A 288,358-nucleotide genomic window follows, 5' to 3' on the forward strand; every position below is an offset into this window, starting at 1 on the left:
CTGCATTTCTACTAGGCTTGAGAGTTTAATTTTTTTTAATCGATGGATAAATTTGTTACAAGAATGGTTGTATACAGTAAAATTTCAAAACTGAGTTAGGAAAGGTTTTCTCAGTTTAAATTTCGACATGGTTGGCTTTAAAAAATTGTAACTTATTTTGCTGGCGTCTTACATTTATTGAGGCACATATGTAATTAAAATGGCATAAGAAGCTTTCGGGTTATATACAATTTTTTATAGGTTTTGATATAATATATTATGCAAACTGATTGCATTCAAAAAATTCCATATCGGACGGACATGATTGTGATAAATATTTTAAGCTGATAGTACAAGATTTGTAGTAGGTTGTCAGGTTAAAACATTGACAAAATGTTGTGCGAAAAAAAAAACAGTTAATTTTTTTTGCTTTTATGAAAAAAATTGATGTTTAAAAAAATCATTAATATACTTTTTACACACCATATTATAGACTTGAATATACTTACATCGTTTTATTCCTTAGAAAAAAATATTAAACTTCAAGATTGTATAATTTTTGGTAAACTTTTCATTTAAAATATTAGACCAAATAATAAAGGGAAAAAAGTACTGGCACAGATAATAAATTATACAGAAATGATATATGAAACTGAAATTGACCAAAAAAGAGCTTTTCCAAAAGCTTTAAAGTATTCAGTAAATACACACAAAATCATCTCGCTCATCTTTTTTTTCTTGAGAAAAACCTCTTCTTTCCTATGAGAGTGAGTGGTATTAGGTTAGTAGTTACCTAATTAGTAGGTACCTAACTCTCAAAAATTATTATTATCGTGTTTAGTTGGCAATTGTGTACCCAGGTATTTAAACATTTTAAATGAAGGATTACTTTTCTTTATGATAAGTAAAGTCAGAAAATTAGCCGCATTTCTTTGTCGGTGATAGACTACTAATGAGTAGATGATTTTTACAATAATACTTAACACATGATCTTCTGCTTGAGTAATGTTTGCTGGAAATGGGGGGAATTGAACTTTCACTGAAGAGAACTATTTTTGAATGTCTATAGGGGTTTTTTTTTTAGTGCAGAACAGAGTCTGAACTGTCAAAAATAAAGTCGTGTTTTTTGTTCAGAGCCTCAATATTTGTGTATCTTTTTTGTCTTGAAATCGTTCAGAGCTTGTTCAAAAATCGTACTTAGTAATTTTTTGAGTTATGGGCTTTCAAAAAATAATCGAAAAAATGGTCACACTGCCGTGACTACAAATCTTCAGTTTTCTCAGCTGAATCAGATTTGAAGAAAATATGACTTTTTTGACCAACTAAGTACTCAAAAATTTTGCATGACCCTGATTCAATGAACCGCAGTGTAAAAAAATGTAGGTACTACGATATTTTGGAAAGTTACCTTAAAAGCTGGTTTGTTCAATTTTCTTTTCAAAATTGTTTAACATTGTTGAGAATATTCCATAAATAACGGAAACAAAAATGTTTTTATTAAGAAATCTTACTTTTTTTATTAGGTAATTTTTCCATACCTACCTTGTTTTCTGTTTATAATGTTCTAAAGGACATTATAGTTTCTTAAATATAGTCTGATAGTAAATATTAGAAAAAACATTTAGTAGTTTCCTAAAAATAGTTAAACCTTTTAAAATTTAATAGGTAGTGTTTTTTTCTTCAGCATGGTGGCAAAGGCAAATGCCAAATAAAAGTTGTTGAGATTGTTTAGATATGACTGAAGATATTTCTGTCAATAATTATTACCCACAAAATGTTGCTAAATATTTTGTTCGATTTTTTTTTTGTCAATTTTTTTTTTTTATGTATAATACAATTTTTATTAAAATCGCGAGCGCGTATATCCTGTATTTTTTTGTACAGTTTGAATTCCCATGAATATAATTAGTATTCTGGTTTTAAAATATACATTTTGTATGCATTCTATGTTATAATTAAAAACTATACGCATTCTGTATGCACTTTTTTTTTAAGACCATGCAACTCAAAGCATCCCAATATTGTTCACAACTAACGACATGTTGACAGGAGGTGCATGCTATATGAATACATTTAATAGTTTGACGGTAATTGAAAAGGATCAATAATTTAATCCTCTTATTAAGACCCCTTTAGACCACAATTTTTTTTTGGCAAGGATGCATCATAGAATTTTCATTGAAACTCGTTTCTGTTTTTGTGAAAGCCCTGCGCAATATCAAATGCAATGTAAGCTATTTTTCATTTTCGTGGTGTAAAAAAATTTGCATACAAAAAACTGAAGTGATGACTGACTTTGAATTTGGATTACGTACCTACATACTTATTCAGGAGGTTGAAGAGGGTTAATTATGTTGGACATGCGGATATTCATTCGAAATGTTTAGAATCTTTATTTTACTTTTTAATAACGACGGACGTCATGATGTGTTTTGCAAATTCATATATACAAAAATTGTCCTCACTCCATGCTAGATATTATATTAATGAAACGCGAACAACTGAACACAAAACTGCTACTTTGTGATGATTACTCTTTTAGTTGACCAATCTAACAAAAACACACCTTTTGAATGCGCAGTAGCAGCAGCTGGTAGGACCTGTGTTAATGTAGTCATTGTCCCCTTTTTTCTTTTGTTAAAAAATAAATCAATAACAAGGTAACAAATGCCTTAGATGGCATACTCCGGGTAAGCTGAAAAGGTTCACAATTTTTCTGAGTCCTATAAAAGATGAAAGTGAAAGAGTGTGTTCACTAAATTTATACAATAAATTTGTTGGACAGAACTTTAATGTCAAAGGCTTGATTCTCTGTAGTATAATCAAAACATCAAAATATAAAAGTAAAATTATAAAGATAGGTAGGTACCGGTACCTATAGTCCGGTCAATTTAGACATCCGAGGTTACATTAATTCCCAGCAAGCTGAAAATTGGTAGGATTGAAATCTAAAAAGTCCTCATCGATCCGAGACCTGGAAAAAAATTTACTTAGGGTCAAAGGTCACAAAAACTGGTTTTTCACGATTTTCAGCAAAACGGTAAGTCTTATCAAAAAATTTTCAATGCAAGAATTGTAGACCTGAATATTATATATAAAAAGTGTCATGACACTTTTTTTCCTAGGGCCCACCGTTTCTTAGGTATAAAGATTCAAAAGGTTGAAGTTGAGTTGTAATCGTCATAATCAGGGTTATTCTGAAAAAAACTCCCAACTGAAAAGTTCCTAAAATGTCATTATTTTTTTAGCTTGAATTTCGTTCTTCCATGGTTAACCCTTTCGAACCCAAGCTATGAAAATCAAAATTAAAAAATGTTTTTTCGGTATTATCGGGTCAAAAACATCACAACTAAGAAATATGAATAGCAAAAAGCTATTTTTTAAAATAATTAATAGCATAACTAATGTGTTTTTCTCATGTTACATGTAAGTAACATGCACTGCCTATGACCACCAAAAAAAGTCGGAGAACTGAGAAAATAACTTTTTATGAAACTATAATGTATGCTACTTCTTCTTACCAAAAAAACAAAACACTTTCTGCATTAACATTTTTTATATCTTTTTTTCAAAATTATTACCATATATACAAAAAAAATTTTTTTGCAAAAAAAAAAAAAAAATGTGAATTTCAGTCCCTTTCTCGATAAAAAAAAATTAAAGGTATGATATTTGACTAACTTTTTGTAATAATCCAGTAACTAGGCATTATTATCTTTCAATTAAGCCATCGTAACATAAAAAATTGTTTAATTTAATATTTTTTACGAATTTTTAAAAAAATGTTACATGAGAGTAACGCTGGGTCCGAAAGGGTTAAGAATATGGGGAAGGCAAACAAAAATGGAAATTTTCACCATTTTTCCGATTGGGGCCCTTCTCCCGAAACCATTTAAATCAGTTAAAAAAATATTGGCTTTTTTTCGTTCAGTGTATTTTAAATTTTATCATCTTATGTTTTCGTTCACTTCAACCACGAATGAGTGAATTTTATTTACTTCTTTTTTTTTTATAATTTTCTACAATAATTGGATGAGTACATAAACACTTTAAAAATTCCATATATATATAATATATATATTGCACATTTTTCTTAAAAAAAAATTTGAAATCTGTTTTTCGATGCAAAATGTAAAAAAAATATTTTTGGTGTACAAAGAACGGTTTGAATCTCAACCCGACTAAGTGTCAGACGATGACCTTTTCAAAGAAAAAAACTCCTAGTATGTATGATTACAAGATATCTCATCAGTCATCACACTTTACTCCGTGTGCATAGCTTTAAAGACCTTGGTGTTAACTTTAACTCCAACCTCGATTTCACAGAGCACATGAACCTGATTGTAAACAAGGCCAATTCTATGTTAGGTTTTGTCAAGCGTTAGTCGAAAGAGTTAAGGGACCCTTACGTTACATTAGCTCTTTACAACTGTTTTGTTCGCCCCCACTTAGAATACGCATCTCAAGTTTGGACACCTTTTTGCAGCATACATATAGAAAGAATAGAATCAGTCCAACGTAATTTTATTCGTTTTGCCTTAAAAGGCTTACCATGGACGGACCCTTTTAACCTTCCTTCCTATGAGCATCGAATTAACCTACTGCAGATCCAAACCTTGTCTCAAAGGAGAGTTAATAACGACCTTGTATTTATTCATCAACTTATAACGGGTGTAATTGATGGCCCTGATTTGCTCAATTATATTAATTTTAACTACCGGAGAGGTGCTTATAACTTTCGTAGCTTAGATTTAATAAAATTACCCCAACACCGTACTAATTATGGTATGCATGTGCCCTTAACTCGCATGTGTAAGCTTGTAAATTTGAATACTAATCTGTTTGATTTTAATATTAATAAAACTAGTCTAACAAAAAATACTAAAAACCAGTGTACCACGCTCATAAACTTTTTTTTTGTATTTATGTTTAATGTTTACTGATTCTTTTCTCATTTAATGTCTTTATACCTAATTTTATGTATTTATGTATATTGAATTATTTTTATACAAAACATTTTTGTTTTAAAATTTTGACAATTTCTGAAAATTAAACATGAAATATTAAATTTATTTTTTTGTTCATTTTAGATTTTTTTATTTTGCATAGATATAATAAATGCTTGTACTAAGCAGTCCCAATCTTTGACCTTCCTTTGATATTCGTATCACCATTCTCTTTACTTATTTAGTTCTTTTTAATTTGTTTTTACCTTCAAAAAACACTAAAAAGTGCCGATACGATAATCATCCGCAAATGACTTCGTACTCGGTGAAAATGGACCCCAGCGCGTGCGGTATCTGGGGGGGAAAAAGGCGTGGGAATTTAAAGAAAATAAAAAATTTTAAGCACCTGTGGTATAAAATAAATCTATAGAAACCTAGGTGGCCAACTTTCTTAAAAATATTCCCCTTAGACGAGAATATTTTTAAGAAAGTTGATTTAATTGATTTAAGTTAGATTTAATTCATGATGGTGTTTTCAACAATCGTACCAATTTTCAGCTTGCTGGGAATTTATGTAAACTCACCCCCTTATTTTAATCTAATTTGACCGGACTACTAGTTGATATTTTTGAAATTTTCAAAACACAAGCCTTAAATCAAAATTAAGATGAGTGGTTCTTTGATAATGTAATATATTATGTATGTATATTTGTATACAATGTAAATGGATGATTACAGACGATTCTGTGTGATACAAACTGATTTTGCTCAACTATTTAGTTTGTGACAAAACACTAATCATTTAGGGCCAGTTGTACAAATATTTAATCCGTGGATCAGCAACTTTTATCTTCTGAAATCGGTAGCAAGGCTGAAGTTTAGCACTGGTTCAAGGTTCATATATGTAGAAATAGCCACATTCATGCTTGAACCGAAGTTGACCCGCAGCTAATCCACCGAAATCCGTGGGTTAAATTCCTGAACCAAGGCTGATCCACCTTTGTACAACTGGCACTTAGTAGATCAAATAGAAGAATAAATAGTTTCTGAATGTGCGTGCGATCCCATACAAGCCCATGTGTTTCATTTTTGAAGCCAAAAAGTTCAGAAACTAAAAGTGCGCGTATAAGCCTTTTATAGTCACTTTAATGATTAGGTAAATTAGAAATATTATTGCCAACTATTTATAAATTAACAGATAAGCTAATAAATGAAGCAATAAATTCTACCCCTTATTGAATCAACAATTCTATCATCTAATAAAATCTTCTCCATCCCTTTTCAAAACAACCAATTCAATTGATGGATTTAGAATTAAGATACTAAGTGACACATCGTCGCAATTCATACAAAAAAATTACCAAAAATCATATTGAAAAGTTGTCCCAAACGCCAAAAAATGGTTTATGGCAGAACACAATTCTAAAAAATGTTGATTTTGGTGGATATGGAACAAAATCGGTGTTCGATATCTCGGGATTGGAAAGACATAGGCGCAAATCTGATCACAGATTTAAAAAGAGCCATATAAAATTACCATAGAACGAATTCCTAACTCAAAAACGACAAAAGTGGCGTATGGAACAAATCAATTCTGGGCGACGACATTCTAAAATTTCAAAAAATCCACTAAGCATTTATTCATCTTATAATCACTTCAATTGAATGCACATTTTTGTGCATTCAAACGACTATTTAGTTTTTTTTCATTTCTGTCAAACTAACTGGCAGGTATGTAGGTATTATCTGCAGTGTAATTGAATGACCCAATTTCTTTCCAAGACAAACCGCCTCCAGTCAACAAAAAGCAAGTCCCAATTAGCCTATATTATTTTAAAACAACCTTTCCAACCCTTTTTAAAATGAATAAGCAAACCTGGTTGGCAAAAGAAAAACCAAGACACATTCTTATAGCCTCGTCTATTATATGAGCAAACTTTATGACGCAAATCGTTAAGTCTTTTGCAATTAGGAGAGGTAAAAAGTTTTCCCAATCGGCCGTTTCACTTTTATTATTCAGCTGAACCCTTTTCCAAAATGATTTGCTTTCAGTTTGATATAATTTTAATTTTAACGTATTTAAAACAAAATTTAGATTTAATGCACGTAAATGTCATTCATTTATTCATTGCATTCCTTTCAATTTTATAATATTGACGACACACAATAATTGAAACAAAGATAAAAAATAAGGCCAAATTTCTCCCTTCAATTTTGTGTGTTTTTTTAAATTACTTACGGCCATATTATTCACTAGTTTAAAAAATACATCTGGATGTTAAGAAATTGAAATGTCAAAAATTAATCCAAATCCATGATATTCACTATCACAAAAAAAATAGTCATATTTAACTATTTTTTTAACTATTTTCATAGTTAAAATCGGGATAACTATTTTGGGTTTCGATTTATTTTTGACATTTGAAAATTTTACATCCAGATGTATTTTTTAAACTAGTTAATAATATGGCCGTTAATGTCCAAGTTCATGTTGTTTGTACAGTACATTCATATAGTAAAACATATCATGTGGCAAATTTATTTCCGATTTTAAGGCTCAATTTTGTAATAGTCAGATAAACCTCAGATAGTGCTTATTCTTAGGACTTGACTTTATTCGTTTGATAGTCTAGTTGATGATTGAAAAATCAGGGGTAAGTATCACAATAATAATACTTATTTTTATAGTATGTTATGTAATCATGTATGTGAAAAAGAGTTATAAAATAAAACAAAAGAAGTAAGATTTGAATTGTCGGAAATCTCGTTAATCATATTTAAAAATTATGGAAAACGCAGAAAACGTAAGGAAAAGTGAAGATTTAGTAAAAGCAAAAAAAAGTAATTTTAACATATACCTATTGTAAAGTCATCTGGTTTGAATTGTTGAGTTAGGCCTTGTTGGAAATCAAAGTACAGATACAGTACAGTACAAAGGCGTGTTTCCTTATACGAACAGGGATTATTACATTCCTGACAGGTGAAGCTCTTCATGTTCATGCAAGTATATTTATAAAAATATATAATATACCTACAATTTATTTTTAAAATATCCTTGTGCAGTACTTACTTTTGATATTATACAACATATGCTATAAGAACAAAATTTTCGACACAATGCATTTTCAAATATGTATGCCGTTGAAAACAATAAAGCAAAAATGCGAAGGGACTATTGCGATTCTTGGTACCGCATGTTCAGGAGCCAACAAGAAGGCAATGACATTGGAATTTGGAAAACCATCGCCATCGATGAGAAACTGAAAAAGTGTCGTTGGTTTTTATTTTTCATGCTTGTGGCATATTGGTCACATGTGCTGCTGAGTAGGTATCTTATATGTTGGTATTAGTCACTTGAAAACGTGCGAAAGTGGACGGAATTATCTTTCAACAAGCGTGAAATGATTTAAGGCTTTTGTTCAAAACATAACTTTTTTTCCAATATTGTATCGAAAAGGCGCCACCAGATGCCAACCAACCAAAACAATGAGGTGGAACATGAGTAAATCGATTCTTTTTATTACTTTTTCGCTAACAGTGATTCATATACCTTATACCTAGGCTAGGCATGTTTATTGTGACACATTATCCTAAATGTGCATGTATGATATTATGTTTTGCCGTAAAGGTTTTATTCGGACATCAAAAATACGGGTATGGTCGATCCATACGTGTATTTTTGAGCTTCCTTTCAGAGTTTGAGTTCTTTGTATCCACTAATAGGTATCTAAGCAATATCTGATGGTTAAGGAACAAAACACTGGAGGAAATTTTATTTTTCCGTTAGGTACCTTAACGAAAATTATATCGATTTTTTTCGGAATTAGTCTACCTACTAAATTAACGCGAAAAGTCATGAAACCCATAGAAAATCAAAATAAATTTTTAAGCAAACATTCGTTTCGTTTACCCTAGACGTACGTAGTCATACGATGCTGGTTTTGTTTACAAAACAACTATGACAATAGTCATAGCTCATAGATCATAGTTGACGTAAAAGAAATTGGTGAACTCAAATGTTTAGATTTTAAGTATACAAAAACCCACAAAAAATGAAACCTTGTAGGTACCTATGGGGTATTAGAAATTTGCACTTTTTTCAAATATTTTTAATGAAGACTGGTATTTTTGTATAATCATTTTTAAAGTAGGTACCTAACCTACCTATATAAAACTCAATATAGAAAATCGGATTCGGTTAGGAAGAGTTACCAATGTACCTACTTATTTCTGTTGATTTCTATCAATTCTAATTTCTTATTGAACCACATAAAAGCTGAAGATGGTTATATCTTCAAAATATGTGTACCTACCTAATGAAAGTTTAAGGATTTTTTTCAATCATATTCATAGGTATAAGTGCATATGTGCTAACTGCAAACAGAATTTAATATTTATTAAAATGTAGGTTATTACCAAATTGATAATACAGAGTTAAGGGCATGCTCCACTCATTGTTCAAGCTTGGAAAACGTCACTTGTTACTCAAAAAGTGAAAAAGTACAATAGTCAACATTTTCATTTTCTAGGTGGAAAACTTAAAAATATGATGCAGAGAACAGAGTTTTGACAGCAACATAACGTGGATTTCAGTATCTATTTTATTATTTATAGGGAAACTACTTGAGGGAAAACTTCGTGAGAGAAACTTACCTCTAACACAAGGCGACCCGAAAGCAAAAAAAAATTCTAACACTTTTCTTTCGTATAAAGAAGTAGTTAAATAGTTTTTGTTTAATCATCACATCTCACAGTTTTTTCATGATTCAATGATAAAAAAACAGTACCTAAACTTAAATACACAACTCCTCACCTAAATTCATACCTTCACATGTACAATATTTTCTGCAGCATCAATTTTTTGTGTTTCATTGCATCATTTTCCTGTCAATGCCCTCTTACAATGCAGAATCTTTCTTCAACACTATTCATATACCTACCATACTATACCATACGATCAACTAAAAAGCATAGAAGCTATAATAGTTTTCCTATGTCCTTTTGTGCATTCATGTATATGAGATCGATGTTTTTTTTTCTTTCTGATATCACTTCTTTTCAAGCAAGTTTTATTGTTTGGAGTCCTATTGAAAAATCACCGTTAATTTCCCACAATTTATTCAACCCGTCATAGATCCTTCGAGCAGAATACATTTACCTTTGAATTAATTCTTCTAGAAAAAAGGAACAACCTCAGCCCTTTTCTCAAGAACAAAATAGATGAGATGCAAATGAAATCATTCAACTGCAATATATCTGTGGCAGCATGGCCCAATATACAGACTTAATGCATCAGAGCCAAAAAAGGATTTAAGTTGTTGTAGGTATGCTTTGATTTAAAATTTGCCCTTTCACAGTCGATTGAACTTGCGGATCCAGGTGAGATATACAACGTTCCTAAAAAGGAATTCAAGTAAAAACCGGAAGGTTTGACAAAATAATGAATGGATCTTATATAGTAATGTTCAAGGAGAGAATTGGCATACGTCTTAAAGGTTTGGAAGTATGAATGAAAAATGTACCTATTTAATAAATATTCGTATTAAGGGTGATTCCAGTTGTATGCGAAGTAAATTTAGGATCGTTCAGCCAGGATAAAACTAGGATAGAAAAAAATGGTGCGCGAAGAGACAAATATAATAACTGTCCCACAGCGTTCACTTATTTTAATCTTTTAAGTATGAAGGAATCAGGTATGATCGTCTGCATATGGTTTTTGTGTTCTATTGTAGTTTAGTGAATAATTTTATTAATTTCATAATTTTTTTTAATAGATTTTGTTTGGGAGAACCCCGAAAACAGATGAGTTTGTTTTCAATAAAGAACTTGTTTGGATTTTATTTTAACACAAAATGACCAAAATGATATATTTATAAAAAATATCTTTAGGTAAAAAGATCTGCTAGGCCAGTCATTATGTCGGAAAAAACGACTTAGAAATGCAAAATGACCGAGAAAGCTAAATTTGGGATATGTTGTAGAGGATGCTTAAAAAAGCTTAACTTGAAGTTTTCGACCAAGATTTCCTATGAGCTTTTTCCGCCATTTTGAAAAAAAGGAAAAAAAAAGGTTTTTTGACAATAACTCGCCTATCTGGCGAGAAGAAGCTTTTAACGAGTTCTACAATTCATGCATACACATTTTCTGTGTATAATGAACCGTTTTCGAGATATCGATTAAAAAAGTCAAAAATTTAGAACATGTCATTTGTTTTTTGACATAATCTATTTTTGGGTGATGAATATCGAAAAAATTATTAAAATAAAATTTGTAGACCACATTCAGACCTACAATCGTATTTTTATATTTTTTTTTTGGACAAAACTTACGACTTCCAGCCGGCCGCAAAGTCGTTTAGTCCGCGCCCACCGCCAAGAAAGCCGCCCGTTCGGTTGTAAAAAAAACAATCATTCTTGTTTTTTTTTAATGTTTATATTATTATATCAGTATAAATGTATGTATTTATTTAATAAATAATGAGAAGAAGATGGTAATGGTTTTTTTTGTAACCCCAATGTAAATACAGTATACCGGCTTTTTGTGTTGATTGTACATTTTGTAATTTGCCTCAATCTCTATATTATTTAGTTCATCAAAATTGCAATTAGATCAGTGCCAATAATTTTTAAAAATAAAAAAAATTATTTGCAGCCATGGGTGGTTGGAAAATTTAGGATAAATGGTATATGAAAGCGGAAATATAAATTGCCCACAAACTAATGATGAAGAATGATTGTTTTTTTTACAACCGAACGGTTGTAAAAAACGAAAACGAAAACGGTTTATGATACACAAAAAATGTATTGTATCATAAACTGTAGAACTCGTTAAAAGCTACAAAAAAGTTTCTTTTAAAATTTTTGCATCTCGTCAGATAGGCGAGTTATTGTCAAAAAACCAATTTTATCCTTTTTTTCAAAATGGCGGAAAAAGCTCATAGGAAATCTTGGTCGAAAACTTCAAGTTAAGCTTTTTTAAGCATCCTCTACAACATATCCAAAATTTAGCTTTCTCGGTCATTTTGCATTTCCAAATGTATATAATGACTAACGAAGAAAAAAATAACAAAAATAATAAAAAATTATTAAAATTATTTTTATTTTAAGTGGAGTGATTGAATATAATCCAATATAAGTTCAAGTGACCTCAACTCCAAAAATTTATAAAGCGTTTCGCCCAGGTACGACAGTGGGCTCATCAGTTAGATCTGTCGTACCCTTACTAAGACGCCTTATTTTGGTCGATGTTTACCGACACTATATAAAACTCACAGCATGAATATACTGTGAATTATAATACTCAATCACTCCACTTAAAATAAAAATAATTTTAATAATTTTTTATTATTTTTGTTATTTTTTTCTTCGTTATTATATAAGCCTGACCACGGGCATACATTTTCTAAGTGTCTGAATTTAAACAAATTCCCTTAGAGTATTATAATTCACAGTATATTCATGCTGTGAGTTTTATATAGTGTCGGTAAACATCGACCAAAATAAGGCGTCTTAGTAAGGGTACGACAGATCTAACTGATGAGCCCACTGTCGTACCTGGGCGAAACGCTTTATAAATTTTTGGAGTTGAGGTCACTTGAACTTATATTGGATTGTATATAATGACTGTTGTTTAGAATTGAAGTTTTAGCATCTCAAGGTCACCTTTTGTTTATAGGGGAAGGGGGCCAGCCCAGACCGCTCCTTTAGTGTTTGATTGTCTTAAGAAGCAATTAAAAAACTTCTTTTAATTAAAATAAAGTCTTTATTCATTAAGTTAATTGTTTATTGTAGGAACTGTCATTATTATAATAACTAAAAATAATAAACAATATTGAACAACAGATAATATGTTTTGAAAAAATCTAACAAAAAACGGTCTTGCCTGGCATGGTCATGAGGGTAAGTCCGCCCTATCAAATTTTGTTGGTAGAAAGACCGTTTCTTTTGTTATAAATTTCTTTTTGCTTTAATAAGACACTTATACACCTCAAGCTTTGTGGTACCATTCAAGTATACGATACGCATTTACGATTCACAATCCAACAATATTTTGGATTGGATCTAGAAAACAGTGGCAGGTAGAAGGTAGTCTCAAAATCATCACTTACAGTATTATTTGGCGGGTGTCTCTCAGCTTTTTTAAAGATTTAACGGTGCTACCAAAGTTTCACATTCCGCCCATAGGCAGTCTTGTCCCAGTCATTTTCATATCATATCTGATGTTCTGGATTATTTTTTTTTATTTATCTTTATGACTCCTTCTTTCGCAGAAAATACTTTTGAATATTCACTTTCTATTATAAAAAAAAGGAAAATTTAAAAAACTTACTAAAAATTACAGACGTGACGTGAGAGAATAAAATTGTGCAACCCAACAATTTTAGTAATGTCGCTTAATACATTCTTACGGGAAGGTATCGAAATCTTAAAAAAAAACCTTTTGATTTGCTAGCCAAAAAATATACGACATGCGAAGAAATTTGTACTGTAAAATGTTATTGCATACTTTTGGGTCATATGCATGCGAAGTTTAAGTTTTTCATTTGCTAAACATATTAAAAGGTTGATTTTGTTGCATATGCTTAGGCAAAATCATCTTAATACAAAAGGCATTAATTCAGCATTCAATAGTCCAAGAGCGAAAAATAACACATGTCAATACCATATCTACTGATTTTCCATGTACATAACATATTTGGAATGAATATATTACTAACTTCTCAATACATACATCATAATATTTACAAGACAGCCATTATTTATACTTGAGTAAATGATGGCTTTTTTTTTAATTTAAAATTAATGTATATATTGAAAAATTGTTCAATTTATAATAAGTACATGACAACGGGCCTGTCTCTGAAAAAGCATCGTAGGCTAATGATTTTATTTTGGTTTAATTAATTAAGTGGTACTTTTTTGAGCATCGAAGCGGAAGCTTAAAAAAATGTATTTACAGTCAATGAGGTCAACACCTAGTATATGCTTTCTTCAAAAAGACACTCAACAATGGCAAAACCATAAACTTAACAGCCATAACTTCGAGGTAAAAGAGAACTTCGTCCACCTAGGTTCCGATATAAAAACACAACCAACAACACCAGTAGCCCAGTCGAAATACACATTTCAAATAGAAAAAATTAAATCGTGAAAGTTTTTTTCATAGGATGGTATTCCAATAAATTTCTCTATTCCCTTACTCAGCTTAAATGTCTTAAATTTTATATCCTCTTTGAGTATAGATTTTAAGGTAAATGCAATATCGTCGACCTCATAAGGAAATCTCGTAACTCCCAAAATCAAAATTTTACAGGAGAGACGAGTCGAGACAACAGAGTAGTTGGGGAGTAACGTGCTGTGCAAAATTTGAGTTTAAGTCTATTTAGAGTTTTCGGAATGACTTGACTGGGTTGCTCCGCTTACATATTTTCTCAAAAATGCCATTCAAAAGTCATTTTTGAAAATAGGGAGCTACGAGGTTTTCTTATGAGACCGACGATTTGGGGGTGTTTTTATATGTTTTTGAGGGTGATAAATCTAGCTGCGTTTTTAGAAAAATTCATTTAAATATACGAGAGAGCTTAAAGAACTAACAAAAGAAGGAGTTTCCCTCTACCTCCGATAGAAATATTTTATAAAGTTAAACAGATACAAAAAAAAAATAATATGCTACATTTTTTAGGAAATTTAGTAATCTTAATTTTGTAGAAGATAATTTTTTCATACGACAAAAAGTTTTCAATCTAAACGTCAGAAACGAAAATAAAAATCAAAATATCTTCCTTCTCTACTGATAGGTAGACTATTACAAGTACGAAAATGGATATACCATATTTTTCTAGGAAATTAAAGATTTAATTTTATAGAAGGCGGTTTTTTATACGACGATAATTTTTCGAGATAAAGGTGAAAAACTGATTAAAAACGCATGTTTCTCTTGTTTGCCTCTAGAGTTTATAAACGGTTTGAGATACCAAAAAATGAATAGGCAAGTGGTATTTTTTATAAAATTTAATAAGCTTCATTTTTGTGGAACAAAATTTTTCGATCAGCGAAACAGTTTTCAAGATAAACGTGAAAAACTGAAAAAACTGCATGTTTCTCTTAACTGCCATTAGAGTTCACGTAGGATTCAAAACTGTTGAATTGTTTTTTGAGTTGAAGGCAATTTTTTGCCTTTGTTGACTGGAATATTCCTTTGTGCTTTGTCAAACTTTAACCTCAATTCTGATATTAACCGCACATAGATTTCATTACACTGTGTAAATTTATAAAACCACAACAATTTATTAGTCAATAAATACTGGCGTATGTACTTAAAAATTCATAAGTCATCATTCAAGTATACGATACGCATTTACCACTCATTTAAGGTACTGTTGATACCAAGTGAATATGGAATTCAGAGTGAATCCTGCTGCATTCACAAATCACAACGTACATAATGTGTTATTTCTGTACCGAATTGCAAATACTGTAGTTTGTACAGCCATATACAGTAGGGTGGGTCAACAAAATCGAAAATTGTTTGATTTTGTACTCCGAAAAATCGATTGCTAGACACCTCTAGAATATACACACGGTATATGAGCTCTTTATATTAATGGGACGGTACTCCGCTTCGTAATTTTCCATTTTTACCGACTTCCAAAAAGGAGGAGGTATTCAATTCGTATGTATTTTTTTTTGTGTTTGTTACCTCATAACTTTGAACTAATTGAACCAATTTTGGTAATTCTTTTTGTATTGGAAAGCTGGTGGCTGCAATGTGGTCCCATTTCAATTTCGTTCAGTAAAACCCAGTTTTGATCCATGGAAGTCGGTTTTGTTTTTTTTTTATATACGTCGTTAAGCGTCAAACACTTTTTTTTTTTATCTAACCGTTTAATAGATATTTGAGGTCTAAAAATACAAAAAATCTTTAAAAATTCGTTTTTTGTTCTTAATTTTGTAACAAACTGAAAAATGATAATAATCAAACAAGCAAGACTTGCAAGACATATTCCTGTAGAAAACAGATTGCTCTACAAAAAAGGTCTTATTAACTTTTTTCAATAATCTAACCGTTCTAAAGATATTCGAGGTCAAAGTTAAAAGAAATTATAAAAACATTTTTACTCTTAAAAAATTTCCAATTCACTGAAAATTAATTATTTTCAAATTAGCAAGATGTATTCTTGTAATGGCTTAAACGTTCTATAAAAAATTCCTTGGCATAAAAAAATGTATGACACCTTTTTTGTAAAGCGTTCAATTAATATGTAAAGAAATTTGCAAAAAAGTCGATTTATAAAAAAATGATTTTTTTTGTAGTAGCTTGATGTAAAAATGGAAAATTGCGAACCGCAGAACCTTCCCATTAATATAAAGAGCTCATATTTGGTGTGTATATTCTAGAGGCGTCTAGCAATCGATTTTTCGGAGTACAAAATAAAAAAAAAGAAAAGATTTTTCGATTTTTTTGATGGAAATATGATATCGGAGGGGGTGTGTGTTTCTTATTTGTATTATCCGTAAACTGTTTTCAAATAATAATGATTATTTTATATTTTCCTACTGAAGTAGGGTAAAAGCGGGTGAGATGGCATACCTTTTTTGTTTTTGTCATATTTTACAAAGTAAACCACATTTCATATTTCTAACAATGCAAAAATGTTCTATATTTAATATCCAACGTATTATTTGGTTTACAGAATTTTATATTTTAAATTTATATTTTTAAATTAATATAGAAAAAAAGTTTGAAAAAAACCATCTCCCCCTATAGGGTGGGTGAGATGGCGCATGAGTTTGTTTAAGGTTTCTATTGCCAAATTCATTGCACAAATGGTTGAACGATGTGAAGGAGTCAAGCACCAATGCATGCCATATAATAGATTGCAACTAGTCGTCTATTTTATAAAATTTGAGCTTGGCTGAATTACTTAAAAAAAATATTTTGAGGGTGATATGGCACATGCTAACACTATACTCAATTAAAAAATTCTAGTAGGGAATGCGCCATTTCACCCGCAAAAAACTGCTCCTTCTCCCCTTTTTTTGCATAATTCCTATTCGTAAGCACCCATAAAAAGCAGATAGAACTAGAGCTCAGATTTCACGAGCAATTCATAACTTATACTTTCTTGTTTGTATTGGTGTATCAAGGGCATCTAAGATCCCAACGACTCACAAAATATCGGAACAAAAAAAAAAAGAGCGAAAAAAAAATTCGAAAAAAATCATCACATGATTTGCTTTGAATTTTTTTTTATCAAAGACAAAGAAACGAATACTGGCTACTTCGATCTAAAATATTTAAAGAAAGCTAAAAATATTTTTCATACATTTTTAGAGCAATAAATGTAAAAGATATTTAAAGTGCGCCATCTCCCCCGCCGCGCCATCTCACCCGCTTTTACCCTACAGTAAACATCTACATTAGACCGTGCGTTTAATCTTGTAGTTATGATTTTTGCAGAGTTGTGTCTTCTTTTGGACATCCTAAGCTTTCAGTGTCAAACGTATCATTTTGGTCACTTTACTCCTTAGTGATTTTAGTCCTTAAGAACTACTTTTTAAAAGAAATAATGTATGAAGACTGCTTAGCAAAGGTTATCTGAAAATAAAAAAATCTCTTACAAAAAAAAAAATTGTTTGCGTTTTTATGACTATTTTTGAAAGCGGCTATTTTCGGCTCCAAGATTTTTCAAAATCGGCTCCTTGCCCCTAAAATATTCTGGCAACACTGACTACGACAGCGAACTAAATAAAAAAATCTTAGTTTTGACTTAAAAAAAAATACAATTTTTCAATATCAATATGAGGCAGATAATTCAACAGTATGATACTAAAAGCCACATCCTAAAAGCCAAACTAGGGGGTAGCCCGACCACTTTTTGAAAGTTTTATTTTCCCATACAAGCGTGGACTAGGACCACCTTAGGCTAGGCGCACACATGCGATTATTCAGTCGCAAATTAGATGACAACAATTTTAATGACTGTAGACACAATTTTCAAATTTTTAATCGCGGGAAGCATGTGTGTGCACAGGCATTGAAATCCTTGTGATCCATTTTTGCGACTGAATAATCGCGCGGCTAAAATCGCATGTGTGCGCCTAGCCTTAATGTACAACTGTTCATACCAATACAACAATAATAGTAGTAGTAGAAATTCTTGACGAGCCAAATCTAGTGCACCGTTAACGAAGAATTAGACTTTGTGCAGTTTATCGTTTGAAAACAGCTGGATTAGTAGGAACTATCACTGGGACGTTACCTACAAAACGTAGCTGAACTTTGTTGCAATTGGGAGGAGGAAGTAGTTTAAGTGCGAACTTACAATTTTGTTTTTATAAAGCTAAGCTACTATTGAATCCATGGCTTTATAGAAGCAAAATTATTTGTTGGAAGAGTCCTACATTTCTATGAGCACGTGTTCTTGTCTTCATAAAGTCATTTAAAGATCTCAACACCTATTCACTAACAAAACAAATTTTTAACGCGTTCTCTAAGTTTTTTTTTTTTTAATTAGGAGATTTTTACGTGAAATATTAAAAAAAAATATTTTTACTTAGATAAGCATCATTTAATATTAATTTTGTCCGGCAAGTTTTTTTTTGAAGAAAAAGTGGCCAATTAATATGCGGAACACATTCGTTATTTGGGAACACATTGCTGGAAGACTGTGAGCAGATGAAATCGTAGTATGCAGATGAACTGGTTTTTATTTAAAAAATATGTATGTAGAACAGAGCAGAGAAACGTCAGAACTGAAAACAATAACAATTACAGTTTTTATAAATCTATTCTATGCCGCTTGACTCAACTCAAGAACTCATTGTTCAGCAAGGATCACTAAACACTAATAAAAGCTGTTCGGAACAAGAATATTTTCAATACACACCAAAAACTTGTTGTTGTCTGTTCAGAACAGTTTTGATTTCTGAACAGACTCATGAAACAAATCTCTATGAAATGAAGTGAATTTAGTAAAAGATATAATATAATAAACAATATAGAAATACAAAGTAGTACCTAAACTATTCTTTAAAAACCTTCTATGTAAAGACACCTTGAAAGCCAGGGATAGCGCTTCTATAAACTGAGCTACTTGCAATAGTGATCACGTTGATTTACGGTTTATTGTTATTTGGATCTTTTAATTTTGAACATGGTGATTTAAAGCTCATTTGAAATCAAAGGATGTAACAACAAAAATCCACCAAAGATGTAATACGCAAATTCATTCATTTTTCATTTGTATGTCAATTTAACACCCGTTAATGAGCATAAAAACCCGAACATATCAACAAAATGAAAAACAAATAATTATACTTGAAGTCTGATAAGCAAAAGTTATCTGAAAATTAAAAAAAATCAAACATCTCATACCCAAAAATATTGATTTACGTTTTTTGGACCATTTTTGAAAGCGGCTATTTTTGGCTCCAAGATTTTCCAAAATCGGCTCCTTGCCCCTAAAATATTCTGGCAACACTGATAGTGATTGAAATACATCGGTACTGATGCAAATGAATTAAATAGTTGCACTTTGCATAAGCAAAGCGATTTAGTTTGATTATTTTTTGTTTTTTTAATATGCAACGCAAACATTGCATCACTCATTTAATTGTAGTGTAATTAAAACAATCGAACGATTTAGTCATGAGGAACGCCTGTGGAGAAAACAAATAGCCATCTATCTTTTCTTATTTGAAAAGTAATTATGATTAGGAACAAAAAAATTATGTAACATCAAAAAAACGAACATACATAATTACATATGTATACCTAATACCTACATATATATGCGTTCGTATGTATGCGTTCATCGTTCATCTATTAAATAGAACCAATTTGCATTTTCGATTGGTGTTAAATGTTAATTGTTGAACTGAAGTTAAAGTAGGTATGTACGTCTGTGTGCCAATACGTAGTCAAAGAAAATATGGGTTAATTGTTTTTAGCATACGGATAAGCTAAGCAAGCAACAACGATTGTAAAGCAGGCGGTGATATTGTAATAATAGGCCTGCAGGTGCTGAATGAACTTTGATTTAGTTTTTCATTGAGTGAAAACTACATAACACTGATTTGTATAAATTGGCTTGCCATTGAGGTAAACATATTCAGTTCATCGTGTTAAATGTGTTTTATTAGTTTTTTCCGAGGTGGGTATTTTTTCGCGTATTACAGAGTATATTTATTATAATTTAATGAGCTGAAAGTCCTTGTGAAAAATTTATAAAGTCAAAAACACTTACAAATCTGTATGTACCTATGTACATATACATATTTGTCCATAAGTGTTTCGAGGAAACTGTCCATTTGTGAAATATTTCGTTGTCTTCCTTAATGCCAGAAAAAGTCGGGCTTAAGCATTGTTAATGAACTTTGATGAAAGAATCTTCTGACCTTCTCCTTTTCTTTGATTGGCTATTTTAAAATGGTTGCGTCTTAAGTTGTGTATTTTCGTAGCTTTTGAATACTTCCTGCATTAAAAAAATGTCTGGTCATTTTTTGTTATCCACTCGAAGCTTGACTCTTCATCCGTTTTAGTAATAATTTCTTCATCATTCCGGCACTATGTTTCTTTGACTCGTTTGTACGGTCCATTTGAAACGCTTAACAGTTTAACTGTACATAGAAACACCATTATTTTCGAAGAGTAAATTTTAGTCGATTAGAATTAAATTTGCTGAGAGAAAATATTAATCTTCTTATTCGTCCCATCAAATGTAGATACCATTCAAAAGTACCTATATTTTAAGTTTTAGTTTTATGGGTAAACATTAATTTTTGTGTTTCTTAAAAAAAAAACATCCTCTCGAAATAGATTTTGTCTGGACTTCTTATTTTGATATTATTTTCATAGTATGTAACGTTTTATAAAAGACTAATTTCAAAATATATGTCAATGTTATGAACATTTCAACAACCATCGAATCCCATTACTCTTATACTTCTTGCATATGCAATGGATGCATAAATGCGATATTCTATTGTTCAGCAGAAAAGTTAATTTCCCCCTTAAAAGAAGAATTCCATCATTAAAAATCTCACACAGTAAGGAATACGATGTATGTATGTCGTTAATATGTGTTATATGAAATAACTTTCTGTATTGAAAATAAAAATATTTCACAGGCAAACACTGCATTATTCTTCATGCGTTGCATTTTTGCGCCAAACAAAATACAATAGCAACAATCAGGCTGTGATACATCCCATGAGTAAAATAAAACAATCGGAGGAAAACGTAGGCAACAGGTTGTCTACCTGGCGAACTAAGGTGTTTGCACGTAAAACAAAAGCGATTACTCAAAGCAGAACAACTGAAAAGGAAAACAAAATTAATAAAAGTAGGTACCTATACCTCTACCTACAGTAAAATTTCACAGTCGAGTCGTACAAATGTAACAATACAATAAATGATAATGATAAGGAACAGCTAACTACTGAATACATTTTTTTTGCTTATATAGTACAATCTTACGCACATCCTTTCGGCTATTGCATACTACAATTTCAAAAATGTAATTGTAATTTTTTTATTTATTTAAAACTTAGTGCAGCAATAATTTTTGTGAAAAATTTTGTAAAGTGGTATTTGTACCTAGGTTGGTACATAAGGCAACGTACTTCAGTTCCTTTTATATATTTATAAAGTCGATTAAAATAACAGAAAATACACATAGTTATGTAAATAAATTGCAGGAAGTCAATGTAATTAGTAGTTTTTCAAAGCATTACAATTTATACAAACATAATTATATAATGTTTATAGTAGGGTAAATAAAAAAAATCAAATATCTTTTTTTGGATTTTATACTTCGAAAAATCGATTGCTAGACATCTCTAGAATACTCACCATAAATATAAGTTTTTAATATTAATGGTATAATCCTCCGCTTCGCAGTTTTCATTTTAGCATCACTCTTATAGGTATTTAAAAATATAATCTTTTTATCAATCGACTTTTTAGCAAATTTATTTACATATTCTTGTAGCAAATTGAACGCTCTACAACTTTTATACACTTTTTTCGTTTATCTAACCGTTTAAAAGATATTCGAGATCCAAACTGTGGGTAAATTATTAAAAACTCATTTTTTTTCTTAATTTTGTAACAAATTCAACAATTATAATAATTAAAGGGGCATGGCATAGTTATAGGAAACAGATTGTTTTACAAAGAAGGTCTTGTATACTTTTTTCATCAATCTAACCATAGCACAGTGTGTCGTCCTTTTATGATAAATCAATTTTTTTTTGTTAAAAATTAATATTTTTGCTATTAAAATATAATTTAGAAGTGTCAACTCATATGAAAACATATTTATCTTAGAAAATAACCCAGGTTATGTATTCAAAATAAGCTCCGAAACATGAGTACTTCGGAAATCGAAAATATTTTGAGGAATTTATGGGAATCTTTGAGAGTGTATATTTCACGTTTGGTAATTGTTTGAAAAATTTTGTTAATGTTATTTTGTTTATTTGAGTGTTATTGTAAAACGTATAACAAAAAAAAATTAAATTTATAAAATTATATATGAGTTATTAAAATTTCCTTGATAAATGGCCAAAAAAAATTTAATTTTTAAACTTAATTTAAAAAAAAATATATAAAATCATATCGATAATTTTTTTATATTATTTTGCCTTAGGCATATACTTAATATTGGCAAAGTTTGGTCTGCTTCTGTTTGCGATTACCAGAGATATTCACATTTATGTGCTACGAGTCAAGCAGGGGCGGATCCAGGATTTTTTTCTGGGGGGGGCACAAGGGACGGATTGGCAAAAAAAAACAGCAATAACAGTTAGAAATAAAGTGAAGTACCATACGACTGACTAACAAGCAGAAAATTTTAACGACACACAGTGGTCTAAAACCTGGCCAAAAATATTTAGGCACATTTCCCACATCAAATAGGTACCAAATGACCAAAAAGTTATTCGGAAGGAAAAATTTTCATTTTCTTGTTACAGTAAAAGCCACTTAAGTGCTAACCCTCTTACTCCTGGATTAGCCGGAAGAAAAAAAATATAAAAAATCAGAAAATGCACGTACAATTCTGTGCTATATTAAAGTTAGTAATCTATTCTTTGTTTAATTTTTTGACTTAAGTTGTTTCACCAAATAGATTTTGAGAAATTAAGTTTTAAAGATGAAATTTTGAAAAAAAAATGTTTACGTTTTTTAATTGATTTTGTATAAAATTTTGCAATATTATGTACATAATTATACCATTAGTTAATGACCTAGTAGTTTTTAGTCAAATACTAAAGACTTCATTCTAATAAATATTAAAGTTCCTAAGAATAACAAAAAAACTGAATCCTACTTTTTTGCCGGGAAACCCAGTTTTTTTTTTTTTATTTGCATTAACCTTTTGTAACCCAAGGTCGTAAATTTAAAAATTAATAAGTAAATCGATTGGCCTTTATCTTTAATAAAACACGTATTTTTTAAAAATTCAATAAAGTCAATATTTACTTAGTTATTTCGATATTTTGGGAGTAAAAAAAAGTTTAAATAATTTATTTTTATATAAAAATGCAAAAATTCAAGCAAAAAACTATCTAATATTAATTTTTAGGCACTTTCCTAAAATCCAAAAATAAAACCCCGTGGGGTTTACTAACAAAAACTATTTTTTTTCTGAATTTCGTAGTTTTTATACAAATTTGCTTATTTTCAAAAAAAGCCCAACTTTCAACATTAACTGTCAATTAAAAACTATTGGTGCTATTTATTAGAAATTTGAAGTACTATTTCGATAAAGCAATCACAACAAAAACATTACTGTTAAAAAAGGAGCCAAGTTCTCCTATGTTGAAATTATGCTGGCACAAAAAGTACTGAGATGTAAAAGTGTACCAAGTTCTAAAGTTTGGGTTCAAATTCGTATCAATAAAATTTTGATTGTTCTCTTGACAATTTTTCTTTTAATTACCGATTTTTAAAGTTATTTCAAAAATTGCCAGTAAACAATCAAAATTTTATTGATACGAATTTGAACCCAAACTTTAGAACTTGGTACACTTTTACATCTCAGTACTTTTTGTGCCAGCATAATTTCAACATAGGAGAACTTGGCTCCTTTTTTAACTGTAATGTTTTTGTTGTGATTTCACTACTTTTTGCAAGGTATGGCTGTAGAATTGAAAATCTCTATATTTGATGAAAATTCAGTGAAAATGGGCGGTTGCCACGCCCCCTGGCTGAAATTCTCAAACTTTAAATTTTTTCCTTTGTATAAACTACCATCTCTACCATTCTACCAAATTTCAAGATTCTACGATAATCAGAAGTGCTTTATTATATTTAATGAAAATTCAGCGGAAATGGGCGGATGCCACGCCCCCTGGCTGAAATTCTCAAATTTTAAATTTTTTCCTTTGTACAAACTACCAGCTCTACCATTCTACCAAATTTCAAGATTCTACGATAATCAGAAGTGCTCTATAATATTTGATGATAATTCAGCGGAAATGGGCGGATGGCACGCCCCCTGAATTGAAAATCTCAAATTTTCGATTTTTCCCTTTGTATACACCACAAGCCCTATCACCGTGTAAAATTTCAAGTTTCTACGTTAACGGGAAGTTCTCCATAATTTTGATGATCTGTCAGTGAGTGAGTGAGTGAGTGAGTGAGTGAGTGAGTCAGTCAGTTACGGTTTTTGCGATTTTTGAAGCCCTATATCTCAGAAACTACTCATCGTAAAAGGCTTAAATTTTGTGAGGAGTTTGGTTTTGACAAGCTCAATAAATGTAGCGAGTTTGAAATTTCTAGCATCTTTGGTGTGGAAGTTAGAGGGGGGTCGAAAATGGCCTGAGTTGTTTCCTGTAAATAAGGGTGTAGTGCCAAAGTTGCTAGAGAACTTGGCTGGGCACTACCGTGCCCCTTGATACTTAAAGATTATAATATTAGAAGCTTCAAAAGAAAAAAAAAATAGTTTGTAGAGCTTTTATGCAATCTTTTTCGGTTTGTTACAGAAATGTCACATGGGGCTACAAGGGGTTAAATTGTTTTATACCTCAAGAACATTGTGTTCAAATCGTAGGTCTCTTGGAGCCAAATTGACTAAGTTATAAGTATTTTAATACTACCCTTAGGAACGTTTTAGTCTTTTAGTCCAGAGTTCAAAACTTTAAATCGTTATCCCCACAACTAATGTTTTCAACGCCGGTGCTCCTCATAACTTCAAAACTACTGCACCGATTCTTTTGAAATTTGGAACACTATTATTTTTACATATTTATAGAGGTATCCCTGGAGAAATTTTCTCAATAAAATAATATTTATAAAAATCTATAAGTAAGGGTCGCTTTTGAGGAGTTTTTTTTCAAGGGGTCTTTATTTTCGGGGTGCAAACTTGGGCAAACTTCTGAAATGCAAGTTTGTTCTACATATATTGCAGTTCTATAATGTATAGTTTATGCAATTTTGTGACGTGTTCCGCTATTTTAAAAACACTAATGTTGAAAAAAACAACGAAAAAAGTGCAAATTTTTTAACCCCTCTGTATGAAAAAATAGAGTTGCATATAGGTACAATTATTTTTTTTATATCATTCAATGTCATTCGATGTCCATATCAAAATTTTTCACCAAAATCACTTTGAAAATTCACTTTTTTTTAAATCGAAAAATCGTTTATTTATTTGTGAGGTGGAGCTTTTCATGGGAAAGGGATGAAACAATCAACAAAATTCGCATTTTCAGCCAGAAATAGACAAGAATTTTACTCAAGTTCTTTCTGTTATTATTCATATATTTTTAAAACTCTTATAGTTTGATTTCCTTTAAGTATGAACTTTAAGTTCTGGGGGGGGGGGGGGGCACGTGCCCCCGTGCCCCCCCCCTAAATCCGCCTATGGAGTCAAGTACTCAAAATAATTCATTTTTTGAGAAACATCTTCAAGGGGATCACAAAAATAAAAAAATCGATGTTTTTAATAATTTTTAGCCATACACAAGTAACAAAAAGCTGTTTATGTAATTAAAAATATTTTAAATATTGTTTTCAACAAGAAAAAAATTATATTTTTCTGCATACTAAATTTTTAATGTAATTACTTAACCCGGTCAGGCTCTACTGTGTATTATAGCGTATTTACCAACCTCGCCGATATAAGAATTTACGAAAATGCAAATAAAACGTTATTTCAAAATTTGAAAGCGATTGACAAAAAACTATTCGAGATTTGCTATGAAACGCAAATAAACATACGATTTTTTTGTATAGAGAAGATAAACAAAACAAGTTGACTTCAACTTAAGATTTCTCAAAGTAGAAAAAAGATATTGAAAAGATTTAAACGGGCTTTAAAAGAAAACATTCTTTTAAAGCTTCTTCAATAAATGTTAATTTCATAAATTATACTAAAAAAAAAGTAATAGGTTGTTTAATATGTTAATTTGTAATTTTTTTTTCTATTCCTGCCATAAAAACACAAAAAAAGATATTAAAACTCCAAAAACTTAGCTGCAAGTATTTATGATAAACTTTTGTATGGGCTCTACTCACTGTGCATAGGAAAGATATTCGTGGTCAAAGTTTAAGAAAATTATAAAAGCATTTTTCAAGGATTATTATTGCTGAGACATCCAGTTACAATGCCATTTTTAGTTTTTGTTTTCATTTTGGGTCAACCTTAAATTTTTTCAGGATCGCTGTGCTATTATTATCGATGTCTTGCGTTTTTTCTCAATCTGGTTTCCAAAAACCTGCATTGTTTTGATTCTTCGTGATAATGGATATAAAAACCTACATGCTAAATTTCGTTAGTCTACCATACCTTTTCGTTTCGGATTATTTTGAAAGGATTCCATTCCTGTTATAACAACATTTCGTTCCTGTTAAAACAACTTTTTTATGTATCTCTGTGCACTTACCTCTCGCCCTCCCTCTTTTCTCTGAATGTTTTGTTTTAATCTAATTTTGAATTGCGTACATTTTCATTTATTTGAAAAAAATTCCCACCTCAGCCGGGAATTGAACTTTGAACACTATTGCTTCGGAGCAACACATCAATCCACTGAGCTGGCATAATGAGGGTAGGTAGTTGTTTAAATTTGGCTTTTATTCTTAAATTTTTTTTTAGTCGTAGTAGAAATGATTTTCAATTCAAAAAGGAAATCCTTTTGTTTTAAATGTAAATACCTACCGTTTTTCATGTTGATTCACAACTAAAACATCTTGTTCTTACATTGTTCAGATCAAAAAAGTATAATTCGTGTCATTTTCAAACGAAACCAGACAAATCGAATTGAAAAAAAAAAATAAAATGTTGAGAATCATTACTTTAAAAATATCAATTTTTCCCTTTGATTTTACCTGTGATTTGTTTTTTCTCTGTGTATTATTGCTTATTTCGAAAATCTAAATTTCGCGGTTTGACCTAGAAAATCGCGACTTGCGGACATGGCGTAAGTTCTAGAATAATTGAAGATATTGAGCAAAAAAAAAATTCTATTAGCATTAATTCCGAGTTTAAACCCTTGTTGGACTGGGTTAGTAGTCTTTAGTAAAAATTAAACATATTGAAAATTTATATAGCAATGTTTTTGTAAATCTTTGGTTTTGTTTTAACAGTAGGTATAAAATATTTTGCACTCATAAAATTACTTTCAATTGTAAGTACGTCTACAATAATTGAAAGTTTTAATTGCTGCATGTTTTTTTGTTGTTGATTAAGGAAACCATTTGAAAAAAATTTATTACACATTTTTCTACATCATTATATTACATTTTCTCCTTGTGTCAATAGAAAATTTCCCACAATAAACGTAGATGACATGCAAAATAAGCTTCCTCACATCAGCGAAAGGGTCGTTTCTGTGCAATGACTACCAGCATCTATGTTTAGGGCGCCAATTTCTATTAAATAAAGTTTATTCATGAAACGGTGCAAACTTTACCACATCGCAAAATGGAAAAGTTTATAATACATTTTTCATGAACGTCTCTTAAATCAAAATGTGCAAATGTGGTCGACGGCGATATATCTGGTGACTATTTGGAGCACGTTCACCACGTTTAAGTGGTTTCATGAAGACTCCTATAGTAAAATTCGAGCAACAGATTTTTGGAAGAGAATACAAAAAATAATCATAATAAAATTTGACACTAGTGGTAAGAATTTGGCGTTTCTCAAGATAGAAAGATCAAGATAGATTTGAAATTATTTTCGTTGTATGTAATGCGTTGATATTTTAACAAATGAAAAGTATTAACACAAATTACTTCCTCAAATTATAATTCATCTTGAAACATTGAAAATTTATGTTTGTTTTTTATTTTTTATATTTCTATTTTGTTGGCAGCTGGTGAACTATGAATAAGCGTTCGAAGACTGAATTAAAAATTTCTTTTTGATCGTAAGGAAGTGAGAATTTATCGATAATAATAAAAAAAAAAGAATGTGAAATTGAAAATTTCTTACATTTTCAAACTAGAATATTGAACTTTATATTTTGTCAGCTGGGTTTTGTTAAAAAAAAATTAATTTAATATAAGAAAAAACATTTTGAGGGTAATTTTGTTTTATCTTGAAGGCATTTTAATCAAAGTTTTGCCAAAAAAAAAATCCCATTTAACACATTTTAACCCAATTCGCACAGCAAAAAATAAATTTGATCACTGCTTTAACCAAACGCCAAAAATTTAATCGTGGTTGAAAATTTAACCAACACAGAGAAAAATAGACCACATAAAATAGAACAAAAACAATAAGATTTCTCTATGGTTTTCATCCAAGAAGGAAACCTTATTAAAACAATCGGGTTTTCCTTATTGTTTTAAAATCTGCAAAAAAATAAAAAAAAAGATGACCAGGCTGGGAATCGAACTGGAGACTTCAAATCATTAGTCGCCCACCTTACCACCTGAACCAACCTCCCATGAAAATATTGATAGCGATTTTTGTTCTAGTGCTAAGTTGCAAAAAAAATCAACTTTTCAGTCAAATTTTAATAAGATTTTCTCTATAAAAATAATAAGAAATCTCCTTACAAAAATCTTATTAATCGTTGATTTTAATAAGATTTTCTTATGAAATCTATGGACGGTAAAACAATATGGCAATCTGTTAGTTTTTAGCGGGTCATATTTTTCTCTGTGAACATTTTAACTCAAACCGCACACGGCCTTAGTTTCATTTTCAATTTTTAGGTTTTCGCGATGAATTTCGAAAGATTCTTATTTTACAGTCTTCATAATTTTTGCTAACGGCAAATGGATTTTTAGATATATTATATTTGCAATCGGTGGTATTGGGGGCGCTATATTCAATGAATTTTTGCCTTGATCGCAAATTTCGTTAGTCCAGCCCCCACATTAAATATCTGTAAGATTTTTTCTTAAAAAAAAGAAAATCATGGTGATATGCAAACCAATGACTTTTTCCATCTCATAACTGTCAAGTTTATTTCTTTTTACCATCGCAACCAACCGCCAAATGGTTGGTTTCTTTCCCAAGCTATTTTGATGATGATAGCTAGTTGTTGTTTAAAAAACACACATACATAGCTATATGTATTTACCCAGCTTTGACTTTTTATGACTCGGAACCTATAGTAGGAGAGCCAGTGGCACATTTGACTAAGGTAGCTCTTTTAAGGCTAAAAATTCTTACAGTGGTTATTTTTAGCACGCTAAGTAAAAAAATCTTGGTCTGGCAGGCCACAGCGGTGCACATCATATATATATATGAGCTTGAAAGTGTAAAAAAAATAAAAAAAAAAAAGTTGCTCTTTTAAGGCTGAAATTTTTATAGAATTTAGTTTACCCATCGAGAAGATAAAAAAAAAATTGCCAGACTTTTTTGAGGTGCACAAGTGCCTGCCAGACCAACTTAAAGGTGCGCATTTTACATGCATTATACGAAACTTTATTCTGTAAAGTCGAAATTTATATATGTGTTTGTCTAAGCGATTTCAAGAAGAACTGTGCAATTACAGCCGGTTCTGGCCAATATAAGTCCTAGTTAGGTGAGTGGAAAGATGCAACTTTCTAAAAAATGACTTAAAATAAAAAAAAAAAATATTTAAAAACAACGGCAACACTTACAGGTATGAGAGATACTTTTTTTAAAAGCTTAAGTTGTACACTTAATTCTAAATTTTAAATCAAAGTATTTAAATCAATCGTTTTTTAAATAACCAATTTTAAAGTCGAATTTAGGGGAAAAAAAACTTAAAAAAAAAACATTGAATAATAAAATTGTCAAGACTGTGAATTAAGACCAAAATTGAGTGATACAGAACATTGCTCTAATAAATTTCCTATCAAACACTGAAAACTATAAATGTCTCTACGTCTTCTAGTTTTTGAGATAATTGAAAAATAAGAAAACCATTTTTGTATCAGATTTTTATTTTTTTATTTATAATATTAATATTTTAATATATATATTATATATTAATATTTTTTAAATATTTTTTTCATATTTTCTTATTTTTCAATTTTCTCAAAAACTAGAAGACGTAGAGACATATAGTTTTCAGTGTTTGATAGGAAATTTATTAGAGCAATGTTCTGTATCACTCAATTTTGGTCTTAATTCACAGTCTTGACAATTTTATTATTCAATGTTTTTTGTTTAAGTTTTTTTTTTCCCTAAATTCGACTTTAAAATTGGTTATTTAAAAAACGATTGATTTAAATACTTTGATTTAAAATTTAGAATTAAGTGTACAACTTAAGCTTTTAAAAAAAGTATCTCTCATACCTGTAAGTGTTGCCGTTGTTTTTAAATATTTTTTTTTTGATTTTAAGTCATTTTTTAGAAAGTTGCATCTTTCCACTCACCTAACTAGGACTTATATTGGCCAGAACCGGCTGTAATTGCACAGTTCTTCTTGAAATCGCTTAGACAAACACATATATAAATTTCGACTTTACAGAATAAAGTTTCGTATAATGCATGTAAAATGCGCACCTTTAAGTTGGTCTGGCAGGCACTTGTGCACCTCAAAAAAGTCTGGCAATTTTTTTTTTATCTTCTCGATGGGTAAACTAAATTCTATAAAAATTTCAGCCTTAAAAGAGCAACTTTTTTTTTTTAAATTTTTTTTACACTTTCAAGCTCATATATATATATGATGTGCACCGCTGTGGCCTGCCAGACCAAGATTTTTTTACTTAGCGTGCTAAAAATAACCACTGTAAGAATTTTTAGCCTTAAAAGAGCTACCTTAGTCAAATGTGCCACTAGCTCTTGGACTACTAGGAGACAAGTCAAGTGACATTAAAATTAAAACGGTTAACTTAATTGTTGTGCTGTAAAAGTTTATACAACTTGTGTATTATTAAATGAAAACAAAACCTTTTCACTGTTTAGTCTGTCAGTATTAAAATGGGTGCAAAGCCCTTCTCAAGACTCTAGTTCGTACCTACATATTTCTGAACTTTGACTTTTGTTGAAGTTGTGTTGTGCAAAGACAAGGTAAGTTATAATTGGGTAGACTGCCTCGGCTCGCTTGCCTGATCGTCTTGCAGCTCCAAGTTTTTACTTTTGTACTTTGGCACTTCCGTTCGTCTTATATCTTTGTAATGGAAAACTTGCCTACTGAAACCTATACGTTACGTGTACAGAATGTGTAATTATGCATTGCGGTGATATGCCATACTAGAATATGCAGGTTTGCCGGTATGTCTATATTCTCTATATCAATCTGCCAATTCAATAGAACTCTTTCAAGATTGTTGATATCTCCGAGACCTTATTTGACAATGATTAAGAATTCAAAGATTGAAAGATGGTAATGAAAGAAGTAACAATAGGGCTTCGTACTTGTACTTATAAAATTATTTGGTAAATCAACTCAAAATATTTATATGAATGTTTTGTTTTTTCAATTCCGTACACCATACCTACACCAACTTTTGTTTATTTTACTAATATTGAAAATTTACCAATTAGGTAATTTGTTAATCTGACATGTTATTAATGAGTCAAAAACTTAAAAAAACTTGTGGATTTCTGAAGGAAACAGCAACATTTAATATTTGTCGATTAGTAAAGTGTGTTTTCAATTCAGAGTAAAAACAATACTATTCACACGAAGCTTAAATTCATACCTCTCACTGCTTATATTCAAATTCATAGAAGTATTATAGCGATATTCGGAATACGGATCATATTTAGGGATATCCGATATAATGTATATTTTAAAATATAAAATACTTAGGTACATCTAACACCAAGCCGTTAACGTTTTATTTAGAAAACGAATACTTATGTATATGTAAGAGTTTTTATAATTAAAAATTATATGTAAGCGAAAAATAGACTTCAGTCATTATTCGACCTAAAAGCTAAAGAAGATGGGAGTCTATAATTTTAATATAATTATGTAGCTATATAAAATGCCACAATAAAAACCATGATAATTTTACAATGAGATGTGTAGGTACCTACACAAAACAATTAATTTTTGATTTAGGCAGAAACTATTTTAAGTCTGAAAAAAAACAATACAAATCAGGTAGGCATTAGGGGATTTTCTTTTTTCCTTCAGAGCAGATTCCGAACTGTAAAAAAAAAATCATGCCACTTCAGATAAAAAAAAATCGAATCAAAAATCTGAATCTCGATTTTTATAAAGATTCACACACCCATGCACATGCACTTTCGTACACACTCCTCTGTTTGACATTTGTCTGAACATTTACTGTTGTTATTTTTTGAAAAGCTTTTTATATGAGCAGATTTCGTTAGCAATTACAAAAATTAGATTTCATTTTCCATTTGCCAAGAAAAACATGTGAATTTTACAGAAAAATCTCCAAAAACGACATTATGTTCAAAAACGAGGTACGAGCTCAGAAAAAACGGACCGAGCATTAAACGAAGTAGGTATCAGTCTTCGATTCGAGCAACTAAATAATTTGTTTTTTTTTACAAACTGAACGGTTGAGTCAAATTAGTTTGTTAGTTTTTTTTACATCTCGTAGAATCGTATGAAAACGGCTAATAAAAAGTACAAAGCTCTCCAAATAATCTACTACAAATATGTACTAATTTTCCTTGTCAAATTGTGTACTTTTTTTGTATATGAAATGAAGTCAGCAAACATTGTTTCGAAATTCACAAAACAAATAGGGTGCAACCTCAAGAATACAATTGTATATTGAGTCTAATAAGGATCGAAGATTTCTGAGGAAATTTTATCAAATCCAACAAGTTTAATCGATGTTTACAGCAATCAAAACGTTCGAAAAGCTTATCAACCAACATTAAAATATTGCTTTTTACTGCGTGTCCTTCCACACTGGCATTCTGACACAATTGTACGAGGAGTTGTAAAAGTTATGTCTTATAGGGGAAAATAAAAATGATTTCATTCAATTTTGCTTCTAATTTGCATGACGATGTGCTATTTTTCACGCGACATAACAGTCACACTAAAATAACCCGGTAGCCTTAAATCGTACTCTAATTTCATTAATTTCTTTTCCCTTTGTTTCAGAGCTTCAATGTCAATTTTACTTTTTCATGCTAACTTGTATACCAAGTATTATGTTAGCATGCACACTAAGCCAGTCAGTATGTCGGAAAAAACGGCTTAGAAATGCAAAATGGCCGAGAAAGCTAAATTTTGGATATGTTGTAGGGGATTCTTAAAAAAGCTTAACTTGAAGTTTTCGACCAAGATTTCCTATGAGCACAAAAAAGCACCTTGTAAAATTTTGGTATCTCGAAGGATAGCCGAGTTATTGTCAAAAAAGTTATTGCGGAAAAAGCTCATAGGAAATCTTGGTCGAAAACTTCAAGTTAAGCTTTTTTAAGAATCCCCTACAACATATCCAAAATTTAGCTTTCTCGGTAATTTTGCATTTCCAAATGTATATAATGACTGGACTATACATACTTACATTTATGTGTTCAGTACAAGTATACATATACTCAACACATTTCAAATTATTTTTCTCAACACTTTTTTGCTCTATGAGAATTCTTATCCTTTATGCTGACGAATTAACGATGAATCATAGACTTTGTCGTATTTGTGTCAAGTTAATTGTAAATAATTTATCACGCGAATAGAGACGACACTTTGCCAACACACTCTATAACCGAAAGACAGTAGTTGGGGAGGTGTGACCTTACAGCAATACGAGTATATTAGCCGTGTTTTCGTGAAAATAATGCAAAGTCAATCTGATTTTAAAAATGTCTTTTTGTTATTATGTACGTGAACCAAAATGGAATAGTCGAGTCGTGTTGATATCGTTGGCCGATAGACGTTTGTTTACCCTTAGGTAGGGATGGCGTTTGTTAGTACAAAAACTTTGGCTTTGTAAGAAAAAGATCTACTACAACTAATCTTCTTAGCTTCTTAAATAAATGTTCAAATGCATTAGAAAAAGGTAATGAAGTTGACTGCGTTTACACTGACTTTTCAAAGGCATTTGATCAACTTAGTCATAAAATAATAATCTTCAAATTAAAAGCTTTTGGTTTTCCACGTATTTTTATTGCCTGGGTAGAATCTTATCTTAACCAAAGATCCTATCAGGTCAAATTTAGAAACTGTCTTTCAGATCTTTTTATAGCCAACTCTGGCGTCCCTCAGGGAAGTCACCTAGGCCCATTTTTATTCATTTTAGCTATAAACGACGTAATCTCGTGCATAACTTCAAGTGATATTCTCATATTTGCTGATGATATGAAGATTTTTAAAGAAATTAAGTCTGACAATGACCGTATCCTTCTACAAAGCGATATTAACAGTTTTAATGTTTGGTGTGGTAAAAATGGCCTTTCACTTAACCCAGCTAAATGCCAAACAATTACATTCTCGAGAAAACGAGTCATTAATATTTTTGATTACTACATCTTGCAACATAAGCTATGTAGAGTATTTAGCTTCAAAGACTTGGGTGTCCAATTTAGTTCAAATTTAGGATTTACTGAACACATCAATTTTATAGTAAATAAAGCGAGCTCAATGCTTGGTTTTATTAAACGTTGGGCAAAGGAATTTGATGATCCATTTGTTACTCTATCTTTGTACAACTGCTACGTTCGACCCCATCTTGAGTACGCTTCTCAAGTATGGAGTCCTTTTTATGAAGTTCATAAAAACCGAATCGAATCTATTCAACACAATTTTGTACGCTTCGCTCTAAAAGGTCTTCCTTGGACCGACCCTTTCAACTTGCCACCTTATGAACATCGCATTCAACTTCTTCAGATACAAACTTTAGCACAGAGACGTGTAAATAATGATTTAATCTTTCTTCATCAGCTTATTAATTCCCAAATTGACGCCCCTGATCTATTAGCTTGTATTGGTATAAATTATCCGGGTGGATCTCACCTCCTACGAAGATTTGAACCTTTGCATATCGACTTTCATAGAACAAACTATGGTATTAATGAGCCTCTTAGTCGCATGAGTAAACTTTTTAACTTGAACCATTCATCCTTAGACTTTAATTTGACGAAAATGGGTTTAAAAACATTGTTTCGAACCAGTGCTCCACAATCGTGACTGTTTATCAATGTTTTAAATAAATGTTGGATTTTTTGTACTTATAATTTTATAACTTGTAAATTTGTTTGTAATTATTTTGTTTTTATATTGTGCATGTGGGAGGTTGTATTTTTTGTCTACTAACCACTAACATGCACTTATGATGAGCCTCTGATTGTAGTTAAAAGCTTGTTCTAAGCTTACTACATCAAAGAATCTGAAGTGAAAAAAAAACCGGTTTACGGTTTTTCCGGTTTTAAACCGGGCCAAAAAACCGTTTTTTTTTTTTTTTGAAAAACCGGTTATCGGTTTTTTTGCTTGATATGACAATAAAAAAAAATGTTAACCAAGAAAATCCTCTGAACTCAACCTAAGTAGGAGTTTTGAGCTGAATATGAATGACAATTTATAATTGTGTGGTTAGTTGGGATAGGGAATGAAAGTTTTGAGCAGTTTTTTGTCTCGCTGTTTTTTTTTTCGTTAAAGGTTTTTTCAGCCGGTTTTTTCGATGCTTCGTTTTTTTTTTTGCAAAAACCCGTTTAAACCGGGAGGGCAAAAAAACCGAAAAAAAAACCAAAACCGGTTTAAACAGGTCGGGTTTTCCCATCCCTACCCTTAGGTACGTGAAACACAGCTCTAAATGTCAGTATGAATATCCTTAGTTTATTATTTTTTCATAACTACAGTTGTCGTTAAAAGCTAATAAGAAATGATGTTGGGTAAAAAATAAAATCCTTTGCTTATTCAATTTTGTGAGAATACATATTTATTTGATAAACTAATTATTACACGGAACACGGCGGTTCTGATTTCCTTCCGAATTCTATATCCTCCCGTTATTAATTTTCTCTGTTCCGAATCTTCTATACGAACACATTTTGCGGATTCATAGTTGTACCGAAAATACAAATGGATTTACTAGCTCCTAAAATGCCTTACCTTAAAAAATGCCCTACCTTCAAAAATGCCATACCTTTAATGACATTGAGCATGGCTTTTCGGGCTATTTTAAAAAATAATCTTATTTCAAAAGTGCCCTTCCTTCTAAATAAAATAAAATACATATTTTCAAATTAGCCCGTTTTTCAAATTAGGTCCTTTTTAAAAGCATCTTTTCAAAGTAGAACATTTGAAAGTAGAGATTGAAATCGGTAAAAATCAAAGAATGCTGGGAATGTTCCGGCTTGTTGGGCGGCTAGGGTTATATTCATAAATTTCATTTCATTGATATTTGAATGAAACAACAACACGTGCACACTCAACTGAGCATGCTGGTTAAGGAAGTAGTACTTAAAGCATAACGTGTACCTATTAAATTTAATCAAAATCGTTACAATCATTTTCGAGGAATTCACAAAAGGCAACTCGAAACCGAATATGGGAGAGAGATATTAAAAAATAAGAACGTTTGAAATTACAAAGAAATAATTATCTCTACCAAATTTAAAGTACTACCTAAACCAGTCAACCTGTGTATAGATTTCCTAAATAGATGGCTTTTGACGAGGCGTGTATGTTTTATATGAGACTGAATTAAAAATTTGAAACTAGGATCTTCTCATTAATATTAGGGCCTCATAGGCAGGTATTTGATAAGTAGTACCTATGTTTTAAAGGTGCCAAGCTACAATTTTTCTTTTTTTGACCCAGCCGCCATGTTAAAAAAACATTTCAATAACTTTTTATTTTTTGTTTAAAAATTTTAATTTAATTAATAATATACAAATTAATTATGTTACAAAATTAAAACAGTAACATTTTTACATAAAAAAAGAACTAGTCTGTTGTAAAAAAAAAATAATTAACCAAATTTTTGAATTATCAGTTTTATTCAATTTTCAATGTTCAATTTTATTTTCTATATTATTTTTGTTTGGTAGGAACCTGTACACAAAGACGAAAGTAATTTTATATTCATTATTATTAGTATGGCCACACTATAGTGCCTGTTATTAGACAACAATATAAGGAAAACAAAGAAGCGAAAGAAAAAAAAAATGTTTTGAAAAAGCCGCATGAGAGCTTCAATTGATTTGACAACAAAGTAAATCATGTGTTTGTATGTATGAACTGAACTGAGAAGACTGTTGAATGTGTCATTATAGCATTAAATGAATATGGGGAAAAACGAATGTGTGCATAGTTCTAGATCGGCTTACAGTTTGTTGTAATTAGTAGTTAGAATGATGGCATAACGAAACGAAATCGGCGCACAAATAACGCGTAACTACAGTAGTAAATTATTTATAAATTAAGGTAGCCACCTATTGTGTTTTGTGTCATATTTTTAACTGAAACGAACAAAATCGCTCATACCAACGTAATTTGCCTTCGCTCTCTTTTCATCATTTTCTTTAAAAATTTCTTTCTTACTTCGCATGCGCTTAAAACTACGGGTGCGATAAAAGATATTTTGCCTTTATAACACAAACCAGAATCTTCCCGAATGAAAATCATCATGACTCAAAAAGAAAACTATTATCATTTGCAATTAACTTTAATTAAAACTTTAATTTAAAGTGTTTTTTTTTCAGACAGATCATCATCTTGGATTCATGTGAGACATCATTATACTCTGTTACCTTGAATTCGGTCATAAGACCATACTCATTGCACAGATGGGCACAATCCAAATCGAGAACAAGGCGGTGCTTGGCCAGCAAAAATAGTGCCGGATCATCAATAAGACGAAGCAGAACTTCTTAACTGGGCCCGAAGCTTGAGAGTAAATTTTAATAATTTTGTTCATTATATTTTCCTGCGGTAATAGTCCGATGTAGAAAATATTGTATAAACATAAGGAAATATATTATATATTTGAGGTTTCATAGAACTACAAGTTTATATAAAGTTGTATTCGAAAAAATTATAAACATTTATTTAGGTACCTACTAAATATGAATTGCGAACTTTTTATTAAAAATCTGCATAAATTTATAGGACTTGGGAAGTTTTTAAAGTTTATTGTTAAAGTTCCATATTTGAGTACCAAGTGTTGTCAAAATTATAGAAAACAATAAAGTGAACTTCACTTAGTGAAGTCCGCTAGTCGTACTCGCCGCCTTAGCCTCAACAAAAATGTTTGATAGTCTGGGCCTGATATGAGCCGCAGTCATTCGTTGAGCTTTTTTTATAAGCGAAGCAAACGTTTTTCATGCATGGCGTCGTGCTATCCAAAAATGCGTCAATGGATAAAGTGTTAATAGTATTTTCTTTAACAAAAAAAAAAGAAAAGTACTTAGTTTATTTCGATTACTTTACCCTAAAGACACATAATATAGGAGAAGGAGGCATACTGGGTTGGAAGCAGTATAATCATAGAATACTCAATACAAGAATAAAAATTAATGAATAAAACGCAAATAGAAAAAAATATCCCCTTCGTGAAATGTGGTTGTGCGGTGTAGTCTAATGTGATGGTAGTTATAAACTAGAACAAAGAAATGCTGTGTTGATTATTGGCAAGTGCACCATGACCACGAACCAGAACATGAAATAGAAGTGAAAAGGCTAAGTAAAGTTAATTTGTTTTTAGAATGCTCAATTTTCAATTGGGAAAAGAGTTTATAACCTAAAAAAGAAGTTGTTTTCACCGTCCAGAAATTCACACTGCGTTATCGTCCGTTGTTGTTTTGTTCAAAAAAGTAAACAAAACAAATGTAAGTGTGTGTTTGCTGAATGTCAGTGGCCTATTGCACCAAATACAATTTACAATAGCAACAATACAATGCAACAGAATTTGTTAATTATTATATTAATTTATATTTAATTAATTATAATTTTATGTTGGTGCAGATGCAGTAGGTCACAGAACGCTATGAAGTTGTTTTTTGTTCAATCGCAGTTTTCGAGGTCTTCTGCAATTAAAATACAAGCTCTATCCATTCCAAAGATAGTTTATTTAAAAGCAGTCGCATTGTCCTTGTTTTAGGGTTCGGTTACAGCGATCAGGAAAATGCATCAGGAAATTGAATATTATTTTCCTCATTTGTTCAGTTTTGATACAAATTCTAACCATATAACTTTGAACTACTTTTCAAATCAAACAAGATAATTATTGTTATTTTTATTGATTGATTGAATCAAGCAGAAATTCGAATAATTATGCAGGTACCAACAGACTTCCAATTCAATACAAATTTTACTTAAAATGTCTGAATTTCTGTATTGAAAACATACATAAACATAAACATAATAGCTGTGTTTTGTTATTCCCGTGATCCAGATCAGATCATTGTTTTTATTTGTTTTACAACAAAAGCAGGATCTCGCTTTGTTATTGTAACGCTAACAAATACAATGACCTGATCGATCTGGGCCACGGAGTAATAAAACACAGCTAATAATATAAAAAAACGACTTCTATGGATCCAAACTCTCACGAGAACTGGACCAAATTGAAACGGAATCACACTGCAAGCACCAGCTCTCACCTAGTCCAAAGTTCATTAAAAAAATTATACCCTTCTCTATCCTATCCGATAAAAATTGGCAGTAAGTACCGGCCTTATGAACTCAAATCAGTTATCAGTGGGACCTAACGATTGCCCAAAAGCAATTCACGAACAAATGTGCCCTGAAAGAAACTCAATCATCAAAGGTGTGTGTTTAAAGTATTCACAATGCATAAAGAGTTATCATTGGTAAACTTCGTTAATAAACTACTTCTTCTTCTATTGCGTTTATGACAGAGCTTTCAGGATTAATGCTTTTTTTACCGTAAATGTCAACATTTTAACATGCACCGCGATCTTTGTATATCAAATCTATAGTACTATCATGAAGAAAAACAGCGCCACCAAAATGGTAAGCTAACGAACGAACTAAAAAATATGTCAAACAGAAATGTATGTCTCTTTACTCCCATTATTGAAATCGATCTAAGCGCCCTCGCGACCACTCAGCTAACTAACAAACTAAAAAATCTCACATCATGATAGTACTATAGATTTTATATACAAAGACCGGGATGGACTTTCAAGAAAAAATTGTAAAGTGGTCTGTTCTTTAAAAGAGTAAGTATGTATTTTGTTTTGTTATTTTGGTGTGAAAAAGATACAATTTTTTATTGTGAAATTTTACCGACAAGATGACAACGCTGGTACTTTTTCGACACTAATTGAGACATTTTTATGGATAATACGGCATCGCTGCGTGGGCTTTTTGATGTGATAGACATATGCAGAAGCCGTGAAGCAGAGTGGGATGAAAACGTCCTATCTTCCCTGTACCGCTAATTTTTATCGGACAGAGTATAGTGTACGTGTACGTTGTTCTGGAAACAAACAAAGTTGTTTCTGTATAAGTTCCGACAAATGTTTAGTTTTTTTTCTTAACACAATAAAAACTGATTCCTCAATGAATATTTTGTTTCGTCTCAACAGAAAAGGATACATAAAGAAAAAGACTACTACTGCTTGCAGGGTAACTTATTACGCATGTCAACTTATTACGCAGTCTCAAAATCCGCCAGTAATTTTTTTCAATTCTTAAAATAAAAACTAGTTTTCTGGAAACCAAGCATTTAGAAAACGGTTTCGTATTAAATTTTCTTGAAAGTTTTCCGGCATCCTTTAGCAAAAAACATAAAAAAATGTAGTAGTAGTAGTGTTAGTTACGTATGGCTAAATGGCTACTTATAGAAGATTATAGAATAACGAAGAAAAAATAATAAAAATAATAAAAATTATCAAAATTATTTTTATTGTAAGTAGAGCGTAGAATTTAAAATGTGTGGTTGTTTTGAATTTCTGAGAAATAATGACTTTAATTTTCTCTATAGTTTAGTTGTGGACGAAAACTTTTGTAGGTGTCTTTAACTACAGCATGATTTTACCTCTTTATATACCTAGTGAACTCATATTCAAAATAAATGTACCTAATTATAAGTTATATCTCTGAGGCCATATCATTTATAAAAGTTCAGGATCATAATGAGTTCTGAATATCAATTGCGGAATAAATTACCATATTAAAAAAAAATCTAATTATGTAAAACTCAGCTATTTGGTTCTGCAATAATGATCTCAATTTGAGATATCGTCACAATCTAAAATCTACATGGAAGACTTGAAACCGTGCTCGGTACATTTGTTTATTTTTTTTTCTATCTCTCTACTCTGCTGTAAACAGAGTAGCGGTTTTTTTGTTTAAAATAATCAAATTAAATATAGTATTTTACCTTCACTGTGTGTCGAATCGGTTATTGATGAATCGAAATGTATACGTGGCAGAGTTTTTGATTTGTACTCACCTGAAAAAAAAAATAAGCATTTAATAAGAGCTTTGCCAACAAATTTTTCAAGTAAATCGATTAGTATTTTGTGAAATTTTCGAAAAAGTACAATTTAGTAAGAGATAATTGAATGTAATCATCAAGTATGGTAAAAAAAAGAATAAATACTCTAATTATATTAATTTTTTTTCTAATGAAATAGGTTTTTCTGATGTAATCGGAAGAACAAAAAAAATAAATAAAAACACAATAAATACAAAAATTAGTTTTTTTTCCCAGACTTATTAAGAAAATTATATGACAATAATTGAATGCAATAAAATGCATTAAAAATTAAAAAAATAATTAATCTTCATTGCGAGAAGCATACAACAACCCAACTTTTCATTACAACAACAACAAAAACACCTATCTGTGTTATGGCGTAGTTTCTGTGTAATATAATCTGAAACAAAGTTTATTATAGTATTTTTCGGTTGCAGTTCGCTTGTTTTACACAATACGAATATTAATGAAAATTGTACGTAACATAATAATTTAGTACAATCAAAATAAACAAAAACACATTAAAATAATTTAGAGCATTATGATATCATCAGCCTTTTAGTTCCTCAAGGTTAATGTATTTTTGAGTTTTATTTAATTATGTTCATGAATTATAATATGTAATTGCTTTTAATCCAGTCAAATAAGGGTTTCACCTCGGAATGAATGCTAATAGAATTTTTTTTGCTCAATACCTTTGTTTTGGCATTCAATAACATACTTTAAAAGTCTAGAAAAATCTCATGTCCGCAAGTCGCGATTTTCAAGGTCAAAGCGCGAAATGCAGATTTTCAAAATTAGCAATAATAGACGACCCAATACACATATGATACATGACTTCGAGGTATTTTTTAATGCTGATGCCAAAAAATCTAAAATCAAGACAATCTGACGTCTCTAAAAAAAGTTATATCTGTTTTTCATCTGTCAACCCATATTATTATAACAGTTGGAAACTTACTACCGAAAAACCCTTAAAACTGACAGACTGACATACTGACAGACTGACAGACTGACAGACTGACAGACTGACAGACTGACAGACTGATAGACTGACAGACTGACAGACTGACAGACTGACAGACTGACAGACTGACAGACTGACAGACTGACAGACTGACAGACTGACAGACTGACAGACTGACAGACTGACAGACTGACAGACTGACAGACTGACAGAGTGACAGACTGAAAGACTGACAGACAGACCCTTCAAGCAAGAAAACTGAGTTAAGAAAAGACACTCCGACCTCAAAACGAGAAAAACTCACACACTTGCAACTTTTTGTGTATGAACACAAAGTCGAAGGAGAAATCGTTGTGAAAAACCAATGCATATAAAATCGGCTCCGCGGTGATTATAATTTCCATACTAATTTGAGCCGACGCGGCACAGTGTGGGATTTCGCGAAATTTAATTCGAAAAATGACTTGTCTTGTTTGATGCCAAAATCGGTTTTTCTTAAAGCTAATAGATTGTAGAAAGTGATAACAAAAGCATTGTTAGGTGGGGATCATGCAAACAAAAAAACAGCAAAGTGTTTTTTTTTCGATTTTTGTACCTTTGTTAGTGCAAAATTTTAGTTATTCCGCTAAGAGACAATATTCAATGCAAAGCTTGATTTATTTTCTATCAAGAATCACTAAAATTTGGCACCCCAATTATGTTATAAAATATTTTTTTTCGATTTTTCTAAGTGACTATTCAACAAAAAAAAGATGACCTACCGTCAAAATTGAATAATTTCTTATGATTATGTTATAAATTTAAGAACATTTTTTATTTCACAGAGTTTAAAAAACAATAGGCCAAAAATAAAAATAGTTATAACAGAAATGCAGGGTGTTCAAATTCAAAATTTAGAGTAAGAGAAAAAGTGACTAAGTAATTTGAAAAATTAAAAAAGAAAACTACCAAGGAATAAAAAAGATTATATCGGATAAAGGGTGTTTCAGTAATAATAAAAAAATTTAAATAATTTAAATTATTTAAATTTTCATAACGTTTATCGATATTTAAACAGGGTTTTCATATTTGCATACCTAAGTGCTTGGTCGTTTATCATTCGTGGCTTAGACAATGTGCTGCTTTCAGAAGATAGAATAAATTTAGTTATGGCAACTATAAGAACGCTTTGTTAAAGATTCAGTGAAATATGGGCTAAAATCGGTCGAAATTGTGGAAGCTTGAAATTCACATACTTTTCCCGACTCAATGAGAATGTAAGACTACTGTAAATAGTCTAAGATGAAATAACTTTCTCATATTATGATAGCAGACCATCCTAAGATAAAAAAAAAAAGAATTTGACGAGTCCTGCAAAAAAGGCAAAAAACCCAATGTTTCCAGTTAACCTTTATGTAGTTTCCGAACTCATTTAAAATCATTTCTATTTCATTTTCGTATGTAATAGTTATAAATATTACCAACAAAAATGAATACAAAGTTTTTTTCTCTCCGCGAAATTAATTTTTTAAGAGGGTCTATCAACGTGTACTTTTAGAGCTCTGTAAATCAAAAATGTGTGTAAATATGTTATTGATCGTACCTACTCTCTATTGTACTTATTTTTTAATAATATTATAAAAAAGAAATGGTAAAATTTTTTTTTTGTGACCGTACAGTACTTTTAAAAATGAGTCCACCGAAAGGCAAAAAACTTGTTCTTTCAGAGCTCTGTACATACAAAATTTGACGAGATATTTAAATAATTGTTATTATATTTCATTATTGATATATTTATAATTAATCTTGCAAAAAAAGAATTCTCAAAAAGTTAAACTTGTAAGCGCTATTAATTTAATTCCGCTAAATGAGCGAATTCCCACATCGTGCGCCGTGGGACCCGTTTCGTAGTCAGGCGGAGCGGATTCGGACCGAGGTCAGACTCGTTTGCTTGAAGGGGACGGACTTTCGAGACCCACTTTTTTCGCATTCCCTATTATGTGCCCTATAATGTGCCAAAAAGCTAGAGCGTGTAGGTAAGGTCGAGATAAGAAAAAACGTATGTTTTTGAATAAATCTGTTTTTTTTTTAATAGTTTTTGAAAACTTAATTTTCAAAGTCAAAATTTTGGAAATAAAATATTTTTGGAACTAAATTTTCTCAAATTTTCATGTATTTTTATACTTGACAAAACCTTACAAGTGCAGATCTTAAAAGGAAAACCTTATTGGATTAAAACCATAGAGAAATCTTATTGTTTTTGTTCTATTTTATGTGGTAATTTTTCTCTGCTTGGGTTAAAAGAATTAAATGTATTTTAACCTGTGACCTTTATCACAAAAACTTTTAGGTATATTGTATTTTATTCAAACAGTTTTATTGTTTAATCAAACAGTTTCATTTTAATTATGTGAAAAATTCAAATGTAGTGAGAATACAGAATAAGCATCAACAAAATTTATCATTGATCTTGGACTTCTGAGAAAATTAATACTTTATTAACATTTTATTTTTAAAAATTCTTTTTTTTAATAACAATACAACATTTATTGTACCTTCATAAATTTTTTTTTTAAATATAGGTGACTTTTTCAGTTCGACAACAAAAGAATGTTTTTTTTGTAAGAATCATAACCAGCGTTACCGTTAAGCGACTTTAGTGAAGCCTTAGCGACCAAGCGACGACTTTTTATTTAAAGCGACCTTTTCACTAATTTCATAATAGCGACTTTTTTTTCTTTCTAAAAATTGTATTTCTTTTTTAATTCTGAACATTTAGAGCTTTAAATTTGTGTTTCTTTTTTCGTTCTGAACTTATTCAGAGCACCATCGATGGACTAATAAAATAATCCGTCTAGTTTTTTTATTTTAAAATTTTATTTCTTGTTTCTGTAAAAGTAAATTACAAGTAAATAGACAAATAATCAGATGTGTTTTAAATATAATTCTGAGCGCTCAGAAAAAGCTTTGTTCAGAGGCTATTCAGAGCGTGCTCAGATTGTTCTGGCTCTGTTCAGAGCTTTTTTGAGTTATAAAAGAAAAACGCCTACCCATAAACTCACCCATTTCCATAGCCACCACCACAGCACACATAATAAGGTACCTAATATCTTCCGAACGTTGTTAAAATTTGTTAGTCAAAAATGGGCACCAATCTGTCAGGTCGGCCTTTAATTTTAATATTTCAATAGCAGTAAACAGGAAGTTTGTATTTTGTTTTAATTTATAAAATGTCATTTGAAAATATTATAAATACAAAAATAACAAATTTTCTTTGTGTTTCTTGTCGAAAAACATTCGGTTTTTGTGCGTTCTTCTACGGTTATTTAAAACAATTAAAAATAACGGTAGCTGTCACTATTCTTCAAACTGACATTGGTCGAGAAATTGTCAAAACATGTGCTCAGAAGATATTACGCGTATAGCCGAACAAAAAGAGGGAGTTTTCAATGGAATTTGAAAGGGAAAAAATGTGTTGGAAAGCTTGAAGGCCTTTTTTCATTTAATATTTTATTTTTGTTCAAATTAAACTTTCGTACGTCTTTCCCCCCAAAACCATTTTGTGTACAGTGCTGTCTGTGAATATTTGTGATTGCCAGCACGTTGGTAAATGACGTTAACACGGACACATTTATAGATTCACGACATTCACCACACATCGGACACGAACACAACGATAGGTTCACATTCACCACACCTCGCAGCTTGTAGGCAAACGTCAGTTGACCGCCGAGTTTCCAGTCTTGGTATTTTTTGTTTATGGACTGGAAACTGAGCGGTCGAATAACGTTTGCCTACAAGCTGCGAGGTGTGGTGAATGTCGGGAATCTATCGTTGTGTTCGTGTTGGATGTGTGGTGAATGTCGTGAATCTATAAATGTGTGCATGTTAACGTCATTTACCAACGTGGTGGCCTTCACATATATTCACAGACAATACTGTACACAAAAGGGTTTTGGGGGTAAAGACGTACGAAAGTTTCCAGTCTTGGTATAGTTCGTCGATGCTCTAGTCATGAAATAAGAATAGGAAAAGCTACAAAACATGCGGTAACCCATAACCTAGATCTTCATCAGTCTTTAGCTACTTTGAGGTACTTACCTCGAAAACGAATAGCGATTAGCACACAAAACGAATGCGTTCCCCAGTGAGTGGATTAAAATGAGATTGGGCGTTTTCATCCCATTAGTGTAAAACAGTGACCCATATCATTGGGTGCTTCGGTATCTTTGATAGCCTATTGGGGATAGGCTATCAAAGATACCAAAGAATCCGATACTTTTGTGAACAAGAATCAGCTGTTCTGTCCGGAAATTTTTAGGATACCTTTTGGATTTTTTACTTGTCAACGATCAACTGTGATTTAACATGGGATTACAACAACACAAAGATATCCAGATTCCAGATACCTTAAGATAGGTACCTGAACGCACTCATTCTCGATTAGTGTGGGTAATTGTTTTATGGGACATGTTCTGTTTTTTGTGGAGGGAAAAGCTTCACTGATTTCATTTTTGATGAACCTAGTCCTCCATTAATTTAATCTTAAATGTTTACAAGCCTGATTTTCGAAAGCTTTAGAAGATGTATGTACTCTATGTTTAAGTTTTTTAAAACGTTCCAAAAACCTCTTTTGCGGGCATTTGAAAGTTTACGTATTACTTTTTAGACATGATTCTAAGACTCAATGCGTACAGAAAAAAAGGGGTTAGAATTTGCGCTGTCAGATTAAGTTTTTTTTTCATTTCTTCACTTTCTTCAAATTAAAAGCAGGTTAACTTATTAAAATGTTCACACTATTGAGAGACGCAAGATTAATAGATCCGATAACAATGCACATTTTTAATAAAAACATTTTTAAAATCAACAGTCGGTAAATAAATGTTGGGTTCAACATTACAAAATATTTGCAATCCATATACCACGTAGACCTGTTTTTCTATTGGTTAACATGAGCATAATTTGCCTATATATCACTACATTTATGGCCGCTAACGTCAACGCATCAGTTTGCATGGATTTTGAGTAGTTTGGTTTGGTCGAATAAGCCCATGCAGCGCGAACGCACCGATACACCGCCACATCGACTAAAATAGTCATTGCGTCTCCATTGGATGACTTGGTGTAATAATTGATGTGCAGCACGACCGACGAGGTTGATGCCGCCCCCGCCAATTTATTCCCTATGATCCATGATAAGATGGGGGAGGGGGACATTTCAAGCTATAAAGTGCATACATTTGCGCACCCCAACGATGGTGACCTATTTTAATATTCTTTGGGGTTTTCTTTTCTGACTAAGACAATCAATGGAGAATTTGGAAAATGTAGGCGCTGTTTGTCTCTGTCATACATATGGCTGTTTAAATTTTGAGCCTAAAGCCTGGTACGCTGTTCGCGCTAAATTTTAGCCGAGATAAAATTCCCATACAAGTTATCGATAATTTGTATGGGATCCATTTTAGCTCAGATTTTTCGATAATTTGTATGGGAGCTAAAATTTAGCGCGAGCTGCGTACCAGGCTTAAAGGACCAGTTATATCTATCATTGAAACTTGTTTGTCATAAATTAATTAATTAATGTTACATGAAATCTTACGTTTTTTGAGTAATTAAAGTGTAAATTTGAATAAATAGGCCAAAATTGTAAACAATGATAAAATTTTTTTTTCGAATTCAAGCTTTTTTCATTTTTTGAATTTTACTAGAACATGTTCTATAGTATACTAATGTAAAATTTTTTTTACACCATCAGAAAATAGACATTTTAACGAACGAAATGCCCACCGACTTTTTGAAAAAAGCTGATATTTTGACACGTGAATTTTCGATTGAAAATTAGGGTGTTTTTTTGGTATTAAGTCAAAATAAGGTGAACAAATTAATATTTTAAATCAAATAAATTACAGTGTATTTGGGACATAATAAGGTAAGTTTTCACCAAATTTCGTAGAAAAATGTTTGTTTTTGAGAAAGATAAAAATAAAAAACCAAAAACTCGGTTTTTTTAATTTTTCACATAAATTTTGAGGTTATGTGAAACAATTGTTGATACAAAAGTTGTAGATCTTTTTATTACCTACAACTTTGCCATACAACTTTTTTCTATAGGATTTGTAGTTTTGCCGGAAATCGAGATATACCATTTTTTACCATTAAAAACTCAACCCACCCACTTCCCGAACTCGGCTCGCCCGTAATTTATTTTTCCTTTAATTTTCATTATATTCACCTCCTTTTCCAATGGGTTTCATTCTACTATGATTTTTTTTTGGTTTCAAAAATTATCGACCCTGGTCTAATATAGCAATATCATTCCAAACATATCGGTGCAAATGTTATTTTATAATAGATTAAAGTATAACCATTCTTTGTCAACTAAAATATATGAAAATATATTGAGAAAAATGTCCATATATTTTTCAAAATTTAGTGTCCAAAGGGACAACGTTTTAGGCACTAAATATTATTTTGGCCCATATTACCAATTGCTCTTTGAAAAAAAGTGGTAGGCTGGTAAAATTTTGTATGGAAGTTTCAAAAGAACACTTTTGAAATGATATCATTGCACCGCATGGAAAATTAATTTTTTTTCTTGAACTGCATATACAGGGTGTCCCAAAAGTAATGGATCAAACGAAATATGCTGATAGGCCAACTTAAGGGCTCTCAGAATTTGGTAACTTGTTCATCCCAAATCCTTACGGTTTTCGATTTAATGCAGTTTTTGTGAAATTTCGAAAAATGCCGACTTTGCATCAGTATTTTGCTTCCTCCGCTCATAATTGATTTTTGTTTTTTACAATTCTTCCACTAAAACATTGCCCAATAATAGGAAATTATTAATTAGTCAAAATATTTTCTATTTCATACGCCATTTTGCTGCAAATTAATTAACAGTCCCATGTTTTATAAAAACTCAATTTCTTACTTTTATTTCAGAGCAGCATCCCGAAAAAAATTTGTATGGTATGATACCGGTTTATTATTTTGAAAACTTTTCGTGTTATTGCGGTTTTCAAAAATGTATAAAAGTTTCCAAAGTTGAAATTAGAACGAAAGATATTACAATTTGAATGCAAAAAAACAGGGCTTTTCAGAGAAAAATAACAAAGAAAAATAAACACATTTGTTCGACTGTTGTTTGTTTATTTCTTTTTGCATAAAAGCCTCTATTTTTGTTTGTTATTTTGCTCTGAAACGCTCTGTTTTTTTGCATTCAAATTGTAATATCTTTCGTTCTAATTTCAACTTTGGAAACTTTTATACATTTTTGAAAACCGCAATAACACGAAAAGTTTTCAAAATAATAAACCGGTATCATACCATACAAATTTTTTTCGGGATGCTGCTCTGAAATAAAAGTAAGAAATTGAGTTTTTATAAAACATGGAACTGTTAATTAATTTGCAGCAAAATGACGTATGAAATAGAAAATATTTTGACTAATTAATAATTTCCTATTATTGGGCAATGTTTTAGTGGAAGAATTGTAAAATACAAAAATCAATTATGAGCGGAGGAAGCAAAATACTGATCCAAAGTCGGCATTTTTCGAAATTTCACAAAAACTGCATTAAATCGAAAACCGTAAGGATTTGGGATGAACAAGTTACCAAATTCTGAGAGCCCTTAAGTTGGCCTATCAGCATATTTCGTTTGATCCATTACTTTTGGGACACCCTGTATATTTTATACATCCTATGAGAATCAAAAATAAAAACATACGAATGGAATTTTGAGTTTTCATGAAAAAACTTAAAGAGATTGCTTTTATTTTTTATTAAATTTTCATACAAATTTATGTTTTGAGGAGTAAAACCAATAAGTAAAAGTATAAAAAATAATTGTGCAACTTTGATTTTGATTTTTTGATTTTTTTTTTTAACTATAAAATAATTTTAAAATCACTGTAAATATATTTTTTTTAAACAACTTAGACAACAGTCCGCAGTTGAGAAATAAACAAATAAATAAAGTTGTGATAATGGGATGAAATGCGGGTTATAAGAAAGTCAGTCTTCTAGGCAGTAAGAAAAGTACCAAACTTAAATTACATCAATGAGGTGTATTTTTGTTTGGTAAACGCATATGCTATGAAAAAAAAAAAAAACAGAATTAGCAGAATTTTTTTCTTTAAAAAAATGGTGGCAGAATTTTAGAAAGCTGGTTTTTGAAAGACAGAATATAAAAAAGCAGAATTTCGAAAAATAGAATTTTCTTTTTTATTTTCTTTTTGCTTATTTTTGATAATGTCAATGTATAGTTTTTAAATTGTCTTTTTTGAATTAACCAACCAAGGTGAAGGCAAACTCAAAGCTTTAAAATTAATTGTAAACTTTTGTAAATAGTATTCAAGATACAAACCAATAAATGAATTACTTACTTACTTAATTCTTAATGGTACATTTATGTACGCGACATATTGGTCTTTAATCGTTCAATAAAATAGTTTTCTTTCTTTAGAAAAGGGTACCTATTCAAATTTCGTAAAATTAAAATTAAACTGTTCATGAGCAAGAAGCAGTCTACTGTCATCTTATCAACTTAAACAGTTATTTGTATACTTAGTTTCCGTTTAAAAATTAGAAAACAACCCCCCTGGTCAGTGGGTCAAGCTTAAGGAAAATAAATTCACTTACTCACTTTCCAAATAGATTATTGAGTGCATGCAACCATTGAAATAGAAAACAAAACTTACCTACACAACTCCACTGATGTGTAAGTAATTAATAACGCATAATTAATCCAGCTTGAAAAAAAACTAAAAATATTTAAAACTACAGACAAATGTTGGTTGCATGCATGTGAACATGTGTGTTCATATCGTCCGTCATCGGTTTCAGAGCGAGTGAAACAATCTGGTGCTTATGAAATAACCGTCCGTTTTTGTTTTGTAAACGATGGAAAACTTTCGTCTCGTAAATATTTACTCAAAGTTGATGGAAATGTAAGCAAAAGGTGCTGTACCAGTGAATGCGATTTGAAAATCGATTCGAAAATGTGTTACTTTTAGCCAACAGCGAGCGATCATCGAACGCATTTGATATGGATGTGCTCAACGTGTTGACTGTATTATCTCTAAATTGGAGGAGGATAAAGCACCCTAGTCTACAAAAAAGAAAAATATTTTCTAACCGATCATTGAGAAGGAAATGCAAGAAAAGTAATAAATATATATAGAATTCTTGAGGCATCTCGTGGGTGTGAATTTAAAATTTGTATCGAGGTCGATTCGCGTTCCGACGCTTGAATTTTTGTATTCATGAATGAAAATTTAATACTAAAATGATCCACATTTTCTAAAAAAAAAAAAAAACATAAAAAAACGCCTAGCACTTTGGGCATATTTGTACTATGATGTGTGATTAACCTACGCCCACAAGATTATAATTGTTATTACGACGAAGAGATAAGAAAACCACGATCATTAATTGCTTGTGATTAATTTTATTGTGTTCTGTCACTGTGATTCTAAATCACATTAGACTTATGGTTATCATTTTGAGCCTCTAGGGAGGAAAGTCACCTATATTCTTTTTATGTTTGACGACGATGATGTAAGTCTATTTTTTATTAGTTAAATTAACAAGAAACTATGTTTCTAATTGGCTAATATAACAACAGGGTTCAATTTAATTTATCAAACATTTGCATTCGTATTTCAATTTATGAGCGTAATTACAACAAATTTATTGAGTGAATTGATCATGCAAATTTAAATATATTTTTATTTTATTACGATCAATAAAACAATTGATTCGAGTTGGGATTTCATTATTGGAATATGAAATCGTCTATTATACAAACAACTACTATAATAGTAATGGATACGTATACGTATTTAGAATACTGCTTTCAAACTTTTTTTTCGTATTTTCATGACATAATGAAGACGTAACTACTTCAGTCTCAGTTCAAATCTATTTTAGAAGTTGTGTTTAAATATATGTAAGCGTTATCCAAAATCCAATAAAGACTATTGAAGAAGAGCGTGCAAGGGCATGCTACTTATTTCCTATTGACTTTACTCTGAAATACACTAAAAGAAATATTAGCTGTGTGTTTTTTGGCATTGCTATCCGTTATCCGCAGTTGGCTTTTACATGCATTACAAAAACAACACACAGCTGCCGATAGAAATAGAAGCTAAACCAAGTAGCGGATATAATTTTGACGAAGTGTATAAGTGAACGTTTTCCTTTCTCTTGGTGCGTGCATATAAATTTTTGTTCAGTGTTGATATTTGGGAAATCCTAATGCGGATAGCTTTGCCAAAAAAACACGCCTATTGATTCCAGCTGTCATGACATTTAATACTTAAACGTAGCGCAATTTTAATAACTGAACTCAATTCTTACTTAGTTGGTCAGCGTTTTTTTCCAAAAATAAATAATAACACTGTGTTACAAAATAAAAATCATGTTAATTACTTTGGAAATGACCTAGCACAGGTTATTGGTATTACTGAGTACATCATATTTCGGCACTTGAAATTTTTCCTAGACCCTCAAAATTTCAAGTTATCGTCAAAAAACCGTTTTTCAATGTTTTCAGATTTCAACGATTTTTTACTCAGCCATTTTTCGGTCAATTTCAGATTTTTTTGTTATTTTGAAAATATTTTTTTATTATGCTGAAGCACCAAGTAGATTGTAGATTTTATGGGCTGAATCTCAAAGTACAACATTTTTTCACCGTTTTTTAGAGTTCGGAGACCGTTTAAAGCTACATTTTGTGTTTTGAATACATTTTTTTTTGTAAACAGTTTAATTGTTCTATTTATGTTGAATAAAAAAAGCTGTTATTCATTGAAAGCAGTAAGAAATTGTGGAAGTTATGATTTTTTTACTCGAGAAAGAAATTTCAATTAAAAAAATTTCAAAACACAAAATTTAGGTTAAAACGGTGTCCGAACCAAAAAAAAACGGTGAAAAAATGTTGTACTTTTAGATTCAGCCCATAAAATCTACACACAATTAGGTGCTTGAGCATAATAAAAAAATATTTTCAAAAAAAAACAAGTATTCCTCTGTTTAGAACTCTAAAAAATCTGAAATTGACCGCAAAATGGCTAAGTAAAAAATCGTTGAAATCTGAAAATATTGAAAAACGGTTTTTTGTAGATAACGAGATTTTGAGGGTCTACGAAAAATTTCAAGTGCCGAAATATGATGTACTCAGTAATACCTACAACCTCTGCAAGGTAATTTCCAAAGTAATTGACATGGTTTTTATTTTGTAACACAGTGCAATAAATAAATAGAGTTCTTTATAACCCTCTGTAACTCATGAGTTCAGAATAAAAAAAGAATTGCAGAATTAAATAGTGACATGCATTTAAAAAAATACGTAAGTTATATTTTTTTGAAATCATAATAATTTATTCAGTTATGTTACAATAAATGGTATGTAGCTTCTAGGCAACAATGAGTAATAAAGAAGAAAACTATATCAGTTAACACAGTTGAAAATTTCTGAAAAAATGTTTTGTTTTCGTGTAGCATAGAGCTACGGGGGGTTAAGCGGTTTGTTGCCTGTGGTATACTATATGCTATAGAGGGATAACAATCGTAAAATTCAGAGCAATAATAATTGAAGTGCTTATCTACTTTGAAAAAAATATGTTTTCTAACTTCACGCAGCAAGATTTTTTTCGAAAAAAAAATTCTGGGCACGTTTTTCGATTAACAGACAGGAGTTCTAGAGTTCCTAATAGATTTTCGAAAAAGTTAAACAAAAGAAGTTCTGATTGGAAATCTAGATAGCAAACGAAGAGAGTTCTAAATATTTTTCTTAGTCAATTTTTACGAGAACTCAATGTTTAAGTTTTTATTTTAAATCATTCCGTTTCGTTCCGAAAAATACCATTACTTAAAAACAAATTTTAAAATTCGTAAAAAAAGAATTCTGATGAGGTTCACTTAACTGATGTAATGTATAATAATACATATCAGGCATGGAAAAGTCGATACAATTGTATCGAATTTGATACAAATGAGTTTGCTCGAGTACAAAAATACAATTTATCTGAATTCGATACAATTTTTGAATCCGTCTCTTAAGAATTCTTTTGCAATCTAAGATTTCAAAAACAGAGGAAATCGAAAGTAATAAGTAATAACAAACGACAGATCTATTTTTTTGTTTAGTTTAATTTCAGATTTTTTTTAACCAAAATAAATGTTACAATTTGTTTATTATATTTTTATTATGAAACTGTTCTATTTTTTCGACAACAATCAACATTTTTGGGTCCCCACATTTTTGCATTTTTTTTTTTTTCATTTTTTTTTAATAGGTACTTCTTTTAGTCTTCTGTGAATAACTTTTTCCCATACCTACATATATATTTTTACCGAAATAAAACAAAAATTACTCTTTTACGCAGAAAATAACGAAATGTATATAGAAAAAAAGTTAAGAGTTTTTGCAAATATAACACTTTGATTAAATTTTAAATTAATTTCTCGTATGAAAAATATATTTCAATACAATTGCACTCATTTCAGTAAAATAAAAATAAAATTTTCAGTACAATTAAAAAATGTCATTTTCCATCCCTGATACATATGTTAAAGATAAAAGATCCAACAATTTTATTTTGTAAAACAAAGTAGAAAATTTGTTTGTTTTTAAAAAGTTATACAATTTCATCATGAACATGTTGCGTTTCCCGGTGTTAGTTTCATAAGTCTTAATTCGACAATGAATATTAAAGGATTTTATAGCTATTTATACACTGAACCAAATCCTTACGTAAATAAGCCAACGAAAATTTAATTAATTTTCAGCCGGTGAAAAATTTAATTGGCTCAACGAAATGGTTTTCATACGTTAATGAAGAACTTCATCAATTAACGAAAACTGTCGTATTTTAATGAAATTTTTCATAAAAAATTTTGATCGAGAATTAATGAATTTTTACACCACTTTACGAAACTTTTTCATCAATTAACGTAAAATTTAATTAAACACGATGAAATTTTTCGTTAGTCAATGAATTTTTTGATTAATCTATGCAAGGAACTTGCGTAACTTAATGAATTTTTTCGTTAATTTTATGAAAATTTTAATTAAATAACGAAAAAATATTCGTTAGCTAACGAAACTTTTCGTTGTATTAATTATACAATTAGTAGATTATACTTACTTTATTTTCGTAAGCGTACGAATTTTTTCGTAAGGCTACGAAATTTTTCATAGGACTACGAATTTTTTCATTCATTTTTCTTCCCTAAATTTTGGAATGAAAAACCTGAAATTCAGAGAAATTGGAGCGGAGCGAAAATTTTTAACCATTAAAAAAAAAACATTTGTTATTTTGAATTTGATTTTTTAATCATCCCAAATTAAATACATGGAATAAAAAATTAAATTAATTAGGTACAATTAAAACTTTAAACTCCTCTTAGGAAGGAGGTAAATGAATATTTTATACCTTCGAATTCTATCAGGGATGCTAGATGATCGGCTTTTGAGGTGTTCCCGCTGGTCGTTCACCTCTTGCAAGGAAAGCTTCCTGGGAGTTTTTGATGGTGGTTTTTATCCTACACTTTTTTTTTAGTTAGTGTCCTTTAGAACAGTTTTTTAGGTGACATCTTTGGAATCTGAAAGAAAACAGATAGAGAAAAACAAAACAAAGTTGGAATATTATAAGAGACAAAAATATTTTTTTTATAAAATATAGGAAACAATAACCGAATGATACTTACTATCTCATAATTTTCTGGAGTAAATGGTCCAAGCTCCAGCTAACCGTACCTTTTACCTCTTGGTAAGGATCCGCTTCTTGATCGCTTGCTGTTATAAACACCACTTATTTTTCTCATTGTTTGTTTCTATTATTTATTGTTCCTTTTCAAATAATTACTTTAAGTTTTTTTATCACACAATATTTTTTGTATTTATTTCACGTGATAGGTCTTTGCACTTTGGGGCTTGAATATAAACTATGACTACGCGAAATAGCACACAATAAACGAAAATACAGCGTGCTCTGTATGCATAACTGATGTAATTTTTCATAAGCTGATGTAAAATTTCATTAGTCTATGAAGAATTTTTATAACCCAATTATTTATTTTCATAAACTGATGAAGATTTTCGTAAGTTAATGTTGAATTTCATAAGATAATGAATTTTTTCGTTACTCAATTAAAATTTTGATCAAGTAATGAACGAATTCTTTTTTTATTCTCTAAAATGAGTATGAAATTCTTCGTTAAGTGATGAATCTTTTCATTAAAATGGATTTTTCGACTTTGAAAAGGGAGAAAAACTGTATGAAGCGTTTTCATTAATTGATGAAGTTTTTCATAATACGAAAAATTACATATTTTCGTTGAGCCAACGAAAGTTTCGTTGGGCCAACGAAAATGTAGTTTATGAAACGATTTTCGTAATTTTACGAAAGTTATTATTTTCAGTGTAAGCAATAAAAACTCACTCCTGCCGTCATTTTGCCGATAATCGATAAACTCGTCACGTTCGCCACGTAAGCAGGATGCTAGTCCTCGTGATGTTCTGCGTTCACGTTCTTTTTCCAGTGATCGACAGTATAGAGGTGAAGCCTTTACAACAGCAGAATTTCCTGGGGTTAACGTTGGCTCAGGATGTTTTTCTTCAACCGGTGGTATAGCGACACAATTCATTTTGTTAATACACTCGTTTATAAGATTATTTCTGTTAGAATATTTATTATTTGGTAAATTTCAATTTGGTTATCACTTTCTTATCACATTGAACATTTTAATCCTATGAGTAAATTTGAGCGTTTTATATTATTTGAGATGGGGTTTTGTTTGGTTATTCCTTATTTTTAAAGATGTTTCCAATATTATTACTCAAGAATTTTGATTGGCGGCGTAAAAAACTGAAAAAGAAATTTTTTAAATAATATTTTTTTTTAGCTGTTAATGTTATCTGAACCACCTGCCGTAAGTTATAAAAGTTTATTTTAAAGATAATTTGCACAAATTGGAGCTTTAAAATTTATAAGAAAACAACGAATTCGATTTAAGTCAAATAAATACTTTACGGACAAAAAAAAAACAAAATTCTTTTTTATTAAACCAATTGCGTTGATACTTTTTACTTTTGTGAAAATACAGAGTGCTCAATGTTATACTTTTTTTTAACTAATTGAGTACTTTTACATACCAGTTCCCTCGGAAATTTTGAATTATTCGCAAGACTTCCACATCAACATATTTTTAATGAGCGATTTTCGTTAAGCATTCATGAATCATAATTTCCATTGAAGAAACATTGAGATTGGTTTTTGTACTTCTGATGAAAAGAAGTGTGCCTGGCTTGGTTTCCTTAAATATACTCATATCTTTTGAAATTCATATAACGATTGTATCTTATAAATACAAACCTAAAACATCAGCGTTTTCAATTCTGTTTTCATTCAATGTGTTCGCCTTACATTGCTTTCGGCTGCTGCACTTCACATTCAGTTAAGTATACAAAATGAGACAAACAACAAATAATATATGAGTAGGAATACTTCCTATGAAAAGGAGATGCAAGAATCTACTTTAAAGTTGATGTGGGTGGCTCTTCATTATAAGGCACACAAAAAGCGACCTAAACTACGCTCATCAAAAACAACATCAAGCAAATATGTATATTCTACTACCAACGAACGTTTAGCATCTACTCGTACCTACTCTGTTGATTTAAATAGTGCAAAAGATAGTTGCTTCTTCAACTATAAAAAAAAACTGTACTTTTTGGACTGCTGCAGTTTTTATAAACATGTATTGTATGTGTATGATATTGTTTGCAAAATTAATCTCTTCCTGCATTTGCTTGAAGGAAAAGTGAGGAGACATGAAGTCTCTCTATGTGTCACGTCCGTTGACAGTATTATGAACTCTCAGTAGCGTAGAATTAAAAAAAAAATCCTAAGTCTGAATGAAGAAATATAACATCAGCATTATGTATCAAATCAATAATTTTTTAACCTGATGGATTGCAAGCATTTGGAGCAAACTTATTCAAGAATAAATACAGCAAGAAGCGTACCCACTCGCACATTATTTAAAATTTTTTCTCAGACTGTAGGCCGTACAATGAAGGCTAGAGAAAATTTTTATTTTTAGTCTGCCAATTTTTGTTGAATCTAAATATAGAAAATGCTAATTTTTTCGTATCTGCTTTCGTAAAGGCAAACAGTTTTTAGCCGTGAAAAATTTTGTTTTGAATTGCTAAACACAAGCAACGAACTTTTATAGAATTTAATTTACTTGAAATCTTATGGATAAAATTATGATAGCGGAAATTCAGCATTCAATGCTTTCTCTGCTTCGGTTGCGCACAAAAACTTAACATTAAAGTTTTTAATTTACTTTCTTTTACCTTACATTGATTTATCATTATTGATTTGCACACGAACTATCATTCATATTTTAAGCTTCCAAAGTTAAATAAAGTAAATGTATGACAATTATTATATGAAAACAAGTCTCATTTTTTACTGACGCATTTTGTCTCACATGCATGTAAAGTAATATAAAGAAATATATAATATACTTTACCGACAATTTTCCCAAAAAAAAAATATTTATTTGTTGTCAAAATCAATTCAAAGTCAATTTAGTAACAGTGGCGTAGCGTTGTTTTTGCCGCCCGGGCAGAACCAATTTTTGGCGCCCCTATTTATTTTTTTTCTGGTGCATTTAGATTTTTCACCAGATTTAAACAAATTCATATGAATAGCAAAATTAACCTTTTTATGAAATAATTGTAACTTATATATTAATGCTTTATTCATACATTCATTGACTAATCCTTTGCTGATTGATGAAAAATACACTTCTTTTCTAAAAACAAGGGACGGATTGGCAAAAAAATCAGCAAAGTGAAGTATAATACGACTGACTAAAAAGCAGCGAATTTTAACGACGCACAGTGCGGTATTTTGGTCTAAAACCTGACCAAAAATATTAGGGCACATTTTCCACATCAAGTAGATACCAAATGACAAAAAAGTTATTCGGAAGGAAAAATTTTCATTTTCTTGGAACAGTAAAAGCCACTTAAGTGCTTACCCAATTACCTCCCGATTAGCCGGGAGAAAAAAAATATATTAAAAAACATTTTGAGAAATTAAGTTTTAAAGATGAAATTTAGAAAAAAAAATGTTTTCGTTTTTTAATTGATTTTGTATAAAATTTTGCAATATTATGGACATATTTATACCATTATTTAATGACCTGGTAGTTTTTAGTCAAATACTGAAGACTACATTCTAATAAATATTAAAGGGAAAAACAACTTAAAATCAACGAAAACCACGTTGATTCAACTATTTTTCGGAATGATTTTGCCTTGAAGACGAAAATTTTAAAATCAAAGTAGAACATCGAAAGTTTAAAGTGGTTTGCCGTTATAAAACATCTTTAAATCAAAGTTATTTCAACTTTGAAAAAAAGCATCAATTTGTTAAAAAAAAAAGGAAAAATTTGGCAGCCACTGGGGATCGAACCTACAACTCTTGGGTCACTAGGCGAATGCTTTACCAACGTGCTATATCATTGTTGGAAATAAGAGTCATAAATTGCAACAAAAGCTGAAGTCCGACAAAAAATTTTTCAACATTGAACATATTACCTTTTACGTTGCGTTTTTTTCCCTCAGTGTAAGAATTAAAAAAAAAAAACTGAAACATACTTTTTTCCCGGGAAACCCAGTTTTTTTTATTTGCATTAAAATTTTTTTTATATCTTAAAAATATTGTGTTCAAATTGTAGGTCTATTGGAGAAAAATTGACCAAGCTATGAGTAATTTAATATTTCGCTTACGAACGTTTTAGTCCAGAGTTCAAAACTTTAAATCGTTCTGCCCATAACTATTGTTTTCAAAGCCGGTTCACCTAATAACTTCAAAACTACTGCACCGATTCTTTTGAAATTTAGAACACTATTTCCTTCCATATTTTCAAAGGTATATCCCTGGAGAAATTTTCTCAAAAACATAATATTTATAAAAATCTATAATTAAGGGTCGCTTTTGATTTTTTTCAAGGGGTCTTTATTTTCGGGGGTGCAAACTGCAGTTCAATAATATATAGGTTATGCTATGTTGTGGCGTGTTGCGCTATTTTTAAAAAAATTAATGTTAAAAAAAACAAAATTTGCAAAAGTGCAAATTTTTTAAGTGTGTACTTCAACCCTTCCGTCTCTTGATCTTCAATATTATCGATCATTTCCAGAAAGCCAAAGACACAACTCTAGTTTATATTCATTTTTAACGATTTATTTATTAAGATTCTTTAAAACAGGATTAAATTTCGAAAGGCTGAGTGGGTAGGAGGAAGTTGGCTTTGTTACCCCTGAATTTTTTTCAAATTGATTCGCTGGCCGGAACAAATTAATTGCTAAAAAAAAGAAAAAAAAAAACAGATAAGGTAAAGGCATATTAAATTATTCTTGTACAGTTATGTTAGTATGTCGAATTTTGCAGCCCGCTAACAAAGTGCCGCTCGGGGCCTATGTAACGTGGGGGGGGCACGTTACGCCACTGTTTAGTAAGCTAGTAGAAAGAGTTGTAAGTGTTTTGAACTTGAGAAGTATATAGACAATTAGACATACCTACTTTTTATTTTGTACAAGAACAATAATTTATGGGTCTCTACAATTTCAAGGTGAATGCTACCAATTAGACAGAGTTTTCTTTTTTTGTAGAATTTGAGTAGAAAATCACAAGAATATAAATACCTACTTGGTTACGAGTAGACAAGCTGTGTGCATTTGCTCTACGAGTAGATTCGTTTTTCTAAATTCATAAATAATTACCTACCTACACACATAATACATAAATTGTTCGGGCAACTATCCAAAATTGTTTTGAGCAAATTAACAAAATGGTATGCAAGAAATAAATGGAACCACCTATGTTATTTTATTTAATTTTGTTTGGATTTTTAGTTCATACTATTGTTGAAGGCGGTTAAACAGCAAATGGAACTTTTTTCCTCGATATATTTTCACTTTAAATCACAAAAATATTGATGAATTGTATGTTCGAACTTGAACTTGATATTAAATATAGTATGAATGGTTATAGTTTTTGTCGTAATTAATGAAGTAATTAGAAACAAAATGCAAAAAAAGGCGTATTAATTTAATAAATTTATTTTACTGCATTACCTTAAGTTTTTTCACATTAGGTAGTACAAATCCATGAGTTCCATCGGTTTTTTTCTCAAGTCGTATTTTACAATTATTCTTCTAATGCATTACCATTACAAAAATGTTAAAACTGGTAAACAGTGTTTCTAAAAAAATATTTTACATTTTTTTTTAATGCAAAGGAGAAAAAAAAATATTTTTTTCCTGATTTTCCAATCACCAGTATAAAAGATAAAATTAGGACAGACTCACAATATATTTCATATATTTATTGGTATAGACTTATATAATAAGATACAATATCTTCTTAGATTGTTAAAATATTACATGATGTGTTGTAAGAAACAACAAAATAAAACTAACATTTAAACATTAACATTAAAATGAGAATTTAAATTGAATTAAAAAAAGAAACGTTACAAAATATAACAAAAAAAATTAAAATCATCATTGCATTTTGCGTCTCCAAGTACTGCTTTTTTTAATTATTATTTTATCAAAACTGGTGTTTCTAGTTCGTTTTCTTTAGTATTCTCACAACAAAACTTAATTTTAAAAATGAATACGATTACAATTTCTCAAGCAACTCATGTTGTCACTTTGTGAACTCATCAAAAAATTATATTTAAAAAATATACCTATCGTTAATCTTATTCCGGACAAACTGAAGGCTAGACTTCAACCATAAGAATGATACTTAAAAAAAGAATATAGGTGAAATTTTTAGTCTGCCAATCTGGCAAGTTGATATGAAAAAAAAAAAAAAACGATACAAAATTCTCACTATTGTTTAAAATATTTCATCCGAGTACAGTTTGGCTTTGGCAACAAAAGGCCAATAGTCCATGTTCGGGTGCACTACTTAATTAAGCAGGACAGGAAGTGGTAAGCTTTACTGTATGGCAGTATGTGTAATACATATACACTAATACAAGCAGTTTTCGAAGAGGGTAACAAGTCATGCGTTAAGTGAAATTTTTTCATCATTTTTTGTCTTTCACCTTCACACACATTGTTCAACCATTGTTATGATAGTTACCACAAAATGAATTGTGACACCAGTTTCTCTTTTTTGTTTTATTAATTATGATTTTTTTTATTTTTTCAATACAGGTGAATGAACAGAGACAAGATTCAAATAAGGTTTATCGTTCAGGATCCTGTTGTAATGTTTCAACAAATGTTTGTTTTGTATCAGCATCTGTTAGTGAGCCCTCAGATGAGGTTAAAGTTGCTTTTGAATGACATCTTATAGTATACATATGAGTAGAGTGTTATTTAGACGAAGTACTTATAATTTATCGTATGGAGGATAAAAAGCGGAAATTACAAAAAGTAAGCTTAACTGAAATTCAGTACTTGTGAACTTAGAAGATGTTGCATATAGCACGAATTAAAAATCAAAATTACATGTCAACAATGCTACTCTTCGTAGAATTAAGATTTCGAAGTTTTTTGATACAGTAAATTTCACAATAGGTACATATTATATTTCAAAATTGTATACTTATTGTATTGTAATTTAAATTTATCATAATTTTTGGTAGAGGTAATGAACATTTTCGTTGGAAAAATTCAAGCTGTAACTAGCTCTTTAATTGAAATATAGACTAAAGTTATGTATGTTAATTGCATTTTACTCTATAAAATTCTAAAACATCTTTCTATCTATCAATGCTTTTCAGTATATCTGAAGATACAATATAGTAGACGTCAAGTAAACATTTAAAAAAGAAAAAATTGTTACACTCATGAAAGTTTGAATTTTTTTGGCAAGTTTCGGTTCTTATCGAGGATAAAAAAAAGTCTATAAACTGCTGGAATAAAGTTAAATCTGAATTAACTTATTAGGGGAGAAGGGGGTACATTTGACACTTAGTTTTTAAAGGTCTGTATTTTCGAAAACTGTTAATGTTTTCCAATGTTTTGTTTTGTATTTGATTTATTGACTATTCAAGATTATACTAACAGTAATTTTTTTTGTTTTAGAACATTACAACATTTAAAAAAATTATGTTTTTTAAAAAAAGTCATTTTGTCAAAAGTGCCCCGATCCCGGGGCACTTTTGACTTTAAAAGGGGTACATTTGACAATGGTGGATTAAACCCCACATCGTGTGCATTACATTTTTAAAACTTTCAGCGGATCTTACTCGTCTATTATTTAATTAGAAAAAAATAAATTTTTGTTTTTAAACAATCTACTCAACAATATAACGAAAAAAATAAATCAAAAAATTTATTTTCTAAAAAGAAGAAGAAAAAACAAAAAACCATAAAATATTTCAAAAAATCTCTCCATTTAAATCTTAATCAAAATTAATCGATGTCGATTTACTTTTAAATAATTTATTAAATAAATAATTCCCCAAAATCAACGTAAAAATGTGCCCAAATTGCAAAAGTCAAAGGTGCCCCGAAGGAGCTTCATAACTGTTTTTCTTTTTTTTCAATAACTAATACTATTTTTATACAAAGCTGGTTTTAATTTACTTAACTTGAAGCATAGTGCTATCAAAATATTGATTCAGCATTGAAAAAACTTTTTATTAGGTTCAGAAATCGCTTACATACCGGTGGTCAAAAATAAGATTAAAATATCTTAAAAAAAAAACAAATATGCCATTTTATTTCTCGTATAAAAAGGTATTTTTAGAAAAAAAATTTTGAAAATTGTAGACGGCTCCTACAATTTTCAAAATTTTTTTAAAAAAATAATTTTTTATATATAAAATTTTTTTAACATTTTTCAAAAAAAAAGTTGGTATGCCATTTTGAAGAAATAATTAATTTACACATAAAAACTAAATTTCAAAATTTTTCATTGATCCGTTTTCAAAAAATTGATTTTTCAAAAAAAAATTTTGAAATATTTTTTAAAAAGCCAAAAATGCGTTTTTTGAAAATTTTCTAAAATTTTAATATTATCTTTACTTACACACTTTTGTATAAAAATTTTCATTTAAATCGGGTTAATTTTGTACGAGATATTCAGAAACGAAAAAACCGTTCTATGACAGGTACCGTTAATAACGGTACAAAAAATATTTTTTTTTATTTAAAAAGTTGGCCCTTATGTGTAGTATTACACACAAAAATTTTAATCAAAATCGTTAGAGCCGTTTTTGAAAAAAATTATCTTTTCTATTTCCGTTATATGGCAGGTACCGTTAGTTTTGGTCATAAAAAAAATTTCAATTTCCCCTCTAGGGAATCACCAAAAACTGCTTACTACCAAGTTTGAAGTAAATCACTTCACTCGTTTAGGCTGCAGCTCCAGATAGAGACAGACGGACAGACAGACAGACAGACAGACAGACAGACAGACAGACAGAATTGCCGGACCCACTTTTTTGGCATTCTCCATCATCGTAATGTCATGTAAAATTGTTATCTCGAGTTCGATTTTTTTTACGAATCCTAAACTTGCCCTATAGTACCTATATCGCAAGTAAAAACTTAGAACTGTTTGATTTCTTTTTTTTTTATTTAAAAAGTATGTAATTTCCTAAAACTGTAAAAAAATCATCTGTGGAAAAAAAATTCCTACATTCAGTTCACATGGAATTTGCTTTCTCCTTTTCCGATTTCTTTCTTTATATTCATAAATATTTTTTCTGCGCTTAATTACTTGACATACGATCAATCTTTGAAAATCGATTAAAACCTAAGTGTTGAGAGGTTTGAAAATGGAAAGTAAAAGTGGTAAGTAGAGTATTTTCATTTTTATCATTAAAGAAAATAATAATAAATAGCTGTACTCAGTTTTTATTGGTGTGTCTACTATATAACATAAAATTTATAATTTTAAATAAAACTGCTTGTTTATATATTGTATACCTAACCTAAATCTCAATCTGGTGAAAAACTTAAAACAATAATTTCTGCATCCAGAATAAATATACTTTCAGTTACATTTGCATCAGCTACGAATGAGGGCGAACAAAAAATTCAATTTAACTTTACTCGTATCTCCTGGGTATTTGAAGAATTTGCTTAATACTCCAGTCAAAGCGTCATTTGACCTTGCGCAGAGAGGCACTGTCAGTTTTTATTTCATGGATCGATAGGGTTATATTTAAAAGGCTTAAACCCAATTTCTCACCACCTGATCATTCTTATTAGCGGAGTTATTCGCAAAAATGCATTTTTTGGGATATTTTACTTCTAAGCTAATATCTTTGCTCCAGATTGTCGTAGACCAAAAAATAAACATACATTCTCTTCCTTATAATATTTTCTATCGTTGTATGTAATTTCATTGTATTTGAGTGAGTAAATACAAAATGGCAGCCATTTAAAGTCAAATTCTTGTTGTTAAAAAACACATTTTTGTCATTATTTCGAAAAAAGCTTTCATTATGATTGACATTTTTCTAATCTATTTTGTAGCCCTATTCATGTCCTGCATTTTACAGAAAAAATCAGCTCTTTATCACCAAAGATGGCCGAGCAATTGATAAATAAACGCATGCAAAACCGGTGCGAAAACACCCAAAAATATCGTTTTTTGGGAATAACTCGGCTTCAGAATGTCCTACGACAAAAAATAAAGCTATTGATTGTTCGTTACAACATTTTCTATCGATTTAGTCCACATTATTTTTGTTGAAACAAATAAAAAATAAGTAATATTAAGTCAAAGACGTTTTTTTGTTTAGCAAACTCTTGCCTTATTATTTTGTAAACGGTGCAAGTATTGGCTAAAAAAATAAATTACTGTTGTAGTCCTTTAAATTATCTACAATTTAAAAAATTAGCTCTCTACGACCCACACGAGCCGAGAAATTAATTTTTTTAAAAAAGTTCCAAATGCCCAACGAAAAACTTGAGACAAATCCTCTTATAACAAGAAACAATGAAAACAACCCCTCTCACTGAGAACTATTATTCGACTTATAAACAAGGGAAATTTTTTTAAATTTTCTTACGGAATGATGCTTTCTTAAAATTATAATAACTCGGCTCGTGTGGGTCGTAGAGAGCTAATTTTTTTTTTAAATTGTAGATAATTTAAAGGACTACAACAGTAATTTATTTTTTTAGCCAATACTTGCACCGTTTACAAAATAATAAGGCAAGAGTTTGCTAAACAAAAAAACGTCTTTGACTTAATATTACTTATTTTTTATTTGTTTCAACAAAAATAATGTGGACTAAATCGATAGAAAATGTTGTAACGAACAATCAATAGCTTTATTTTTTGTCTTAGGACATTCTGAAGCCGAGTTATTCCCAAAAAACGATATTTTTGGGTGTTTTCGCACCGGTTTTGCATGCGTTTATTTATCAATTGCTCGGCCATCTTTGGTGATAAAGAGCTGATTTTTTCTGTAAAATGCAGGACATGAATAGGGCTACAAAATAGATTAGAAAAATGTCAATCATAATGAAAGCTTTTTTCGAAATAATGACAAAAATGTGTTTTTTAACAACAAGAATTTGACTTTAAATGGCTGCCATTTTGTATTTACTCACTCAAATACAATGAAATTACATACAACGATAGAAAATATTATAAGGAAGAGAATGTATGTTTATTTTTTGGTCTACGACAATCTGGAGCAAAGATATTAGCTTAGAAGTAAAATATCCCAAAAAATGCATTTTTGCGAATAACTCCGCTAATAAGAATGATCAGGTGGTGAGAAATTGGCTTTAAGACTTTTAAATATACCCCTATCGATCCATGAAATAAAAACTGACAGTGCCTCTCTGCGCAAGGTGAGGCCCTTTTTTCCGACGCTTTGACTGGAGTATAAGCTCTCCGGTCATAACTTCCTAAACTATTTTTCCTATTGAACTATTTTCGCAACACGAAATTTTAAATCCTTCAAGGCTATGATATGGCGCTGCAACATGCGAGTAATGATCGTGGTGGTCGTCATCTCTTTACAAAACCACATAGAATTTTGCTTTCATATATTGTATTTATTTTTGTCATGATTATTTTTAGCTAATTGGCTGAATCTCAGTTTTAAGGCATATCTCGACCTCCTTATAGTTTGTTTTTGTTAAAAGAAAAGCATATGTGTAGAGGAAAATCATAATTTTCCAAGCCATCCGAACTGATCGGGCACAACGCACAATGCGTACGGTTTAGGTACATTTTGTTTATGAATTTAATGTATGATTGCCAGTTTAGGTTTACAAATTATTTCGATAATTTTTCGTTTCGTGCTTATTTATGCATTGTGTTGAATTGAAAGTTTGTAGGTATGTCAATGGGGATAAATAACACACATTAGTTGCAATATATTTAATAGTAAGGTACATTTTGCTATTTTTCAAGAATTCAGAAAAAAGATGAATTGTTTAGCAGCATTCCACAAATTTCTATATTACTGTTTCCATACATAATACCTCTAAGAAGGGTAATCTTAATGTTTATAGAAATAAAATGCTTCAATATCAATGAGTTACAAAAACTAGCCCTTGGCATTTTATCGCGCTTTTTATAATAAAGCAAGTATTTGAAAATATAAGGTTACATGCAAAAATGGATTGAAAGTTCTTTCGGCTATATTTATTTTATTTAATAGTTTGTAACTAAAAAATTGTCAAAAAATTTTAGTAAGTGTTTGTGTTACTTCGAATAAATTCAATTTAAAATGCAACTTGACGGGAAATCCATTTAAAGAAAGGCGCTATGTGCAAATTTGATACCACTTAGCATTGATTTAAGAAAGGGCTTACTTTGTCTTACTAGAAACTTCCTTGTCAAAGTTCTTTGTTTCTAAGTTTTCTTATTTTAAGGGGAATGTAATTCTTTGTAACTATGTATGTACGTTAGAAAAATATTGATATCTTTTTTGATTGTTCTAAAAAAAATATGCAGGGTGTCCCCAAAAAAAAATGGTCCCAAACCAATATTCTAAAAAACACAAATGGTAGCTTATTCAATGTTAATTTCGAATCTTTGTGGTTTTTTGAGGAATGCACTTCTTGTATGTAAAATTTTTAAAAACCCCTATTTTGAATAAGTATTTTTCTTCCCCTTTTCATAAATGATTTTAGTTTTTTTTACATTTCTTTCACTTAAACGGTTAATTGGTGAAAAAAATTAATTTAAAAAATAATTTTTTTTATTTCAAACACGTACAGTTTCGCTAAAAATTAATCGATAGTTCAAAGTTTTGATAAAATGCAAAAAAAAATCTTTAGCATTGATAAACGGAACCTTCATTCTAGTTCAGCTTTGTTTTTTAATTGCATTTTTTAAATTAATGCAATGCAAAAAGAAAATTTTTAGCGATTGCAATAATTGTTTAACCCTTTAATTTAATTTTCATCACGTCTAATGAGTGTTGCAATTGATACCACTGCCCTACCTCTTATTCAGCCAAACATTAAACTAGTTTTCTTCCATTTAACATCTAACAAGCGCCTATATTTTTTTATGTTCAAACTACACAATGCAGTCGATACCTTTAATACTGGATGCCATTATGATGCTTTCTCTGTTGTTGCTTGCAGACGTTTATAAAGAGAGAAGTCGTCGGACGCGTGAATTGATCAATATTGTATAGGGTCAATGTGGGTAAATGTAAACAGGGGTAAATGAGAACATGGCTCATAACAAGCTTCAGTTAAATCTCTTTGATGCATACATAAGTACAAATCGCGGACGCATGTATCTTTTAACTTATACGTAAAGCTCATTGCTGTCAAGAGAGAATTCATTCGACGAGCGTATTTTCCGTGAAAGATAATTTTTTAAAGTGTCAAACAAGTCGTAAGTCTTGCAGAAAAATTAAATATTTTTGCAGATTCAATTAAGTCAGTATAATTTGCATATACTTTTTAGTTTTTAATTTTGATGTAGATTCTATATGAAACAAACAAATTTTAAAATACAGAACATTTATGTCGATTTGCATGTGTTTACATTTACCCCAGAATATTTTTCATAATGGGTAAATGTAAACAACGTATTCTGGGGGTAAATATAAACATATATTTTTGCTGAAATTATTGGTTTTAATAAAAATAAAGTATTTTTAGTCAATTACTATTGGTAAAGTGGCGCGGAGTCACATTTTAAAGTACCAACACCATCATTTTCAGTGTATGATGTTGCAAAATCGGTCTTTGAGGTAAAAAAAAAAAAAATATGACGTTCAGAGCTGCTCAGGATGCATATTGGGTGCCTATATAAAGAATCAAAGGAAGAAAACAAAAACTTTTATTGGAATTTGAAAAAGTTTTTGTCAAATACCATCTTGAACGTTTTTCAAGTCGTTATCCATATCATAAAGAGGAAATTCTAAATTTTAAACCACCGTTTACTTTTACCCCGAATTTGTAAAAAAAACACAAACATGGTGGGGTATTTGTAAACATGCCATATTTGACAGTTATTTAAACAATTTGCGAAATATTTGTTCATATTTATAGAGAAGAATTGCCATCATTTCATATTTGCATTTGAAGATACCATTCAAGTTGTTCCGTTAAAACATATTAAAATCTAAAGTCAAAAGAAAAAAAAGACATGAAATTGTTTACATTTACCCACATTGACCCTACATCTTTCAGCATTCGAACAAATTGAACATTTAAACAGAGCATTGCAATTCAAAATAATAGGGTGAGATTCTTGGATAAACTTTAATTGTTTGTTTATCGGGTAGCGTATTTTTATTTCAAGATATTTGTGAACTTTGAATAAATGTGAACACAAAGACAAGAAAATATCTATTTTCAAGAAAAATTAAAAATACTGAAATTTTATTAGTCATCCTGTACTCCATTTCAACATTTGGATGTGCAAGCAAAGTACACTTAATGAAGTACTACAGCAATATTAATCCTTTTCCATTGTTTAAATGTTTAAATAAAAAATACAAAAGGGAAAACTGGAAGTGCTTAAAAAACACCCATACACTTTGTTGCCGCCACCAGTAACAAAAGGAATTATCCCTTTGAATGCGGAATCTCTAAAAAAAGATTACGATTTTAATTTAAATTTAACTTTAATTTTTACTTGCTGTTTTTTATCTTTTTTTATATATTAAGTTTTTGTTCTCAAATTTTTGTGATAGATTTTTTATTATAAAAATTACTTCTAAATCAAAAACATTTAATTTTTCTTTACGAAAATAAAAATAATATTAAATATTAATTTGGATCTAAGCATTGGAACACTTGCAACTCAAGGTAAAGTATGAGCTATTGAAACACACTTAAAATATTGTTGAAGATGTTAAAGTTCAAATCAAAAGTTTCCATTGAATCTTTGAAGCTATCAAACACCTATTTTTATTTAAGTCATTAGTAAATGTTGCCTATATCTGTACCAATTGATAAAAAAATATTATTATTTTAATGAATTTTCTTAACAAAGTTTGCTAAGATATACTAAGTATAAAGTACATATAAAAAGAAGCTGAAGCATGACCGTAACTGAGCAGAGCACCATTTACTTTGACAAAAATATTAGTTTCATGATCAGTAGGTATTCAATGTCTAATTAGTATTTATTTTTTCTCTTAATCTTATCCAGTTAACATTGTTAAATTAAAAGGTTTAACATATATTAGTACTAAGAGGTGTTTCAATAACTGAATTAATATACCGGTTAGCCCGATTTTTTCCCTTCTGATAGTTCTTAATGTATTTTGAACAAGAATTTTGATAACTGAATGGAATATTATTATAAAAGTCGTTCTAAGAGATGTATTATTTGGTTAGAAAACTGGTTCTTGTCAGAACGCATGTATTATTTGGTTAGAACTTCAGCTTTAGTTATTTTTAAATGACACACTGCTGGGTCACACATACTTTAAGTGTGTTCATTTACATTTTAACTCTTGAAGTTCAAGGTTGCGCAGCATTGATGAATGTACTTACAAAATTTAACTATTTATTTATTTATTTATTTATTTAAAACAATCAGTGGGTTTATAGACCAGTGCCGAAGACTTCAAAAACATTAAAAAGTAAAAAAAATCACAGTAGGATGATACCCATTGGAAAAGGTGGTGAATATGATAAAAATGAAAGGAAAAATAAATTACGGGCGAGCCGAGTTCGGGAAGTGGGTAAATTGAGTTTTTATTGGTTAAAAATTGTATACCTCGATTTCCGGCAAAACTAGTCCTAAAGAAAAAAGTTGTATGGCAAAGTTGTAGTAAGTAAAAATACTACAACTTTTGTACAAACAATTTTTTCACATAACCTCAAAATTTATGTGAAAAATAACCGAGATTTTTATTTTTATCTTTTTCATTTTTTTTTTTTTCTAGGAAATTCGGTGAAAACGTACCTTCTTATGTCCCAAATACGCAGTAATTTATTTAATTTAAAATATTTATTTTTTCATCTTATTTTAACGTAATATAAAAACACCCTTATTTTCAATCGAAAATTCACGTGGCAAAATATCAGCTTTTTTCAAAAAGTCGGTAGGCATTTTTTGGTTAAAATTTCTGCTTTCTGATGGTGTAAAAAAAATTTATATTAGTATACTGTTATAGTAGGCATGTTCTTGTTAAATGCAAAAAATGAAAAAAGCTTGAATTCAAAATTTTTTTATCATTTTTTATAATTTTGGCCTATTTATTAAAATTTACACTTTAATTACTCAAAAACTGTAAGATTTCATGTAACATTGATAAATCTTACGGTTTTTGAGTATTTAAGGTGTAAATTTTGATAAATATTCCAAAATTGTAAATAATGATGTTAAATTGATAAATATTACCTACGGTTTTTGAGTACTCAAAGTGAAAAATTTTAATAAATAGGCCATTTTTTTAAAAAAGATAATAATAAAAAACCAAAAACTCGGTTATTTGAATTTATCACATAAATTTTGAGGTTATGTGAAAAAATTGTTTATATAAAAGTTGTATAAACACTTCCCGAACTCTGCTCGCGCGTAATTCATTTTTCCATTAATTTTTATCATATTTACCAATAGATTTCATTCTTCTATGATTTTTTTTTTGGTTTCAACAATAATCGATCCCGGGCTATTATAGCTATTATTATAATAATATTATAGTTATTATTATAATTACTATCATAATAAGTAATTATGTATCATAGTCGTAGAACACTTTCAAGACGAAATAAAACAAAATGTAATCCCTTTGGGATGCTGTAAATTGCAACGTCAAATAATTATAAAAAAATATATATCGATATCGTCAAAAAGTAAAAAAGAGAAAAATCAGGCGAAGCAGATCACTTGGGTGATAGCTAAAAACTGATAGCGAATAAAGAGTTTTTTGATAAAAGATCCTTTTGCGACTTCTTAAACGATTTTTGAGGATAATGTCTTCAACATCAAGTACAGAAAGGAAGGCTTTGAGAGATTTGGTTTTAATCTCTTTCCGCTCGGAAAAAAGCCGTTCCTTAATACTAAGCATTGTCTTAAAAGGTAGGCAATGAGAGGATCTTAAGAAACACTTTAAATTTTAAAATAATAATACTTCATCATATGGTTGTATTTATAAAAAATCGTCTGAATTGCTCGATAACAAAACGCAATGATAAAAGCAATTTTAACTTATTCTATTTCGATTGTAAAATGGCAGCCAGGTCCAGGTGCTCAAACATGGACATGTTTGAAACAAAAAAAATATGCTCCCTTCTGTGAAGCACAGCAGAGGATCAGTGATGGTTTGGGTTTTTTTCAGCTGCAGGCTCTACCCCGTTACACCAAATCAACGGATTTATGGATCATTTCCAGAATGGAGAGATGTTGGAGTTGATAATGGCTCTATAAAAGGAGAAAGAAATGCCTTTATATTGGCTCTTCCTGCAAGTTATGATGCCAACAATTCTTAAAAGCTCGTAAAACAGTAGTTCGGGGTAGACAATACTCCTGGCTTGGAATAGCCGTAACAATTATCCGACTTAAACCCGATTAAAAATTTGTGTGGCATCTTTAAGTGACAGGTAGGTAAGAAAAAGCACACCTCAGCAACTTGAAAAATGACTAGGAACACATTCCTAGTTCTATTTTATTTAATTTGGCCGAGTCCAAGCCTCGTTGGTGCCGAGAAGTTTTCGAAAACTTTTTTTTTTTATAAGTGAATTGAGAATAAGATGATTATTATCTCATATAATCCCACGGGTGGCTTCCAAGCTGGGGGGATAAAGAAAAGAATGCTGCCTGAGGTAGGGCTCGAACCCACATCTCCAGGTTAGCAGTCATGCACTACATCCACTGCACCATTGCCACCCTCAACAAAATATTAACATTGAACATTTACATCAAAAATCCGGTTAGTCTTTCACAGCCGTACTTAATTTTCTGGCTGTACTTAATTTTTCAATTTTTTGTATGTATTAAAGATCATTATTTTCTGTTGAAATTGCTTAAAACAATATTTTGTTCCAGTTTTGTGTTATAAAATTTTATTTGATGAAAATGACAAACAAAAATCCGGAATGTTTTTAGCAGCACTGTACTTGCTCATAGTTAGCTTGAAATTTTTGTATTCTTTCATGCATATGCATACAGTAGGTATATTAAAAAAGTTTTTTGTAATTGCAATACTTCAAAAACCTAATCAAAACCCTAGCAATTTGAATTTTTGACCAGTTAAGTCTTTTTTATTTTACTTGGTGCTATATTAGGTGAATTTTCGAACGGAATAGGCTTGTTTTTAATCTCAAAACCATTAAGTTTTTGAATCGGATTTTCTTTGTTATAACTAGAGAATTTAAGTATCTATAAATAACTTCTGTTCTATTAACACAAAAGTTCTATGAAATCTTTACATAATTTACTACACGCAAGTTCTTCAATGCCATGTTTCTAAAATAGTTTCGAAGAAGTTGTAGATACTACTCATTAAAATTTAATTTTTTCCTGCTATACGTGCGACTTTGAGACGTATGGCGTGGAAAGAATTGTATTATATTTTTTATTACAAACTCCCGGGTATTTGTTCAATTGATTGGATTTTTTATATCACTTCTTTAAATGAATCAAACTTTTTAACATTTTTCAATAAAAATTTTTTTCAATAATAAAATTTCATTATAAAAAAACGGTGTTTATTTTAAATTGCAACATTACTCAAACGCTTCTAAAAATGTTTGCTAAAATTGTTTAATTCATGTTAGAGGGAGAGAGAGTTTTTGAAAAAATTGGTCTATGTGACCAAGTAACAGTTACGGTAAATTAAGTCCTTTAGGACAATTTCAATTTCAACTCTAGGGAATCTCTCAACATTCATCATAATCATAACTGATTGCTTGCTCAATTTTGATTTTTGTATAAACCATAAACTTACCTTAAAGTACCTACCTACCTATGTATGTAGGGTAAGGTGGTATAAGAGTGCGCATTTTAGACAAAACACCAAATAAAACAATAACAAAAAAAAATTTAACTACTTTTTTTATATATAGTTTTTAGTTTATAATCAAAGCAACGAAAAAAACTTAAAACTGGTAACAAAAATGTATTAATTCAATAGTTATAAACAAAATACCACATTAGGTCATTTGCGCACTCTTATACACACTATTGTGGTAAGAGTGCGCAGCTGCGCACAGGTGTAAGTTCGCACAAAAATCGCAAATGAAACTGCCTATCTTTAAATAAACAGAGTATTTTTCGACCTATCACTCCTTGCATGAGGAACATTCTATTTAGTCTTCGATTAATGGTTCCGAGAAAATTTCAATATTTCCTAGCAGCGCCTCAAAGTGTGAGTTTGTTTTGTGTGGGTGGTGAATTTTTTTTGGTATAGAATTTCGGCATGATATATGTTTTGAAAACAGGTGAGGTACTGCTGTGGGGGCAAGACCCCCCCTAATCCGACGAGTTGAGCCGTGTGACGCAAGCATGCCGCGGCCCCTACAGCGTGCAATCTACCCCCTTTCCCCTTAACCTCCGTCTTCAAATATGGGAATCGTGAATCTTGGAAGAATGATTCTGGAGCTGAGGATCATGGAAGCAACGGTCCTGCCCACGAAGAAGACATGGTTGTCTCCCATTACCCTCCCTATTGCCTGGTTTCAAATGGCTTGTTTTTTGTAAAACTTGTATTTGGTTTCTTTTTGGTTGGAATTGCTTTTTCTAGCTGCTGTTTGCTGGTATATGGACAAATGCCTGTATTTTGAAGCCTTGGATAGCATTTACTGCTTTTTTAACCCGCGCACTCTTATACATCATCATGGTATGCGCACTCTTACACGTCTAGACATGTAATCGAAGAATATATACAGCTGTGAACACAAAAATAGCAGTTGTTGCCGCCACCAGTAACAAAAGGAATTATCCCTTTGAATGCGGAATCTCTAAAAAAAGATTACGATTTTAATTTAAATTTAACTTTAATTTTTACTTGCTGTTTTTTATCTTTTTTTATATATTAAGTTTTTGTTCTTGATAAAAAAATAATAATAATAATAAATAAATACATAATAACGATCAAGATGCAATATTTATTTTTTTTTAATTTTCACCAAAATTCATGAAAAAACCCTATTTATCCACATGATAGAGCTCTCGATCATAGTATCCGGCTCGAAGGACCATGTTTCAATAGCTCATACTTTACCTTGAGTTGCAAGTGTTCCAATGCTTAGATCCAAATTAATATTTAATATTATTTTTATTTTCGTAAAGAAAAATTAAATGTTTTTGATTTAGAAGTAATTTTTATAATAAAAAATCTATCACAAAAATTTGAGAACAAAAACTTAATATATAAAAAAAGATAAAAAACAGCAAGTAAAAATTAAAGTTAAATTTAAATTAAAATCGTAATCTTTTTTTAGAGATTCCGCATTCAAAGGGATAATTCCTTTTGTTACTGGTGGCGTAACAGCACAGCTGCGTGATTCAAGACTTTGGTGGAATGGTCCTTTATGGCTACGTCAACCAGCTATCCATTGGCCAAACTATCAATTAAAGACAACATCTACTGAAGATTCAGAAATTGCAAAAGAAGAGAAGTTTAACGACAGGGATTCACATTTCAGACAGTATCACAAAGAGTTAGCAATGATGAGCGTGACCTTGCGTGGTGTTAATCTTCTTGAACGTGCTTCAAAAATGTTTCAGCTGTGTCGACTCTCTGCATGGCTTTTTAGATTTATGCATAATATACGAGTAAAAAAAGAGTATCGCTGGAAAGGTCCTTTGTCGAATAAGGAGATCAAGACAGCTCAAGAATTCTGGGTTCATGAAGAGCAGCAGTTGTACTACTCTAAGGAGATTAAAGCACTAAAGAATGAACACGATAAAAGTATTGATCCGCTAAGCCCAATTGCCAACTGCACTCCTTGGCTTGATAACAAGGGGCTGCTGCGATTAGGTGGTCGATTAGGTCGAGCACCGATTCCAATAGAGCAAAAGTATCCCATTCTTCTACCTGATGTCAGTCCTTTGGCAAAGTTGGTGATAAGAGAAGCTCATGAAAGGTCTCTACATGGCGGGCCTAACGAAACTATGGCCTTTGTTAGGCGCAGATTCTGGATAACAAATCTCCGCCGTGCCGTCCGAAAACATAATTGGGATTGTGTGATATGCACACGGCACAGGCACCAAGCAACAACACAAATGATGAGTGAACTCCCTACAGATCGAGTGACACCATGTAGACCTTTTAGTCACACCGGAGTTGATTATGCTGGGCCATACTTGCTTAAAGCACGTGGAGGTCGTTGCAACATTATCGAAAAGAAGTACATCGCAGTATTTGTTTGCATGGTTACTAAGGCGGTCCATTTGGAATTAGTTGAAAGTCTATCAACAGCAGATTTCATCCAGGCTTTTTTAAGATTCACAAGCATTCGAGGTGCCTGCTTACGTTTGTGGAGTGACAATGGTAAGAACTTCGAAGGTGCAGCGATAGAACTCAAGAAAATGCTTCGAAGTTGGAATGAAATGGATATGGCAAAAGCATTGCAGAAATATGGCACTGAATGGCGATTTATCACACCAGCTGCACCGCATCAGGGCGGGCTTTGGGAAGCTTGTGTGAAGTCTATGAAATACCATCTCCGAAGAGTGATTGGTCCGCACAAATTAACGAGCAGCGAATTTCAAACAGTTTTGGCTCAAACTAGTGCTGTAATGAATTCTCGACCACTTTCGGCCCTCACAGAAGATCCAGAGGATTTGTATTTCCTTACTCCAGCACATTTTCTTATTGGAGAACCGATCATACAGCCTTTTGGAGCGAACGTTTCGGAAATCCCGGACAATCGTTTGAAATCACCACAGAGAATTCAAAAAATGACCCAAGTATTTTGGAAGGCATGGGCCCAAGATTATCTGCATCAATTGCATCAACGGACGAAGTGGCGACAACCACAACCAAATTTGAAAACAGGCGATTTAGTAATTATCCGTGAAGAGAATGTTCCTCCAACTTTCTGGAAGACAGCTAGAGTGATTGAGACATTCGCCGGGGCTGATGGTTTAGTCCGAAACGTTCGGTTGCGAGTCGCATCTTCAGATTGGAAGTTGAAACCAAGAGAGAAAAAAGTGCCGTTCATAATCTGGGAACGTCCAATACAAAAACTGTTCCGGCTGCCGATAGAGACTGAAAGTGAAGCAGAGCATTCACGGGGGGAATGTGTTGCCGCCACCAGTAACAAAAGGAATTATCCCTTTGAATGCGGAATCTCTAAAAAAAGATTACGATTTTAATTTAAATTTAACTTTAATTTTTACTTGCTGTTTTTTATCTTTTTTTATATATTAAGTTTTTGTTCTCAAATTTTTGTGATAGATTTTTTATTATAAAAATTACTTCTAAATCAAAAACATTTAATTTTTCTTTACGAAAATAAAAATAATATTAAATATTAATTTGGATCTAAGCATTGGAACACTTGCAACTCAAGGTAAAGTATGAGCTATTGAAACAGCAGTGCTTACACAATTTTCATTAGCTCGAAAAACGTAATCTAAAAGGAATCAGGTCTTAGCAAAGTGATTGACAAATTAGCTAATTGGCAAAGTATCATTCTTTAATAGGCTCCAATAACCAAAAAAATAACTACACATTTCTGATAGCGCTATGGCATAAACAGAGCATGTGCTGGAAGCTAAGCTACTAGCCTAAAGTCTGCTAAAAGCACCATTACTGACGAAAAATCATGTAGGAAAAAATATTAAGTTCGTAAACGATTGGCCCAAGATGCAAGTAAGGAATTTTCTATGCACTAATGATACCAAAATAGTTCTTTTTGTGTTCAAGGGTCTTTTGATATTCTCCTTATGGTGCCTATGCCCAAAAATAACTAGTTTTGTATCATTAGTGCATAGAAAGTTCCTTAATTGCATCTTGGGCCAATCGTTTACGAACTTAATATTTTTTCCTACATGATTTTTCGTCAGTAATGGTGCTTTTAGCAGACTTTAGGCTAGTAGCTTAGCTTCCAGCACATGCTCTGTTTATGCCATAGCGCTATCAGAAATTTGTAGTTATTTTTTTGGTTATTGGAGCCTATTAAAGAATGATACTTTGCCAATTAGCTAATTTGTCAATCACTTTGCTAAGACCTGATTCCTTTTAGATTACGTTTTTCGAGCTAATGTTACTATTTTGGATGTTGCTGTATCACTCACCTTTTCAACAGGTTATTCTACGATATCTCAGATGAACTGGTAAGTTTTTTCCTCTTAATAAAGTTTATTTTATTGAACTTTATGCCAATTTAGGCTTAAAGAAGCAATAACACTTTCAAAAATCGTTTACCTACCAAAAAAATGAAAAAAAGTTACATTTGGAAGCTTGAAAGAGAAAAAAACAAAGACACTGCTATTTCAATGTTCGGGCATAAACTAGAGTGTTTCAATAAATGCCCTATCCAAGACAGTGATAAGCATATTTAAAAAGTTGAAAACCTTGGATATGATAACTGAGGTCCCGCCGAGTACAAAATATAATTTTAAACTTTTTTGCAAAGCAGCACTTTAAAAATATTTAACATTTTATGAAAATTGTGTAAGCACTGCTATTTTTGTGTTCACAACTGTATGTATTTCACAATGCACTTTATGACCAATCTTACGTGTTCCTTAAATGTTTCTTTTTGTCGACTTTTCAATGTCCCATACTTTGTTTATTGTTATTTTTTGTTGTTAAGCGGAAAATTTAATTTGTTTGGCAAGAAAAATTGGAAAAAAAGGTGCTAAAAAACTTAAACTTAACTAGCACCTCTGTTTACTAACACATTTACATGAAATTTTGACAGCAGATCAAACTCACTTAGATCTTTCCAAAATAAGTGCATTCAGTCTTATATCCCTTTCAAACCGTAGAAAATCGCTTTGCGCACTCTTATCAACCGCGCACTCTTATACCATCCTACCCTATGTATATCAAAAGTAAAAAATCTTTAAACAAACCCGAAACAGACATATTTCATTTCGAGAATATTGAATTTTCGACGTGTCCATAGCTTGTGATTATGATGTACCTTGTAGTGAAGAAGCATACGTATTAACGACGACGTATTAACTGATGTAAAAAATAATAAAATAGCTATAATACATGATTCATATTCAGTGAAAAAGAAAACCTTAAGCCGACAAATTGATGGTCTGAAGTCGTGTTTTTTTATTGGAAGATAATAACTAAGTACTGTCAACATTGAAAATTGACTTGCATCGAAACCTCGACTTAAAAAATCGATTGCAAAATATAACAACGCTTTTGGTAGAGATAATAGTGCGCAGTCTGTAAACTGTAAACACGAATGTTTGTTTTTTGTTCAGTGTACTATAATGTACCTATTTAAATATATCTTCATCGAACAAAATACAGAACAACATAACAATTCATTTCTATTTTCACAATTAAGGCTTATTGTTAGATAGGTATGAGACAAAACAAAAAAAAAACCAAAACAAACCATTTAAGGGAAATGCTGTGAACATTAATTCATTTCTAACCTACATTATTATTTAAATGCATTGAAGTAGTGAAAATTTCATTTCATTGAATCTATCAAAGATGTTGTGGGAATACACATATTGGCGCAGGTGGTTCAGTTAAATAAAAACAATTGTTTAAATATTTTTTATTTACCTACATTCCATGTAGAAATCGAGTTCTTTATTATGTATGTAGCTATTTAGATAAAAGTATCGTTTTTAAGTCGAAGAACCCGCAAGTAGGTAGGTATAGGTATATCAAATGTATGTAGGTAATCCAAAATCCATAGAAAGTGGGGGCTCAACTGCGGGCTTTATTTTTTATTCCAAGTTTTGATGTATCTTGTATTTTGCTTATTTCTTTTTTTATTATTATTAAAAAAACAACACTCTTGAAACTGAATAAACAAAATACATATATTTTTGTATAAGCATTATTCACACATAGGTATATAATATACCTTTTTATTTTCCCATCTGTTTCAAGAAATAATATTTATAATTAACAAGATTCACAAAAAGAAATAATTTGCCCGCGGCCTTATACACTACACTGTCAAATGATGACGTTTATGTGCGCGTTATTTGAATACAAAAAGATACACGCACTTTGGGGATCCCAACACATCACAAGCGAACGACAGAACCGTTAACTCATCCACCGGAAGCCAAAAGTGAACTAAACTAAAAGTGGAGAAACGCTATGAAAACGGATTTCATTCAATGTTTTTGTAAGATACTGATACTGAGAAACTGGCATGGGCATCAGAGAGTCTTGCTGTGTGTTCGAGGTGAGGTAGTTCATGCGTAACGAGAGTTCGGTTCATTCACTTGAAAAAGAGTAGTCTTATCCATGAAAGCCGCATACCTATACACTTACTTTATAATTCATCAAGCATCTTTGGAGGAGATAGCTTTTGTTTCAAGTTTATTTTGTTTCTGCTTGGTGCTTTTGCTATGTGTAAGGGATGCCACCTGTTTTTAACTATATTTTTTGTGCGTACATTTTCGAACAACAATATATCAATATGCCTACAATTAGTTGTTTTTTCTCACATTACCTTTCTTTGTCCATCAGAATGGAACTTTTTTTTCGCAAAAATTTTGCAAATCCTTATTAAGTTTTTTATTTTTTCATTCGGTACTTTACGGCAAGTAGTAAAACAATTTATAAAAACATTACGTTTAAAAGTTTTGTATTTTAAAGGAAGTGGAAATTGAAACATACAAAATGTTATTTACACGATGAGTTGGAGAAGTTTATTTTATTATATTTTATTTTATTTTATTTTATTTTATTTTATTTTATTTTATTTTATTTTATTTTATTTTATTTTATTTTATTTTATTTTATTTTATTTTATTTTATTTTATTTTATTTTATTTTATTTTATTTTATTTTATTTTATTATATTTTATTTTATTTTATTTTATTATTTTATTTTATTTTATTTTATTTTATTTTATTTTATTTTATTTTATTTTATTTTATTTTATTTTGTTTTGTTTTGTTTTGTTTTGTTTTATTTTATTTTATTTTATTTTATTTTATTTTTATTTTTATTTTATTTTGTTTTGTTTTGTTATTATATTTTATTTTATTATATGAACATGAACATTAACACATTTATGGCAACCCTGTTCTGTGCTTATTCAAAAGCTTTGGAGGTTTGTGGTTACATTCTGGTTTTGGAGAGTTTTATGTACTATAATAGTACTACGTTTATTTTAAGAGTAGTGAAGAAATCAACAAAGCATTTTGGAATTGAAACACACTCCACAATAAAAGAGTCATTCATTATGTCTTATTTTGGTTAAAAATGTTTTTCGGCCTCGACTTTGACTTTGATGCCTTAGCTCTTAGATTCGGCACCTGTTATCCTATGGATAACAATAACACGAATATGTTGCAAGAATTCTTACTCATTTGATAAATTAATATTGATTGCCATAGTGCAGAGAATAATGTTTACAATATTTGTTCTTAAGAATAAGGACGTCGCAATTCTGCCGTCTGTTTGTTATGACATTTCATAATTAATAAACTGGATAAATGAAGGAAAAAAAATATATTAAAAAGAGAAAAGTAGTACCTATGTATATGATAATAAAAAACTAATAAAAAAAATTTAGTTATATAAAATTAATTAATTGAAAAAAATTCTTAGTTATATTTTGGTCAATGTATTTGAAAATAAAAGATAAGAGGAGCTACAACAACCATTTCGAACTTTGTTTGTTTTCAATTTTAAAAGATTTAGTAATTGGCTGAAGGAGCCAATTAAGTAAGCAGTCTGTTTACTTAGTAAATGACTAAAATGGCTTTAGCATTTTACTTAATCGTTTTTAAGTAGCAATGAGATTTGGTGGAATAGGACTTATGATCTAAATTCTCGGGTAAGTATCGCCAAATCAAATTCATTCGTTCAGAACGATGAACGTTTTCGTATCGTTTTTAATAGAATCTGGCCCAGTTGTCTCCTTCTTGCCATTTTTATTAGTTTAAAACTTAAAAATGCATTTCGGTGTACGCCATGATTTGGTAGAAGGTATCTAATTAGGCTTACAGGTTTGAGTTTAGTGTAAACGTGTTATAAATAAATTATTTGAACACGCAAACATACAATGTATGTATCTCATTTACTTGAATACTGTCGTAACCAAAAAATTATGAATATTGAGTAATTAATGCAAAAGTTATTAGAATAGTCCTGCAGAAAGTCATTCCATAATTTCAAAAACTGATGAAGAAGGAATACTAGTTTTGTTTTCGAAACTCAGGAGTACTAGTTTTGTTTTAGAAACTCACTTTTTACATACAAAAATAGATACATACTAAATTTAAAACTCTTTTCGTGAAAAAAAAAAACAATTTTTTTAATTAGGACAGTGTTCAAGTATATGAACGATATGTTTATAGATTTTCAAAAAAATACTTACTGAGGACCATTAACACTAATTCCTGTACTATCTATGATTAGATTACATATTTACCAAAGTATTTGAATTTATTTTAGTTGTATTTAGATGTCTATCACTTCTTGACCTACATACTTTTTATAAACATACACTTGTTTCTCATTTTTGGTAGGTATTGATTTATTTTTGTCACCGTCAAATAAAACATAAATAATTTTACAAGTTCTTCTACGTATCAATGTTGCGTTCCATAGTCGTCAAATTTTATCGTTGCGTGTGCGATTTGTAAGACACTATAATATATTAATTTAAGGATACCTTTTTTCAACATACCTTGCAATTAGCTAAGATACTTGGCACTCCTTTTGATTTATAACTTAAAGGTGGGTTAAATGAAACATAGTTAATTTGAATGCGAAAGAAGTTAAGTGATAACTGGCTTAAAAATGTTGCTTGTTGTAAAAACACAGTTTTTTATATGTTTGGACAAGTCAAAGAAAAAAAGGGCCTTATCTTGAGGCACTGCCAGTTTTTATTTCATGGATCGATAGGGGTATATTTAAAAGGCTTAAACCCAATTTCTCACCACCTGATCATTCTTTTTAGCGGAGTTATTCACTAAAATGCATTTTTTGTGATATTTTGATTCTAAACGAATATCAATTTGTTCCTTGTAATATTGCAAAATTTTAGTTGTTAAAAAACACATTTTTCTTATTATTTCGAAAAAAGTTTAATGCAATGATTATCATTTTTCTAATTTATTTTATACCCTTCTTAATTTCTTGCATTTTAAAGAAAAAAATCAATTCTCACTCAACAAAGATGGCCGAGTAATAATTGGTAAGTGAATCGCAAATATTGGTGCGATTATAGAATATCTCGGCTTTAAGACAAAAAATAAGGAAATAGGAAATTAAATATTCGTTATAACATTTTCTATCGATTTGGTGGTCATTCATTTTGTTTAAGCAAATAAAAAATAAATACTATTAAGTCGAAATTGTCGTTTTCTTAAAAAAATAATTAGTGACTATGCTTCTGGGCGCAAAGTTAAAGGACGGCGGACGGGGTTGGCACCCCCAAATGCTAATTTTTTTTTCAAATCTGCCTGGTTCGACTGCCCTAGGTTAGCCCAGGATTTTTTTCACTAGCCCACCCTTACTTCTAAAATTATAACGGAATTATTTTTTTCACTTCAAAAATCTCTCTCGTTTGCCCAACGGTAGCCATAAACAATCCATATAACATTCCTGTTAAAAAGCTTATATTGATTTGAGTCACTACACTTTTTTACACTTTTTCTCAATTAACCATGGTAATTCCAACAAATTACATCACTTTTTTTCGTTAGCCCACCCTTAGTTCAAAAAACGTTTTTGAAATTACCATCAAAAATTAAAAATCAAAATTCGTTTTAAGCCCAATTTTATCAAAAAAAAATTGAATTTTTTGAAAAATAAAAACGAAATTAAAGTTAGCAGAACATGGACTTGTATTGAAAATGAAAATATTTTTTTATGGAAAATCTCGGAAAATTCTTCGAAAAATGGGGTACTTAACTTAAATTAGTCAAGCACTTAATTATTCAACATAATTTGAAAGACAAATATTTTTTTTCGAAAATCAGAGAAAAAAAAAATTATTTTTGGAAACAAAATTTTGCTCGAAAAATTTTTTGTTGGATTCGTAGAGCACTAAATTAGGACTTAAATATTATTCCAAACGCGGTTTTCATACTTACAGTTAAAGGTATTTTCTGGTAATTGCTCTGCTAACTTTAAATCAAGTTAGCTGAACATTAATTTTTTCCAAAAGTAGTGGAGCACTTAATTTAATTTTGGGGTACTTATTTAGCATACTTAAAGATCCAATAGCAAAACTTATGTTCAGCTGACCTTAATCTGCTAACTTGAGGGGCATAGATAAATAGCCGACTCTTGCAACATTTTTTTAAGTCAAAATTGTATTCAGGCTCATAAGTGTGGAAAGTTTTGGCGGCTAACTTGGGAGCGGTACGATTGATCGCAAACTAAAATCTCTTATAACAAAATCTCGCATTTTTGCAAAAATCACGCAAAGCTAAATTTCGCATTTTTAACATCTCACATAACAAAATCTCGCATTTTCAAAATCCTGCACATTAAAATCTCGCATTTTAGAAAAAATCTCGCATTACAAGAATTAGTTTAGAGCGTAAAGTATCTTAAATTTAAATTGCTTTTTTGACAGCAAAATGTATAAGCAACAGATTAAATGAAGGTCGAATTCGACAAATTCACATGCATTAAGTTCTTTTGACTCCAACATTCAACAGTTGACCCTGAACACTTTAAAAAACTGGCATAGGCGCCTGACAGTTAACAAACCTTTTCCTTTTCTATTTATCTCTTCAAAACAAAACGAAAACAACAGAAGAGGGATGTTCTGGGCTTTCCTTAGCTAGCAATATCATGTACGTTTATAATCTCAAATTGAAATAAAATATTTATTAATTCGCGCGCGCGAATTAATAAATATTTATTTCAATGCGAAATTATAAATTTCGGGATTTTAGTTTGCGAGATTTTAATGTTGCGAGATTTTGGTAAACGAGATTTGAAATTGCGAGATTTTGATAAAAAAGATTTCATAATGCGAGATTTTAAGATGCGAGGTTTTAAGAACAAGATTTTAAAATGCGGTTAATCGTACCCAACCCGGCTAACTTAACGTTTTTTTCGGTGCTGAACACAAATTTGAAGATAACTATTTTAGCAACTAAACTCTTTTTAAAGAAAACTTTAAAGAAAAAAGAAGCATTTTATTTAAATTAAGTAAAAGTTACCCTATATATCATAATAAACTTACCTAAATCACTGTAGAGAGTTGTATTTGCTGCAATGTCTATTGGACAACCATCGGATTCTTCCGTTTCTTCACAAACTGTTGGAGGACCTTTCCACAGAGCTTTCGCCGGCCTTCGAACACGATCTAATCGGACTCTTGGGTATTCATTGAAAAGGACATCTGTTAGCTGTTCAGACAAAGATTTAAATTTAAATTTCATTTTCTAACCTCAATCGATTGAAATAAAATTAAAAATTCAAATTCCTTACAAATTACTCCCTTGTTATTTTATTTAAAACCCAAATTATAATCTGAATCCTATATATTTTACTGATATACTAACCTCTTTATTTGGAGTCGCAGGAAAAATCTACATTAAGTGCATTTGTTAGTAATAAGTTCAATCCAAAAATGTTATGATTTAAGTGTGATGTACGTTAAGTTAAAGTGTAAAAAATAAGAAGAGACAGAATAAGAGGATTATATTTATAATCTAGCTAGTTCAAACTTTAGAAAAATATATTTTAATTACCGAAATTTCTTCACTACAATATGCAGTGAATGATTGCTCATCCTGTTGAAGTACGCAGTAAAGTGGACCCCATGGCAGCATTATGTTTTTTCTAGATATTTCGCCTTCATTTTCTGAAAAGAAATTCTACTTTGAATTTATTGTATATGTATGTATATAAATATAATTTGCGTTTATCTTTATTTGTCTTTTTTCAAAATATTTGACAAAACATCTGAACACTATCAAAATGGATTTATAGAGTTAAACAGACATCCAGAGAGCAATTTAAATTTATTTGGATTTAGCAAGATTGGATTGAAGTGGTGAATATTATGGATTTGGATTTAAATTTCCTTACATCCAGATGTATTTTAAAACTAGTGAAAAATATGGCCGTAAATGGACTCTTGAAAATAATCTATGTACATAAACTTCAGTGGCTCGTTCTTTTATAAAACAAAAGTTAACTTTGGTTGTTGTGTCAAAAAATCGTTGTTTTTGTTTTTTGATAGAAAATTTCAACTTTTATTTAGGAACTCTTTAACAAATTTGGTGAATTTTCTTATATATAAATAAATTCTTTTATTGTGGGCTTAAAGTCAATTTTATTCAATTTTTATATATTATATTTTTTGGCGCAACGTTTCAGGGATGGTTATCCCCTTCATCAGGCCTTTAAATAAAAATATTTTAAATAATTAATAAAATATTTATAAATTACAAAGTTGGAAAACTTACAAAATATAAACAATATTTGATGAAAACAAAATTATTTATGATTTTTACAAAATAAGCAAAATATTTAAAATGAAAACAAACTCAAAATTTAGTAGTAAAAATACATAAGTAAGGTAATTTAACTTTTAGCTTAATGACTATATATAATACTAAGAAGATCGGACTGCGATGGTCTTAGTATTATATATAGTCATTTAGCTAAAAGTTAAATTACCTTACTTATGTATTTTTACTACTAAATTTTGAGTTTGTTTTCATTTTAAATATTTTGCTTATTTTGTAAAAATCATAAATAATTTTGTTTTCATCAAATATTGTTTATATTTTGTAAGTTTTCCAACTTTGTAATTTATAAATATTTTATTAATTATTTAAAATATTTTTATTTAAAGGCCTAATGAAGGGGATAACCATCTCTGAAACGTTGCGCCAAAAAATATAATATATAAAAATTGAATAAAATTGACTTTAAGCCCACAATAAAAGAATTTATTTATTTAGGAACGACTAATGTTACATTCTGCTGATCTGTCTAAACAAAATTGTTTAATATCAATTTTATAAGCAAGAAAGAATTAATTTGGTACTGTAACAATTCTTTAAAATTGAATTCAAAAATATGCATTACCTATATATGTAAAAAATTGAAACAAAAATATGCATTATATATGTAATTTCATATATGAAAACAAACAAAAAATTCACTTCTCACATCTTCCCCTTTCGTCACCATTTAGTTGTGTTTGACAGATTAACATTGAAACTCAAGTCCAGAAGCTGAGTTGGAAAAAGTTACAAAATGAAACTATTTGATACTTTAACTTAAACACTTTGCATTAAGGAACGATGTTGTGACGTCACAATGTTACATTTTGTAACTTCTTTCTCAATTAGGAACGATGATAGATAACTATTGTAAACAAATAAACATCGGCGAATCAGATAATTGAAAATAAATTTAATTAACACTTCGCTTGTTGATATTCTGTAAAGTTCGGATAGCTGAATACATATTTGCATTCTCTGACAGCTACCTCGCAAAATAATTTTAATATTACTTTAACTTTTTTAAATAAAACCAAAATTAACAAAAGGGCAAATTATTTAAACTGTACCTACAACTTGAAAATCGATTGATCGATATCCACCTGCAATTAGAAAAAAGCCCAAACATCCGAAGTATTTTAGCGTTTTCAATGTTATTGAAGACAAACACCCATGGTATAGAGATATTCTTTATACCATGACAAGTACCAGACATAATCATCATCTCCAAAAATTCGGAGTAGGGTATAACAATTTTATTTCAATGTAGAACTTCTCGAAAATGTTAGATGTCACTTTTTATTGAAACATTTATTCACTCATCACCGCTCTCGGCAAAAATTCGAAATTCGAGCACCATGCTACTCCGAAAACTTTCAGTACTTTATCTTGTGTGTGTTCTAAAATCGAAATTCACAAAATTAAAAAAAAAAAAAAAAAAAAAACCGGAACACAAACCTCTTCGAATTGGTTTGGTTATGTGGAACTACACCTAATTCGAACATATTTCGAAAATGTTTAGTATGATGGTTTGTGTATTTACTTAGATGGAGTTTGAATCTTTGTATTATTATATAATTATACAAAGAGATATATATATTTTACAAAGAGAAATATATAAACAAAGAAATATGTATATATAAAAATTTTCGTATTTGAAGATGTATTTGGAATTGTTTGGGTATATAAAACAGTACATATGTAATTCGAAAATACTATGAAAAGATTTCGTTATAATTTGACGAAATATTAAAATACTTATAGAACACTTGGGAAAATTTTATATCACGAATTGCTAGATGGCGACAGGAACAGAAATTTTTAACCACATTTCGGAGTTTGTGACTGAACTAGAATAACACTGCAATAAATAGCTAGATGGCGTGGAAGAAAAGCCGAAAAAATATATTTAAAAGTTATTAAAACAAAATAGTAGATGAAGAAGATTTTTTGTGGTTCATTTAATTTGAAGTAGCTACGCGTAGTAGTAAGGTTGACCCACTGATCTCTATAATACACTGGATAGTGGATATTGTATGGAGTATAGGAGTTTGGGTGAGGCAAATTGAAGATTTTTAGTTATGTAGGTACCAGCCAACATCCGACATCTCGCTCTACCATTGAAGAAGAAAGACGAGATGAGATGTCCCGTAATATATTTGACATCCAGGTCTTGTGACTTTTGCTTGTCAAACATAAAAAAAAGTTTAATTATTTGCAAACAAACTTAAATAACGTAACAACAAAAATATTATTAAACAAACTTTAATAACGTAACAACAAAAATATTATTTTTTTTTTTTTTTTTTTTTTTTTCACTTCAGATTCTTTGATGTAGTCAGCTTAGAGCAAGCTGTATACTACTATCAGAGGGTTCATCATTAGTGCATGTGTTAGTAGTTAGTAGGACAAAAACAATTAAATACTATCCACATGCACAATTTACAATTAATATTAGCTAAAAATGATATACTAACATATTTACAATTTAAAAATCTAATTAAATAAATTTTTTAATTTCATCTTGCTCATATTAAAGTCAATATCGTTTAAATTATAAAGTTTGCTCATTCGGTTAAGAGGCTCGTTTATACCATAGTTTGTTCTATGAAAGTCAATATGTAAGAGTTCAAATCTTCGTAGGTGGTGAGATCCTCCCGGATAGTTAAAGCCAAGGCAACCTAATAAGTCAGGAGCGTCAAGTTGGCCATTAATTAATTGATGAAAGAATATAATATCGTTATTGACACGCCTTTGTTGCAAAGTTTGCATGTTTAAAAGTTGAATCCGCTGATCGTAAGGTGGTAAGTTGTAAGGATCTGTCCAAGGTAGACCCTTCAGAGCAAAGCGTATGAAATTATGTTGGATTGATTCTATACGATTCTTATGAACCTCATAAAAAGGACTCCATACTTGGGAAGCGTACTCGAGGTGGGGTCGAACGTAGCAGTTGTATAAAGAAAGTGTGACAAATGGATCGTCAAACTCCTTTGCCCAGCGTTTTACAAATCCAAGCATTGAGCTCGCTTTGTTTACTATGAAATTAATGTGTTCGGTGAATTCTAAATTTGAACTGAATTGGATACCCAAGTCCTTAAAACTAAATACTCGACAGAGCTTGTGTTGCGATATACAATAATCGAAGGCATTCGGGACTCGTTTTCGAGAGAAAACGAGTTATATATTGATTTCTTTTTATTATTTTGTTCCAAGTATTCTTATTAAAATTTATATTTTTTAGATTGGTAAACGAGTACAAAAACAATTAAATTTTTCTCCTAACAAAAAATCTAATTCACAAAAACTAAAAATCAATTCACAAATAAGGTGAAGTTGGTTATGTATGTCAAATGAAATGACAAGTTGTTATAATATTAGTTGTTATAGTAGCCCCGTTCCATTGGAGGTGGTAGTTTAGTAGATCTACTCATGAGTAAACTACCAACTCCAATGGAACAGGGCTAATGTTATAAAGTTGGCCGGTACATGTATAACACTTCAATCAATTTGCCTTAAAAATTTTCTATGAATACACTATCTAGTGTATTATAGAGATCAGTGGGTTGACCATTATCGCAGGTAATGTTAAGTAGTCTTAAGTGCCATCACACATAATAGTACTGTTTCTTTGGAAGGTGGCAAAGTACTACAAGTAGTTTGCTAGCGATTTTCAATGGAACGCACTTTCAAGTTTCAACAAAATTAATGCAATTCGTATCTACGCGAGAAGAAGAGCATGAGTTCATGAGTAGCTGTAGTAGTAAATGTACTAAATAATCTACTCATGACTCATAACCACCTCCAATGGAACGGGGCTTATAACACTTTTAGGGAATTCATGTAACGATAGAATTGTCCACTTTATAGAAAAATATAAATTTTCGCAAATGGTTTACGTGAACACCCCACAAGAAATATTTGCGTAAACGAGGAAAACAAACAAACGTTAAACGTCAAATTGAACTTATAAAATTTGTTCAATTAAAAAGAATAGAGTATATTTGATTTTAGAGACAAACAAAAGAGTACATTTGAAAAAAGAAGAGTACCATTTATTTCAAGTCTTGAAAATGTATTTTTTGTTCTTGCCGTACGTAACATTTTGTTTGTTGTTTTTAACATTATGTGTTGTGTATGACTCCAAAAGTTCAAATTCAGAATTCATATTTCTTTATTTAATATCAAGCAGATCTGGCCTAGGCTAGATCTAAAACGTTCAAAGAATTGATTGTCTCTAAGCAGATTGCATATCAGCTCTGTAATAGGTGTCTTAACAGGACACTGTCTCAAAGATAGACACGCCATACCATACATCACAACGGACCAATAAGTGGTCTGAGTGTGTCAGTCGTTTTCCTGACAGCCATTTACCTAACCATATTTAATATCTAAAACCTTAAGACCCTTTTGCTGAATCGAAACATAAGAATTTAAGTTTTACATAAATCCTTATGTGACAGTTTACGCAGAGGAAAAAGTAGGGAATAAGAGTTTATGTTCAACATTAAATATTTAAGTTTCGATTCAGCAAATGGCCCTAAGATTTTCTTTTGTAAAAAATCATGGTATAAATATTTGAGCTTTTTATTTCTTTTTATTTCGATGAATTAACATTGCAAGGTAAAGAAAATTGCATCAGTTGCGATTCATTTTTTCTATAAAAAACAAAGTTTAAGTTTTTCAAAATATGTAGCTTAACAAAAAAAAATAAAATTCCAAATCTGACTAAGAAACAAACACAAAACAAATAGGTCGTACTAAAACAACGACCAAAATTATTGTGATTTGTACTCTCTAAATTACAATTGTTGAAATTTAGAAATTATAAGGTCGAATATTTTAAGCCTCGTTTTTTTTTTTAAACTTAATAATAAAAATTTATGTGGTGGCACACACACACGGTGATCTTGAAGACGCGGCAGGTTTTACAAAAATGGACCCCAAAAGTAATGATGCAGGATTGTTCGGACTGATTTCAGGATTGTAAATATGTAAACTTCAAAATCGTACCTGATCCCTTTTTTGAGTTATAAGCATTTTTGTATACACGGGAGGGCATTTTGACTTAGAATGGGGAAAAAATTGTTAAAAAACATCGAAAAAAGACATTTTGATTTTGTATATGTTTTTCGAAAGCTAAAATATTGTTCTTGAACTAAGTCTTTAATTTAAGTTGGTTGAGCAAATATGTTCTGAGAAATTTAATTTCAAAAACATCATTGTAGAAAAAAAAACTTTTTTTTCTTCAAGTTTATTTTTTTTCCATTTTTTTAAATAAAGGGTACAATTTTTTTACATAATTCAATGGTCTTATAAATTTCTAGTCGAAAACAAAAAACCACATACTTATGAGTAATTTAGTTTTTGAGATGGGAGGAAAAATGTATCGCATCCCCAGAATTGTGTTTTCCTCCAAGGCTATTGATTATGTCATTCAGAAAGGAACTAAGACGTTCACGGGTTTTTATTGCAGGAATCGTTCAATGGGTTATAAGAGAAGATAAAACCGCGGAGTGCTATTAAATGGGAGGGTGGAAATTGAAGATAAGGGTGCAAAAGCCCCTTTTTTGGTTTTTTCAAAATATATCTCGTGAGCCGAGCAAAATTTTGATATATTGCATTTGAAACTTTTTGTAGAGAATTAAATTCCCTATTAGAATAATGTTTTTTTAAAAATTGAAAAAAAAAAAAAATTCCATACCAAAACAGCCGAAACAATGATGAAAAAAATATCAAAAAATTCGTTTTTTCTTAGTTTTTTTTTTGCTTTTTTAGTTGTAATTTCTTTTGGGTTGAGATAGGCATAAACATTGCTCTAAAGAAAAAAAGAAAATTAAATTTCCTTTAAAATGCTGTGCTCACTAAACTTTTTCATTGAAAATTAACCGAAGTATGGCCATTTGAATCTATCTTTTTTTCTCATTTTTAGTTTTACTCAACTAAAACAGAAACATTTGAGGGGAAAGTACGATAACTTAAGAACCAAGAATTAATAATGAGATTTTGTAGAGGGGTTAAATACAATCATTGCTGACTATGAGAGGGGGTCTATCTCCCCCCTTTTTGGCGGGAGGGGCAATTTTCTAAGAAAAATACTTAAAATTTAAAAAAATTATTAAAAAACAACGGCAACACTTTAAGTTATGATTGATAATTTTTTTCAAAAGCTAAGATTATAAACTTAATTTTCTGATAAGACTTACCGTTTTGCTGAAAATCGTGAAAAACCAGTTTTTGTCCCCAAGTAGATTTTTTTACAGGTCTCGGATCGATGAGGACTTTTAAGATTTATTTTATGATGGTGTTTCTAACAATCCTACCTATTTTCAGCTTGCTTGGAATTAATGTAACCTCGGATGTCTAAATTGACCGGACTAATAAATACCGCCCAATGTTGAAAAAAGCGTCAGACTAAAGAAAGCCAAATATGACGAAAATCGGCAGTTTCCGACAGACCGAAAATAACTGCTGTGTGCTTTGTCAGTCAAACAAGAAACTATATATTATGTGATATATTTAATATAGGGAGGACGAGGTTTTCGGTGTTTCGTTTAGAAGTACTGAAGCCTTTGGAATTGCTTAACTATAATAACCCTTACGTTTAATATCGGATCCTTACTCGAAAAATTCCAAAATATTAAGGATTTAATTTTGATTTACTAAGCCAGTATTGTTTTTTTTTTAAGCTAATAAATTTACCCAGTTAAAACGATTACGCAAGCAATTATTGTAATTTTTTTATTTTAAATTAACTTGTCTGAACAAGTTGACGTTATGAGAACCATGTGGTAAAAAGATCATGTCAAGCAGCTCAGCAGCGGTAGTTGACAATACAATTATTGTGTAACTTTAGTTAGATTAATGATCATGATGTGGATCGAAATAAAAAGCATCGTAATTCAAATCTTGTAACTGTTTATTTATTCATTTAGGTAATAAATAAATGAAAGTACGATTATATATGTATCTGGGAAACTGGGAGCAGTTTACTCGCATGCCTTATAGATTTGCTAGATGTTGCGAATGACAACTTGTTCCCATAGTTAGGTATACTCCTGAAATGCTTTTAAAGTTTATTTGTAATGGTTGGAAGAGTTTTGAAAAAAATGATATATGTAGGTATCGATTTCACTAAACAATAAAAGAATGTTGATAAGCTTGAGGAATAACGGTTGTACCCATATCTAATGTTACTAGTACCAATCAGCCCTGAAAGTAATGGAGGGTGACATTTCGTCAGAAATTCTTTCCAATTATCATTAACTCGCCATTATCGCAGACATATTTGGATTATTATTTTTTTCATCTCATATTTTCATTTCCCATTCATTTAACTCCCAACATTATATATTTCCTTTCGCGTATGTAAATACATTAATAGAATAGAATTTTGCGAATATATTAAAAAAAAAAATTAGCTCTCTACGACCCACACGAGCCGAGTTATTATAATTTCAAGAAAGCATCATTCCGTAAGAAAATTTAAAAAAATTTCCCTTGTTTATTAGTCGAATAACAGTTCTCAGTGAGAGGGGTTGTTTTCATCAGAGATACCCAAAGGAGATGGGAAACTTTCGTACGTTTTACCCCCCAAAACCCATTTGTTTATTTCGTGTTGTTGTAATCTCTTTTGTATTCGTGAATAAATGTGAAAAACACACATAGTGCAGCCACGGTGTTTTTACGCACACCTAAGCAAAAATCTACGATTTTTCACGTATACTTAGCCAAAAATGTATATTTTTTCACGCATACTTATCCAAAAATGTCTAAAGCAGCTTGTAGGCAAACCCGTATGACGTCAGAAGTTTCTCATCTCTTTTGGGTATCTCTGGTTTTCATTGTTTCTTGTTATAAGAGGATTTGTCTCATGTTTTTCGTTGGGCATTTTTTTAAAAAATTAATTTCTCGGCTCGTGTGGGTCGTAGAGAGCTAATTTTTTTTTAAATTGTAGATAATTTAAAGGACTACAACAGTAATTTATTTTTTTAGCCAATACTTGCACTTTGTTTCAACAAAAATAATGTGCACCAAATCGATAGAAAATGTTGTAACGAACAATTAATAGCTTTATTTTTTGTCGTAGGACACTCTGAAGTCGAGTTATTCCCAAAAAACGATATTTTTGGGTGTTTTCGCACCGGTTTTGCATGCGTTTATTTATCGATTGATCGGCCATCTTTGGTGATAAAGAGCTGATTTTTTCTGTAAAATGCAGGACATGAATAGGGCTACAAAATAGATTAGAAAAATGTCAATCATGATATAAGCTTTTTTCGAAATAATGACAAAAATGTATTTGTACTTAAAATGGCTGCCATTTTGTATTTACTCACTCAAATACAATGAAATTACATACAACGATAGAAAATATTATAAGGAAGAGAATGTATGTTTATTTTTTGGTCTACGACAATCTGGAGCAAAGATATTAGCTTAGAAGTAAAATATCCCAAAAAATGCATTTTTGTGAATAACTCCGCTAAAAAGAATGATCAGGTGGTGAGAAATTGGGTTTAAGCCTTTTAAATATACCCCTATCGATCCATGAAATGAAAACTGACAGTGCCTCTCTGCGCAAGGTGAGGCCCTTTTTTTCGACGCTTTGACTGGAGTATGTTTGAAGTCGTGTGGAAAAAGTATAGACTTTTGTTTAAAAAGAATTAAACCTCTTGTTTGTTGAATTATTTTTAAACAAAAGTCCTTATTTTCGAGGAAAACCAGTCGTCGCTTCAGAAGCAAAGTGTCCTTTCTCAAAATCAAGAGTTTATCAGAAAAGTGATTTGAAATATTTTTAATTTAGGGTAAAAGCGGGTGAGATGGCATACCTTTTTTGTTTTTGTCATATTTTTCAAAGTAAACCACATTTCATATTTCTAACAATGCAAAAACGTTCTATATTCAATATCCAACGTATTATTTGTTTTACAGAATTTTATATTTTAAATTTATATTTTTAAATTAATATAGAAAAAAAGTTAAAAAAAAAAACCATCTCCCCCTATAGGGTGGGTGAGATGGCGCATGAGTTTGTTTTAGGTTTCTATTGCCAAATTCATTGCACAAATGGTTGAACGATGTGAAGGAGTCAAGCACCAATGCATGCCATATAATATATTGCAACTAGTCGTCTTTTTTATAAAATTTGAACTTGGCTGAATTACTTAAAAAAATATTTTGAGGGTGATATGGCACATGCTAACACTATACTCAATTGAAAAATTCTAGTGCGGAATGCGCCATTTCACCCGCAAAGAACTACGCCATCTCACCTTTTTTCGCATAATTCCTATTCGTAAGCACCCATAAAAACCAGATAGAACTAGAGCTCAGATTTCACACGCAATGCATAACTTATACTCTCTTGTATGTATTGGTGTATCAAGGGCATCTAAGATCCCAACGACTCACAAAACATCGGAACAAAAAAAAGAGCGAAAAAAAAAATTCGAAAAAAATCATCACATGATTTGCTATGAAATTTTTTTTTATTTTTTATATCACACACAAAGAAGCGAATACTGGCTACTTCGATTTAAAACATTTAAAGAAAGCTAAAAATATTTTTCATACATTTTTAGAGCAATAATTGTAAAAGTTATTTAAAGTGCGCCATCTTCCCCGCCGAGCCATCTCACCCGCTTTTACCCTAAAAAAATTTATTTCTCGTCCAGAGTGTAGAGAGGAGCAAAAAGTTGTAGAACAAATAAAATTTAGTTTTAGATCCTCTATCGAATGGTGTAAAGCATTTTTTTTTTAAATCTCTATAAAAACAACAAAAGAGAGACTATGTCGTTTCGCATAAAAATAATGACTGTTATTAAGTTTTTTTCCAGCAATGCTTGAAAAAGTGTCGTTTTGCATTGAAATGAAACCAGTAATTAACAGCGATGATACCTTAAATGCAAGGCAACATTATGGCCTCAAATCTCAAGTTTAAGAAGTATTTTAAAGAAAGTTAGACTTCGAAAAAATTTTAGAGCAAATTTTTTTTTTGTTGAAGGAAGCCTGAAAAATTAAAATTTGTCTTAAACGCTCAAAATTTGTGATAGAAGTATAAAACCAATTGCAATCGTTTGTCCACGAGTTCTATACATGTACATACCAAATATTATTGTTTTAACACCCTCCGTTTAGGAGATATCCAAAAAAAATGTATAACACTCTCATACAAAATATCTTTTTTTTTTCTAAAATCTCAAAAAATTATTTTTTTTTAATTCAAACGGTCATAATCCTGTCAAACAAGGGTTTAACCTTGGAATGGTAATAGAAATTTTATTTGCTCAACACCTTCGTTTTAGCATTCTATAACATAGGTACCTCAAAAGTCTAGAAAAATCTCATCTCCGCAAGTCGTGATTTTGAAGGTCAAAGCGCGAAATGGAGATTTTCAAAATTAGCAAAAGTAGACAATGGTATTCTATACACATATGATACATGACTTCAAGGTATTTTTTAATGCTGATTCCAAAAAATCAAGGCAATCTGACGAAAAAAGTTATACCTGTTTTTCATCTGTCAACCCATATTATTATAACACTTGCTAACTTACTACCAAAAAACACTTAAAAGTTATGGTAGAGGAACCAAATTTTGCATGAAGGTTTTTATGTCCATTATCATTAAGACAATGCAATGCAAAAAACATTCCTATCTATGACAAAATGGTAATTTTTTAAAAAAGGAAAATTTTGGGATATGCACTAAAAAACATCCTGGTACAATCTTGGAATTAGTGCTAATAGGCTAATATTTTGTTTCTATCTTTGTATGGATATTCTATAACTTATGTCAAAAATAAAAAAAAATCTCATGTCCGCAAGTCCTAATTTTCCTGGTTTGAAGATAAGGTGAAGATTTTGAAAAATTGAAAAACTACACTTCAGATATTTGTGTCAGATCAACATAAATCAGGGATGGCCAGATTAATTTGTTTGTGGGTTTTGTTGGAATCAGCGTTAAAAAATACTTTAAAATCATATGGGTTATGTTGGTATACATACAAGAATCTAAAGTGTTCTTATTTTTTTTTTTAAATCTGCACCTAACTTTAGTTTAACCTGGAAAATGAGGACTTGCGAACATGAGATTTTTTTAGATTTTTGACATAAGTTATAGAATATCCAAACAAACAACGAAACCAAAAAATTAGCCTTTTAACACTAATTCCAAGATTGTACCAGGATGTTTTTTTAGTGCATATCCCAAAATTTAAACTTTTTTTCAAAAATTACCATTTTGTCATAGATATAAATGTTTTTTGCATTGCATTGTTTTAATTCTTAATGATAATGGACATCAAAACCTTCAAAAAAAAAAAACCTTCATGCAAAATTTAGTTCCTCTACCATAACTTTTAAGGGTTTTTCGGTAGGAAGATTGCAACTGTTATAATAATATGGGTTGGCAGATGAAAAACATATATAACTTTTTTCAGATACGTCAGATTGCCTTGATTTTAGATTTTTTGGAATCAGCATTAAAAAATACCTTGCACTCATGTATCATAAGTGTATATAATACCATCGTCTATTTTTTGGTGCAGGGAAATAATTCCACCGGAATCTGCTCCACATGGGAATTTATTCCACCTCATGTGGGAATCTGTTCCACTTTTTGAAGTGGAATAAATTCCCGCCTCGAGTGAGAATTTATTACACTTTTTATTGGGAAATAAATTCACCTTCAAATTTGATGATTTATTCCTTGTCACTTTGGAGAATGATTCTACTTTATGTTTGTATTGTATGTGCAATCTGGAGAAAAGCTGGATTTTGCGGAAAAAGATAGTATCTTAAGGTACAAATATCGTATGTAATTTTGAATGAAAATTATAAGCTTAGTTGATTTTTCACCTTAGAAAATTGTTTCAAATAGTCAGAAATTTATAAACCATTTTCATGCCTAGAAAAGTAGAGCTCTTTCCAATTCGATCTGGGAAAATAATATATATTTCATAGCAAAACAATAGTTTACTGAAAAGAGGAAGAAGATTTCTTTCAAGTCTCATAGATTTCAGTTCGCGTGATTTGAATAAATATCTTACAAACAAAGCGGACAAATAATGAGAACTTAATGATCAAAAACATATCAATCCTTCTTGTAATAATTGGTTGAAAGCGAAGCGTAAAAAAATTTGCTCACATGAGAATCTACTCAAATTTCACAACCGAAACGCGAAGCGGAAAAAATTTTGACCACGGGAGAATCAATTTTGAGGTGTGAAAATAAAAATTCGCGCGAAAATCTTTCAAGTCTCATAGATTTCAGTTCGCGTGATTTGAATAAATATCTTACAAACAAAGCGGACAAATAATGAGAACTTAATGATCAAAAACATATCAATCCTTCTTGTAATAATTGGTTGAAAGCGAAGCGTAAAAAAATTTGCTCACATGAGAATCTACTCAAATTTCACAACCGAAACGCGAAGCGGAAAAAATTTTGACCACGGGAGAATCAATTTTGAGGTGTGAAAATAAAAATTCGTGCGAATTTTTATTTTCACACCTCAAAATTGATTCTCCCGTGGTCAAAATTTTTTCCGCTTCGCGTTTCGGTTGTGAAATTTGAGTAGATTCTCATGTGAGCAAATTTTTTTCCGATTCGCGTTTGCCGGATTATATGACATATACAATATACATAAATGTACATTTGTGTTTCTATTAAATATCAGTAGGTATGTTATTAAACACATACAAACTCAAATGTCCCGGCAAATTTATGTCCAAATGTCAAACTTTAATAAGAACAACTTGAGAGAAAACGTATTTTTTGAAGAATTGGAATTATATAAACATTTGTGAATATTTCAGTTGAAGGAAAAACTATTTAATCGTTTGTTTTGAAAAAGAATACAACGTCGTTTTTTTAAAATAAAATATTTTGGTAAAACTAAACCTTCTATTTCCGTATACATAAAGTATTGATTAACATGAATTCAAATATGGCTCTCAAAATATTCAGAAATTTATCTATTTTTCAGATTTTTGGTGGGTAATAATTCCACTAAAAAATAGGTGTAATAAATTCCCTTATACGGTGAGAATTTATTCCACTTCAAAAAGTGTATTAGATTCCCACTTGAAGTGGAATAAATTCCCATGTGGAGCAGATTCCCGTGGAATTATTTCCCTGCACCATTTTTTCCACCCTATGTTTATGAAAAGTATCTTTCGCGGATTTTAGGGACTTTGAAATTAACAGTTATACACTGTGGTGTATGTGAAACTTTTGTTGGGAATTTTGAAAATTTTTGACGATGACTTTTGGTTTGTTTCCATTTCTGGAGGTGGACAAACTATGGCCGTTCGAATTTTTGAAAAAAAAAAAAATAATTTTTGGGGATTTTAGAAAAAAAGATATTGTACACAGAGAAAAATAGACCACATACACTGAAAAAAGTATTATTCTTAAAAACTATGAATCTCGTTCATAAACCAAAATTCATACATTTTTAAGAAAAATTCATTAAATTTAAGCACAAATTCTTAAAAAAAAAGTTTAGTTTTAAGAAAGATTCATAAAATTTAAGAATCAGTTTTCATAAAAATTTTCCTATGGAAAATATTTTTATGAACTTTTTTTAAGAACAAATACGAAGGTTTATGAATAAATTCATAAACTTCAAGCTTCAATTGGAAAGAATATTTTGCTGAATCTTAGAATCTGGACATAATTTTATGAATGAAATTTACTATTATTTTCCATTCAGTTGTATTTTGAGTTAAAATAATTTTTAAAATTGACTTTTTTCCCTTCTAAAATTGAAAAAATTTATTTTCACAATTACATTTGTAAGAAGTTCATAAATTTTGTGTTTTTAAGTATTTTTTCTTAAAATGAATGTATTTTTTCTTAAACTGAATGTATTTTTTCATTAATCGATAAACAACGAATATTTTACCGTTATCCTGTATTTGGAATTACGAACTTATTCTTAAAATTTAAGAATCTGTTCATACTTTTTATGATCGAAATTCATATTTTTCCAAAATTTAAGAATTAATTCATTAAATATTATGAAAGTATACATATAATTTATGAAAAAATTCTTACGTTGTGAGTTTTTAAGTATATTTTCTTAAAGTCTATGTATTTTTTCATCAATCTACAAAATAATAACTGTTGTTCTGGATCTATGCCTTAGAAAGATTTCTTTGAGGATTTAATTTAAAATCTGATATTCAAAGTCGACGGTCGTTGCCGAAACAAGCTATAAAAGTTTGTGAATAAAAGACAATATTTATTATAGTGTTAACCATTTTAACCACGTAGACAATTTTGAAGATTATAAGTATATTTCAACAGTGTAAAATATTGTTGGTTGCTGTTGCCTCTTTTCCATATACTCAGATAAGTATAAAAACATATAATGTTAAAAATTGCTTTCTTTTATTTATTAAATGTATTTTATTTCTTTTTGTTAGGTATACATAGGTGCATATTTAAAAAGTGAAAATCGTAATTTGATTTGTTTCTGAAATATGGTGGCACGTAGGTACGTAATCTTCAGCTTTGGACCGGCAAAAGTGGAAAAATCAACACAAAATAAAAACCATATTAAAGGCAGGCGATTCTCAACAAATCCTGTACACTTGAAATTGTCATTGCAAACTAAAGCAAAACATTGAATTTAGTAAGTGTTTCATTTTATTTTATTTCTCTAAATATTTAAATTTTGTTTTAACTTAATACTATCAACATTTCTCATAGGTACCTAAATTCTTTATATTTTTATCTTTCCCCAACTTATTCAATTTTGTATTGTTTTTTTTTTTTTCAGCTCCAGAGTCTAATGCTGCCAATTACAATAAGGTAAGAATAAGATAATTTAACCTTCTAGCTTTTTCGATTTTTTAAACCAAATACTACATATTCATTTTACTAATGCAAACTTTTTTCTATCTTTCCAGATGATGCATCCATTAAAAAAGTAAAATTAAGTTAAAAATTAAATTTATAGTGAAATGTATAGTGATAGTGATCAATAAAACATTTTTATAACGTTTAAACTTAATAATTTATTTTATTTTTACAGTTTCATTTCTTTGTTTTAGATTTTGGGTTGTTTTCTTTTGCTGTTTGTTTGATTGGAATACAATTTTTTTCAGGAACAAATTAAATACTTGGAATGGTAATGTATATTATATGCATCTATATAAATAAATGCATACATTTTAATGAAAAGTGTATTATATTTTATGAAAACAATCATAAAACTTTAAGAAAAATTCATAGTTTTTATGATTTTTTTCATAAAATTTAAGCAATATTTCATTCAATTTTTTACGGAGTTTATGAAAAAAATCATAAAATTTAAGAAATAATCTTAAAATGTAAGAAACTTTTCTTAAACTTTGTTCTTAAATTATAAGAAATAATTCTTAAATTGTAGGGTAAGGTGGTATAAGAGTGCGCATTTTAGACAAAATACCAAATAAAACAATAACAAAAAGAATTTAACTACTTTTTTTATATATAGTTTTTAGTTTATAATCAAAGCAACGATAAAAACTTAAAACTGGCAACAAAAATGTATTAATTCAAAAGTTATAAACAAAATACCACATTAGGAAATTTGCGCACTCTTATACATCCTATTGTGTAAGAGTGCGCGGCTTAGTTTGTAAGAGTGCGCAGCTGCGCACAGGTGTAAGTTCGCGCAAAAGTCGCAAATAAAATTGCCTATCTTTAAATAAACAGAGTATTTTTCAACCCATCACTCCTTGCATGAGGAACAATCAATTTAGTCTTCGATTAATGGTTCCGAGAAAATTTCAATATTTCCTAGTTACTCTCATTCGCTTGTTTTTTGTAAAACTTTTATTTGGTTTCTTTTTGGTTGGAATTGCTTTTTCTAGCTGCTGTTTGCTGGTATATGGACAAATGCCAGTTATTTTGAAGCCTTGGATAGCATTTACTGCTCTTATAACCCGCGCACTCTTATACATCATCATGGTGCGCACTCTTACACGCTCAGACATGTAATCGAAGAATATATATATATTTCACAATGCACTTTATGACCAGTCTTACGTGTTCCTCAAATGTTTCTTTTTGTCGACTTTTTAATGTCCCATACTTTGTTTATTGTTATTTTTTGTTGTTAAGCGGAAAATTTAATTTGTTTGGCAAGAAATATTGGAAAAAAAAGTGCTAAAAAACTTAAACTTAACTAGCACCTCTGTTTACAAACACATTTGCATGAAATTTTGACAGCAGATCAAACTCATTTAGATCTTTCCAAAATAAGTGCATCCAGTCTTATATTCCCTTTCAAACCGTAGAAAATGGCCTTGCGCACTCTTATCAACCGCGCACTCTTATACCATCCTACCCTATGAATTTTTCTTAAAATCTAAGAAACTTTTCTTAAACATTTTCAAAAATTTTCGAATTCGTGTATGAAAAGAATTCATAAAATTTAAGAACTTATTCTTAATTTTTAAGAAATATTCATTCCCTTATGAATTTGTTCATAAAAAGATTCTTAAATTTAATGAATTTTTACATTGGCTCATTTGCCATGAATTTTTACATTAATTTAATGTACAAATTCATTAATTTTATGTACCTTTTTGGTTCAGTGTAAAATAGAACAAAAACAATAAGATTTCTCTATGGTTTTCATCCAAGAAGGAAACCTTATTAAAACAATCGGGTTTTCCTTATTGTTTTAAAATCTGCAAAAAAATAAAAAAAAACCATGACCAGGCTGGGAATCGAACTGGAGACTTCAAATCATTAGTCGCCCACCTTACCACCTGAACCAACCTGTCATGAAAATATTGATCGCGATTTTTGTTCTAGTGCTAAGTTGCAAAAAAAATCAACTTTTCAGTCAAATTTTAATAAGATTTTCTCTATAAAAATAATAAGAAATCTCCTTAAAAAACCTTATTAATCGTTGATTTTAATAAGATTTCCTTATGAAATGTATGGACGGTAAAACAATATGGCAATCTGTTAGTATATATTTTTCTCTGTGTATGAGAGTTGCTATAAAAAAAATTGATTTTGAATGCCTCCTAAGCGGAGGAGGGTGGATTTTTGGTATATGTAAAGAACTCAAAGTGGGCAAACCACAGCACTTTAAATTTTTGGGGATTTTCAATTTTTCAGTGCAAAATCAGTTTTTTGAATTGCTCCTAAACGGAGAGTGAATAACGATAATATCTCGACTGAAAAGGTAAAGTATCTTAAGTCGACTTAAGATGTTTCGCGTTTTTTTGTTGAACCTCAATGCCATCTTAAAGGCCTACAGTTCTGTCTTATCGGCATCTTTCTATCTCACCCCTTTGCTTTTTTATGCACAAAAACAATTTCATCTTATGTTCAAAAGACCCATATTCAAAACCTTAAGTAGACTTAAGATTATATTGGGTTAAGACTTTTTTTTATTATTGTGAAACCTTAAATTATCTTATGTTGACTTAAGATATTTTCGCGCGTGCAGAACAAAAAGTCATCCTTAAGTTGACATAAGTTGACATATTTTTAAAAATTCCGAAAGAGTGTGAAAAGGCAAATCATCTTATGTTAACTTAAGATGTTGGAAATTAATATAAAGTACAATTTAAAGAAAAGCCAAACTATCTTAAATCATATTTAACGTATTTAGGTCCTTATAACGGGAAAAATATTAAAAATATATTTTTGAGATAAATTTAATAAAAAGATCATAAAATTGGACATCTAAATGTTTTATACAATTAAATCTACACTTGAAAGCATTTTTGGGAGGCAGCTTTGAAGTTTGTTTTTGCTCTCCTGAAAAATCATCAAAATTGACATAAGATACTTTACCTTTTCAGTCGAGATATATTCAGTATGTATATATATAGAACTCGAGATGGACAAACGATTGCAATTGGTTTTATACGTCTATCTAAAAATTTTAGCGTTCAAGACGATTTTTCATACGTCCTATAAAAAGAAAAAAAAAAAAAAGAATTTACTCTAAAATAGAGTGTCTTTTGAAGAATTGAATTTAAGTGACTTTAAATATAACTACGGTGACCATCCGTCCCGGTTTACCCGGGACTGTCCCGTATTTCTACAGCTTGTCCCTGGTTTTTATTTAAGAAACCCGGGACCTAAAAGTGTCCCGTATTTTGTTATTTGTCCCGTGATTGTCCCGTATTTGGACATTCTCTGATTTTTGTATTCAATATTTTAAATACTTTGTACGGAAAACAAGAAAACAGTGGCTGGAAATTAAAATTTTTCTAATTTTTCGGATAGAGCATTAAGCATAGTACGCAGCTGAAGCAAAACGAAAATTATTCTAAGTCTCCAAAGTCAAAAAACTTTCGCTGCAAAAAAAAATTGCCTGGACAAATAAATGGGAGTGACAAACGATTGAAAAATCTCCATATATTCTAGCACAGGTAAGAATTCGTTACATAAGCTGCGTACTGTGCAACGAAAAGCAAAATTTTGTGCTGGTTTTGTATGAGAATTTTCGTTTCGCATTTAGAGTAGGCTTTAGTTTTTTTTTAATGTTCGTCAATTATTAAGTTCCAGCTTCTGTTTGTCAGTTGCTACACTAGGTAAAATGTTTTCGAATAAAGAACATGTTAAAAGTTGTGTTAAAGATCATAACATTTCAAAATCATTCAAAATAAAATTAAAATGTTAAAAAACAGCTCTCCCGATTTTGATTAAAAAAATATATTTTTTTAGAAGTTATTAACAGACATTATTATAAAACCATTTTTTTTATTTCTGACTTGGTAAACGACTTAAATGATTTCAACAAAAACGCTCCCATAAAATAATTTAGGAAATCTTGAAAAGTCATTTAAAAAATTTATTTTTTTTGAAAAATCAATATTTTAAAAACGATCCAACGAATTTTTTATCTGTCCCGGGTTTCGCTTCCAGATATATGGTCACCGTAAATATAACACATCTGGACTTTATAAACATTTTTCACTATCTAAATAATTTAGATTAACAAAATTCACCCAAACTGGAAAAAAATATTCTAAAATAAATACCATAGCCAATTTTCCAATGAAAAGTAATCCCTTAAAACATTTAAATATGTATATGTATTATATATCAAGCTTGACTTTAATTGTAACCAAATACGTAAAAAATATCCATCAAGAATTCAAAGTCTTTTAACTAATTGATATTGTGTTTTTCAGGTGCCGTTTGAAGACAGTAAATTAAATGGCTCATTATTTTATTCCAAAAGTTAAACAGCTTAACCTTATTTGGAATTCTACCAATAAGTCAACAAAAAATGTAGCTCTCATTTTAAAGCGAGCTTCTGTTTTTTAATTGTGTTTGTTTATTTTATCTGGACCAGAAGGCTCTTTGCACGTATAAGGGGTGTGAGGTCAAAATGTACTTTATAAAAGACACCTACGTGAGCTGTGTGATTTAAATTGCCTGTTAGTCATAACGATAATGAGAATTAACTTAATCTGATCTCAAATGATTTCAAGTACCTATGTTTTGTGTTTGTGGAAACTAACATAGTACCTAACTTTTTAAAACCTATGAATTTTATAACAAAACACGAAGGGTGAAGCTTTAAGTGTTACTATTTTTCTTACAACAGCACTTTATAATGGATACATGATTTAAAAATAATAATTTGAACAATTTAGAGAAAAAAAAAACGACCAAATCGCCATGTGCTGAAAACTCGAAACTTTTTAGTTGATTTTTGATTAAAAGTCATCAGGGCCCGATGCCCAATCCATTGCGTTCGTTGCGGCAATCAATCCGATGAAGTTGACGGATGAGACAGAAATAGGTTGCCATTAGTGTACCGTCATTTTATGATAATTTTTGGTTTTGCTTCTATTTAATCGAAAGAGGTATCAAAAGTTGCGTATTAACGAGTAGCTTTTAATATGATCTTCTTTTTTAATTTGAACATAACTTTTCGGACTTTAAAAGTCTTTAAAGGATAAAAATAGGATATTTATATAGGGGAGAGTGGGGCAGTTTTGAACACGGGGCACATTTGAACACTGCAAATAAAATTTTAGTTTATCAATCTTTTTTAGATGTATTTCGATATTTGAACCCGTCAACATGATATCCATAAATGTCAATGACTTTCCATCGTTATCTCGGCTGACTTTCAGATTTATAGGTGGAAGGTGATTTTTATAGTGGTTTTGCATTATTTCAGTTTTTTAGTTGTAAGAGTTTAAAAAAAAATTGGTACGTGATTTCAAAACGCAATACAATTTTTGTTAATGGTTAATGAATTTTAAACTAACTGACGGTGAGTTTTTGAATGAATATATTAATGTTAAATATTTATTCAACATTTTATGTCGTTGACACAGTTGGGGCAGTTTTGAACAAGTATGGTGGGGCACTTTTGAACATGTTCAAAACCGCCCCGAGGAGTTTTGTATCAGACATTTTAAGGACACTTGAATGTGTTTTATTTAATAAATCTTAATGTTCTTATAAAAAAAAAATAGTGAAACTAGCAAACTAGGCAAAATTAAAGAAAAAATGGAAATATGTATAACATAATTGAAGATTTAAAAAAAATGCCTGAATTCTTCAAGTTCTGCTAGACTGTTCTCGATGAGAACTCGATTATATACCGCTTAAGCGTTATAGAAATTAAAGTCAAGCTACCTACACCAATTAATGCTCCTGGTGCATGAAGAACATCCGCTTTGTTAACATTTGGATTTAATGTCTAGAAATATAGGTTGATCGCAAAATAAATCTATTTTACTCTGAGAAGCATAAATGGTATGAATACCATTTTTCTAAGATATATTTTAAATGAATTTTTCTTGGTTTTTGTTTTTCTTTTGAACTTATAAATGTGATAAACTGATAACTATAGTTTAAATGTTAATGTTATTTTTTCTCAGTTTTTATTATTTGTTGGTTAATTGAATATGATATAATTATCAATTTGGAGTTTTTGTATGTTCTTATTAAAAAACTAATAAAAAGTTAAGTATTATATATTCATTACAACGAAACTAATACTGTTGTTCAAAAGTGCCCCTTCCATGTTCAAAACTGCCCCATACATGGAGCACTTTTGAACATAAGAGCCTATATTTTTAAAACATCAAAATCCAATATAAATAATTTGTTTAACTAACCAAATGCTCTTTGAAATCGAAGTTCAATGTTACTGTTCAATGTTAGTAAACTTTACAGATCAAGAAAACGAACATATTTCGTTCAAGCAGTGGGGAAAGCAAAAAGTGTTCAAATGTGCCCCACTCTCCCCTAATCGCTGGTAGAGGCCCAAAAGTTATCTCAAAATTTAAAAGTAAGTATACCCTCAGAGTCTTTTCTTCAATAGGCAGCTTTTGAGACCTCTTACGATTGAATAGACGTTATGTTAGTAAACATGTTTTCAATTTTAAAAGGATTTTGAACCAAATTTGGAACAAATACCATACAATTTATTAGAGTTTTAAATAGACTCATGGCCAAAAAGATTTCGCGCCATTGTTTCTAATAAAGGCCTCCCAACAAAATATGTATTAGTTTAAATTAACAAAATACGAACCAAAACACCGAAAATTATACCTACACAAAAAAGAGAGAGAAAGAGATAGAGAGCCATTGTAAACACGCTTCACTCCCTACACTAAACTTTAATAAAATTTTTAACTTTATAATATGTATCATTGTATGACCTAAGGTCTTTGAAATGCTAGAAGTAGCAGTAGTAGCGGCAGTAGTTACTTCCATGCTGAGGGAAGATCATAAGTAGTTTGTAGTAACAATAGTTTGTAGATTTCATTATATTTATTATCATTTCTACAAGATTATTTTAGTTACATTCAGAATTTAAAAATATTCGTAAATAATGTACCATATATATACATACCTACATATTATGTATGCACAAAACTCCAACAGATTTCAGTTTATGTAAGTCGTTTGTACTAAAACGAGACAAAATCGACTCGGTCTGGAAGCGTAATAAAATCATGTCATTGGGAAGAGGGGCGGATAGCGGAAGGAACTGCGAATTAGAAGAATTTCTAATTTAACCCTGGCGTTTCTAGAGCAAGCCGTTTTCATGTCGTTTTACTACAAACGACTTACGTAATAGGGGTGAACATCCGAATTGGAGATACTCCTAACTGTAGAACGATCTTTGTTTAAGCATGCTCATCACCATTTGACAAAATTTTGTACACATATTGAAAACACTTCTATAGAACACAGTTTTTTTTTACTTAAATAGTTTTCCTGTTTTTTGACAAAAAAAATAATTATTTTTATGAATGCAACATATGTATTCAACATAGGTATGTACAACGTTGTACATCGCAAGTAAAAATGTATGTATGTAACTATTTATTTATTACTTTTCTCAACTCCACAACCAATGTCACTGACCATTTAACTTTAAACGAAGTGTTTTCCAGTTCGTTTGTCGAGTTAACATTAATGTTCCCCGTTATTGTCATCTTAACTTTACAATAATGAAGTTCATACCCATAGTCCGAAGCTCTAGAGGCATGAAGTAGTGTGTCATGGTTGCCAAACACATTTCGAGGCGCGTTTAATTGAACACGCATCTCGTTTTTTGTGGTATTGGGAGTTAAGTTAATAAACTTACATTTATGTATGCTGGTAGTGAAATTTCTTTCAGCTTACTAGCAGTTAAAGAAGAAAAAAAAAGCAAACAAAAATAGATTGTGCGTTTCGCCTACAATTCACAACTTTGGAACGGGCAAAAACATTAATGATTTTTAAATGGAGAAAACAAAACAAAAGTTATTCATTCGAGATTCGAATGACGAGGACATAGGGCGTCTTCAGAACTGATATCAAACTATAGTAATAAGAATTTATTTGTTGTTTGGGTTTGTTTGTTAAATGTATTACAACACTACTTCCGGAAAATAGAAGTGTACATTTAGAAATGTGCGGGTTGGGTCCGATTTGTCGAGTCTCTTAGTATCGGTTTTAAAAAATTGACTAGCAAAAATGTTGAATAGCAAAGAGGCCAACCACTTAATATATATATATTTGTTTATGCAAAATTAAAGACTTTCCATAAGATCGATTGATAGGGAAATAAAACAGTGGTTTGGCTATAGGGGGACATGCTTCCCCCTTCAATCCCTCCCTGCTTGGTTGGGTATGTCATGTACAAAGTTTCTTCATATTTAAAGTCATTATATTCAAAGATATTTTTTTGGAACCAATCGACATTAATTGAAGTCGAGATTTTAAAATGTTAACATTTTTGAAATCGATGAAAAAAATTTTTTTACCGACCAAAAAAATCCATAAAATATACAGGCTGTCCCTGGCAAAAATGAAAAACATTGGAATCCTTAAGTAATAATTGTAAGATGAAGAGAGAATAGATGATTTTTTGTTTTCCGTTTGTTTTCGAGTTATAAAACGGTTTTACGTGGTTGGTTCCATCTTTGTCCAACTATAACTGATTCTGAGATTTAAAATTTCATTTGAATAAAACTAAGTATTTCAATTAAAAAGTTAATAACTTTTTATTATTAAAAAGTTAAAGTGACCTCAACTCCATATGCGTTTCGCCCAGGTATGACAGTGGGCTCATCAGTTAGATGCAGTCATACCCTTACTAAGACGCAAAATTTTGGTCCATGAATACAGACACTTATAAAAATCACAACCTGAATAGACTGTGAATTTTAATATTTTAGAGGAACATGGTTACATTCTTGCACCTAAAAACAATTGCCCGTGGTCAGGCTAATAAGTAAACAAAGTGAAAAAAAAAAACAAAAAAAAAAAAACCTGGGCGAAACGCATATGGAGTTGAGGTCACTTTAGCTTTTTAATAATAAAAAGTTATTAACTTTTTAATTGAATTATATTCAATCACTCCGCTTAAAAATAAAAATAATTTTCATTATTTTTTTTTTTTTCACTTTGTTTACTTATTAGCCTGACCACGGGCAATTGTTTTTAGGTGCAAGAATGTAACCATGTTCCCCTAAAATATTAAAATTTACAGTCTATTCAGGTTGTGATTTTTATAAGTGTCTGTATTCATGGACCAAAATTTTGCGTCTTAGTAAGGGTATGACAGCATCTAACTGATGAGCCCACTGTCATACCTGGGCGAAACGCATATGGAGTTGAGGTCACTTTAACTTTTTAATAATAAAAAGTTATTAACTTTTTAATTGAATTATATTCAATCACTCCGCTTAAAAATAAAAATAATTTTCATTATTTTTTTTCACTTTGTTTAAAACTAAGTATAACCGTTAAAATGTTCAGTTCCGTTATCTGGCTTGACAGAGTTGATCTTTATGTGATCCAGAAAAATATAGTTTTTCAATTTTCTCTTCCCAAAATAATTTGAAATCTATTTTGCTCATCGATCGGTCTAGTATCGCACAAAACAGTGGTTGCACGCACTAAAAAAATATATAACCACAGCCCAAAAATTTAAAAAGCATAAATCATTTTCCTCTCTTTCTTTATAATCATTCGGAAGTCAGCGCCAAAATTTATGTGGAGTTGAAAAAGTAATAAAATTTAATTATAATAACATGTAATGACCTACTGCTTGCGGTGCTCAATGCTGCAGACTGTAATAATCGCACACATACTTATCTATTTGTCAACTTTTTAAACTACCTTCGAATTGGATTTTGTAATAGTTCCTTTCCTATGAATCAATATCCAATGTCAATCCACAGAAAACCTTATAAAGACAGACATACATCACAAATAACACAAATAAAAGATTTTAAACACAACCGCAAGTAAGAGTTGTATGTCCATCAGCACACTCCCCTGATTCTTTAATCGGCCGCATGCATAAATTCCGGCTAGCCTTGCTTTAGGTTGGTCCGAGAATGGACGCATAGTGGAACAAAAATTCCAAAGTTAGAAAAAAAAAATAATTTTATAACAAATAATCCTTTTTCTGTTAAAGATAAAATGCATGAAAACATCTGTTTTAATAAAGTTCAGTTGAAGTCTAAGACATTAAACATATAAATTCGTTAAAAATAAAAAATTAGTAAAAAAATCGATTCTTTTAAGCTTCAAGTGTAAACGCTAATGAATTTCTCCTTTAAATTACAGTCAAACTTCGATAACTCGAACTTCTATTATCCACCATAAAAGTTCGACTTATCAAGAATTCGATTGTTGATTAAAATTTAAAAAAAAGTAGGCAATTCAATATTTTAAATACCTACATATGTACATTAGAGTGACCGCAACTCCCATAGAAAAAATTTTTTGTCGAATTTTTTTCGGGGGAACCCCATAAAATGTTCCGCCTTTGCAGATTTTTAGATAGCCAAAATTTCAGCTCGATTGGACAACTCTAAATGGTGCCGACACTCGCTCAAAGTATCAAAAATCTCTGTTTTTTCACTGTTTTTCGAAGAAAATTAGCTCTAGCTCCCAAACAGATCGGGTTATTTTCACTTTTTATATATTAAATTAAAGGTAGTGTTGTTACACATAATTCAGATGCTAATTTTGTTTAGTTTTACTAAAAAAGAAAAATATTGTCATCAATTTAAATTTTCAGTACTTACCGCAAAAAGAGCTGAAGTGCAAACTCGATTTAAAATTAAATTTTTTTTTAACTGTTTTATTCTGCGGATTGGGATAGAATGGATGTTTCTCTATCTCTGGGCCCTCGGGTAGCAAAAGTATGAGGTATAGTCGTAGGGTGAAAGAGCTATTAACAATGAAACTTTCTATGTTATTGGATCGATGTAAGGCATCTGATAGAAATGCTTCTCGCATAATTATAGCTACAATAGAAGCACTAGGGCAAAATCCAATTGACTTTGTAGTTTCAAAATCAAACTTACATTCAACAAGAAAAAACTTTTGCTTGGTTTAATGCCCCAAGAGCTTATCTGGCTCCTAAACAAGATCTTGATCTTTTGCGTAATTGCATTAAATACCGCAAGATAGACAAAGATATTTCAGAGAAGGCTCTTGCTAAATTCTCAAACCATTTATGGTATTTGAGTTCAGAGCAGGCAGGTCTGGCGTTCTTTGACCTAACTTTACCAGATGGCGAAAAATTAGAAACGGCCAACATAATTTTGAAAACCAGTGAAACGGAAACCAACAGAATAGTAAATCCAAAGCTACAGACACATGAAGATGAACAATTTGTCACAGCGGGGTTAAAAAATATTGTGAACAAAGAAACATTGAACTTTTTCAGCCGATTGAAAATAGACACAAGTTTTCTCAAAGAACCTCCAAATCTTTGGCCCGAAAACCCGCATTTTAAAGAAGGCTTTAAAAAAGTGCAATCACTTAAAGTCGTAAATGACATGACAGAAAGAGGAGTCAAATTAATAACGGATTTTAATAACCTTTTAACTAAAGATGAGGAACAAAAACTTCAAGTAGTCAGTGAGTGCCGAAAATTGTATCCTGATGCTTCCAAAACTACTTTGTAAATCTCTTGATTAAATTTTTTTAGTATTTACTTCATTAATTATGTATAAGAAATGTAACACGATGTTATTTTTTTTGTTTTTTAGGCCGTGTGTGAATTGCGTAAAATAGTTCACATAGTGTAAAATATTTGACACTGTTGAGGTGAATAAAAAATTTTCAGCTGTTAAAAATTTATTGGGCTCTGGGACCTGGTTAAATTTGAGTTAAATTTTTTTTGCAGATGGTTTTGTTTTGTTTTTTTTTTTTATAGCAGAAAAGAGGCAGAGAAAAATATTAAACATACAGCTGAAATTTTTTTGTTCACCTCAATAGTGTCAAAAATTTTACACGGTGTTAACTATTTAACGCAATTCACACACAGCCTTAGAATTCTGTTAAATGTTTCGTTTTTTTAAATAAAACAGTTTAAAAAAAAGTTTCATTTTAAATCGAGTTTGCACTTCAGCTCTTTTTGAGGTAAGTACTGAAAATTTAAATTGATGACAAAATTTTTCTTTTTTAGTAAAACTAAACAAATTTAGCATCTGAATTATGTGTAGCAACGCTACCTTTAATTTAATATATAAAAAGTGAAAATAACCCGATCTGTTTGGGAGCTAGAGCTAATTTTCTTCGAAAAACAGTGAAAAAACAGAGATTTTTGATACTTTGAGCGAGTGTCGGCACCATTTAGAGTTATCCAATCGAGCTGAAATTTTGGCTATCTAAAAATCTGCAAAGGCGGAACATTTTATGGGGTTCCCCCGACCAAATTTCGAAAATCGATTTCTTGCGGTCACTCTAATGTACATACATGCATATTTTGTGCTTTTGGATGAAATAAAAGTTTGTGCTACTTACAACTTCCAAACAGCAACGAAACATGTAATAAATATGTTTGTATGTATGTAGGTATTCATTTTTATATGAAAATTCCCTTTAAAAATTCTAATTTCAAATGCACACGTGATGTTTTAATTTTTTTTTTTTTTCTTAAATGGGAATTCCCTCAAAATGTTTTGTTGTCAAAATATAATTCTTTTCAAAACTCGAATTTCAAATGAATACGTGATGTTTTTTTTATTTGTTTCATTAAATAGGAATTCCCACAAAAAATTCGACTTAATTGAATTGATAAAGTTCGAGTTATGAGGAAAAAACGTATAAGATTTGAACTCTAAGCGCTGCTGCCACATACTTTTGTTCGATTTATAAAAAATTCGAGTTATCGAAGTTCGAATTATCGAAGTTTGACTGTATAAAAAAAATTAATTAAATCTTTCAAGCTGTTTTTTTTTAGCTTATATTCAACAAATAACTAACTGTAATTCAAAACAAACTAAATAATTAGTTAATCTTCCGATGGCAACAGGGGTGCTATTCCACCCCAACCCCATACTTGATTTTTTTTTCTTTGTTTTTTTTTTTTTTTTTGACAATTATTGTTTTAATCGATTAAAGCCGTAGCGATTTGTTGTCTTATTTTCATAATTATTATTAATTTTTTATATAAAAAAAAACTATAATTTGTTCTTATCCGCTTGGTTTGTTATTGGATTTGATCTCTTGATTTGAAAAATCAAAAAAGAAATAATTCGAGATTCGAAGAGAATTGGTTTGCGGAACGAAGAACAATACGGTTCCAGTTCAATTGATTAGGCTCTAATTTGAGGCAGTGATAACCATCCTAACAAAAACTTTACTTATGTTTTTAATTTAATCTAATATCTTTCGGTCAAACTTTAAAAACTCTTATAAATTGCACAGGTTGTCCCAAAAGTAAGGGTTCAAACAAAATATGCTGATAAAGCAACTTAAGAGCTCTTACATTAGCGTGTTGAGCACAAGGACTGACCTAAATCCTATTATAGATTTTGATTAATTTTCAGGAAAGTATATGAAAACAACCTACAACTATATATTTAAGTTACATTAAAGTTTAATTTTTAGCATGAATTCAATTCAATTTATTGCTAATTAACTAAGCAATAATTTAAAAACAAAATATGTTAAACAAGACGGTCAAAATAATAACAGTGATATGAAAAAATAGCTAGGTAGCACTAGCATTTTCTCACAGGACCCTAATTTTTAACTACAGGAACGACCTTTCATGGAGTCGAAAAGTCCCTGACATCTTAATATTAATGTTTTGAAGCCATTGCTTGCCTGCTCTCCTTGAGTATTTTGGGTTATTATCCTGTTGGAAGACCCATTAATTTAAGGGGAAATAATCTTATTTTGATGTGGAAACATTTTAACTAAAAAAAAAAACTAGCAGCCACTGGGGATCGATCTTACAACTGTTGGGTCACTAAGCGTGTGCTTTACAATAAGCCTATCTCAATGTCAGAAATAAGTATGAGTATGATAACCTTCAACTAAATCTGAAGTCTCACGATAATTTTTTATTTTTTGTCGGATATCAAAATTAAATGAAGTTTACCTTAAATTTAACAGAATTAAAGCGGATTACACTTATTTTAAGCGGAAATCGTATTGTTTAAGTGGATGGATTTTATTAAAAAAAAAAAAATAGTTCAAAAGCTAGGAAAACAAGCATTCGAATAAAATTTTTTTTACTATGAGCTCATTAGTAATTGTTTCAAAAAATTTACCTAGTTCACTTAGCACTATTTTTTTTTTAACTTTTATTTCAATCTTAGTCCACTGTTAAAGCAACGCGGTTAACGTCTCATTACGGTATCGCTGTAATCGGATCGCAACACAAGGTCTGCGAGACTAACATCAATCGCTGAGATGGTAAGACTTAGACCAATGATGGTATAGGTCATGCTCGATGTGTGCACGTCCGAAAGAAAGATACATTAAATATCTACACATAAAAATGGCAGTCCGGTTGTTTCCGTTTCTCGTACTATATTGGATTTGAGTGACGGTGCTCTTGCTCAAATCACCACCTTGAATGTGTGTGCAAATCCATTTTCTTTATGATATCAATCGGCAGAGAACCAATTAAAGAATAGGAAATCAGTTTTGAAACCATACTCCTATAAATATTATATGGAAGTGGATATTCCATTCTTCCATTAGAACTCACAATGATTTGCTAAAGTTATTGGACTCTAGAAATGAAGTTCAAGAAACTCCAAAGAAGGTACCTACCATAGACTCAGGGTGTAGAAACCTATGTATGAGATGAAAGTTACGACGGCATGACGAACATGGAACAATTTTTTATTTAAAGATTTAAGCGAAAAACCTAAAAAAGTTACGGAAGATAAGTTAACTTTTTGAATTTATTAATTAGTTCACGTTTTGTTATAACTCGTATATGAATGCATTTTAATTTATAATAAACAGGGTGTTTCTGCTATATGATTAAAATTACTGTAATAATCTTTGTTTAATTTTTTTTGAAATATGACTTTTGAATTTTATTTATATGTATGTATGTATATTAAATGACGGCGGATTTTGAAGACATTTTTAAGACTTTTTAATAAATCAGCTTAACAGTAGACTAACGCTTACAACAAATCAATACATTTTACGTTGGGAGTTTTTGTTTTTGACCCATAAAAGGGTCAAAAATTACTTATTCTATCCAATAAGTTCCAAAACTAAATAAAATTGCTTCCATGTAAACAAGAACAGAAAAGAATGGCCTATATCTTTAGACTATCGTCCTAGTAGCAATGTCGTGAAGACCCGCCCTTATAATCGTAAAACTTTTCAAAATCATTGATATTGAAATTTTCAAACTTGTACTACCCAAAAACAAAACGGCTGGACAACAACCACCAGTTTTTTTTAAATAACAAAGACGGGTTCTGCAAAACAACAATACTTATAAATTCAGTACTTTAAGTTTTGGATTTATCACACGGTATTTTATGAAACGGTTTGTAAAACTTTTATTACACCTTCAAAATCTATATTGAGAGGCAAATGCATTTTTAACAATTGCAAAAGTTTTTTATTCGTCGAATTTCAACCAAGCTGTAACTTAAAAAGTCAGCTCAGCTCAGCTCTGTTTGGAAGACAATTTTGCTTGCATACTCTGTTATTAGAAAGTTCTGGTGACCAATGACGTTATAATATAGGGCCTGGAAACTTTAGGACTTTTCACAGCAATAAACTTCTTCGGATGGCATGTACTCTTTTAATTCCACTCAATGATTCTTGTCCTAGTTGAAAGTAATAACTGCACTCCACCTTTCAAAAAGGCACTCTTCCTTTTTGAAAATTACTTTAAATAATTTACTTTTCAACTTAAAGGTTGATAAGCATTTTAATATTTGACAAAAATGTTTCAATATTAAATCAAGTATGTCTCAAATACTTTTCAGTTTAACGTAGAATTTAGTATGATCCTCTCCCAGTTTGTATAGATTTTAATTAATTAACCTTTTTATGTATTCAAATATTATGATTAAGAATTGTTCCAGAGCGTAAAGATATTTTCCACGTGAAAATAAAATCAGTAAACGTAGATGTGCAAAGCAAAGAAATAAAACCTAGATGCCACGAAGTATGCTTATCAGAGAAGCCGAAACTTAAAGAAAAAAAAAACAAATATTTGTTTTAATGTGTATGGCTGTTGATTACCTACTAGTGCTGTTGAATAATAATTAGAATTAAATTATTCAAAACACGGAAGGCATTATACTTTTAGAAATCTACCTACATTCGCACTATCTAACTGTTACCAATTTTCCTCTGTTTGTCTACCTCTCGCTTCAGTAAGTCTTCTTTCATTACAAATTTTAAAAATAACATACAATAAATACTATATCTATAACTGACTATATTATAGATTTGTACAGTTCGGAGCCAAAAAAAAAAAAATACCGAAGCTTTCCCAGACATAAGTATTTAATTAATACTTTTATACATATAGTAGTTGTCGAAGTCATTGATTTTTCTGCTCTTTTTATATCACATTATTTTCTTTTTGTTTTGACATTTATGCCTTCTCTTCAAGGTTTCTAACTTAGAAAAAAAAACTAAATTAAATCAAAAAGCCATCAAAATTCAAACCGTTTTCGAACGGGGGGACCTCCCGGGAAAAGACTTCATTGACTTTTATTAATTTTCGTTAAATTACAATTAGAGAATTGTGTTTTGTATTTATGTTTTTAAGCATATATTGAAATCCGCCTGTATTGAAATCATTAAAATTTTATATGTGAATTATTGATATTATCGATATCTTCTTGATGGTTCATCGCATTGTACACTGAAAATAATAAATTTCGTAAAATTACGAAAATCGTTTCATACACTACATTTTCGTTGGCCCAACGAAACTTTCGTTGGCTCAACGAAAATATATAATTTTTCGTAATACGAAAACTTTCATCAATTAATGAAAACGTTTCATACACTTTTTCTCCCTTTTTGGTGCCAAAAAATCCAATTCAATGAAAAGATTCATCAATTAACAAAAAAATTCATACTCATTTTAAAGAATAAAAATAAGAATTTTTTCCTTACTTTATCAAAGTTTTAATTAAGTAACTAAAAAATTCATTAACTTATGAAATTCAACATTAACTAACGAAAATCTTCATAAGCTTATGAAAATTCTTCATATACTAATGAAATATTACATCGGCTTATGAAAAAATACATCAGTTAACGAAAAAAAATCGTTGCCTTACAAAAAACAACGTAGACTTGGGTGCATTTCTGTTTTAAGCATTAAAAATTTAATCTTGCTGGATATAGTTCACATTAGGTTTTTGTTTAAAAATCTATGTAAGTTGAGCTGAATATAAAAAATATTTAGGTCCGTCAAGATAGCACCCACACCCCCAAATTTCCAAAATCTGAGTATGCAATAATTTGTTGCTAATTTGTTGCTAATTAGTTGCTCTAATCTCGAATTTGTTGCTCCACCCCTTCCCCCTCAAAATTGATGGAAAGGGTGTGGGTGCTATCTTGACGTCAAGATAGCACCCACACCCATTAAAAACCCAACATTTCAAAAAACTGAGTACGCAATAATTTGTTGCTAATTTGTTGCTAATTAGTTGCTCTAATCTCGAATTTGTTGCTCCAAGATTTGACCTTGAAATGCACTTCAACAGTTTTCTCAAAAAAGCTAATTTCCCTAAAAATGAACGCACAGCGACAAAAAAGGTGTCAAATTAAAGGGCTTCTCAACACCTTTTCAAAAAGGTCTCATTTAACTTTTAAATCCATCTCCTTCATGTCCAAAATGCATTGTATAACTTGTGGAACATATCAAAACGTCAAGATAGCACCCACACCAAGAAAAACCTAAAAATTTTAAAAAATAAGTATGCAATAATTTGTTGCTAATTTGTTGCTAATTAGTTGCTCTAATCTTGAATTTGTTGCTCCACCCCTTCCCCCTCAAAATTGATGGAAAGGGTGTGGGTGCTATCTTGACGTCAAGATAGCACCCACACCCCCATATTTCCAAAATCTGAGTATGCAGAATCTTAGGGATAATTTGTTGCTAATTAGTTGCTCTAATCTTGAATTTGTTGCTCCATGATTTGACCATCAAATCGTCTGCAACAGATGCATTTTTTGTGGAGACTTTTTATCTATAATTTTTTTCAAAAAACTAAAAACGCCAAATTAAAAACATGATTTCATGCACTGCAAAAAGTAACTTTAAAATTTTCCATCGCTTTTCATTCCAGCCTTAAAGTCCAAAAACTAGTCAACTCTCATCCCTAAAAGCTGTGTGGGTGCTATCTTGACGTCAAGATAGCACCCACACCCCCAAATTTCCAAAATCTGAGTATGCAGAATTTTAGTGTTAATTTGTTGCTAATTAGTTGCTCTTATCTTGAATTTGTTGCTCCATGATTTGACCATAAAATCGGCTGCAACAGATGCAGTTTTGTGGAGACTTTTTATCTATGATCTTTTTTAAAAAACTAAAGATGACAAATGATAAACATGATGTGATACTCTGCAAAAAGTTACTTTAAAACTTTAAATCGCAATCCATTCCGGTGTTATAGGCCAAAAACTACTTTTTGATGACGTCACTTCGACAAAAAAAAAAGTAGCACCTCAACGAATTAAATCCAAAAATCTGAAAATGCAGAAATTTTACTCTTTTGTGATGTTTAGATCTAATTTAGATACTAAATTTTTCCATTACGTACCAATGTAGGTAGGTACCTACCTAACTAACAAAAATATATCACATCCACAATATAAATTTCAAAAATCTGAGTAAGTATACCTACCTACAGATATTACTTGCTACAACCAATAACCACTTAAGTCGAAAAAGAAAACAAAAATTAGGTCTTACTATATAATGCTCCGCATTTTTTAATGTGCCGCAAAAACAGCTCAATCTTTTCTTAATTCGATGTAGATGGTTTTAATTTATCATAGTTAAAAAATTAGGAAGACGAGACTTTAAATTGGAAAGCATCATTAGCGCACTCAAAAATTTTTGGCTTTATTCACTAAAGCGGTTATTGGTTGTGGCCACATTGATTACTGTTACTATATAACTTCAATAGAAATTTGATGTCTCATTGATGTTATTTAATTTAAGTTCCTAAAGGCCTCAATCCCACATTTGACCTCTCTTATATTGCCCAACGTTTTCAAAATTGAAATTGAATTTTAAAAATTAAGCACTCAGTTTTTTCAAACAAAGGAATATGATAACAATAAGCATTATTGTTACAATTTCTTGAATCTTTAAAAACTTGTACAAATTGTGAATAGTGTGGGTATTTGTATCCTAACATTTTGATGCATTTTTCCGTGGGCTAATTTTATCTATATACATAGCCTTAATTTTGGAGAGATGCATTTCACATTCATTTAATTTCATTTACTACCACTATTACATTTCTAAAACCCTCAACGCTCTTCATCCAATCAGATCGCTACCTATTTTTTTTAAACAAACAAAATAAAAATTTATCTACCTATATACTAAATAAAAAAAATCACACATTGATTTTCTTAAGAATAATCGCGTGTGTATGCGTTGATTTTAATTTTGGCTCCGCCCTCGACGTCTACTTTGATGAAAATACACTATCCAAATCAGATATACCTACACGCCTACCCCCTGAAATGTTTCTTTCTTTAGTCGGTTTCAGAACTGCTCTGAGGTAAGTATGATTTGCGTTCTCTCGAGTCAAAAATATTATGACTAAGGTATATACATATATATATACACATAGATATAGCTCGGAGGATTTCATGTGGATTTTAAATATTGACATTAGGATGAAAGTTTTTTTTTCTTTACTTTAGGATGAAAATCGTTGCATTCTTTAAGGGAAACAGTAAGAAAGTAAGAATTTTAAGCCCTGATTTTTCAATCGTCACCTTAATGGAATTTGGTAAAAACCTTGTATTAGCTATAGAAAGCAATACTAAAGAGTTTTAGTAGGTATAAAAAAAATTGAGTGTGAAAGGGTGTTTTTTGCAAATTGACAGTAATTGGTCCCAAAAAGCCAATGAACCGTGTATAACGTCTAAGAACTTACCTAAGTACCTAGATAGTAGGTATAAACGTTCAATTTGTCATCGAAACAAAAAGTAAATGAATCATTGGCAGATTTTATTATCCCTTCAAAAAAACTTTCTTTGACCAAATTTTGTTTTATAAAAACACTTTATTTTTGCACTCAGTTTTTTTTTCAAACATACCTAGTACCTACCTATGTACCTAATATGACAACAATAAGCATTTGTGGTTGATTGTGGTTGATTTGTCTTGATTCTCCTAGAAAAACCTTTAAAATCTCGTACAAATTTTGTTTACATTTTGATGTTTTTTTCGCAGGCTCATTTAAACTTCACAGTCCTTTTCATTTACTGCCTTTCTTACAGCTTATGACCTCAAGGCTTTTCATTCAATCAGGTAGTGATTTACTTTTTTTAAACAAACAAAATAAATTTCTAACTACCTATTCTAAATAAAAAAAAATCACACTCGCTTCAAGAGTAATCCTCTGCTTTTATGAAAATAAAAGGTACCTAATAATTACATCTAAATCTACAACTGTGAAATGATTTTTCTTAAATCGGTAAAAATATTGATGTTCTTTACCAACGGATGAAATGCATTTTTGCACTTAACACTTTTTCTATATCATCATCATCATCATCATCATCATATAATAAAACGGCAAACACTTATTTTGTGGTACAAAATACGCGGCCCACAAAAACCGAAGGGGCATAAATTATATACCGAACGATAGGAAATTTTATCTAGATGTGCAGAATGTATACTTTTTTTTATTTTTTTTTTTACCGAAATAGATAAAAATAATAAATTAAAATTGAGAAAAAAAAACAAAAACAAATGTGCTCTCTCTCCCTTCTGTAAGTGGAAACTTCTAAAAGCAAAGACGAGAACCTTCGAAGACATTCTCGAATTTCGAATAAAATTAAGTGTTGCATATTCTTAGTAGTAAATAAAGTGATTTATATAGTGTGCTTATTTGAGCATAAATAAAAGTTACAATTGGCACTCGAATTTTGAGTGCGGGGTCGGCTAGTATATTGAAATAATGAATGGTTTATTAAAATAATGAATGGTTTATTAAGTTTTGGCGCCTTTTTAAAAAGAAGAAAAAAAGATTTATTTTATTTTCGTCATATCTTTTCTATTTTTTTTTTTTTTTTTGAAAAATTGTCAGATATAAAAGATGTAGATTTTTTACTTTTTTAATAAGTTTTTTTGATTTTCGCTTTCGTTTAGAAGTTATAGCGACTTTTGTGAAATAAAACATCTCGCAAACAAAAAGACATGAAATTTTTTCTTTTTTCGTCATATCATTTTTATTTTTGCTTTTTTTGAAAAATTGTCAGATATAAAAGTTGTATATTTTTTAATTTCCGACAGAATATATTAAATAAGTTTTTTTGTTTCGCTTTCGTTTAGAAGTTATAGCGACTTTTGTGAAAAAAAACATCTCTCAAACAAAAAGACATGAAATTTTTATTTTTTCGCCATAACTTTTTTATTTTTGCTTTTTTTGAATAATTGTCAGATATAAAAGTTGTATATTTTTTAATTTCCAACAGAATATATTAAATAAGTTTTTTTGATTTTCGCTTTCGTTTAGAAGTTATAGCGACTTTTGTGAAAAAAAAAACATCTCTCAAACAAAAAGACATGAAATTTTTACTTTTTTCGTCATATCTTTTCTATTTTTGCTTTTTTTGAAAAATTGTCATTTATAAAAGATGTAGATTTTTTAATTTCCTACAGAATATATTAAATGAGTTTTTTTGATTTTCGCTTTTGTTTAGAAGTAATAGCGACTTTTGCAAAATAAAACATCTCACAAACATTGAATTAGTGAATGTGTATTGATTCTAATGAATGATGTTCATTGTTTTAACGAACAGGTTCATAGAATCTTTTATCAAAAAGTGTATCGGATATTTATGAACGGCTGTTCATTGAATTAATGAATGGTTCATTGATTTTAATGAATGGCGTTCATTGTTTTAACGAACAGGTTCGTGTATTGGATATTTATCTTTTATCAAAAAGTGTCTCGGATATTTATGAACGGCTGTTCATTAAATTAATGAATGGTTCATAGATTTTAATGAATGGTGTTCATTGTTTTAACGAACAGGTTCATTGGGATAATGAACAGATTTTTTTATGAACGGCTATTCATTGAATTAATGAACGTTCAAAGATTTTAATGAATGGTATTCATTGTCTTAATGTACAGGTTCATTAATTCAATGAATAGCCGTTCATAAAAAAAATTTCAGACAAAAACGGATTTTAATGAACGAGATTAATGAACGTTCATAGGTTCATAATTTTATTTTTAATGAATAGTTCATTGAATTAAGGGATGGTGCATTAATTCCGTGAACCGTACATTAATTACAAGTTAATGAACGCCGTTCATAAATTTTATGTACAATTTTTGGTTCAGTGTAGGTACATACATTAATACAAAAAACGTTACAAGAAAACTTGGATATATTAAGAAAATATTTTGAACATAATAAGTGACCAATAAAATTAAGTGAACTATGAAGATTTACCTTCACTTGGTATTTTGGGCGTTTGGCGGCCATTGATAAAGATACTCAGCCTAATCGCGTTTTGTGAACTTTGCTATCACAAATCACCTTCGGAATTAGGAAAAAAAAAACTCCCTCTGATTAATTTTTGTCCAGGGAACTTTATCCTAATTGAATAATTGAATGTAGACATTTTCGAAAGTAGGTACATAACTACATAAGTTATAAGGAAAAAAGTTATTTGTTTAAATAATTCAAAGCTAGATATAACAGTTACCCCCTGAATGAAATGGTGTAGCTGTGGCTGTAGCTTGTAGCGCAAGTTGAAGACTTCTCAACTTTTATCACAGCTACAGCCTACTTTTGTAGGGCTTTCGCTCAACAAAATTTTGACAGTACTACAAGCTAACGCCGCCGGCCGCAGCTACACCATTGTATTCAGCCAGTTAAATCTTTGAAATCGAATACATACACATTAAATTAAAACACCCCATAATGCAATGTTTGAAAAAAAAAAATTAGAATTTTCGATTGAAAAATAAAAAAAAAAGTATTCGACGACAATGTGATTTGAACCAACGTGTGCGAAGACAGCAAAATAGCAATTCAACGCAATAACCACCACGTCAAGTTATGAAAACTCGGCAGATTGTAGTTCAAGTCAAACCAAATTCAAAAATGATTAAAACATTTGTTTGTAAGTTAATTTTGGGGGTAACTCAGTGTTTAGCTTCACAATATATACTAGCCGACCCCGCACTCAAAATTCGAGTGCCAATTGTAACTTTTATTTATGCTCAAATAAGCACACTATATAAATCACTTTATTTACTACTAAGAATATGCAACACTTAATTTTATTCGAAATTCGAGAATGTCTTCGAAGGTTCTCGTCTTTGCTTTTAGAAGTTTCCACTTACAGAAGGGAGAGGGCGTGGTTCAGCACATTTGTTTTTGTTTTTTTTTCTCAATTTTAATTTATTATTTTTATCTATTTCGGTAAAAAAAAAAATAAAAAAAAGTATACATTCTGCACATCTAGATAAAATTTCCTATCGTTCGGTATATAATTTATGCCCCTTCGGTTTTTGTGGGCCGCGTATTTTGTACCACAAAATAAGTGTTTGCCGTTTTATTATATGATGATGATGATGATGATGATGATATAGAAAAAGTGTTAAGTGCAAAAATGCATTTCATCCGTTGGTAAAGAACATCAATATTTTTACCGATTTAAGAAAAATCATTTCACAGTTGTAGATTTAGATGTAATTATTAGGTACCTTTTATTTTCATAAAAGCAGAGGATTACTCTTGAAGCGAGTGTGATTTTTTTTTATTTAGAATAGGTAGTTAGAAATTTATTTTGTTTGTTTAAAAAAAGTAAATCACTACCTGATTGAATGAAAAGCTTTGAGGTCATAAGCTGTAAGAAAGGCAGTAAATGAAAAGGACTGTGAAGTTTAAATGAGCCTGCGAAAAAAACATCAAAATGTAAACAAAATTTGTACGAGATTTTAAAGGTTTTTCTAGGAGAATCAAGACAAATCAACCACAATCAACCACAAATGCTTATTGTTGTCATATTAGGTACATAGGTAGGTACTAGGTATGTTTGAAAAAAAACTGAGTGCAAAAATAAAGTGTTTTTATAAAACAAAATTTGGTCAAAGAAAGTTTTTTTGAAGGGATAATAAAATCTGCCAATGATTCATTTACTTTTTGTTTCGATGACAAATTGAACGTTTATACCTACTATCTAGGTACTTAGGTAAGTTCTTAGACGTTATACACGGTTCATTGGCTTTTTGGGACCAATTACTGTCAATTTGCAAAAAACACCCTTTCACACTCAATTTTTTTTATACCTACTAAAACTCTTTAGTATTGCTTTCTATAGCTAATACAAGGTTTTTACCAAATTCCATTAAGGTGACGATTGAAAAATCAGGGCTTAAAATTCTTACTTTCTTACTGTTTCCCTTAAAGAATGCAACGATTTTCATCCTAAAGTAAAGAAAAAAAAAACTTTCATCCTAATGTCAATATTTAAAATCCACATGAAATCCTCCGAGCTATATCTATGTGTATATATATATGTATATACCTTAGTCATAATATTTTTGACTCGAGAGAACGCAAATCATACTTACCTCAGAGCAGTTCTGAAACCGACTAAAGAAAGAAACATTTCAGGGGGTAGGCGTGTAGGTATATCTGATTTGGATAGTGTATTTTCATCAAAGTAGACGTCGAGGGCGGAGCCAAAATTAAAATCAACGCATACACACGCGATTATTCTTAAGAAAATCAATGTGTGATTTTTTTTATTTAGTATATAGGTAGATAAATTTTTATTTTGTTTGTTTAAAAAAAATAGGTAGCGATCTGATTGGATGAAGAGCGTTGAGGGTTTTAGAAATGTAATAGTGGTAGTAAATGAAATTAAATGAATGTGAAATGCATCTCTCCAAAATTAAGGCTATGTATATAGATAAAATTAGCCCACGGAAAAATGCATCAAAATGTTAGGATACAAATACCCACACTATTCACAATTTGTACAAGTTTTTAAAGATTCAAGAAATTGTAACAATAATGCTTATTGTTATCATATTCCTTTGTTTGAAAAAACTGAGTGCTTAATTTTTAAAATTCAATTTCAATTTTGAAAACGTTGGGCAATATAAGAGAGGTCAAATGTGGGATTGAGGCCTTTAGGAACTTAAATTAAATAACATCAATGAGACATCAAATTTCTATTGAAGTTATATAGTAACAGTAATCAATGTGGCCACAACCAATAACCGCTTTAGTGAATAAAGCCAAAAATTTTTGAGTGCGCTAATGATGCTTTCCAATTTAAAGTCTCATCTTCCTAATTTTTTAACTATGATAAATTAAAACCATCTACATCGAATTAAGAAAAGATTGAGCTGTTTTTGCGGCACATTAAAAAATGCGGAGCATTATATAGTAAGACCTAATTTTTGTTTTCTTTTTCGACTTAAGTGGTTATTGGTTGTAGCAAGTAATATCTGTAGGTAGGTATACTTACTCAGATTTTTGAAATTTATATTGTGGATGTGATATATTTTTGTTAGTTAGGTAGGTACCTACCTACATAGGTACGTAATGGAAAAATTTAGTATCTAAATTAGATCTAAACATCACAAAAGAGTAAAATTTCTGCATTTTCAGATTTTTGGATTTAATTCGTTGAGGTGCTACTTTTTTTTTTGTCGAAGTGACGTCATCAAAAAGTAGTTTTTGGCCTATAACACCGGAATGGATTGCGATTTAAAGTTTTAAAGTAACTTTTTGCAGAGTATCACATCATGTTTATCATTTGTCATCTTTAGTTTTTTAAAAAAGATCATAGATAAAAAGTCTCCACAAAACTGCATCTGTTGCAGCCGATTTTATGGTCAAATCATGGAGCAACAAATTCAAGATAAGAGCAACTAATTAGCAACAAATTAACACTAAAATTCTGCATACTCAGATTTTGGAAATTTGGGGGTGTGGGTGCTATCTTGACGTCAAGATAGCACCCACACAGCTTTTAGGGGTGAGAGTTGACTAGTTTTTGGACTTTAAGGCTGGAATGAAAAGCGATGGAAAATTTTAAAGTTACTTTTTGCAGTGCATGAAATCATGTTTTTAATTTGGCGTTTTTAGTTTTTTGAAAAAAATTATAGATAAAAAGTCTCCACAAAAAATGCATCTGTTGCAGACGATTTGATGGTCAAATCATGGAGCAACAAATTCAAGATTAGAGCAACTAATTAGCAACAAATTATCCCTAAGATTCTGCATACTCAGATTTTGGAAATAAGGGGGTGTGGGTGCTATCTTGACGTCAAGATAGCACCCACACCCTTTCCATCAATTTTGAGGGGGAAGGGGTGGAGCAACAAATTCGGGATTAGAGCAACTAATTAGCAACAAATTAGCAACAAATTATTGCATACTAAGATTTTGGAAATTTGGGGGTGTGGGTGCTATCTTGACGGACCTAAAATATTTGCGTATTGACAAGGTGTCTCACGATAAGTCAGTCAACTGATGAGTCCAAGTGAGTTTCACCGGGACAAACGCCAATTTTTTGTTTGGACTAAAGGCCATAAAAAGCTATATTAAATCAATGATTTAACAAGTCCAATTAAATATAAAAAGAAAAATGAATGAAAAAATTCGTAGGTTAACGAAAAAGTTCGTAATTCTACGAAAAGAATGTAAGAATAATCTACTAAAAAAATAATTAATACAACGAAAAGTTTCGTTAGCTAACGAATATTTTTTCGTAATTTAATTAAAATATTCATAAAATTTACGAAAAACTTCGTTAACTTACGAAAGCTTTAATTAAATTTTACGTTAATTGATGAAAAAATTTCGTAAAGTGATGTACAAATTCATTAATTCTCGATCAAAATTTTTATGAAAAATTTCATTAAAATACGAAAGTTTTCGTAAATTGATGAAGTTCTTCATTAACGTATGAAAGCCATTTCGTTGAGCCAATTAAATTTTTCATCGGCTGAAAATTAATTAAATTTTCGTTGGCTCAACGAATTTTTTCGTTGTATTTACGTAAGGATTTGGTTCAGTGTATATATATTCAAAATCAGCCATATGTGTCGCTGATTTTGACAACATCAAAATTCTAGACAAGGAAAACCGCACATCCACCTGCTATACATTGGAAAGTCTGCGCATCCAGCAGAAAATGAACCAAACAATGAACCATCAAGACGACATCGATAATATCGGCGGCGAATATAGTGTTGCCATTAATTAAAGTCTGTGATAATAAATTGTGATAATAGCTCTAAGTTTTTGTTGTAGTGTTTTGTCAAGCTTTGTATGTTAATTTATTAAATACACTTATTAAAATCCAACAAACACAATAAAAAATAAAAAATTTAGGTACTAAATTTTAACCACTCCTTATAAATATAATTATAATTGTATTTTTGGTTATATTAGTCAAATAAAAAACCCCTGAGGAAGCTGGAAAGAAACCGGCGAAACGTAGGGTAGCAAAAAGGTGAATTAGTGTTTCATAAATTGCATCCAAAAATAAAGATCGTTAAAGCCCAAATAAAAAATAAAACTTTAAATTAAAATTTTTGCTCAGCCAATTTTCAACGATATGCATATCTTTGGTTTTGGAAAAATATTATTTCAAAATAATATCAGTCAAATTGCTCAATGTAATCGCAGTTTTTGCAAAACAGAATTTTGTTCATGGAATATGTTTGGGATGATAAGAGGTCGCGAGCAATCGCCATCTTGGAAAAGAGATTATAATTTATAATTTTCCATTTTTACTCATTTTAACAAGAAATGATTGATTTGTTTGGGTAATTCTTGGAGAATGAATCGTAATCGTAGTAAATCTAGTTATCTATAAAACGATCCTTCGATCGTTATTTTAACCATCACTGCGCAAGCAATTTTACGTCGAAGTTAACAATTAACTATAGTAAACAGTGAGAAATAGAGCAAGTTTTCTTGTGGTTCTTGGTAAAAATAAGTTATAACTGATTTATTTTACACATTATATAATACGCGTGAAATTAATTTCCCTGATGTTAGCATTACCACTTTCAAATTTCAAAAAGCTTAAACCGTATTTTAGAAACAACGTCCCATAAACTGAAATTCCTATAGTTATTTTCACTAAAGAATTTTTTTAATGCATATTACTGACTATTAACTTTCAAAAGATTTAGGCTAACCATCATATGGAATTTTTTCCTTGATTTCATTTTTAGCTCTTAATGTCGCCGACGTCTTCTAACAAATTTTTGTATTGCATAATTTATTTAAAGTCGTCGAGCGATAATAGATTATTTAAGAATGTATATAATATTTAAAACAAAATTTCCTGCGGTGATCCTAATTATAGGATATTCAGTTTAAGGGGGGGTTTCCATAGCATTTTAATGGAAGACGGTTGACTAATTGTTGTATAACTTTTGCAGTTTATAAGATAATCTTATGAAACGTACTTTTTTGAAAAGGTAATAAACGTACAAATATTTTTGCATCATTTAAATTTTAGAAACATTTCTTGTGCGATTTTTATAAGGGTCGAAAATGATTTTTTTCCTGCAAATTTAGATTGAATCAGAATTTTGGTTGGGGCACCGTTGTTTATAAACTTTTTATTTATTTTTTTTTTGTTTTATAATGATCAAATGTGTTTTCATGCAGTACGCGAAACAGATTTTTTTTTTTTTTTTTTTTTATTAGAAAAAAAGCTTCGTTAATTTGTTGTAATTTCATGTTTTTTTACTCACTCTTCTTAGAATAACTTTACCGTTTATTAGTGTTTTTAGATGAAACAAAAAGAAAACAATAAAGGGAAATTAGGAGAATCCAATAAAATTTCTAAAATTTAATTTGAAGTTAGTTTGAACGGTTAATTTGAAGGAAAGGTGTCAAAATGCACTTTTTTAGCATTTTGGTCGTGGGGCAAAGCGTGATTATTTTTTAAAATGTTTTTGTATTTTTTAATGAGAAGTTAATAAAGTTGTTCATGCAACCCGTTTGCCAAAAAAAAATATTTTTTTTATTTACACACTAAAAATTTGATTTTAATAAACCAATATTTGCATTCTGTTTTTGAGGAAGGGGCAGTCAAAGCATCCACAATTTATTTTTATTTTTTTTTTTTCATTATATTTCAAATCAGTTTCAAAAAAAAAATATATATTTTTGCTCACAGTATTTTTAATATAAATTGTTGAAAAAGTGTCTATTTTAGCTTTTTTTACTTTGAAAATTCCATTGATCACGCACACATGCAAATTTAGTTCAAAAGAATGCCACGCATAAGCTGGCGCTGATGAACTCTTTTTTTCTGTTCTTTTCTATTTATTGAAAAAAAACTTGCTCTTGCGCTCTCATTTTCTCGTTATATTTTGTTTTTGTTTTTTGTGTTTACATAATATGTACTTTTTTTTTTTTTGTTTCCTATTTCCTCACTCAGGCAGGCAGAAATCATTCATGAAATTATGAAGATGCTGCAGAGAGTAGGTAGATAGTAGATATTTTTTGCAAGATCATTATCTTTTGTTTTCAAAAAGGGTTGTTTTGTTCTTGTTGACTCTTGGGTTTTTTCTAACAATTCATTTCGTGTTTATAATATCGCACCCGCGGTTGCGAGTTGACACTTTTGGGTTTTTTTTTTTTTTGGTGTCAGCGAAATTCTTTGCATTGTGTAATATTCACATCGCTCGTGCGGGGATATAGGTAAAGGATTAGATATGTGGTATGCATTTGTTTGTGTGTAAAAATGTGTATTGACATTTGACATGTGCTTGTGCACAATGATTGATTTCTATATTTAGGTTGATTTCTGGGTTGTATTGTTTATTATACTACACTCGCGCGTGCGTGCGGGGTTATATAATATAAATATATCGTTTTGTTTTTCATAGTCTTTGTTTATATGTTGCGGATTCGGTTTTTTTTTGTAGGTTTGTAGGTATAATAGTTATATTTTCGCGGGGGAATGTGTAAAGGGTTATATAAGTGTATATATGGTTAGAATGCACCTGATGGTATTTATAGAAAACCAATCCTTCTGCGCATCTACTCATATTTTTATACAAACTACACAAAGGATACTGTCAAGTATATTATATCAATGCACCCATATAACACATCCTCTACCTGCTTCTCCGCTGAACAACTAGTTATTTTCACTAAAGAATTTTTTTAATGCATATTACTGACTATTAACTTTCAAAAGATTTAGGCTAACCATCATATGGAATTTTTTCCTTGATTTCATTTTTAGCTCTTAATGTCGCCGACGTCTTCTAACAAATTTTTGTATTGCATAATTTATTTAAAGTCGTCGAGCGATAATAGATTATTTAAGAATGTATATAATATTTAAAACAAAATTTCCTGCGGTGATCCTAATTATAGGATATTCAGTTTAAGGGGGGGTTTCCATAGCATTTTAATGGAAGACGGTTGACTAATTGTTGTATAACTTTTGCAGTTTATAAGATAATCTTATGAAACGTACTTTTTTGAAAAGGTAATAAACGTACAAATATTTTTGCATCATTTAAATTTTAGAAACATTTCTTGTGCGATTTTTATAAGGGTCGAAAATGATTTTTTTCCTGCAAATTTAGATTGAATCAGAATTTTGGTTGGGGCACCGTTGTTTATAAACTTTTTATTTATTTTTTTTTTGTTTTATAATGATCAAATGTGTTTTCATGCAGTACGCGAAACAGATTTTTTTTTTTTTTTTTTTTTATTAGAAAAAAAGCTTCGTTAATTTGTTGTAATTTCATGTTTTTTTACTCACTCTTCTTAGAATAACTTTACCGTTTATTAGTGTTTTTAGATGAAACAAAAAGAAAACAATAAAGGGAAATTAGGAGAATCCAATAAAATTTCTAAAATTTAATTTGAAGTTAGTTTGAACGGTTAATTTGAAGGAAAGGTGTCAAAATGCACTTTTTTAGCATTTTGGTCGTGGGGCAAAGCGTGATTATTTTTTAAAATGTTTTTGTATTTTTTAATGAGAAGTTAATAAAGTTGTTCATGCAACCCGTTTGCCAAAAAAAAATATTTTTTTTATTTACACACTAAAAATTTGATTTTAATAAACCAATATTTGCATTCTGTTTTTGAGGAAGGGGCAGTCAAAGCATCCACAATTTATTTTTATTTTTTTTTTTTCATTATATTTCAAATCAGTTTCAAAAAAAAAATATATATTTTTGCTCACAGTATTTTTAATATAAATTGTTGAAAAAGTGTCTATTTTAGCTTTTTTTACTTTGAAAATTCCATTGATCACGCACACATGCAAATTTAGTTCAAAAGAATGCCACGCATAAGCTGGCGCTGATGAACTCTTTTTTTCTGTTCTTTTCTATTTATTGAAAAAAAACTTGCTCTTGCGCTCTCATTTTCTCGTTATATTTTGTTTTTGTTTTTTGTGTTTACATAATATGTACTTTTTTTTTTTTTGTTTCCTATTTCCTCACTCAGGCAGGCAGAAATCATTCATGAAATTATGAAGATGCTGCAGAGAGTAGGTAGATAGTAGATATTTTTTGCAAGATCATTATCTTTTGTTTTCAAAAAGGGTTGTTTTGTTCTTGTTGACTCTTGGGTTTTTTCTAACAATTCATTTCGTGTTTATAATATCGCACCCGCGGTTGCGAGTTGACACTTTTGGGTTTTTTTTTTTTTTGGTGTCAGCGAAATTCTTTGCATTGTGTAATATTCACATCGCTCGTGCGGGGATATAGGTAAAGGATTAGATATGTGGTATGCATTTGTTTGTGTGTAAAAATGTGTATTGACATTTGACATGTGCTTGTGCACAATGATTGATTTCTATATTTAGGTTGATTTCTGGGTTGTATTGTTTATTATACTACACTCGCGCGTGCGTGCGGGGTTATATAATATAAATATATCGTTTTGTTTTTCATAGTCTTTGTTTATATGTTGCGGATTCGGTTTTTTTTTGTAGGTTTGTAGGTATAATAGTTATATTTTCGCGGGGGAATGTGTAAAGGGTTATATAAGTGTATATATGGTTAGAATGCACCTGATGGTATTTATAGAAAACCAATCCTTCTGCGCATCTACTCATATTTTTATACAAACTACACAAAGGATACTGTCAAGTATATTATATCAATGCACCCATATAACACATCCTCTACCTGCTTCTCCGCTGAACAACTATAATTATTATTATAATGCAAAAAATTTCTCTGATACACAAAAAACTCAAATGCCATCCACAACAGCAACATGGAAACAAGTTTTCATTTCAAAAATAAATAGGTATACACTCCAGAAATCTTTCATGAAAATATTGAATTTCAAACCAGTTTTCGTCCACAAACACCATATCCATATAAAGATCCATGTAGTATACCTACATCCATTTGCATGTCACCCCGCACGCGTGAGTGCGATGGCGATCTCACAAAGAGACAATGAATGAAAACCATAACCAACATCCTGAGAGTAAAAAACCAGAGAATTCGATGGCGAGAGAGCGAAACACATTCACTAATACACACAAATGCTTTTACATGAGATTTGACTTTGCTGAAAAAGGGAACCCAGTCTTAAGGGACGTTGTTTCCAACGATTTATACGAAAAAAATCGTTACAAATATTGGCAAACTTTTTTTTGATTTTAAACTCACAAAAGGCAACAATGCCTCATTTGTTTCCTGCTTTTCACGTCAAAGAATATTTCTGTGGCAACAAGGAATAACAACATAAGTCAACTTATGTCGAATTTGAGATTTTCACAAAATCTGATGCACAATAAGCGATTCTATCTACTATATTTTTTTCATATTTTTATCTTAAGCGGGTTATGAATTACAGGTAAAAGAAAAATGACATTAGCATTGATTTCTTATGGGAAGCCAAACTTTCAAAACGCTCTCCTGAAAAGTTGTAAAAACTGACTTATGTTGTTTTTCCTTATTTCCACAGATTTATGTAAATAATAAAGAAGCATCTATTTTATTGCCGAATTAATTAATTATTTGTAGCTATTTATTTATAACGCCATTCCATAGGATAGACTATTTCGGAAAAGCCTTGATTGTTCTTTACTAGTCTTCAAAGCAAACAAAATGAGCCATCAAGCTTAGGTAGATAGTTTTTATGTACTACCTATATTTGTTTTAATTAATATGTACCTACCTATATAGAAGTCTATACCGTGATTATATTATGTTATATGAATCTAACAACAACTAGATTCCAAAAGTTTCCCACCATTATAATAAAAACAGAACAGAACAAAAAAAACACTAAGATATGATTTAAATAAACAATAACGAAGCTATTATTTTTGTATTTAAGACAATTCCAAAGGTATAAAGGTATGTATTAACGGAAATTATAATTAATTCGCTTTATGCTAATATGGGGATCTTTAATAAAGTGATAGATTGATAAAATTTGATGGCATTTCAATGATACGAATTTTAGCCACAATGCGATTAATGTTGTTTTAAAAATTACATGTGTATATTTTATTGACATGTTTTTTTCTGTATTTTGGCTGCATTAAGAGACGAACGTAGTAGTTTTCTTATGGGAATACCACGAAATGAGTGTGTTCGACTTTACACTTGAATCGAACGTCCGACTCGCGAGTAAAAATAGGGCTAAAAAATGATCAACACAATAAAATAAGTGTTTTCTATATTTTGTTTTTTTTTTGTGAAGTATTAAAATATTTTGATTAATTTTTGATTTGCTTAATATTAATATTATGCTTACGTCTTTTCTTTTTTTAGAAAAGGAGTTTCTTTGATTAGGTACTCACCTGAATTAAAAAAAAATATAAATTATTAGAGTTTATAACAGAAAAAATTGCTTAAGAAAATAAGAAAACTTTAAATCCGATTTGTTTTATAATTTAATATAAAAGCTTTTTTGATTGATTGGCAATTTTAAAAGATACATGAAAAATAGCTCAGCATACTTTAAAAAAATTGTTTAATTTTTGGAATATAGGTATCTATACACAAGTATTTTTATAGGTGAACTATTATTTGCAAGTCTTAACAAAAACACTAAATAATTATTTAAAAAATTAAAATAAATCGATTGAACCGCATAGATTGAGAAAACATTAGTATACAAATAAATTTTTGAAATTTTCCCAAATATAGCGTCAGTTTTATTGATTTAAATTGTTTTAAAAATATACGACACACACAGTAGTAGAAATAAGTATTTAAGGGGAGATAAGTTTAATTCGTACCAAAGAAGGCATGTTTTCGTTATTTTTTTGGGACGAAGAAATATTAAAAAGATTTTTTGGGCGTGTCACTTGTGGATAATCGGAAATTAAAAAAAATTAACATTAATTCGGTAAATAAAAGTTAAAAATTATTTTATATTTAATTCATAGTTATATAATTAATTAGTTGTGTATTTATTTACTATAGTACTTTTTCTTGATTGAATATCGATATGTAAGTTGAAGTATAAATACACAACTAATTAATTATATAACTATGTAATTTTTCAGGTGTTTTTTCAGTGCTGCACGGTGTAATAGGTCAAGTACATTTGAAATTTGTGTATTATATAGAACTTTGATAAGCTCTTCCTCTCGAACTAAAGGAACTTTTGAAAAAAAATGTTTCACAGATCAATAGCTATGTCTTCAAAATTTCTTTCATTCATTCTATTTAAGATAAAACAAAGCACTTAATAATTAAGATAAAAAAAAAACAACCAACTTGTAAAGAACTGCGCTTGACCCATTTATTCTGAGCGCCCGCCGCATGTATCTATATTCAATATTCATTACAGATTACATACTTCCACTCCCAAAATGACTATATTAGCTCTTATTTCGATAGCTAAAGTAAAAAGAAAGAATACAAGAAACCAATAGGTAAGATGTTCATTTCCTGTAAAACAAAACTCTTAATCTCCTAGAGAAGTATAGAAGAACTGAAAAGTATACAAGACCACGACAACCACTATATCTCACGGTATAGTTGGCAAAACAAGATTTAATCTTCACTTTTTACACCAGTCTACGATCCCATCTGTCAGATATGATGTCTCCAACAAATGCGAATGTAGGTTACCTGACTAGGACTGGACATAGTGGACATGTATCACATGCTCAGTTTTTTTATCTTAACTTGATGCCTCTTTGAAGGTGTTGATCAGTTAGGTAGTTAATAAATATTGAATAAGAAGGTATGTGTAAATACGCATAAATTCATGTGTTGAAAAGTATGTATAGTTCCTTTCACTGCACTTGTCCATGTCCATACAATATATTCAGCTTTGTACATTTAGAAATTTGAACTTTAGAAATGGAGAAACTTTTCTTTGCAAATAAAGAAAATAAAAAACTAAACCAAAAAATGATTGTGGGCTTTAGCGTGAATTGCGTGTTTAATGTTCAAGTACATCCGATGAACGTGGTCTATATTTGCCGGTGTATGTCATTTTCTATTTATTTACAGACACATTACTACCTGCTGTCAATTATATAGTACAACCGGATGGATTACATTCAAAGAAGTTGTTTCTTTGTGCTGCAATTGCCCGACTCAAGTTTGATGAGTATCATTTCGGTATGTGTTTGTATGTATGTATGTACGTGAATGTGGTCAAGAAACGTCTCACTTTTATGCTGATTTGTAAACTTTAATATATTTTTTAAGCTTTGATTGAAAGTAGGTTACAAATGATATTTTAAATTTATTGTTCGGAGAAAGAGAAAACAACTCATTTAAGATATACAGTTTTTCAGCAAACACTAATATATATTCAAGGTTTAAAATATAACACAAAAAACTACATATATACAAGGGTGGTTCAAAAAATCGAAATTCTATTTTTTGATTTTATACTCTCAAAAATCTAGACACCTCTAGAATATACTCACCAACTATGAGCTCTTTGTATTAATTGGAAGGTACACCTCTTCGCAATTTTACATTTTTAAGGTATATTTTTACATGAATCTTCTATTAAAAAAAATTATTTTTTTTTATAAATCGACTTTTTAGCAAACCTCTTTACCTTCATATTCTTGAAGGAAATTGCACGCTCTACAAAAAATGGCCTTGTACACTTTTTTGTCAATCTAACCGTTAGGTCCATTTCACACATAGCGGGCGACCGTCTAACAGGCCCGGGTAGCCGCTTTTTCTTCATACCTTTTCAATTGAATCGTGTGAAGGCGCTCATAAGAACTTATATCTAGCAACCGACTGTCCGGGCCGTTAACCCGGTTCCCGGATATGTGTGAAATGGGCCTTAAAAAGATATTTGATGTCCAAAAATCGAGAAAATCTTTAAAAATCAAATTCAAAATTATAATAATAATAAAACGGACAAGACATATTCTTGTAGGAAACAGATTGCTCCACATTTTACATTTCAAATAGTTACATTTTTTATTAATGTAACCATTTGAAAGATATTCGATGTCAAAGCTAAAAAAAATTATAAAAACATATTTTACTTTTCAAAATATTCTAATTCACTGAAAAGTCATTATTATCAAATTAACAAGATGTTTGCTTGTAGGGTCTTAAACGTTCTACAAAAAAGTCTGTGGCATCAAATTGATTGCTGTAACCGTTTAGAAGATATTCGTATCCAAACCCTTATGCCCGCTGATTTCAATAGTTTTCTTATAACCAGCATGCATTATGGTATTGTAATGCCAAATAGGCATTAAAAAAACATTGTTCCCTCATGAAGCTTGGCAAAAAGTTTGCCTTTGGAATAAGAATCAAGGATCAAAAGAGTTTATAAATAAATTGCTCTTAGAGTTCAAGTTTCTTAAATTTTTAAGATTTTTTATATCGAAATTTAGAAAATGTAGGTATACCAAATATTTGGGTACAGAAAAACAAATAGAAAAAAAAAAAATAAAACTCGTTTTTTTTAAAATTAATATTAAATCTGAAATCAAATTGCCCCCCAAAACAAGTATGCAGTTTGGATTGATATATTTAGATGCATTTTTAGAAAAAAAATTTCAAAATCGTTATAGCCGTTTCTTAAAAAAACTAATTTTGTATAAATAATTTTTTGGTAAAAAAGTTTTAAAATAAAATTGGTATGCCATTTTGTAAAAATCACTGATCAGCATCTAAATACAAAATTTAAATTTTTTTTTTAAAACCAAAAATTATTTTTTTCAAAATTTTATGTTGCGAGGTAAAAAGTGAAGATCCCAATAGTTTGAAATAAAGAAAGCAGAATGCAGAAGTCTTTACAGTATGAGAGTTTATTAGCAAGTGACAAAGCAAAAAGTAATACATATTATAAAGTTAAATAGTTGAATATTTATGTTGAACTTAACGAAGGAACTTTATGTGTTAGTTTAACTTTTTCAACAGTCCCTCTCAACAAAAATATTCTTTAAAACAAAAGAAGGATTACATTTAAAAAATAGTTAATAAAATAATTGTTCTCGACAAAAAATATTCTTTAAAACAAAAGAAGAATTACATTTAAAAAATAATTAATCAAATACATAAGCCCATGGCTTCAGTGAATTTCACATGTTTAATTTTTGGCAAATTTTTAGTTTGAATGTCGGCTACCATGTCGCTCGTAGGAATATACCTCAGCTCGATCTCATCGTTTTTAATGGCTTCTCGTACATGATGATATTTAATATCGATGTGCTTGCTGCGTGCATGGTGCACTGGATTTTTGGCAAGATGTTGTGCACTGATGTTATCGCCATTCAAAACAATAGGTAGATTGTCTTCGTAGAGTCCAGTTTCATTAAGCAACCTCCGTAGATATATTGCTTCTTTAGCTGCGGCTGAAAGGGCGATATATTCAGCCTCGGTACTGCTGAGCGCCACGCAAGACTGTTTCTTGGACTCCCAAGAGAAAACGCTGCCAGCCAAAAAGAAAGTGTATCCAGTATAAGACTTGCGGTCAAGGGAATTACCACCCCAGTCGGCATCGACAAAACCTTGAATACGACTTCCCTGTGAACGATAATATAATTTTAAATTAATTGTTTTTGACAAGTACCGTAAAATGTGTTTGGCTGCAGCTTCATGTTCAGAGTGTGGATTTGTGTTTCTCTGAGCTAATTTGCATACTGAATGCATTATATCGGGACGCGTTGAAAGTGCTAGGTACATCAATGATCCTATGAGGGATTGATATGCAGTAGGGTCAACCTTTCTACAGTTGTCGTCATCACATTTTACTTGGAAACCAGCATCAAGTGGAGTTGCAACGGGGCGACAGTTTTCCATATTGTACTGCCTCAATAGATCTTTCACATATTGCTTATGTCCAACAGAAATCGCACCAGTTTCTCCTTCTCGTTCAAACTCCATTCCAAGAAAATGTTGAAGTGGACCCTTATCCACTAAATCGAAGTTATCAGCTAGACTAACTTTGATGTCATCGAGTTCTTCTTGATTTGTACTGGCTAGAATCAAATCGTCGACGTATACCGCAATTAAATTAAAATTACCTTCGCTATTTCTCCTGTACAAACATGGCTCACTTTCACATGGTGTAAATCCAATTTGTCGCAAAACATTGTCAAGCTTGGTATTCCAGGCCCGACCAGACTGCTTCAGCCCGTAAATCGCTTTGTTGAGTTTAAGCACACGTTCAGGAAATTTCGAATCCACAAAGCATTCGGGTTGCTTCATGAACACCTCATCGTCCAGTTCACTGTTGAGGTAAGCGGTGGACACATCCATCTGATGCAGTATCATTCGATGCTCAGCTGCCAACGCAATTAACATCCGAATAGTTGCATACCGAACGACCGGCGAAAAAGTTTCATCGAAGTTTACTCCGAACTGCTGGCTGCAGCCTTTGGCCACGAGCCTCGATTTAAAACGTTCGACACTTCCATCGACTGTCCTCTTTATATTGAAAACCCATCGACATCCGATGGCTTTTTTTCCAGTTGGCAAATCAATTTGAGTCCACGTTTTATTTGACATCAGGGCTGCATACTCCTTCTCCATCGCTTCCCTCCATTCGTTAGAATGAGTGCCTGATAAGGCTTCTTGTGGATTTTCTGGAATTTTAATAAAATCTTTCATTACATTTAATGTGTTATACTGTTTTTGTGGCCGTCCAGGTTTTCCATTTCGAATTAACTTTGGCCGTCCTGGTCCAATTTTAATTTCGCTGTCGTCTTTCAGTTCTTCAAGCTTCTTATTTGATGTGGTGGTGGCGGTGGCTTTGGAATCGTTGTTACTGTTGACGGCGGCGGCGGTGGTGACGGTTTGTGTCTCGGCATTGGTGGTGGTGACTTTCGTATCGATGTTGGTGGTGACGGCGGCGGTGGTGTTGCTTTCAGGTTTGATTGTGGCTTCTTCAATTCTTTCTTCTGGTGACAAAACATCAGTATCTAAAAAGACAAAATCATTTAATTCGCTGCTTTTAAGTTTGGCTAGGCTAATCTCATCAAAAATAACATCTCTCCTTTCAAGGACTTTACGCGAAACTGGATCGAACAAACGATACGCTTTAGAGGTTAAAGAATATCCAACCATGATATACTCTTTACCTTTGGGACGAAATTTACCATGATGATTTTTATTTAAAGCCACAGCTGGACACCCAAATATTTTTAAATGGTGTACATTTGGTTTTCTGCCAGTCCATATTTCGTGTGGCGTCATGTCAACTAGAGTTTTTGTTGGAGACTTATTTCTCAAGTAGGCTGCTGTTGCTACTGCTTCAGCCCATAGCGATTCATCGAGGCTTGCATGAAGTAGCATGCTCCTTGCCATTTCCACCAGCGTACGGTTTGCGCGTTCAGCGACGCCATTTTGTTGAGGAGTGTGCACCACTGCAAGCTGCCTTTGAATTCCATGCTCATCTAAAAAATTATTAAAATTGTTATTTATATATTCCGTTCCATTGTCGCTTCTTAAGGTTTTAATTTTCATGCTGGTTTGGCACTCCACCATAGCTTTAAACAACTTGAATTTCTCAAAAACCTCACCTTTAGACTTCATAAAATAAATGAATACATATCTCGACATGTCGTCGATAAATGTAACAAAGTATCGGGAACCTCCAATCGACACTTTGTTAATTGGGCCACATACATCCGTATGGATTATATCCAATAATTTTTTCGAGCGCGTCTGGCTAGCTTGAGGGAACGGGCGAGCACAAATTTTGCTTTTCATGCAAACTTTACAATTTATTTCTTTTGGCACATTCGCGAACATCATTCCACAAACTAATTTTTTTTCCGATAATTCTTGAAGAGAAGAAAAATTAAGGTGGCCGTACCTGTTGTGCCATTTCACGAAATTATCAAAACTTGAACTTGATGAATAAAAGCACGAATCGATTGAATTTTTAAAAACGAACAAATTGCAGTATTTTTCAGCTTTAAGAACAACTGTACCACGACTATCTTTAATAACTGCTTCTGCTTTGTCGAAAACCACCGTAAGTCCGTTATCCACCGCTTTGCTAACTGACATAAAATTTCCATACAAACCGGGAACATAGAGAACATCTCTCAAAGTTATGTTGCACATAGCAGTTTTGATGATGACGTCACCTCTACCCGTTGCTTCGATGTAGTTATCACCCGCTAACTGAATTCTCTCAATGCACTTGTCATCCATTTCGCTAAATAAATTTCGATCACTGCACATATGTGAAGTGGCTCCGCTGTCGATACACCAGCTGGAAGGGGAAAGTACATGCGAGTCTGTAGCAGAAAGAAGAGAATATGAAAATGATTGATTTTGTTGTTTTTTCGGTGCTTTGCATTTTGAAGCTAAATGACCTCTATTGCCACAGTTATAGCACTTGCCAAAATTTTTTCTATTTCTCTTCGCGTTGTTATTCTTACTTTCGTTGAACTCTTTGGTATTTGCTCGCGCTATAAATGCTTGCTGACTACCTGATGCAGCCTCGTTCAAATGATTATCCCGCTGACCCCTCCGGTTGGCCTCTTCTACAATTTTTATTTTAAGACTACTCATGGAAGGCAATGTGTCTCGAGTCTCCATTGCAACCACAAAACTTTCAAATGATTTTGGCAAACTAGATAAAAGAATAATTACCAACAGTTCCTCATTTATACAAACGGTTATCTCCGACAACTTTTCCACGATGCTGGAAAAAGAATTTATGTGTTGTGGTGCATTGTCACTGTCAGACATACTGAGCTGCAACAATTGTTTGAAGAGTGATACCTTTCTTGCAGGTCCAGATGGTTGATAGACTTGTCGTAAGTTTGTCCAGGCGTCTTTGGCTGTCTTTGAATGCTTTATATGAATTATTTGAGATGGCTTTACACACAGCATTATTGAAGCCAATGCCTTCTCATTTTGCGTGTCCCATTTCAGTCCATCCTCCGCCGACATTGCCTCAGTCTTAATAATTTTTCCGCTCACTATTGGCCATTGTTCCGAATGTATAAGAACGCTCTGCATTTGGACACACCAGGAATCGTAATTGCTGTCGTCCAGCTTTTCTATTTGATATAGAGACGAACTCATTTTAAATAGATTTATAAATTATACCTTCTGATTTCAAAATGGGTTCTGGGCCCATAACCTGTTGCGAGGTAAAAAGTGAAGATCCCAATAGTTTGAAATAAAGAAAGCAGAATGCAGAAGTCTTTACAGTATGAGAGTTTATTAGCAAGTGACAAAGCAAAAAGTAATACATATTATAAAGTTAAATAGTTGAATATTTATGTTGAACTTAACGAAGGAACTTTATGTGTTAGTTTAACTTTTTCAACATTTTATTTTTGCTTTATTTAAATTAAATAAATGCTACTTCACAAAAAGTTTCGTTGAAATCGAATCGAATCGGTTTCGGAGATAATCGGATTTGAAAAAAAAAAAAACGGTTCTATGACAGATAATACCGTTGATAATGATTTTCAAAAAAAAAAAATTCATTAGAAGATAGACCTTGTCTTAAAACTAACATTTGAATTTTTTTAAACAAAATCGTTGGAGCCGTTTTTGAACAATTTCAACTTTACTAAAATCGGTACATGACAAGTACCGTTGTTTTTGGTATAAAAAAATCAATTCCAAAAACCCCTCTGGAGAGTCGCCAAATAACACTACATACCAAGTTTGACATTAATCGGTCCATCCGTTTAGGCTGTAGCTCCTTATACAGACAGGCAGACAGACAGACTGACAGATAGACGGGCTTCCGGACCCACTTTTTTGGCATTCTCTACCATCGTAATGTCATGGAAAGATGTTATTTTAACTTTTTTTTTTTTACGAATGCATAACTTGATATACAGGGTGTCCCACAGTCACCGCCCCAAACGAAAACCATGGATTCCTGAGGTCATTTTAAGTCGAAAAACTTAAGAGGTAATTTTCTCGTTTTCGTCCCGTTTTCGAGTTACCACGGTTTTTATGATTTTTGTTCTCTTTTCCCTTATCTGGCTTTATCTTTGCCAAACTACGTTTGATTTGAAAAATTTTTTTACAACCAATAAAGAATTTATTACAGTTTTAGTTTGTCTGAAAACTTTTTTTTCTGCGGACAACCGTTTCTCCACAATTTTGCATCAAACACAATTTTCTTCGTTTTTTAAGTTGTTTTTTACACTTTCATATCATTTAAGTCAAAAAAACACGTTAATGAGTATTAATTTTTTGTGCTTTTTATTAAAGCCCAGTTTATTTTCATAAAAAAAATAAGTTTTATTTCATAAAAAAAGGCTACTGAAATTAATTAAAAAAAATAAACAAACTGAGTGAATTAAAAAAAAAATAATTTTTAAATACAAAATTTATTTAAATGAATTAAAACTTTTTCTGAGCTTTATTTATTTGTTCTTTTCTTAACCACAATAGCTCAGAAAAAGTTTTAATTCGTTTAAATTAATTTTTTATTTAAAAATTATTTTTTTTTTTTAATTCACTCAGTTTGTTTATTTTTTTTTTTAATTACTTTCAGTAGCCTTTTTTATGAAATAAAACTTATTTTTTTTATAAAAATAAACTGGGCTTTAATAAAAAGCACAAAAAATTAATACTCATTAACGTGTTTTTTTGACTTAAATGATATGAAAGTGTAAAAAACAACTTAAAAAACGAAGAAAATTGGGTTTGATGCAAAATTGTGGAGAAACGGTTGTCAGCAGAAAAAAAGTTTTGAGACAAACTAAAACTGTAATAAATTCTTGATTGGTTGTAAAAAAAATTTTTCAAATCAAACGTAGTTTGGCAAAGATAAAGCTAGATAAGGGAAAAGAGAACAAAAATCATGAAAACCGTGGTAACTCGAAAACGGGACGAAAACGAGAAAATTACCTCTTAAGTTTTTCGACTTAAAATGATCTCAGGAATCCATGGTTTTCGTTTGGGGCGGTGACTGTGGGACACCCTGTATATGTAGTACCTATATCGCAAGTAAAAAATTGGGTGGAAGTGGAAGGGTGTTTTTTTCTAGGAAAAGAGGGAGGGGGTGAAGGTCAACAAAACAGTGAAAAAAATGTTTTGTAGAATAATCAATGACACATATTTTTAGGTTATTTTCTCCTGCTGAATATAATGACATTAAAATAAAACAATTGCTCTAAGAAAAGTTATTCTCGATTAAAAACAGAATGTTTGTTTTTTGACATCAACAAACATGATACACTGATGAAATATGTATGGTATAAAAGTTTAAGATGAAGCAGGGACAAAGAATATATAAAGTAAGCAAAATGGCAAACTTTTCAATGTTTTTCAGTTTTTTTCGGTATTAGTTTTATCTTAGTGTGAGGTAAAACTCAATCATAGATGAGTTAAATTTGCAAAATATTCATAGAAATTGCTTAAATAATTTTAAACGAAAAACAGTCATACACTTTTGCAGTTGAAAGTATATTTTCCTTTACTTTACTTAGAAAATATTCCTTCTGGTAGGTATTTTCTTCACTATAATTTACCTGTAAAAATTACTTTACGGACCCAAAAAATTTTCAATTAAAATTCTAGGGCTTAATACAGAACATATTATAAATAATATTTAAGCTATATATAAATAGAAATCGTCATTCAAATGATTTTTAACGCCAACATTCATGAGGAGCACCACTGTGCGTCCGTACTACTCCAATGACACCTAAGTGCTTATGGTTTCTTAAAGCATTTACCGAATTTGATGAATTCTTTTTTTAAATATCGTCATTTTAAAATATTTACTTTAAATCTTATGGTTTGTTAACTGTTTATCGTTTTAAAATTTACGAATTGTTGAAGAGTGCTACTTATTTATTTCCATTTTTTTTTTCTATTCAATATGTTATCAGCATTTCTAATTCAGTAATATTCGATCTGTGCTATATTGTAGTGGGATCAATCAACAAGTTTTTTGAATCAATATGATCATCATAACCTCAATCAACTATCTCATCTGTCTTTCTTTTCATACATGATTTACTACATATATACCTACATGATTAACAAACATAGTTTGAAATATGAATTTGTAATCAAAAGCCGCGCAAAGAAAAACAAAATATTCTTAACATCCTGTTTTAACAAGTTATGCTAACCGAAATTTTAAATTATCATTGATTCAGGTATAATGATTAATGATTTGATAGTTGCCCAATGGCAGTAACCTATAAACTTAACTTTTTTGTCGGAACTAGCATTTTTTGTATACAATTTTTAAACGTTTACTTATGACCCCACAAAGACAGTGGTATCATCAGTTTGAAACTTAAACAACCAATGAAAAAAATTTAACAGCGTTCCTCTTAAGTAGAACATGAAGATACACAGTAGAGGCAAAGATAGTTAAGCCTATGATAGAGTATTAGTAGTAAAAGCCAATTGAGATAGTTGCCAAACGACTTTCTATAAAAAATTCTATTTCAAGTGGATTAACCAGTCAAATAAAAAAATCTGTACCGATAGCCATACGATGGCGACGAGGCTAAGCGACGAATGACGCGTCGGTGGCCATATACATAATTTATGAAAATAGAAAACGAAATTAATTTTCCTTTCTATAAGAGGACCTAGACCTACAAATGAGCTCGTCGTATGTGTATTATTAGGATTTTGAAAATCGTTCCCGGACAGGCTTACAATTACATTTGTAATTTGTATGTATTTCGAGTTCAATACTAAGAAATAGCAAGAATTTGTACAGTACAAGTTCCAAAATGTTTTTATTTACTTTTGCGGAAAATTCCAATGCCACGTGTGGGACATTTGAATAATAAATTTATTATTTACTTTTCAAACAAATTGACATAGTCTTTCAGAATTAATTAAACTGTGCAATGAAAGATATACCATAATAAATAATTTATTTTTTTTTTTTCAAAAATTCAAACTTCTGTCCACCTCGAAAAATTTTATTTTTGCACTGAAAAAATAAAAAATCCCCAAAATAATTTTTTTCAAATTCAATTTTTTCAATTCAAACTACTGTCGTTTTGTCCACTTTGATTTTTTTTAATTCGTCCTTTGTCCACCCTACGTCTAAGATAAAACAAAAAACAAATTTTGTACTAAAAAAATCAGAGTCTGTTAAAATCCCCTAAAAATACTTTTTTTCAAAAATTCAAAATTCTGTCGTATACCTACCAAAATTCGTTGTTTCTCCACCCTACATTTAGAAGATATTGAAAAAACAAATTTTGTACTGGAAAAGCCTTTTAAGATCCCCAAGATCCAAAGTCTTATCCAAAAAACTTAGCTTGAAAATACAGTTCTGTTATTCTGTTACTTTCCGTAGTGTGCAATCAGGGAAAAAAAAAGTTGTTTTGTAACTATTTGCATAGTCACTTTATTGAATTCAGTGAAATTTGAGTAACTATTTTTTGACAGAAAGTAGTTACAAAATAGTTAAAAATAACTATTATAATAGTCACATGCAAAAATAAAATAGTTAAAAATAACTATTACAATAATTAAAATTGACTACGCCGTAACTATTAAAATAGTCATTTTTAACTATTATGTTTATAGTTAGAAACAACTATTATAATAGTCACATACCAAAGCAAAATAGTTAAAATCAACTATTTTGTATAGTTACAGAAAACAAGATGTATAATTATAGATTACAAAATGTCGACGCAAGCCAGTGCGAGTACAAGTTTCAAGTTGTGTGGGTACAAAAATGGAGACATTTGTTTTAAAAGAATTAAACCTGTTGTTCGTTTAATTCTTTTTAACAAAAATCTCTATTTTCGAGGAAAACTAGTGTGAAATAATATAATTTTTTAGGATGTTGCTCCATATAAAAGTAAGAAATTAAATAATTTATTTATTTACCATGGACGGACCCTTTTAACCTTCCTTCCTATGAGCATCGAATCAACCTACTGCATATCCAAACCTTGTCTCAAAGGAGAGTAAATAACGACCTTGTATTTATTCATAAACTTATAACGGGTGTAATTGATGGCCCTGATCTGCTTAATTCTATTAATTTTAACTACCGGAGAGGAGGTTATAACTTTCGTAGCTTAGATTTAATAAAATTACCCCAACACCGTACTAATTATGGTATGCATGTGCCCTTAACTCGAATGTGTAAGCTTGTAAATTTGAATACTAATCTGTTTGATTTTAATATTAATAAAACTAGTCTGAAAAAAATACTAAAAACCAGTGTACCACGCTCATAAACTTTTTTTTTGTATTTATGTTTAATGTTTACTGATTCTTTTCTCATTTAATATCTTTATACCTAATTATATGAACATATGTATATTGAATTATTTTTTCTCGACACCCTTGACTATTAAAACATTTTTGTTTTAAAATTTTGACACTTTCTGACAATTAAACATGAAATATTAAATTTATTTTTTTTGTTCATTTTAAATTTTTTTTATTTTGCATAGATATAATAAATGCTTGTACTAAGCAGTCCCAATCTTTGACCTTCCTTTGATATTCGTATCACCATTCTCTTTACTTATTTAGTTCTTTTTAATTTGTTTTTACCTTCAAAAAACACTAAAAAGTGCCGATACGATAATCATCCGCAAATGACTTCGTACTCGGTGAAAATGGACCCCAGCGCGTGTGGTATCTGGGGGGGAAAGAGGCGTGGGAATTTTTAATAATTGTTCAAATTTATTAACTAATTTTTCATGTCTCTCAAGTTAGCAGAGCAAGGTCAGCAGAACATATGTTTTGTTATTGGATCTTTTAGTGCTTATTTAGTGCTAATTAAGTGCCCCAAAATTAAATTAAGTGCTCCACTACTTTTGGAGAAAATTAATTAACTTGATTTAAAGTTAGCAGAGCAATTACCAGAAAATGCCCTAAACTGCTCGTAGAAAAATCGGGTTTGGTATAATATTTAGGTGCTAATTAAGTGCTCTACGAATCCCAAAAAAAATTTCCAAAAAAAATATTTTTTCCAAAAATAATTTTTTTTTCTGTGATTTTCGAAAAAAAAAATTTTTTTTTCAAACTCTCTTAAATAATTAAGTGCTTAACTAATATAAGTTAAGTACCCCATTTTCCGAAGAATTTTCCGAGATTTTCCATTTAAAAAAAAAATTGTCATTTTCCATACAAATTCGTGTTCTGCTAACTTGAATTTTGATTTTCTCAAAAAATAAATTTTTTTTTGACAAAATTCAAATGGAGTAATTAAGTGCTCGACTAATTTGAATTAAGTGCTCCATTTTCCGAAGAATTTTCCGAGATTTTCCATTAAAAAAAAAATATTTTCATTTTCCATACAAATTCATGTTCTGCTAACTTGAATTTTGATTTTTTCAAAAAATTCCACTTTTTTCGACAAAATCAAAATTCAAGTTAGCAGAACACGAATTTGTATGGAAAATGACAATTTTTTTTTTTTTAAATCTCGGAAAATTCTTCGGAAAATGGAGCACTTAATTCAAATTAGTCGAGCACTTAATTATTCAATTCGAATTTTGTCGAAAAAAATGGAATTTTTTGAAAAAATCAAAATTCAAGTTAGCAGAACATGAATTTGTATGGAAAATGAAAATATTTTTTTTTAATGGAAAATCTCGGAAAATTCTTCGGCAAATGGGGTACTTAATTCAAATTAGTCGAGCACTTAATTACTCCATTTGAATTTTGTCAAAAAAAAATTTATTTTTTGAGAAAATCAAAATTCAAGTTAGCAGAACACGAATTTGTATGGAAAATGACAATTTTTTTTTAAATGGAAAATCTCGGAAAATTCTTCGGAAAATGGGGTACTTAACTTATATTAGTTAAGCACTTAATTATTTAAGAGAGTTTGAAAAAAAAAATTTTTTTTTTCGAAAATCACAGAAAAAAAATTATTTTTGGAAAAAAAATTTTTTTTGGAAATTTTTTTTGGGATTCGTAGAGCACTTAATTAGCACCTAAATATTATACCAAACCCGATTTTTCTACGAGCAGTTTAGGGCATTTTCTGGTAATTGCTCTGCTAACTTTAAATCAAGTTAGCAGAACATTAATTTTCTCCAAAAGTAGTGGAGCACTTAATTTAATTTTGGGGCACTTAATTAGCACTTAATAAGCACTAAAAGATCCAATAACAAAACATATGTTCTGCTGACCTTGCTCTGCTAACTTGAGAGACATTAATTTTTCAGTGAAACAATAATCAAGTATGAACAGGGAGCGCATCCAAGCTGCCAAATTCCGCGAGCCCTTATCTTGGCCCATCGGCTTTTTTTCGATTTTTTGGGACATTATATATTTATTATTTATTCAACTACAGACTAATTGTTTTAGTTGTTCAAAACAGTAACAATAATTATTTAAAAAAATTTAAAAAATCAAAATTAACAATTCAATAGTATTGCCTTTAAAATATTAAATCCGTTTTTTCTGACTACGGGATTATACTTGACTCAAAACTCACATTCAGTGATCATTATAATTACATTATCAAAAAGGTTAATAAAATTCTAGGATTCGAAAAGTCTGCTTCTACACGAAGACGTAGACGCACAAGATGCACATAAGAGCAAAGGATAAATCGATCTTTCTGTCTCCCTTGTTCTTATGTGCATCTTGTGAGTCTACGTTTTCGTGTAGAAGTCGTCTAAACGATTCTCTCGAGATTTTTACGATTCACACGTCTTAAAACTTTGATATGTTTCATTTGTTAGGCCCATACTTGAATATGGCTGTATTGTATGGTCACCATACTACTCAACTTATATTTATTTAAGAGTATTCAAAGAAGATTTATGAGATTTTCTCTCCCTTTTCTCCCGTGGACCCCCGGTGTCTCTCTAAAACCTTACTTACAACTTTGTTACGTTATTAAATTAGTAACGGTTCTAAAACATCACTATCAGCTTTGGGTCGTTTACATTTGAGTTTTAGCCAAGCTTATACATAAGAAGACAAATACCTTTATGTTCATCATTCAGTAGAGTAAATAATGATTTCCCAACCTTTTTTGTGATATGCCCCACCAGAACCTATCACAGATAAAAAAAAGCACATGTAAAATCAAAGGGAAAAATAGATGTTTTTTAAAATAATGATTCTCAACCTTTAATTTTTTTTTGTCAATTCGATTTGTACTGGTTTCGTTTTAATATGACATGAATTATACTTTTTTGATCTGAACAATGTAAGAACAAGATTTTTTAGTTTTGAATCAACATGAAACACGGTATTTACATTTAAAACAAAAGGATTTCCCTTTTGAATTGAAAATCATTTCAACTCCGGCAAAAAAAAAATTGAGAATAAAAGCCAGATTTAAACAACCACCCTCATTATACCAGCTGTAGCTCAGTGGATAGATGTGTTGCTCCGAAGCAAAAGTGTTCCAGGCTCAATTCCCGGCTGAGGTTGGACGTTTTTTCAAATAAACGCAATTCAATATTAAGATTAAAACATTCAGAGAAAAGGGGGAGAGAGAGAGTGCACAGAGAAGATAGAAAAGTGCAAATGTGATGTAGTTTTTTTTTTGATACATAAGAAAGTTGTTTTAACAGGAACGAAATGTTGTTTTAACAGGAATGAAATCCTTTCAAAATAATCCGAAACACCTATGAAGCAAAATCATTGGTAAAATTATGATGAATCATGTTTATTTTTAATGATTTTAACTTGTTTCTTTTTTCTGTGTGTATCCAAATTTCTAATGGCCCCTGACATTTCGTGACAAAAAAAATTTAACACCAGAAATTTTGAAAATCGAAAAAAATTAAATATCGAAGAAAATAATGCCGACTTTTCACTAGTCGCTAATCGACTCATGTGAATCTAAGCTGTAGAGCAGATGACTAAATAAACAATCCCCATAGAAAACTCGTAGTCAAAAAGACTCTTAAAAAGTCGGTGTATGTATGTAAGGTAATTGCGTTTACTTTGGAAGACAACAAAAATAATTGATTAATACATGACGACAGGTGTCTTTAGTTTTTTTTTAATGAGAAAAAAATGTAGAACAAAAAGAACAGTTTCATAAAAATCAGTCTTTAAACACCAATAAAAATGCTAATGTGAACAAAATACCGAAAACTATCAGCGTTTATATTTCGAAAGAACACACTGACAGTTGTTTTATGTAATACTAACCCCTGAAATGTTGGGTTCAAGGTTCAAGGCGCATGTTATTAACTTTTTTATTTTCTATAAACTGAAATTTGAATTTCTTAGGAAAACCCTCTCTATTCATTTATTTGCAAGCCAAACCATTTATAGAATTTTGCCATTGGAAAGTAAGCAATATCTCAGGGAATAAAATTACTTCGGCTCAACTTGTTTTGTCAGCAAATCTATATGAAAACTAACTTGAGTCAGTGGTATTTTATGATAGTACTAATATTTTTGTTGTTTTCTCTTGATAGTTGTATTCTGATGTTAAGACATAAAACGATTTAGGAAGTCCGAGTTGTTTTTCAGTTAATCGATTTACAATTTCAAGATGAAACACAAACAAAATAAAAAATGTATGTTATGTAGGTATGTCCATTTCCATTTGCTACCATCAACATAAGTAGTTTTATCTATTTTTTCTATGATTTACGGGAAAAGTGTCGTTTCTTTTGTTTTCCTCCCCTATATCTAGCTGAATGTTTGGCCAATTTTATTTAGTGAAGTAATGGTGCCAATGCTTCTATACATACTGAATCTGATGTGTTTGTGTATCTAGAATAAGGCTTAGGTGAAGATTTATGAATCTAATGGGCTCCTCTTAAAATTAAATTTTATGCATCGTCAGGTTTGAGGTTTGAAATCAAACAAAATAAGTAAAGGGAACCATTTTTTTAGGAAATGGAATTCAATTTGTATTTAATCTTTTTTTTGTTCAGGGCTCTAAATAATACGAACGTACTTGCTCTTATGTCAAAAGTTTATAGAAAAACTAATAAAAAAAAAAATGGATTTAATTTTAAAAATATAAAAATAACTTAAAATTTGTTTTTAAAATTGAATTGGTCATTTCAAAAACCACTTTGAACTTTCAATAAAAACTGTTTCATGCTCAAGCAAACAAATCTTGAAAGAATTTGTTATGCTTAATATAGTATTTAAGTGGTAAGAAACTGATATGTAAAATATACTTATCAGTTAATTAGAAATAACAACGAAAGAACGCGAAAAACAATTTTGGACTTATAGGACGTTCTAACAACACATAGGATAAATAATTAAGTAGTATATAATTTAAGCAAAATAATATATTTGACGTATTTTGTACACCTAAGTATTGAAAATAAATCTTACAAACTTCTATTTACGTGTCACATGTATTTATTTTGCATGGTTGTTTCATTATTTTAATTTTTTTCATTATTTTTATTATTTTATATTAATTTAATTATTTTAATTAAATATAGATTGTTATAAGATCAAATATTTTTCTTTCATTTAAAGAAAAAAAAAAATAGGGCCTATTTGTACAACTTTGCGATACAACTTTTTTCCTTAGGACTTGTAGTTTTTCCGGAAATCGAGATATATCATTTTTTAACATTAAAAACTCAACCCAACAACTTCCCGATTTCAGGTCGCCCGTAATTTATTTTTCCTTTCATTTTTATCATATTCACCTCCTTTTTGAAAGGGTTTCATCCTACTATGTTTATTTTTACTTTTTAATGTTTTTGATTCGTCTTCTATGTAACTCAGCACTAAAAAAAAATATTTCTACTTAAATTTTAATACATACAAATATTCAATGACATTACATTCATAGTATTGCTTACATACTTAAAAATATAAGTTATGCCCAACAAATGGGCATAATGGCAACTCAACTTAGCTTTTCATGCAGTTAAAGGCATCGTTTGGAATTTTGATGAAAAATAATACTCCGGGTAGGGTGTGGGTGGTTAACATTTAATTACTTGTGGCAATAGACTTGGGTATACAATTAAAGTTATATGTTTTTTTATTTGGCGCAAGATTGTTAACGTGATGGAATGCAGACATCTTAAATCAATTAATGATTTATTTACGTTATTAGCATTACGACTATTCTACTAGTAAATCACATAATTAAAAGAAGTGATGACAAAATTTTACTTAAAGGAAATCGGATGTTCTTAGTTGAATAATTTGTTTAATTTTTGTTATACATTTTTATATAAGGGTGATATAAGATAAGGTAAATTTTATTTGGATTCATATGCATTGATAATATTATTTTACTTTATTTTATTTTATTTTATTTATTTTATTTTATTTTATTTTATTTTATTTTATTTTATTTTATTTTATTTTATTTTATATTTTATTCTTTCGAAGCTTATTTTTTTTTTATTTTGTGCATATAAGCGGATAATTAACCAATACTGAAAACGGGTAACGCATTCATGAGAATACTTACTTAATCAAAAATGTTCTTTATCTCTAAATTACATATACATATCTTCTAAACTTATTTTCATAATCTAATTTACATAAGACGAAGTTAATAAACTTGTAATTTAAATTTTTTATGATACTACAAAGTGACTTGATGCAATGATCAATAGATGGTGAACTCTACGACCTTTACACATTGTGAGAAATCATGTGGCTTTAAATTAATTAAACATATTAATATAAATGGACAGCCTAAAATGTTAAGCTTATTAATTCAAATAATGAATAGTGAAGGGCTGAATAATTTGAACAGTTACCCATTCTAAATAAAAAGAATACAATTACACAGTAACACAAAAAAAAAATAAAAGTTCTGACCTGGGGTTGCCTTTTATCACAAACTGCACAATTATTTTTCATACTTTTACTTATGCACTTCACTCCTTCAAAACTATAATTTGTATGAAAATTCAATGAAAAATTAAAGCAGGCTCTTTTAGTTTGTCATTAAAATTAAATATTCCATGGTAAATATAATAAGTTTTGTTTTTATTTTTGATCTTCATAGTATGTATAACATTTGTATGCAGTTAAAAAAATGCATACATTTCCCGTGTGGTGCAATGGTACCATTTCAAAAGTGTTCTTTCCCGCTAAAAAAAAACACCCTTTAACCGGAAATATATTGGTGGACATATTTTATTACTTTTTTCTATGGTACATAAAACGTCCTTGCAAAATTTTATAAGCCTACCACTTTTTTTTCAAAGAGCAATTGGTAATATTCTGATTGCTCTTTAAGTAAATGACTATTCATAAAGAGTCCAATAACATTTTACATGATGGTCGAGACATTGAGTTATTCATTTTATTCGATCGGGCGTTAGGAAATACCTCGAAATCATGTATCATATTAATAAAATTGTTTTATTACTTATACTATGATATGCAATAAAGCAAGTGCAACACAGAAAAAGTCTTGTATCTACCCTTCCAGATGGAATACAAGGTGGCCCAATATCTCAAAATAACTCTTGTATTGAGTACTACCAATGATGTAAATTTCATGCTTTTATCACAAAGTGCACTATTGAGCAGTTTTTTAATGCTAAACCGCCTCACTATAAGGACTAATAGTAATAATTGTAAGAAATTCGACGAATATTATGGGAAAAATATTTTAAGCCCGCATTTCGCATTGAATTTTGTTCTACGAAAAAAAAAAATTAATTTCCTTTCACCCGGAAATCTTCTGACGAGAAGACCTGTGGTTTTCGTTACTACTAATTACCGTCCCTCACTTCCAATTTGAAATTTTATTTAGCTCTCACTATTTAAGTATTTTAGAAAAATGTTTAGCCATAAAAAATAACCGTCAATATCATAAAAGTAACTGTTTAACTGAGTAAACATTGTTTAAAAAATTAACAATAATTTTTTCGTTCACTGTTTTTAGTGCTTAAAATATTAACAAATTTTGAATATGGAAAAATGAGTTAATGATCAATTAAGAAAGATATTTTCATCCTTTTACTTTATTAATCACAAGCCCAAAACAGCATTATAATTATAATTTTTTTTTGTTAATTTAATTTTATTTTTTTTAACTTAATGCCGATTTTTCAATAGCTAGATAAACCCCAGTTAAGGCTTATTCCGTCGAATAAAATTTTTCTTTTATATTGACATTTATTCTTCAGATAGTCTAACTGACGATTGAAAAATCAGGGCTACATAAATAAATCAGTTCCCAATGAACTTGATTGCTTATTCAAATAAGTTGTTTTTAATTTAATTTTACTTTTAACGCTTAAAAAAATCCAATTATTTAAACAATTTCTATAAAATAATATTGACTTATATTTAAGTTTAGTTTTTATTTTTTATAATTTTTATTATTAATGAAAGTGGTATAAGTCAAATTGGCTATAATTGTGTGAAGCAAATCATGTGGGTCAGGTAGCGCAGTGCGTAGTGTAATGACCTGTGAAATCGCTTTCGAATAAAATGAAAAATTACTAGACTAAGCACCACATATGTAGGTACAAATGGAATGAAGGAATCTGATGATCATCATCGGATCATGATCCGTGAAACAGTGCTGTAACTCTAGCCATAAATGCTTGCTCCATCAAGATGGTGGTGTTGTTTAGTTTTTATTACTGTAATTGTCGGAAAACAGCAGACTGACTGCAAGAATGGAAACATACGAAAATTGAAACCTAACCTAACTTAGAGCGAACTTCTGTCAGTTGACAAACCACAACACCTAACAAACGTCTTCTTTTCCTGATTGAATATATACACGAAAAAGTTTTTCATTTGCAGCAGAACAGAAACAAAATTAAACTCATCAGGAACTGTTTTTTTCATTTTGTTTGAAATGCAAATCAGCTGGGACGAAAAACGGATTTGCGTCAGAAAAACAAAAAATATATTCTTTTCAATAAAAATTCTTTGAGTTATAATCGATTACGATTAATATAGCACTTATGTAAGTTTCAAATCGAATGACATCACACAATATCCATTTGAAATTTGTTCCGCATTCATTATCATGATCGCTATAATTGGCCCCTAACACTCAATAAATAATAATAGGATGCTGTTACCCTATCACGTTTTGAACTAGAACACGTTTTGAACTAAAGATTGAACTATTTTATCCTTCTCATGAACTTTAGAAAGGTGGAGCCTTAGAGTGAAAAATATTTTTAAAAAACTTAAACTTGTTACACTATTGAAAAAAAAAACAGAGTAATTCTATTTTTTTAACTTTTGAATAAATTCAAATAAAAATAAAGCTTTTTGTTTAGCATTTTAGCTTTCATACTACTTTACATAAAAGAATTTATAAGATTTGATACCCTGTTGCTAAGCAATTTTTGATATCACTTATGTGCTGGAAGTAGACGAAAACAACGTAGGATGTTGAAAATGTTGGGTTTTCAATTGTTTTAATAAGGTTTCCTTTTTGGATGCAAACCATAGAGAAATCTTTTTGTTTTTGTTCTATTTTATGTCTATTTTTCTCTGTGTATAATAGTACAAGATTCGGCCATACAACGACTTTTCCCCTATCTACATAGTCGAAATAAACAAAATATCAAGGTGTTGGCGTTCAAAATCGTTATATTTCTTAAAGTTTACAAGTGTATATATAGTCGAGTCAAATTAGACATAAAATTTGTAAAATCTCGGAATCCATTGAAAGTCGATGCATCTGAAAAACGAGTATAGGGCTGCATTAGAAAAGGGTCAAATAAGAAAGTTAAAAAAAAAAATTTCACCGCTCTCGATTACAACAGTTTTTATGGACCGTTAACTGTCATTCCGTATGCAAGCGTCAATCGGAATTGTTGTCTCATTTTAGATTTTGATCAAACTTTGTAGGGATGTTCTCTAGGACTGTAAGGAAGCAAATCCATGATGATTTAATTTTAAGTTGCGTGGTTTCCCCGCTACCCGCATTCGAACTTTTTCAGAAGGTCTTTTTTATGTTATTATAGCTTTGCGTCTACTAAAGATATCTTTTTGTTTGAAACGCCATTTTAAAGCTTAAGAGTAGTAATTTTTGAATATATATTAAAAAATTACGTAGTAATTATCCCTGAATTAAAAATAATTTTTGAAAAACTGGTAATTTTGCTGATTTTTTATGGTTTTTGACTGGCTCCAGAACCTTGGCTATTATATGTAGGAAGCTTATACTTACCAAATATTAAATATAGATATTTTTCAACAAAATAAATCTAAAATGAACTCAATGGCTGTACTCCTTATGTAAAAATTTTAAGTTCAAAGTATTGAGTATTTTAAAAAAGCTAATTTTTATACTGTAATTTTCTACGATTTGACTAAACGAAGAAAGGTGAAACTTACAGTGTGTTAAGCTAAGAGTACGAACTAAATATATTATTAATTTCATGCTTCTATCTTATGTCAAACATAGTGCAATCATAGCCTTAAGTAGGGTTTTTTTTTGGCTTTTTAGCATTTTTGCGAATTTTCAAACAAGCGGTACACTAAGAAGATATAAAAATAACACAATTTTATTTAGAGGACTTAAAGTTAAAAGTTTCAACTTAACACACTGTTAGTTTCATGTTTCTATCTTTAGTCAAATCGTAAAAAATCATAGTATAAAAAAATATTTTTTCAAAAAACTCAAAACTTTGAACTTAAAATGTTTGCATAAGGAGTACAGCCATCGAGTTCATTTTAGATTTATTTTGTTGAAAAATATCTATATTTAATATTTGGTAAGTATAAGCTTCCTACATATAATAGCCAAGGTTCTGGAGCCAGTCAAAAACCATGAAAAATCAGCAAAATTACCAGTTTTTCAAAAATTATTTTTAATTCAGGGATAATTACTACGTAATTTTTTAATATATATTAAAAAATTACTACTCTTAAGCTTTAAAATGGCGTTTCAAACAAAAAGATATCTTTAGTAGACGCAAAGCTATAATAACATAAAAAAGACCTTCTGAAAAAGTTCGAATGCGGGTAGCGGGGAAACCACGCAACTTAAAATTAAATCATCATGGATTTGCTTCCTTACAGTCCTAGAGAACATCCCTACAAAGTTTGATCAAAATCTAAAATGAGACAGCAATTCCGATTGACGCTTGCATACGGAATGACAGTTAGCGGTCCATAAAAACTGTTGTAATCGAGAGCGGTGAAATTTTTTTTTTTAACTTTCTTATTTGACCCTTTTATAATGCAGCCCTATACTCGTTTTTCAGATGCATCGACTTTCGATGGATTCCGAGGTATAAAGCTAATTTGACTCCACTAATAAATATGTACTGAAAAAAAAGTATAGAAATTCCTTGGACAAATAATTTAAAAAAAAATCATCACAATCAATGTCATGTAACATGTCACATAAAACCTGACATTTACTTTAGTAATACCTCAATTATCTTGGGGATTTTTATTAATATTCCAATCCAACTGACACCTATTCTCAACAAATAAATAAAAGAATATAACACTGAAGTCAAGTTGATTTCCTATCTTTAAAGGTAATTATTGTCTTCAGGTCTCAACCTGACATCAATGCGAAAAAAAACTACACAAACAATCCCAGGTGTGAAAGTTTCTCCTTTTGTACACAAACTAACTTTCGATTCAATAAAAAAATACAAAAAACGAAAACCCAGAGAGAACGAACGACCGCGAGGTTTATATCAACTTTTGGGGTCAACAGCCACAGATCGGGAACTTAAATATAAATGCTGACATTTATTTTCGGGAGAAACCCATTAAAGTATCTTTTTTTAGCTCAAATATAGTTACGTAGCAGCTATGTATATCTATAAAAAAATTCATCAATCTACTGAACAGGAACACAGATACTGATGCCAATCGGTGTTGATGTTGACGATCAGTGCAGTGACGATGAATGATCAGATTCAAGGCATGGTGTTATTCAATTTTATGGAATTCTAGTGGGAACTTTTGACATGTTTTTGTCACTTATACTTTGTGCAGCTATATATGAATAAACACAGTAGCACTCAGCATCTCAATATGGAGTTTTGTGCAATATCGGTGCATGGTGATGGTGATCCACTATATACGTTGTGATATTAATGAATATTACACTGATTTACAAAATTAAACTTTTTTTTTTTGCTCTTAAAACAAAAAAAATACTATTCTGAAGGTTTTCGGTGTGCTGAGCTCGGCTTATTGTATGTATCATGCACTATTATTACCTTTATGATATATAAAGCCAAACACACTTACTTCATCTTAAAATATCTCGGGCAATACAAAAGATATTGGAAAGATTTAAACAGGTCTCGAAATACTTAAAGAAAACCGTTTCTATACAAACCGTTAAGATTTATGTTTAAACAAATGTCCTTACATAAAAGAATAACTTTCGAAGTAGTCAAAAAACAGTTTTTTTTGCATTTTCTAACAGTAATATTTCAGAAACGAGATCTGATCAATTTTTTCTGACTTCGGATTCGAGTTCAGCACACTAAAAACCTTCAGAAAAGTTTATTTTTGTTTCGGCAACAAAAGCCTTGTTATACCCAGTTTATTCACTCAGCTTCTCTGAAGAATTATGACGTTGATAAAATTGAAGCAACTGCATGCTTGTTTAAATGTGTTTTGTGAGATTAAGTTTTCATTTCTTTTTCTATCCAAAAAGAAACTAATATCTAGATATTATACAGTAGGTACTTTAGAAAAATTTAGATTTAGATAAAGTTTAATACTCTTTGCTTCGTAAAGATGAATATTTTTAAAAATATCTTAAACAAAATGCACGACTTCCTCTTAAAGTAAAAGTATCTTAGACTGTTAAAGTTATGTATGTAAAGCTTCATAAGAAATAATGTTAAACTTGTTTAACTTCTTGTACATACAGCAATTTTTTTTTAATTCAGTTTAAAAATATTTGGAGCCGTAGTTTTTTTTATATTAATAAACAATTTTAACTATACCAAATTTTCTTCTGAAAAATTTGGTATGCGGTTTTTTTTTAAAAGTATTATTCGACAACTTAAATCAAAGTACCTACCTAACATCGACCCATGCTTGTAAGAAAAATCATGAGTATCAAGCTTGAAAGTATGGCTCCAGTGGTTTGGTTGAAGCTTAAGATGGAGACAGACAACTCCTAATGCCATTGTATAGCAAAGTTCGATTGTTTTTACGAATTTTTACCCTATAGCACCTAAAGATGCGACAAATGAATTCAACCTACGTTTATATGACAAATTCAAAGAGAACACGATCAAGACGAGCAAACATCCAAACCGACCATAAAAGATAATATGACCTTTTTCAATTTATCGAGATTTTTTTTAATATAAAAGGTAAGCCTTTTTTGAGCACCTAGAGTGGCATAGCCCCTTAATGAATTGTACCAACAAAATTAAATTAATATTTTTCCAAATTCTTTTTTAAACAAAGCCACTGTGCTATGCTGTAAAAAAGCCATACTGGTGGCTTTGAATGTACATTAAATGACGTCATTTAGGTTAGCTTGATAAAAAAAACTGCTTTCGTTATTTTTAGACTTTTGGTTATTTTTAAAGGTAGATGATGATACATACATAGTAAGGCTAGATTTTTTAATTTGCTTGATGTTTTTTTTATAAAAAGAAAAAAATTTCCAAAGTTTTATAAACTGTTTCATTAATTCTTTTTTGTCTGTTAATAGTGTCAAACTATTTTTGTTTTCAACTTAAAATTCATATCTGATTATTATTTAACTGAAAACTACATCTCTAACACGTGACTGTCATGGTAATTAATTTTTTGATTTCTTACAGATTAGTTATTCTAGAACGACTTATCTTTAGGGTGCGGAGATTCAAAATTTTATGTATAAAACATACGGCAAGTTAGTTATTAGGTTGACATTTTTAAAAGAAAAGTATTGTTTATGGAAATTTCGATGATTCATTTTTAAATGCGAGATATTTGGACGAATACATTGCCATATGTCAACTCAGCTTCCATGCAGCTATGGAAGTTTTTATGTATTATTATTCTTGTTGCATGGGATGGGCTATAAAAAACTATCTGGATCGTCATCGTCAGCTTTAAATAAATTATTCCAGAGCATATGTAAAGCGATACATTTAGTATCACATAGTGCATGCACATTTATTGCCTATTTGTGTTTTTGAATTAATTTTATTTAGTAACTGCCGCGCCACCAATTATATCGTTTTTACTAGAGAATGTTAATGTCAAATTGAAATAGTATTTTTGTAGAAGTTTGAAGCTAAAAATGGTAATGTTTACCGCAATGAAGCTTATGTTTGAATTAGCGTAGGAGTTACTTTTAGGTAGGGATATTACATATATTAATTCATTGCCATCATCATCAGAATCATCAGACAAATTGCAGTTTCATATTAATTTTGAATATATGTATGAAAACTATTCGATTTTGACAAAGTTAATTATGCTTATTATGAATGTATTTGAAAAGCAATATTTTGGTTAAGGCCTCAAATTATTTAAAATATTTAATTTTTCACATTTTGGGGCATGTTCACTAGGTAGCATTTAAGTTTTGCTTATTTTAAGCGTTTATGAAAAATATTTATATTAAATTAAGGGCGATTTTATTCACTTAAAGTTGAACTCAACTTGAGGGTTTTTAGTTTAAACTTTTAGTACAGGAAAGATAGACTTTTTCGTGGAACAAAATACAGGACAGCTGAGTGTAGAATTTGTTTTTATTCACTGAAAGTTTGCGATTTCAACTGTCAATTTTCATAACTACAAAACTTAAAATTTTACTATACTTCCTGATCCCAAATAATTTTGAAGTTACGAGTATTTCAAAAGCGACCGACGACACTTTTTCTATAGCTGTGTTTTTTCGGCAAAGCTATTCCGCACAGCTGCGTATGCGTATACAGATTTACTTTCTGGGGATTGTCATGACGAATTTTTTTTGATAATACCCATTTTATGGACATACAAATGTTCTAATTGAATTTAATTTTAAATTGTTGTTTTAGGAAATACAAAGTAAAATAAAAGAAATTATATGGTACCTAATCGATATGTTAAGTAAAGTGTTATTTAAGTCAAATAAATTATTATTTCTTGATATATATTGGCCGATATCATAATGTTTGAATTTTTCTATTAGAAATGTTAAAATTTGTTCGTTTCGCATTTTGAATCGGACAATTTTTGAGAGTTCTAAGAATTAAACCAAACGAAAACGGTATGTATGTATATGTATATGGTTTAGTGTATACAATTAAGACCAACCTGTTCTACAAAATTCGATTGAAAAGTCTGCTTTTAATGTTAAAACAACTCAGCATTGTCCCAAAATGATTTTAAAAGCTATAATGAAAATCTTTTGTATTTAGTTACGGGGGTAACATTTGATTTAAAAGTATTCCTAACCTTAGAAAAACGAATCACAGGGTTTTTTTAATAAAAACATTAAATTCTTAAAATGTTGTTTTAAAATTCATTCGAATTTTATTATTTTAATGGCGAGGGAATAGCAATTTTTTTTCACAAGAAAATTAAAATTCAACGCAGTTTGCATAACAATAAACAGAATAATGCTAGTTTGAAAATTTCAAAAGGCAATATTAATATTGTTAGAAACTATGATTTAAAAAGCCAGATGCTTTTCATTGCTTATATAAAACTTTACAAAAATTCCTTTCTTTTTCCCTCTGTTTTCGGGTATTTAACAGCGGTTTACAAAAATAAACACATTATTATATGTATTATTTTTTTTAAATTGGTTCTCAAATTAATTTTATTTAGTTTCCTAAGCTTACTTAAATACAATTTACTTTGCATTTAAACAGGGTCGTCTCTGAAATTTTCATTTACAATCGTTAGATAAGATATGATTTTTTTTTACCTATCTAATTCAAATTCTTTTTAGAAGCGTTGAATATAATCCTTGTTCGGATTTAAAATCCATCGAAAACTTTACAACTAAACGCAACTAGGCATCTATCAATGCCTAATATTGTCGAACGAATCAAATTGATTCTAATCTAGCATAGCGTTTGCTTAAAATTTGAGCACATCCTCCAAATACGGTAAAATAGTTGGTTTGAAAACGATACATTTTTTTTTTACTTTTCATTTTCGTTCATGTTTTCAAACTAAAAGAATTTTAGTCTAACATAACAATTGGTGAGGTCCCCTCCCACTTGGTTCCAGAGGGGTTACTCTGCTGCGCCTTCCCTCTGGGTCGAAAACTTTCCGGGTCGGAGCATTGTTGTCCATGCGCTCCAAGAAGACCTAGCCATCTCAGACGCTGCACTTTTAGGCGAGTTATTGTCAAAAAAACCTAATTAATGCTTTTTTCAAAATGGTGGAAAACGCGCATATGAAATCTTGGTCGAAAACTTCAAGTAAAGCTTTTCTGAGCATCCCTTAAGTCATATCAAATCTTTCTTGGTTCATTTGCATATCCAAACCTCTACAGTTGATGTTAGAGTTGTGTAAAATAATTATTATTATATTATTATTATTATTATTATTATTATGATTATATGTAATTATTCGTTCAAGGATGATTTTACAGAAATCGCATGACTGTGCTTCTTTTTGACATCGAAGGCATCGGTTAGGTCTTAACCATCCCTACCGGAGCAGCGTACATTCTTCATCGTCATCCTGGGGCGGGGTTGGCTTCGGCAGCGCTTTGCAGAGATTGCAGAAGTAGTTTTGTGTATCATTTTGTGTACTACGTTACCCTCTTTAAAATTAAGTCTTGGATATAAAAGGCTCCGTGAAGCCAGAACTGCGACCTTGTACCTTGCGAAAAATACAATTTTATGCCTATATTTTGACTAATTTCCCCGAGCTACCTATATTGTTTGTATCAAAAACTAAATATAGTAAAATTAATTTTTTGGATTAACAAAAATAATTTTTTTTTATTCTTGAAAAATAAATTTTTCGAAAACGGAGTTTTTGATTTTATTTTTAAAATATTGTTTTTAAGTTTTTTTCTTACGTTCAATTTTGGATACGTGGGAAAGTTATAATCTCCTCGAAATCGAGATAATAACAGCACCCAATAAAAAGAAGAAGAAAATGTTGAAACTTTTAAAAAGGTCTATGAGTGTGGGTTCGCACAAAACCTCCTTCTCCCGATTGCAACTAATTTATATGGAACTTATCTAGCAATTTTTCATCTTAAACAAAGCTTTGTTACATGTATTTAGAATACCAAGATTGTTGAATTGATTTTGTTTTCAGACGCCTTATTAACATAAATTATATTATTTACGTAGCCAATGTTATCACAGTTAAGTTTTTCAGTCCTGCTTATAATTCAAAGGAAGAAGAAATACTTGTCTTCGTCGTTAATCCAATTACCCTGGTTAAAAATTTACTTGAATAAAATCAATATCTGCTTTGTACATTAGAACACAACTACATGACCTTGACACTGAGTATTAAATATTGAGCAACATAAAAAACCTATGCTTACAAACCAGTTTTTAAGTTTTTATGCATCATCATAACAGTCAATCGGCGAAGCTCAATAGTGTTGACGGTCAATACGTTTTCATTCAATTTCCCTTATTTGCGTGGGTAACACGCATTGGTTTTATTTATTGTGGTAGATTGGTTATACTAGGTGGGTTGTTAGTTGTTATACTGAATAAATGTACAAACTGGCGTCGTGCTTTAACTAGTATTAGCCACGCAACCTTTAGGAATCCAGGGACCAGTATTAACTCAATGTAAAGTGTAAGTTTTTTTTTTATTATGTTGAAAGAAGCTTACCTATTTTGATGTAATGCTTGACGGTAATGCTTGTTTTTGAATTATACACGTATGTCTATGTATATGTATACCCTAGGTGCCTGTGCCTTTAAATTATGTTTGTTGAACTCTAATTTCAAGTTAATTCGTTATTCCTTTGTAAAAAAAAGAAAAAAAAAGCAAATCGATAAATTGTCAATAAATTCAAGGCTCTGGAGCTTTCAAAGTTTATTATTTGTCGCATGTGGCATGTAGGGTAAAGCGAGGCTGTTGAATAAGCAGGCAAGTTGTGCCCCGAAAATAACATGTAATATTACTTACATTATAATACCCAGTTTTGGGTATACCGCACAATACCTACTTTCGCAGCTGCTTGGACCAGCAAGAAAAAGAAACGGTCTACCATTTCCTATGTCAATGTCCCGCCCTTCCTAGGAATAGAGCACTCTCTCTGGGGAGCGAATTCTTTAATGTCATAGATAACATCTCAGAATCAAAGATCAAAGACTTGATCTCGTTCCTAAATGCAACAAAATGGATTTAGGACTGCCTAACACTTGTTTTTCCCTTTTTTAAAACCAATTAAAAAAATGTATTTCAAATAAATCCAATTATCACTCACAGGTTTCATAAGTTTTGGTATCAAAACGGCGCATCCTGCGCTAATTGGGTCAATCAAACATGGTTTGCCTTGACCGCCATCTCTACCTACCTACCTACCTTCGGCTGTTTTGGTATGAATTTTTTTTTTATTTCAATTTTTAAAAAATATTATTCTAATAGGGAATTTAATTCTCTACAAAAAGTTTCAAATGCAATATATACACATTTTGCTCGACTTACGAGATATATTGAAAAAAAGGGGCTTTTGCACCCTTATCTTCAATTTCCACCCTCTCATTTAATAGCACTCCGCGGTTTTATCTTCGCTTATAACCCATTGAACGATTCCAGCAATAAAAACTCGTGAACGTCTTAGTTCCTTTCTGAATGACATAATCAATAGCCTAGGAGGAAAAAAAGTTCTGGGGATGCGATACATTTTTCCTCCAATCTAAAAAACTAAAATACTTATAAGCATGTTGTTTTTTGTTTTCGACTAGAAATTTATAAGACCATTGAATTATGTAAAAAAAAATGTACCCTTTATTTAAAAAAATGGAAAAAAATAAACTTGAAGAAAAAAAAATTTTTTTTTCTACAATGATGTTTTTGAAATTAAATTTCTCAGAACATATTTGCTCAACCAACTTAAATTAAAGACTTAGTTCAAGAACAATATTTTAGCTTTCGAAAAACATATACAAAATCAAAATGTCTTTTTTCGATGTTTTTTAACAATTTTTTCCCCATTCTAAGTCAAAATGCCCTTCCGTGTATACAAAAATGCTTATAACTCAAAAAATGGATCAGGTACGATTTTGAAGTTTACATAGAATCCTGAAATCAGTCCGAACAATCCTGCATCATTACTTTTGGGGTCCATTTTTGTAAAACCTGCCGCGTCTTCAAGATCACCGTGCGTACGTATACCAAAAATCGTCGTTTTGGGGATTTTATGGGACTTTGAATTTTTCAGTACAAATTTTGGTTTTTGAATATATTTTAACCGACAAACGACGATTTTTGGTATACGTATAGAACTCGAGCGTTTTAGACGATTTTTCATTTTTCAGACTTCCTATAAAAAAAAAAAGAATTTGCTTTAAAATTTTTTTGAAGGGTGGACAAACGAAAATTTAATGGTGGACAATTATCTATAATTATCTATAAAATGAGCCCACAATCGTTATCGTAACCATCATATTGAAGAAGTAATCTAACTCCGAAAATCTCTACGTACTAGTCACAAGTGAGATTATAATTAATTCGATAATTACCGAATACAAAAGTCTAAAAACTCTAGTTTTATGTTTTATGCGGTTTTCGGGGGGTTAAAAAACGTGAATTTTGCAGTTAATGTGAATTTGCTAGATTTATACAATTTTAAATTATAAATATAAAAACTGATGCTCTATCATTTTTCCTTCTGAGGAAAAACGAAGTTAAAATCAACGAAAAGCACTTTGATTTCTTTTACTGAAATTGAAGAGGATTAAACAAAAGTTGAAAGTTAAAAAAAGCAAACATTCAATTTAATAAAATGCACGACAGGGTCGTTCTTCCTCTTATGGTAAAAATAGCTCTTATCTCAAAGCTTTCTATGAAAATAAATTAGGATATATTATAATTTATTTTAATAAAAGAATTTCACAAGTAATGTAAAAATATATAAAAAATCTTGTTTTTTAAATTAACGAAACACCGTTTCAAATGATTTTGATCACAAAATAGAGTAAGCCATCTTATTTCTTGTATGAAAAGGAATTTTAAGAAAAAAAAATTATTTTTTTTTTAAATCCAAAAATGTGTTATTTGAAAATTTTAATTTTACAGTACTTAGACGCTTTTGTATAAAAATTTTCGTTGAAATCAGGTTAGTAGTTTACAAGTTATTCAGAGACCAAAAAAAAGCGTTCTATGGCAAGTCCCGTTAATAACAGTAAGTACAAAAATATTTTTTTATTTCAAAAGTTGTAATGTAGTGTAATAACTTTTCTATTTCCGTTATAACAGGTACCTACCGTTAGCCCTTAACTGATGTGGTGGGTCCAGTGGACCCACGCCTTTTTTAAAAATTAAAAAAACCGTTGCGACTGAATTTTAAAGTGGAAATTTTATTTTGAAAACAAGTTTTCCCATTTTTTTTATTTTCTTAACTGGTTTGGAAAATGCTATATTTGAAAGTTTTATAAAGAAATTTGTAAAAAAATTTAATTTTGTATTTTGTTTTATCATTTAAAAACACCTGGGTCCACTGGACCTACGACTTTAGATACGTCAGTAAATTTCCCCACATCAGTTAAGGGTTAGTTTTGATCCCAAAAAAAATTTTAAATTTCCACTCTAGGGAATCACCAAAGACTGTTTACTACCAAGTTTGAAGAAAATCGCTCCAGCAGTTAAGGCAGTAGCTCGGGGTTCATGCAGACGGACAGACAGAACGGCGGGACCCACTTTTTTGGGCATTCTCCATTATTATCGTATGCAATGCCTGATTGTTACCTCGAGTTCGACTTTTTTTCCTATAAAACCTATGTTGCAAGTAAAAAGATGAAAAAACTAAAGATACATTCCACAACACCAAGACGAATAACTTCAAGGGGACGATGTGTCAACTTGGGCGGTAGAATATCATGTCATATTACCAGACTGTGTCATCTTCGACACACCTTCCGCACTCTGTTTAATTTTTCCATGATTTTCGATATCTCTTCAGGAAACTATCTTAATCTATGTTATAACATCATCAAAATAAATGCACAAAATTTTAACATTAGACCTGATGTCAATATGTTTAGTAAAAAAAATTACCTATTTAAACAAAATTATTTATGTGATTTCACCCTTAAATACGTTTAAAATAAGGACGCGATACTACAATCTACGAACATTATTGATGTTTTTGACCAGTTTTTTTTTAAATCATGAACTTATGAATTGAATACACACCCTTAATCTTATCTTTCAAGGTTACAACGTGATGTCATACCTCATAAAAAAAAAATCAAAAAAACTATTTTGCTTTGATAAACCGGATTTTTTGCTAGAATTTTGGCCTATAAACAAAAAATTAAGCAGTTAACAAAACTTTTATAATTTATTTAAATCACAAAAGAAATTGATGAAGATAGTAAGATATCGATATGATAAGAAATCGCAAATTGTCTTAGCCACATTTATTGTATGCAGATATTTATGTGCATACTTTTGTGTTTAATATTATTATTTACGTATATTTATTTATACTTAGGCCATAAGAATTGATAACGGATTTTTGTACAGGAGTTCAATACAATCATTTTTTACTATGGGAGGGGGGGTCTATCTAATCCCGTTTAGGCGGGAGGGGCAGCAATTTTCTAAAATATGACGAACAATAAAAAAAAAATATTAAAAAACAACGGCAACACTTACAGTTATGAATGATACCTTTTTCAAAAGCCGGAATTGTAAACTTAAATCTTATTTTTAAATCAATGTACTTCAAACAATTTTTTTTTAAATAATCGATTTCAAAGCTAATATTTAAAAAAAAAAGTTTGAAAAAACGGATTGAATACTATTTTTATCAAGATTGTGACTTTAAATATGAAATTAAGCTGTCACATTTAAGTTCTTATCAAATACTGAAAATCATATGCTTCTATGCCTTCTAGTTTCTGAGTAACTAAATTAAAAATAAGAAAAGTACCTTTTTATCAATTTTTCATTTTCTTGGCTATTTTCGCCAATATTAACAGCTTTTTAACGTAAAGGTATAATGCCTGGCACGCTTCGCGGGTTCTCAGGATTTAAACTCCCTTTTTGGGGCCTCTGTCCCGATCAGTCAACTTCGCTGCTTCGCTTAGGCCATTTGAAATTGGTCTCGCGATTAAAAAAAAAAAAAAAATACTTAAAAATAAATAAAAATGGTAAAGGTATGAAGTTCAAGGCGTACCAAAATGTGAAGGGTAAGGGAAGGCAGGCTGCCCTCCTCCTTACAGCATTATGTTCATGTAAACACGAAAACAGCTAACAGATAGACAAAACAGATAGACCCCCCCGCCCCCTCCGCCCCCTCCGATAGTAAAAAATAATTATTTTCAACTCTACAAAATACCGTAATCAATTCTCTCCCCAATACCTAGGTATATTTTTATACTTTTTACTTGCTCTACAGGGAGTTCGAAAAAGTGGGTCTCGCAATTTCGTCCGTGCGTCTGTACGTCTGGGCGTCTGTGCGGTTGTGTGTCCATCTGTACACATTTTCACAGCCTAAACGGGTGGATAGATTTTCTTTAAATTTGGTACAGCTGATTTTTATGGAATTCTAAAAGTTGGTTTTTTTTTGTTTTTTATATCTTGCTTAAAAAGTGTACCTCCCATACAAATTTTTCAATTTAAACCAAATATCCCGAAAACGGCTCTAACGATTTTGATTAAACTTTGCAGACGTAATATTCAAAGCGATTGCAATAAAACTGCATTTTAATTTTTTCCAAAAAAGTCAAATAAAAAATTCTTTTTTTTTTCATTTAACAAAATTTTGCCCTAAATGTTTACAAGTAAACTTACATAAAAGTGCTTTGAACTGCAAGAGCAAGTTCGTGCGACCACAGTCGTGCATTTTATTTTATCTAGATATTTGTAAATTAAAAATATAATTTTGTTATTAAGAAAACGTAATGGGGCATTATTCATAGTCGTATTTTGACCTCAGTTTATATTAGACTGGGGTTTATCCAATGTAATTTTAATAGGAAAAACTCCAGTCTTTCTTAGAAGAGACTTAGATAGTGGCCCGTATGCATACAAAATAGTAAATACTATAGCAATTGGAAATAAATAAGTAGGTATAAACTTGGTTTCATATGTACAAAATGTGGATAAAAAAGTTCATACCTACCTACTTTACAATTTTTCAAGTAAAAGCATTTAGATACTATTTTTTATGCATATCACCCAGTGTCTATGTATGTATATAATGGTGGTGCTAATTTTACTCTTTTGCGAAAATTGAGTGCGACGCCCGCTAGATTGGTTCCAAATCAGGAAAAAAATAATACCCTATGTTTTTCATATTTTTATCTCTAGCCTTTTCTGGCCCTATTTTGACAAGAAGTTACTAGAGCAGGGGCGATATTCTGTGTCCAGTGTTGGGTAAATGGCGGATCTCTGATCATTCAACTTATAAACTTCTTAATGAAATAAAGTCAAGAAAAGTTGGGAATAACAATTTGATAAAATTAGAGCATTTTTTTTTCCTGATTTGGAACCAATCTAGGGGGCGTGTCCAATTTTTTTTCCTAAAGTGTTCCTTAAGGTGGTCCTAACGAATATGGCTCAATAACATTAACCATTTATTTTTGACAGATACAAATGTAATCTAGCTTTTGATACCTACTAATTGATAAGATTTATCTTGAAGTACAATAATTGTAAATTCCAATTTAAAGAAATAAATGAAAAAAATATTCAGTAAGTTAATCATAGAAGATTTCGCCGAGTGCAGCATCCCATATACTAACATAAAATTCATAGATTTGTATACATATAGGCTTGCTGCTACTTACCACAAACATCCAACCAACCCTCAACCCGACTGGGGTAGCTTATAGCGCAAACTCGATTAAATGGTCTTCGTCCCATTTAGCCAGTATCCTTGTTTTGCTCCAACAACGAAGCTGGCGTCTAGCAAAAAAAAAATGCTGAAGGTGGGTAGGTATATATCCTGGCGAAGAACTCGGTGCAGCAGGAATAAATCTTTAATCCAATTTTTAACTACTTAAGGGGAATGATGATGCTATCCTTATCCTCTATGAATCCTTCGCTTCCTATTCGAATTAACTTTGCTGCGTCATTTTTTATTTTTCAAATAAGACATTATTTCTAAACCATTCATAGAATTAAATAAATCAAGAATTACGAATTCAACAAATCAAACACTTCACTTTATTTTACATTATATTATTAGAGACATTTCAATGCGTTTTCTCATTCGATTCATCAATTTTTCAACATATTTTTTCTTTCAACTTCATTAATATTACCTATAGGTACAATAAATCGTAAATTAGATTTTATTACTGACGTTTTAAGCGCACGGACAAGCTCTCTTCGATTTGTACCTATTTTTTTCCTTTTTTGCAGACAAATTATAATTAGTATTGAAGATGGGTTTTTTTCTTTGATTCTATTTATAAAAGACAATTAGAAAGATTTATGTAAAACCAATAGGAGTTGCTCCCGAAAGCATAAATCCGAAATCCCACGTTTACTTATCGTCGTCAAGTGCACATTTTATACAAAACGCTGGTAAAAATTGAAAGGCCACTTCATTGAAATATTTCTTTTCCGATTTTTTTCTTAAATCCAAACCAACTGATGGGTATACGCATACTTCACACCATTTGAATAACTGCTGCTATGGTATTTTCACTTGTTTTGTTTATAACAAAATATACATGCAGACACGAGATATATCCTGCAACCAAGGAGGAGACAGAGATAGAAATACACACGCAGGTATCCTTAATTTATCAAAACAATAACAAATATACACCTGACCTGACTGTTGGTTAAATATTGTATGAAAATAAAAAGAGATTCTTCTATATTTTTTTTTTTCAAGAACCATGCAAACAATCCGACATTGACAAACACTCGCCGTAGCTTCGTTGAAACTAAATACTGTCTGAAATTGAAATAACATAAAACATAAATGTTTGCTAGCAACATTCGCCGCTCTACAACTCGAACTAAGTTGATAGGTTGCGTTGCTTTGCGTGTTTCATGTTGTGTGGAACAATGCTTCCACTTTTCCAGATCTACTATACTGCGCGCTCATTCCCAAACTCTTTTTTTAAGAATTTTGATTTATTTGTTTATTGTTTTGTTTATTTTTTTTAAAGCTTGAAGAAAAATGTTCGTTTGTTATATTTTATACTTTAAAAAAGGAAGTAGTAAGCAGAGTAGTGCGACCATAGCCGTAGCTAGGATTTCATTTCGGGGAGGGATTTTTTTTGGTCTGAGCTACCACCCCCCCCGGTGGTAGCTCAGACCAAAAAAAATTTTTTTAAGAATCACAATACTTTTATGTTTTTGAATAGAAAATATTATTAAATAGCACAAGAAAAGTAAAAGAACATTTTTTTGCCACTGTTTATCTACCTATTTTTTGATAGCTTTTCATTGGCATGAGTTGGTACGCTTGAAAAAAATTGTTTTTTTTTCATTTTTATCTGGCAATATTTTCAACCATGCATTATCGTTGTACTAAATCGCTCTATGTCGTGACTACCCTTCAAGCAAACAAGTCCGACCTCGGTCCGAATCCGCTCCGCCTCAGGCGGAGCTGAGTCCGACTTCGGCTCAGAAACGGGTCCGAAGGCGGCTCAAATTAGTATGGAAATTATAATCACCGCGGAGCCGATTTTATATGTGTTGGTTTTTTCACCACGATTTCTCCTTCGACTTTGTGTTCATACACAAAAAGTTGCAAGTGTGTGAGTGCAACCCCGTTTTTCTCGGTCGGAGGTCGGAGTGTCTTTTCTGAACTCCGTTTTCTTGCTTGAAGGGTAGGGCTGTAAAAGTAACGGCCAAATGAGTACCCGCATGCATACGTTACTTTTGATACTAGTACCCGCATCAATAATATCGTAACTCGTTACTTTCGTATGCTTCTTATTTTTCGTATATTTCGTATGTTTCGTGTGTTTCTTATGTTTCGTTACTTTCGCATGCTTCGTACATTTCGTATAGGTATTTCATGTATTTGATACGTTTTTAATGTTTGGAATTTTAAGTATGGGTGTTTTCATAAACGTCGGAAATCTGCGTTAGTCCAATCGTCTTTCTGCTTTGCTGCATTAATGAACACCAATTCTGTAGAATGTTTGCAGGCCTGCGTTGGTACAATTTTAAGCAGTCACTGAGTGTTCATAAACGTCAGAAAAAAAAATATAAAAATTACCACAGAATGAGTTTTGTTTTATAAGCAAAAAAATATTTACTTTTCAGTTCCCGAAAATATTGTTTTTAATAACACGAAAAATTTGTAAACCGTATTACATTAGGGTGGCTAAAAAAAATACATACTTCCTTCTAAAAAAAATAATAAAACACCGAGTGGTTCACATTTGAAACAAATTATCTATGGAAAAAGTATTTTTAATTAGGGTGTTCAAGAAAGTTTTTTTTCGCGTTTAAAAAAAAAAAATGATTTTTAGTGCACAGAAAGTTTGTTAAGTGCGTTTTTTGCTATATTAATATTAAATTCATGTCAAATTAATTAGGTAAATTGAATTTGGTTGAATTCCAAGCGTAAATATAAAATACCTATACCATTTTTCTGAGCCCCCTAATTCGAAAATACCTACCCCAATTTTACATTACATTTCATAAACCATGTTTTACAAACTTTCTCTGAAGTGAAATATAATTTTTTTTTAATTAATTAAAAAAAAAATTGAACCACCCTAATGGAAAAATTTTTTTTTCTTCGATAATTTGGTCAAAACAATATGCATGTTAATTTTTTTGGAATTCTTCAAGCAGCTGTAGAAGATAATATTTTTTAGAGCCACCCTAATACGAAAAAAATCAATATAAAATTATTATCTCAAGAAGCACGATTTAGAAATTTTCTGTGTCATTAAAATTTAAATTTTTCGAAAAATGAAAAAAAAGAAACATTTTTTGCACCACCCTAATTAATATATTTGCTTTTCATTTTTTTTTACAATATTAACATTTATTAACAACAAAAAAATCGAATCAAGAGTCAAATAAGTTTCTTCGTGAGTTCTGCAGCAGTAAAATTTTGGCTGCGCAATCTGCCCGATGTTGACGACATAATGACGTTTATGAACAGCAGAACTGCAGTTGGACTAAGTTAGTCCGATCGCAGATCTGACTTTATGAACACGACTAACGCAGGCCTAAGTTAAGCAGACGTTTATGAAAACACCCTATGTTTCGTACGTTTTTATAAGGGTGAACAAATTTTTTCTTTTGAAAAAAACCAAAAACAATTTGTATAATCTAAGCTGCATTTTAAAGCCAAAAACATTAATTTAAGTTGCGACGTTCTCATGTTATAAGAATTTGAAGGTAGCTATACTGATTTTTTTTAATCAAACGTGGAAATTTTTTTTCTAATTTTTCGACAAAACTTTGGTAATTTTTTGCTTATATTCGTTCAGTAATCTTATCACAATTCTTAAGAGACCTTTATTTCAAAAGTACATCGCACAGATCTCGGAATATTAAAACTTCAATACAACCATGTCGAACAATTTTTCATTTTTTTTCTATTGAGAGTGATTTTCAAACCTCGTTTTCTCTGCTCTGAAAATTTTGCACTGAAAATAAACAAATTTTTTAAAGAACCAAAAAACTTTTGTACATTCTTTAGCTACATTTCAAGACCATTAACAAAAAGGTCATAAACACATTGATTGCGTCATGGGTATATTTCGGCCACATAGAGAAAATACTTAAACGTCTCTTTTGATTTTTCTGTATAAATTTATTATCGATAACACAACTACACCTTGGCACCACTGAGACGAAAGTAAACTCCAGATAATTATCTGGAGTTAGCATTCCGACTAGGGTAACGATATCGATACAAGATTCTAAATGCGACTAATTAGTGTATCACTTCGTTTCGTATCTCATGTATCGGATGATTTAGTATTGAAATTGGAATGGGGTCGTTACTCGTATGTTTCGTATCTCGTATGTTTCGTTACTTCAGTACCCAGTAACGAAACATGAGAGTAAGGATACTTTTTAGAAGGTAACGTTTCGTTACTCGTTACTGAAGCAAATACCCCTGGTATTTCTGGTTTAAACTGACAAATCAGATAGGTATATGCTTCCGAATAAAATTCAAAGTTCTTGAATTCAAACAAATTTCTCCTCAATCAATGGGTGCGTTCACGTACCGATCTTGGGGTATCTGGATACCTTTGTTTTGTTGTAATCCCATATAAAATCTCAGCTGATCGGAAACATTTGTTGACAAGCAAAAAAATCCAAAGGTATCCTAAAAATTTCTAGATACTCGTGTATCTTATGGGAGATTTGAAGAACAAGGGCCCTATTTTGTAAAACGATTATCGTTGAAACTACTTCGTTCTTGTTCAAAAGCGATTAGGTACTACGATAATCGTTTGAAATTTAAAGTTTTATGTTTTATTTGGGCTTTGATGATCTTTATTTTTGGATGCAATTAATGAAACACTAATTCATCTTTTTGTTACCCTACGTTTCGCCGGTTTCTTTCCAGCTTCCTCAGGGGATTTTTATTTGACTTATATGTATAACCAAAAATACAATTACAAATTAGATTACTTATAAGGAGCATATTTAAATTTTTCTATAACAACTTACTTAGACCGAGAGCCGGCAGCATATTTTGGCAGTTTTGATATAACCGAAATTCGAGTGTGCACATATCTAGATATGCACCACAGTATATCAACGGAACAAGTCTGGCACTGATCTTTTTCAGCTTTGCCTTGCCAGACGCATCCAAAGTGCAGCAAAAAATCAATTTTTGGCGTTTTGGTATAACCGAATAAATGATACACCAAAAAATCATAAAAAATCCCCTGATTTCGAATCTGTGGGTACCGCAAGTTTCTTTTTCAGCTTTCCCCCCGCCAGACCGCTTTAAAGCATTTTTAAGTGCATTTTTCTAATAAAAAACCTAATTACTTATTTTCTGTTAGGTATAACCGTCTGATAGTAAAAAATTAATATTCTATGTCTATTCCAGGTCTAGAAAATATAATTTTTAGCCAGCTATTTTTCAGCCTTCCCTCTGCCAGACGCATCCAAAATGCAGTCAAAAATCAACTTTTGGCGTTTTCCTAGGTATTAACTGAATAAATGATACACCAAAAAATCATAAAAAATCCCCTGATTTCAAAAATGTGGGTACCAGAAGTTTTGTTTCAGCTTTCGGCCCGCCAGACCGCTTTGAAGCATTTTGAAATGCATTTTTCTAATAAAAAACTTAGTAGCTTATTTTCTTTTGGGTACAACCGTATGATGGTAACAAATTAAAATTCTATGTCTATTCCTGGTTTAGAAAATATAAGTTTAAGCCAGATATTTTTCAGCCTTCCCTCTGCCAGACGCCCTTAAAAGTTTCCCAAACAGGTTTTTCCATAGAAAAAACACCTAGTTTCTGTTTTTTTCTTATAAAATTGAAATAATATTTTTTTGTTTAGAGTAACCATATGATGGCCAAATATTAACTTTCTCTGCCTTTTCCTGATTTAGAAAATGTAAGTTAAAGCCAGTTTTGTTTCAGCCTACCCTTTGCCAGACCCCCTAAAAGGTATCTCAATAGTACGGGAAAGTTAGATTTTGCTATATGGGGCATGGGGGTCTGGGAAAAAATCCGAAATGCATTTTGACTTCAGGGCTCGAAAGGCATAAAGACACGAGTCGTAAACCAAATTTTGTTCAATCGCACTATACTCTGTCCGATAAAAATTGGCAGTACAGGGAAGATAGGGCATTTGCATCTCACTCTGCTTCACGCCTTCTGGATATGTCTATCACATAAAAAAGCTCACACAGCGATGCCGTATTATCCGAAAAAAATGTTTCGAAAATAATAGAAAAAGGAGTAGTATATGAAGGAAGTTTACCAATGGTAACTCTTATGTATTGTAAATACTTTTAATAAAAAAGTTTTATCATTGAGTTTCATTCTGCCACAGACATAAACAAAAAATACCAAGACTGGAAACTCGGCGGTCAACTGACGTTTGCCTACAAGCTGCGAGGTGTGGTGAATGTCGTGAACCTATCGTTGTGTTCGTGTCCGATGTGTGGTGAATGTCGTGAATCTATAAATGTGTGCGTGTTAACGTCATTTACCAACGTGGTGGCTTTCACATATATTCACAGACAACGCTGTACACAAAAGGGTTTTGGGGGGAAAGACGTACGAAAGTTTCCAGTCTTGGTATTTTTTGTTTATGGCCACAGATCGTGTGGCAGATCGGTCATAGGAGGGTGTACTTCGCTTAGTAAAGAAATTACAACAACAATGCCATGGCGCGTCTGTGGTTTTCTTGTGTGTTTCAGGGGCATATTTTTCGTGAATTGCTTTTTGGCAGTCGTTAGGTCCCACTGATTTTGAAAAAGCTCTCCCATAAGGCCTGTACTGCCAATTTTTATCGGACAGAGTATAAGAGTCATTTGGCCGCCATTTTTTTTTTAATACAAATTTTAGTTTTTCACATAACTCGCGTATTTTTGAACCTACAAAAAAAAAAAACAATGTATGACAAACTTGAAATAATTTAATTTTCTACAATATATGTTAAATAACATTTTTCGATTATCCCTTTGGTTTAAAAGTTAGGGTGTTTTTTTTTTAAACTCGTCAAAAAGTGATTTTCTTATTTTTGTCATATCTCTTTTACTTGAGCGTTTTTTTAAAAATTTGTTCTATGTAAAAGTTGTAGATCTTTTAATTACCTTCATTTGTTACAATATTGGTTTTTCGATTTGACAGACCGTTTTCGATCTGTAGGCAAAAAACTTCAAAAAATTGCAATTCTTTGTATAGGGACAAACAAAATGATTCTTGGTGCGGTTGTACAAAATGTGGTTTTAGACTCTTTCGATCTTTGGGTTTATGCTCTTTTAATCCCTGAAGACAAAATGCATTTCGGATTTTTTCCCAGACCCCCATGCCCCATATAGCAAAATCTAACTTTCCCGTACTATTGAGATACCTTTTAGGGCGTCTGGCAGAGGGTAGGCTGAAACAAAACTGGCTTAAACTTACATTTTCTAAATTAGGAAAAGGCAGAGAAAGTTAATATTTGGCCATCATATGGTTACTCTAAACAAAAAATATTATTTCAATTTTATAAGAAAAAAACAGAAACTAGGTGTTTTTTCTATGGAAAAACCTGTTTGGGAAACTTTTAAGGGCGTCTGGCAGAGGGAAGGCTGAAAAATATCTGGCTTAAACTTATATTTTCTAAACCAGGAATAGACATAGAATTTTAATTTGTTACCATCATACGGTTGTACCCAAAAGAAAATAAGCTACTAAGTTTTTTATTAGAAAAATGCATTTCAAAATGCTTCAAAGCGGTCTGGCGGGCCGAAAGCTGAAACAAAACTTCTGGTACCCACATTTTTGAAATCAGGGGATTTTTTATGATTTTTTGGTGTATCATTTATTCAGTTAATACCTAGGAAAACGCCAAAAGTTGATTTTTGACTGCATTTTGGATGCGTCTGGCAGAGGGAAGGCTGAAAAATAGCTGGCTAAAAATTATATTTTCTAGACCTGGAATAGACATAGAATATTAATTTTTTACCATCATACGGTTATACCTAACAGAAAATAAGTAATTAGGTTTTTTATTAGAAAAATGCACTTAAAAATGCTTTAAAGCGGTCTGGCGGGGGGAAAGCTGAAAAAGAAACTTGCGGTACCCACAGATTCGAAATCAGGGGATTTTTTATGATTTTTTGGTGTATCATTTATTCGGTTATACCAAAACGCCAAAAATTTATTTTTTGCTGCACTTTGGATGCGTCTTGCAAGGGAAAGCTGAAAAAGATCACTGCCAGACTTGTTCCGTTGATATACTGTGGTGCATATCTAGATATGTGCACACTCGAATTTCGGTTATATCAAAACTGCCAAAATATGCTGCCGGCTCTTAGACTATTAGTGGTGAAAATTAAATTTTAGTACATTTTTATTGTTTTTTGTCGAATTTAAAATTTTTAAATAATGAATTTAATAAATTAACATGAGAAACTAAACAAAACACTACAACAAAAACTTAGAGCAATTTCTTATCACAGACTTTAATTTATGGCAACACTATATACGCAGCTGATATTATCGATGTCTTCTTGGTGGTTCATCGTTTGGTACATTTTCTGCTGGATGCGCAGACTTTCCAATGGGTGCGTTCACGTACCGATCCAAGGGTATCTGGATACCTTTGTGTTGTTGTAATCCCATATAAAATCTCAGCTGATCGTAAACATGTGTTGACAAGCAAAAAAATCCAAAGGTATCCTAAAAATTTCTGGATTCTCGTGTATCTTATGGGAGATTTGAAGAACAGCTGATTCGTGTTCACAAACGTATCGGATACTTAGGTATCTTGGATAGGGTATCTGTGCGTACGTGAACGCACCCAATGTGTAGCGGGTGGAGATGCGGTTTTCCTTGTCAAGTATTTTGATGTTATCAAAATCAGCCATATGTGTGTTGTCAATCATGTGTTGTGAGAGTGCTGTGGATGGTCTCTTTTTTCTGATGCCAGCTTCATGTTCTGATATTCTTACAGCTAATTTTCTTTTTGTTGTTCCTATGTATACCATATTACATGTGTTATTGTTGTTACCTTTGCAGGGAATTTGGTAAACAACATTGTGTTGCTCTGTTTTTTCTATTTTTGGTTTTGTGTTAGTGAATATTCTGTTGAGTGTATAGTTAGCTTTGTGTGCGAAAATTGCCTTTTCTCTGGGCCTTACCAAACGTATCGGATACTTAGGTATCTTGGATAGGGTATCTGTGCGTACGTGAACGCACCCAATGTGTAGCGGGTGGAGATGCGGTTTTCCTTGTCAAGTATTTTGATGTTATCAAAATCAGCCATATCGTCCCGTTTCTGCGTGAACCACGTATCTACAAAGCAAATTTTGTTCAGTTCTTAAAAGAAATATACATTTTTCTTGAAATCAAAAATATGAATTGAACAAAAGGAAATCAAATTATGTTTAAGACATATTGATTGAGTTGTTTCTAAACTAAAACCCTTGTATCTATTCTTTCTGTAAGTTTTAGAGCAATGTTTAAGAGAAAAAACAAATCTTTGAAAAAATGTACTTACGAGGTTCAAGCAGAAACGGGACGATATGTGTGTTGTCAATCATGTGTTGTGAGAGTGCTGTGGATGGTCTCTTTTTTCTGATGCCAGCTTCATGTTCTGATATTCTTACAGCTAATTTTCTTTTTGTTGTTCCTATGTATACCATATTACATGTCGTCGGTGAAACCAGAAAAGTGTGTAACTCCAAATTTTCTGAAAATTAGATTTGAATGCCATCTGTTAGACAAACCTAATATCTACCGTTCCTTAAACTCAGAATCCCCTTAAAGTTATGAGTTTTTATTTTATTAGCAAATTAGAAAATGAAAACTCATACAAATGCCTTCAAAACGATTTTGTTTTTTTGCTCTCCTATAAAATTTGCTAAAATGGAGTTACACACTTTTCTGGTTTCACCGACGATGTGTTATTGTTGTTACCTTTGCAGGGAATTTGGTAAACAACATTGTGTTGCTCTGTTTTTTCTATTTTTGGTTTTGTGTTAGTGAATATTCTGTTGAGTGTATAGTTAGCTTTGTGTGCGAAAATTGCCTTTTCTCTGGGCCTTACCAATAATGAATCGCTAAACACACGTTTAAGTATGGTCGGGTTTAATTTTACCGTCGCGTTAAATTGGGTGTATACTAATAATCAAAATAAACACGCGTTTAACTAATTGTGCTTCTATTACCAAATCTATTACATTTGTTGTCAAAATGACATAATTGAAGTGACATTTTTTGCACGTAATGTAATAATGAACAAAAATATAACTACAAAATACCTACATACCTTCATATATTTTTATTTTGGTTGTAAAAGTTAAAAAATGGAGCCCAAGCAAGGAGGCCAAAAGTGCATAAAAAAATGTTCATCTATCGTGAAGTACGACGATAGACTGACTCAATACAATGGTATAGTTGTGGCTGTAGCTTGTAGTACTGCCAAAATTTTACTGAGGGAAACAACAACAAAAGTTGGCAGCAGCTGATCAAAAAGTTGAGAATTATTCAACTTGCGCTAAAAGCTACAGCCACAGCTACACCATTGTATTCAGGGGGTTAGTTTTCTTTTTCAGCCTTTTCTCAAAGTAATGAATATTATTAATAAAAAGGATAAATATTTATAAACAAATAAATTTTTCCATTTACTTATTTAATAAATTGCCGCCAATATTATTAATTTTTCTCAACAGCTTGTTGACTTGACAAATGTTTTTTTTTTGCTGACAAATGAAAGTACAAACCGTGCGTTTACATTTAACCGCGCGTTTATAGTTCAGTTTCTAGAGATGAGCTAAGTCGTGATTTTTCAATCACAGGTATACCTGTGACTGTGATTTTTAATTCACGGTGATTCTAACCTGTGATTTTTAACCGTGATTTAAATTTTTTTTTATGAAAATCCCAAAAAAAAAAAAAAAAACCTAGCATTTTTAACGTTTGTATTTTCGTACGATACTTACGTAGGAAGTACTATTGAAGCTCAAATACGAGTATATTTGAAACAATGGAGCTGATTTTACAAGGAAAACTGGTTTAAGCAAACAGATCCGCGATTTACCAAAGCCATTAGTGATTATACTGGGGAAAACATTATTTTGTCTAGGCGACTCTTGATTTTACGGAAGAAATTGCAAAAAATTGTTTTATCCAAAATCACAGGTTAAAAGTAATTTTCAATGCATCAGCGTGAATTCCGGCTAAAATAATTCACTTTTACACTGTTGCAAATAGTTGTTTTGGCCAAAATAAAAGTCATTTTCAATGTATTTTCGAACTCTGCTTAAAATAATTCACCTATACACTTGACCTGTTGCAAAAGTTGTTTTGGGAAAAATCACAGGTTTGAAATAATTTCAAAGCATTTGTGAAGTGAATTCCTGTCAAACCAATTCATGTTTACAAAAGAACTATTGCAAAAGTTGTTTTGGGAAAAATCACAGGTTAAAAATAATTCCAAAGCATTTCTGAAGTGAATTCACGTTTACACAAGAACAAGAACTGTTGAAAAGTTGTTTTAGTAAAAATCACAGGTTATAATTTCCAATGCACTTGTGTAAATTCCGATAAAAACAGTTCACGTTTGCACAAGAACTGTTGCAAAAGTTATTTTTTCCAATCAAAGGTCAAAAGTAATTTTCCCGCGGAATTCACGAAAATGCATTGAAAATGACTTTTGACCTGTGATTTTGGAAAATATAACTTTTTGCTACAGGTCAAGTGTAAACGTGAATTATTTTCCGCGGAATTCACGAAAACGCATTGAAAATGACTTTTGACCTGTGATTTTGGAAAATATAACTTTTTGCTACAGGTCAAGTGTAAACGTGAATTATTTTCCGCGGAATTCACGAAAACGCATTGAAAATGACTTTTGACCTGTGATTTTGGAACATATAACTTTTTGCTACAGGTCAAGTGTAAACGTGAATTATTTTCCGCGGAATTCACGAAAACGCATTGAAAATGACTTTTGACCTGTGATTTTGGAAAAAATAACTTTTTGCTACAGGTCAAGTGTAAACGTGAATTATTTTCCGCGGAATTCACGAAAACGCATTGAAAATGACTTTTGACCTGTGATTTTGGAACATATAACTTTTTGCTACAGGTCAAGTGTAAACGTGAATTATTTTCCGCGGAATTCACGAAAACGCATTGAAAATGACTTTTGACCTGTGATTTTGGAAAAAATAACTTTTTGCTACAGGTCAAGTGTAAACGTGAATTATTTTCCGCGGAATTCACGAAAACGCATTGAAAATGACTTTTGACCTGTGATTTTGGAACATATAACTTTTTGCTACAGGTCAAGTGTAAACGTGAATTATTTTCCGCGGAATTCACGAAAACGCATTGAAAATGACTTTTGACCTGTGATTTTGGAAAATATAACTTTTTGCTACTGGTCAAGTGTAAACGTGAATTATTTTCCGCGGAATTCACGAAAACGCATTGAAAATGACTTTTGACCTGTGACATTTACTTTTGACAAACATTTTTGACTCACTTCTAGTGTAAAGTGTAAACTTAAAACATAGAGATCTTTTTTATGATTGATCTATGAGAGCACGCCATATCCTAAACGAACTTGTCGAAAATGACATTCGATGTAAATGCTCTATTTGAGCGAAATGCGAACTGTAAAGTGAAAAGTAAATACCCAATTCACGGTTAAGGTAATCACAGGTTATTTGAGAACTGTTCACAGGTAGTGATTGTGATTTGTCAATCACAGGTTAAAAATCACAGGTCGTGATTTTTTGCTCATCTCTATCAGTTTCCCAACTATAAAATTAACGTGGCGTTAACCCTTAACCTGACTATTAAATTGGTTATTGGTATGGAGAAATATTTAACGCTCAGTTAAATATTTAACTGAGCTTTAAATTTGATTATTGGTAAGGCCCAACAACAATAACACATGTAATATGGTTAACATTGGAACAACAAAAAGAAAATTAGCTGTAAGAATATCAGAACATGAAGCTGACATCAGAAAAAAGAGACCATCCACAGCACTCTCACAACACATGATTGACAACACACATATGGCTGATTTTGATAACATCAAAATACTTGACAAGGAAAACCGCATCTCCACCCGCTACACATTGGAAAGTCTGCGCATCCAGCAGAAAATGAACCAAACGATGAACCACCAAGAAGACATCGATAATATCAGCTGCGTATATAGTGTTGCCATAAATTAAAGTCTGTGATAAGAAATTGTGATAATAGCTCTAAGTTTTTGTTGTAGTGTTTTGTTTAGTTTCTCATGTTAATTCATTAAATTCTTATTTAAAAATTTTAAATTCAACAAAAAACAATAAAAATGTACTAAAATTTAATTTTCACCACTAAAAGTAAGTTCTTATAGAAAAATTTAAATATGCTCCTTATAAGTAATCTAATTTGTAATTGTATTTTTGGTTATATTAGTCGAATAAAAATCCCCTGAGGAAGCTGGAAAGAAACCGGCGAAACGTAGGGTAACAAAAAGATGAATTAGTGTTTCATTAATTGCATCCAAAAATAAAGATCATCAAAGCCCAAATAAAACACAAAACTTTAAATTTCAATCATATGATCAAAAATTCACATATAAGATAATCGTTTGATTTCAACGATACTCGTTAATGCTTACGACTGTCATTTACCTATCGTTTGACCTTCGTTCTCGTTTGTCTTGCTTAGAAAAAAAAAATATACAAAACTTCGAAGCCAATTTTATTTCCACTGATTGCAATGAACATACAAAATATAAACATACTTAAATATTAAAACGAAGAAGAAAATTTCTTATTATTATTGAAGCAGCACAACACAAAAAAAAAAAGAAAAAATAAACAATTAATCTCAATCTTCATGGCCAATTGGCAGTGGCAGAGATAAAGTTCTCGGAAAGATGATTTCCTTCTTTAAACTCATAAAATAAATGGTCGAAGTCACAAATTATGTCCATAACTTCAATTTTATTATGTTTTTGAATAAGAAATATTAGTAAATAGCACAAGAAAAGTAAAAGAAAATAATTTTTTGCCACTGAAGTGAAGTGAAGTTGGTACGCTTCAAAAAAAAATTGTTTTTTTCATTTTTATCTGGCAATATTTTCAACTATGCATTATCGTAGTATTAAATCGCTCTATGTCGTGACTATCCATGCTATAAAAAGACAAGGTATGATCATTAGAGCCGCCATCTTACAAAATGGGGTAATAAGGTTTTGACGTTTGGCATTTGGCAAAGTCAAAAGCAACAACAATTTCCAAGACAAATTTGTTTACAACAACAATTTCAATGGGCTGGGCTGTCAAAACCTTAAGGTAGCCATAAGTTTTGACAGTTCTCGATACTGAGTTTTTTCTAATGATCATACCTTCTCTTTTTATACCATGGTGACTATCGTTGTCCTGAGGTGCGTTCTTTTTCTAACAATAGTTAACTATTGTTAACTATCGTTAACTTTTGTCGTTCCTAAACTACAAAATAGTTACGATTTGTAACTATTTGACAGATGAACATCGTTCCTAAATTCGTTTTAAGTGTCAAATAGTTACAAATCGTAACTATTTCCAACTCACCTCCATGATATGAGTTGAACATTGATGAGATTGTTGATGTGTCAAAGTGAATGTTTTGTTTACAAAACAAAATCAAAGATTTTTTTTCTTTTGGAAATAAAGCCTGGTACGCTGCTCGCGCTAAATTTTAGCCAAGATAAAATTCCCATACAAGTTATCGATAATTTGTATGGGACTCATTTTAGCTCGGCTAAAATTTTTCGATAATTTGTATGGGAGCTAAAATTTAGCGCGAGCAGCGTACCAGGCTTAAGCGGAAAAAATGAAAATAAAAAGAGAGTTTTGTAATTTTTTGATGAAAAATAATTTATTTTGAATAAAAAACAATTTTTTTATGATAATAATGGAAATAAAAGTATTCTCAAAAGAAATTTAGCTGGTGGTTTGACAGTCTAACAATCTCTAACAATAAATCGTTCCTAAATGATTTGTTAAAAATCCAACGATTTCTAACAATGGCACTTCAACAATAATTTTTGACATAACAACGACTATTGACTATTGTTAGAAAAAGAACGCACCTCTGGGGGCCTATTACATAATACGAAACGAACGGCAAAACAACGATAGCCACGACAAACGATAGTCGCGACAAAGAGCGACTACATAAAACGATAATGCATGGTTGAAAATATTGCCAGATAAAAATGAAAAAACAATTTTTTTTCAAGCGCACCCAACTTCACGACTATTAGTATCTGTCAAAAAATTGATAGAGAAACAACATCTTGAGTGGGAAAATATTTTTTTTTTACTTTTCTTGTGCAATTTAATAAAATTTTCTATTCAGAAACATTATAAAATTGGAGTTATGGACATATTTCTTGATTTCAACTATTTATTTTAAAAGTTTAAAGAAGAAAATCATCTCTCCGAGAACTTTATCTCTGCCATTGCCAATTGGCCATGAAGATTGAAATCGATTGTTTGTTTTATTGTTTTTTGAGATGTGGTGCTTTAATAAAATAAAAACAAATCGTTTTAATATTTGAGGATTTTAATATACTTTTATATTTAAAAGAACATACGCTCAGTGTTGCCAATAGTGCAGATTTATCTGCATTTTGCAGATTTTTAACCTATTCCCAGACTTTTGAGAACCATAAATCTGCAGTGCAGATTTAATCTGCAGCTGAAACTTACCGTTTTAAAGACGCAAAAGGTTTAAATTTCAAAAACTCCAGTAAAATGTCAATTAAATTAAGGCCAAAAACGAACTAAAACATCATTTATTTTGCCAAAAACAACAATTTCGCCTATTATTTGAGTTAAGTTTTCAAAGCAGGTGGAGTTTTTTCATAACGTTCTATTTTTCTTGAATTCTTGATTTTATTTTCTTAAATGCAAATTATAAGAAAACTCAGAGCATCTTTGCTCTTATATTGGAAAAAGTCCAAGAATACAATAAAGCAACACTTCTAGGAGAATTTCAGTTTCAATTTCAGCGCGGAAAATCACTTTCGAAATTAATTTTTTATTTGAAATCAGTTCGCAAATTTTTTTAAAATCGAGTCTCGCAAATTTTAAGAAATCTGCATTGCAGATTTTTTTTCGTCGTTTTTGCAGATTTTTCGAAATGATTTCATGGCAACACTGCATACGCTCTTCCAACCCTCGATGTTTTTTTCCGGAGGTCCACTTGCATTGAGTTGAGAGTGCCTGCCAAATTGTTCCAATGTATTTTGGATTAAGCCTTGGCTTGGGTGTTTGGTAAATAATTCTTAGCTTTAACTTTAAGAAAATTCATAAGTTTTGTCTGTGTTTGCGAGCTATAAAATATTTAATTATTTTCATTCTTCATTTCCAAATACAGAGGCGGCGCTAGACCAAAATGAGGCGTGTGCGAGAGTAAATTTGCGGGGCCCCTAGGAAAATGATTTTGGACTATCATTATGCACGACTCGATCTCACGAACTTGTTCTTAAATTTCAAATTTTCTTTAATTTTTAACTTTTTATATAAATAAGATTTGTTAAATGTACGTAGATATCAGAAAAAAATTAATTCGTTCTTCAACGAATTTTTTTTTAATCCATACACAGTATTTCTAAAATGATTAAAATACAAGGAAAAATTAGACAAAAGGTGTTATGCAAATCTTATAAATATAGGAATTAATGACTCAGTGATGTCAAAATAAAGGTTATATCATCTTCTTTCAAAATTAAGAGGTCTGTCGGATCGAAGCGTGGCATTTCACCCTCAAGCCTGTGGGAACCTTAGAAATGAAAAACGCTCTTACCTTTAAAACAGACTGCATGACCTAAGTTCCAATTTCTGACTTGAAAGACCTCTGGTTTTCAAAAGAAGATATTATTAGCTTTGATTTGAGATTAAATTTGCCTTTTAACTCCATAAGTTCAAAGGGGCGGGCGCAGCGTAATATATGAGACTTTTTCCTTAATTATTTGTAGTTTTGCATATACTTTGGGTCGTTGCTAATGAGTCTTATTTTTATTTGATTAAGTAATAATGTTTAACTCATCGACCAACATACCAAAAAACAAGACTTTATGAAAGTTCCATCGTTTCTAACCTTAAATCATGCTGCGTTATGAAACTGACAACCTTTGACCCGGAAAACGTCTGAATTTGAGAAGAAGATGGCATTACCATTAATTTGACACCAATATCGTCTTTAAGCTCTATGAGATGCACAATTCGTTTTACCACGCCAACAGAGCCTAATGCAGACGGGAAGACCTGTGGACTGTGGTTTTCGTATTTACTAACAGCCCTCTTTCACTTCAAATTTTCTTTACCTTGATGAGTTAAGCGTTTATGCAGTGGCCGCCCTGCCTAACAAAATCTTGAATGAATTTGAGCAATTTCATTTACCTATTAAGGCGCATTTTTAGAAAAAAAAATCAAAATCGTTAGAAATCGTTATACCTAAACATTTTTCGGAAAAAAAAACTATTTTAAGTGAAATTGGTATCAAATTTTGCAGAAATTATTTATCGACATTCCAAATTTTAGAAAAAATTAAATGTAAAATTTTCTAAAATTTGACTATTTTAATAAAAAATAAAATTCAAACTTTCTTCATCAAAATATAGAAACTATTAAAAACTAACACTTGATTTTTTTTTTCATAAAATAATTTTTGAGTAAAATTTGAGGTAATTCTCTAAAACTGGTATAATATTATATACATAGCGTGACGTGAGTTCTTATTTGTCCTACAGAACATTTTTGCCGAATATGAGTTATGGATGCCATCTTATATTTTCGACCACGCTCTTTCGATTGCTGCAAACAGAATCGTCCTATCTCTTTTAGTTTTCAAGATAAAAAAAAATTGTCCTATAGACCAAATTTGTTCGATGAATTTGATGCTTATTTGTCCTATATACGTTTTTGTATGCAGTAGGACAAATACTGGCTTTATAATTATGCAAAATTTGTGCTTAAATGTCCTATATCCAATGAAGTTATATTTTTCACACCAAATAACGTCCCATATTAAATCCTCTTAATAAGAGGCGAAAAACTCAAATTTTAAAGTCATTACATTGCCAAGAGTATCGTTGCTTAATGCTAAGGTAACCATCACTAATTAAAAAAAGAAGGACATCATCCATATCGTCCCGTTTTTGCGTGAACCACTTATCTACATAAATTTTGTACAGTTCTTAAAAGAAATATACATTTTACAAGAATGTGGTTGGTAAGGCTAGTCTCACGTTAGTCTTAAAATTTGAAAATTGCCACTTTTCAAACAACCTGTAATATCGCTGAGTGCTATTGCTATATTGACATAAAGTCGGGATTTGTTTCTTTCTTTAAAATATTGTTTTTTAAAATCACTTGTTTATGATTTCTATTAAAAAAAAGAAGCCGGAAAAAACCAAGGGGCTTTCCCTGCTAGATGCAGGAAGATATATACAAAAGTTGTGTGACTATTCTAGGTTTGTTTTTATTCATCATCTAGTTGGAAGTTTTTCAATGAAGTTATAATGACTAATGGGAATTGCTTTTGTTGATGTTTGCTTTCCTCTGTTAGATACTACTTACCTATCTATAATTTAATATTTTTTTTTTTTTAAGAAATAACTAATAAATACATAAATTATTCACATTTTTGTTTGATCAAAATTGTTGATTTAAAACCGGAAAAGTTTGGTGGATTGTGAATCCGTCCGTATTTTGAAACATCAATGATTCCGCAAAATGTGTTCGAATACGGAGTTTCGAAAAGCGAAAATTAAAAAACTCCACTTAATAAGATTGTCCTTTTTAATCATTTTTCAAAAATGTTTTACGTCCTTAACAAAGTGTTTAAATTGGTACAAAGTGTGAAAAACATTGCGAGCGTTAGCGAGAAAACAAATTTTTTTACAGGAAATAAAGTTTACCCCTTCTTAAGCTTTATACAAAAAATTATTTCATGCAATTTTAAATACCTTTACAAAATTGAAAAATAGAAAAAAGAAAAAAAAAAGTTTTTTATCACTGAGATTGTGTAACAAAAAATGTATGCATTTCATTAAGTTTTAAATTAAATTTGGAATCTTAAGACCAAAATTTTAGATAATCCAAGGTGCTTGGCAAACTAAATATGTGCTTCACTTTAGAAAAAAAAAGTTAAACAATAATCTTAAATTGTTCAATTTTCTTTTTCTATCGAGTGGAAACAAGCCAATTTAAATTATTTTTTTTTGTTTGATTGTTATAAAATATACATAAATAAAGAAAATAGACATGGTTTTTCGGATTTTATTATTACCGAGACATTTTCATTTGGCGCCCGCGGGGCCCCTCCAAGCGCGGGGCCGTGTGCGGGGGCACACCCCTTCCGCCGCCTCTGTCCAAATACAATGTAGTCATATTTTTTTGCCGAACGGGAATATCACTGGCAGACACGAAATTTTTTTTTGACAAAAAAAAAAAAACTAAACTAAAGTTAAACCACGAATAAAAAATGTATTTATTTACATCTTCTCTTCCCATTATTTTTCTATTTCAATTATTTCAAGAGGAATGTCACTAGTAGACACAAAATATTTTTTACAACAAAACCAAAACGAAAGCCAAACGACAGCAAAATGTCAGTCGTATTGAAAACGAGTATCGTTCAGCATTAAACGATTATCGTTTTACGCAGTCGCGTGTCATCGTTTTTATACGATAATCGTTTTACGTAGTCGCTTTTCAACGATAACGAGCCGATTTAAACGATAATCGTTTTACGTAATAGGCCCCCTGGGTATCGTTTTGCCTTCCGTTTCGTAATACGAAATAGGGCCCCAGCTGATTTGTGTTCACAAACGTATCGGATACTTAGGTATCTTGGATAGCCCATCCTATACGTACGTGAACGCAGCCAATGCGTTGTATCGTTATTATCGTTTGTAAAACCGCGTATTCGTGAAATTGCGATTGTATAAAGCGAGTATCGTTAAAAAAGGATACTCGTAATTAATAACAAGTTTCTTTAGGGCGATTTTGTTCACTAGAAGTTGAACATAACTTAAGGATTTGTATCTTCAACTTTCGAATTTGATTTTGTTCACAAAAAGTTGACGTTTATAACTTTCGATTTTCAACTCGAGAGTTTATCAACTTCCAGTTTTCTCAACTTCCGGAAAAAGTAGAAGTTATGAAGCAAACTTGAGGTTTTCCATAGAAAAATGCCATGTTTTATTATAAATTTTTGTTTTAAACAATTTATCGTGGTAAAAAAAATTGTTTATGGGCAAAATGGATGTTAAATAATGAACTGAAATGACTCGTAGAACTTGACAGATTTATTAAGCAATCAAATAATAAAAATCTATGGTGAACATCACTCATGGTTACACTTTACATTTAATATCAAAACATTAGTTTAGATAATTATAATTCATCAAATGAATCATCAACATTTCCCGCCGTTTTGTATTTACACACATATACTATACATATAGCTTCAGAATTTTTGTTGTCAAACGGCACATTCAAACTTTTGCAAAAAGAAAATTTATTGGTCAAAATTCGAGTTAAAATAAAACAAAATAAAGATAAATGCCGATTTTAAATTATTGTTAAAACTAATTTCACATTTGAAACACAAAATATAAATGACATTGAACTGGCAGTATTTGTTTCAGCTGTCACAAATATCCTAGGGATATTTTTAAAACTGAAAGTTAGCCAACTTTTGTTTTATAAACTCGAGAGATAAGAAAAAAATAGTGAATAAAATAGATTCTCAATTTTTGTTTTAACTCTCGAGTTTGAATCAACTCTCAAGTTTGTTAATTTGAGAGTTTGCTTCTAGTTGAGCAATAGTGAACAAAATCGCCCTTAGTTATCGTTCTGACTTTCGTTTTGTGTTTGCTGACCGAATAAATTTGTTTAACACGAACAAAATTTTAACATACTTACCTACCCAAAAATTAAAACGAAAAAGCAAATTTCGTATTATTATTATTTCACCACAAATCAACAAAAGGTTGGGTAAAATATGAATTAATTTTTTATTTAATGAATTGCATCTAAGAGGTTGATCATTCAAGCCCAAACAACAATAATATGAAGTATAATATATGATCAAATAAGTATACGGATAAAACAAACAATAGTTCTCAATCTTCATGGCCAATTGGCAATGGCAGAGATAAAGTTCTCTTTAAAATCAAAAATAAATAGCCAAAATTAAAAAAATATGTCCATTACTTAAAATTTTTTTATGTTTTCGGATAGAAAATATTATTAAACATTACAAGAAAAGTAAAAAAAAAATAATGGTCTTAACTGGACAAAAAAAACGCAGTCGGGGCGGGGCTAACCAATTTACATGGTAAGGCCCAACTATGTATAATAGGCATGAGCGCGCATGGGCTTATGTCAAAATGAGGCATGAGTGAGTTGTCGAACATACACAATTCTTATGGGATAGCCATAATGCGCAATTCGTTGACTTTTATTAAGCATATGCCGTGCGCATTAAACCGCACGGCATGAGTAAATTTCTCAGAAAGAGAAAAATTTGAAAATCGTTAAGAGCCGTTTTTCTTTTTTAAACAATATTTTATATAGGTATAAGAACTTTTTAACATAAAAAAAAAAGTTGTTTAAGTTAAAGAAATAATAAGGTAGCACTTAAAAACGATATTTTGAAATATTTCAAAAAAAATTGTTTTAATATTTTTTAAAAATCCAAAAATTTGTTTTTTGAAAATTTTATAAAATTTGAATATTACGGTTACTTAAGCGCTTTTGCATAAAAAATGTCGTTTAAATCGGGTTAGTAGTCCCAGAGATATTCAGATATTACCAAAAAACTAGTTATATAGAAGGTACCGGTTCAAAAAATATTTTTTTCATTTCAAAAGTTGGGTCTTATTTGTAAAATTACACACAAAAATGTTATTCAAAATCATTAGACCCGTTTTTGAAAAAAATGTACTTTTATATTTCCGTTTATATGACAAGTACCGTTAGTTTCGGTCCCAAAAAAAAATTTCAATTTCTCCTCTAGGGAATTACTTAAAACTAACTGTTTGAAGAAAATCGCTCTAGTAGTTTAGGCTGTAGCTCGAGCCTCGAGATGCATACATACGGACAAACAGACAGAATTGCCGGACCACTGTTTTAGAATTCTCTATCATGTTTGATTGTTGTCTCGAGTCCGATTTTTTTCAAATCCTAAACTTCCCCTATTGCGAGCTTCAAATGGAAAATGTATCACCCGAAAAATGTGTGTTCGTCCGGAGTTTAAAAACTATTGCGAATTTCATTTGAGCGGAATGAACACTCACCGATCTACTTTGTTGTTCCCCACCAAAATCCAATTGATAAAAGAGCAGTCAATCACCTCAGATTCCACGTGGAAAAGCTCAGAAAAAGGTGAATTTTTGGAATGTGAGTAACTTTCCGGCCGATATTCGCAATAGCGCAGAAGTGAAATTCAATTTTTTCAGATGGAATCTCTTTGAAACTAACAATGGAGCTGATTATTTTACATGCAACGCTGATGGGTATTTTCTCAAAAACTTTTAATAAAAGACACAATACTTCCTTTTCTGGATAGAAGTGTAAATTATATTTCATTTTTTTTGCAGTTTTTATTTTTTTTTTTATAATTTTAATAATAATATTATTTCAATATTATATATTTTTGTTTATAATCTTTTTATTCATTCACTCTCCAGTTAATTTTACTCTTTTTATTTTTGACAGCAATTTTCTTCTAGAACACTTGTTATCATTTTCATGTTTTTTTTTAATTGAAAGTAAAAATGTGTTTTCTTTTTTAATTTAATTTAATAATTATATCATTTTTTCTATATAAAGACGAGTAAGTCTATCATTATTATTTTTTTTTTTTTATTCATATATTTGCTTCTATTATTATATTTTGTTTTCGTATATATTATTTTATTAATTAAAGGAGAAGGATAGTTGAGTAATAGATTGTTTTGTCTTAAAATAATATAAAAAAAAAATATAAAATAAAACATTAAATAACATTATTTTATAATTATTATTTTCTAAGTGTAATATTTTCCAAAAATGTATGCAGGTTTTCTAGTAATTTTCATTTAAATAAATTATTAATAAAAACTGCGTTTAAATGTTTTGTTTGTTGTTGTTTTCTTCAAAGCAAAGAAAGATTGGTATGTTGTTTGTGTATATTATATAATGAGGAATACTATTAGAATGAAATTCTCTCATTAATTATTGCAATATATTTCTTTTTGCTTTTGTTTACACATCTTGAAAGTCTCTAGATTACAAATATATAAAACATTTTATTTGTTTTATATAAATGTATAATATATGCGTTTATATGGTTAGTTTAAATATTTTTTTTCATTAGCATAATTATTTGCATTATTTTGCTACAAACTCACTTTTATTATTTGTTATAATATATTGAGAATAGAAATAATATAAATAAGCAAAAAAACATGTTTATTAAGATTATTTTATGTTCGTCTTTTGTTTGTTTATGTTTTCATGTAAATTATATATTTAATACATTTTGTATATTATTTTTTGCCATATTTTGTTTTTATGTTATTTCTTTTTTATCGTTTCTTATGACAGTTGGCTATTGTTATTTATTTTTGCAGTTTAAGAGGTTGTCTAAGTTTTCAAATCAAAAAGGCAATTTATGTATTTGCAGCCTAACATGAAAAAATTTTAAACGCTTTTAGTATGCCTATATTATCTTTTTTATTTCTTAGTTTCCTTTTCACGATTTTTTTCACAAAGGAAAATGTTTTTTTTTTATATATATATATATTTGAAGTTACGTTCACTAAGCGAATCATTATTTAAACCAAGTGTATTCTTAAGTGTTTCTCTATCCTGTCGAAAAGCTGTCTTCTTCGTATATTTATTTTAATTATTTATCCTTTTCTTCATTAGTCTCACCTATATTACTGTCGTTATAAAATTTCGAAAACTTAAATGAATGAGAAAGATTGATCAGTTTTATATGATATTAACTTGAGAAAGTAAAATTAATTTTTCATTCTATTAATTTATTTTTGTGTAAGAATGCAAATAATCGTAATTGTAACTAAAATTTAAATATGTATATAAAAATAAAATTACAGCAAACAATATAATGTAGATGACCATTTTTACACAATTTTATGATTTAGTTTCTAAGCATTTTATGAAAAAAAAAAAAATACATATATAAACTAAATTAACATTCGCCCGCTCATGAAGCTTTTTTAATCCTAGCTATAAATAAATTGTAATTTATATTACGTAGTATTTTATTGTTTATTGAGGGGCTTCATTTTTTCTGCAAACTTTATATATTTTTAATTAAAGAATAGACTGAAATCAAATAATAACTTAATTTTTTTACTACCGGTTTTTCATTTTATTTCTGTTTTATATTGTTGCTTACGAATGATTTGCTAAAAAAAAAAAACAGATAAACTAATTAGTAATGAAATAGTGGAATATTTTATTTTCCTTAAATTTGGTCGGCATATTTCACATTTTTTTATACACACCTTGATGTATAGAAAAGAAGTATTTTTCAAAATATTATTTGCTTAGTTAGACTTTAGACTTTTAGAGGTACCCAGGAATTTTTCAATTTTAAAAAGTCCTCTGCAAGTCGCACGTCCAATTTCATAAAAAAAGAACATTAAAGGAATTTTATCAAAAATCTTCTTAAATTTTATCATTGGCCTAATTATAGAATACGATGTCGATCTATTTGGGGGAGGCGAATTTGAAGTTTTGTATTATTGTTTTCGACCGTCGTATCGTTTTACCTTCCCATGGATTTACGACACCTTTTTCTTGGGGGATTTTTTGTTTCGACTGACGAAATATATTTTGCTGCTTTTTCTAATAGAATACTTATTATATACAGTTTCAGTGTTTATTTTTGTAAATATATGTATATTAACATCACCAATTAATAATAAACAGTTATATTTTTTACAAATTAAAGACACAAAATAAAAACATTTTCTTGTTTGATGCGCGGTATTTCATAAGAGACAATTGCGTAAGTACTAAGTACTTCAATGGTGTTTTTTTTTCCTGCAACATGTGTGTAATGTTTTTAACTTTCTGCACACAAAAATTACAATTGAGTACATTCAAAATTTATAAATTTTATTTTATTTCGGAGCTAAGGAAAAGAAGTACGTGTTTCCATAGACATTTCAAAACAAATAAAATGAAACCAGCTGTCGTTTGGCTTGAAAATTGGAAATATTCGTTTCGAATTCCATAATTAAGATATTTGACGCGAGTCGAAAGGGAGATATCGAATCTTTAAAGATCGACTTCGTATTCCATAATCAGACCACAGGCTTTTCTCTTCACATCCCTTGAAAAATAAATTGTTTTTTCTTTCTTGTTGAAAAAATGCTAAGAAATGCAAAAAAATTAAAAAAAGTGGGTTCTTTATATATGTAATATAAATTATATTATGTACTTACTATTTTACCTGTTCTATTTTCCAAAATAGTAAATAGCAAAACTAATGTGTTACTCTCATGTTACATGTTAGTATTATGCACTGCCTATGACCACCAAAAAAGTCGGACAACTGAGAAAATAACTTTTTATAGAACAATAACACGGTGTAACACTCAAAATATACGCGGGCGGAGACCTATCAGGTTTTGTAGAGCTAGTCGCACTGAATACGAAACGGTATTTGAAAATCCCCTAACACCCCCAAAATCTGGAGTTACGGGCAAAAAACGGTTTTTTGGACCTTCACCCATTGAAAAAATTCTAGCTTCGACATATTTTTACCCATTTTCGATTTTTTTACAGTTTCTGATAGAAGATAAATATACCTTTTTAACAATGTATAAAACATGTAACTCGGTTAAACCACTTAGAATTTATAAGATGTCAAAGTTCAAAAATTCAATTTTTTTTGTCATTTGCCGAACTTCGGCATCAATTTAAAGTATATGTTTTCAAAACAACATGCTATTTAAAAAATATATTCTAAAACTATATCTATTTCCCAATTGATCGAGGTATTTTTTATGAAAATCACTTCAAAATTGGCTTAGAAAAAAAAATTTTTCGATTTCAACCCAGATACAGAAATTCGAACTTTTAGGTATAGAACAAAAACCTTGTTTCGGCACGTAGTAGGATAAGTTGGGCGCCAGGATTTGGTGAAGGGTTTTTGTAGAGAAGCTCAATACAAACATTTTTTTCTTTGGGAGGGGGGTCTATCTCCCCCCGTTTAGGTGGGAGGGGCATTTTTCTAAAAAAAAATTATCAAAATAAAAAAAAAAATATTAAAAAACAACGGCAACACTTACAGTAATAAATGATACCATTTCCAAAAGGCAAAATTGTGCATTTGATTCTAATTTTTAAATCAATATAATATTACCAATAGTTTTTGAAATAATCGATTTCAAAGTTAAAAATAGGGGAACAAAATTTTTTAAAACTCATTTTATACTATTTTTGTCCAGACTGTGAATTTTAGTAAATAAATTACTTAGACAGAAAACTGCCTTAATTAATTCCTTATCGAACAGTGAAAACTATATGTTTCTATGTCTTCTAGTTTTTGATAAAATTGAAAATTAAAAACAAATAAAAACAAAAAATATTTTGAAAAAAGAAAAATCTGATAAAATAATTTTTCAATTTTTCCAAAAACTAGAAGACATAGAAACATATAGTTTTCACGGTTCGATAAGGAATCAATTGGGGCAGTTTTCTGTGTGAGAAATTTTTTTTACTAAAATTCACAGTCTGGACAAAAGTAGTATAAAATGAGTTTTAAAAAATTTTTTTCCCCTATTTTTAACTTTGAAATCGATTATTTCAAAAACTACACGGTGTTACAAAAATGAGGTTTTAAAATATACGCGGGCGGAGACCTATCAGGTTTTGTAGAGCTAGTCGCACTGAATACGAAACGGTATTTGAAAATCCCCTAACACCCCCAAAATCTGGAGTTACGGGCAAAAAACGGTTTTTTGGACCTTCATCCATTGAAAAAATTCTAGCTTCGACAATTTTTTACCCATTTTCGATTTTTTTACAGTTTCTGATAGAAGATAAATATACTTTTTTAACAATGTATAAAACATGTAACTCGGTTAAACCACTTAGAATTTATAAGCTGTCAAAGTTCAAAAATTCAATTTTTTTTGTCATTTGCCCAACTTCGGCATCAATTTAAAGTATATGTTTTCAAAACAACATGCTATTTAAAAAATATATTCTAAAACTATATCTATTTCCCAATTGATCGAGGTATTTTTTATGAAAATCACTTCAAAATTGGCTTAGAAAAAAAAAATTTTCGATTTCAACCCAGATACAGAAATTGGAACTTTTAGGTATAGAACAAAAATGTTGTTTCGGCACGTAGTAGGATAAGTTGGGCGCCAGGATTTGATGAAAGGTTTTTGTAGAGGAGCTCAATACAAACATTTTTTTTCTTTGGGAGGGGGGTCTATCTCCCCCCGTTTAGGTGGGAGGGGGCATTTTTCTAAAAAAAAATTATCAAAATAAAAAAAAATTATTAAAAAACAACGGCAACACTTACAGTAATAAATGATACCATTTCCAAAAGGCAAAATTGTGCATTTAATTCTAATTTTTAAATCAATATAATATTCCCAATAGTTTTTGAAATAATCGATTTCAAAGTTAAAAATAGGGGAAAAAAATTTTTTTAAAACTCATTTTATACTATTTTTGTCCAGACTGTGAATTTTAGTAAATAAATTACTTAAACAGAAAACTGCCTCAATTGATTCCTTATCGAACCGTGAAAACTATATGTTTCTACGTCTTCTAGTTTTTGGGAAAATTGAAAAATTATTTTATCAGATTTTTCTTTTTTCAAAATATTTTTTGTTTTTATTTGTTTTTATTTTTCAATTTTCTCAAAAACTAGAAGACGTAGAAACATATAGTTTTCACGGTTCGATAAGGAATCAATTGAGGCAGTTTTCTGTTTAAGTAATTTATTTACTAAAATTCACAGTCTGGACAAAAATAGTATAAAATGAGTTTTAAAAAAAATTTTTTCCCCTATTTTTAACTTTGAAATCGATTATTTCAAAAACTATTGGGAATATTATATTGATTTAAAAATTAGAATTAAATGCACAATTTTGCCTTTTGGAAATGGTATCATTTATTACTGTAAGTGTTGCCGTTGTTTTTTAATAATTTTTTTTTATTTTGATAATTTTTTTTTAGAAAAATGCCCCCTCCCACCTAAACGGGGGGAGATAGACCCCCCTCCCAAAGAAAAAAAATGTTTGTATTGAGCTCCTCTACAAAAACCTTTCATCAAATCCTGGCGCCCAACTTATCCTACTACGTGCCGAAACAACATTTTTGTTCTATACCTAAAAGTTCCAATTTCTGTATCTGGGTTGAAATCGAAAATTTTTTTTTTCTAAGCCAATTTTGAAGTGATTTTCATAAAAAATACCTCGATCAATTGGGAAATAGATATAGTTTTAGAATATATTTTTTAAATAGCATGTTGTTTTGAAAACATATACTTTAAATTGATGCCGAAGTTGGGCAAATGACAAAAAAAATTGAATTTTTGAACTTTGACAGCTTATAAATTCTAAGTGGTTTAACCGAGTTACATGTTTTATACATTGTTAAAAAAGTATATTTATCTTCTATCAGAAACTGTAAAAAAATCGAAAATGGGTAAAAAATTGTCGAAGCTAGAATTTTTTCAATGGATGAAGGTCCAAAAAACCGTTTTTTGCCCGTAACTCCAGATTTTGGGGGTGTTAGGGGATTTTCAAATACCGTTTCGTATTCAGTGCGACTAGCTCTACAAAACCTGATAGGTCTCCGCCCGCGTATATTTTGAGTGTTACACCGTGCTATTAGTTATATTATATTGATTTAAAAATTAGAATCAAATACACAATTTTGCCTTTTGAAAATGGTATCATTTATTACTGTAAGTGTTGCCATTGTTTTTTAATAATTTTTTTTATTTTGATAATTTTTTTTTAGAAAAATGCCCCTCCCACCTAAACGGGGGGAGATAGACCCCCCTCCCAAAGAAAAAAATGTTTGTATTGAGCTCCTCTACAAAAACCCTTCACCAAATCCTGGCGCCCAACTTATCCTACTACGTGCCAAAACAACATTTTTGTTCTATACCTAAAAGTTCGAATTTCTGTATCTGGGTTGAAATCGAAAAAATTTTTTTTCTAAGCCAATTTTGAAGTGATTTTCATAAAAAATACCTCTATCAATTGGGAAATAGATATAGTTTTAGAATATATTTTTTAAATAGCATGTTGTTTTGAAAACATATACTTTAAATTGATGCCGAAGTTCGGCAAATGACAAAAAAAATTGAATTTTTGAACTTTGACATCTTAAAAATTCTAAGTGGTTTAACCGAGTTACATGTTTTATACATTGTTAAAAAGGTATATTTATCTTCTATCAGAAACTGTAAAAAAATCGAAAATGGGTAAAAAATTGTCGAAGCTAGAATTTTTTCAATGGGTGAAGGTCCAAAAAACCGTTTTTTGCCCGTAACTCCAGATTTTGGGGGTGTTAGGGGATTTTCAAATACCGTTTCGTATTCAGTGCGACTAGCTCTACAAAACCTGATAGGTCTCCGCCCGCGTATATTTTAAAACCTCATTTTTGTAACACCGTGTAATGTATGCTACTTCTTCTAAGCCAAAAAACAAAACACTTTCTGAATTAAACATTTTTATATCTTTTTTTCAAAATCATGAATATATATAAAAAAAATATTTTTCGACCATTCCAAAGTAACGGAGAAGACATATTGACCTTGTTTCCAGTTTATCTCGTTGAGGAAGCAATATTTTTTCTTGCAACTTGGTAGGTCTTAAGGGCTCATGATAAAGTTGATGTTCTAGAAGTAAAAATGCCCTAAAAATGCAAATAGAATGGCCGCGCCGTTTTGCAAAAAAAAAAACAAAAAAAGGAAATTTTAGTTCCTTCTCGATGAAAAAAGATTAAAAGTATGATATTTGTGTAATTTTTTGTACTAATCCAGTAACTAGGCATAATTATCTTACAATTAAGCCATCGAAACCTATAAATTATTTAATGGACTATTTTTACGAATTTTTAAATATACAGCTGCGAGCAAAAAAATAGCAGCGATTTGAAAAATATTTTAAATAAAGATTTTGGAAATTTTTTAAGCAAAACTCCTTTAGTTTCATTAAAATTTAAATTTTAGTAAAAATGGAATTTAATTTATTTCTATTAAGTTTAAAAATAATCCAAAGACAAAATAAGCCTCAAATTAAATCCAGCAAAATAATAGCAGTTTTTTTTTTTTTACAAAACATTATGCCGCTATTACTTCGACACCAAATGAAGCTTAAATGGGTCTTCCAAGAGGATAATAACCCAAAACACATCAGCAGAGCAGCCAGGCAATGGTTTCAAGATACTAAAATTGGGGTCATAAAGTGACCTGCTCAGTCTTTCAGACCTCAATTCCTTCTAGAAACTTTGGGGGATATAAAAGGAGATGTGTCTTAAGCCAAAACTTAAAATAACGGGAGTTATTAACCGTTGCTGAGCAGGTTTGGTGATCAGGGACTTTACGACTTCATGAAAGGTCGTTGTGAAGCGGTTATTTAAAATAACGGTCATGGGAGCAAATATAACCTTTTATATTTGCTCTCTAATAAAATACCGTTTAATTGAACTTTTTTTCGCCCCTGTTTTATTTAAATTTAATAAAAAAAGAAAATCACTGCTATTATTTTGCTCGCTTTAATTTGAGGCTTATTTTGTCTTTGGATTATTTTTAAGCTTAATAGAAATAAATTAAATTCCATTTTTACTAAAAATTAAATTTTAATGAAACTTAAGGAGATTTGCTTAGAAAAATTTCCAAAATCAAAGCTCTTTTAAAGTTCAATGCTTTAATTAAAATATTTTTCAAATCGCTGCTATTTTTTTTGCTCGCCACTGTATGTTACATGAGAGTAACGCTGGTACCGAAAGGGTTAAATGAAATATTTAAAAGTGATGTTCTTAAAACAGAAATCATAAAAGAAAAAAATGAGCCGCAAAAAGTGCAAACATTTCATAAAAATTTAAATACGATCATTAAAAGCGAATTAAATAATATTTTTACGAATTAAAATATGCGCATGAAAGAATATTCTTTGTAAAAACAACACTATTTTGCTAATAAAAATTTGATTTGCAGTCGATTGTTATCGTTTTAATGTTGCACATATTTCAAAACATACGAATATTCTATCTCAGCGAAAGGATTTAAGCCTTCTTGTGGAAAACACCATTTAGCAGGACCGACATAAAAAGGATTGTACGAATTCGGAAATGTTTTTATATTTTTTCCATTAATTTAATAGTGTCACGGTATTCTTCAATGAAAAACTTAAACAGTTGAACCGGGCGGATCAAATTCTTCGGGCATGAATTTCATTTTCGAGCTTTTATTAAATTAAATGAAACTATCCCAAACCTCTTCTTCTTATTTTCTTCTTCCAAAAGAGATTTTTGTCTTTGAAGACTTTGAAATTTTCGTTTCGCTTCAGCAGCGTACTACTAGGCTTTATCGATAAAACACGGCTTATACCAGTTTCATGTTTTCCTCATTTCAATGAATGAGGGATTTGAGACTTGAGAATTTTGAAAAAAATTAAAAATGCATATTACGTGTGCAAGTGCAAGGTTTAATTAAAATAATTTGAGCGGTTTAAGTGAACATAAATATGTATTTACCGTATTTACCTCATAGAAACAAATTTAAAAAAAAATTAATTCTCAAGGGAACATGTTGGTGTGCTTCTTTGCTTCTAGAACATAGTAATACAAATTTTAACTTAGCGATAAAAGTTTTTGTTTTAATTACAGGGATCACCGAGAAAGAAATTTGTAAAAATGAAGCCCATAAAACATTGTTTCAGAAGGAAAGAGCACACCAACATGTTCCTTGTAAAACTATTTTTTTTTAAATTTGTTTATGTGGGGTAAATACGGTGTTATCTCCCGGTTAAGATCTAAAGATCATTTGTAAAAATGAAGCCCATAAAACTTTGTTTCAGAAGGAAAGAGCACACCAACATGTTCCTTGGAAAACTATTTTTTTAAAATTTGTTTCTATGAGGTAAATACGGTGTTATCTCCCGGTTAAGATCTAAAAATTGTCTTCCCGAACTTTCGCTAGTTGTTCTTTGGCTAATAAAGTTTTTGGTGGAAGAATGGAATTTTCAACTTCAGTATTTTCTGGATCAATCTTGGATTTTAAGTGAATTTTTTCAGAATGTGCCTGTTTTCTTTTAGTGCATTTTTTTATTTGCTCATTCCTAGCAAAATTTGGATAGTATACTTTTTTTGTGTTCTGTTATTTGGTAATTAATAGTTTGGCACTATAAATTCAATTTTCCACAGATTTGTTTAAAAGACACACCGAAATTATATGTTGCAACTAAAGATTAACTTCAGTGTTTAGTTATGGCTTTTTGTGCACTTTTTTACGAATCGGAGCCTAAACAAGTCTAACATATTGATACATTCTTGAAAAATGTAAAATGAATTACCTTACCTTATCTTACCAACATTGAAAAAAAAAAACGTTTGTCAAAATACTTTTTCCACTCAGAAATTGGTACTGCTAACACAAAAATGGCAACATCGAAGTATAATACCACCCATATGACTGACTTTGACCATCGTCAGATTCATCATAACAAACCTATTAATTGACCGTTTACTTGGATCTTTTATCTTTAGCCGTTATTATTATTATTATTCTCATCACATCGAGAAATGTTCATTTTGTCAAAATACTTATTCCGACTGTTGGCAACAACGTTATTGCAGATTACATGACCCTTACATAGACTTCAACAAGTCTTTTAGTGCCAGCTTCCCTAACAGATTGCGAAAAAAGTGTTCCTTACTCTAATGAGTCGACTATCACCATCTTCACTGACGGCTCGAAAATGAATACTGGCTCGAACAACCATAGGATTCATACAATTTTTTCATGAAGTTACAATACTTCAGGGTATCACAAGGGAACTACATTAATGTGGTTGTGACGGTAACAAAATCAACTGTCAGCCCATATAACCTAACCTCTACAGATAACGAAATAAACAACGATAAAATTAAAAATTATTTTCAAAATGACAAATGAAAACTCTTATACATTTTAAAATCAATTTATAAAAACACACATTAGTTTGAGTTTTCAAATTTTTCTTTTTAAAAACAAAGAAAATGATCATGATGATAATGATGATGAAGATGAAGATGACAGCGACGAATATGACAACTGTATGAATATTAAATTAAAGTTCGACACACACCTTAAACATGTTAATCCTTTCCTAGAAATTCGGAAAGCTTCTACTTGATTTTCAAATACCATTTTCAAATTCTCAGCACTAGTTTCTTTTCTCTACACTTCTAATTTCGTAAGTAGTCAAAATTATCTCGAACTTCACTTTTTTCATCAATACAATGAAAACATAAAAATATAAACCTTCACTTCATGCTATTTCTTTAGCAAAAATATTTATTTTCACACAGCTGTATATGTATAAATAAAATTGTATGATAAAAATAAGAAGCAACAAAAAACATTACCAAAACTTACTCGACAAAATAAATAAAACTGACAGAAATAATTTAAAAAATAAAAAACAAGAGTAAATAAAAAAGACGTTTTTGTTCAGGCGGAATCAGTTTGCTTCATCAATATTTTTTTTATTTTCAATAATCATTCTTTTTATCTGATGGACTATATTATTAAAAAATAATAGTATAATAGTATTTTGTTAAATGTTACAATCAAACAAACTTCTGTGTTTGTCAGTATATTTGATAAGACTAAACCTTCTGATTCGTTTTTTTAATACATAATTTGCGAAGTAAAAAATAAAAATATATATATTTTAAATAAATAACGAAATATGTAAGTGTTAAAAGTGTAGTTACTTTTTTATAGTACTTATTTTTTTTTCTCTTTTTCAATTTAAATTTAATGAATAAAGCTTAATTTGTATTTTAATATAGGAAAAAGTTATGATTAACATAATTTTGATTAATACAGCGGCGCTAGTAAGTATATTTTCATCGCATGAATGTTTCTTTTATTTATATTATTTCCCTTTTATAAATCAGTATTTCAATGAATTGAAATATGCCGACAAATATAATTTGAATAAAATATTCTTATGGATTTTTTTCTATTGTTTGATTATATATTTTGTGTGAGTATGAGAGACAGAGGAAGGAGTTGATGTGGTAGTGATTGTTTTTTAATTACCTCTACTTCCACCAGCGTTATTCGCATAATACGGTTTATTCATCTGTGGACCGCCTGGTGGATTGCCAGAACCACCTGGGCCTGGCCCACCCTGTCCACTTTGTTGGGGCCCTCCACCACCTCCGCCACCCGAGTGACCTTGTCGAAGCGGTCGTTGGGATTGAGGTGGCGGTTGAGAAGGCTGCATATGTTGTGGATAATTATTTGGTCTCTGAATTGGTGCAGGATATCGTCCCTGACCACCAGCTCCACGACCACCGGGGTTCATGTTATTTTGGGGGTTGCCACCGCGCGTGTTTTGCTGTTGGGTAACTTGCTGCTGTTGTTGCATTACTTGATTTTGCAAGTCCCACTATTAATAACAGTAAACAAACGAATATATAAATTTTTAAATAAATGTTTTACTCTAAGAAATTGTTAACAGCTAACTTAATAAATAGCCTCACTTTAATACTGTACTAATACTTAACTTATGTCTCTGACAGACGAGGGTTAATATCAACATCAATTGGACAAACTTATTGAATTAAAACACACATTTTAATTATAAAGGTTAAGTTTACCCAGTTAAACACAGCCGTCAATTTCGTTGTTTTCATAATATTGATGGTTCTATTTAACTGGGTACACATTTTCATCAAGTCTTACAGTTTTAGAGAATTTTTAAGTAAGACACTTCAAAACTACTAAATTATCGATATTTTGTATGGAAAAATTAAAAATGAATTCGGCACGGGTAAATATAGTTGTAGAGATTGGGAAACTTGTTTATATTTATTGAGAAATTTTTGACCCCGTATACTGATATAAATTCAGTAGGGTTCAGTATAAGACACTCTAATGATCATGTACTTAAAGAAACACCTCGTCATCAACAAAAAATAACGGTTTGGTAAGGTTTTCATGCCGGTGTTAATAGACATGATAAATATAATTTCGGATTATTATGCGTTATTAATAATTTCTGAGTGCAATTTAGTGCTCACCCCAAACGTTTCTAATTTGGGGGAAAACTGGTCATTTTTCAATGGAATTTTTCAATTACATTTTAAATAATATCGGTTGGAATCATTCTTTGTTTTTGAAATTTTCTTCAAATCATATGATTTTTGGTTCAGCCTTTATACAAGAATCTATGTATATTGTGTTCAATTTAAAGTACTGACCTTAAAAGAGACCTGAGGTGAAAGAGCTGTTAACAATAAAGCTTTCTATGTTATAGATTGATGTAAGGTATCTGATTGTAATGCTTCTCGTATAAAAAGTTTGGGAGCTAGAGCTAATTTCCTTCGCAAAATAGTGAAAAAACATTGATTGAGCGAGTTTCGGCACAATTTAACCTTATCTGATTAAGCTGAAATTTTGGCTATCTAAAAATCTGCAAAGGCTGCTGGCTAATGGGGTTCCCCCGATCGAATTTCGAAAATCAATTTCTTGCGGTCACTCTAATGGAAATTTTTCAACATCATTTCCACTGTAGCTACAAGGACAGACATCTTATTGAATACTCTCGATTGACATCCTTGATACCGTGATTTGACACCTATTTCGGGCTACTAATCCAATGGCTTACATTGGTCGAACTATCGAAATTAAGTTCAGCTGTTGGAAAACGAATTAGAAACACGCTCTTCCTTTCAAAATATAAGTATTTTTTTTAATAGAAATACAAAGTACATATTACAAATATTTTTCAGCAAAGACGTTTGACCAATTCCATGTTTTATTTAGGATCTTTTCATCAGTAACCTTATGAATCGCGAGTCGAACGTTCGGACAAAGTCAAACGGTTTTGGAAACACTCATGTCGTGGTATTCCGATTAGAAGCTACAACGTTCATCCCGTAATGCAGTCAAAATAAAGGAATGTCATAATAGGGCCCTATTTGTTTGAAATTATACCGATTTGTTCAAAGGCGGAATAGCATATAGCAGAAAGAGACTAATAAACAATAATTTTAACATTAGCATACATTTCATCAAGCTAATTTGCTTCTGTGAATAATGGAATCGAATAAATTATTTTCACATTCGCTCGCAAGCAATGCTTTCAGTTTTTCGGTTCATTTGATCAAAAAAAGGAATTCTTGTTCTGTGAATAAAAACATTAAACAAATGTATGATCCACTCCAAATATGTTACCGATTCAATTACATAGTTCATACTGTCGGTACATTTTTTTGAATTTGATTCATACATTAAATTTTATTTCCACTCTTAATTTTCATATTCATTTCGAAATTTCGGCGTGAAAACAAATTTATTAATTATGAAAGTTTTAGACGTTTGTTAACATTTTTTCATAGAACGAGAATCCGATTTAGGGTGAAAATATTTTCGATTAATTTTTTCACAGAATAGGCCCCTTGGTATTAGTTAATAATGAAATTCACTTACATTCTGGTAATTTTTATGATGCGGTGGGCTTGGTTGGGATTGCACTTGTTTCGCTAGGTTGAGACTTACATCAGCACCTAATGGACTCTTTAACTGACGCCCCATCTGTTAAAACGATTTAAATAAATATTGAACATACAAAAATTCGATACACCTTACTGAATCCTGCATATGGTTTTGTCCTTGATTCGATTTCATGTACGCTTGGGCTGCTGTCTGTTGAGGTGTCGGACCACCTCGGAATTGATTAATCGCTGCCGCTGTCAACAACGGCGAATTCATAAACTGCGAGTTAAAACTCGCTATTTGTTGCGCCGATTGCGGAGGAGGTCCAGTCGATGGGCCACCTGGGCCAGCGTGACCTCCGAACATACCTGCCGCAGTTTGGAGACCATAGCTTTGTGTAGCTCCTGCGGCCGCTGGTCCGCCATAAAACGGACCTTGGCCCCCTGCCGAGTTTGAATAATAGCTATTTGATTGAAGAGGAGGTGGTGGTGCTTGCTGTGGCGGGTATAGTCCCATGTATTGTTGAGCATATGGGCCTGAAGCAGCTGCTACTGCTACAGCTCCTGCATTATTTTTGGATCCTATAGTTCCTAGTTGTTGAGATGTTGGTTTCACTGAGGCTGACATAAGTGAATTCGAGTTCGACGATATAAGAACCGTGTTGGGGTTGCTCAATTGCTGGTTCTGATTGAAGGGCGATTGAACCGCTCCACTCATTCTGAATTGAGATGGAATATTCGAATACATTTCAGGTGCTGGGGCCGTTGGCATGTTTGGAGGCGTTTGCATGTATGCATTGTATGGTCCGCTACCAGTCGTACCGTAATGTGGGGCTGGAGGGAACTGTGAAAACTGTGATCGACCCTGATCGATTTGGAATGGAGCATATAGACCGCTTTGTGACGGCATCGTGCCTGAGTTAAATAAAACAGCCGGTGGACTAGGAATTGTCGGTATCCCTGTAAATTGAGATGCTTGATAGAACGGCTGTGGCTGCTGTTGCTGTTGAGCTACTGCGGCTGCAGCTGCTGCTACAGCTGCTGGATGCATTTGATTTGGGTGCTGCTGCTGCTGCTGTTGTTGTTGTTGCTGCTGCTGTTGTTGTTGTTGTTGTTGCTGCTGTTGCTGTTGTTGTTGTTGTTGTTGTTGTTGTTGCTGTTGTTGTTGCTGTTGTTGTTGTTGCTGTTGTTGTTGTTGTTGTTGCTGTTGCTGCTGTTGTTGTTGTTGTTGTTGTTGTTGTTGTTGTTGTTGATGCTGTACTGCATGTTGTTGTTGCGCTTGTTGTACTGCCTGCTGTTGTTGTTGTACTGCTTGTTGCTGTTGTTGCATTGCATTAGGCGGAGGGGACATACCTAATCCTGCAGGATGCATCTGCTGTTGAGTAGCTTTAACTTTTGCTGCATCGGCAGCATGTTTCATTACCAGGTTAGAAACTCCATGGCCTCCTGGTCCAGATGGTACTTGCACTTGGCCATGTTGGGGGCTTGGACTATAACCGACAACTGAAGACCCATCTGAGTCAGAAACTTCTTTTTGTCCGAAGTGCTGTTCCATTCCAGGATCATATGAATTTCCATAAGGAGCTGGTTGCGGACCAGGAGATGAGAGTGCATGTTGCATATGGATATTGCCAGCATGTGCCACAGCATAATGTTGAATGTGCTGTTGGTTGCTGTAATTTGAAGATAGATGTTGAGAAGCTTCAACTTCACTTGCTTGTTGCGCAGCAACAGCAGCCGCTGCGGCTACATGTTCCATAACTGTTGGCATTGGTGACACGCTTTCCCAGACTTTTTTAACACTAGCAATTTTCATATTAAGATCTACTGTGGATATGATGTTTTGCTGACCAGGTGGTGTACCAGACGTCACTGGCGGTGGCCCACTTTGAGTTGCGATCGGCTGAAGTCCACCAGCAAGTTTAGTCGGAACAGTTTTTGTACACACTGGAGCAGTGGCTGTGGAAATGGCGGTCGGGTTCTTATCGTCCGCCATATGTGAGTATTCTGTTTCAAATGTGAAACCGAGTTTCATTTCCTTATCATAATCAGTGTTGCTGTTATTCTCGGTTGGAGGAACTATACCTCCAGATGGATTGCTACTATTATTGAACGACATTTGCGAGATAGCTGTTGTTATAACCTCAGCTTGTTGTTGATGTTGCTGTACTTGTGGTACTTCTGATGATTTCTGGTTAACCGGGCCGCTTTGAGAAGACGACGTGTCAGATTGGTTTGACACTTGTCGTTTGACTTGTGGTTGCTGTTGGATTTGTGCTGCAGTTTTATAGTTAGTGTTTTCGAATATAATTGTATTGACGGGAGCGTTAACACCATCAATAACCGATTTATCAGTTGCGATCGATTTCTTGTCTTTATTCTCGCTACCAGATGTATTATCGTTTGACGGTCCTTCTGGTGACTTATCTCCCTTTTCCCAATTAGCGATAGATGATGTTCTGCTAGTTGTCTCCCATTGTTGTGTTTTATTCAATCGCTGTGGTAGAATCTTGTTATTGGAAGATGAAGATTGTTGAGAGGACGTTGAAGATGACGAGGTACTTCCGCCACGTGCGTCGGTTGATGATTTACTCTTCTGTAAAACAGAATCTTTATTTGTTGAAGAACTGCTTGTCGAAGATTGTTGCTGATTCCCGGAAATTGATGAGTTTGGCTGTTTAAAACCTAGACCAGGGGGAGGCTTTGTTGTAGACGTGACGGGTTTAGATGATGTTGAGGATGTCATTGACGGTCTTTCCTCCTTTTTCTGGGTCATACCTGACGAGCCTGTGCTTGTTCTTTGTTGAGTGCTTATCTGACCAGAACTGTTGCTGCGTTGCTGTTGCACTAATTCCTTCTCTTTCGATAATGATTTCTTTCGTTCAGTTTCTTTTTCTAAATCTGGTTTATCGTCGTTTTTATTACTCGACGTGCCTTCTTTCCTAATGCTTTGATAACCAGATGCAGGGCCAAAGTTTTTGGGTGGAGACGATTTTTTCCCTTCGTCGGGTTTTTTTGTAGGCTGTGGGCTTTGCTGTTTCGGCTTAGTTTTTTCTGAATCGGAAATAACATTATCTGCTTTTTTTAATCCGGCAGTAAGAGCCAGCTGATTCTGCTTTGTTTTATCAGATGTTTCGGGCGAGTCTTCAGATATGCTTTTCTTATCTTTCTGATCATCATGAATAGAACGTTGAGAACTGTAATTATCACCACTACGACGGGGCCCCATGTTGCTATTACCTCCTCTATTATCACGTCGATATCCAGAATTCGAATCCGACACACGTGAACTGCTTCCTATATTTCCCCCTCCACGTCCACGTCTAGAAGGTTCACCACGTGGGGCAAAACCTTCTTTATGAGATTGAGAGCTACTGTCTGCTCCACTTCCACCACCACCCCCTCCACCTCTCCTTTGATCACGGCCGACATGATCCTATTGACAAAAATTAAATCATTAAATAAAAAATTAAATGGGGAAATGGTTAAATATATTATTAAAGTCGAAGTTTCTAAGTAACTACAATCTAGAGTTAACCTTTATACAACTTTATTCAAGTTTTCGGAGTCGATCTAGAACCTAATATCACGTTTAGGCCTGTGTTTAAGAATTTTGATATCCAAAATGTCTGCCACTTTTTTCCCGTCCCTAAGATCTAGTGAATTGAATGAATTTGAAAATGTTTCAAATGGAATTTCTTTTAATGAAGTATGGTGCAAGCGAATTACACACACATATCTGAGCTCTCCTATAAGACACGTACAAACAATCTTTGATCTTAATTATTTGATAAATCCGAATTGTTTGTTCTGTGTATTTATCGATTTGGGCAATTTTATGATAACTCACGTTACATTCAGAAAAATTTCCGATACATTAATACATATTTTTTGTCAATTTTAATATAAATTGATACGAATAATAGCATACCCCGTTAAGTAAATCAATTTTTTTTAATTTTTAGAATTTGCTTAGAAAAAATAAAATTCTTTTGCTAACTCACGTTACATTAATCGGACACAAGTTTCAAGAGTGCGACAGAATGAATTTTTTCTGTAAAATTTAGAATCTTTAGTAATTTTAAATGAAGATTCTATACATACAAAATTATAAACTTTTAAAATTAGTAACAAAACCAACATTTGTCCAATATTTCAAGGAAAAAATTGAAAATATTTAGGTAACTCACGTTACACTAATTTAGTAAACAAAAATTGACTCCGTACGGATTGAAAACGAATATTGTTTTCCGGTAGCCCGGATTGAAAACGGCAAAAATTTGTCGGATTGTAAATCCGTTTGTTTTTCAAACCACATATGAATCCGCAAAATGAGTTCGAATACGGAATTCGGAGCTACCGGAAGCAGCTAAAATTCGAAAACGAGAGAATTCGAATGGAAATTAGAACAGCCGTGATTGTTATAATAACAAAGAATAGATGATTCGTTTTCACTAAAGTTATTTTCAAATAAAATATTGTGTAACGAAGTTTGCTTAAAAGTTAATTTGTTTTAGAAATCATAAGAGAATACATATTATCATCGTCACTATTGGAATCATATTGTTTTCATTGGGCTTGTTTTCCAATTACGTTTATGTGAAAATTTTCTATAATTGCAAAAATTATGCTATAAAAATGCTTTTAGATTATCAATACACCGTAAATTATATTTCTTGCCATAAGGAATCTTTTCTAGCTAATTTCATAAAGATTTGCCGTTTGTTACTTGTGATTTGCTATTGCATAAAGTAAAAAAAGGTTGCATAATGTATCCATATTTCGTGTCCACTTTTTCACGGATTAAAATGAATTAATGATAATTTGACCAATTATTTGAACTAATAATGTTTGTGTTGAATCGGGCTTTTTTGGTCACTTCCTTCTATATGCAAATAAAAAAATTTTTGTTTCATTTTTTTCCCTACGGGTAATTTTATTATCTGTTAAGACTTGATATTAAAATTTACACTATTACAAGAATATTTTTTTAAACTTACATGAAAATATTTTTTTTTACTTTTAATAATTATAATTACTGATAAATGATTTTTAAATTTGTAATTTTCTAAAATAAAATATAAATTATTGAAATTAAATAAATAAAAATTAAATAAAAAATACATCAAAGCACTTTAGAAAAACTAAATGAAAAAAAAAAAACAATTTGAATTTAAAGAGAATAACCAGCTATTTATTGTGTTGTCTCGATCTTCTTGAGTTTTCATTGTTTGTTCTATATTTTGTTGTATACGTAGACTTTCAAGTGTGTATCTATTACACTGTGCAAGTCGAAATTCTTGACAGGCGCGCGAATAACTGTTTCGCCATATTTCGGACCCGAGAAATCCATTGGCATCATTAGTTTTTCGATTTATCGGTACGACTTCGAACAAAAATTTTTTTGAAAGTTTTTTCAATTATTTTGAGAATTTTCCACTGTTTTTAGTCATTTTTCAATCAAAAACATTGTTTATATTGCTAATAATTCTGCTCAAACGTTATTTGATACCAGTAGAAAGACATTGTAAACAATTTTGAACAATTTATTTGAAAGTTTAGTGATTTTTTTTTGAAATTTTTTTAAAAAAATCGAATTTTTTTACATTGTTATCGTTTTTTCGCTGTTTTTGTTCTCTTTTGCACAAATACATAGCATGTTTTCCATTGAAAATTAAATTAACTGTTAATTTAGTGTTGGTTATACTTTGACATACTACCGATAGCATCGATAACAAAAAAATATCGAGTATATCGATACTTCACAAAACTATCGATAGTTTCAATACTTCCAAATTATTATACCACACAAGGCTACCGATATTTTTTCTTAAAACTATCGATACAATCGACAATGGAAACTATCGATATCTACCAAACACTATGTTAATTCGTTGTTTACATCCAATGTCAAACGAAAACTTAACTTGTAGTTCAAAGTGTGTTTAATTAATTTCAAAACTATAGATAATATCGGTAGCCTTGTGGTAAAATAATTTGGAAGTATTGAAACTATCGATAGTTTTGTGAAGTATCGATATACTCGATATTTTTTTGTTATCGATGCTATCGATATTATGTCAAAGTTTAATCAACACTAAATTTACAGTTAAATTAATTTTTAATGGAAAACATGCTATGTATTTGTGCAAAAGAGAATATGTTTTTGTTTTTGTGCGAAAAAACGATAACAATGTAAAAAATTCCGATTTTTTTAAAAAAAATTCAAAAAAAATCACTAAACTTTCAAATAAATTGTTCAAAATTGTTTACAATGTAGCAAACAACGTTTGAGCAGAATTATTAGCAATATAAACATTGTTTTTGATTGAAAAATGACTAAAAACAGTGGAAAATTCTCAAAATAATTGAAAAAACTTTCAAAAAAAATTTTGTTCGAAGTCGTACCGATAAATCGAAAAACTAATGATGCCAATGGATTTCTCGGGTCCGAAATAGGGCGAAACAGTTAATCGCGCGCCAGTGTTATTGTCCCAATGTAGATCATATTGAGGGGGAGCCGTGCAATATGATCTACATTGGGACTACAAAGAGATCATTGAAGACGAGATTAATCGAACACAAAGCGGATATTCGTAGCTAAAGATAATCCACTGGGTTATGACAATTCTACACAATTCTAAATCTTAATAATTAAATCCTAAACAAACACAAAATACATTCAAAGTAATTATAATTATCATACATCATTATTATTGACTAAAGCTGGGTCAAAACTATACTATTATTGTTTGCTTTGCCTTCAACTATAATGTACTAGTTCTAAGAATAATAAAAACGAGAAATGATAAAATATTTTCAATTACACTAACAACACTCATCACTCACTACAAAAAACACACTTAAATAAAACTTTATCTCCAAAAGAAAAATATATAAAAGAAAACTAAATAAATCATTGATTAACCTCTAACAAGTAACATTTAACATTCAATTTTCAAAATATCAAAATGAAAGTAATCCTAAATGAATGAAAATAAAACAAACAAACACTCAATTTTATAAAGATACAAATTATAAGTAAAACAAAAATATCTATATCAACAAAATTCGAAAACAAATGATAAATAAACAAAAAAAAAAAAAAAAAAAAACAAAAAAAAATATAAATATCAAAACTGACATCCAGTAGGTCATCTCAATAAATACCAAAAAGAAATCATATGTTCAATTATATCTTTATGTCATATATTCGTTTATCTCAATCTCTGTATTTATAATGTACCTCTTCTATCTTATTGTATATATATGTATCTTATTATTTTAGTATTAGTAATGACAAACGTCAAAGAAAATTTTTAGTTCGTGAGCGAGAACTATTATACTCTTTAAGAATGAAAAAGACAAGCCATGTTGGCACTCAAAAATAAATTAATCGAAAAGGAAGGCCATACATTACAGCCTCCAATCATTATACAAGAAAGAAAAGTCCAGATATGTATTCCTATGTATTCATGTAACTATCTCGTTTTTAAAGTCTCAATAAAATACAATACAATACAATGGGTTATGACAACATATACTAGAAACTGGCCACTCTGCAGACTTCAACAATACAATAATAATGGACAAGGAAAAGAGAGTAAACAATAGATACACACTTGAAAGTATACGTACATATACAACAAAATACAGAAAAAACAATGAATACTCATGAAGATGGAGACAACACAATAGCTAGTTAGATATTCTCTTGCAGAGCGGTGTAATTTTCTGTTTAAATTTAAATTCAAATTGTTTTTTTTTTTTTTCATTTAGTTTTTCTAAAGTGCTGTGATGTATGTTTTTATTTAATTTTTATTTATTTAATTTCAATAATTTATATTTTATTTTAGAAAATTAAAAATTTCAAAATCATTTATCAGAAATTATAATTATTAAAAGTAAAAAAAAATGTAAGTTACAAAAAAAAAATTCTTGTAATATTGTAAATTTTAATATCAAGTTTTAACAGATTTAATAAAATTTCCCCGATGAAGTCGAGAAATTACGACGAAACGTAGGGAAAAAGTATGAAATAAAAAATTTTTACTTGCATATAGAAGGAAGTGACCAAAAAATACCGATTCAACACAAACATTACCCGTTTTATGTTTTACACTTTTCAAAGTACTTTTCCTACATTGTTTTCCCCAATTCTACAAGCTTGTATTCTGAAACCAACTAATATTATTGCTGGTTTTTTTTTTAATTATTTTATGTTTAAAATTACAAAAAAAGAGTACTTACTTTTCTTGGAACTTTTGGACTTCTTTCTGAACGCCTTCCGTATCCATCTTCATCAACCTCTTCGGAATTCTCTGACTCACTCCACTCGTTTTGGTAATTTCTATTACCACCCATTCGCACACCACCTCCACTACCTCTTCGACTCCAACTTCCACCGCCACTGCTTGGACCACCACGATATGAACCGTATCCTCTTGAAGGTGGACCACGCATATCATGTCTACGATCATTTCCACTTCCAACACCTCTGGGGCTTGGTCGTTTATTATCCCCACGCTGTGACCTGTCTTCAACCTTCTCATCCTCTTTTTTCGCAACTGAACCACTCACACTGTTACTTTCGCTTTCTTTACGTTTTCTTTGTTGTAATTCAACATTGCCAGCGACTTGTTCGTTTTGATCAACTTGGTCACACTGCTGGTCGCTTTTGTTCAAAGATTCAGAAAAACTTCCTTCGCTCAATGACGACGATTTTTCTTTCAACTTTAGTTCAGGAGCCGGCTGTGGGGTAGGACTTTCAGAGCGACGTAATATTTGGGTTGGAACAAATGCTAATGATTCACTATTTGAATTATTTGCTACGTCCTTTTGCTCTTCTACTTTTGTGGCGCCTGTTGACGAGTAAGAGTTATCTTTTTCAGAAGCTGCACCGGGAAGCTTGTCAATGGTTGTATTAGTACTACTTTCGGATGCACTTTTATGGTGTTGCGGTGGACGCTGCAATATATGCTTTACATGAATTTCGTCTTCATTACGGCTGTGGCCACTAGAAAAACTCTCATCCCGTTGTCGACGGATTTCCGCGTCTGTCTCTTCCGCCCAAGATCCTACCGTTGAGGATGACGCTACACCACCAACAGCTCCTCCAAGAAATTCAGAAGAACGTTGCTGCTGTGGGTCATCATTAGAAGAAACACTTGTCTTACGTTGTGAAGAGTCCGAAATGCTGCGAGACATTCCACGATGGTATTCGTCGTTGCTTCGTCTGTTATAACGATCTTCGTGCTCGCTGGAATCATCCATTCGGTTTCTATTGTACCCGGATCTATAGCTACCATGATCTCGGTCGCTACGATCGTTTCGCCGCATCATATCGCCCCCATCGTTGCGACGTGGCTGAGTCTGCGATCTATAATGTTGGTTATGACTATATCGATTCGAATCATATTGCTTTTCATGGGATGAATACCCACCGGCGCCACCTGTCGACTGTTGCTGATTGGCAGTGATGGATCTAGTATTAGATTGGTTAGACTGTTGTTGTTGCTGCTGCTGAAGCAATAGTTGTTGTTGCCTCTGAAAACGAGGTGGCAAATTCGATTGGAAATGAGCTGAAAACCCCGGCTTTTGATGACCTCCATGTGATGGGCCGCTACGGCCATACTCACGATCACGTTCTCGATCTCTATCGTATCGATTGTAATCACGGCCACTGTTACCGCCACCATCTTTTTGGTAACCACGACGACCACCGACATCGCGTTGTGGTTGATGTTGATAATCATCGTCTTTTTGGCGACTGTCTTCATATGATCCAATATTAGTTATAACTGCACAAGCACCTGCTCCTCCAGAGGTCCCTGGTAAATCATTATCACTACCCCCTGCTGAGTTGGCCACTTTTTTGCTATTCATCTTCATTTCCAGCTCTAATAGTTTTTTTGCCGCCGCTTGGCGCCGTTCCAGCTCACGTTTTTCTTCCTCCTCTTTGCGCTGCTTTGCACGTTCGTAAACTCCAGCATCCAGCGCGACTACACCTCGATGACCATTTTGTTGTGAAGATGAATTATCTTCTGATTTTCGATGTTGCTGTTCTTTAGATGTATCTCGATCTCTGGTCCACGATCTGTTAGACTCTGATGTAGACTTATTTATCGTTTTTTGCTCACTATTAATTTTTGCTGCTGTCGTCGTTGCAAACATTGGCTGTCGCTCGGTATCTGGTGAAGGTGATTCATCCTCATCGTCAGAATAAGCCAGCTTTGGGTTGTAATCGATATCATCTTGTTGCGTCCAACTGTCATCTTTGGCGATTGCATTCAAGCGCTCCAAGTCTTCCTCTTTAATTATTGGCCTTTGTTGAAGTGCAACTTCGGGTTCGACATATGGTGGTGGAAGGCTCGAAGCGACCAAATCTTTATTTTGGCGCTGTTGCTGCGGAGGCGGTGTATTTACTTGTGGAGGGCGTTTGCCCATCATTGTTACATTTGATCGGAATGAACTGCCGCCACTGACAATCACATTTGGTGAATTCGAACGATAATCTTTCTGATTATTGCCTCTGTTGTTAGACCCCTGATTCACGGTTGATGAATAATTTCCTCTTTCGCCGCCGCCATTTTGTTGACGATGATATTGATAGTCCGCTCCAACTGTTGGTGGCGTTAATGAGCGTCCCTGTGTGTCTGAAGAAGACGCAGAGGAGCCTCCACCCCCACGCACCATAAATGATGGCATTAGAGCGAGCAATGGAGGTGGAACCGCTTGCAGGGGGGCCTGGCCCTGTTGGTTGCCAGTAGTCTGTTGCTGCCCACCTTCGTTTTGTACATGCTGCTGTTTGCCACCCTGTTGCTGATTTGTCCATGTATTGGCATCCGTTTGCGGTCTTAGACTTACTTGTTGCACATCGCCCTCTTGTGTTGTCATCCTCGATGACGATTGATGCTGGTGGTGGTGTTGTTGGTGATGATGATGCTGGTATTGATGCTGCTGTTTGTTCTGGTGATGATATTGATCTCGTTCGTCTCTTCCGCCATTGCCATCTCTGTAGTTTTGATTGTATTGTTGTTGTGGTTGTTGCTGCTGTTGGTTTGGATGATGGTGGTAATTGTTGTTGTGTTGGTGAAACTGCTGCTGATGTGATTGGTGCTGTTGATTTCCTGAAACAGATGATGAGGATGCACCTTTTTGGTGACTCGGAGCACCAGTACCATCTAATGATGGAAATTCGTGTTGGAATTGTGGACTTTGATAAAGCGGCGGGGCAGAGTTTTTGCCTCCACTCCCACCACCAGAATTGTTCAGGTGATCGTGGCCTGTTGTTACCGATGACCATGTTATTGCTGAACTATTATTAAGTGTTGAATGTGAAGAAGAATGTGAAGTTGTGTTATGCCTTTCGCTAGACGATGATATATTATTTAGCAACTTAGAAGAGCTATTTGTATTGATGCTAGCGTTGTTGTTGTTGTTAGTTGCAAGGGAACTGACGCTGCTTAAATTTGACACCACTGATGATTTAACTAATGTTCCTTGTGATGAGCCGGCAGATGTTTGATTAATAGATGTTCCAACTAAATAAAAAAGCATTTCAGTTTTTTGTTTGTCTAAACATGAATAAAAAAATTAATTTCATGTCAATAACAGAAGTTCCAGTAAGGAACAACTTGTCAGTGCATGCATTTACTTTTAGACAAAAATTTTACACAGATTTGGTCGTTTGCAAAAGAAAGCTTTTTTTTCACTTTTCATAGCTTTGCTTGAGATCGATCTCATTTTTTTTTTTAGATAGGTCTTAATGCTCTGGATAGTGAGAAAAGAGCTTAAGCTTATCTTCTTGCATACGACCCATTATAGTAATAAATAGTTAATCGCGAAATACATAAGATTTTTTATAATAATAATAATAATTTAACTATATGCCTGTAAGAACTAAGGTCTTTTAAATGCAACTGCACGGCACTAGTTAGAAGGAATAGAAAGATAGAAAAGATTTTTTGTTGGTACAGTGAATTGAGAATAAGATGATTATTATCTCATATAGTCCCACGGGTGGTTTCCAAGCTGGGGGATTAAGAAAAGAATGCTGCCTGAGGTAGGGCTCGAACCCACAACCTTCAGGTTAGCAGTCAAGTACTACATCCACTGCACCATTGCCACCCGCAAAAAAATAAAAAATTACATTACTAAACTATGCAATATTTAAAATAAAGAAGGTGGTCTCATTTCCATTACATTTTGTAAAATTTCTTTAAAAAAGGTTTATGTATTCCACTAAGTAAGGATGCACTAGCAATTTGTACCACCTACAAGTTTAGTTTTTTCATACCATAGAGAATGGCAGCATCTTGGATTTCATTTTTTTTCGGTTTCTATTAGTCGTAGAAAAAAAAGTTAGCTTAACAGTGGTTTAATAACAAAGTGTGGTTTTTAAGTATGAGCCTGAAGTAAAAATGAAAAACTATGAAGCATAGCTTTTTTATGTTCATATTAGGAGCTTATACTTGGCGAGTACGCTTAAGAGGTGCCAAGATATCCATTTATTTGAAATGTTCCAGAAAAATTTGTATAACATGTAATGTATTTGGGACCACTAATCCTAAAATCATATTGGTTTCTTTCTAAGAGTTCTATTTTCTGAGGGACAATTCTATGTTAACTCACGTTACATTCAGAAAAATTTACAATACTAAAATAGAATTTTTGTCAATTTTAATATATAAATAATTAAGTAAAACATTTTTTTGTTTTAAGCATTTGCTTGGAAAAAATAAAAGTCTGTTGGTAGTAACTCGCGTTGCAAAAATCGGACACGAGTTTAAGTATGAATTTTTTCTGTGAAATTAAGAATCTTATTTTGTTTTTAATGGAGATTCCATGCATCTAAAATTACAAGCTTTTAAAATTAGTGATAAAACCAAACATTTGTTAAATTTTTTGAGGAAAAATTTAAAAATATTTGGGTGACTCACGTAACATTAACTCATGTTACCTGCAATTTACTGTTGTTAAAATAAAGAATAGATACATTTTCATTAAAGTAATTTTTAAATCGAATATTATGTAACAAAGCAATCACAAGAAGGTATTGTCATCGTCTCGGGTGGCAATGGTGCAGTGGATGTTGTGCTTCACTGCTAACCTGGAGGTGTGGGTTCGAGCCCTACCTTAGGCAGCATTCTTTTATTTATCCCCCAGCTTGGACGCCACCCGTGGGACAATATGAGATAAAAATCATCTTATTCTCAATTCACTGTGCCAACAAAAACTCTTTCCTATCTTTCTATTACTTCTAACTAGTGCCGTGCAATATGCATTTAATCGTTGTTTTGTTTAGCAAACTTGCCTTATTATTTTGAAAACAGTTCAAGTATTGGCTAGCAAAATAAAATATGTATTCGTTTAATTTATCTACAATTTAAGAAAAAAAATTAGATTTCTACGACTTAATACTATTTATTTTTATTTGTTTAAACAAAAAGAATGTGCACCAGTTTTCAGTAAAACTGGCGTCCGGTTAACGGAGAGCTATCGATTTTATAGTTTTTTCTTTTGCTAGTACTTTATGCAGTCTTGCTGCAGCAGGAGTAGAGGAGAGATACTCTCACAGAAGGTCCTAAAACTGGGGCCCTATTTTGTAAAACGATTATCGTTGAAACTAATTCGTTGTTGTTCAAATGCTATTGGGTACTACAATAATCGTTTGGTTTCAACGATACTCGTTAATGCTTACGACTGTCATTTGGCTATCGTTTGACTGTCGTTCTCGTTTGTCAAACTTCGTTTTCCAAACTTCAAAGCCAATTTTATATAATGAACTAACAAAAATATAAACATACATACTCAAATATTAAAAGGAAGAAGCAAATTTCGTATTATTATTAAAGCACCACAACAAAACGATAAAACAATCAATTGATCTCAATCTTCATGGCCAATTAACAACGGCAGAGATAAAGTTCTCGGAAAGATGATTTTCTTCTCTAAACTTAAATTAAAAATAAATAAATAAATAAAAAATAAATAGTCGAAATCACAAAATATATATATAACTTCAATTTTATTATGTTTTTGAATAGAAAACATTATTAAACAGCACAAGAAAAGTAAACAAAAATATTTTCCCACTAAAGATTTTTTTGGATTCATTATAGTTGTACTAAATCGCTCTAGGTGGTGACTATCGTTGTCCTGGGTATCGTTTTTTTGACTTTCGTTTCGTTATATAAAATAGGGCCTCTGTTTCTTTCGACTCTTCTTATTTCTTTGCTGTAATTAGTAATGTCTACGACATACTGGAGCAAAGATATTAGCTTAGAAATAAAATATCCTAAAAAATGCATTTTTGTGAATAACTCCGCTAAAAAGAATGATCAGGTGGTGATAAATTGGGTTTAAGCCTTTTAAATATACCCCTATCGATCCATGAAATAAAAACTGACAGTGCCTCTGTGCGCAGATAAGGCCCTTTTGTCCGACGCTTTGACTGGAGTATATTTATACTCGCTGAATTTAATTTCTAGCCATCTGAGTATATAAAAGGTATAAATCATTTTTCAAGGACCAGGGGCTCAGTCAGGGCATGCATGTTTTTTTAGGTTTATTAAAGCAAGCATGTTTCATAATAACAAGCTTATGAAATAGTATGACAAATAAAATACAACCCAAAAAGAACATGCATGTCCTGACTGAATCTCTGGTCCTAAAAAAATGGTTTATACCTTTTTGAAAACGTTGTTTAATGTAGACAAGAACCTCATCAAAAATATTTGATTAAAGTCTATATATAAAAAAATGGCCTCATAAGTCAACACATACCTATTTCAAATGAAAAAAAAACTTTAACCCTCTTGGGGCGCCATCTAGTGTCAAAATAAAAATCTGAAAAAATTAGCGTATTTTATTTTATTATTTAGAAACAGATTTTATACTTAGGAACTTGATCCTAGAAAAAACTTAATAACGAACGCCCAAAGTGAAGCTAAATGTATATTGCAAAATATATTGAGCACATCACGGTTTTGACATATTACCATGCCAAAACATCACAAAAATAGTGTTTTGGACTTTGAAAATTCAATATCTCAAAAACTTTGCTCTTTGCTAGATTTAAATTAAGAACCAGTCTCCGTCTTGCTCTCGATGAGTAAACATCATTTAGCAAATTTGACAGCCACTTAGGATCTCGATAAATAGCGTTATATCCGTCCTTTTCTCTCCCGAGTGGTTCATTACTAACCGGTTGTACTTTCTTTATTTTTCGCTAATAAAGCAAATCTCCATCGTTTGCACGTGGTAAATAAGTTTTTTTCCCTTTATCTTTCCCCAAAATGGGGTCAAAAGCTAAAGGGAATCGATATGAAGGGCTGTCTCCTGACGCCTTATTATCGAACCCTCCAAAAAAACAAAAAACTATAACACATGAAATATTTTCAACTCTCCCAAATAAAACTTTTTCCAAAAATCCCAAATTCGTGGTTATCTCAAAAAAGAGCGATGAGAATCCCATCTCATCTGTCAGTATTTTTGTGTTAAAAAAAGTTATCGATGGTATTAGCACCGAATACGAAAATATTACACAACTACGTGATGACAAGTGTCCAGTGCAGGTTAAATATCACGACCGTCTCAACTCCTCAAAAGGCGTAGTATATGCTCCCTGGATCAAAACCCTTCCAGAATCCGATATAGTTGAGGGAATGAGCGAACAAAACGTAACTGAGGCCTATAAATTTAACAAATTTATTAATGGCAAATTCGTCCCATCTGGCCTTATCTTGCTTACATTCAACCTATATCAAGCTCCTTCTACGGTTGAAATAGGATAGAACAAAGTCAAAGTCAATGAATATATTCCCAATCCTATGAGGTGCCGGAATTGCCAGCTGTTGGGCCATACAAAGAAGCGTTGTGAGAAACCTCAAATGTGCGAAAAGTGTAATTTACCACCACACATACCAGAAATCTGCACACGAACCATGTGCGCTAACTGCCTAGAGCCACACCCTTCCTCCTCATTAGACTGTCCAAAATACAAACAAAACAAAGACATTCTCACAATAAAAACAAGAAACAAGTGCACAATGGCCGAAGCCAAGCGCGCTTACAACCAAATAAACCCAACAAACACACCCCCAGCTCTAATGCCTACTCCTCCAAAGCTCGTGAAGCTATCTCAAAGACCCCAAATACCCAGACTCAATCAAAAAAACCAATAGTTCCTATCCGCACTCAATTTCAATCATCCGCAGCCCCTTCCGGCACATCTTCAATTCCAAAAAATATCCAAACTCCATCCAACAATGAACAAATTTCTACATCTCAACCATCCAAAACACCTCAATTCAACAATTCTAAACCAAACAACAATATTTCATTAACAACAACAGCAACAGCAACAATATTAAGCTCTCAAACCCCTCCAAAATCTCCTTTCTCCTCGATTACAAATAATTTAATTGAAAACAATTCTTATTATATGCAAACATCTGATGATGAGCAAACGTAATTCCAACAATAACAACCCAAAGCTCAGGCCACGATCCTCTTCGATCGCCGGGCGTGCTTGCCTATCTGATAACGGATCAGCAAGCACGTCTGGCGATCGGGGGGGGTCGTGGCCTCCATCCGATCAACAAAATAAAGCAACAACAAATATACTCTCTCTACAAACAAATGATCCATCAAAAAATACCACCAATGATCCGGGCACAGGAAATCACACTCTTTTTGCTTCGTGCAAAAAGAAGCAGTGGGAGCCCTGCCAAATAAAAAACATGACTCTCAACATTCTGCAATGGAATTTAAAAGGTTTTTTCAATAACCTTGACGAGTTAAATGTTTTATTAAAAGAATACAACCCAGGTCTAGTAGCACTGCAAGAAACACACTTACCCTTCCGGTCATCGGTTAACGTACCAAAGAGCTACAATGGGTATTTAACAAATTCAGAAAGTAACACTACTGGTAAACAGGGAATAGGTATTCTTATAAAAAAAAATATCCCACACAAAATTCTTTCCATTAATTCAAACTTGCAAGTTATCTGTATTGAGTTCCAACTCCATATAAAAATTACCTATATAAACATTTACATTCCTCCCCAGCAAAATATACATGCAACCGATCTTAGCAATATTATTTCCCAAATAGACCCTCCAATCATAATCGGTGGCGACGTCAACGCATGGAGTAGGTTATGGGGATCTTCTACCACCAATAAAAGAGGCCGTATTATTGAGGATTTCTTGTTAAACTCCAACCTAATAATTTTAAACGATGGTTCTCCCACCCACCCACCTTTCAACCCATAGCACCTTTACGCACATAGATATAACCTGCTGCTCTTCAGAACTATTTCTAGGAATATCCTGGAAAACTACAGCTGATCTAAATAATAGTGACCACTTGCCCATTTTAACCACCCTGTCTCTTGGGAAAACATTAGAAAAATACCCTCCAAATCTCAAATTCAAAACCGATTTAGCTGATTGGTCCAAATATCAAAACACAATCCAAAATTATTTAGCAGACAAACCAACTAGCCTCAATATTAACAAAGAAGCAGCTATACTTCAAAAAGCGGTAAGGGCAGCGGCAAATTCATCTATTCCTCAATCCAATCCTTCGTGTAATCCGAGAGTTAAAAGAGTAGTTCCCTGGTGGAATTCGGAGTTAACAAAACTTCGCAAAATTAAAATGTCTGCACTTAAAACATTCCAGAAAAGACCTACACAAACTCATTTAATTTTGTACAAAAAGTCTAACGCAATATTTAGAAAAGCACTGAAAGACAGCAAAGCTAAAAGCATCGGTGAGTTTACTGCACAGATTTGCCCTAGCTCGACTCCAAAGAAAATGTGGCAAAATATTCGCCGCCTTACAGGATACTCTTCACCATCTAAAATTACTAGTATAAAATGTCAAGATGTAATAATTACAGACACAGCCAATATGGCAGATTGTTTTGCCCAAACATGGTCTGCATATTCAAAAGACACAAACTTTGACTCACAATTCAGGTGCAAAAAAACCGAAACTTCCAGCTACATTCCAGGGGAATTTACCACCAATCATTTCGCCCAAACAATTGAAAAACAAATAACGCTTCTTGAATTCGAAGCTTCTCTCAGTAAAACTAAGGGTAAAACTCCGGGAAGAGATAGGATATCCTATCCAATGATTAAAAATCTCCCCGTTGCAGCTAAGCTAAGGCTCATCCAGCTTTATAACAACATTGTCGATACTTCCACGATACCCCAAAACTGGAAAAATGGTATTTTGCTTCCTATTCCAAAACCAAACAAGGACACTTCTCTTATAGAAATCTATCGCCCAATATCGTTAATATCATGCTTATCTAAAGTCTTGGAAAAAATCATCGCGAAACGTCTTCTTTGGTTTACAGAGGCAAAGAAATGCATATCTTCTAAACAGGTAGCTTTCAAACCCAACAAAGGTTGCATAGATGCCCATCTCCATTTAGACCACTACATTTCCAAAGCTATCTCGTCAAAAAACCACGTATCCGTGATGGCCTTGGATTTCGAAAGAGCCTTTGAGAGAATCGGTAAACATGTTATTCTTACAAAATTAAAAAAATGGGATGTTGGTTTAAAAATTTTCAAGTATGTCGAATCATTTCTCTCAAACCGCAAATTTTCTTCAAGAATTAACAATTGTCTCTCCAAACTATATACACTAGAAAATGGTATACCGCAGGGATCTCCCCTCTCGGTAATGCTTTTCACCATAGCTTTTGACGACATTAGCTCCATACTCAATGGTCATAAACTGCTAGACCACTGTCTCTACGCCGACGATGTGTATATTCTGAGCAAAATTTCCGACTTAACAAAATGCAAAGATCTTTTTCTAAATGCCATGCAAGATATCCTTGCATGGTGTTTAGAATCTGGAGCAAAATTGTCACTTACAAAATGTAAGACATTGCATATTTGCCGCAAACTTAATTGTCCTAATCTAACTTTATATGTAAATAATACACCTATCCCTAATGTAAATAACTTAAGTATTTTAGGATTAATTTTTAGTAATAAGTATTATTGGAAGGAACACTGTCTAGAATTAAGAAAATCCCTAGCTGCGAGATGTAATATAATAAAATACTTAGGTAGTAACAAATGTAATATCCATGTAAATACAATGTCACATATAACAAAAATGTTAATTTTAAGTAAAATTGATTTTGGTATTTATATATACGGCAAGTGTGCGAAATCAACCCTCAACATTATTAAACCTCCTTACCACCAAGCAGCAAGAAAATGCCTCAATGTTTTTACAACAACACCAATACGGAATCTACTAACTGAAGCTGGACTTCCATCCGTAGAACAACGTATAGAAGAAATGACTCTGAAATTAACACCGAAATTAGTTTTCTCCAGGAATTCAGTGATTGACGACGACATAGTGAACGCACTGAACCAAAAGTCTATGAAGAGAATCCCATCAACTCTAAATCTAGCCTTAGTCAAAGCTAACCAGTTTCAACTTCCGACAAAACTAGGGTACAACTTCAAACCGTCATTTCCTTCTTGGCAAATCAATCCCGAATTACTAATCATGGACCTAGCTCAATATAATAAAAATGACACCAGTCACATCATTTACCGAGCTCTTTTTTCGAGCATCGCATCGGAACTTCGTACCAAAGGATGGAATTTCCTTTTCACCGATGGTTCTAAGACCCCAGACAACACATCATACGCAGTAACACAAGAGAATGGTCAAATAATGAGCATCGGCATTTTGCCGGGTTTCACATCCATTTTCACAGCTGAAGCTTTTGGTATTCTACAAGCAATCAACACAGCAGCTAAACAACGTAGTAGAACTATAATCTGCTCTGACAGTATGTCTGTGTTAAAAGCTACTATAAACCCAAACAACAATGTAGAACTAGTAACCGAAATAAGAAATCAGCTTTTCAAACTGCAAAATAAAATCAAACTGATGTGGGTACCCGGCCATACTGGCATTTGCGGTAACGAAGAAGCAGATCGAGCTGCCAGTTCCACAAAAGAGGCACCCGTTTACTCCTTCAACATTTTTACAAAAAAAGACATGAACAAATTCATACAAAATTCTCTAAGAAAGAAGCAGCTAAATGATTGGAGCCAATACCATCACCACTATAAGGAAATTAACCGCGACAAAACATATCCTCAATACCCGGATCTACCAAAATATAAAATCAGAAATTATATTCGACTTAGGCTTGGACACACAGCTGTCACTCACGAATACCTCCTCACCAAACAAAACCCGCCCATATGCACCACTTGCAACGAAACTTTAAATTTAGAACATTTATTAAAAAATTGCATAACATCTAAAAAGTTTTTAAAAAATAATAATGTATATGATCTACTTACAACTCCAAATCATACAAATATTGAAATTATAAACAATCTCATATCAAACCTAAAAATTAAAATTTAAATTTATTGTAAAATACCCAGAGCTAATAGTCCTCGCAGCTAGGCTCTTTAAAATTTATATTAGCTAGTTACTTTTAAGTGCTCGTTAATAAATAATAAATAAAAAATAAATAAATTAAGAAGGTCAAAGGCCATTAGAAAAGTATAATTTGGTTTCTATGGAAAATTATTTCTCGCCAATATTACTGTCATTAATGGAAAAATCAATCTTAAAAATCGTTTTTTTGTATTTTTTTTTTTCAATTTTTTCTCAATATTTTATTTTCTAAAACAAAAGTATAGTTTTTCCACACAATCTTCGATAACAGGTTTTAATCTAAATAATTGCATTCCAAAATTTTCAAAAATCAAATATTTTTTCGGTAACTTTTTTGATTGAAAAATAGGCTATTTTTTTAAATTAAATTCGTCAAAAATCCAAAAATTTACTTTTTGCTCAAAAAACATTTTAAATAGATAGAAAACATAACAAAGTAATATTTATTTTTCCCGTTTCATACACCATTTCATTTTTTGTCAAATACCTCGGTTTCTATTAGTCGTAGAAAAAAAAGTTAGCTTAACAGTGGTTTGAGATGCTTCAATGGATGAATGTAAAGCAAAGAATTTTTGTTAATGTATTATGTTTTGTGTTTAAAATTAAAAACAATTTACTGCCTAATTATTTAAGTAAATATTTGAGATATGTTGGCCAATCGCAGCCTTATGAGCTAAGAAATAGAGAAGATTTTAGACTTCCTCATTATGTAGATAATATTACACAAAATAGCATTTTGTATAAAGGTTGTCGTTTATTCAATTCACTTCCTTATGAAGCTAAAAATGAAACAAACTTCAAAAATTTTAAAAGATATGTAACTGAATTCATCAAATGTAACTATACTTAAGAATGTAAAAATTGTATATATGTACATAGAATTTAAGTTTAATATTAATATAAATTTGGAATTTTAATAGCAGAGTTCTGCTAAATAAATAAATAAACTAAACTTAATAACAAAGTGTGGTTTTTAAGTATGAGCCTGAAGTAAAAATGAAAAACTATGAAGCATAGCTTTTTTATGTTCATATTAGGAGCTAATACTTGGCGAGTACGCTTAAGAGGTGCCAAGATATCCATTTATTTGAAATGTTCCAGAAAAATTTGTATAACATGTAATGTATTTGGGACCACTAATCCTAAAATCATATTGGTTTCTTTCTAAGAGTTCTATTTTCTGAGGGACAATTCTATGTTAACTCACGTTACATTCAGAAAAATTTACAATACTAAAATAGAATTTTTGTCAATTTTAATATATAAATAATTAAGTAAAACATTTTTTTGTTTTAAGCATTTGCTTGGAAAAAATAAAAGTCTGTTGGTAGTAACTCGCGTTGCAAAAATCGGACACGAGTTTAAGTATGAATTTTTTCTGTGAAATTAAGAATCTTATTTTGTTTTTAATGGAGATTCCATGCATCTAAAATTACAAGCTTTTAAAATTAGTGATAAAACCAAACATTTGTTAAATTTTTTGAGGAAAAATTTAAAAATATTTGGGTGACTCACGTAACATTAACTCATGTTACCTGCAATTTACTGTTGTTAAAATAAAGAATAGATACATTTTCATTAAAGTAATTTTTAAATCGAATATTATGTAACAAAGCAATCACAAGAAGGTATTGTCATCGTCTCGGGTGGCAATGGTGCAGTGGATGTTGTGCTTCACTGCTAACCTGGAGGTGTGGGTTCGAGCCCTACCTTAGGCAGCATTCTTTTATTTATCCCCCAGCTTGGACGCCACCCGTGGGACAATATGAGATAAAAATCATCTTATTCTCAATTCACTTTGCCAACAAAAACTCTTTCCTATCTTTCTATTACTTCTAACTAGTGCCGTGCAATATGCATTTAATCGTTGTTTTGTTTAGCAAACTTGCCTTATTATTTTGAAAACAGTTCAAGTATTGGCTAGCAAAATAAAATATGTATACGTTTAATTTATCTACAATTTAAGAAAAAAATTAGATTTCTACGACTTAATACTATTTATTTTTATTTGTTTAAACAAAAAGAATGTGCACCAGTTTTCAGTAAAACTGGCGTCCGGTTAACGGAGAGCTATCGATTTTATAGTTTTTTCTTTTGCTAGTACTTTATGCAGTCTTGCTGCAGCAGGAGTAGAGGAGAGATACTCTCACAGAAGGTCCTAAAACTGGGTCCTAAAACTGGGACCCTAAACTTTGCACTTTGCTAGATTTAAATTAAGAAGGTCAAAGGCCATTAGAAAAGTATAATTTGGTTTCTATGGAAAATTATTTCTCGCCAATATTACTGTCATTTATGGAAAAATCAATCTTAAAAATCGTTTTTTTGTATTTTTTTTTTCAATTTTTTCTCAATATTTTATTTTCTAAAACAAAAGTATAGTTTTTCCACACAATCTTCGATAACAGGTTTTAATCTAAATAATTGCATTCCAAAATTTTCAAAAATCAAATATTTTTTCGGTAACTTTTTTGATTGAAAAATAGGCTATTTTTTTAAATTAAATTCGTCAAAAATCCAAAAATTTACTTTTTGCTCAAAAAACATTTTAAATAGATAGAAAACATAACAAAGTAATATTTATTTTTCCCGTTTCATACACCATTTCATTTTTTGTCAAATACCTCGGTTTCTATTAGTCGTAGAAAAAAAAGTTAGCTTAACAGTGGTTTGAGATGCTTCAATGGATGAATGTAAAGCAAAGAATTTTTGTTAATGTATTATGTTTTGTGTTTAAAATTAAAAACAATTTACTGCCTAATTATTTAAGTAAATATTTGAGATATGTTGGCCAATCGCAGCCTTATGAGCTAAGAAATAGAGAAGATTTTAGACTTCCTCATTATGTAGATAATATTACACAAAATAGCATTTTGTATAAAGGTTGTCGTTTATTCAATTCACTTCCTTATGAAGCTAAAAATGAAACAAACTTCAAAAATTTTAAAAGATATGTAACTGAATTCATCAAATGTAACTATACTTAAGAATGTAAAAATTGTATATATGTACATAGAATTTAAGTTTAATATTAATATAAATTTGGAATTTTAATAGCAGAGTTCTGCTAAATAAATAAATAAACTAAACTTAATAACAAAGTGTGGTTTTTAAGTATGAGCCTGAAGTAAAAATGAAAAACTATGAAGCATAGCTTTTTTATGTTCATATTAGGAGCTAATACTTGGCGAGTACGCTTAAGAGGTGCCAAGATATCCATTTATTTGAAATGTTCCAGAAAAATTTGTATAACATGTAATGTATTTGGGACCACTAATCCTAAAATCATATTGGTTTCTTTCTAAGAGTTCTATTTTCTGAGGGACAATTCTATGTTAACTCACGTTACATTCAGAAAAATTTACAATACTAAAATAGAATTTTTGTCAATTTTAATATATAAATAATTAAGTAAAACATTTTTTTGTTTTAAGCATTTGCTTGGAAAAAATAAAAGTCTGTTGGTAGTAACTCGCGTTGCAAAAATCGGACACGAGTTTAAGTATGAATTTTTTCTGTGAAATTAAGAATCTTATTTTGTTTTTAATGGAGATTCCATGCATCTAAAATTACAAGCTTTTAAAATTAGTGATAAAACCAAACATTTGTTAAATTTTTTGAGGAAAAATTTAAAAATATTTGGGTGACTCACGTAACATTAACTCATGTTACCTGCAATTTACTGTTGTTAAAATAAAGAATAGATACATTTTCATTAAAGTAATTTTTAAATCGAATATTATGTAACAAAGCAATCACAAGAAGGTATTGTCATCGTCTCGGGTGGCAATGGTGCAGTGGATGTTGTGCTTCACTGCTAACCTGGAGGTGTGGGTTCGAGCCCTACCTTAGGCAGCATTCTTTTATTTATCCCCCAGCTTGGACGCCACCCGTGGGACAATATGAGATAAAAATCATCTTATTCTCAATTCACTGTGCCAACAAAAACTCTTTCCTATCTTTCTATTACTTCTAACTAGTGCCGTGCAATATGCATTTAATCGTTGTTTTGTTTAGCAAACTTGCCTTATTATTTTGAAAACAGTTCAAGTATTGGCTAGCAAAATAAAATATGTATTCGTTTAATTTATCTACAATTTAAGAAAAAAATTAGATTTCTACGACTTAATACTATTTATTTTTATTTGTTTAAACAAAAAGAATGTGCACCAGTTTTCAGTAAAACTGGCGTCCGGTTAACGGAGAGCTATCGATTTTATAGTTTTTTCTTTTGCTAGTACTTTATGCAGTCTTGCTGCAGCAGGAGTAGAGGAGAGATACTCTCACAGAAGGTCCTAAAACTGGGTCCTAAAACTGGGACCCTAAACTTTGCACTTTGCTAGATTTAAATTAAGAAGGTCAAAGGCCATTAGAAAAGTATAATTTGGTTTCTATGGAAAATTATTTCTCGCCAATATTACTGTCATTTATGGAAAAATCAATCTTAAAAATCGTTTTTTTGTATTTTTTTTTTCAATTTTTTCTCAATATTTTATTTTCTAAAACAAATGTATAGTTTTTCCACACAATCTTCAATAACAGGTTTTAATCTAAATAATTGCATTCCAAAATTTTCAAAAATTAAATATTTTTTCGGTAACTTTTTTGATTGAAAAATAGGCTATTTTTTCAAATTAAATTCGTCAAAAATCCAAAAATTTACTTTTTGCTCAAAAAACATTTTAAATAGATAGAAAACATAACAAAGTGATATTTATTTTTCCCGTTTCATACACCATTTATCCTAAGTTTTCAACTTTTGCCCTCTGAAAACCGGATTGGCACTGGTGTATAATGAGATTATTTTTCTTTAAAATATGGCCGTAAAAAAACCTTAAGAAAGCAAATTAGCTTGAACTGAACACATTAGAAAAAGAAAGTGTAGGAAGATTGAGTAGCTACTTTTCTTTGCTAAATTAAATTTCTTATTTTTTTCTCAAGCATTAAAATAAATTTTTGAATTTTGTTCGACCTTTAAACTCAAATTTTCGAAAGCTTACGAAAATCAGGTAGTGAGATACTGTAAATGTACATACTCGTATTTATTTTTATTTTTTAAATCTTTTTTTTTTCAAAGGACACAGATTGGGCAGGTGTTCCTCTTTTTAAAGAATATCAACGAAAATCAATTATTGAAATTCACCACTGTTATCAACTTCAATCAGGGACTTAAAATAGTTGAACAAATAAATTCTGCAATTAATGGTAGTACCCACAATAGATATGTGGATGATAGGATAATGGATAGGTATTTCATTTTAATGTGAATTTCTTGCATATCCTAAAGAGCTAATTCCAAAATAAAGTGCATGAACTATGCATTGTTTTAAACAAGAATGCCATATAAAATTATTGTTGTTTTTAATTATCCTTATATTTTTTGTATCAAAACATAAGGCGTGTTTTTTTGGCAAAGCTATCAGCAGTAGGATTTCCACAATATCAATTTTAAAACCACGGCAGCTGCGTGCTGTTTTTGTAATGCATGTAAACGCCAACTGCGGATAGGGAATGCAACGCCAAAAAAACAGTTATTTACTCAGTTCTTTATTTACTTCGAATTATAGGTATACTACAGGAAATAGGGAGCTGAAAATGGGTCATCTGAGAATTTTTGGAAAGGATTTGAATTTGATATTTCAAATAAAGGAGGCGCATTAAGACGAACATAAAAATATATTTGTTTTGTCTCAAAAACGTGTGGTTTGGCCGCCATTTTGAAAAATGCGTTTTTTTGATTTTCTCGGCTCCTGTTTATCGAAGAGTGGATTTTTTTTGTCTTGTTTTGTAGAAGAACGTATTCTTAAATTTTTGTATTAAATAATTTTTTTCGTAAAGTTTCTCTATAAAAAGTTATTGACGAAAACATGTAAAATTTTCGTTGATGATCGTGATTTTTACACTTTTCTTCAGTTTAGGTTCATCTAAGCGAAATAGTTCTCATTATAACATTGATACAACTCTAAATTTACTACATTTTGGTATATTAAGTTTTCTTGTACGTCCAAAACTATTTGAGTTATAACCTGACGAAATCAATATTTTGTTTGGCTACAATGATAATTCTGGTGAAAAAAATTAATTTTTTTTTGCAGAAGAACGAAAATATACTTTCCTGAATGTTTTTGGGGTGCTGATTTTGAATCCGAAGACAAAAAAAAAAATGTATTGGCCTTAGTTTTTGAAATATTACCGTTATAAAACGCAAAAAACGTTATTTTTATAGTTTTTGAGGTTGAGCTATGTGTAGCAATTTATTTCAGAATTATTTGTAATGATGTCTGTAAGAACTGCTTTTTTTCTCCCAAAAACTGTTTAAATCTTTCCGATATCTCTTTTAATGACTGAGATATCTTAAGATTAAGCTTACCTATAAGCCAAAGACCAACTCAAATTAATCTTATAGGTAAGCTTAAATTTTAAGAATACGTTCTTCTACAAAACAAGACAAAAAAATCCATTCTTCGATAAACAGGAGCCGAGAAAATCACAAAATCGCATTTTTCATAATGGCGGCCAAACCACACGCCTCTTTATATGAAATATCCAATTCGAATCCTTTTTAAAAATTCTCAAATGATTCCCTAATGCCTGTAGTAGTAATCAAATTAAATAATAAGCATTAAGTGCCGTTTGCTCCAATGAAACTTGAGAATTTTAGTTCTATACTATGTACATTCTTTTTATGTAATTTAGGCAAAGGAAAAAGTAGAACATAAGAGTTTTTTGTTCAACTTGAATATTTAAGTTTCGTCCCAGCAAACGGTCCTTAGATTTGTATCAAAAAATGTTATTGAAATTACTTTTGTCTAAACAAGCAATTGAATATAATTTAATTTAATATAAAAATGTTCAATTGACCTCTAAATCAGGCGAAACCCATTATGAAGTAGTGGTCACTTGAAGTTTAATTTTTGATATTTTCATTACCTTCTTGTCCAGGTGTGTTATTGTTGGTATTCGGCGAACTTACTTCAGCTTTCAGGGATGGAAGATTAGCTGGTGGTCGCCTAGCGGACGGCACTTTGCCCAAACTTTGCATTCCATGTTTACGGGGCACTTGATTTTTTTGTGCAGATGGTTCGACAGATTCGCCCTATTAATAAAATAAGTTTTTTTTAATAAAAAAAAAAGAAAATGCATATGACAATAGTGGATAAATAAACTTACACGACTATTTTTGTACATTCGATTTATATCGAGTGCTGCGAACTTGGGCTTGGCATTTCGCTCTCCCCTACTTCCCCCCAGTGTACTCATGCTGCCAGTGAATCCTCATCAGCAAAAACTCCCGTTGACTGCACCACACGACTACTTCTCCGATTGTTTCTCGTCTGCTAATGGCTGACGGAATGAAACCTTTTTTTAATGTTGTTCCTACTTTCAAATCGAACCTTTTAATTTAATTCTTGTGGTAATATTTTAGCTTTAATTTTGTGTGATTTTATAGTTTGAGAAAAATCGTTAAAGATTTTTTTGTTTTGCGTGACTTCTTATTTTCTTTTTATCACAGGTTTTTTTCAACTGTTGCTTTGAGCCTTTTTCTAGAGTTGTCTGCCGTATTAAGATTAAACAATGCAGGAAAGCAACGATAGAAATTATATCCCACTTTTGATGTTTTTTTTCGATTCCAATATTTATTAAAAAATAAATATTTAAGAAAAATCGAATTGCATAAACTTTTTTTTATTCTTTTATGTAAAACTATGTATTTAGGTTCGAGAAGTTTTTTTTTATTAACTTATGCGTGGCAGGTTAGAAATTAATTTAGTTTTTTTTTTTAACCTAAGTCCTCAGTCTTCTTCAATCCTGAAATAGAAAAAAAAACGCTATTTTAATCGAAAATAGATGAAATTTATGAAAAGTTACAAAATAATGTTTTAGGAAAAACACCAACATTCTGAGATGTGAACAATTTCAGCAACCTAAATCCATAAGCCCAGCGTTTGTTTTACCCACTAAAAAAAACTTGTTGGTTTCGCTGTAACATTGCCACCCGCTAACCTTGAGGTGCGAGTTCGATCCCTACCTAAAGCATCATTCTTTTATTTATCCCCTCAGCTTCAATTGGACGTCACCCGTGGGATTATATGAGTAAATAAATAATAAAATAATAATAAATAAACAACTTCAGTGCTTACAATAGCCGTGTTTTATTGGTACTCAGTATTTTACTGAGTAAACATTTAATGCTGTAAAGAACAACAAACGACTACTTTTATTTATTACACTGTGATAGTTCGATTTTGCAACAGAAGCGAAACACATCGATTCTAGTTAATTCGAGTATGCTGAGTTCAGTGGTGGCAACCGTTTTGAAAGTTTGGCTCAAGTTTTCGAGATATTTCGAAAATAAAATCTTAGGTCGGGACTATTAAAATACTGATAATTTCGAATAATTAAGTTTTTTTAAGCAGTTTTTAGTTTAGAGAAAAGCTATTCCTGTATATACAGTTGTGTTCAAAATAATAGTAGTGGCTGCATCAAAAAAACATTTTTTATAATTACGGTGCTTCTACGGTTAAAAATTTAGTTTCTTTGATGTCAAAGTTTGTAACGGTCAATTACTGATAAATGTATCATAGTTTCAAAATGAAAAAGAAGGTTCCAAATAATTTTTCATTGACTTTTGGTTGTTCTTTCTAATTTGACCTGTTCAAAATAATAGTAGTTAAAGTTATTTTTGAAGAATTTAAAAGCGGTTTATAATATAGAATATTTATTTTTGGTTTAAAAGTAAGTACTCATATAATATGAACAATTTTTCAACAAAAAACGATTTGTTTCGGTTTTAATCTATTTAAAGTTCGAAGAGCAAAACACTGCAGTTCGGATAACGGAAACTTTTACGAAAGCTGCTTGAAGAAGGGAAAACCTACTTGGAAATTCAAGGTTATATAAGGATGCTCCCCTACAATGGTAGCCAATGCAATAAACTCAACGAAAAACCCGAAACGTGCGGTAGAAAAAGAAAAAAGACCGTCGTAGATGACAGGCGTATTGTCCAGATGAGCAAAGTTGAGCCTTCTGCATCGTCGTTTCAAATCCAGAAGGCTTTAAGCCTGGATTGCAGTGCAGTGAACATTCGGAGGCGACTGTTAGAGACTAATTTGTACGCTTGAAGTTCACATAAAGTACCGCTGTTAACAAAGAAATATGTTAAAATACTAAAATTTTCGACCCTCCATGTTTAACTTTTTCCGTCGTATACTTTGGAACATATTCCGTATTGGGTGGACGTCGGACGTATTCTGGAGATCCAGTACCACCAAAGAGAACTTTTCGTGGACTTCAAGCGTACAAATTAGTCTCTAACAGTCGCCTCCGAATGTTCACTGCACTGCAATCCAGGCTTAAAGCCTTCTGGATTCGAAACGACGATGCTGAAGGCTCAGCTTTGCTCATCTGGACAGTACGCCTGTCATCTACGACGGTCTTTTTTCTTTTTCTACCGCGCGTTTGGGGTTTTTCGTTGAGTTTATTGCATTGGCTACCATTGCAGGGGAGCATCCTCATAAAACCTTGAATTTCCAAGTAGGTTTTCCCTTCTTCAAGCAGCTTTCGTAAAAGTTTCCGCTATCCGAACTGCAGTGTTTTGCTCTTCGAACTTTAAATAGATTAAAACCGAAACAAATCGTTTTTTGTTGAAAAATTGTTCCTATTATATGAGTACTTACTTTTAAACCAAAAATAAATATTCTATGTTATAAACCGCTTTTAAATTCTTCAAAAATAACTTTAACTACTATTATTTTGAGCAGGTCAAATTAGAAAGAACAACCAAAAGTCAATGAAAAATTATTTGGAACCTTCTTTTTCATTTTAAAACTATGATACATTTATTAGTAATTGACCGTTACAAACTTTGACATCAAAGAAACTAAATTTTTAACCGTAGAAGCACCGTAATTATAAAAAATGTTATTTTGATGCAGGCACTACTATTATTTTGAACACAGCTGTAGCTATATGTTTAACACTATTCCAACTTAGATTTTTATGTTTCGGTCACTTACAAAGCATTTTTTAAACAAAAACTTCACTTTTTCATGTTTTTTTTTATGTCTTTGACTTTCAAAGCGTTTAATATGGATGCAATTTGAGTTTAACATTGATTCGGGTTATTTTATATTATTTACATAGCATATAATTCCAAAAATGAATAAAGTACTGCAAACCTGAAAAAGTTCACTAGTGAAAATCAGTCTATTAAGCTAAGGAAATGTATTAAATAACACTGGTAAGCAAAATTAAACTTTTTTTTTGCCACAAGAACCAAAATATACTTTTCTGAAGGCGAAAGGGGTGCTGAACTCGATTCCGAAGCCATAAATATTTATTTGACTTCCTTTTTTTTAATATTACAGTTATAAAAGGCAAAAAACGTTATTTTGACTGCTTTTATCCCGGCATGATGTAAGTATATAAGAACGTTTTTTGTTCTTCCAAAAACTTTAATTCATTTATTATCTGATATATCTTAAGCTTAAGCTGAAAATCCAAAAACTATCTTAACTTAATGTTAAGTTCAGGTTTTGATACATTTCCGTAGCTTAGTAGGCTGATTTTCACTAATGAACTTTTTCAGGTTTGCAGTATTTTATTCATTTTTGGAATTATATGCTATGTAAATAATATAAAATATCCCGAATCAATGTTAAACTCAAATTGCATCCATATTAAACGCTTTGAAAGTCAAAGAAATAAAAAAAAAACATGAAAAAGTGAAGTTTTTGTTTAAAAAATGCTTTGTAAGTGACCGAAACATAACAATCTAAGTTGGAATAGTGTTAAACATATAGCTATATACAGGAATAGCTTTTCTCTAAACTAAAAACTGCTTAAAAAAACTTAATTATTCGAAATTATCAGTATTTTAATAGCCCCGACCTAAGATTTTATTTTCGAAATATCTCGAAAACCTGAGCCAAACTTTCAAAACGGTTGCCACCACTGAATTCAGCATACTCGAATTAACTAGAATCGATGTGTCTCCGCTCTGTTGCAAAAAAACTATCACAGTGTTATTAATAATCCTTTACTGTTGAAGAGACAAAAATGTATAAGTTTAGAAACAAATTTTCTCTGTAAACCAACAAATTAAAAACTTTTGTTTATCCTTAGCAATCATTTGTTGTTGTTTTCGTGCAATTTTTACTGAGCTAAGTACTGAGCTAAGTCAGTCGATTTGATGCCAAAAGAAAATGTCAATGTGCGCATTTAAAAAAGATATCAACATTATTTAAACGCGGTTACAAAGGGTAACATTTCTCCTAAAAACATAGAACTTAACAGAGAAATTATGAGCCGTGTTTTTTCAAAAACCAACATTGTGCAGGGAAAACAACAACAAATAGTTGCTTAAGATAAACAAAAGTATTCATTTGTTGTGGTTTGCAGAGAAATTGTTTTCCTTAACTTATACATTTATGGCCCAAGGATTATTTTCACAAAGGATTACTATACAGTGGTCAACAAAAATTGAACTTTTTTTTGTCACAAGAACCAAGATATTTTTTCCAGAGGTTTTAAGGGTGCTGAACTTCAATCTGAAGTCAGAAAAATTTCATTGGCATCCGTTTTTGAAATATTTACAGTTATAAAATGCAATAAAAAAAAAACACCATTTTGGCTGTTTTAGAGGTTATGTTTTTATGTGGGGTAATTTATTATTTGTAAGGGTACCTTTTTCAGATTTTCTTTTTCTAAAAACTGTTCAAATCTTTCCGATATCTTTTTTATTGCACGAGATATCTTAAGTTTCACTCAACAATCCAAAGACAAACTTAACTTAATCTAAAGATTAAGTCACTGGTCACAAATTTCGAATCCGAGGTCAGAAATATTCTTTTATTATAACGGTAATATTTCAAGAACGGAGGCCAATAGAATTTTTCTGTCTTCTGATGCGAATTCAGCAACCCTAAGACCGTCGGAAAAGTACATATATTTTGGTTCTTATGGCAAAAAAATATTATGAATCAGGCATTACTTAAATTTAAAATATCGGAAAGATTTAAACATTTTTTTGGAAGAATAAAACCAGTTCTTATAGCCACCAAAGTTACAAATTTATTCTTAATGAATTGCCTCTCATAAGAACATAGCCTCGAAAACAGCCAAAATGACGTATTTTGGCATTTTATAACAAGAACTATTCCAAAAACAGAGGCAAGTCAAAATTTTCTGACTTCGGATTTGAGTTCAGCACCCCAAAAATAACCTTGTTGACCAGTGTTATTAATAATATATGATATGAAACGGGCTTCAGGTCATAATATATATTATAAACAAAAGGTCATCATTACCAACATAGTTATTAATAATAAGTAAAAGTAATCGTTTTTCGCTGTTTATAGTAGGAATATAATGTTTACTCAATTAAATACTGGGTTACCACAATAAACATAGCTATCATTAATATTATTCAAGGTATACACCGCCTCACACCACATCGCTTACTGGTATCAACTTTGCACAAAGCCTTATGCCCAATTTACAATATTGCGAGACGACAGCGTCGCGTTTTTTTATGTTTTTCTATTTGAAAAAAAAAATCGTTTCGCAATTCACAATATTGTGTACTTCAAACAATTGTTAATTTTTTTTCAATTTAATTTAAATTTTTCGTTATACCCACATTAGGGTGGTCCAATTTTTTGGTTTTTACATTTCCGTTGTCCCCCACTTAAAAATTGGTTGCATATCGTCGGCCTCATAAGGAAACCTCGTAACTCCCAAAATCGAAATTTTACAGGAGAGACGAAAGAGTAGAGAGTCAACAGAGTAGTTGGGAAGTGACGTGCTGAGCAAAATTTGAATTTAAGTCTATTTAGAGTTTTCAAAATGACTTCAAATTTTCTGGGTTGCTCCGTTGACATGTTTTTTAAAAAATGGCATTCAAAAGTCATTTTCGAAAAAAGGTGGAGTTACGAGGTTTCCTTATGAGGCCGACGATATGTGTTTTGTATTACTCACGTGAAATTTCAGCTTTTTAGGTAAAGTGTAAGTGGGCGCTCAACAGGCTCAAAGTTTTTGCTCAGATGCTGTTCTAGCTAGGTGCTCGTGTCTAGTAATTATTTTTTAATCTATCAAGTAAATTAAGTTGTCACGTGGTAAAATTTTTCATGATATGTTAAGTAAAGTTTTCACAGATTTTTTTTGTTCATTTAAATTCGTCTGTAAGTATTATTTGCGTAAAGTTAAAACAAAACAGAATTAATCAATGAAATATGAATGACTCAAAACCAAAGAAACATGAAAATCATTATTTTGGCTGTCGGAAGCATGCGTGCTTATCATATTTAAGCCAAATTCCAACTTCAAGCCAAGTCATATTACAATATAATCAGATATTAAGGGTAACAAAGTCTAATATTTCAAAGCTGATGAGCGCCCTCTTCCTTTTACTGTTGAGAGCTAAAACTTTCAGCATATGTTGGTATAGATGTCTGTAGCAAAATAATGGGTGGGGAAGTAATGAATTATATGGTTTATTTTTTTTGCCTTATAACGTGGACCACACTAACCTACATATTTAAAAAGCTTTCAAATCTTTATTGGATATTTGTACGACTTTGTTTTTCTTTTAAACTGTTTCATAAGTTGTTACTTTGAATATAAGAATATACTAAGTATACATGTACTGAAAAATGCAACTTATGAATTCAGATTAGAATCATTGGTAAGTACGACGAATAATAATGACTCCAAATAAATAAAAAAAATTAAATCAGTTCCCGGCATTCGTTTCAGTTTTTTTTTTAATCTAGACTAGAGTAGGTATATAGTATTGAAGGAAAATATTCAAAATGGTGTTTAATTATAACGTTATTGTTACACTTTTATTGCACTTTTCATTGAGAGACTTGACTTGGTTTTGAGAAGTAGGCCTTGCATTTTTGGTGTCGTACAAAGTTTTAATTTTTTTTTCGTCCCACCGCTCCAATGTACCATCCTTCGCCTTTTGTCCTGAAGAAAGCAAACCTTTCTTTGTGGTGCTCTTAAACAAAGCAAGTCGTTTTCAAAGTTTGTATTTTTGTTTTGTTTTGTAATTCAACGTTCGACATCGTGCTTTAAGGCCAGCATCCTTGGGGATACGAGGAACAACTCTAGCACTGACTTCCGCCTTCATTTTCGCTGCAGATTTTTTGACCACTTTTTGTCTTTTCTTAATAACGTGGTTTTCACTCATGCAGTCGTGTTATATGGAATTCTTTTGGTTTATTTGATATCTAGTATTCAACTTCTTCACTATTTTTTGAAATGCAGGTCGAATGTTTCTTTATGTGATAAAATTCAAAAAAAAAATTTCCTTTAGATGAGTATTAACTCGCGTTTTCTTATTATATCTCTAATGTTTTGTATTTAAATTAAGAAATAATAATTTCTAACAAGAGATTGCATCTTTCTACATAATAGCCACTATCTTATGTTGGAAGTACATACTCTTGTGGAGAAACAAATCAATGTTTAATGTTATTATAATTATTTTATACAGGATAAACTGTGAAATACATCTAGGAAAATAGATAGGTATCTAGTTTAGACCAATTTATTTATATGCACAAAGTAGATCGTGGACCTAAAAATACCTCCCACATAGATTGTGATGAATTTTATTGGACTGAGAAAACAATGCAAATTGGGACCGATAAAATGAATTTACATTGTCACAAAGAATATTGATGATGCAATCTATGGATTCAAGCCCCACAATGCCACAAAGCCTTTTCGTTTGCATAAAAGGTGGCAATGCATATTTTTTTAAACTTAATAGTTTAAAAACAATATAAAAATGCAGCAAACAAAAAAAATGTATGCTTTTATTTGTTGTCGACCCTGAAGTGAGTCATTATCCCAAAAATTCCAGAAAATCCTTTGGTCCAATGTGTTGTGTGTGTGTCTAAAGGTGAACAACATTTGATGCTTCATTTTTTTTTGTTTCAGTCCAAGAAGATAACGATCGGATCAAGAATTGTAGAGAATAATTGTGTTAGTTTGATTGTGGCCGACTGTTGGTTCTATATATCTTTTATTTTCTATCCCTTCAATAATTCAAGTTTCAAAAGCATTGCAATATAAGATATATACGTAATCCTCTTTATAATTTGTAAAATTAAAAATATGACTGATACAAATTTGCATCAATTATAGAAAAAGAGACCGAGACCAGAAGACAACTCAGTCAGTACAGGAGGAGTAAGTAATTATCCAGAAGGCCACTCAATAAAAAAAAATAGAAAAAAAAATGCATGATGTATCTGGAAATTAATTGTATACTTCCAAAAAGTTGGATACATGTCAAACTATGAGAATGAAATGGAAGTTCATTTTCAGTGTCACTAGAACGGTATGGTATTAAAACCCCAGTTTTTTGTCAGAGAAGAATCAATGAAAACGAAACACCGGCGAAAAATCTTAAAATTCAACGAAACAAAAACAAAATGGCAAATTATTACCAGTGGTTTTTTTTTATACTTCACGCATACATTTGCACGCAGCCAAACACAAACCGAAACCACATAATATGCAAAAGAACACACGGAACAAACTGAAAGATGCGATGGCGTCTTGCAATGGCGAATTCATCTGCTTCCAAACTTCCAATTCCAATGCCGTAGCCGTTCAGCTCGAGTGTTATGGATCCAAAGGGGGTTATTCAAAAAGGTAGGGAAGGGCGGCCACAAAATTAATTTAAAAATTGCACGTTCAAAGGCCTCCACTTCAGGCCGTATATGAAGATGCCTCAATCCTTGTGTTGCAAAATTAATTTATCTTCAAAGTATGAGGAAAAGAACTAAGCTATCCACAAAGCACTTTTTTTATCTCTATATAATATTTTAAATAACAAAATCAGTAAAACAATAATCAACAAAGAAAAAACTCTTTAGTACAAATATCTTTTTTTTTTTAAATTGTTCACCTCTTGCCATCTAGTTATTGGTTCTATACTTTTGGCTACGTTTTCTTCACCCTTCGACCCAACTTTACCAAACGAGGTTATGAGACAAAAAATTAAAATTTTGATCAAACAATTTATAAAAATCAAATCCGCGCGTGTTATTCACTTTTAAATTATATTACTTTAATTAACCGATCGGTATTTACAGGATTAAACAAAAACTAAAAACTACATTTGATTTCCACCGACGACGACGACGGACACAAGGTTCAGGTTATTTCTTTGAAAAAAGAATTTTTTTTGTTCTTGTTTCGATTTACAATTGTTTCATTTCTGCTACGAATTTGTGTAGCCTTTTATCCACCACCACACTTGCTACTTGCTATGTATATCGAGCTCCCTTGCTCTTGAGTAATTGAAAAGTACAATTTTATATGCATGTTTTTTAATACTTACCCTTTTCTCGCTCGCTCGCTTTGAAGTAATCGGGCATGCAGTTTTGTTGTATCTCGCCCCTGCGTCTGGCTGTAGATTTTATGGGAGAATGCGTGTGTAGATGTGTAAGGTGTGAATGATGAGAACGGAATAGACAAAGATTTTTTTTTGCAAAAAAAATTGGTGAATTCGATTTAGCCCCGACACTAATTATTTAGATGAAAATCACGTTTTAGACGTTTACTTTTGAAAGGAATGAGTTGCGCGTTAGTTTGACTTGCGATTTTTTGTTTGTTTAGTAGAGAATTGAAAGCGTTTCTTACGAATAAATTACAAATTTTCCTATACCGTCACGAACAGGATAGAGAACACTTTCTTCTGTGTAACTTCAAAATGGCGTAGGTTTGAAGAAATTACGTATTTCGTTGAGTTTTGCTGTCGGTGAACTTTGTTTCGTTTCATAATTGTTCTATTGGAACTTTAATTAATTCGTGATATAAATATTATCTCTAATGTTTTTAGTGCCCCCATGTGGACAATGGATTTATGTTTTTAAACTATTATTAAGGGAATGCTCGCACTAAATTTAAATGATGCAAAAATTATCTTCGAATTTATCTTTGTGCCTGGCTACACGGTGATTTTTCAATCGCCTAAGCAGTCAGTTTGTAGGCAAGAGGGATGAGGATTGAAGGGGGAAGTTGCTCACTAAGTGCCTGGCTACACGGTGATTTTTCAATCGCCTAAGCAGTGAGTTTGTAGGCAAGAGGGATGAGGAGTGAAGGGGGAAGATGCTCACGAAGATGCTCACCAGTCAGGTTGTAGGCAAGAGGGGTGAGGATTTTCCTCTTTTTGACGTTTGTTCCTAGAAAATGTAAAAGTGGAACGTGATAGGGAAGTTCGAACATTATTTGTCCTTGTCTTCTCTTTCTTTTTACAGTTACCATTTTGACATTTTAAGCTCGGCGAAAACCAAAACAAACCAACAAAACAAAAAAAGCAAAAAGTACAGCATAGAAATATATTTTAAATTCCGTAATTTTTTCGATTTTTAGACACTTAAATTAAGTTATAGTAGAACGTTATTACCAAAAAAAACACTTGAAATCGATTTTTATGAGTTTTTTTTTTTACAAAAAACAGTTCTTTAAAATTGCGCGCGTCCTTGAAAAATTTGGTTTGTTTTGGTTTTCACCCCGCTTAGGAGATATTTTTTTTTATTTTCTTTTGTTCGTTTGGTACTGACAGATGAGCGAAACATATCTGTGATGGCACAACAGTGTGTAGCCACCGCATGTGATTTTTCAATCGATTGAAAAATCATTGCGTAGCCAGGCACTTTGATATTTGTTTCTTTGGGGCACTTTTACACGTGGTACTTTTTGGAAGACGCAAATTTGACATTTATATTTTATTGTTTTATTTTGTTCTCATTTTTGTATGTATCTTTTTTTTCAAAAATAAGCACCATACAAAAAACAACTCCATCTATGTGCATCGCTATGTTAAGGCTTAACTACATACACCACTTTTTGAAAAAGTACAAAAGTGAAAATATTTTTTTTCTGGCTAGTGCAATTGTTTTATGAAAAAGAGTATACAAATTATTTTTTAGACCAAAAAATAAGCTTTCTGCATAATTTTTTTTAATTTTCCAGCCCGAACAACCATTCAAAAATGCGTTTGAAAATTTTCACTTTTGTACTTTTTCACTTTCTGAGCCAATGTAGTTAAGGCTTTAAAATAACTAAATCCATCATTTAACCAAAGTTGATCCACTGCCGAAATCGGCGAGTTAGGGCCAGTTGTACAAACGTGGTTCAGCCTCGGATCAGGAATTTAACACACCGATTTCGGTTCAAGCATGTGGCTATTTTTACATATGTGGACCTTGCACCAGTGCTAAACCGGAACCTTACCATCGATTTCAGAAGATAAAAGTTGCTGAAACACGGATTAAATATTTGTACAACTGGCCCTACAATTCCTGACCCGAGAGGTTGAACCACATTTATACAACTGGTCATGAAATTCCTGAACCGAGGTTGACCCACGTTTGGCCCTTAATAAAAAAAGCAAAAAACAGAACAAGATCAAAGAGAAACGTAAAAATGAGTCTCAAATTTTTTTTTGTCTGATTCTACACAACGACTAAAAGCGTGAAAGTGAGACGCACATAAGAGTAAGGGAGAAAGAAAGTTCGAAAAAATGAAAAGGAATATTTTCTAACCTGTGAGCACAGATAATAAATTATACAGATGTCTTAAGCCATAACTACATTGGCTCAAAAAGTGAAAAAGTACAAAAGTGAAAATTTTGTATGGTTTTTCGGGCTAGAAAATTAAAATAAATTATGCAGAATGCTCTTGCATTCGTTTTTAGAATGCATAAGACTATTAAACTGCTTAGTCCGCTATTACATGAATACAACAATACTTAAATCAAAAGTGAAATGTCAAATTTGAGTCTTTGACTCAAGAGGCATCGTAATAGTACGCGCCTCACAGAATGATTATCAAAAGAAAATTCGAAAAAAGAGTCAAGCCTCTTGAGGCTTCATGTAATAGCTGACATACTCACATTTTGGTTATACCAACTTTAATTCTCAAAATTTGCTGTGGGCTCTTCGCTCTTAAGCCTAATACCTACGCGGCTGAAGTGAAACGAAAAATTTCAAGTCTCCAAAGTCAGCGGACATGTTAATGCCTATTTCCACTAGAGCCCAAAAATGAGATAATTTCGCAAATAACGTCTCGTTAAGAAAAAAGATTTAATTTTGAATTTGAAGTGTCCTAATTTTCGAAATTATCTCGTTTGGGCTGTAGTGAAAACAGGCTATAACGAGAAGATACCATTGAGTATTATGTCAATGTCAAAATAATAAATAAAAATTCAAGAAAAAACATCAGAAAATAAGTTTTTTAAACAAAAACAAACAATTAAATTTCGTTCAAGATTTCGGTGTGCTATTTTTGTATGGAAAATTTCGTTTCGTTTCAGCTGCGTACTAGGTTTAAATAGAAAACTTTAAGAAGTTGCATAAACTGCACAAGTCTTAAAGGTTTTTGGTGTCGATACTTTTCTAATTAGTATACTTTTCTATAGGTTTTCGAAGTGAAGTTAATTTAGAAACATTTGAAACCATGGACGTATTATATATACACTGCCAGTTGCTCTTCATTTTCATGCAAAAGTTGCGAAAAAATCGTTCAACGCATTTCTAGCTAAGCTACACTAACGCTAAGTACCCCCTTGCGAGAATTAAAAGAAACATTTCTAAAGCCATTTTTGTTGCAAATCTGTGTGAGAGTTAAACTAAAGCGACATCTGTTGTAATAGGAAGGAACAGTTTGATGCAGTGTTCAGGAAGAAGGGAAATTTTATTCTTGCGGAAAATTTGTTTTGATCTTATAGCCTGGGGTCGAATTACCGCATACGATCGTTAACGAATGGTTGCTATGTGTCCCTATCGTTTTCTAATAATTAAATAGAGACAGAAATAGTCAAAACGTTAACGTATGATCGTAATCGTGTGCCGTAATTCGACCCCTGTTTTCATTCGGATGTCAGTCAAATCATTTAGAAAAAAAAAAAAAAAATACGTTCATGATACTTACACTCTGTCACAAAAGTAACTCCGCTTAACCAAGACCGTTTAAAAAGAAATCTAACAAATTTTCGAAATGATTTTAAATGTGATTTTATTGCACTAACCATAACCTACATATTAACAAAAACAGGTGTCAAATGAATGTAACTAAATGTAAAACTTACAAAAAAACTAAAAACAGTATAAAATTTATATTACAAAAGTGAGTATATAGATAAGAAGTAACTATCAAAATCGAAGTTAAAAGCATAAATTCCTTAATTTTTTTTAGGAATTAGGAATTATGGCACCTCCTAGACTTGACGAGGACAAACTTTCTTGAAGGTATTGATTTTTCTAGGTTTTTTTTTTTAACATTTGGGCCGAATCTTATACACTCTTTCTATAAGGCTCGTTTCAGCTAATCCTTTGACTACTTCCAAGTTATTCTCACCAAATAGACCTACAGATGCTTTGGATGTTTGGATCTCATTTTGAAAGAGATTGAACAAAAATTCACTAAATAAGACCGATTTTTGCATAGGGTTGTAACCTTTATGTAAGGTAGCTGATTAGCTGAAACGAGCCTTATAGAAAGAGTGTATAAGATTCGGCCGAAATGTTACAAAAAACGAAGAAATATTACACAGTCGACAGCACTGGATAAAGATGAAGAAGAAAGAGAGAAAGAAATAAGATTGAATAGAAAGGGGTTATAAAAAAAGGCATTCTTGGTTGAGAAGTCGAGAGCGAAGGTGGTAAAGATTTTGGAAAAATATAGTTATAAATAAAGCTTTGAGAATTTGTCTAAATATTGTTGGCTTTTGATTTAATTTAATTGATTTTGTTAAAGTTCAGAAGCGGGATAGGACCGATAATTCAGTTAAGTATTAGCAATATAATAGCAAACTCATTTGTATTGTTGTGCATTTGTATGTTCTAAATGAAAACCATTGAGCGTTTTTCTTTATACAAAACTAAGTACATATTTGAATGGTGATGTTGAGGTGATTTTAAGCTGGCAAAATGTTGATTTAGGTGATGTTTTGTAAATGAAAAAAAAAAAAAAAAAACATTCGATGAATGTTTTGATCCGTTAATATACCGTTAACATAAAAAAAAAAAAAAAAAAAAAACTAGAATATTTTCTATGTATTTTCGGTGTAAAAAAAGGCGGCTATACACATGTATATATGTGTCTTGCTTTAATTGGATGTGTTTGAATGGGTGGCCTGAAAAAAAAAAATAAATAAAGCGCATTGTGTTGATCATGGAATAAGTGAAACAACATGATGTGGTAGTACAATAAGTTGTTCGTCCTTCAATGCGTTTTCGGTTCACGAAAAAGTATGCGAGGAAAGAAAGAGTGTTTAAATTGTTGGTTTGATCTCCTTCAACTCATTGCGTTTTCGGTTTACGAAAAAGTACGATTATGGAATGGTGAATAAGAAAAAAAAATATGAAAATACCGTTTTAAAATTTTTGTCTCGTTTCTATTGTATACGGTTTTGGTTTACGAAAGAGTATGCGAATAGGTATAAAATAGAGAAAAGGAAAAGAGAGTGAGGAAGAAGAGTTTTAAAATTGTCGGTTATGATCTCCTTCTACTCATTGCGTTTTCGGACTCCGAAAATGTATATGAATATGAGGAGGTGAGAAAGAGAAAATGAAAGAACATAATTTATACTGCGAAGAAAATTTGGAATAAAATCGAATGGCATAAGAAAGAAGCGAATAAAAATAGTTAAAGTTAACATTTTGATTTGGTTTAAATGGAGTAATTCATTTACTTATCATTTACATGATTTAATAAACTGAAACTTTTGAAGGTAATGAAATTATAAAGGTGCCTTGACTATTGTATACTGAAATTTTGAGCATGAATTCACCTCAACACAATTCAAGTAATTCAGTAGGGCAAATGATACGAAATTTACTGTTCATGAAAATTGTTTTAAATTTGTAGGTTCAATGGAGAACATGACGGTAAAGCAGCTCCAGGATGAGCTCAAAAGCAGAAATCTTCCTGCGAGTGGGTCAAAAAGTGTTCTGCTTAATAGAATACGCGAATATGATAGGAGTAATGTAGAGCCACAACAGAGAAGGAGCATGTTAAATGATTCACAAATCGAAAATCTTGCTGGCAATGTGAATCTTGATGGTTCAGTACTCTCATCCAGTACTACAATGATGACCGATGAAAATCTTCGGGCGAAAGAATGGGAGATTATAGAGCGGGAAAAAAAAAATTGTTAGCAAAGGAGAGACTCCTCATTACACAAGAACAGGAACTGGACTCGAAACTGAAAAATTACGAAGCACGCACTGCAAATACCAACAACAGACAAAAAGTGTTGTGTAGTGTCAAAGAAATTGCGGATGCAATCCCACTATTTTCACCTGGTGATGTTACTTCTATGTCATCGGACGCATGGCTCAAAAGGGTGGAAGGTTTGTCAAAGTTATACGAATGGGACGAAAGAGCTTTACTTATGGCAGTGGCCTCGAAGATGCTAGGTCCAGCACGTCATTGGTGGGATTCAATGCAGGAAGTCTGTAGTTCATGGTGCCAACTAGCTGAAGGGCTGAAGAGTAATTTTCCTCATCAGACAAATGAAATTGACATACACCAACAACTAGTTAGAAAGGTTAAGAAGGCAAGCGAGACAATCGAGAATTATTGTTTCGAAATGAATATGTTGGGTAAACGAATCAATCTAGCCGATAAAACAATAATTCAATACATTCTAACAGGACTAAATGATTCTCAAATGAGCTCCAGCTTGGCAGCCAGCAGTTTTAAAGATATTGCGGAACTAATCGAAAAAATTAAATGGTTCCAAAGCATCCGAGAGAACGCAAGAGCTTCATTAACAGAATCAACATCCACACTGAAGCCAAGAACACCAGTCGAATACCGAAGCCCACCTTCAAACTATAGCAACCCAACATGGCAAACAAGACAGCCTGTTTCCCAACAAAATAACGTCACCTGCTACAATTGTAATCAGCAAGGTCATTACTCAAGACAATGCACCCAAACTAGAAAACGACCACTGATCGATAACAATATCCTCGGTCCAGATGCAAAAAGGAGCAACACCAATTATCGAGTTAACACTGTGTCAGCTGTTCTCCCACACGACCGATATCAGATTGAAGACATTCCATGTGCACCACGCACCCAAAAACCGTATTCGTCAGTTTGTGCCGATGATAGAATGAAAAAATGGATCCAGCTGAACCCAGATCTCGACGAGGGCGTCGAGGACGTCAGGATGGACGATTCTATTACACAGTCGACAGCACTGGATAAAGATGAAGAAGAAAGAGAGAAAGAAATAAGATTGAATAGAAAGGGGTTATAAAAAAAGGCATTCTTGGTTGAGAAGTCGAGAGCGAAGGTGGCCTTCAAGAAAGTTTGTCCTCGTCAAGTCTAGGGGGTGCCATAATTACTTATTCCTAAAAAAAAATTAAGGAATTTATGCTTTTAACTTCGACTTTGATAGTTTTTTCTTATCTGTATACTTACTTTTGTAATATAAATTTTGTACTGTTTTTATTTTTTTGTCAGTTTAACATCTAGTTACATTTATTTGACACCTTTTTTTTGTAAAAATGTAGGTTATGATTAGTGCAATAAAATCTGTTAGATTTCTTTTTAAACGGTCTTGGTGAAACTTAGTTAGGGATGTACACTTACTTTTGTGACTGTGTATAATGTAACAAGCAATCCACATAGTTTTTCCGCCTGCATCAACTACTAAAACTGATTTTTTATTCAACTGGAATAAAGAAGCTCTGGTTGTAAAACTGGTTCTTATACTTTTATGCAAATTTTCATGATGCATTCATTCCCAAAAATTATTGGCGGCTCTTGACCTGTAAATAGATTTGTTAAGGATTATTATCGTATTTTTTCACATTCGAAATGTATTTTTTGGTGTAAATAATAAACAAAAATATTTCTGTATTAAATTTCTGTAATTAAGAATTGAATTCATTTTATAGTTTTGTTTTGACATTATTTTATATATATTATTCTTCTACAACGCCACCATAACTTACAATTATTTGCAAGGACTAAATAAAAGAATTTATATTAATCTTTGTCGCAAAAAGTTCCTTTTAAGCTTTTTTGTTCTCAATATTTTTAAAGCTCTGTGGTATATCATCGAGTCACTAAATAACGGCAAGTTTGTATTTATGGTTATAAATAAATATATAACACAGAAAATTTTATATTATCATACTAACTGGCCCAATAAAAAGATAATTATTTTTTCATTGTGTTTAATTCTTTTTCACTGAAAAAAAGGATTTTTTGATGCCGAAGATTTCATAGTACATAAGATTTGACGCTCTAACTGAAAATCATATTCAAGATCACATACAGAAGAAGAAATAATTGGCAGTGATGGAAGCTGAAATTAAAGTAAAAGACTTTGTAGAATTTATATAGTCAGATAAAACTTTCACTGCTGTGTAAGAACAAAAAATATTTGGCTGTCTTTTTTTGATACATTTTATAGAAAAATACAAATATATAAGGGTGCTTTTTCTTGTTTTATTTTGATTCTACTAAATCAAACCAAGAAACTCTAATCAACATTTAGGCGTTTAAATTTAAACCTCTAAGAAGATTTTAAGTTAAGTTAGTTTGTAACACTCAATGAAATAAGACGAAAATATTGATTACATTTTGTCTATATCTCTTTGTGCTCTAGAAGATAAATGAATAAAATAGAAAATTTCATTCAAAATGCATGCATTTTCATTAGGTCAAAACTTGAGTGAGAATATTTGCCTTCTGTAACAAAAAAAAAAAAAACACCCTTTTATGTACAAAATTAGCTGTGTTTTATTTTCCTTGTGATCCGGATCAGATCATAGTATTTATTAGAGTGACAATAACAAAGCGAAATCCTTTTTTTGTTGTAAAGCAAATAAATACAATGATCTAATCTGTATCACGATGAAAATAAAACAACTATTAATTATAATACGTACTTCTATGTTTGTTTTTAAGTTAGAATGAAGAGAAAATGGTACCCCTTCTAGTTCTGAATATACACCAAGTGTTCCAATAGAATATGCTGAAGACCCGGCAGCTGCATTAGCTGGCGGTTTTGGTGCTGGACGCATTGGTGAGATTTGATAGGAAGCTTGAATTTCTTCGTAATCGTTATCATTTGGCTGTGGTACAGGTGGAAGCTGAAATGAAAAATGATTCGTTAGAATTTTTTTTCATGCAAAATTTTGAATTTTTTTTAATGTTTGTGATATAGCGTTTGCTGACTTCAAATTTTCAGGCTTATGTAAATTGAAATGCTTAGAAATATTAAAGAAAGCCATTTACAAAAATAAGAATTAATAGGGGTATTTTGCAACGGTGTAAACTCTTGTAAATACTAGCAATTTTAATATGGGAGGGGGTCTATCACCCCTCGTTTCGAAGGGAGATTCGATTTTCTAAAAAAAAATTACTCAAAATAAAAAAATATTTAAAAACCAGAATTTCACACTTAATTTTTAATTTTTAAGGCCGATTTTTTGCACTCAAAGTTGAAAACGACTCGAGGATTTTTATTTTCAGCTTGACAATTCGTTTTTACTGAAAGTTGACGGTTTTAGATTTCAGTTTTCAAATCTCAAGTTTATCAACTTTTGATTTTCTCAACTTCGGAAAATATCAGAAGTTTGCCGAGTAAACTTGAGATTTTGCTTTGAAATGTCAATTTTTATTTTGATTTTTGTTTCAAAATTAGTTTTAATTTAAAAAATGAAGAAACTTTTTATTGGAGAATAATAATTGTTGTTTTTTTGGAAAACTCTAAATATAATGTTAAGAACGCTTCATCGTTCATTTCAACTGTTTCACAAATCATTTTGGAGCATGATAATATTCTTGTTTCTTTTGAAGTTGTCTCATTGTTTACAAACATTCCTATTCCATTGGTGCTAGAATTGGTTGAAAAAAGTTGGGATAAAATTAAAGATCATACCAGAATTCCAAAAATAAAATTTTTAGAAATCTTAAGATTTTGTGTTATAGATAACAATTATTTGGAATTTGATAAAATGTTTTATCAACAAAAACAAGGAGTTCCAATGGGTAGTCCTGCTTCTCCAATATTAGCAGATATTGTAATGGAAGCATTATTGGACGATGTTTTTGATAAAATTCCCAACAAACCAAAAATTATAACAAAATATGTTGATGACATTTTTATTATTCTTAACCCTCTGTAGGCACACCTCTTTTTTGTGAAGTGGTAGGCACACGGGTACGAATTTGGTTTATATTTTTTCATGTCGCTAGAACTTTTTTCGGTCACAATATTTTATAGAGAATCAAGTATGAAATTGATGTAGAATATTCCGAGGAATTCAAATATTGTATTAACAATTCCGAAAATAAATATTTTCACCCTTATAAAGAGACTTTTGTGACCACTTTTTTGAAAAATCGTAATTTTTTTATTTTTGTCCTGCCAAATTCACACCCGTATGCCGACAGAGGGTTAAATCTAGTCAAGTTGATTCAACTCTAAGTGCCTTAAAATCTTTTCATCCGAAAATTCAGTTTACAGTTGAGCTTGAAAATAATGGAGCATTTCCATATTTGGATGTTTTGGTTATAAGAAAAAATAATAGATTGATATTTGATTGGTATAAAAAACAAACATCTTCAGGTCGTGATATAAATTTTAATTCAAAACAGCCTAAACATGTTATTATTAATACGGGGAAAAATTTTGTAAAAAGAGTATTGGATGTCAGTGATATTATCTTTCATCAAAAAAACATAGAAATAATTATGGACACATTACTTTCAAATTCTTTTCCTATCAATATAATACGAACATTATTGAATCAATACTTTAATCCATTGGTTCAGCCTAATTTAGTAAATAATGTTTCGCAATTATCATATAAAAGTGTTCTATATATTCCAAATCTTTCAGATAGAATTTTAAATGCTCCTATACGGAATAAAGAAAATGTAAGAATAGCTTTTAAACCAGTAAATATTTTAAGAACTTTAATATTTTCAAACCTAAAAGGAAAAATGGCCAAAAATTAAAAATCAAATATTGTTTATAAGATAAAATGTTTAGGAGATGGTACCAACAATTGTTGTTCAGTTTATGTAGGAACTTCAATGTAAAAGCTCAAAAATCGTATATAATAACGGAAATTCGCAAAAAACAGCTTTAGCTTTGCATTGTATAAATGAAGGACATATGCCAGACTTTAATAACGTAGATATTTTACAGAATGAAACTCACTATAATAAGAGATTGTTACTAGAAATGCTACATATCTTAAATACAGAAAATACAGTCAATAGAAGATCAGATTGCGAAGGGCTTAGCAATATTTATAGTCAATTTGTTAGAAGAGGCCATGGTATAAAAAGACAAGGTATGATCATTAGAGCCGCCATCTTACAAAATGGGGTAATATGGTTTTGACGTTTGGCATTTGGCAAAGTCAAAAGCAACAACAATTTCCAAGACAAATTTGTTTACAACAACAATTTCAATGGGCTGGGCTGTCAAAGCCATAAGTTTCGACAGTTCTCGATACTGAGTTTTTTCTAATGATCATACCTTCTCTTTTTATACCATGAGAAGAGGCATTTTGGGTTAAACTTTTTATTCAACTTGTAGATTAGATTTGATAACAAATTTTGAATTTCTTATCAAATAATTAAATTAAATTTTTATATTTTGAAATTTCGAAGATTTAAAACGTCTTTTTCAAGGCTTTAAATTTAGAATTTTGAAATATTTGAAATTTAAAAAAGAAACCAATAACCAAAACCAACAATTTTAAGAAAACTCTTAAAATTAAATAGATAGCATACTGTAAGTATTAGATTTTGGTATTTACACTCCTGCTCAAATTTAACGCACGTCATATTTATTTTACAAAAAAGTCCTACTATTACTTTATCTCACAGTATCGTGGTTATTTTCTCAAATAAGACAGGAGTTAGCTTAAATTGAATGTATGGAATAAAATGTTTGTGGGGAAGATTTGGAGCGGTATGCTGAAGTCTATCTGTCAACCCGCGAACCTTTTAGAGATGAGTCATAAATTTTATTGGAGTAAACTCTGCTTTACAACACCTACGGAGTTAGTGAGGTCTCCTAGACCTACTTTAAGTACCCAAAGATACTTGACTGATATCCTCGAACAGCATCCGGTTCCAATCACCCCTAGATTTGGTCCACAGTTCAGTCTGATGCACGATAATGCATGCTAGATTGGTTTGAGAATATCTTCAAGGTTAAAATATGCCAGCTTTGAAATGACCACACAGATATTCGGATTTCAATTCAATAGAACATGTCTAGGAGATGTTGAAAAAAATGCATTTGCGGACGAAATCCATCTCTAAGCATTCTTGATCAACGGAAAACTGCAGTAAAAAAAAGTTGCAACAAAACCTTCAAAATTTAATTTGTGGAATGAATAGACAACTCCAAATTATCATATGCGCTAGAGGAGACAATGCCAAGTATTGAATAAAATTATTGGAAAGAACTGTCACGCGCTTCCATTTTTTAACATTTTTTTTCTTAAAAAACAAAAATTATTTTAATATCAGTTTTCAGACCTTGAATTGCTAAATTTGGTTCATCTTTTTTTTGGTTGATAATACTGTTTCAGTTTAGCATTTTTCTGACTTGCTAAACAATAAGCAAACACAAAAAAATGCAACAAATAATTTTAAAGCCATTTTAAATAAGATGCAGGGGTATAGCTAAAGAAGAAAAAAGTGTGCGTTAATTTTGAGCAGGAGTGTATTAGATTTTTTAAAAATATTTTCCAATTTATAGAGTCCTGACGAAGAACGTAAACACGTTTGAAACGTTGACAGTAATTTTTAGAAGATTCAATAACGACCTAAAGCCCACTTAGGATTCAATAAATATTTTGTTGAATAATTTAAAATAAATAAAAAGTGATGTGTGTGACAAAATTGATTTTTTTTCCAAAAAAAAACCATTAGTTCGGAATTTCTTTTCGTGACCTCGGAAATTCTTCTTTTTTTTTATTGTAAATTGGCTCTGATGTTTCACATTGGTTCGATTAGTTAAACATATAGCATTATATTCGAAACCATTAATTTAAAAAAGTGACATCATTCAAAATAACAAATTTGCTCCACTTTTGAGGAAAAAAAAACAATCTACTCCAACGCTCCGACTTTTCGCGATAAACTCCACTTTTTCCACACAGAAAAATTGTTTACTTAAACTAATCTAATTACCCGAATTGGAATTGAAATTGTATTTATTTTAGAATTGCAATAACATTTATGAACCACCACTTACATTAATGAGGTTTATAAAACAATTAAATTGGTTATTTATCTCGAAATAATTCTTTTTTATGAATCAAATTGAATTTAATTTAAGACTTTATTAGTTTTTATTGAAAAAAATTTCATGAAAATTAAAGATTTTTGCTTTGTTCCAAATCTACTCCGTAAATTTTACATTTGCTACACTTTTCTGGACATCCGGGTCTGAACACCCCGAGGACAACCTAGACAGCAGACTTTTTAAATTAAGTTTATCCATGTATTATATTTGTTTATATTATATAACTTTGTCATTGTTTAACGTTAGGCCCCCTTTTTGCCAACAAAATTTTGTATCTATCAATGTATCTTAAATATGTATGAAATAAGTTATTTTAAGTCAATTGTAAATAACAAGTTCAATAAAACAAAATTGAATTGAAATTAAAGCTAGAATCCATGGGCGGCGAGCACCCTAGACATAGCAAGAAAAATTCTCAGGTAAGTTTTCAGGTGTTATCAATGAAAAAAGTTGATCAATTTAGGGTTAATCCAATACTGTATCACTTTATTGTATCATTATTTAAGCCTGAATGTTTAAAAAATAATTGACGAATGGTTAATGTTTCATAAATTAATTTATCAACAAGTCCAGCCACGTAAAAACAGAAAATAAAGAGGTTTTTTTTAGAAAAAAGTAGCATTGTTTTTTTTGTTATTTCTCGAAAATGACAAGATATTTTTGAATCCGGTTTTCTGTTTTGTTTAAAAACAAATAAGAGCATCGAATTTTAAAAACTAAGTCAGGGGTCGAACTACGGCATACACTCGTTAACGTTTAAACTATTGCTCTCTCTTATTAATCAGAACAAAATGATAGAGACATAAAGCGTCAGTACGTAAACGAACGTATGGCGTAGTTCGACCCCAGTACTTAATTACATACAATTTTGAAAAAAATTAGTTTGAATTTTTTTTTTTCAAAATTTTGATTTTGAAAATTAATTTTTCAAAAACTGTCCCATAAAATGGCTTTATTTAAAATGTTTGTAAAAGACTAGGTTTTTATCTTTACAAAAAGGTATAGCACGTTATTGTAGGTGTAACCGTTAATTTTAAATAATTTTTTTTCCAAATTAAGTAATTTTTTTTATAAATTGCCCCTCCCCGCTAAACGAAGGGGAATAGACCCCTTCCCCTCCAATATGATTTTTTCTTGTCTCGACCCAACCTACACGCTCCAGCTTTTTGGCACATTACTCCTGAATCACCCTGTATAGTTTTTGAGAAATTAAGTTTAAAAGATGAAATTTAGACATTTTTTTTTTCGTTTTTTAATTGATTTTGTATAAAATTTTGCAATATTATGGACATTTTTTATCATTATTTGATGACCTGGTAGTTCTTAGGGCCAGTTTGTTCACAGTCGATTATCTTTTAATCAAGGATTATTCCATAGAAAAATCCTTGATTAAAAGATAATCGAGTGGAAGGAACATATTACTAAAAAATATAGATTTCGGATTAAACATCAAAAGAATTTCATTGAAAATTAGTTTTTGAGACTTTTACGTTCTGCATTTCACTTTTTGAGTATTAACTTGCTATGCCGATAGTGCAATTAGGTGTTCTACATTTTTTCGCTCATTTAGATTTTCTGATCGAATTCAATTCGCTTTGTTTCTGCTCGTGAACTACCAAGTTATTTTTCAATGAATATCTAATTTTTGGACAAAATATTATCAAAACTGATATTTTTATTGTTTTGTAATGTTTATTTTTGTTAATTTAATACAAAATACATAAAATAAATACACGTGAGGCATGAAATATAATAATTCATCACTGCCTCTGTGTTTGCAACCTCATTCGCTTTACACTTTATCTAATTAATTTTGCTTTGAAAATTTTCAATAATATCGTCATGTTCTGCATTTCACTTACATATTTCATATGTCTCGCAAAATGTGACTTCTTATTTTTTCTTTTAGATTCTGCTTTTTTCCAATAAAGTTGCCAATAAAATTGCATCCATGTTCAAAGTAGCAGTAATTTAACTTTAGAAAAAAAAATAAAAATGGATGATCCTTCAGTTTTGACAATTCGAAGCATTTTCGAAGTTTTCGAAATCGATCGAAGATCAATTTCACGTGAAATTGAAAAGTGATGCCAGTTCACTTTCGGTCGAATTGCGAATTGTGATGAGTATAGCTCAAAAACTAGACGTGATAGGAATAAATTTGTAAACAGTTTTGAATTCAGTACATGAAAAAGATCGAACGAAAAATTATTTTTTTTTTAAAGATTACTAAACACCTTGTTGTTTGTGTAAAATGTTTGAGATACAAGAACTTGGAAAAATAGCTACTTTGAATGTGAAAGGAGGAGACAGTAGTACGAAAAAAAAAATGCTACTATACGACTTTCAGTACCGCAGCACGGCGCTTTTCTCTCGATCAAAGATGAATAAAAAAAGATAATACATTCAATGGAATCATATAAAAATCTATACGTAAGGGTCGTTTTTGAGTAGTTTTTTTCTAGGGGTCTTTATTTTCGGGGGGCAAACTCTTAAAATGCAAGATTGTTCTGCATATCTAAATGTATTGAGATGTTTTAAGTGTTGGGGCTTCAACCATACATCCACGCATTGTAAAGGGAGTTGCCAGGTATGTGCAAAATGTGGGGAAGAGGGTCACGCATTCAAAGATTGTAAAAATGATAGTGTAAAATGTATAAACTGTAAAAAAGCGAAAGAAAGACTTAACTTAAGTGACATTGATATAAATCATGATTGTAGAGACAGTAGCTGTCGTACACTGAAGTGTACGAAGCGCAAACTAAAAATTGAAAATAAAAAGATTTTGTATTAGCAATTAACATCATTAGTGAAGTGCCTTTGTCTAAATATTGGTGGAATAAGAACAAATTTAAACCAATTGGAAGTGATAGTGTTAAAAAATGACTTTGATTTCATATGTGCCACGGAAACGCATCTAACATCAAACATAAATGACTCTGAAATAAAGCTAAAAAATTATAAAGTAGTAAGATGTGATAGTATTTCATCTCATACTGGGGGAGTACTTTTCTTTATAAAACAAGATTGTCAAGTGGAAGAAATTTCTAAGGTAGCATTGAATAAAATGATTTGGTGGTTAGTGATTAAAGTGCAAAGACAAAATATAAGTATGATTTTAGTGGCTATTTATAGATCACCTCACAAACAAAATTCACCTGAAAACATTTTTTGTGACTTTTTTATAGATCAAATTGAAGAGTTATGTTCTAATTATACTAATGTTAGCATAATGGGTGATTTCAACATAGATTGGTTTTCAAACAGTACGTACAAAAAACGAATTTGTGAAATCATTTCAGATGTTTTTTATAAACAGATTGTATCGGAACCAACGAGAATTTCCCAAAATTCTTCTACTTTGATAGACTATGTGGTAACAAACTATGAAAATGTACAAGCCAAAGTAATAAAAGAGTTGAAAATCAGTGATCACGAAACATTAGAAATATTTTTTGAAACCAGTTTTGCCAATACAAATGTTAATAAAGAAATTATAAAATATATAGCATTTAATGAGAGTGTTTTTGGAGTGAATTGATAAACAATGAAATAGAAAATCTAGTTTACAGTAACGTAAATGAAACTTCAAAATCATTCAGTCAGAAAATTAAAGCGGCTAAGAGTAAGATGATGATCTCAAAAACAATAAGTTCGAAAAATTGCAATATCGGTTGGTTTAATCAAAACTTATTTAATATGAAATTAAAAAAAATTCAACTTCATCAAAGAGCGGTCTGGACAAATAGTGCTGAAGACTGGAATATGTATGTTATGTAGAAACAAGTACGTAAGTGATCTTCAACTAGCAAAAAATAATTTCATTGCCAAAAAAGTTGATCAATCTAACGACCAAAAAACAATGTGGAGAACAATAAAATCGCTTGTGCTTAATGAAGAAAAAAGTGAGATAGATCAAATTATATGTGAGAACAGAACTATAAAAAACAAGAAAGAGATAGCTGACAAGTTAAATAGCTTTTTTGTGAAAAGTGTTGAGGAAATAAATGATAAAATACCTTTTGAGACATACAAAAACTTAATTGATATAAACAGTGAAACCTTATTTAAATTCAAATTAATAAATATGACTGAGTTAAAATATATAATGAAAAACATGAACGGTAAAAAAGACTATAACGGTTTGTCAACTAGGATGTTATTGAGTGCTATGGACATTGTGGGGCCTTCTTTTTTGAATGTCTTAAACAACTCACTAGGTAGCGGAATATTTCCCGAGCACTGGAAGAAGTCTACTGTTGTGCCGATAGCAAAAGTGAAGAATACGGTAAATCCAGCAGAATTTCGCCCGGTAAACATGCTTATGACAGAAAGTAAAGTGTTGGAAAAAATTGTTCATAAACAACTACAAAGCTTTTTGGAATCGAACAACTACTTGAGTGACTATCAGTCAGGATTTCGACAACAACACAACTGCGAGTCGCTTTTAAATCTGGTTGTGACACAGTGGAAAACCGATGTATATGAAAAAAAGGTTGTGTTGCGGTTTTTTTGGACCTTCAAAGAGCATTCGAGACCATCGATCGAGACATAATAGTTTAGAAACTGAGAAGATATGGTATTGAAGGAGTAGAACTCGAATGGTTTAAGGGTTACCTATCAAAAAGAACTCAATATACAAAAGTAGCGAACGAAATTTCTGGAAGTATAGAAGTGAGACTGGGAGTGCCTCAAGGAGCAGTTCTGGGAACACTTCTTTTCATCATTTATATCAATGATCTGGAGAAAGTTCTAAAACATTCGAAGGCTAGAATGTTTGCAGATGACACGCTTATATACGTTTCGGGAAGCACATCGGGCGAATGCATCAATCAACTTAATGCTGATCTAAAAAACCTAGAAGTGTACTTCAAAATGAATAAATTAAAACTTAATGTTAATAAATCAAAAGCTATTATAATTAATGGTGATTCAACTGAAAATATAATTATCAATGAAAATAATATAGAAAAAGTAAATGAAATCAAATACTTAGGAGGAATTTTAGATAGAGAACTAAGTTTCCAGAAGCATATAAATTACATTTGTAACAAAATTGCAAAGAAGATAGGCTTTTTCGAAATAGATTATCGCCAAGTTGTGCAATAAAAATTTATAATGTTATGATTAAGCCACATTTTGAATATTGTTCAACAATACTGTTTTTATGTAATAATCAAATGACTGAGCGATTACAAAAGTTACAAAATCGCGGAATGAGGTGTATTTTAATGTGCAATAGGTTAACACCAATACAATCAATGCTAAATACTTTACAATGGCTTACAATAAATCAGAGAACAATCATGAATGTACTTATATTTATATTTAAAATAAAAAATAATATGCTGCCAAATTATTTATTTAAAAAGATAGTTTATGTATCCGATGTGCAACCATATCAGTTAAGAAACAGAGGTGATTTTAAACTACCATTTCTATCAACTAGCAGATCTCAGAATATATTGTTTCATAAAGGTTTTAAATTATTTAATAATCTGCCAAATGAATTAAAAGTAGAAAACAATGTGATAATATTTTAAAAAAAATGTTAATCTCATACAGTCGTCGGCATAATTATTTTGACTATTTTACAATTCTCGATCTGATAAGAATAATTTCTTACGGTTAAACTTTATATAAGTAAAGTTAATGGTTATTTATTTAGTATGTTATGGTGAATCTCATGGTGGTCAAAGTAAGTCATATGAGTGAAATTTGGCTTTCAGGCAGCTTTTTTTGTATTAGAAGTGCTATTTTTTGAGCGGCATAAGTATTTTGAAAAGCATTCATCGACATATTTTGTTATTATTTTTGGCTTATCTTGAATATTTTCAAAAACCTCATCTAATAAAGCTTCCATAACAATATCTGCTAATATTGGTGAAGCAGGACTTCCCATGGGAACTCCTTGTTTCTGCTGATAAAAATGTTTATCAAATTCTAAATAATTGTTATCATTCACACAAAAACGTAAAATTTCCAAGAATTTTATTTTTGGAATTCTGGTGTGATCTTTGATTGTATCCCAACTTTTTTTAATCAATTCTGCTTCACCAATATTAGCAGATATTGTTATGGAAGCTTTATTAGATGAGGTTTTTGAAAATATTCAAGATAAGCCAAAAATAATAACAAAATATGTCGATGACATTTTTATAATCCTAAAATCTAGTCATGTTAATTCTACTCTAACTGCTTTAAATTCTTTTCATCCGAAAATTCAGTTTACAGTTGAGTATGAAAATAATGGCGAACTTCCATATCTTGATGTAATGGTTATAAGAAAAAATAATCAACTAATATTTGATTGGTATAAAAAACCAACATCGTCAGGTCGTCTTATTAATTACAATTCCAAACAGCCTAACCAAGTAATTATAAATACAGCAAAAAATTTTATAAAAAGAGTATTGGATATCAGTGACATTGTCTTTCGTCAAAAGAACATTAAAATAATTATGGACACATTAATTTCGAATTCATTTCCTTTAAATATAATAAAAACGCTATTGAATCAACATTTTAATCCTTTGGTTCGGACAAATTTAGCAACAAATGTTACACAGTTTTCATACAAAAGTGTTTTATACATTCCAAATCTTTCGAATAGGATGTTAAATGCCCCTATAAGGAATAAAGATAGCGTTCGTTTAGCATTCAAATCAGCAAATACATTAAGAACTTCTTTGTTTTCAAATTTAAAAGGTGAATTCTCCAAAAACGAAAAATCAGACATTGTATATAAAATAAAATGCTTAGGTGATGGAACAAACCACTGCCCTTCAGTTTATGTAGGTACTTTAATGCAGAAACTTAAGAATAGAATTGCCGGACATAGATCAGATATACATAGTGGACATTCTCAAAAAACAGCTTTAGCTTTACATTGTATAGATGAAGGACATAGGCCAGATTTTAATAACGTAGACATTTTACAAACAGAAAAACACTATAGCAAAAGAATGTTGCTAGAAATGTTACATATCTTAGATACAGATAATACTGTTAATAGGAGATCAGATTGTGAGGGACTTAGCAATATTTATAGTCAGTTTGTCCAAAGAAATATGTTAGATTAGATTTTATCTACATTTTTAACTTGAATTTTTTGTTAGGATTTGTTTTTGTTTTTCTTATCAAATTTTTGAATTTCTTATCAAATACAAATTTTTTAATTTGATTGTTTTGAAATTTCAATAATGTGAAACGTCTTTTTCAAGATATTCTATTATTGAATTTTTTTTGAAATATCACTGATATAAAAAAAGCTAAGCAGTTTTTGACAAACCACTTTTTTGAGAAACCTTAAGAGGTTAAAAGTTTTTAATATTGTAAGTATAGATATTTTGGTTTGGTTTTATATATTTAAGATTTTTTATTTATATTAATTAGAGTCCTGAAGAAGGGTATATCCATACCCGAAACGTCGACTGGTACGAACTTTAATCATTAGAAAATACAAGCAAGACCTATAGCCCACGAAACAGTAAAATTTACTTTACTTTCAAAAAGGTCACGAAATAAGGAATAATCATCAAACAAGATGCATTTTTAAGAAGATATGGCTTATTATTAACAAATATTATGAAAAAAAGTGGTTCAAGATGGCTACCTTGGAGAACTCCTAATGAAACTGGTATGCTATTGGAGAAGATTTCTCCAAGTGCACACAATCAGTGCTGTTCTAATATTCGTTAGAATTTGAAAACGGAAACGAAAATTGAATCCGTACGGATTGAAAACGGTTCTTCTGATTTTCATTTGACTTTTTTGTTCGAGAATATTGTTTTCCGGTACCAAATTGCTACCCGGATTGAAAACTGCAAAAATTTTGTAGATCCGTTCTTTTTTCGAAACACCTATGAATCCGCAAAATGTGTTCGAATACGGAATTCGGAGCAGCTAAAATTCGAAAACGGGAGAAAAAAGAATTTGTATGGAAATCAGAACAGCCGCGAATTTGTTGCATTTTAGAAGCAATCCATGAGTACGAAAACTTTGAAGTTTAGCTAAAAGAATTTCATGACAAATGAAATCAAGTGCTTTTATAAAGTCTGTGACGATAGTATCTACCTGATAACCAGATTCTAACGAATAGACGAAATATTTAAAATAAAGCATGAGATTTATTGAAGAAGATTTACCTCAATAAAATCTTGCTGTTCAACGCAAATATGTTCTTTTATACTTTAAACTTTGAAGTTTAGCTAAAAGAAATTCATGACAAATGACATCAAGTGCTTTTATAAAGTCTGTGACGATAGTATCTACCTTATAACCAGATTCTAACGAATAGACCAAATATTTAAAATAAAGCATGAGATTTATTGAAGAAGATTTACCTCATAAAATCTTGCTGTTCAACGCAAATAATGTTCTTTTATACTTAAATACAAACCAATGAGCTCAAATAATTTTTTTGCACTAGCCTTGTTGATTGGAACTACATAAAATGACAACTTCCACTCATCGAGAAATTCTCCATTATAGAGAGATTTATTCAAAATTATTAGTAGTGGGAACACCAATGTGAACTCACATTGCTTCAGAACAAGTGATGGAATTCCATCTGGACCAGAATTTGAGCTACATTTTCTTTTTGAAATACCTTTACAAATGTCTTATTCAAAATGTATGGAACAATTTTCTGTTTGATGAAGTTTAAATTCGAAATGTTGAACATAAACTGAACTAAAAAATTGTGAGAAAAGTTCACATGAACACTGTAAATCAGAAAAAAATACGACCATCAAATTACATTTTTTCTTGAAGAGCAAAAGAACGTTTTTTACCATTTAAAAAAGTTCAAAAGGCTCACTGTCAACTTTGGAATATGTTTTTCTAAATTTGCTAAATGATTTCAGGCATTCACTTTTTGGAACATATTGACCCGTATGGCCGGTAGGAAAATAATAAGTATAAACTAGGTGGATAATGTGGATAAAAAAGTTCATACTTTACAATTTTTCTAGTAGCATTTACTTTTTTTATGCATATCACCCATTGTCTTAAGGCGAGCGAAAAAAACAGCTATAAACTTTTATTGCTTTCTCTGTCCATAAAGGTTTTTTTACAATTCTTAAAATACAACATTAAATAATAGTTTGAAAATATAAGTTTATCAAAACAAAATTTTGCCTCGTATGCCATTTTGTTACAAACTAATTAACAGTTTTTGTAAACAGTTCGTTTAATAAAACTCAATTCCCAACATTTATTTAAGAACAGCACTGTCAAAAAAAAAATCTTTTTTTTTTCATTTGGAGTAAAACAACATAGTTTGACCTTTGCTTTGAATTTTGAAAAAGAAAAAAAAATCACAACTATTGAAGATCATTAAAAAAACTTACTGGTTGATTAGATCGCCTGTTAAGGTTCAATCGATTTAAAGCCTTTTCGACCTCACTACTATTGATATTACTTTCGATCTGCTGTTGGGGAATTCCTGGCGGAACACGAATATAAAGAACTCCAGTTTTGTAGCATACTAAAATTCCATTTATATCTCTAAGAGAACAAAAACAAACATAGTAAATTTTGGTAGTGTAATTAGTAGTAGTAATTCAATAGTGATTCAACAAAAATAAAATCAAAAAAACCAAGTGTTTACCCAGCCAATTTAAAACCTTCGGGAGCTGTTTTGAGTTTAGAACAAAGAATTATATCAGTTACAGCATGAGTCACTGAGCTGCGTTTAGAAAGTTTATAAGCAATTTGACGCTTTCTCCACGCTCTTTGTTCTGTGTCTGCAGTCCGTGAGAGCAGCGAGAATTCTTTTGGTGGCAATTCCTTTTCTGATATCACTCTAAACCAAAAAATGAACTCACAAGTTTTTAATTTAATAACAAAAAAAAAAAAACACAAACAAAATACCTTAATGTCTCTACAACATACTCCGGTAAGCCTTCCGTTTTTGAGAGGCACAGGTAACGAGCGGTTTGCCGTCCAAAAATAATGCTATTCTCTCTCCATAGATCAGCATCAGAGTCTTGATCATACGTGCGGTGCACCGTTGTAAAATTTTTCGGGCATCTTTGAGTTGAATTCAAATGCAATTAACAAATAATAAAACCACAAAATAATGACTTACTTCTCAAAATCTTCCACTATCTGTAGAGAGGTTATTGGCCTATTGTCAGGCAAAAAACTCATAATGGAATTAATGACATTCTTTTGTGGCATTGCGGATGGAATCTGTGCATGCTTTGAGGCTTTGCTCATCCTGATGATTGGTATTTTATATTTTTTAGTTTGTGGCAATCAAGACAGTATAAGCTGCAATTTAAACAAGATTTCGATTAATTATGCCATTGCTTTCTCTGATCTGGCATCTATTTCGGTGCTTCTGACAAGCCACTTCAATGTAGTTTAAAAATGTCCGACTGCCTTACTCCGACTTACCTACTTGTGATTGCGATTATCATCAAATCATAAATTATTGTTGCTTTTCACGATTAAAGTTTCGCTATGGAGGTGTTTTTTTCTCAAGCTATTATAATATTGTCATTAAAGTTTATATGTATGTACTTTAAAAACTACACAGCAGTTGTTTAAAAAGAATTTTAATGTTTAAGAAGTCGCAAATTGTAGGTGACTGTGGACCTTTTTTCATTTTACACGAAAGCGAAACAGCTTTAGTAAAGCCAAACGAAAATAAAAAAATTTGTTTTCTTTTTGTCAATCTTTACTTTCCTCACATTCACTTATTAGTTTTGGTTCAGGGGGATTTACATGGGGAGGCACTTCTTTGGTTTGTTTCTTTTTTCTTATTAGTCAGTCAGAGGAGAAAGATTTTTAAAAAATATAATAGTCACTCCTCTTTTTAACAATTTCAAGTAAAAAGTGTATTTAAAATGCTTTAATTACATATATTGTTAAAAGATCATTTTTTTTACAAAATCTTTAATAGAAATGCATAATGCACTATGCAGACCTAGATAACCGAGCCAGCCCCAGCAGCAAAAGCAAAACGAAAACGAAAAAAAAGTTCTTTGTCCTGTCAAAAATATAAAAGACACGTTCAAATTTTTATCGCATGTCTGGGAAGGACGCCATCTCACAATCAATAGTAAAAACATTGCGGACAACTGGACCTGTACCATGGCGGAAAGAAGTTGAAACTATTTATGCACATCAAATACCAGAAATTGTGGGAAATAATATGGAAATTTATTACTGATCTAATTTATTGGGCGCGGTCGCGAATCTAGTGAATACGTGCTCGTTTATATAACCCCTGTTCCATTGGAGGTTGTAGCATTGAATAATTACAAATAGAAGTGACACCGCAGATTACTCATGCGACTATAAGAGTACCGGAAGATAGATGAACTATAGGTTTGCGCCTCAACTATCATGTATTTTCGAGTTAAGTCTTAACTAATAATTTTTTTAAACCTTCTTAAAAAAATTAATAATTATTATTATACATTTCAAAGAGCTTATATTGATATAAGTTTTCGTATTTTGAAAAGTCATATTAGTCTAGAGAACAAGGACGATGCCTTTTACTCCTACTGGCCTAGGTTCGAATACCGGTAAAATTTGAAATTTTTTTTTTTGCGGAGATTTTTTTTGAGAAATTTAATTAATTTTTATTCTAGTAATGTAAAAAAAAAAACAATCTCAATTTCCCGTCAGATTCGAACCTAGGCAGGTAAACTTAACAGACATTCACCTTATCCTCTAGGCTATCTCCACTTTTTGAAATAGGAAAACTTTTATCTATATGTATAAGCTGTTTAGGATTTGATTTTGGGTTGCTGGATTTGCTTTTGGATTGTTGGCTTTGCTTTCGGATTGTTGGATTTGCTTTTTTAATTCAACGCACGATACTAGCGACTACAATTTTACAGCGGAAGTTTCCCTGGGTGTCCACTTCTATTTGTAATTATTCAATGGTTGTAGTCTACTACTAGTAGATGTTTTGGTTAATCTAGTTTTATCATCTACTCATGTTTTAATTTATAAAATGTCATTTAAAAATATAAATAGAAAAATAACAAATTTTCTTCGTGTTTCATCGTGGAAAATGATAAATAATTGTTTAAAAATTAGTGGTGTGCGTGGTTTATCGGTTTTTGTGCGTTTTTCGTCGGTATTTTAAACAATTAAGAATTCGGTAGCTGACATCCCTTCAAGCAAACAAGTCCGACCTCGGTCCGAATCCGCTCCGCCTGAGGCGGAGTTGAGTCCGACTTCGGATCAGAAACTGGTCCGTAGGCGGCTCAAATTAGTATGGAAATTATAATCACCGCGAAGTCGATTGCATATGTATTGGTGTGGTGAAAACCTCCATTCCGAGAAAACGGAGCCGAAGGCGGACCTGAGCCGGAGCAGCGAAAACCTACCAGAAAGAGGAATAAGAAAGGGATGACATTTCGCATTTGCGACCAAAAAAAGAACAAGATTTATTTTTTTTTTTCACTGAAACTGTTTTATTTTTTATTTTATTTTGGCAAACGAAATTTTCACAATAAATACAATATAAAATACAATACATTTTTTTTCATTTTATTTCATTTGATGCTGCTGCTGTTGTTGGTGTTTTTTTAGATACCCAATCGCATTTTTCACCTTCTAGATTTTTCTTCATCATTATTCATTAGAGATTACATTTTACATCTACAACACAAGAAGAAACAACATTTTAACCCAAACACTTTGAGCGATATATAAATTGTTTATAATTTATTGTTTATAATTTAATAAAATTGTTTATAATTAATAAACTAACATTATACAAACAACGACACGAGACACGACGCGACCAAACACTTCAACAAAAAATAACAAAATGACGCTTTGGCTCTTGTTGGCCTTGTCTTTCTTTTCCTTTTCTCATTTTTCACCACGATTCTCGTTCGACTTTGTGTTCATACACAAAAAGTTGCAAGTGTGTGAGTGCAAGCCCGATTTTCGCGGTCTGAGGTCGGAGTTTCTTTGTTGAACTCAGTTTTCTTGCTTGAAGGGATTGGTCGCCAAAGTGTCATGTTTTGACATTCTGGCGACCAATGTCAGTTCGGAATATATTACCTTTTTATGTGTACTGTGGTCAATAGGTGTGTTTTTTATTACCACAGGGCTTAACTGGTTAAAAAAAACGCCTCGGGGCTTAGTGAGAAAAATTGGCAGCCCTGCATACTAAGGGCCAGTTGTACAAACGTGGTTCAGCCTCGGATCAGGAATTTAACTCGCCGATTTCGGTGGATTAGCAGTGGATCAACTTTGGTTCAAGGATGGATTTAGCTATTTCAACCTATATGGACCTACAACTAGTGCCAAAAATCAATTTTGCCACCGAATTCAGAAGATAAAAGTTGCTGAACCACGGATTAAATATTTGTACAACTGGCCCTAAATGTTCCGAAATCAGCTGACACAAAAAAAATATAAAGTTGTCATATTTTTCGCTTTTGGGGTTTCTTGTGTGTTTTTGAAAAAAAAAATAAAATAAATAAATATTTAAAATAATAATTGTCCTTCCAAACATCAGTTTTGATGTTTTTAAACAAATTCTAAACAATTTACGAACAAGTTTATTTGGTAGCACAGATTTAAATCTGTTGAAAAAGTTAAGCCCAGAGAATTCTCCGGGCTTAACAGCTAAGCCCAAGGTGCTAAAGTGTTGTTGCATTTAACAAGTAAATTCCTTAGCCCCGACTGCGTTTTTTTTTTGTCCAGTTAAGACCGGTGGTAATAAAAAACACACCTAATGTACTAGCAGTACTTTGCCACCTCCCAAAGGAACAGGTCTATTGAAATGCAATGTTTTTTTTTCGAATGCACTAGAAAAGTTGCATTCTTTTAAGAAAAAACATTGCGTACTTACAAGAAGAAAATATTGCATACTTAAAAGATAAAAACATTGCATACTTAAAAGAACCTCTTGCAACAGGGCTTAAGTTCGGTTGCTTTGACCGCCATCTAGTTAATTACATTTTGTCATTCCAAACGTAAGTTTTCATTTTTGTAAACAATTCTAAACAATTTATGAAAAAATTAGTTTGGTAGCCCCGATTTAAAACTATTCAAAAAGTTAAACCCAGAGAAATCTCTGGGTTAAACAACTAAGCCCAAGGGGCTAATACTACGCTTTCCACCTACCAATTCAATTCAGTTTTGGATTTGGATTTATTTTTGACATTTGACAATTTTACATCCAGATGTATTTTTTAAACTTGTGAATAATATGGCCGTAAAATAGTTATCCCGATTTTAACTATGAAAATTGTTAAAAAATAGTTTAAAAAAAGGACTATTTTTTTCTCTGTGTGGTATTATGGATTTGGATTTATTTTTGACATTTCAATTTCTTTACATCCAGATGTATTTTTTAAACTAGTGAATAATATGGCCCTAGATCTCAGATTAAAGCATTAACTACATTGGCTCAAAAAGTGAAAAAGTACAAAAGTGAAAATTTTCAAACACATTTTTGTATGTTTTTTCGGGCTAGAAAATTAAAACAAATGATGCAGAAAGCTTATTTTATCGTCCAAAAATCAATTTATAAACTCTTTTTTACAAAAAAATTCCGGTAGCGAGAAAAAAAATATTTTCACTTTTGTACTTTTTCAAAAAGTCGTGAATGTAGTTAAGCCTTAAGCGTAGGTGGAAACATAGTATAAAATGTTATTTAATTAATTAATTTTTGACATTTCAATTTCTTTACATCCAGATGTATTTTTTAAACTGGTGAATAATATGGCCGTAAATCTCAGATTAATTGTAGGTGGAAACATAGTATAAAGTGTTATTGCATTAGTGCCTGGCCACACAGTGATTTTTCAATCGATTGAAAAATCACATGCGGTGGCTACACACTGTTGTGCTCAATCACGTTCCACTTTTACATTTTCTTGAAACAAACGTCAAAAAGAGGAAAAATTTAGAAATGGAACTGTACTGCCCTCAGAAAATTCAGTTCGCTTCGTGAGCATCTTCCCCCTTCACTCCTCATCCCTCTTGCCTACAAACTCACTGCTTAGGCGATTGAAAAATCACCGTGTAGCCAGGCACTTAAACATGTGAATTGCTTAGCCCCGGCTGCGTTTTTTGTTTTTTTGTCCAGTTAATACTAGCCGTTTTTTATTATCCCACTTGATCTATATAGATCATTAATTAACACGTATTACAACAACTTAATGAGATCTTGCTTTTCATCAGGATCACGAATCGTGATCTTGCTTTTCATCAGGGTCACGAATCGTGATCTTGCTTTTCATCAGGATCATGAATCGTGAGCAAAATTAAAACTTTTCGAATTAAGCCTTAACAACATTGGCTCAAAAAGTTAAAAAGTACAAAAGTGAAAATTTTCAAACGCATTTTCGTATAGTTTTTCGGGGTGGAAAATTGAAACAAATGATGCAGAAAGCTTATTTTTTGGTTTAAAAACAATTTTTATACCAGAGAAAAAATCTTTTCACTTTTGTACTTTTTCAAAAAGTGGTGTATGTACGTAGGCTTGTGTAGTTCGCGAACGAACTAGTTCAATGAACTAGTTCATCTTGGTGAACTAGTGAACTTAGTTCACTTACTTAGTTCAATTTAGTTTGCGAATAGCGAAAAAGATTTTCTTCAACAAACTTAACAGCAACCTAAAGTAGTCGTAATAGGTATTACATTACAAAACAGCTTACGCTCACCTTACGTTATAATTTTTTTTATATATATTTTGGATGAAAAGGAAGTCCCATCTGTGTAGAGAATTTTCAAATTTGGTCCTTGTCTCCTTTTGTCTTATACGCCGACAACGCCCTTTTAACCCGACAAACGTTTAAAGAATAGGGGTTCAGAAACCAAAGTACATATGAAATTGCATCCAATTTTATGTGGAGCGAAATCAGTTCTTCTGCTCTTACTTAAGATTTAGATGTAAAACAAAGGCACAAGGTCTCTTTTGCCAGTATTAGCGTTTCTTCTTCAAGCACCACTTACCTATACTTATTTCTGAGCAAGAACAAAAAACAAGTAGCATCTTGGTCCTTGCTTTACTATGATTTTGATTTAGTGAAAGCAAAACGAACTTCTTCTAGACTTTCGTCAGGAACGAGAAAGCTCGACAAGTATATGAACGAAATTAAGAATTTTTTTTAAAAATTAAATATTGTAATGTTTTATTCCGGGTTCACAATAAAACTTATTTAATTTGCACTTATATTTCCGTTCAAATAAGAACACACTTTATTTCAACTCAATTTACTTTTATTATTCGCTCAAACAAACACACTTTTAAATCACTTTATTTACTACTAACAATTCGCAACACTTTATTTCACTTTTTACTGTACTCTTTCACTTTCAAGATTAAACTGTCCCCGGTCGGTGTTTACGCTGCCCTTTTATACCGGAATTTCGAGATTCGAGAATGTCTTCGAAGGTTCTCGTCTTTGCTTCTCGAAACTTCCTTTCCAAGAGGGGGCCCTTCATACTTCCAGTCTAGTTGGATATTTTGGGATGTGTTCAGAGGGTAGGTAGTTCCCTTCAAGCAAGAAAACTGAGTTCAACAAAGAAACTCCGACCTCAGACCGCGAAAATCGGGCTTGCACTCACACACTTGCAACTTTTTGTGTGTGAACACAAAGTCGAACGAGAATCGTGGTGAAAAATGAGAAAAGGAAAAGAAAGACAAGGCCAACAAGAGCCAAAGCGTCATTTTGTTATTTTTTGTTGAAGTGTTTGGTCGCGTCGTGTCTCGTGTCGTTGTTTGTATAATGTTAGTTTATTAATTATAAACAATTTTATTAAATTATAAACAATATGGAAAACAAAAAAGGTATGTTTTATATATCGCTCAAAGTGTTTGGGTTAAAATGTTGTTTCTTCTTGTGTTGTAGATGTAATCTCTAATGATGAAGAAAAATCTAGAAGGTGAAACATGCGATTGGGTATCTAAAAAAAAAACCAACAACAGCAGCAGCATCAAATGAAATAAAATGAAAAAAAATGTATTGTATTTTATATTGTATTCATTGTGAAAATTTCGTTTGCCAAAATAAAATAAAAAATAAAACAGTTTCAGTGAAAAAAAAAAATAAATCTTGTTCTTTTTTTGGTCGCAAATGCGAAATGTCATCCCTTTCTTATTCCTCTTTCTGGTAGGTTTTCGCTGCTCCGGCTCAGGTCCGCCTTCGGCTCCGTTTTCTCGGAATGGGGATTTTCACCACACCAATACATATGCAATCGACTTCGCGGTGATTATAATTTCCATACTAATTTGAGCCGCCTTCGGACCAGTTTCTGATCCGAAGTCGGACTCAGCTCCACCTCAGGCGGAGCGGATTCGGACCGAGGTCGGACCTGTTTGCTTGAAGGGTTTCTTGATTATTAAAGGTCCGTTCACATTTCTACCTTTGCAGTAGTAGGTAGTGTGTTCAGACTTTTATCTTAAAAGTAGTTCAGTAATTCATCGTTACATTGCCCCCCTCTTAGGATTGTTCGTCCCGAACAACTCCATTGCTTCTTTCACCATTATAACGATGTAAACGGTCACAATGAACTACCTTTAGTTTGCCTCTTACCCCTCTTTGTATACGGTAAACCACATCGTTAATTCTGGTCATTACTGTGTAAGGGCCTTCCCAGTTTTGTTGTAGCTTCGGCGATAGTCCCTTTTGTCGGTGGGGATTGTAAAACCACACAAGTTCTCCTTCTTGAAACCCTGTTGCTGTCGCTCGTGTCACATATCTTGTTTTCATCCTGTCACTAGACGCTTTTATATTTGTCCTTGTCCGTTGGTGAATGTCAGCCAGTATTCCTTTCAGGTTATCTACGTACTCATCCATTTCATGTGGCTCGTTTGGAACACTTCCAAATTTTATTTCACTTGGCAGGCGTATTGTTGAGCCAAATAGGACTTCCGATGGTGTATGTCCAGTAGAACTATGTGTTGCACTTCTATAAGCCATCAAGAATAATGGAATATGTCGGTCCCAGTCTCGTTGATTATCATTGACTACTTTTGACAGGTGTTCCTTAAGTGTCCTGTTAAATCGCTCAACCATCCCATCAGATTGTGGATGAAGCGGTGTTGTTCTCGTCTTCTTGATGCCAAGGAGTGAGCAAACCTCTTGAAAGATCTTAGATTCGAAGTTCCTTCCTTGGTCGGAATGAAGTTCCATGGGTACTCCGAACCTGCTTACCCAATGAAAGACAATCTTATCCACAACTGTTTTATACTACGTTTCCACCTACCCTAAATCCGAGATTTAGCTAAGTAGATTTAGCACAAATCTCGATTTTTATTCTAAATCTCGGATTGAAAGTAGGTGAAAATCTTAGATTTAGGGTAGCTGAACCCAAATCTGAGATTTAGAGAAAGAGATTTAAAATAAATCTCGAGATTTATTCTAAATCTACTTAGCTAAATCTCGGATTTAGCGTAGGTGGAAACATAGTATTAGTTTCCTGGTTTGGAATGGCAAATGCCTCAGGCCACTTGCTGAAGTAGTCCATCACTACAAGGATGTATCGATTTCCGTTGTTGGTTTCGGGAAAAGGACCTGCTACGTCTATTGCAATTCTCTCAAAAGGTGCACCCACATTGTACTGCTGCATCTTGCTTTGGATGTTTCTAGCTGGTCCTTTGCTAGCGGCACAAGTATCACATTTTCGGCACCACTTTTCAACGTCTTCTCTCATACGTAACCAGTAGAATTGCTGTCGTAGCTTTTCCACCGTCTTGTTGATGCCTAAATGGCCTCCAGAAATTCCACCGTGCATCTCTCGCAGAACATCATTTACCTTTGACTGAGGTACGACTAATTGCATTACATAGGATTTACCATCTGCGGATTCCCACTTACGCCTGAGTAGCCCTTCTTGCACATGAAGTGAGTCCCATTGTGCCCAATATGCTTTTAGATTGGGGCTTCGGTCGGAGATGTCGGCTAATTAATAATTGCAATTCCTGTTTGGGTTTTTAAAAAAGAACTTTTATTTAAATGAACTTAGATAATAACCTAAACTACAATTTTAGAACCGGTTTGCTTGATGAGTATCTATGAACTGACTATATCATCCACTTGATGTCGATGGATGATTCAGCTGATGGTTGATGATCGATGATCCATGCTATACGTTCTCATTGGTATCATATTACCATGAGAACTGTTGAAGATGTTTATTTGACGGATGTCATATTTCCGGTAAATTTTAATAACACTTCAAGATGATTCATCTTGAATAGAATCGAAGTGTTAACTCCCCCCTTACTTCTATAGTGATCGTCCCGATCGCTCTTCTATAGCTTTTCTTGTTGCTGTTAAACATTTAATTGTTGCTTTCTTAAATGCTAAATTATTTTTCTTTTCTTCGTTTCTTTTATAAATTTTCAACATCTTAATAACTATTACAATACTAAATATTAATATTATATTTAAAGTTATTCCCCACAATATTGGGTGTTCTTTTATATCTTCAATATAAGGTTTAATTAGATCAATGTTTCTGAATTTTAATTTTTCATTTCTTGATTCTAAATATTTCAAAATATTAATTTCTAATGGTACATTCATTTTAAAATGTTTTACAATTTTTGTTTTTTTATTTTCATACATTTTAGAATTAATAGTTACATTATTTTTGAAATTAATGAGATATGTACCCTTATATATTTTCCTATTGATTGTGGTTTCTCCACTTACAAAAATTATACCATCTTTAATTATTTTAATGTCTGGATTCTTCTCCTTTATTTTATGACAGTTTGCTTTCTTGTTATTTAATAAATCTGTTAGACAATTAGTTTCATTACTTATTTTACAATACATATTGTTTAATTCTTGTTTACAATTTGCCATTTTATATTTTTCTTCGTACAATACAATTTGATTTGGGATTTGTAACTTGCCATCACCTATATTAATGCTTTCTACAATGAATTTAGTGTTTATTTCCTTAACAATCGGGTATTGAATGTATAACATGATTATTTCCTTATTTTGAATAATTTGAAAATCTGATGCATCTAAAACATCTGTAATTGAAACTGGCATTGTTTCTGTTTTTATTATTTTCTCTAAATCTTCTATATTTAAAATCACTGTATTTAAAATGCCATTTTTTCTTAAATTGATGGTATTGATAATGTCTCTTAAATCTTCAATTATAAATTTTAAAATTAGTTCGTCTTCTTTGTCAATGTTATTGTCCTCACTGGTCAGTTTTTCTATTGTTTTAAATAATATTGAATTTGTTTGGTACTGTTTGTTGTTAGATTCAATTAGTTCCTGTAGTTTTGTTTCTATCTTTATTTTGTCATCATGGTCTGGACTTCCTGATATCCATTTCCATAGAGTACCGATCTCATTTATTCCTCGTCTAAATCTATCTCTTATAATAAGTTGATTAATTAATTTGTCTGCAGTTTCAAGATTCGTCTTAATTAAACTGGTTACCCTAGCACCTTTACCTCTTATATCATTTAGTATATTTTTGTAATGTGTTAAATTTATTATGTGATAAACATCACCTCTTTCGTAGAATAATGCAGCAGGTCCGTCCTCTATAAGAATGTATTCCTCTGTACTATAGTTTGTTATTTGCACTTGCGCAAATGTCGTGGCTAGTAATGCCAAAAATACTAGTATGATACTGTTAGTCATCTGAAATAGAATTGGTGTTGAATTTGAATATATTATTTTTTCAAATTATCTTTGTGTATGATCCTATCCTTACTGTCTAGTATAACTCTTCCTCTATCTTCTTTTACTATTCTTTTTTTATACAAAGGTTTTACTTTCCCTTGCCTTCGTGTCGATTTTTCGTGTACTTTTTGTCCTGGTCTAAATTCTATTTCTGTCCTGTTTTTGTTAAAGTACGCAAGATCCTTATCTTGTTTTTCTTTTAATACATTTGTCAAACTAATATGTTTTTCAAAGTTATGAAACACGTCTATTGGTCGGAAGTTAGTCACTGAATGAATTGATTCATTATATTTTTTAACGACAAATGGCATTATTTCATTTGTTTCCGCATGGATATCTGTTTTCGTAATTCGTATAATTTCAGTCAATGTGCTGTGCACTCTTTCTATCATACCATTCGTTCTACTATGGTTTGGAGCTGTTCTCTCATGTTTGACGCCTAGTCTTTCTAATTCTAGTTGTGCTGATGGTGTGCAAAATGTCTTTTCATTATCAGTTACAAGTGTTTCAACTCTGCCAAATATTGGTATTGTTTCAATGAGTTTATCCTTAGCATCTATTTTACTTTCAATATGTCTTACTATGAGAAATTTTGAAAAAGAATCTATCATGGTTAAAAATTGATCATTGTCTATATTATAGTATATATCAGCATGTATTCGTTCCCCCCCTTTCTTTGGAATTGGAGCCTCTCCAATCCTATATCTAACTGGATGTCTATCATATTTGTTTTCTTTGCAAACAGAGCAATTTCTTGTTAAATCTAATAATTGTTTAAAGCATTCAGGCCAGTAATATTTTGTTGTAATCTGTTTGAAATTCTCTCTTGAATCACGATGCGCTCTATTATGTTCGTTTTTTAGAATAGTTATTTGTGTGTCTTTGTCAACAATGTCTTCTACTATATTTGTTACATATGCAAACTGAGTAGTGGGGTATTCACTTAATAACTTTGGTTTTAGTTTAAATAATAATTCCTCGCTGGAATGTATTGCATTAATGCCTTTCCTAATAATTTCTTTAAAATCACTAAATATATTTTCATCTTTATATATTACTGTGTGTCGCCAGTATCCTTTATGTACTTGTTCACTACTAATACTATTGTTATTTCCTTCTTTAATGATTAACTGATTCCTAAATCTATTAATTATACCTCCTAATCTTTTTATTTCTTCAACTGGACTACTTTGAGTACTATGTACTGTTGCAACGTCCGAGTCCATCATATTTAATTCTTGTCTGCTTAAAGCATCTGCTACTACATTCTCTCTACCTGGTTTGTATTTTATAATAGGAGAATATTCTTCTACAAATTCCCTCCATCGTTTCATTTTTGCGTTGGGGTTTTTATCTGACATAGCGAATGTTAATGGTTGGTGGTCCGTATATATATGGATGCCGCTTGTTCCATAGAGGTAGTTCCTCAAATTTTTCAAACTCCAAACAATTGCTAATAATTCTTTTTCATTTGTTGCATAGCCTTCTTCGGTTACACTTAATCCCCTACTTATGAAAGTTATTGGTTTGTTATTTTGACTAAGCACTGCACCTATGGCTGAGTTACTTGCATCAGTTGTTAATTCAAAACCTTCTTCAAAGTTTGGCTGGTTCAATATTATATTTTCTTCTAACTTGTCTTTTAAAATTTGGAATGCTCTTTTCCCCTCATTATCTAATTCTATCGGTATAAATTTACTTTTTGTGTTTGCGTCTTGGTCTCTTAAATACTTTGTTAATGGCTTGCTGATCATAGCGTAATTTCTTATGAATTTACGATAGTAACCGCTTAGTCCCAAAAAAGATCTTAACTGTCTTAATGTCTTAGGTTCTGGGTATTCCTTAATAGTTTTTACTTTCTTTGGATCCGTTTTAATACTGTTGTAGGAAACAACATATCCTAAAAATTCTACTTCCTGCATAAAATACTTGCTTTTTTCACTACTTATCTTCATGTTGGCTTCGCTTAATGCTTTAATTATGATTTCTATGTGTTCCAAGTGTTTTTCTTCCGATTCAGAAAATATGATCACATCGTCGATATATACGTGGCAAAATTTCCCTATGTAAGGTCTTAGAATATCATCCATAGCTCTTTGAAATAAAGAGGGTGCATTCTTCAACCCGAATGGCATACGAAGGAACTCGTATTTTCCATTGTTTACGCTAAAAGCTGTTTTTTCTCTGTCTTCCTTTTTCATCATTATTTGGTGGAAACCACTTTGTAAGTCTAGTGTCGTGAAGAATTTAGACTTTCCTAAATTGAACAAAATTACTGAAGTATCTGACATTGGATACTTGTCTGTCTTAGTGAATGAATTTAGCTTTTTGTAGTCTATGACTAATCTGTGTTTTTTGGATCCGTCTTCATTAGTACCTTTCTTATCAACTACCCACACTGGTGAATTATATGCAGATCTGCTTGGCGTTATTATATTATTTTCCAACATATTATTTATTTCATTGTTTACAAAATTGCTTACTGCTTGCGGATATGGATATGATTTTGACCATATTGGATCGTCTGTTGTAGTATCTATAGTCGCTACTATGTTCGTATTATATGGAAGATAATTCGGTTTTTCTGTAAAAATACCTTGAAAACGTTTTAAAATTGATTTCAATTTTTCTATATAGGTTTCATCTGTACTCATGCAGATTGCCAAATTGTTCAATAGTTCGTCATTGAATAATAAAGGTACTATGCCTTTTTCGTATTCTAATGTACCATCGACTATATTTATTTTGCCTTTAATTTTCCTGAGTGTTCTTATTCCTACAATTATATCATAATCTTTTAATTCTTTAATTTCGTAAAAAATATCCTTAATTCCTAACATATTTATCTCCTGATACTTGTTTATAATGCTTGTCCCATGGACGCTTCTGACCTTTGTAGTCCTTTCTAAATCTTTATTTTTGAATAAACCTGGTTTAACGTAACTATGTGTTGCACCTGTGTCAATTAAAATTGTAAATATACGGCCTGTCTTTGGATCTGTTCTTTTTATAAAAGGCAGGTCGTTCCTTATTCTAAAAAATTATCCCCTTCATCTAAATTATTTAATCTCGGTGTTTTTACTGGAATCTGTTCACTTCGTGGCCTATCGCGCTTGAAAGGGTTGTTATTGTTTCTTATTTCGTTATTAAAACGTTGGTCCCTATATGGATTGTTATGTAAATATCTGTTTTGATTGTAATAATTGTTATTTGTTTGGGGCTTAGGAGGATGGTAGTTTCCACTTGCTAAGTCCATTCTTTGCGGTGGTGGAACAAATTGATTATTCTGTCTCGGTATGAAATTCTGTCTGTTATTATTATTATTGTTATTATTTGTGTACCTTGGTATAGGTGGAAGCTGAAGTTGAGGTATTCCTCTATTATAATCCATTCTATGTGGATTTGGATTTATATCCCTTAATCTTTGATTCTGGTTTACCTCAATTTCTTGAGCTCTGGCCAACGCATTTGGCAGATCACCAGGATTAAGAGAGAATACGATGTTACTCATGGGTTGATTTAATCCCATTATGAACACTCTCAAAGCGTTCTCTCGGGCTACATTAATGAGCACATTAGTTTCGGCCGTTCTAGGCCCATAACTCATTATTGTTTTATTAGTTATTAATGTCAGTAACTGACTAACTTGATCATAGAACTGTTGCAAAGTTTGTTTCCCCTGCCTAGCACTCGATAGTTCGGTTTGTAACATGTGTACTGGTCTTTTATCTTCGTAAGTTAGGTCTAATCGTCCTATTATTGCATTGACATTCAATGGCGTACCATGAGATGTCAGCACGTCATTAGCTTTCCCTATTATTTTGTTTCTTAATATGTTAACTGCTGTAAAGTAACTTGAACTACCTTTACAACATTCATAAGCTTTCATGCAGTGGATTACTGATGTCCGCCAGCTAATATAGTTTTCCCCATCAAACTTTTGCAAACTTTTAACTAACTCTAAACTTTCTGTGGTTGTTATAAGTGGGTCTATTGTAACGTCCTCGTATGGTTCAATGTTATCAATGGGAGCTAATCTACCTAATAATTTCGTCAAGTCATCTATTTTCTTATCTAGTTTGTCCGTACTTTCGGCTACTGTCTGAGAAATCAACGTATGTATCTGATCCACTGTTAATGCCATATTGAGTTTTTTTGTTTTATAGATATTTATATAAAATTTAATTTTATAAATAAAGATTCTTAATAATAAGTATAGTAATTTTTTTTAATTTCCTTAATTAATTAAATATTTTTTTTTTTTTATAAAAATTTTCTTACTATATAATTATTGTTGATTTGTTGATGTAGAGTTGAATCTCTGCTTAACACTGATCAATGATGGCTTCGTAAAAATATTTGTTTATTCTTCACTTCCTGTCTTTCTTTATTATGAGTACTGAATATATTGTAAAGTTTTATTCCGGGTTCACAATAAAACTTATTTAATTTCCACTTATATTTCCGTTCAAATAAGAACACACTTTATTTCAACTCAATTTACTTTTATTAATCGCTCAAACAAACACACTTTTAAATCACTTTATTTACTACTAACAATTCGCAACACTTTATTTCACTTTGTACTGTACTCTTTCACTTTCAAGATTAAACTGTGTCCGGTCGGTGTCTACGCTGCCTTTTATACCGGAATCTCGAGACTCGAGAACGTCCTCGAAGGCTCTCGTCCCTGTCTCTCGAAACTTCCTTTCCAGGAAGGCTTCCAGTCTAGTGGGATATTTTGAGATGTGTTCAGTGTGGGATATTTTGAGATGTGTTCAGTGAGATATGTTCAGTGGGATATTTTTAGATGTGTTCAGTGAGATATTTTTCTTAATTACTAAAGGTCCGTTCACATTTCTACCTTTGCAGTAGTAGGTAGTGTGTTCAGACTTTTATCTTAAAAGTAGTTCAGTAATTCATCGTTACATTGCCCCCCTCTTAGGATTGTTCGTCCCGAACAACTCCATTGCTTCTATCACCATTATAACGATGTAAACGGTCACAATGAACTACCTTTAGTTTGCCTCTTACCCCTCTTTGTATACGGTAAACCACGTCGTTAATTCTGGTTATTACTGTGTAAGGGCCTTCCCAGTTTTGTTGTAGCTTCGGTGATAGTCCCTTTTGTCGGTGGGGATTGTAAAACCACACAAGTTCTCCTTCTTGAAACCCTGTTGCTGTCGCTCGTGCGTCATATCTTGTTTTCATCCTGTCACTAGACGCTTTTATATTTGTCCTTGTCCGTTGGTGAATGTCAGCCAGTGTTCCTTTCAGTTTATCTACGTACTCATCCATTTCATGTCGCTCGTTTGGAACACTTCCAAATTTTATCTCACTTGGCAGACGTATTGTTGAGCCAAATAGGACTTCCGATGGTGTATGTCCAGTAGAACTATGTGTTGCACTTCTATAAGCCATCAAGAATAATGGAATATGTCGGTCCCAGTCTCGTTGATTATCATTGACTACTTTTGACAGGTGTTCCTTAAGTGTCCTGTTAAATCGCTCAACCATCCCATCAGATTGTGGATGAAGCGGTGTTGTTCTCGTCTTCTTGATGCCAAGGAGTGAGCAAACCTCTTGAAAAATCTTAGATTCGAAGTTCCTTCCTTGGTCGGAATGAAGTTCCATGGGTACTCCGAACCTGCTCACCCAATGAAAGACAATCTTATCCACAACTGTTTTGGTTTCCTGGTTTGGAATGGCAAATGCCTCAGGCCATTTGCTGAAGTAGTCCATCACTACAAGGATGTATCGATTTCCGTTGTTGGTTTCGGGAAAAGGACCTGCTACGTCTATTGCAATTCTCTCAAAAGGTGCACCCACATTGTACTGCTGCATCTTGCTTTGGATTTTTCTAGCTGGTCCTTTGCTAGCGGCACAAGTATCACATTTTCGGCACCACTTTTCAACGTCTTCTCTCATACGTAACCAGTAGAATTGCTGTCGTAGCTTTTCCAGCGTCTTGTTGATGCCTAAATGGCCTCCAGAAGTTCCACCGTGCATCTCTCGGAGAACATCATTTACCTTTGACTGAGGTACGACTAGCTGCATTACATAGGATTTACCATCTGCGGATTCCCACTTACGCCTGAGTAGCCCTTCTTGCACATGAAGTGAGTCCCATTGTGCCCAATATGCTTTTAGAGTGGGGCTTCGGTCGGAGATGTCGGCCCATTCTGGTTTCTCTTGATGTTCCTTCCATGCAAGGATGGGTTCGATGTCCGAATCTTCCTGTTGGGCCATTCTGAGTTCTTCATTACTCCAGCCGCAAATGGGATCAGCTCTCGTTCTTCTAACAGCGACAACTTCCTTTTCTTCTAGTCGTGTGCAATGTTTGCAGTCTTGCTTGCACGGGCGTCGAGATAATGCGTCTGCATTTGAATGCAGTTTTCCTCTTCGATGTTGAATCTGACATTGATACGTCTGAAGTATCTCGATCCATCTTGCTACTTGACCCTCTGGATTTTTGAAGTTCAAAAGCCAATTTAGTGCACCATGATCTGTGCGAAGAAGGAACTTCTGTCCATAGATGTACTTATGGAAGTGCTTTGTTGCCAATACTAGAGCTAGAAGTTCCCTTCTGGTCACGCAATAGTTTCTTTCTTGTTTCGAGAGTACCTTGCTGAAATAGGCAACGACCTTTTCTTCTCCGTCATGAACTTGCGATAAAACAGCACCAACTCCAACATTACTTGCATCTGCGTCAATGATGAATTGTTTGCCTGGAGTCGGATAGGCCAGCACAGGAGCTTCACATAACCGCAGCTTCAGTTCCTGAAAGCTTTTCTCACACTCACCTGACCATTTAAAGGGTTTACCCTTCTCCGTAAGTTGGTGCAAGCTTTTGGCGATTCTCGCAAAATCCTTCACAAATCGTCGATAGTACGTTGCCAGACCGAGGAAACTCCGAAGTTGATGCTTGTCCTGAGGGGTTGGCCAGTTCTTCACAGTGTCAACCTTTTCAGGATCAGTCTTCACTCCTTGGGATGAGATGATATGCCCCAAATATTTAACCTCGGTCTTGAAAAGTGCACATTTCTTTGGATTCAACTTAAGATGTGCTTCTCGTAGCCTTTGGAATACAGCCTTTAGGTTTTCACAATGGTCATCAAATGTTTTCCCGTAAACGATGACATCATCCAAATAGACTAGGCAAGATTTCCAGGTTAATCCATTTAAAACGCACTCCATTAAGCGCTCAAAAGTAGCTGGGGCATTGCATAGCCCAAACGGCATGACATTAAACTGCCACAGACCATTTCCTGTGGAGAAAGCCGTCTTCTCCCGATCTTCTGGATGGATTTCCACCTGCCAGTAGCCACTCTTCAAATCCAAAGTCGAGAACCATTGTGCTCCTTCCATTGCATCTAGAGTATCACTGATTCTTGGCAGTGGGTAGCTGTCTTTCTTCGTCACATCATTCAGCCTGCGATAGTCGACACAAAATCGAGTGCTTCCATCCTTCTTTTTGACGAGAACTACCGGTGATGCCCAAGGGCTTTTGGAATTTTCGATTAGCCCGTCTTTCTTCATTGTTGTTATCATTTCTTCAACTTCACCTTGTTTGGCCAAGGGGAGACGTCTTGCTGGTTGACGAATCGGCCTAGCATCTCCTGTATCGATTCGATGCTGCACCAGTTGTGTTCGGCCGTATTGCCCGCTGGGTGAAGAGAAGATATCAGCATACTCATGAAGAAGCCTTCCCGCAACATTAAGCTGATGTTGACTCAGGTTGTCTGAATTGAGAATTTGTTTCTTTAGTTTCTCCGAGTTCATAGTCATCTGTGTATCCACCTCGTTGATCTTAGTTATTGCGGCCACAGATTCACATTGCCCAACAACTTCTCCTTTCTTAAGCTTGATTGGGTACGGTTTGATGTTAAGTATCCGTACAGGTACCATGTTGTTCTTTGGTGCCACAAGAGTCTTCCCGATGATGATGTTTTGGGAACTTTGCTCAACTTCTGGTTCAACCATGAGGTATCGATGGCTTCCAAAGTTCCCCTTTAACTTGGTCCACACAAAAACTTCTGAAGAAGGAGGCAGGCACATGTCTTCTTTGATGACAGTTCTAATTGTTGTCGAGTTTTCGTTGCCATAGACCATTGGAATCTCTACATTTCTGTATTTCAGGACTTGATTACCTATATCCAAAATGATTCCATGCTCCTTCATGAAGTCGATTCCAATGATGCACTCGTCACATATATCTGCCACCAAAAACACATGTGAAAACTCTAGTTCTGCCATACGGATCGTAAGATGAACTTCACCGTACACCCTTGCTGCTTCTCCTGTGGCTGTCTTCAGACGGTAGCTGTTGGTGTTATGTAGCCATGTCATCTTCACCAAGTCTCTTCGTACAATAGAGGCGGTGGCACCGGTGTCAATTGTAGCCACGTGTTGTTTGTTGTTTATGGTCGCCTCCACTGTCAGACTTTTGTTGTCTCGTTTAGTCTGTGAGACTTGAATTGTGGTTCTGGGGCCATCGATACCAGAAACCAGCTTCTGCCCCTCGAAGTTGGTCCTTACTCGTTTCCCGAAAGGGGAAACAAGATGAGCATGAGTGTTAGT

General features: G+C 31.3%; 3 protein-coding genes across 6 annotated transcripts; all 3 read right to left on the bottom strand.

Annotated features, from left to right (window-relative positions):
• Positions 1 to 57,288: 57,288 nt before the first annotated feature.
• LOC129908332 (ras GTPase-activating protein raskol-like) lies at positions 57,289 to 173,957 on the bottom strand. Of its 2 annotated transcripts, none has more exons than XM_055984751.1 (5): positions 172,780 to 173,954; positions 86,919 to 87,031; positions 86,730 to 86,756; positions 86,408 to 86,573; positions 57,289 to 57,508 (listed from the first exon to the last, which is right to left on the bottom strand). In XM_055984751.1, the coding sequence occupies exons 1-5, from the start codon at positions 172,853 to 172,855 to the stop codon at positions 57,480 to 57,482; spliced, it is 411 nt and encodes a 136-aa protein (XP_055840726.1). In that variant the 5' UTR covers positions 172,856 to 173,954; the 3' UTR covers positions 57,289 to 57,479. The 2 variants fall into 2 exon arrangements, with proteins under 2 accessions (XP_055840726.1, XP_055840725.1); XM_055984750.1 differs by lacking the exon at positions 57,289 to 57,508 and adding an exon at positions 57,580 to 58,080 and having other exon boundaries at positions 172,780 to 173,957.
• A 22,669-nt stretch (positions 173,958 to 196,626) lies between these two features.
• On the bottom strand, positions 196,627 to 246,544 carry LOC129908809 (protein PRRC2C). Of its 2 annotated transcripts, none has more exons than XM_055985574.1 (8): positions 246,159 to 246,544; positions 236,969 to 237,607; positions 236,729 to 236,894; positions 217,580 to 220,872; positions 209,484 to 212,765; positions 209,325 to 209,429; positions 206,928 to 207,279; positions 196,627 to 197,037 (listed from the first exon to the last, which is right to left on the bottom strand). In XM_055985574.1, the coding sequence occupies exons 2-8, from the start codon at positions 237,056 to 237,058 to the stop codon at positions 197,024 to 197,026; spliced, it is 7,302 nt and encodes a 2,433-aa protein (XP_055841549.1). In that variant the 5' UTR covers positions 237,059 to 237,607; positions 246,159 to 246,544; the 3' UTR covers positions 196,627 to 197,023. The 2 variants fall into 2 exon arrangements, with proteins under 2 accessions (XP_055841549.1, XP_055841550.1); XM_055985575.1 differs by lacking the exon at positions 246,159 to 246,544 and adding an exon at positions 245,724 to 246,041.
• Positions 246,545 to 253,691: 7,147 nt separating this feature from the next.
• LOC129908823 (multivesicular body subunit 12A) lies at positions 253,692 to 270,321 on the bottom strand. Of its 2 annotated transcripts, XM_055985628.1 has the most exons (8): positions 269,529 to 270,321; positions 269,218 to 269,402; positions 269,001 to 269,159; positions 268,738 to 268,932; positions 268,478 to 268,634; positions 254,737 to 254,940; positions 253,984 to 254,150; positions 253,692 to 253,908 (listed from the first exon to the last, which is right to left on the bottom strand). In XM_055985628.1, the coding sequence occupies exons 2-7, from the start codon at positions 269,346 to 269,348 to the stop codon at positions 254,031 to 254,033; spliced, it is 966 nt and encodes a 321-aa protein (XP_055841603.1). In that variant the 5' UTR covers positions 269,349 to 269,402; positions 269,529 to 270,321; the 3' UTR covers positions 253,692 to 253,908; positions 253,984 to 254,030. The 2 variants fall into 2 exon arrangements, with proteins under 2 accessions (XP_055841603.1, XP_055841602.1); XM_055985627.1 differs by having other exon boundaries at positions 253,692 to 254,150.
• Between the last annotated feature and the right edge of the window lie 18,037 nt (positions 270,322 to 288,358).

The sequence above is a fragment of the Episyrphus balteatus genome, chromosome 2 (assembly GCF_945859705.1).
Source record: "Episyrphus balteatus chromosome 2, idEpiBalt1.1, whole genome shotgun sequence".
Classification (NCBI taxonomy): domain Eukaryota; kingdom Metazoa; phylum Arthropoda; class Insecta; order Diptera; family Syrphidae; genus Episyrphus; species Episyrphus balteatus.

Coding starts and splice junctions, on each gene's coding strand:
- LOC129908809 (XM_055985574.1), bottom strand. CDS start 237,058: ATGAGTACACTGGGGGGAAGTAGGGGAGAGCGAAATGCCAAGCCCAAG. Junction 220,873..236,728: donor TAACACACCTGGACAAGAAG/GTAATGAAAATA, acceptor TTTTTTATTTAG/TTGGAACATCTATTAATCAA. Junction 212,766..217,579: donor GTCCAAAAGTTCCAAGAAAA/GTAAGTACTCTT, acceptor TTTTGTCAATAG/GATCATGTCGGCCGTGATCA.
- LOC129908823 (XM_055985628.1), bottom strand. CDS start 269,348: ATGAGCAAAGCCTCAAAGCATGCACAGATTCCATCCGCAATGCCACAA. Junction 268,933..269,000: donor TATGTTGTAGAGACATTAAG/GTATTTTGTTTG, acceptor TTTTTGGTTTAG/AGTGATATCAGAAAAGGAAT. Junction 268,635..268,737: donor GAAGGTTTTAAATTGGCTGG/GTAAACACTTGG, acceptor TTGTTCTCTTAG/AGATATAAATGGAATTTTAG.
- LOC129908332 (XM_055984750.1), bottom strand. CDS start 172,855: ATGGGACGAAGACCATTTAATCGAGTTTGCGCTATAAGCTACCCCAGT. Junction 87,032..172,779: donor GGGTTGGTTGGATGTTTGTG/GTAAGTAGCAGC, acceptor ATTTCTTTTCAG/AAAATGAAGGCGAAATATCT. Junction 58,081..86,407: donor AACTCTCTACAGTGATTTAG/GTAAGTTTATTA, acceptor TGTGAAGTGCAG/CAGCCGAAAGCAATGTAAGG.